The 288,358-nt window shown below is 44.2% G+C and overlaps 6 protein-coding genes, 1 long non-coding RNA gene and 1 other non-coding gene across 16 annotated transcripts in view; 4 read left to right on the plus strand and 4 right to left on the minus strand.

The window, feature by feature from the left end:
• os9 (OS9 endoplasmic reticulum lectin) overlaps nt 1–27,425 on the plus strand; it is a 66,687-nt gene extending 39,262 nt beyond the window's left edge. Inside the window, exons 7-15 of one of the 2 annotated variants that reach the window (XM_078431374.1) lie at nt 1,620–1,790; nt 3,094–3,212; nt 6,582–6,642; nt 7,054–7,139; nt 8,628–8,861; nt 10,327–10,507; nt 14,212–14,385; nt 23,547–23,662; nt 26,291–27,425. In XM_078431374.1, the coding sequence (XP_078287500.1) occupies nt 1,620–1,790; nt 3,094–3,212; nt 6,582–6,642; nt 7,054–7,139; nt 8,628–8,861; nt 10,327–10,507; nt 14,212–14,385; nt 23,547–23,662; nt 26,291–26,428 (1,280 nt within the window). In that variant the 3' untranslated portion in view covers nt 26,429–27,425. The remainder of the gene's footprint in view (nt 1–1,619; nt 1,791–3,093; nt 3,213–6,581; nt 6,643–7,053; nt 7,140–8,627; nt 8,862–10,326; nt 10,508–14,211; nt 14,386–23,546; nt 23,663–26,290) is intronic. The other variant, XM_078431375.1, reaches the window with a different exon arrangement.
• Nucleotides 27,426–30,348: 2,923 nt separating this feature from the next.
• LOC144611969 (tachykinin-3-like) lies at nt 30,349–44,976 on the minus strand. 3 transcript variants are annotated; one of them, XM_078431335.1, is made up of 7 exons: nt 44,823–44,976; nt 40,607–40,737; nt 36,842–36,944; nt 35,510–35,539; nt 33,389–33,442; nt 31,299–31,371; nt 30,349–30,669 (listed from the first exon to the last, which is right to left on the minus strand). In XM_078431335.1, exons 2-7 carry the CDS (start codon nt 40,703–40,705, stop codon nt 30,651–30,653), a joined length of 378 nt encoding a protein of 125 aa, XP_078287461.1. In that variant the 5' UTR covers nt 40,706–40,737; nt 44,823–44,976; the 3' UTR covers nt 30,349–30,650. The 3 variants fall into 3 exon arrangements, with proteins under 3 accessions (XP_078287461.1, XP_078287460.1, XP_078287459.1); XM_078431334.1 differs by having other exon boundaries at nt 44,846–44,973; XM_078431333.1 differs by having other exon boundaries at nt 44,832–44,973.
• Nucleotides 44,977–51,972: 6,996 nt separating this feature from the next.
• Nucleotides 51,973–88,757, minus strand: LOC144611983 (uncharacterized). The gene is made up of 3 exons (XR_013549601.1): nt 88,674–88,757; nt 79,020–79,149; nt 51,973–52,044 (listed from the first exon to the last, which is right to left on the minus strand). It is a non-coding gene; the product is annotated as an uncharacterized LOC144611983 (long non-coding RNA).
• Nucleotides 88,357–140,008, plus strand: LOC144611981 (cytoplasmic dynein 1 intermediate chain 2-like). 4 transcript variants are annotated; one of them, XM_078431359.1, is made up of 17 exons: nt 88,357–88,489; nt 97,880–97,997; nt 99,547–99,664; nt 105,316–105,457; nt 111,355–111,414; nt 119,626–119,741; nt 120,422–120,517; nt 122,477–122,639; nt 123,046–123,145; nt 124,687–124,812; nt 127,955–128,101; nt 128,307–128,420; nt 129,470–129,603; nt 132,155–132,299; nt 133,242–133,382; nt 136,274–136,399; nt 136,990–140,008. In XM_078431359.1, the coding sequence occupies exons 2-17, from the start codon at nt 97,890–97,892 to the stop codon at nt 137,101–137,103; spliced, it is 1,950 nt and encodes a 649-aa protein (XP_078287485.1). In that variant the 5' UTR covers nt 88,357–88,489; nt 97,880–97,889; the 3' UTR covers nt 137,104–140,008. The 4 variants fall into 4 exon arrangements, with proteins under 4 accessions (XP_078287485.1, XP_078287482.1, XP_078287483.1 ...); XM_078431356.1 differs by having other exon boundaries at nt 88,381–88,489; nt 105,367–105,457; XM_078431357.1 differs by lacking the exon at nt 111,355–111,414 and having other exon boundaries at nt 88,381–88,489.
• A 609-nt stretch (nt 140,009–140,617) lies between these two features.
• dazap2 (DAZ associated protein 2) lies at nt 140,618–160,675 on the minus strand. Of its 2 annotated transcripts, none has more exons than XM_078431362.1 (4): nt 160,521–160,675; nt 150,379–150,500; nt 144,582–144,812; nt 140,618–141,987 (listed from the first exon to the last, which is right to left on the minus strand). In XM_078431362.1, the coding sequence occupies exons 1-4, from the start codon at nt 160,531–160,533 to the stop codon at nt 141,859–141,861; spliced, it is 495 nt and encodes a 164-aa protein (XP_078287488.1). In that variant the 5' UTR covers nt 160,534–160,675; the 3' UTR covers nt 140,618–141,858. The 2 variants fall into 2 exon arrangements, with proteins under 2 accessions (XP_078287488.1, XP_078287487.1); XM_078431361.1 differs by having other exon boundaries at nt 160,515–160,670.
• Nucleotides 160,676–190,240: 29,565 nt separating this feature from the next.
• pou6f1 (POU class 6 homeobox 1) lies at nt 190,241–231,870 on the plus strand. Its single transcript, XM_078431536.1, has 10 exons — nt 190,241–190,332; nt 204,214–204,421; nt 207,291–207,388; nt 209,982–210,201; nt 216,632–216,804; nt 218,467–218,580; nt 222,940–223,158; nt 226,655–226,787; nt 228,040–228,208; nt 230,693–231,870. Exons 1-10 carry the CDS (start codon nt 190,279–190,281, stop codon nt 231,096–231,098), a joined length of 1,794 nt encoding a protein of 597 aa, XP_078287662.1. The 5' UTR covers nt 190,241–190,278; the 3' UTR covers nt 231,099–231,870.
• The window catches only part of tfcp2 (transcription factor CP2), a 94,386-nt gene continuing 37,124 nt past the window's right edge, over nt 231,097–288,358 (plus strand). The window contains exon 1 of one of the 2 annotated variants that reach the window (XM_078431538.1): nt 231,097–231,117. In XM_078431538.1, the coding sequence (XP_078287664.1) occupies nt 231,098–231,117 (20 nt within the window). In that variant the 5' untranslated portion in view covers nt 231,097. Of the gene's footprint in view, nt 231,118–269,575; nt 269,923–288,358 lie in introns of those variants that run through there. The other variant, XM_078431537.1, reaches the window with a different exon arrangement.
• LOC144612072 (U1 spliceosomal RNA) lies at nt 283,785–283,948 on the minus strand. The gene has a single exon (XR_013549610.1). It is a non-coding gene; the product is annotated as a U1 spliceosomal RNA (small nuclear RNA).

The raw sequence follows: 288,358 nt of genomic DNA on the forward strand, positions 1-288,358 counted from the left end.
CGGAGGTTGCAGTGGGTTCGGGCTCTATTCTCATGTTGAGAAGACCGAGATCTGACCTCATTGAAACATACAGAATTCTTAGAGGGCTTGATAGGTAGATAGAGATAAAGATATCTTGAATCTTGAATCTAGAGAGAGGATGTTCTCCCAGGCGAAAGAGTTTAGAAATAAGGGTCACACCATGTGGTAAGCCACTTAGAATTGATAGCGTAGGAAAATGGTATTGAGATAGGTGAAAACATAGAGTAATCATGGAATTTATGGATGGGCATGGGCATGAGGATTGAAGAATTGATTGTTCACCACCTCCGATCACAATTGTTATAATTGGGCATGTCAGCCTCACTTGGATGTTGAACTTTTTCTTTAATATATAATTTACCTATCTTAATCTTTCAAGTTTTTGGTCTTTGATGGGAACAGTTAACTGGTATTGCAAGCTTAGAATGGGGAAAAAAACCAAATTAAAATATTCCCTCTTTAACAAAAATAATTGGCAAAGCAGAATCCTCAAAATCCCACAGTGTGATAGTGAGAGCTTTTTTTAATTAACATTAAATAATTGAACTGCACACTTGCATTCCCCCCCAGGCTCCTGAACTCTGAATTCTTGTCCATCCCTGAGGAGATGGTTTTTAAACCCTGGTACTGGGCAGACACATGGTATTCATTGTTCTGTTGTAGGTGCAGAGGTGCCTCTCCCTGACAACACTATCAAACACTTTGTACTTTACTACAAAGATAGGCACAAAATCCTGGAGTAACTCAGCAGGTCATGCAGCATCTCGAAAGAAGGAATGGGTGATGTTTCGGGTCGAGGCCCTTCTTCAGACACTTTACTATTTTACCACTTTGTACGTTGCTACTTTCCCCTCAAATGTTTTCTGCACTGTAGTACCGCGGGCAATTTGCCATCTCTTCTGTGGTCTTTATTCTCATCTGCGCAGGCAGCAAGCGCCTTGTACCTTTTAGAGAAAAGTCAGGAGTGGAGGCTCCTGCACTGCGTCCAGCTTGCAATTGAATCAACCTGACCAATGACCATGACTTAACCCAAGCTCCTGTCCCAGTAACTTGCCCCTTCCTGAAGCTTAACGATGTCTACACCTTGGGCTCTAGTTCCTTAAGGAAGAGAAGCTTATTTCAGGTGCTCTTTGTGGGATTGTACTGGCCTCCATCAACTCCCCACATACTGTTCCACCTGTTTTACTGTCTGTCTCATACCTTGTTTTAGTTTTAATTCACTTAATTATTCTTTATAGTTTATTTAAAACAAATAGATCATCTTTCTTAACTTAAATAAATATCATATTTTAACTCCCACCTTAGTTTGAAATGACTGGCTTGGTTAAAAGAAGGTAACGTTCTCCATCAGCATTTAAAGTACACTCGGACAGGTACATGGATAGGAACGGTTTAGTGGAATATGTGTACAAATTGGACTAGTTTAGATGGGGCATCTTGGTTTGGCATGGACAAGTTGGGGCAAAGGACAAGTTTCTGTGCTGGATTACTCTGAAGGCCCAGCAGTCCTATCTTTGATGACAGTCTGGTTGTTGATGAAGATGATGCTTTTTCTTAAGGTTGCAAGTATTGACTCTTTCTCCTGGTGCCACCTTTAGCTGACACCAAGCGCAAAGTGGAAAAAATCTCAGAAGAATTGAAAACCTTGGATGAAATGCTTTTGAAAGACCAAAATACACAGAGCAAGGAAGAGGCCAGTCTAACTCAGGAACCTGGTAATCAACCTGAGGAGCTTCCAGTCAGCAACGAGAGTATACTTGAATTGGAAGGTATGTTAGAATCTGTCGCTGTACACAAGGCATTTATTCTGAAGGGCATTATTCGACTGAAATTCCAAAAAGTAGACTAAGATCCTCTTGCGTGTCAGAACTCTACAGACTTAAATGTAAACTAAATAAAACAAGGTTTCATAGGGGTAGCAGGCGAGAAACTAATGAGGACCTTTTAGCACTCTCCTTATCTCTTGGGTCTGTCTTTAATGTTTGTTTTCTTCACTATAAACAAGGGGGGCACGGTGGCACAGTGGTAGAGGTGCTGCCTTGCAGTGCCGGAGGCCCGGGTTCGATCCCGACTATGGGTACTGTCTGTACGGAATTTGTACGTTCTCCCCGTGACCATGTGGGTTTTCTCCGAGATCTTCGCTTTCCTCCCAGGCTCCTACACTGAGGTCTTGAGGCAGGGACCATTGCAACGTTTAAGAAACAATTAGACAGGTTCATGGATAGGACAGGTTTAGAGGGATATGGGACAAATGCAGGCAGGTGGGACTAGTGCAGTTGGGATGTGTTGGTCGATGTGGGCAAGTTGGGCCAAAGGGCCTGTTTCCATGCTCTGACTCCATCTATCTCCCTATTTTAAGGTGAGTGAAGAATGGGAGACAATTCTACGAGTAATGCAAGGATTCTCCCTTGTAATCACAACAGATGTGATATGTGCTGATCAACTAAACATTGCAGCCACCAACACTAATATTTAAGTTTTATACTGGCTGATTTAGAACTGCAATTTCAGTTTGTTGCAGCTGGCAGAAATGGGAGATTTGTTTCAGCTGTGTAGCAAATTCCAACCTTAAATCGTTTGAACTGATACATTTTAGTTTTAGAGATACAGCGCGGAAACAGGCCCTTCAGCCCACCGGGTCCGCACCGACCTGCGATCCCCGCACATTAACACTATCCTACACCCACTAGGGACAATTTTTACATTTACCAAGTCAATTAACCTACAAACCTGTCTTTGGGGTGTGGGAGGAAACCGAAGATCTTGGCACCAGGAGAAAGAGTCAATACTTGCAATACCAAGAGAAACCAAGCAGGTCACAGGGAGAACGTACAAACTCCGTACAGACAGCACCCGTAGTCGGAATCAAACCTGGGTCTCCGGCGCTGTAAGGCACCAACTCTACCGCTGCGCCACCGTGACTGATGTACTTTATTGTACATCAGAGAAATCTGAAATGGAAAATATGCATATGAACTTTCATACTCTTATCTATTACACACACTGCATACAGTTTAAAGAACAGCTCTGACAATGGACTAACAGTTGTAGGCTTGTTTGATTAACTCTCAGGAAGTGAAGCTTTAAATTCACCCGAGGCGATTGAGGAGGATAACTATGGTGAGGATTTCTGGAATACATTCAGCAAACCAGAGACTGTCGATCCCCTTTCAGAAGAAAAGCTGGAAGAGGTATTGTCAAGATTTTTATTTATTTTTTCCCATTGAACTGTTATGTTTGGAGAGAAGCAGATGATGTCATTGTCCAAAAACAGTACAAGTGAAATCAGTGAGTATGAAAGCTGATAAATTTCAGGAACCTGATTGACATCCTAGAGTTTTGAAAGAAGTGGATTTAGAGGCAGTGGATGCTTTGGTTGTCTTCCAAAGGTTCCTAGATTCTCGAGCAAAAAACAAGGTGCTGCAGGAACTCAATGGTATCGGGCAGCATCTGTGGAGGGAATGCATAGACAACATTTAGGGCTGGAACCCTTCTGTCCATTCCCTCCACAGATGTTGCCAGGCCCACTGAGTTCCTCTAATACCTTGTGTTTCCAGCATCTGCATTCTCCTGTGTCTCTGTCAACTATGGAATTGTTCCTGTTGATTGGATGATAGTGAATGTGATCAAGAAAGAAGGGAGTGATAACCAGGAGCTACTGATCTGTTAGGAAATGCTGGACTCTATAACGAAAGCTGGAACTGGAAAATAACATTAAATCCAGCCTACCAAGCAGCCTTGATCAACTGCAGTTTGCCTACTGCCACAACAGGTCCACAGCTGATGCCATCTCCCCGGGCCCTACACTTATTCTTGGAGCAAGTGGATAAGAAGGGCACCTACGTCAGACGCCTATTCATAGACTACAGCTCTGCTCTGAATACTATTATCCCAACCAAGCTCATCTCCAACTTGCAGTCAGCGCTCCCCTCTGCGACTGGATCGCTCACTCCTGATGAACAGACCACGATCAATGAGGATAAGTGACGCGTCATCCTCTGCGAGAATCCTCAACACTGGTGACCCGCAGGGATGTGTTCTCAGCCCCCTACTACACTCCTTGTACCCTCATGAATGTGCGGCCAAATACCAATCGCACTCCATTTACAAGTTTGCAGATGACACCACCATGGTCGGCTGGATATCAAATAATGACGAGATGGTGTGCAGGAAGGAGATTGAGGACCTCGTAACCTGGTGCTAAGACAACAACCTCCCCCTCAATGTCAGCAAGACAAATGAGATTGTGATTGACTTCAGGAAGCAAAGCAGTACATACACGCCGATCTAAATTGAAGATGCCGGAGTGTAGATGGTTGAAAGCTACAATAGACAATAGGTGCAGGAGGAGGCCATTCGGCCCTTCCAGCCAGCACCGCCATTCAATGTGATCATGGCTGATCATTCTCAATCAGTACCCCGTTCCTGCCTTCTCCCCATACCCCCTGACTCCGCTATCCTTAAGAGCTCTATCTAGCTCTCTCTTGCATGCATTCAGAGAATTGGCCTCCACTGCCTTCTGAGGCAGAGAATTCCACAGATTCACATCTCTCTGACTGAAAAAGTTTTTCCTCATCTCAGTTTTAAATGGCCTACCCCTTATTCTTAAACTGTGGCCCCTTGTTCTGGACTCCCCCAACATTGGGAGCATGTTTCCTGCCTCTAACGTGTCCAACCCCTTAATAATCTTATACGTTTCGATAAGATCTCCTCTCATCCTTCAAGTTCTTGGGAATAAACATCACCAGCAAACTGACTTCGAGTTTGGCCAAGAAAGCACACCTAAGGCACTACTTCCTTGGAAGGCTGGGGAAGTTCAGCATGTCCCCCCAACAACCCTCACAAACTTCTATCGATGTGCCATAGAACGCATGGTTTGGGAACAGCTCCATCCAAGACCGCAAGAAATTGCAGCGAGCCGTGGATGCAGCCCAGACCATCACTCAGAGCATCCTTTCCATTGACTGCATGTAGACGTCATGCTGCCTCAGCAAGGCCAGCAGCATAATCAAGGACCAGTCACTCCCTCTTCTCCCCTCGCCCATCAGGCAAGAGAGTCAAGAGTGTTTTATTGTCATATGTCCCAGATAGAACGATGAGATTCTTACTTGCTGCTGCACACCAGAAGTGTAATAATGCACGCCTCCAGATTCAGGGACAGTTTCTTCCCAGCTGCTATTAGGAACTGTCCTCTCATTAGCTCGAGTGTGGACCTGACCTCCCATCGACCTCATTGGAGACTTTTGAACTCTCTTTAATCTGACTTTATCTTTCATGTTGTACCCTTCATCCTTTATCTGTACACTGGATGGCTTCTTTGTAATCATGTATGGTCCTTTTGGCTGGATAACACACAACAAGCAGCTTTTCACTTTACCTCGATACACGTGACAATAAACTAAACCGAAATAAGATTGAACAGAGCCAATGTAGTTTTATGAAAGGCAAATCATATTTGATTAATCTGTTGGAGCTCTGAGGATGTGATGATCAAAGAAAGGTGGAGCCCACAATGGTCCATTGTTGGCTGTGGGCTCGGTGACATATCTTTCGATCACCGCCTATATCTCTTGTTACCCTCTCTCCCGACTCTGTCTGAAGAAAGGTCTCGACCCGAAACATCACCCATACCTTTTCTCCAGGGATGCTGCTTGACCCACTGACTTACTCCAGCTTTTTGTGTCTATCTTCAATTCAAACCATCATCTACAGTTCCTCCCTACAAAAAGTCACCAAGCTGTGTCGCAAGTGCTTCGCCACTGTACCAACCAACAAATAATGGATTTCATTCCTATTAAGTTGTGCATTGAAGACATTTTCCTTGGTGGTTCGGGTTGTTTAATTCAGCTGAGGTTAAACGTTATAGTTTTTAACAGCATCGTGTGTGTGTGTGTATGTGTGTGTGTTTTCTGCGTGTACTTGCATTGTTCGATATGTTAATAGATAAAGCCTCAAGGATTAGATGTGTGTTTACTAGCAGCCTAAGAAGTTGATCTACATGCGAGAGAGCATTTAAAAAGCCTTCAACGTCTTTTAAAAAAATATAATGTGTACAGATTTGAAATATCAATGTTGTTTATCTTCTCAAAAAACTCAAGTTCTTTACCTCGATATGGATGTTAGGGGTATTGTAAGTTGACAAGTGTATTTTTAGCTGGACCATTGTACAGCTCTTCAAGTGCGTGGAATCTGTCGTGAAGTTCACCTGGCTCTCTTCAAGCCTTTGTTTATTTGACTACTTGCAGTGCCTCAAATGAAAACTGGTGTTTACTTCAAATTTCCCTCTTTTAGACAATAGACAATAGGTGCAGGAGGAGGCCATTCGGCCCTTCGAGCCAGCACCGCCATTCAATGTGATCATGGCTGATCATTCTCAATCAGTACCCCGTTCCTGCCTTCTCCCCATACCCCATGTTAATGCATAAGTAGGTCATAGAAAAAACACCCGAAAATGAATTGTCCTTTTGACAAAACGTTGGGGATTCATGCTAATGGGGAAATGTACAAAACTCCTTTACTTGTGATTTGCAGTGATGATAAATGTCTTTTTTTTTTATTAGGCTGACTCTAAATTGAGCGAAACGGTTAAAACTGGGGAAGATGATCTTCTGGATGACCAAGGTAAAAAAAAAAAAGTTGATGACCGGGCAAAGCAGCCCATTCTAACTTCCCTTTCCCCAGCTGTAAGGCTGTTTCCATTTGTCCATGGCCAAATCTCAGATGACATTACAGTCCTTCAACTTTAGAAAGTAGTGCATTGCACCGTTTACTTCTGTGAATAAATATCTATACCTTTTACAAGATTTAGTTTTTACTATGTGGAGGTAAATAGGTAAATCCACCATCATAAAGTTTATTTATTCCATTTTAAAGTTTAGATATAAATGTTTTGGATGTAACATTTTTCTATTAGAATTTTTTTAGATTTAGATTTTAGATTTTCGTAATCTTTGCAAAGCTCACTCCTGGCTTTGTAATTATTTTCTCTGCACCCCTTCCTCTCCCACACTACTTGGCTCTCTTCTTTTTCAGGAAATCAAAAAATGCAGTTCAGAATAATACGGAATCCTGATGATCTTGCAAAATTAGTGCAAGAATTAAAAGACCAAACTGAAAAGGTAACTGAATATAATCCTGTCCATTCCATTCTGGGATAATTCTCAAACGTTGATCTTGAAACAAAGAAATGTCTACACTGTAATTTCACTCCTTTTTATGTTGGTGTGCTGCTTTGACCATTATAGTTTGCTTAACTGTCCCCTTTCACTGCTGCAATCACAGAACCAAATTACATGACCACAGAATGGTCACAGCAGGAAAGGACACCCTTCTGCCTGTTGAGTATGCACCACCTCTTTCTCAGAGCAATCCAGCTAGTCCCACTACCCTGGGATTCATGACCAGATCCACCTTCATTCTCAGCTCGGGTTTACATCTGCCTTGTTGCAGCCTTTACAACAACCGACTCCACCTGAATATGGATAGACAATAGACAATAGGTGCAGGAGTATGCCATTCGGCCCTTCGAGCCAGCACCACCATTCAATGTGATCATGGCTGATCATTCTCAATCAGTACCCCATTCCTGCCTTCTCCCCATACCCCCTGACTCCGCTATCCTTAAGACCTCTATCTAGCTCTCTCTTGAATGCATTCAGAGACTTGGCCTCCACTGCCTTCTGAGGCAGTGAATTCCACAGATTTACAACTCTCACTGAAAAAGATTTTCCTCATCTCCATTCTAAATGGCCTACCCCTTATTCTTAAACTGTGGCCCCTGGTTCTGGACTCCCCCAACATTGGGAACATGTTTCCTGCCTCTAACGTGTCCAACCCCTTAATAATCTTATACGTTTCGATAAGATCCCCTCTCATCCTTCTAAATTCCAGTGTATACAAGCCTAGCCGCTCCAGTCTTTCAACATACGACAGTCCCGCCATTCCGGGAATTAACCGGGTAAACCTACACTGCAAGCCCTCAATAGCAAGAATATCCTTCCTCAAATTTGGAGACCAAAACTGCACACAGTACTCCAGGTGCGGTCTCACTAGGGCCCTGTACAACTGCAGAAGGACCTCTTTGCTCCTATGACATATCATTGTAAACAGAGTCTTGGTTGAATGCATACCTAATATTCTCCCTCACCCCAACCTCCACTGCTCAGTTTAAACAAACCAGGTTATCATTGTCAGTATGGGCGAGAATAATCACTCAAATATGCAAATGAACTTTCTTATAGTGTTAACACATTTAATAAGAATTTTAACGCTGTACTGGTATTTTTTACTTTGAATTGCACTAATACACAGTGTGAGTTCTCCATATTTTGAGACTGACTGAAATCTCAAGACTATTTTGAATGGACATAGATTGTAACTTTTTGATTTGCATTTATAGCATCATAATATAATTTTACTGAAACTAATGGTCATGGAACAAATTCTTGGTGCGACTTTACATGCTACATGACAACATCCGACCATAGAATTGTTGTTCTACAAATTGTTAGGTTGAAGTACTTACATCGTCACTTAAGTTTTCACTTTGCTGGGTGGTTGCGAACCATCAGAATTGAAGCTAATTTGTGCTTTCTGGCGGGTGACAGGGGAAAGGAGAGGACAAGGATCTGATCGAGAGTTCTGCACAATCTTCTGAGGACCGGGCCGAACAAGACCCCTCAGAAAAGCAAGAGGAGATGGCAGATGATGAAGAGAATGAGCTCCTGAAAGACTTTGAAAAGGAACTGGAGGAAGTGTCTCTACCTAAATCAAAAATGTCTGAAATTAAAAGGGAAGTCAAGGAAGAAATGGAAAAGGAGTTTGAAAACCTTATTGATGAAGTGAGTCATTGATATGTGCCTAAATAGTAACATCTTTAGCTTGATTAACTTGACAGGCCCTGAGAATTTTTACTTTGGAGCTGTGTCAGTATGATGGATAACGTGCTGGTGATGTATGTAATACTCGTGTGGCGGTATTGTGAATAGAATTGCAACGCAATTGTAGATGCTTTGAGACAATAGGATGATCAAGCAGCAATTTATACCGGGCGGCACGGTAGCGCAGCGGTAGAGTTGCTGCTTTACAGCGAATGCAGCGCCGGAGACTCAGGTTCGATCCTGACTACGGGTGCTGCACTGTAAGGAGTTTGTACGTTCTCCCCGTGACCTGCGTGGGTTTTCTCCGAGATCTTCGGTTTCCTCCCACACTCCAAAGACGTACAGGTATGTAGGTTAATTGGCTGGGTAAATGTAAAAATTGTCCCTAGTGGGTGTAGGATAGTGTTAATGTACGGGGATCACTGGGCGGCACGGACTTGGAGGGCCGAAAAGGCCTGTTTCCGGCTGTATATATATGATATGAATTCAAAATCTTGCCGATGCTCAGATTGGGCCATTTGACTTCAGGCTTCATTGCTGTCTAAAAGGTGGATGTGGGCAGAATTTGAAATGTGTCAAGAGTGGTGCTTTGACATTAAGATCGTGCAATCAGGAGCTGAAGCACCCAAGTTGAACTCCGAATTGTTTGCTCAACTTGCAGTCGGATTATAAAATTGAATGAATGATACTTTATGAATGTAGGAAAATAACTGCAGATGCTGGTACAAATCGAAGGTATCACAAAATGCTGGAGTAACTCAGCGGGCCAGGCAGCATCTAGGAGATCCAGCATCCTTCCGACCCGAAACGTCACCCATTCCTCCGACCTGAAACGTCGCCCATTCCTTCTTGAAGAAGGGTCTCGACCCGAAACGTCACCCATTCCTCCGACCCGAAACGTCACCCATTCCTTCTTGAAGAAGGGTCTCGACCCGAAACGTCACCCATTCCTTCTTGAAGAAGGGTCTCGACCCGAAACGTCACCCATTCCTTCTTGAAGAAGGGTCTCGACCCGAAACATCACCCATTCCTTCTTGAAGAAGGGTCTCGACCCGAAACGTCACCCATTCCTTCTTGAAGGGTCTCGACCTGAAACGTCACCCCTTCCTTCTCTCCTAGATGCTGCCTGACCTGCTGAGTTACTCCAGCATTTTGTGATACCTTTGATACTTTATACTTTCAGATCGTACATTCTAGATCAGCTCAGCTTGCTGCATCCCTTTCTGCAGCAGATTGCTAGAAATTGCTCTTCATTCATGTGTAAAAGGTAGAATGGACAACATTGTACCTTCCAGCCAAATTGGCGCCTTGCTAATCAATGATTTGTGTTGTGTAATGTTTTGTGTGCTTGGTGAATAGAAAACGGAACAGAGCATAATTTTGCATCATTATAACTGGTGAAATTGTGTGTGACAATGTTTCTCAGGCACAAGATGAACTTGAAGCAGAGGGTCTCAAAGGGGAATTTGATCGCAATCAGGCCTCCAAGACGTTGGTTACCACCCTGAATAAACTCATCGATAAGCTTGAAGACAAAGAAGTTTCGAACAAAGAGGACAGTGACCCGGCCAAGGGTAGTCCCAGTCGCTCTCCAAAAAAAACACCAGGTACAAGGCTTTGTTTTTTGTTAGCACAAGTTCACAGACCTAGCTTTTATCAGCCTCACACCCTGCCCTCTTACTGATAGTCACTGATGGGGACAACAGTTGGAACCAAACAGATTTCAGCAAATATCTTGTGCTTTGTTTGAACAGAGAAACATTGCTGAAGGGCAATTAAATCCAATGTCATTTCCAGCTTGGCTGACATTGATAACTTGCTTGAGGCCAGGGGTCAAACCCTTACCAGTCAGAGTCATTTAGGCCATTTTTCCTGTATTTTTCAGAGCCTGGAGGAAATAGTTACAGCTGAAGGATCTATGTGTTAAGGATCTAAGGAAGATCTTTAAGGAGAAACATTGCAAATGGCAAAACCATTGAGGAGAGATGCAAAGTATTATTTTAAGTGAAGTGGATAATGTAAAGTTTACAGTAAAAGAGTCGTGGGCAGGGTAATAATGGATAGAAAAAGACTTAAAAATAGAAACAGTGCTGAAAGTTGGGTGGTTTCCAAATGAATTGCCAACCCAGGTTAAAAATAGCAGAGGCATAGGTGATAATCTTTCCATTCTCAATTGTATAATACTGCAGGGTTACTAATATTGTACTAATGTTCAAGAAACAGGAGACATCAACCAGGAAATTGAATCCAGTGTAAGTTATGCGGCAGTTGCTGGAAATCATTCTGCGGTTTACAATGAAGCTCAATTTACATAGAAACATAGAACATAGAAAATAGGTGCAGGAGTAGGCCATTCGGCCCTTCGAGCCTACACCGCCATTCAATATGATCATGGCTGATCATCTAGCTCAGTAACCTGTACCTGCCTTCTCTCCATACCCCCTGATCCCTTTAGCCACAAGGGCCACATCTAACTCATTTAAACATTGGAAAAGTATTTAGGAAGGAACTACAGATGCTGGTTTACACCGAATATAGACACAAAATGCTGGAGTAACTCAGCAGGTCGGGCAGCATCTCTGGAGAGAAGAAGTGGGTCACGACTCGAAACGTCACCTGTTCCATTTTCTCCACAGATGCTGCATGACCCGCTGAGTTACTCCAGCTTTTTGTGTCAATCATCACTGAAAATGTAGCCAGCGTTGGAATTCAGTCCCTCCTCCCCCATTCAATAAGATTGCAGTTCACCTATACTTTACATTTTTTGTCTCCCTGCACTTTTTGCAGTACTTTAGTATCCAAAATCTGTTTGGCTTTTACATGGACCATCCACAACTCTGTCGGTTAGAGAATTGTAAATATTTGTTCATTTGAGTAAAGAATTTTTGCCTCATCTCAGTCCAAAATGGCTGACTCCAAATCTGAAGTTAAGAGTCCTTGTTCTAGAAAGCCAGGTCCACGCATGTTCTCTTGTCAAGCCCTCAGAGAAAACGCACCTTTCCTCGGGCAACAAATCCATTCTACGCCACTTCTCTGCATAGGTCAACCCATTTATCTCAGAAATCAGTTTAATTAACTTTCACTTAATTCCAAAGCAAATCAATCATTCCTAGGAAAAGAAGACCAAAGCTATACGTGGTGTTCCAGATGGGATCTCAATTGAGATTAAGAGTTGCAGTCAGGTTAATATTACACTAGAGTTAGACACAAAATGTTATTGGGTCAGACAGCATCTCTGGAGAAAATGGATAGGTTTGGACAGTTGCTGGTTTGTACCAAAGATAGACATTAAATGCTGGAATAACTTAGCGGGTTAGGCAACAACTCTGAAGAAAATGGATAGGTTCAGACTATGTGGAGAAGGGTCCCAACCCGAGACATCGCCTTTCCATTTTTCCAGAGATGTTGCCTAACCCGCTCAGCTACTCCAGCATTTAGTGTCTACCTTTGGTATAAACCAGCATCTGCAGCTCATTTTGATTACGGTTACACTAGGGTTAGAATATAACATCATTTCCCTTTTATTTATTTTTTACTATACCAGCACGTTGACATTTTACGATTATTGTGTATAAGAGCGCCCAAAACACATGGAATCATTGAATTGCGAGGAAGAGGCCATTTAGCTCAAAGTTTTTGTAAGAGTCCTGATGGAGCATCCTGTCCCAAAGCGTTGACAATTCCACTTCCCTCAACAGATGCTGACTGACCTGCTGTGTTCCTCCGGCAAATTGGTTTTTGCTTCAGATCTCTAGTTCTTGCACCGACAGTTAGTTCCATTCCCTTCTGTTTTTTTCCCAATTACTAGAACAAATCCTTGTACAGTTAAACTGCCCTTTCAGATCGTACATTCTAGATCAGCTCTGCTTGCTTCATCCCTCTAATCACCTTTTGGTTCTTCTAATCACCTTAAATCTGCCATCTGATTCTTGACCCATGTTCTGCTTATTCACTTTGTCTCGATGCTTCATAGTTGTGATCATTTCTGCCAAGTTACCCCTGTCCTTTTGCTGTTTAAGGAGAGCAATCCCAGCTGCTTCAATTCCTCCTTGGGGGGGGGGGCTATTCCAGTACATCTTTTCTGCACCCTTCTAAGGCACGGCTCTATCCTTAATCGATTTGCCAGTCTCCCCTGCCATCTTCAGCGATTTGTACACATTTCTGTTGATTTCCCACCTTGGGTTTTACCCTCTGCATTGCATGTCCTTATTCTTCCTACCACAATATGGCACTTGGCAACAAACAAAAGGAAACAATGCTCTGTGAATCTGGAATGTTCTACCTGAAAACATGGCAGAAGGTGATTCGATATCGGTGAAAGGGGGCTAATGGCTGCTAAAGGATGACACTCCACATCCACTCTATCCAGGCCTTTCACTTTTCAGTAAGTTTCAATGAGGACCCCCTCATCCATACTAACTCCAGCGAGTACAGGCCCAGTGCCGTCAAACGCAGGTTGTGTCCATGAAGCACGCTTCCCATAAACTATTTAAAAAAATATACCCTTTTTCTCTATTATTTACCATATTGTACCTGATCATAAAATTACTTTTTTGGTCTTCAAAGGCTGTAAAACTTGTTTTTGCAAATCTGTGGATGATCGAGGCATCTGCGTTAGGGGTATGTCTGGTGGGCTTTCTCTTGAAAATCCCCCAGTGTTCCTTTGTGTCCAATTCTGGACACACACACGGTTGAACTGAATGTGGCTTCCTCCAACACTACACCTGCAACCAGGTGGTGCGGGGGTGGAGTTGCTGCCTCACAGCGCCAGGGACCCGGGTTCCATCCTGACCACGGGTGCTGTCTGTACAGAGTTTGCACGTTCTCCCCGTGACCTGCGTGGGTTTTCTCCGGGTGCTCCGGTTTCCTCCCACACTCCAAAGACGTACAGGTTTGTAGGCTAATTGGCTTGGTATAATTGTAAATTATCCCTAGTGTGTATAGGATAGTGATAGTGTGTGGGGATCGCTGGTCGGCACGGACTCCATGGGCCGAAGGGGAAGGGCTTGTTTCCACGCTGTATCTCTAAACTAAACCAAATGCTAGTCGATTGTATTCACTTTATTCTGCAGCTTTATTAATTGATTGCTGTGTGATGGTGTTTTGGATACGTTGAGCTTTTCAATCCTCTAAAAACCCTTAGTGACTCAGTTTTATCTCCAACTATTTTAAAATTGCTGGCAGTCCGTGCGTCATATTTTATTTGTTGAATACAAGGTGTTTAAATGTGATCCTAGGATTTAAGTATTGTGTTTTAAAAACTAAAAATAGCCTTTATACCTTTCGCTATTGATTTCTTGCTGCATTTTAGAAACTGATGACGAGACTGAAGGGCACGTTAAAGTCCGAGTCACAAAAATCAACCCAAGCAGTCCACTGCATAAAGAGATGAAAGTCCGTGAAATGAGTGGCACAGATCCCCAGCTCAGGCAGATTCAGAATGTGGTGAAAGAGCAGCTGGAGAAAGCAGGATTGAAAGCAGAAGGTAGTTTTGCAGACTGATTATTTGTACGGGCACAACGAATCTTCCACAGCCCCTTTACTCTGATGGAAAGGAAGTGGTTCTTTTCAATGAGTGAGTGGAGTCTCCTTCAGGGCCCCTCTGTGTGCTGTGGTCAACTTCCCTGTCTGTGGCCTGAATCTTCAACTGGCCCAGAATGATTGAATGAATAGTTGCCAGCCACAGACAGGGGTCTGAAGTGAAGCGGGCTACGGTTCCATCAGGGGGGGACACGAGCTGCAATTGTGTGTGTCATAAGGACAGTGGATGGCGTGGGAAATTGGATAATGGCGCACTCTGATTCCTGTATCATTGTGACAAACGTATCCTTTCTCCTTCACCGGCCTGTAGCCTTTGACGCAGTTGTCCACACCGTTGTCCACTGATATCCTTCCGCTCATGGGACAACATTTGTTCCATTTGTGGCTATCTTGCCGTGGCACAAGTGTCGCCAGTAATGGCTTCCCCTCCTGTTCTTGCACCCTCTTCCCCAAAACATTGATGCACTTGTATCACCCAGCTTTATTTGCCATGACTTCTCGTCACCTCTTCACTGCCTCTATTTTCAGACTTGTTATCCAGCATCTAATATTGAATGAGCAAAATTGCTTACAACCAAATACTGGAAAGTCTAAAATCCTTATCATAAACTCCATTCCTTACCCACTGACTTTATCCCCTTTCCTGCTAACTGTCTGAAACTGAATCAAGACATTGTCCTGGAATTGTCTCCTGTTTCTTGTATTCATGTTGCCTTTCGTCTGTCTATATCTTTGTGACATCGCATGACTCCATTCCTATCTCAACTCTATTGTTGCTCGAGCTGTTATCCTTGCCTTTGAAATTATTGGGACCAATGCTGCCTGGCTGGTCATCCTCATCCTGCTCTCTATAACCATAAGGGCATCCAAAGCCCTGACCACGTTTGAGTATTTGATGAGTGTCATTGCACTTGCTACACCACGCCACCTCATTTTTAATTTAAAAAATGATCCTGGTTTTGAAATGTCTCTCTATAATTTCTTCCACCTCAGTGACTATCCGTGATGTCTGTACACTTCCAATTCTGGCCTCTTACACATCCCCCAAATGTAACCATTCCACCATTAGAGCTCATGGCTTTGACTGCAAAGGCCTCAGCTTTAGAATTCCTTCAACTACAATTTATTGCCTTTCAATGTATTTTTAAAACCACCTTCTTTGACCAAGCCTCTGATCATTTGCCCAAATATATATTTGCTGCTTGGCGTCCATTTTGTTTTATTTGATGATTCAAATAACGTGATGCCCCCTTTGTGTGTGTTTTTGCTACTTTAAAGCCATTATATAAACAGAGGGTTTAATGTGTGTACATTCACTTTGATGCCATGTTTACAGTGTGTTAGCAAGGGTGACATTATAACCAACTCTTGCCGAACATGTGGGTTCCCAACAGGAGAATAAGTACCTATCCAGTCTGGCCTCCAGCTAGAAAATGCTACAGGGAAAAGATTCATTTATGAGAACAACACTGAGCTAATGAGGCAATTACTGAGCCTGCAGTCAATTTTGTGCAAGTTGGAACCAACTCGGCACGGTGGCGCGGCGGTAGAGTTGCTGCCTGACAGCCAATGCAGCGCCGGAGACTCAGGTTCGATCCTGACTACGGGCGCCGTCTGTACGGAGTTTGTACGTTCTCCCCGTGACCTGCGTGGGTTTTCTCCGAGATCTTCGGTTTCCTCCCACACTCCAAAGACGTACAGGTTTGTAGGTTAATTGGCTGGGCAAATGTAAAAATTGTCCCTAGTGGGTGTAGGATAGTGTTGGTGTGCGGGGATCGCTGGGCGGCGCGGACCCGGTGGGCCGAAGGGCCTGTTTCTGCGCTGTATCTCTAAATCTAAAAAAAAATCTAAACTCTCCATTTGCGTTTGCCCACTACACATCATCAAGGTTTAAAAGTTATTTGAGTGGATTTCTGATTCATTGGCTGCCAGGTTAATTTTGTTTTTGGTTCGGTTCACTTTTTTCCCCATTTTGAAAGATTAGTGCCCAGATCCTGCCAGTCGACAGCATTATGCCCCATGTCCCTCCCCTTGGTTGCTGTGCTTGCTTCAGCCCAAGTGGTCGTTTTGATAGTTCAGTCGTTCTTCATGCGAAACAATCAAGATGTCTAGTAATTTAAATTTTATCGGTTTAGCGCCACTTTTTCATTCATTCCAAATGATGCACTGGTGGAATTTTCAATCCTTAAACATCTCCCCATTCCTGGGGAGAAGGCAGGAACGGGGTACTGATTGAGAATGATCAGCCATGATCACATTGAATGGCGGTACTGGCTCGAAGGGCCGAATGGCCTCCTCCTGCACCTATTGTCTATCACAATTCCATTGCGTTAGAAGGATTAGAATTATTGAGAGCATGGAATATTTAAAAATAGTCTGTTCACGTAAAATTTGGAGGTGTAGACTTCTAGTTTAGTTTATTATCACATGTTATCGCAGGTACAGTGAAAAGCTTTTGCACGCTAACCAGTCAGCGGAAAGACAATCTATGATTACAATCGAGGCATCCATTGTGTGTAAATACGTGATAAAGTGAATAACGTTTAGCGCAAGATAAAGTCCATTAAAGTCTGATCAAAGATAGTCCAAGGGTCTCCAATGGGCTAGAAAATGGCACAGGTCTGCTCTCTAGTTGTTGGTAGGATGGTTCAGTTGCTTGATAATAGCTGGGAAGAAACTGCCCCTGAATCTGGAGGTGAATTCTGTACCTTTTCAGAGAGTGACTTATTTTTGTTTATTAAATTCGAAGTCCAAAATGGATGCCAATCTTTCTCCACTAACAGTAATGATAGTGTCCTTGGTACATAACAGTCTATAACCAGTTGATGCCTGCCATTGCTGTATCATTCTGACTCAACCCAGCTAACATCGTGGCCTCGATTCCCATGCACAGGTGTGACTTGTGCAGCAATTCTGCTCATTCCCAAAGCACTTTAGGCTGAAAGCTCTACATTCATATTTCTCATTTTCCTTTTTTCCCATGTTGTCTAATCCCTGAATCTTGTACTGCCCTGCATGCCAGCCTCCAGCACAAGCCTTTTCTATGCTCAACGTGACCAAATATACAATTAAGCCAAATATACAACTACGCAACATCAAGAATAGGTGTGTTTATGTTTTGATCAAACATTTCAATTAACACAATCAATACAAACCACACAAATTATCAAGACAAATTATTATCTATATACTAAAACTCTCGTTTGTTTGTTCCTGAACTACAGCCAAAGCGGTACACGATAGCGTGACAATTTTCGGCCCACCTTACTCACCGTCGTCCCTTTGGTGCTAATGGAAGACGTTTCATTGAAATCGGTGTTATATTTTTAAAGTTATTCACATTTTAAAGTTTAAATCTATCTCCTAGGGAGGGGGGGGGAGGAGGGCGGATAAGGGGGGTTGAGGGAGATGGAGTGGGGGGGAGGGGAAAAGGGGGAGTGGGTTGGAGGGGGGAGGGGGTTGGTGAGGGGAGTGGGGGAGGGGAGGGAGTGGGGGAGGGGAGGGGAGGGACTGGGGGAGGGACTGGAGGAGGGACTGGAGGAGGGACTGGAGGAGGGACTGGGGGAGGGACTGGGGGAGGGACTGGGGGAGGGGAGGGTGCTGCACCAATGCAAGAGAGGTTTGGGCCCAACGGGTCCACTTGGTCTAGTTCCTCTTATTTCTCTCAGCTCTGTGTGGGAGGTGCCATCTCCACCCCTGCCTCTAATTACTAGTCTCTCGGCACCCATTGGGGGTGGAAGTGTAAACATTATACTGTTAAATTGAACGTTAGTCACAGCAATTGAGCCATTTATTTGAGTTTCCCTACTGGCTTCAAGTTGTAACATATACCAAGCACATAGAACAGCACAGGAACAGGCCCTTTGGCCCACAATGTCCGTGCTGAACACAATGCCAAGTTACGCTAATCTCCACTTCCTGCTCGTGATCTGTACCCTTCGATTCCCTTCATATGCCTCTTAAATGCCAGTATCATATCCACCTCCACCACCACTCTTAACAGCTCGTTCCAGTCACCCGCCTCTGTGTTTTAAAAAAATAACTTGCCTAGCACATCTCCTTTAAACTCTGGCCCTCTCAACTTAAAGCTATGCCATCAAGCCATTGACATTTCTACCCTGTGAAAAAGGGTCTGACTATCTACCCTATCGTCGTCGTCGTGGCTATCCCTCGAGGTCGAGGATGCTGGTCTACGTTCCGTTGATTTTATGAACTCGGGTGGTTTATGAGTCCAAAGTTGAGCGATTGAATCAAGTATTCTCCGCGTCCATGCGGGTTCTTGACTCGGAGCTTCCAGCCATCCCGTCGCCCTTCCCCCATCGCCGAACGTCTTGAGTGAAGTTTTGCGCTGCTCACAGAACGAAGACGCCCGTGCGGGTGTTTGTTCAACGTGTACTTGATGTTGCTCTCCAAGAGGCACACGGCCCTTCACAAATCAATCAACTCATTCCAATGGCAAGGGAACCAAGACGACTGGAGCTGAGAGACCTGTTGCAGCCTTCATCCGCCTTCACAGCCGTTGAGTTCAAGATAACTCCGTCCGCCTGGTCCGCCGTTGAGGTCTTGTAGGTTGGATCGTTCTTAGTCTGGACCCTCATCCTTGACCTTACCGCCATGGGTGGCCCCACCAGAAGCTAGTGCTTCCGACAGCATCGCTCTCAGAATCATGGGGGCATGCAAGCCTCTTCACCACGACAAGGTGAACGATCTGAAGAGGAACCTCTCATAATTTTGTATACTACGATCAGGTACAATCCAAGTTTGTTCAACCGCTAAGGGTTAATAATTGCAGCATCACCAATAGGTGTGACATGCACTGTGGGCCCAGTATGAGCTTGTACATTGTCCTATATTTCACCAGTGTGCCTTACTTCCCACACTGTTCATCTTTCCTCAGCCTCTTCCCTGCCGTGGTGCACAAGTAATTCGAGAAATTGGGCCACAAGACCAATTGGGAAGCCTTCAGTTTGGTACAAGAATATCACGTATGCAGTCACTCTGACCTGTATTTGAAAGCACCATGCACAGTTGTATTGATCTGAATGTATAACTGATCAGTACATGCAATCACATTGCATCACATTGTCAAATAGTTGTGGGCAGGTGGAGTGAAGCAAAATGCTGGCCAAGTAATGGGAAGATCATATCGGATAGTGGTAACATAATAGTAGATTCGTATTCTTTATGATCAAAGATTACACGCTTCTGTCTCCCTGCCACGGCTGATTAGTTTAGAGACACAGCGTGACTACGGGCACTTCGACCCACAGAGTTCACAACGACCAACTAGTTCTACCCAACGCACAAAGAACAAATTAACCAAGCCAATTAACCTACAAACCTGCACGTCTTCGGAGTGTGTGAGGAAACCGGAGCACCCGGAGGAAACCCACGCAGGTCACGGGGAGAACGTGCAAACTCCGTACAGACAGCGCCCGTAGTCAGAATGGAACCCGGGTCTCTGGCTCTGTGAGGCGGCAACTCTACCGCCGCGCCACTGTGTTGATGCTGTTTAACGGATTGCTCCCCTGATTCCATGAGCCAGTAAAAAGTGATGGATATTTCCTGAAAGTGTTTTATGGTTCCAATTGTTGGAAATGTTTTAGCAGTGCATCATAGCTTCCATGTTTCACTTGATCTGTAGATGTATGCATGTCATTTATTCTTTCATAGATTTTAACTGATGTTGATATCGTACTATTTTTAACCCTTAATGAACGGGTTGTATATCAAAGTTATATTAAATATGAAGTGTCCCTTGCATCCCAGTTCAAACATATGCTCTTATTTTTCCTAAAATGGATGCCATGAATATTGCCCACCTGATAGCCATGTAGTCATCCAGCTTTTCGTTCATAGACAAAAGTGGGGATGTTGTTATATGGGTCTTTAGGGCTACAGTTCATTGTGGTAGCTATTTTGAACAGCCTCCATCCACCCTGTGTCTGGTTTGAACTGTGTCAGAGTTATCGTCATACAGTATCTTGGGGACCCACAAAGACCTGGATATTACAGCATGAATTTGCTACTCCAACAGTCACCTCGTCTCTCCGTCCCTCCCCCACCCCAGTCATCCTGCTAGTTTCACTGTTCGTATCCCTTCGTTATCACCACGGTGGCGCAGCGGTAGAGTTGCTGCCTTACAGCGAATGCAGTGCCGGAGACTCAGGTTCGATCCTGACTACGGGCGCCGTCTGTACGGAGTTTGTACGTTCTCCATGTGACCTGCGTGGGTTTTCTCCGAGATCTTCGGTTTCCTCCCACACTCCAAAGGCGTACAGGTATGTAGGTTAATTGGCTGGGCAAATGTTTTTAAAAAATTGTCCCTAGTGTGTGTAAGATAGTGTTAATGTGCGGGGATCGCTGGGCGGCGCGGACCCGGTGGGCCGCAGAGCCTGTTTCCGCGCTGTATCTCTAAATCTAAAAAAAAAATCTAAACCTCCATACCCACCCATGGACCATTGTGGGCTCCTTGTCCGTCGGTGCCGGCTCTGATTTGTTCTGTACCTTTTCATACCTCTAGTTTCTCTCACCCCTGACTCTCAGTCTGAAGGAGGGTCTCGACCCGATATGTCACCTATTCCTTTTCTCCAAAGATGCTGCCTGTCCTGCTGAGTTACTCCAACGTTTTGTCTACCTTCAGTGCAAACCAGCATCTGCAGCTCCTGCCGATACATCAAAATCATATTTTCATTCATTCCTCATTACCTGCAGGGGATAACAATGCAGATTTCCCATGGGTACCACTAAAGCCCTCTCCTATTGTACCGTCTTCAAATAAATAGATACTCTCTGTAATGTTCGAAGCGTTCTTGACTCTTGTACTCAATGCACCAACCAATGAATGCCTCAACTTCATTCCACAAAAGAATATTGTGACTTTAAATAGTGTTCATTTTGTGATACCTCTAACTATTCTTAAAGTACTGAGGGTGCTCTTCTATCGTTTCATATATAGTGTTGTAGATTAGTTCCTCAATTTGTATTAAATGCCCGAATATAATCGAGCTTCCTGGTTTACCTCGATCTGTAATGTCTGCCATCTCCCCAATGGGGAATGCAGATTTTAACACTATTCTTGCCAAAGTGTTGCTACCTGTGTACTTCTATATAACCTCCATTGTAAGTAATAAGTCTTCAACATACTGCAGCAATGACAAGTGACGTTTTGAGACATTTCCTCAGGCCACCCACCATTCATTGATGTAAAGAGGTACTGGCATTGTGGAAACTCTGGGGCAGATTGCTCCAGGTGCAGCTTTGATCTTCAAGAGTAATTTCAAACCTGTGCTGGTCCCACAAATGCAGCCAGGACTCAAAAGCTGGTGAAGTGGGCTGGATCACGGTGAACCTGGACTTGCCATCTGCAGTCTTAGCCGGGACATCCCGTATTTTGGGCTAAATTGGTTTGTCCTGTACACGTCCGCCCTTGTCTCATATTAGGCCCGGACAGTGTAGGCCCGGAGGCCCGGGTGCTGCCTAACGGAGGTTGCATAGCAACCCGCCTCCCGGCCCGGGCGGCAGCCATTGGTGGAGCGGGAGCACGTGGCCACTGGCTGGGTGATGTCACGTGGGGCGCGGGGCGGTGACGTCACCTTGTCCCTTATTTGGGAGTGAGGAAGTTGGTAACCCTAGTCCCTACACTCCGTGCCTTGCTTTCTCATGATGCACAGGGCCAAATAAACTGACCCTCTGTACCCAAGCTGGTCCGTTGAGGTGGAGTGGGCTTCAGGCAGCAAGTTCTCATAGTCATACAGCACGGAAACAGACCCATGATGCCCCATCTATGCCAGTCCTATATCCCTCTAAACCTTTCCCATCCATGTACCTGTCCAAGTGTCTTTAAAATGTTATTATTGCACCTCCCTCAACTACCTCCTCTGGCAGCTCGTTCCATACACCCACCACCCACAGGTTTGCATTAAATCTTGTCCTTCAGGATCTTACTGAATGGTGAAGTAGGCGAGAGACTGAAAGGCCTCCTGCCTCTATGGGTTGCTCTTTGTGCGTCGGGCTGGAATCTCCTCACGTTGTGGTGAGGGTTGAGTTAAGGTCATTTTAAATTATTGATAGCGACCAAGGTCAGGTGGCACCGTTGCCTTGGAGATGCTGAGTGAGATTTTGGAGCGATCAATTCAGGTTTTCATTTGCTTTCTCCTAAGTATTATAAAATGTACAGTGTGACCACACTGACTGGAGAAGGCCTGGATTGTGGCAACTCTGGTTCATTATCTGGATTATTGGAATAAGCTGCTTCTGCCCAGATCCTGCCAGTCGACAGCATTATGCCCCATGTCCCTCCCCTTTATAATTGATGATACTATTGCATTCTCTCTTCCCAATTCCTTTAAAGTCATGCATCTTAAAGCTCACTCTGATTATTATCGGCCCTATGGATTTGATTTGAAATTTATGCACGTCTGATTTTGCATTCTCTTTAAATGAGATTATAATTTCCTTTGCAGTCCAACAGACTGAACCCTCTGTACCCAAGCTGGTCTGCTGGTGTCAATTAGTCAATTGTTATTATAAGATGTGCCTGAATATCTTGTCAGTTGCTTCCTTTGTAACTTCTCTCAAACTCTTGGCTTCCATGCATGCGTAACGGCCGATTTAGCCACTGGTGGGCAGATCTTACTGTGGCATTCCTTGCGGATTAGATACTAGCTTTTGGGGGGGGGGGGGGGGGGGGTCAGACGTTTTTGCAACAAAGTTGCTGTGTATTTTCACCTCACACAGTCACCAACTCTTAAGATTTTGGCCTTTCAGAGAAAATAAATGAATGCAGCCAAGTAAAATAGCATTGAGAGGTTAGATCGGTTGAAGCATTGAAAGACACGGATCTAATTCCACGATGAAAATCGCACAATGTAATATTCACAGGACTGTTTTAAACTCTAATGTAAATCCTTTCAGCTCTGACCCGAAATAGCTCTTAGCAATCAAGTACGTATTTAGGGATTTGAGAAAACATTTAAATATTTTTGCAGGTTGCCATGGCGTCCTGTGGAAATAGCAGCATTGCTAACATAAAATAATTTTGAATAAGCTGTTAAGGATGGATAATGGCAATCACTTGCACCTAACCACTGGCTTTTCCTTCAGGCAAAATTGAAGTGAAGATTGTCACAACTGGATCACTTGGTGATGATGATGATGATATGCATTGGCTATCTGAAGAAGATACCAAATCCTTCCGAGAGCTTCTCATCAACTTACTGGTAAGGGGTTTGTCCAATGGAGAGCAAACTTTAAGAGAATCTGAAATTGTAATGGTTGATGGAGACACGAGGAACTACAGATGCTCGAATTTTGAGCAAAACACAGTGCTGGAGTAACTCAGCGGGTCAGGCAGCATCTGTGGGGAACATGGATAGGTGACGTTTCACAGGGTGCTGGAGTAACTCAGCAGGTCAGGCAGCATCTGTGGGGAACATGGATAGGTGACGTTTCACAGAGTGCTGGAGTAACTCAGCGGGTCAGGCAGCATCTGTGGAGAACATGGATAGGTGACGTTTCACAGAGTGCTGGAGTAACTCAGCGGGTCAGGCAGCATCTGTGGAGAACATGGATAGGTGATGTTTCACAGAGTGCTGGAGTAACTCAGCGGGTCAGGCAGCATCTGTGGAGAACATGGATAGGTGAAGTTTCACAGAGTGCTGGAGTAACTCAGCAGGTCAGGCAGCATCTGTGGAGAACATGGATAGGTGACGTTTCACAGAGTGCTGGAGTAACTCAGCGGGTCAGGCAGCATCTGTGGAGAACATGGATAGGTGACGTTTCACAGAGTGCTGGAGTAACTCAGCGGGTCAGGCAGCATCTGTGGAGAACATGGATAGGTGACGTTTCACAGAGTGCTGGAGTAACTCAGCGGGTCAGTCAGCATCTGTGGGGAACATGGATAGGTGACGTTTCACAGAGTGCTGGAGTAACTCAGCGGGTCAGGCAGCATCTGTGGAGAACATGGATAGGTGACGTTTCACAGAGTGCTGGAGTAACTCAGCGGGTCTGGCAGCATCTGTGGAGAACATGGATAGGTGACGTTTCACAGAGTGCTGGAGTAACTCAGCGGGTCAGGCAGCATCTGTGGAGAACATGGATAGGTGACGTTTCACAGAGTGCTGGAGTAACTCAGCGGGTCAGGCAGCATCTGTGGGGAACATTGGTAGGTGACGTTTCACTGGGTGCTGGAGTAACTCCGGGTCAGGCAGCATCTGTGGGGAACATTGGTAGGTGACGTTTCACTGGGTGCTGGAGTAACTCCGGGTCAGGCAGCATCTGTGGAGAACATGGATAGGTGACGTTTCACAGAGTGCTGGAGTAACTCAGCGGGTCAGGCAGCATCTGTGGAGAACATGGATAGGTGACGTTTCACAGAGTGCTGGAGTAACTCAGCGGGTCAGGCAGCATCTGTGGAGAACATGGATAGGTGACGTTTCACAGAGTGCTGGAGTAACTCAGCGGGTCAGGCAGCATCTGTGGAGAACATGGATAGGTGACGTTTCACAGAGTGCTGGAGTAACTCAGCGGGTCAGGCAGCATCGGTGGAGAACATGGATAGGTGACGTTTCACAGAGTGCTGGAGTAACTCAGCGGGTCAGGCAGCATCTGTGGAGAACATGGATAGGTGACGTTTCACAGAGTGCTGGAGTAACTCAGCGGGTCAATAGACAATAGACAATAGGTGCAGGAGTAGGCCATTCAGCCCTTCGAGCCAGCACCGCCATTCAATGCGATCATGGCTGATCACTCTCAATCAGTACCCCGTTCCTGCCTTCTCCCCATACCCCCTCACTCCGCTATCTTTAAGAGCTCTATCCAGCTCTCTCTTGAAAGCATCCAACGAACTGGCCTCCACTGCCTTCTGAGGCAGTGAATTCCACACCTTCACCACTCTCTGACTGAAAAAGTTCTTCCTCATCTCCGTTCTAAATGGCCTACCCCTTATTCTTAAACTGTGGCCCCTTGTTCTGGACTCCCCCAACATTGGGAACATGTTTCCTGCCTCTAATGTGTCCAATCCCCTAATTATCTTATATGTTTCAATAAGATCCCCTCTCATCCTTCTAAATTCCAGTGTATACAAGCCCAATCGCTCCAGCCTTTCAACATACGACAGTCCCGCCATTCCGGGAATTAACCTAGTGAACCTACTCTGCACGCCCTCCATAGCAAGAATATCCTTCCTCAAATTTGGAGACCAAAACTGCACACAGTACTCCAGGTGCGGTCTCACCAGGGCCCGGTACAACTGTTGAAGGACCTCTTTGCTCCTATACTCAACTCCTCTTGTTATGAAGGCCAACATTCCATTGGCTTTCTTCACTGCCTGCTGTACCTGCATGCTTCCTTTCATTGACTGATGCACTAGGACACCCAGATCTCGTTGAACTCCCCCTCCTCCTAACTTGACACCATTCAGATAATAATCTGCCTTTCTATTCTTACTTCCAAAGTGAATAACCTCACACTTATCTACATTAAACTGCATCTGCCATGTATCCGCCCACTCACACAACCTGTCCAAGTCACCCTGCAGCCTTATTGCATCTTCCTCACAATTCACACTACCCCCCAGCTTAGTATCATCTGCAAATTTGCTAATGGTACTTTTAATCCCTTCGTCTAAGTCATTAATGTAGGTCAGGCAGCATCTGTGGAGAACATGGATAGGTGACGTTTCAGGCCGGGACCCTTCTTCATACTGACTGTAGTGGGGGGAGGGGGGGCATAAAGCTGGAGAAGAGGTGGGGTGGGACAAAGACAGAAGCTTTAGTCAAGATTTTCATCTGTTAACAAATGAAAAGGTGCATACACCAAAACCGATAACATTTCCTTTTCTCAAATAGACTGGCGGCAGTGAAGAGGTTTATAAAGAACAACAGAGGCAGCAACAGTTGGAAGATAATTATCGCTTTGTATGGGGGGACAGTCAAGAAGAAGCACAGTCATCGAGCAACACAGAGTCTGATGACATGGACTTCTAGGGACATGTGACTCTCAGTAGAATTCAAGCACATCTTTGGGTGTTAGCACATGAACCAGCCAATTTGCACTTTGCCATGTGTAATGGCACATTTATTGTGATCATTGATCGCAATCAATAATAAATGAACCTGCAGAAGAATGGTCATAATTTTCTATTTTTATTGATGAGCTAAAATGGAATTTTGTGTTTATCGGATACAGTCCTTTGTGTGTTGGAGGTGGTGTATATGGGCCATGCTAATATCTTATGAATGTGTATCTTAGTAATGAACCTTGCCTCTGGAACAATGGGCATCCTTCTCAACTTACCGAGAAACATGTTCTCATGCGAGGGGCAAGGCCCATTAAGAAAATGGAGAGTGAGCACACTGTAATGAATGTAATGTTGTTTTAATCCCCAAAATGGATTTCTCTCCCAGTTGAAAGTAGAAAGCTAGGCAGGTGAAGTATCTAAGACTGAGAATGCTGCGCAACCTGGTGTCAAAGGTCTGATCGGGATCACTACATTATCAGTATCGAGGCAGTCAACCTGCCATCAAAGTTTTGGACAAAGTCCACAATTCCAATCTTTAGATGGTCTCATTTGCTTCAAGTTGTTGGGAGGGGTGTATTTCTTTTCCACTGGTGGTGTTTCAGCCATGTTAGCCAAAGTCGGAGACCCAAATTCTTTTAATAAACAAACCAATGACCAAGATTGCCTTGTGGTAATTTTGAAATGGCAACTTGCTGCTACAAATAGCCAGTTTGATGATAGCATTCATCTTGCCTTTAGTAAATGGATACCAGATATTTGTCTCTGGTAGCTAACCAGTCATTTTATTAAAATTTGTATGTATGTCTGCCTCTTACCTTTTTAATATGAATCTTTTGTGCTAGTTGCTTTAATTCAAGAATGTACGAATTTGCTTTGTGAATAATGCAACCATTGCAATGAAAGTTTCCCCATAAGACCAAGTCGATACCTACTTCCTCTGATTAATATTTGGACAACACTGTGATTGAATAATGTTTAATAAAACACAGTATCCAGTTTACATAGAGTTTTAACCTTCTTATACTGAATCGAGCACTCAATGGGTGACTTGATAGTCTTGCAATGATTTTAATGAAAGTAAATGTAAAAGAAATATCTGGCAATGTATGTAGAATGTGGTGATCTTAGTCAGGTCACCATTGCCCATGTGTAGACAGCATGTTTTCTTTGAATTTCTTGGCAATGATATGCCCTTATGTAATATGGGGTTATTAATTAAGAGGACTAATATTTGATCAATTCCCATCAGAGCACAAATGGAGTTTGTAGCAAATGCTTGTTGTGTATATCTTTTTGGGTTTTCCAACCTATCTAATTCAGTACCCACCACGGTGTGAGAGGCACGGTGGAGTCGTTGCCTCACAGAGTCGGAGTCCCGGGTTCCATCCTGACTGTGGGTGCTGTCGGTATGGAGTTTGTCCGTTCTCCCTGTGACCGGCGTGGGTTTTCTCCAGTTTCCTCCTACACTCCAACGATGTACAAGTTCGTAGGCTAATTGACTTGGTAACATTGTAAATTATCCCTAGTGTGTGTGTGGCAGAGTGTTAGTGCGGGGATCGCTGGTCGGCGTGGCCTCGGTGGGCCGAAGGGCCTGTTGCCACGCCGCATCTCTAAACTAAACACTCAAGGCAATGGTTCCCAATTTCAATTTAAATCTGAGCTCGCTAAATGGCAAAGAATAAATCCCTGGCTCTTCCACACATGCAAGATGTTTCACTCGCACGGTGGCGCAGCGGCAGAGTTGCTGCCTTACAGCGAATGGCGTGTTGGAGACCCGGGTGCAATCCCGACTACGGGCGCTGTCTGTACGGAGTTTGTACATTCTCGGTTTTCTCCGAGATCTTCGGTTTCCTCCCACACTCCAAAGAAGGTGCAGGTTAATTGGCTTGCTATAAATGTAAAAATTGTCCCTAGTGGGTATAGGGTCGTGTTAGTGTGCGGGGATCGCTGGTCGACGCGGACCCGGTGGGCCGAAAGGGCCTGTTTCTGCACTGTATCTCCAAACTAAACACACCACTCGGTGATTTAGTTCTTGTAGAAGAACATCAGCAGTACGAGTGGTTTGAAATATAGTAGGAGCAGTCCGGACTGCAACTTTGCAAGTGCGTTTAAACAATTGAGGCAGGGTTTACCAAAACTGGTTCCAATGTTTAAAACAGCATGAGGTGTTGTCAGTCTCAATGGAGATCTACTATCATCCGAGACAGTTTGTAATAATACTCTTTGTAATAATCTTTTTTTCTACCTGTAAACTAGAACTATATTCTGCACTCTGCATCCTTTGCTTTGCTCTATGTATTGTGTTTGAGTTTAGCTATCTGATTTGATAGAACAGTATAGCACAAGAACTGGCCATTCAGCCCACAATGCCTGTGCTGAACATGATGCCAAAACAAACTCTTATCTGCCTGCATATAATCCATATCCCTCCATATCCATGTGCCTATTCAAAAGCCTCTAAAAGTGCTCTGCAGCATAAAAATAAAGCTTTTCACTGTACCTCGGTACATGTGACAATAATAAACTTAAACCTCCTGTTAGCCAGGGCGACAAGTCTTCAAAGCTTGGCCACGATGGGTGAGCATGCACTTCTCCATGCAGCCAGCAGGAGGTGCAACTGAGGCTATCCACAGCCATGTGCTGGAGGCACCTGTTCTCCCAGTCTCTGGCTCAAAGCAAACTGGAGCTACCATTAATTCCACATCCTTGACACAGTGCGTGGACTTTGGTAGGTCGTGCAAAGAGAGGGCACATTTCTGCCACATACTCTTGTGACTCATTTGGTGACGACTTAATTATTGGTGTCAAATAATGCATTTTAGTCACAGGAAGCTTTAAAATTTTTGCTTTTCCTGCTATCATTTAAAATAAAATGTTATGGTTAAACAATGTCATTAATTCATGGGAGGAAAATTCAATGACAAATTGAGTTTTTTCAGGGGGATTCTTCATTTAAAATAGCTTCTTTTAATAAAGATTCCACCCTCTAAATCATTCCTGTAACTGCATGCTGATTTTTATTCTTTAGGCTCAGCGTGACCTATTCCAGAGAGGGAGAAAAAGGCTCGTCAAGACTGCAGGTAATTACTAACGATAGTGTTGGACCACTTCAGTAGCACACCCAAATACAAGAAACGAAGAACAGATCACACCAGACTGCAAGAATGTTCAGTCAGGAGATCACCAATTTAGCTAGCGTTACAAACAGCAGTTTGCTGTTTTATATGTGGAGATGAGGTTGCTGATTGTCCCTTATTGCTTTCAAGCCGAGTGCCTCCATCTTGCAGGCTATCTTCTCAATGATTGTTTAGAAGGACAGGATTGCAGCAATGGGTTATGGTTGTGGATAAGCCTGTCAGAAGGATTGAAGTGGATTCACAGCTGCACAAGTGCTGATCCACATTATTCCAAAGTTTAGTTCAGAGATACAGCGTGGAAACGGGCCCTTCAGCCCACCGGGTCCGCACCCACCAGCGATCCCCGCACACTTACACTATCCTACACACGCTGGGAACAATTTACAATTATACCAAGCCAATTAACCTCCAAACCTCTACGTCCTTGGAGTGAGGGGGGAAACTGGAAATCCTGGAGAAGGCCAGAGGGAGCAAACTCTGTACAGGCAGCACCCGTAGTCGGGATCGAACCCGGGTGTCTGGCCTGAGGCGGCAACTCCGTTGCTATTGCAAAGGAAGAAGCTGATTGTGGTGAGGAAGGTGAATCCTGTAGCCAGAAAGACATGTGCATTTGGTGGAGTGTGATGAAAAAGACAGCAGTTCAAGAGATGGAGAACATACGTGTAGCCCTCTGAAACATTCTTTAACCTCACACACACACACACACTGATTGCAGATACACAAAACATGGGCAGAATACACTGAAATCTTAACGTTAAATAAAAATGTATTTATTTGGACTGGACAGTAGAGGGGATAGAATACAATAGAACACCATTTCCAGCGCTAGAATTGTTCTCGCCACGCACTTCTGCCTCATCTCCTTGGCTGGTGATGAAGGCCACGGATTCTAGAACCAGAGTCAGCACACCCGCACAGAGGTTGAATACAAACATAATTTGACTGTAAATAAGGTTATGTCAAACAAATATACTAGCTTATTCTGGGAAGGTGCGCGCTTTGGTAGATGGAACAATCACTTCCTTCTAATGGCTCCGCTTGCTTCCGACGTTAAATGGACCCACAAGTCCTAAAGGCAGAGCAGAGCTTTGTTTAATTTACAGCTGGTCTCAGTACGTTCATACGTTCCAGGAGCAGAATTAGGCCATTCGGTCCATCAAGTCTATTCAATCACAGCTGATCTATCTCATTCTCCTGCCTTCTCCCCGTAACCCAAGACGCCCGTACTAGTCAAGAATCTGTCAATCTCCGCCTTAAAAAATATCCATTGACTTGGCAATGAATTCCACAGATTCTCCGACTAAAGAAATTCCTCCATCTCCTTTCTAAAGGTACGTCCTTTAATTCTGAGGCTGTGCCCTCTGGTCCTAGACTCTCCCACTAGTGGAAATATCCTCTCCACATCCACTTTATCCAGGCCGCTCACTATTCACTAAGGCCCCCACTCATCCTTTGAAACTCCAGTGCCGTCAAACGGTCATCTTTATGTTCACCCAATAAATTCCCGGGATCGGACCAAGTAGATGCACGAATCACAGCTGGTCTGTGCTGAGAGCCGACATCAGCTCCAGGCCGCTCAGTGGAGAGAGTCAGCCTTGGCCACGTGGCTGAGTGATGTACAGCTTCATGAGCTGACATAGCGTTGCAGGCCATGAAATTATCCACAAACCCGCACGTCTTTGGAATGTAAATTATTACCTCAGCTTGCAACTGGTGGAGGTTCCATGCCCTTTTCTCCCTGGGTCATCTTCATTAAGAGCAGTTGATTCATCTGTTTAAATGTGATATTCAAAATTAATATTTCGGTTTTTTGCACAGTTGGTGCAATTTTGCCAGACTTCGAGCTAAGAGATTGTGAGTTTGAGTCCTACTTCAGGGACTGGAGCTCGTAATCCAAGCTGACACCTTGAGGCACACTGAAGGGTGCGTCTTTCAATGGAAATTAAGCAAGGCCTAGGCTGCTGTTCTATAGATGCTTCAGATCATCTGGCCTCATTTGAATTTCAGTCATAAAAAACCGAGATTGCTGGTAAGCACAGCAGGTCAGGCAGCATCTGTGGAAAGGCAAACAGTTAATGTTGACTCTGAACCCTCACTTCTATTTCCCTCTCCGCAGATGCTGCCCGACCTGCTAAGTGTTCACTTGCATTTTTTTTTGTTTCGATAAGAAATTGGAATGTGAAATTGCAATTTTGGTCTCCAAATTTGGTCTGCAATTTTGGTGCAGTTTTGGTCTCCAAATTTGAGGAAGGATATTCTTGCTATTGAGGGCATGCAGCGTAGGTTTACTAGGTTAATTCCCGGAATGGCGGGACTGTCATATGTTGAAAGACTGGAGCGGCTAGGCTTGTATACATTGGAATTTAGAAGGATGAGAGGGGATCTTATCGAAACACATAAGATTATTAAGGGGCTGGACACGTTAGAGGCAGGAAACATGTTCCCAATGTTGGGGGAGTCCAGAACCAGGGGCCACAGTTTAAGAATAAGGGGTAGGCCATTTAGAACGGAGACGAGGAAAAACGTTTTCAGTCAGAGAGTTGTAAATCTGTGGAATTCTCTGCCTCAAAAGGCAGTGGAGGGCAATTCTCTGAATGCATTCAAGAGAGAGCTAGATAGAGCTCATAAGGATAGCGGAGACAGGGGGTATGGGGAGAAGGCAGGAACGGGGTACTGATTGTGGATTATCAGCCATGATCACATTGAATGGCGGTGCTGGCTAGAAGGGCCGAATGGCCTACTCCTGCACCGATTGTCTATTGAAATGGATTGCAGAAGAAAGGGAAATATGTTATTTTGTTGCTTTTGTCAGCTTGCCCCGATTCTTTTGTTTCTAGAACGCGGTTTCCTATTTCTCAACCATTCTCGTGATTCTGTGTTGTTCTTCAATATGTGAGAATGTCACAAAGATTTACTTATGGTTAATGTTTCAGGTCTGAAACCTGGGCAAAAACCTTGGCAGAACTGGGAAAGAGAAATCAAGTTATTTTTAAGTTGCAGAGGAGCCTGGTGTTGTGTAGGCGTTAAAGATCATTTGGGCAGGTTTTCTCTCACTGTGCAGGGGGCGGTGCAGCGGTAGAGTTACTGCCTCACAGCGCCAGAGACCCAGGTTCCATCCTGACTACGGGTGCTGTCTGTACGGAGTTTGCACGTTCCCCCCCCCCCCCCCTCCCGCAGCTGTGTGGGTTTTCTCCAATATCTTCGTCAAGATCTCCCACACTCCAAAGATGTACAGGTTTGTGGTTAATTATTATCTTCAGTAAAATTGTTTTTAAAAAATTGTCCCTGGTGTGTAGGATTGAGCTAGTGTTGGTGTGCAGACTCAGTGGGGCTGAAGGGCCTGTTTCCACACTGAATCTCTGACATCTAAAGTCTGTATCAGAAGCGGCCACATCTGCCTGTCATCCATTTGTAATATTGGCTCCATTTTTCTCTCTCCATTAGTTTAAAAACCTGACCTGCTGTCCCAGGACCCTGCTTATAGAAACATACTGTATCACATGTGCAGTTTGCACGCTCTCCCCGTGACCGCGTGGGCTTCCTCCGGGTGCTCCGGTTTCCTCCCACATCCCAAAAACGTGCGGGTTTGCAGATTAATTGGCCCTCTGTAAATTTCTCCAAGTGTGTTGGGAGTGGATGAGAAAAGGGGTTAACATAGAACTAGTGTGAACCGGTGATCGATAGTCAGTGTGGACTCAGTGGGCAGAAGGTTCTGTTTCCAATCTGTATCTTTCAATCAATCAATCAATCAAACATCTAATATATAACTTTAAGAGATTCAACCTCACCCAGTTCCATGTTTCGTCTTCCCATCAGACCAACAAAAAAATCATCCAAGTCCCCTGTGGATGAAAGAAAAGTCATTCCTTTAACAGTCCAGCAGGATGTTTAATTGTGTTCAGTCTCAGGCTCCCAGCTGCTGCACTGGACCACTTAATGTTGGTGCCCAGGGCTATCTTAACCCTCATGCCAGCCTTGCCCACCGACAAGCTGGCCCTGAAAAGCCCAGTGAATGGTTTGTGATTATCACAACACTTAAATTTTAGAGCGACACAAGGAACTGCAAATGCCAGTTTCCAAAATAAGACCCAAAATGCTGGAGTAACTCAACTGAGTTACTCCAGCACTTTGTATTTCACTCAAAACATTTATTTAGTCAGCCGAATGATTGGGAAAAGAACCGAAGGAGTAGGAGTACCGGTGGCGCAGCGGTAGAGTTGCTGCCTCACAGCACCAGAGACCCGGGTTCCATCCTGACTACGGGTGCTGTGTGTGTGGAGTTTGTACCCTGTTACCGTGTGGGTTTCCTCTGGGTGCTCCGGTTTCCTCCCACTCTCCAAAGACGTACAGGTTAATTGGCCCTCTAGATTGTTCCTAGTGTGTTGGATAGTGCTAGTGTACTGGTCAGCACGGTCTCGGTGGGCAGAAGGGCCTGTATCCGTGCCGTATGTCTAATGTGCAATTAAAAAACTAAATGCAAGACTGCCTTTTTGCACTGTTTTCTCATAGTGAAGAATTCAAAGATATTGAAATTGGTCAGTAAAGCGTTGATCTCTAATGCACTGAAATACGCGGCTGTACGCCCAACAGTTTGGGCGTGCTCCTGTTTATTCTCCGTGGTCTCCGGCAGGTGTTCATCACCTCACTGCAACACATTACCACGCACGCACATGTTATCAGGTGGGGCAGCGGTAGAGTTGCTGCCTCACAGCACCAGAGACCCTGGTTCGATCCTGACTACAGGTGAAGAAGGGTCTCGACCCGAAACGTCACCCATTCCTTCTCTCCTGAGATGCTGCCTGACCTGCTGAGTTACTCCAGCATTTTGTGAATAAATACCTTCGATTTGTACCAGCATCTGCAGTTATTTTCTTATACTGACTACAGGTGCTGTCTGTATAGAAACAGACACATGGAAAATAGGTGCAGGAGTAGGCCATTCGGCCCTTCGAGCCTGTACGCACCGCCATTCAATATGATCATGGCTGATCATCCAACTCAGTATCCCGTACCTGCCTTCTCTCCATACCCCCTGATCCCTTTAGCCACAAGGGCCACATCTAACTCAATATAGAGTTTATATAGAGTGTATACGTTCTCCGTGACCCACGTGGGTTTTCCTCGGGTGCTTCTTTCGTGTCTTTCGTTTCCTCGTTTCTTCTTTCGGTTTCCGGCTTCGGTAAAGATTGTAAATTGTCCCTCGTGTGTTGGATAGTGTTAGTGTGCGAGGATCGCTGGCCTGCACAGATTTGGTGGGACGAAGGGCCTGTTTCTGTGCTGTATCTCTAAATTAAACACAAGTGACCAAATGTGGGATCAGAGAGTGGGTGAGTGAGATTCCGCCTGGCAAAGGCACAAGACGGGCACCAACGGGTCAACCTATGCCCATCACACCTCTTTACCGACTTTCCTTCTGAACATTAATTTCCAGTTGTATTACCCTTCCGAAATCTGCACCCAGTCATTCTGCACCCATTCTAAAACAATGTTATCGTAATTTAGCATTTGAGGTCATGTCCAGTTTTTAATCATTTATTTAATGGTGTAAAGTTAATTTCTGAAAGAGATATACCATTATTCCCCAGAAACAAGGAACTGCAGATGCTGGTTTACACAATAGGACACAAAGTGTTGGAGTAACTTGGCAGATCAGGCAGAATCTCTGCAGCATATGGATAAGTGACGTTTCGGGTCAGGACCCTTCATCCCACAGTCCTGCCCCACCTCTCTTCCAGCTTTCTCCCTCCTCTCTCCTCCTCCCCCCCCCCCCCCCCCCCCCCACTACAATTAGTCTGAAGGACTTTCACCCAAAACCTCACCTATCCATGTTCTCCAGAAATGCCATGTGACCCAGAGTTACTTCAGCACTTTGTGTCTTTTTTAAAAAAAATCTGTTTGTGATCACTTACGTTTCTGAGCCACAGGATTTTCCTTTATACCTGCAAAATAAATAAGACGCATTGAGTCGTAGAGTTACGCAGCACAGAAACAGTCCTCGAGGCCCAACTTGCCAGTGTGTCGGAAGGAACTGCAGACGCTGGTTTAGACCGAAGATAGGCACAAAAAGCTGGAGTAACTCAGCGGGAAAGGGAATGGGTGACATTTCGTGTCAAACCTTCAGACCGAAAGTAGAAGGGAGGGAAGATAAGGCCAGAACAAAGCAGGGCCGCCAGCCGATGACCAAAGGAGGGTGGAGCCCACAAGGGCCCATTGTTGGCTGGGGAAGAGGAGATAACAAAGGGATGCAAGGGTGCGAACAGTGGAACTCGTAGGGCAACTGGGGGGGGGGGGGGGGGGGGGACAGGCGAGGGAAGGAATGCAGGGGCTACTTGATATTAGCGACATCAATATTGGTATCGCTGGATGTAAGCTGCCCGAGTGAAATTCGAGGTGCTGTTCCTCCAATCTGTGTGGTCTCATTCTCACTTTAGTTTTAGACTCTCCTACCGTCAGGAAAAGAGTGATCATCCACCTTATGATTTTATTTACCTCTATATATTGCCCCTCAGCCTCCTGCAGTCCAGGAAAAAAAACCTCCAGTCTGTCTTTATAACTCCAGTCATCCTGTCCCAGTCATAGAGTGATAGCGTGTGGAAACAGGCCCTTCAGCCCAACTCGCCCACACCGGCCAACATGTCCCAGCTACACTAGTCCCACTTGCCTGCACTTGGTCCATATCCCTCTAAACCTGTCCTATCCATGTACCTGTCCAACTGTTACCTCCTCTGGCAGCTTGTTCCATACACCCACCACCCTTTGTGAAAAAGTTACCCCTCACATTTCTATTAAATCTTTTCTCCTTCACCTTGAACCTATGTCCTCTGGTCCTCAATTCCCCATCTCTGGGTAAAAGACTCTGTACATCTACCCGATCTATTCCTCTCATGATTTTGTCCACCTCTACAAGATCTTCCCTCATCCTCCTGCGCTCTATGGAATAGAAACCCAGCCTACTTAACCTCTCCCTGTAGCTCACACCCTCTAGTCCTGGCACCATCCTCTTAACCTGGATCGGACATTACTCCAAGTGACCAAGTGCGTGGACTTTGAAAACGGCGCCAAAACTGGTGACTCTTGCATGTGATCTCAGTGGACTATTTCTATGCACTTTGTACTCATCAGGCATTGTGCTTACTTTACTGAACTGTATGCAAAATAGGAATTTCACTGACAATAAAGAACCATTGACCAACATGACCAAAGAGAAAGTTTCTTGATTTTCAAATAGGTTTAGTACTTGCCAGCCATTCTCCTTCCCATTAGTCCCACAAATCCATCGTAGGACAGGCCGTCGTAGAACCGCTTCAAGAAGAGATGGGGCAGCTTTTCCTCATTCACACTTCCCTGCAACAGAAGACAGGAGTACACAAAGCACTGGAGTAACTCAGCGGGTCAGGCACATCTGTGGAGAACATGGATAGGTGACGTTTCACAGAGTGCTGGAGTAACTCAGCGGGTCAGGCAGCATCTGTGGAGAACATGGATAGGTGACGTTTCACAGAGTGCTGGAGTAACTCAGCGGGTCAGGCAGCATCTGTGGAGAACGTGGATAGGTGACGTTTCACAGAGTGCTGGAGTAACTCAGCGGGTCAGGCAGCATCTGTGGAGAACATGGATAGGTGACGTTTCACAGAGTGCTGGAGTAACTCAGCGGGTCAGGCAGCATCTGTGGAGAACATGGACAGGTGACGTTTTGGTTCGAGACCCTACTTCAGCCTGCCTGCCACCGTCACACCACCTCATCCCTGCTTCTTCAAACGTAACTAGCAAAAGCTGGGACTGTTACCCCGAGTCACCACCAGGTGGTTCCTATCACTCAGCCTCAAAGCTATTACATGTAGAGTATCTGACTTTGTCTTGCATGAAAGCTTTTGAGACAGCAATATCTTGAGGCAGCACCTTAAGTAGATTTGCAAAAGTGGAACAGTGCCATCCACCAACACTGTAGATCCATAAGAGTTTTGCCTTTCCTAAATTTGTCAATTTTTGCCATAATTTGTTGTTCTGTGGCCTGCTTTTTATTTTGTGGCCCGCTTGTCAAAAACATAGAAAATAGGTGCAGGAGGAGGCCAGCACCAGCATTCATTGTGATCATGGCTGATCATCCACAATCAGTAACCCCTGACTGCCTTCTCTCCATATCCCTTGATTCTGCTAGCCCCTAGAGCTCTGTCTAACTAAATATTATGTCCCTTGAATACATTAGCAAACATAGAACAGTATAGCACAGGATCAGGCCCTTCGGCCCAAGATTTCTGTGCTGATCATGTCAAGTTAAATATCTCGCCTGCCTGCACGTGATCCATACCCCTCCATTCCCTGCACATCCACGTGCCTATCTAAAAGCCTCTTAAACACCACTAACATTATGTAACTCCATCACCACCCCTGGCAGTACATTCCAGGAATGCAGCACTCTCTGCACATCTACATAGAAGATCGAACGGTACAGCGCAGGTACAAGCCCTTTAGCCCACAATGTCTGTGCCAAACCTGATGCTGTTAAACTAATCTGTGCCTGCTCGTGATCCATATCCTTCCATTCCCTGAGCAAGGCTGTTCTGTACGTCTTCTATATACTAAAACTCTTGTTTGTTTCTTTGTTCCTGAACTACAGCCAAAACGGTACATGATAGCGCGGCAATTTTAGGCCCACCTTACTCACCGTCGACCCTTTGGTGCTAATGGAATAAGTTTCATTGAAATCGGTGTTATATTTTTTAAGTTATTCACATTTTAACGTTTAAATCTATCTCCTAGGGAGGGAGGAGGAGGGAGGATAAGGGGGGGAGAGGGGAGAGGAGGGGGGGGGGGGAGAGAGTGGAGGAGAGGGTGCTGCACCAATATAGGAGTGGTTTGGGCCCAACGGGTCCACTTGGTCTAGTATCCTTTAATTTTAATGAAGATTTTACAAGTGACAATATTGTCATCTTTATTCCCAGTGTTATTAGTCACTGACTTTAAGTATGATCATATTCATATCATATCATCATATCATATCATATATATTATAATCATAGATCCCCAAAGATATGATAGTTTACACAGCGATTCAAAAATAAACATTTAGCAACAAGCATCATCCATTTTGGCAAAAAAAAAATTCCATTGACTCCTAAATTAATCTTGCTACTTTTGACCTAATCACACTTTGCGTTTACATTAGAATGCATTTACAACAATAGTTTTGTTTTGCTTATTGTCACGTGTACCGAGGTACAGTGAAAAGCTTGTGTTGCGTGCAATCGAGCCATTTACGGTGTACAGAAACATGATAAAGGGAATAATGTTTAGTGCAAGATAAAGCTAGTAATATCCAATCAAAGATAGTCCGAGGGTCTCCAATGAGGTAGATAGTAGTTCAGCACTGCTCTCTAGTTGTGGTAGGATGGTTCAGTTGCCTGATAACAGTTGGGAAGAAACTCCCTGAATCTGGAGGTGTGCATTTTCACATTTCTGTGCCTCTTGCCCGGAGAGGGGATAGTTATACATCACCTTTAACAGGGTGAAATGTCTCAAGATTTTCCACATGAACGTAATCAATTTGATTGACAACAGACTGACAAAATCAATATCAATTGACAAATGAGAGTTGAGCCAAGGTATATGATAGGGTTTGGTTCATGAAGTCTATGATGAAGCAAAGCCAATTTACTCAGAAATAAAGTATTGTTAAATAAAACAAAGGAGAACATTAATTTATGGAACATTACAGCATCTTCTCCCACTGAAAGCAGGGTTATTTCTCCAGTAAGTGCAACAAGTGGAGGACAAGGACATGCAAATGAGGTACATGGGGATCAATAACTTAGAGTACTTTGTTCTCTCGCTTTTGATCAACAGAGAAAATACAAAAGCATTTTCAATCTGTTTGGTAATAAGATTGTCATAAAACATATCTGCAGCCTAGGGAATGTAGCAAGTCATCGAGTCATACAGCATGGACCCAATTTGTCCTTGCTGACCAAGTTGCCCCATCTAAGCTAGTCCCATTTGTTTGCATTTGGCCCATATGCCTTTAAACCTTTCCTATCCATGTGCATGTCCAAGTGACATTTAAATGTTATAAGAAAATAACTGCAGATGCTGGTACAAATCGAAGGTATTTATTCACAAAATGCTGGAGTAACTCAGCAGGTCAGGCAGCATCTCGGGAGAGAAGGAATGGGCGGGAGAGAAGGAATGGGTAACGTTTTGGGTCGAGACCCTTTTTCAGACTGATGTCAGGGGGGGTGGGACAAAGGAAGGATATAGGTGGAGACAGGAAGATAGAGGGAGAACTGGGAAGGAGGAGGGGAAGGGAGGGACAGAGGACTTATCTAAAGTTGGAGAAGTCGATGTTCATACCACTGGGCTGCAAGCTGCCCAGGCGAAATATGAGGTGCTGTTCCTCCAATTTCCACTGGGCCTCACTATGGCACTGGAGGAGGCCCATGACAGAAAGGTCAGACTGGGAATGGGAGGGGGAGTTGAAGTGCTCGGCCACCGGGAGATCAGTTTGGCCAATGCGGACCGAGCGTTGTTATCCTACCTGCCTCAACTACCTCCTATGGCAGCTCGTTCCATATACCCACCACCCTCTGAGTGGAAAAGTTGCCTCCCCCCCTCCCTTCCTTTTAAATCTTTGCCCTCTCATCTTAAACCTATGCCCTCTGGTTTTTGATTTCCCCTACCCTGGGTAAATGACTGTGCATTTATTTACCTCATCTATTCCCCTCATGATTTTATGTCCCTCTATCAGATCTCGCTTCATCCTCCTGCGCTCCATGGAATACAACCCAACCACTCCCAATAGCTCAGACCCTCGAGTCCAAGCAACATCCTCGTAAACCTTCTCTGCACTCATCCAGGTGACGAAGAAATATTGGCCAGGGAGGTGATTTGCTGAATATTATAGACAATAGACAATATTGTACCGCACGAGAATTGAAACTATCTCCAAAATGGCAAACACCATACAGAAATAAACTAGAAATACCGCAGACCTTTAGAAGTGGGGAACGCACCTTGGTTGGAACGCCACCGGTTGCCAACTGCCCCTCGTGGTTTGTCGAACACATTTCCAAAAAGGCAGAAACCAAGGCCAACGCAATGAAACCTTTCATGTTGCCGACTCTTGCTGCGATTCGAAATGAAGCTTAACCAGAAAAGCAAAGAGGGAAGAGAAAAAAAATCACAGGGAAAATAATTGTATGGACATTCATCATGTTGTGATATTGCAGGGACTACTTTGTTGTATCACAAGGACTAACAGAGAGAGTTGCCAGTTTGGGGGGAAACATGTCCTGGAAAAGTCTCCTAATTCAAGTTGCAAATGATAACTCTTAGCATTTCGTTGTGTAGGAAGATAACTGCAGATGCTGGTACAAATCGAAGGTATCACAAAATGCTGGAGTAACTCAGCAGGTCAGGCAGCATCTTTGAGAGAAGGAATGGGTGACGTTTCGGGTCGAGACCCTTCTTCAGTCTGAAGAAGGGTCTCGACCCGAAACGTCACCCATTCCTTCTCTCCAAGACGCTGCCTTCAGACTGAAGATGGGTCTCGACCCGAAACGTCACCCATTCCTTCTCTCCAAGATGCTGCCTGACCCGCTGAGTTACTCCAGCATTTTGTGATACGCTTAGCATTTCAATGCATTGGATTAAAATTACATGGCACATGATCAATCATTGGAGCGAGCAAACGAGGGCTGTTTAGAGATACTTGCTCAGCTATCAGTCACTTCCACAGCTATCCAAGCTGCCTGGAAATATTCTTGTTACTGGGGTTTTCACAAGTTCATAGAGTATTGGAGTATTTGGCCCATCAAGTCTACCACCATTCAATCATGGCTGATCTATCTCTCCCTCCCAACCCCATTCTCCTGCCTTCTCCCCATAACCCCTGACACCCGCACTAATCAAGTTCCTCGGTCTAAATGATTGTTTTGCTGATGTTTTGGAGTAACAGAGTTCCACCCATTAAAATACTCTGGGCCGATATATTCTCAGTCAGCACTGTTTGTTTACCTGTTAACTACTAACAGCTGCGCCACTGCGCCGTCCAACTTTTGAGTTATTCTTGCGGCCAGGCACTGTGACTCAAAATATCACCCGTTCACAATGCTGCCTGACCTGCCGAGTTACTCCAGCACCTTGCATGCTTTTTTTTTCAAAATATTAAACACTTAAGATCGAAAAAACACCAGTGATAATTCCCTTATGATCACAATCCTTAATTTAAAGTGTAGGAAGGAACTGCAGATGCTGGTTTAAACTGTAGACACAAAAATGCTGGAGTAACTCAGCGGGTCAGGCAGCATCTCTGGTGAGAAGGAATGGGCGAGGTTTCGGGTTGAGACCCTTCTTCAAACCGGGTAAATGCACTAGTTAGCATTATTTTACCCAGTATTAAAAATCTCCATAATCAGTTAGTTTTCCACCAGCACTTTATGTTTTCTTTAATCAGTTAATCATATTTACATTGTAAATAGCTTACCCACTCACTTCCTTAATTTCAGGGCAGAGACAGCTTTTGGGAGAGATTTATCTGTGATTTGGATAAAATTGTCTCCGGAGATTGAACTTGAAATGTTACTGCATGTTAAGCGTGTCAGGTCAGACGAACAGAAACATCCCACCCGAAATACGCCAGGCGCTACGGGCTTGGATATCTCCAGTTCGGCAAAGGTTAGATTGCGCGCTGTTTCACTTAAAGAGACACTTTTCTCTTCTCCTTCGGCGGGCAAACAAAAGCTGACATTTGCACAGCGCCTCAGATATTCGGAAACGTTTCACAGTCAAGGGGCAAGCTTGCTAAAGTGCAGTTGCCAGCAAATGCAGCATACAATTTTGCGCACAGCCAGGTTATGAAGAGCATCAAAAAGAACGGTTAATTTGTACCTGCGTGGAGTTGTCCGTCAGGACAATCTCTCTCCGTCCCTCCCCCACCCTACCGGAGTCATCCTCGCTGTTTGTATCCACTCATGATCACCATTTCCACAGCCAACAACAGACCATTGTGGGCTCCATCTGCCCGTGATCATCGTTGCTGGCTTTGGTTTGTTCTTTTGCATTCATTTGTTCTTTGTACCTCTTCATCCCTCTAGTTTCCCTCTCCCCCGACTCTCAGTCTGAAGAAGGGTCTCGACCCCAAACGTCACCTATTCCTTTACCCCAGAGATGCTGCCTGGCCCTCTGAGTTACTCCAGCACTGTATCTACTGGAGGAACATGTTGCCCCTAAAATGGCACTGTGACATTTCTGTTGTCACATACACAGGCAAACAACTGGGCAGCAATTCTTCAGTACTGCTGTCGGTATGATGTGACTAAGTCTCTGGTCTTTAAGTCACTTAAAGAGATTTAAGTCACAGTCAAATGGCACGAAACAGGCCCTTTGGCCCAACTTTGGCCCATGAAGACCCTTTCCGGCGGGATTCATCTTGGGAACTTGGGGCCACTGAAATGTTGTACATAAAAGGAGCAACTTTACTGTTTGTTGTGCTAGCTGACTTGTTTGGTGTTTGGAACATCCCTATTTCATTCTGTCAAGGAACACAGGGAAATCTGGAGAAAGTAGAACGTCTCACAACCTCAGCAACAAGATATTCAGTCTCCTAGATATATCAAAAACATACAGTGGAATATGACACTGAAACGTCTGTGGATTCGAGCTTTCTGTGTCCACATGCAAATCTGTGGTAGACGCCTTTGATAGAATAAATAAAGACACAAGAAACTGCAGATGCTGGAATTTTAAGGAAAATAACAAAATGCTGGAGGAATCAGCAGTTCAGGCAACATCCAGGGAATGGATGGATGACATTTCAGGTTGGGACCCTTACTGGGCCACAAAGGTCTGAAGAAGGGTCTATTCTCTCCAAAGATGCTGCCCGACCCACTGAGTTCCTCCAGCACTTTGTTTTTTGGGTAAATACAACTTTTGCTTGGCGTGACATGCACTATGGTTACACATTAATGAGATTTCATGAAAGCTTCACAGAGACCAATCTTTTCTTTGCCTCCCCACGCTGTTCGACCTGTTGTTCATCTGCAGCATCTTGAATTACTTTTGCATATTAATATTAAGGCTAAGGTAGACACAAAATGCCGGAGTAACTCAGCGGGTCAGGCAGCATCTCTGGAGAGAAGGAATGGGTGAAGAGGGGTCTCGACCCGAAACGTCACCCATTCCTTCTCTCCCGAAAATGCTGCCTGACCCGCTGAGTTACTCCAGCATTTTGTGTCTACCTTCGATTTAAACCAGCATCTGCAGCTTATTTTCCTATTAATGTTAAGGCTACTGGGTTAGGTCATACCAAGCTATTGGATATTTAACAATAAACTGCAAGATCACAGAAGTAAAAGAACTGAAGAAAAATCCAGACAGTGATTCACGAGCCTGTGTAAAACACATTGAAAAGGAACAATATATGGACATTTAAATAACTTTATTTTGTAAAACAAATAACGATAACAATTTTTTTTTTAAAGAGCAATCCAATGCAAGTTATTTTTAAATGATTTTTTAAAAAACTTTAAAAATTCACAATTAAAAAGTTTAAATCTAAAATTGCCCGAATCACCTACAGCCTTAGAGAAAACCAAAGTTATTTTTGCTTTCATTGTATATTATTATTTTTTTTTCACGTCTTCAATATTTATGGACAATATATGGACATTTAAATAACTTTATTTTGTAAAACAAATAACGATGACAATTTTTTTTTAAAAAGAGCAATCCAATGCAAGTTATTTTTAAATGTTTTAAAAAGAAACTTTAAAAATTCACAATTAGAAAGTTTAAATCTAAAATTGCCCAAATCACCTACAGCGTTAGAGAAAACAGAAGTTATTTTTGCTTTCATTGTATATTATTAATTTATTTTCACGTCTTCAATATTTATAGACAATATATGGACATTTAAATACCTTTATTTTGTAAAACAAATAACGATAACAAAAATTTTAAAAAGAGCAAGTTATTTTAAAATGTTTTAAAAAGAAACTTTAAAAATTCACAATTAGAAAGTTTAAATCTAAAATTGCCCGAATCACCTACAGCGTTAGAGAAAACAGAAGTTATTTTTGCTTTCATTGTATATTATTAATTTTTTTTCACGTCTTCAATATTTATGGACAATATATGGACATTTAAATAACTTTATTTTGTAAAACAAATAACGATGACAATTTTTTTTTCATATACATCAGTTAAAACAATATTTCACTGTCATATTACTTAGCCAACCGTTCAATACAAACTTTCTCCTGGGGAAGTTCTCCGTTTCCGAGCCGACCGTTGCCTGCGTCGAGTTTGAATGCGTGGCGTTTGTTTCTCTCTTTAACCACTTTGTTTCTCTCTTTATACACCTCGCTGCCCACAGCTGGGAGGAACCGCCTCCCTGCCAGTCTCTGCAGTCAGTTTATTGTGATCCTCTTGTTTATGAATGGAGGGATTGGGGACGAATCAAAGCCTGCTGTTAGATATTGAAGGGACGCCCACACCAACGCGAACGACCAGGTTTCGCCCACCGAGTCTTTTGCAAATTACGCACCATTTAGGATTTTAAAAGACTTTCGGATTACAGATTATTTAAGGGTCAGACCTGGCAGTCTTCGTGAAAGGGTCTCGACCCGAAACGCCACCCATTCCTTCTCTCCAGAGATGCTGCCCGTCCCGCTGAGTTACTCCAGCTTTTTGTGTCTATCTTTAGAAAAAGAATGCTTTCATTCTTAAATAGAGCACTAATTAAATGAGTCATAGTCATTGAGTCAAGCAGCACAGAAACCCAAAATTACCCACACAACCATCCCACGTGCCCACATTTGGCCCATATCCCTCTAAACCTCTCCTGTCAAGAGAGGTTCATAGCTGTCAAGAGAGCAAGACATTGCCTTCAAGAGAGAGTTAGATTTAGCTCTTCGGGCGAACGGAATCAAGGGATATGGGGAGAAAACAGGAACGGGGTACTGATTGTGGATGATCAGCCACGATCATATTGAATGGCGGTGCTGGCTCTAAGGGCCGAATGGCCGACTCCCGCACCTATTTTCTATGTTTCTATGTATCCATGTATCTGTCCAAATGTCTTTTAAATGTTGTCATAACACCTGCCTCAACTACCCTGTCTGGCAGCTTGCTCCATACACCCATCACCTGTGTGAAAAAGTTGCCCCTCAGGTTCCTATTAAACCTTTCCATTCTCACCTTAAACCTATGTCCCCTAATCTGGGTAAAAGACACTGTACACTTACCCAATCGATTATCCTCATCATCTTATATCTATATACTAAAACTCTCGTTTGTTTGTTTGTTTGTTCCTCAACTACCGCCAAAACGGTACACGATAGCGCAAGAATTTTCGGCCCACCTTACTCACCGTCGTCCCTTTGGTGCTAATGGAAGAGGTTTCATTGAAATCGGTGTTATATTTTAAAAGTTATTCACATTTTAAAGTTTAAATCTATCTCCTAGGGAGGGAGGGGGTAGCGAGGGAGGGGCGGAGGGAGGGGAGGGGGAGAGGAGGGGTAGTGGAGGTGGAGGGAAGGGGATGGGGAGGGAAGGGGGAGGGGGGGAGGAGGGGAGGGAAGGGGGGAAGGGGGAGGGAAGGGGGAGGGGGGGAGGAGAGGATGTTGCACCAATGCAGAAGAGGTTTGGGCACAACAGGTCCACTTGGTCTAGCACCTGTATAAAATCATCCTTCCTCTCTCCTGTGTCCTTCATTATCACACCCTTTCCCATTTAGCCTTCAAATAAAACTTTGCGGAATATTTACGACCCTACCTTGGTCAAGTCATTGGTTATTTTAAAGCAGAGATTGATAGGTTCTTGACTACTAAGGACGTCAAATGCCACAGGGAGAAGGCAGGGAGAATGGGGTTGAGAAGGAAAAATAGATCAGCCATGATTGAATGGCGAAGCAGACTCGACGGGCTGAATGGCCTGACTCTGCTCCTATGTCTTGTGATCTTATAATAATAATAATAATAATGCATTACATTTATATAGCGCTTTTCAAACACTCAAAGACGCTTTACAGGGATTACTAGAACATAGAGTAGTGAATAAATAGATAAATAAGTAAACGAACAGAAAAAGGAGACAGAAGGTGATGTGACGGTCAGTGCTTGAAGGCAGTGCTGAACAGGTGAGACTTCAGTGATGTTTTGAATGTGGTGAGTGAGGAGGAGTCTCTGACGGTTTGGGGTAGTGAGTTCCATAGGGTGGGAGCAGCGATGGAGAAAGCCCTGTCCCCCCAGGATCTGAGTTTGGTCCGGATGGGGGGGGACAGGAGATTGGCAGCAGCAGAGCGGAGGGTGCAGGTGGGAGTGTGCCTGTGGAGGAGGTCAGTCAGGTAGGATGGGGCCAGGTTATGGAGGGCTTTGTAGGTCATGAGGAGGATTTTGTACTGGATTCTCTGGGGGATGGGGAGCCAGTGGAGCTTGTAAAGGACGGGGGTGATATGGTCACGGATCGGGGAGTGGGTGAGTAGACGGGCAGCGGAGTTTTGAATGTATTGAAGTTTACTGATGATTTTTGAGGGTGAGCCATAGAGGAGGCTGTTGCAGTAGTCCAGACGGGAGGTGATGAAGGCGTGGATGAGGGTTTCTGCAGCTGTGGAGGAGAGGGATGGACGGAGATGGGCGATGTTTTTGAGGTGGAAGAAGGCTGTCTTGGTGATGTGTTTGATGTGTTTGTCGAAGGAGAGGGTTTGATCAAAGTTTTGGGTGGATTTGGTGAGCGTTTTTGGACCAATGATGATGATTTCGGATTTGTTGCAGTTGAGTTTGAGGAAATTTGATTGAAACCAAGATTTTATTTCAGTGATGCAGTTTGTCAGTGTAGAGTGTGTGGTGGTGGAGATTGACTTGGTGGAGATGAGGAGCTGGATATCATCGGCGAAGCAGTGGAAGTTGAGACCATGACGGCGGATTAATTGACCAAGGGGGAACAGGTAGAGGATGAAGAGGAGGGGGCCAAGGACTGAGCCTTGGGGGACACCTTGGGGGAGGGGAGTGGTGGGGGATTTACAGTTGTTAATGGAGATGAACTGGTGCCTGTCGGAGAGGTAAGATTTGATCCAGGATAGGGCTGTGCCGGTGATGTTAAAGGAGGTTTCAAGTCGGGTGAGGAAAATGGAGTGATTTATGGTGTCAAAGGCGGCGCTGAGGTCAAGTAGGATGAGGATGTTGAGGTTGCCAGCGTCAGAGGAGAGGAAAAGGTCGTTGGTGATTTTGAGGAGCGCAGTTTCAGTACTGTGGTTGGAGCGGAATCCGGATTGGAAAGTTTCATACAGGTTATTGGTAGAGAGGTGGTATTTGAGTTGAGAAGCTACAGCGCGTTCCAAAACTTTGGACAGAAAGGGTAGATTGGAGATTGGTCTGAAGTTGTTTGGGGTGTCAGGGTTGAGTCCAGGTTTTTTCAGAATGGGGGTGAAAGCAGCGATTTTGAGGGATGGCGGGATGATGCCAGTGGACAGGGAGGAGTTGATTGACCCCCAAGCTCCACCTCATGACCCCCTCCAGGAGGGTTGATGAAAGACATGTTCTCAGGATGTGGACAAAGCCACCATTTACTGGCGTCTCTGCACGGCACTGGAGCATGTGGCAGTGGTGTCTTTGTGGATGTAGATGCTGGATAGGGAGTGACCCAGCTGCATTGGGAGAATGGCAACCTTGATTTCAAGGACAGCCTTTGGGAAATGTTCACCCATTTTTGTCCAGTGAGGTATGGTGATGAACCCAAAGTGAGCATCCATATCTCCAGCAGCATGGCCAACCCTGATTTAGATCGGATAAAAACCACAGCTTCCAATTGCTAACCAATGCCTCCAACGTGTTTAGCAATGGCAAGCATTGCACAACAACCTTTCGTGTCCACTATCCGGGAATGTGCGGGTACGTGGGTACCATCTGATGAGCAAGAGGCTGTGATTTGGGGCGGTGGCCCTTTGCAGGACCAACAAAGCTGCCAACATTCATCCATTTGTAATGCTCACCACTTAGGAAGCAGTGACTGGCACGGAATCACCGAGTGTTGGAGGAACTCAGCGGGTCAGGCAGCTTCTGTGGAGGGAATGGATTGTTGACGTCTCGGGTCGGGACCCTTCTTCAGCCTGGCCCGCTGAATTCCTCCAGCACTTTGGGCTTTGCTCAAGATTCCAGCATCTGCAGTTCCTTGTGTCATCATTGACCAGGAGCGGTTGGTTTGTCATGGGATTGGGTCAACTCATTTTCTCTCTCGGACAGTGAAAATGTTTCCCCAAGCTGCAAACAGTTTGAAGCCTTTTTTTTCAGAAGTGATTTAACCTCATTAAGACATAAATGATCACAATTATTCTGTGGTATGATTGAGTACTTTGAGTGATAATGGTTTAAAATTCATTTTGAATACATTAATATTTACTTAAGCACTGATTTGTTGATGATTGTCATTAGCACAAATTATAATGGGAATATCCATAGATTTATCAGTATTTGCAGAGTTTAATTGCTGCACCGATGAGAGGGTCACAGTTCAATTCTAGTTATTAATGATTTCACATAATTAATCGCTTCCAAGTCTGGCTTCAGGCCGTGTCCTTGAAGTTTGTTTCCTGCCCTTTTAAGACAAATACACACTCGACTACCACATCTGATTGAGTAAGGGGAGAGAGCAGTAAGCGTGCATCAGTTCTGTGACTGTCCTCATAACAAGAGAGACAAACAGACCATTCACACCTGCGTGATGGTGCACATTCAAGATGGGGTTGGGGTGAATGGACTTTGCATGGAGTCATACAGCATGAACGCAGGCCCTTCAGCCCAACTTGTCCATGCTCCGTACAGACAGCACCCGTAGTCAGGATGGGACCCGGGTCTCTGGCGCTGTGAGGCAGCAACTCTACCGCTGCGGCAAAGTGTCGCTCTTTTGGGTCACTTTTTTAAAATATACTTCTTAAAAGAAGCAGCACAGATGGCAGCAGAGAAGTTGGTTTGAGTCACTGGGCCCCGCATTGTGAGCAGAACAAGCTGGGAATTAACACTGCACGAGATGCTGTCAGTCACACAGCCTGCACATTGCTCACGGCATTTATCCCACCAGTGGACCTCTGCAGCTCTCTCAGACTGTCAGCCTCACAAACCCCCTCCAGTCTGCAATCCTCCAATTATGTCATCAGTGCCCAAATGCGTTGGAAACAATAAGAGCAGAGAAAAGATGAAAGAATCGTGAGGGAGGTTATTCAGACAAGCCACCGTCCTGTTTAGCACAGTACCCGGTTTGTTCTTGCATGGACTTACACAGCACTTGCAGCACAGAAATAGGCCATTGGCCCAACAGCTTTAGACAGGTGCTTATGCCCCTCATGGTTTCTCCTTCCCTCCCGCACACAATTAATGTCATGATCCTTAACAAACAGCATTGATGTACAGAGGAATCGTGGGGTCCAAGTCCAAAACTCCCTGCAACACAAGTGGCAACACAAGTAGATAGAGTGGTAAAGAAGGTATCTGGTCTGCTTGCTTTCATAGGTTGGGTCATTGAGTATAACAGTCATGATGCAGCTTTATAGGACTGCGGTTAGGCCACATTTGGAGCATTGCGTGCTGTTCTGGTCGCCCCATTACAGGAAGGATGTGGAGGCTTTGGAGTAGACGTAGCGGAGGTTTACCGGAATGGCGCCTTGATTAGGGGGCATTAGTGACAAGGTGAGGTTGGACAGACTTGGGTTGTTTTCTCTGAATCTCCAGAGGTTAAGAGAGATCTGCAGAAGTATATAGACTGATGAGAGGCATAGGCAGGGTGGACAATCCGGAAAGAAATATTGAATATTCGAGGGCATAGCTTTAAGGTGAGAATGGCAATGTTTAAAGGAGATGTGAGGGGTAAGTTTTTTACACAGAGGGTGGTAAATGCCTGGAACGTGCTGCTGGGCAAAGATACTAGAGGAGCAAGATAGACCACTCGACCCTAAAATCCGTAGTACGTCATGGCGGCCATTTTAGAATGGAAAGTTGCAGAAACATTTAAAAAGAAAAATAACAAAAATTTGTGAATTGGTAGATGAGATATATTCTGCATTTTAATGGTATCATCACACATACTGTTCCCCCAAAACACTGATTACACTGCGAGAGGCAGAGCGAATGGCGGGTTTTGCCTACTAAAATGGCGGACGCTACGCTCCTTTGCGTACTACACTTCAGTGTAGGCGATTTCAACGGAGTGGTCCATCTTGCTCCTCTAGTATCTTTGCTGCTGGGGGTGGCGGTTGAGGCAGATACAACTGTGGCATTTGAGACTTTTGGATAGGGGCATGGATACGGGTTATGTGCAGCTCGGTAAGAGTTGGTTTTGACATCATCTTTGGCACAGACATTGTGGGCCAAAGGGCTTGTTCCTGTTCGGCCCACAATGTCGATGCCAAACATGACACCAATTTAAATTTATCCTATCTGTCTCTATCCCTTCATGTGTCTGGCTAAAAAACCCGCATTATGCTTTGCCCTTCTCACCTTAAAGCTATGCCCTCTAGTCTTTGAACTGTGCTTGTTAGGTTTGGAGATAGTCGCGACCTGGCACTAATTTTACCTTTCACTTGACTTTAGATTTTACTTTAGACTTTAGCAAAACAGCGGCCCATCGTGTCTGCGCCGACCAGCACTATCCTACACAAGGGACAATTTACAATCTTTACCAAAGACATTTAACCTACCACAGATGTAGGTCTTTGGAGTGTGGGAGGAAACCGGAGCACCCGGAGAAAACCCACACGGTCACAGGGAGAACGTACAAACTCCGTACAGACAGCACCCGTAGTCAGGATCGATCCCGGATCTCTGGCGCTGTAAGGAAGCAGCTCTACCACTGCGCCACCGTGCTGCCCCTATGTCAGTCTGAGCTTGCTCGCTTCATAACCAGAGAAAGTGTGAATGGAAGATAGACACAAAATGCTGGAGTAACTCAGCGGGTCAGGCAGCATCTCTGGAGAACATGGATAGGTGATGTTTCGGGTCGAGACCCTTCTTCAGAGCTGGGCACTGGGTGAATGTGCAAACAGTCACAATGTCTGATCTTGCAACAGAGGTCATTGATAAAAGGGATGCATGTGGTCGGGCTGTGGAACAGATATAAACCATATATACTGGCTTCTAATCGAACTGTAGATTTCTCCATACATCTATTAGTGTCAGCTTTGGTGGCATATTGATTTGAATGCTGCCTTACGTTGAAAGAACCACTCTCACCTCTCCTCTAGCTTTTATCTGCTTTTGGATAAAAGACGTGAGTTGTGGAGCCAGTGTTCTGATGGAAACCAAAGCAAATGGGAGCAGGTCACCAGGCCCATCAAGCCTGTCCCGCCATTCAATATGATCATGGTTGAAGATAGACACAAAACGCTGGAGTAACTCACCGGGTCAGGCAGCATCTCTGGAGAAAGGGAATAGGTGATGTTTTGGGTCGAGACCCTTCCTCACACCTAGAGTCAGGGGAGAGGAACACGTGAGATATGAAAAGATACACGGAACAAATCAAAGCCAGCAACGATGATCAAGGAAAGGTGGAGCCCACAATGGTTCATTGTTGACTGTGGGCAGGGTGATAACGAGGGTGATAACAGACAGTGATAACAGACAGCGAAACACAGCAGGATCACAGTGAAACTAGTACGATGACTAGGGTTGGGGAGGGAGGGAGAGAGGGGGGATGCAAGGGTTACATGAAGTTAGAGAAATCAATATTCATACCACTGGGTTGTAAGCTGCCCAGGCAAAATATGAGGTGCTGTTCCTCCAATTTGAGTTTGGCCTCACTCTGACAGTGGAGGAGGCCCCATCTTCTCTTCCAGCTTTCTTCCACCCCCCCACCCCCCCCAACACAATCAGTCTGAAGAAGGTTCCCAACCTAAAATGTCACCTATCCATGTGTAGTGCTGGTTTAAACCGAAGATAGACACAAAAAGCTGGAGTAACTCAGTGGATCAGACAAAATCTCTGGAGAAAAGGAATAGGTGACATTTCGGGATATTTTGGGCCTGAATAAGGGTATCGACCCGCTGAGTTACTCCAGCTTTTTGTGTCACCTATCCATGTTCTCCACAGGTGCTGCCTGACCCGCTGAGTTACTCCAGCACTCTGTGAAATGTCACCTATCCATGTTCTCCACAGGTGCTGCCTGACCCGCTGAGTTACTCCAGCACTCTGTGAAATGTCACCTATCCATGTTCTCCACAGATGCTGCCTGACCCGCTGAGTTACTCCAGCACTCTGTGAAACGTCACCTATCCATGTTCTCCAGAGATGCTGCCTGACCCGCTGAGTTACTCCAGCACTCTGTGAAACGTCACCTATCCATGTTCTCCAGAGATGCTGCCTGACCCGCTGAGTTACTCCAGCACTCTGTGAAACGTCACCTATCCATGTTCTCCAGAGATGCTGCCTGACCCACTGAGTTACTCCAGCACTCTGTGAAACGTCACCTACCCATGTTCTCCAGAGATGCTGCCTGACCCGCTGAGTTACTCCAGCACTCTGTGTCTGCCTCTTCACAGAGTCAGAAGAGAATGCCAAGAAAGAGTTGCCGAGAAGTTGAGGTTGATTTATTTAATAAACAATGTGCAACTCTGCAGGAAGAGCCTCGTGTTGTGATTGTGAGATGCTGCAGTCAGATGCAGCATAATCTCCTATTAAATGATTGCTTCTACTTCAAACTTGTCCTTTGCATATTTTCTTGCAACATGGGCAGTTGATATTTATTTATGGTAATCCTTTCGCAAAGCAGTGTAGAGGTGCTTGTGTTGCCTTTCTGGATCAAAGGTGCATTCAAGACTCTTTAACATAAGGCCCTTCATTTGATTACTTGTGCTGACCATCATGTTAAACCAACAGTTCACATTGTGTTGACAAGACATGAATATTAAACAGGGTATTGTTTGTACATGAAACTAATGTGTGTATGGCCCTTGAGATTTTTAAGTTGAATGTAACCAGAAGGAATCCTCTCTTCAGAAATACTTCTTTTATTATTTTTGTTTGTGTGCTGATCCACATAAAAGATGACAACATAGAAGGACAAGATGTTTCACTTCTCTGCGTAGGAAGGAACTGCAGATGCTGGCTTAAACTGAAGATAGACACAAAGTGCTGGAGTAACTCAGCAGGTCAGGCAGCATCACTGGAGAGAAGGAATGGGTGACGTTTCACAGAGTGCTGGAGTAACTCAGCGGGTCAGGCAGCATCTCTGGAGAACATGGATAGGTGACGTTTCACAGAGTGCTGGAGTAACTCAGCAGGTCAGGCAGCATCTGTGGAGAACATGGATAGGTGACGTTTCACAGAGTGCTGGAGTAACTCAGCGGGTCAGGCAGCATCTCTGGAGAACATGGATAGGTGACGTTTCACAGAGTGCTGGAGTAACTCAGCGGGTCAGGCAGCATCTCTGGAGAACATGGATAGGTGACGTTTCACAGAGTGCTGGAGTAACTCAGCGGGTCAGGCAGCATCTGTGGAGAACATGGATAGGTGACGTTTCACAGAGTGCCGTAGTTACTCAGCGGGTCAGGCAACATCGCTGGAGAGAAGGAATGGGTGACGTTTCAGGTCGAGACCCTTCTTCCTTCTCTGCCATGTCCTTCCATGAATGAAACCGCTTCAGATCAGCACAGCACAAGGCAATGGGTGCCAGACTGAACAAAAAGACCAAACTTATTCTCCAGTGCATCCAATGCTCAGACGTGGAAACAAGTTCTCTTGAGCAAAACACCAAGTGCTGGAGGAACTCAGCGGGTCAGGCAACAACTGCGGAGGGAATGCACGGGTGACATTTTGGGTCGGCACCCTTTCCACAGAGCCTGTCTAACCTGCAGAAGGCTCCCACCACTTTTTGTTTCAGTTGTTGAAAACTCCGTCAGTCTGATCAGTATGAGAGCTGCAGGGGCTGGTACATGTGGGCAAGTGGGGCTTGAGCAGGCAGGTGGCGGGGTAGTTAGGGATGCTTAGTTTAATTTAGTCTTTAGTTTATTTTAGAGATACAGTGCGGGAACAGGCCCTTCAGCCCACTGAGGCTGCACTGACCAGCGGTCACCATACACTTACACTGTCCAACACACTAGGGACAATTTACAATTATACCAAGCTCCATGTTGCATGCGCCTTCCACTGCCTGCACTTGGCTGTCTCGGAGAGACTCAGGCACTCAATGCCTTCCCAGTTGCTCCTTCTCAAAGGATGGTCAGGGCCATTGATTTGCACAAATTGATGGGGACATTCCTTGGGTTGCTAGAAACCTGGAGTGTTTTTTATGGAGTATCAGAGGCTGAGGGAAGATCTGATACAAGTGTATAAAATTATGAGCGGCATTCATAGTGTAGACCGCCAGAATCTTTTTCCCAGGACCAGAGGTCTTTAAGGTGAAAGGGGCAAAGTTTAAAGGAGATGTGTGGGGCAAGTTTTTTACACAGAGAGTAGTGGATGCCTGGAACACGCTGGAGATGGTAGAGGCAAATACGCTAGTGGTCTTTAAGAGGCCTTTAGATGCACATGCAGTAAATGGAGGAATATGGATCATGTGCAGGCAGAGGATACTTGGTGAGTAGGAAAGAACTGCAGATGTGTAAGAAGGAACTGCAGATGCTGGTTTAAACTGAAGAAGGCTGACAGCCACAAAAAGCTGGGGTAACTCAGTGGGACAGGCAGCATCTCTGGAGAGAAGGAATGGGTGACGTTTCATGTCCAGACCCTTCTTCAGATGCTGGTTTAAACCGAAGATAGACACAAAATGGTGGAGTAACTCAGCAGGACACAACATCTCTGGGTATAAGGAATGGGTGACGTTTCGGGTCGAGAGCCTCTTTGGACAAGTTTAACTTGGTATCATGTTCAGCACGGACACTGTGGGAGGAAGGGCCAATTCCTGTACAGTGCTGTACTGTTCGATGTTCTATGACCCCACAAATGAATGTAAGCAGTGATGGTAAAATGACAGATAATTACATTGACTCATTTTTTAATCGGCAAGCAGGAGCACATGGCATGAGAGGGAATATCAAGAAGGGTGTCAAAAATTAAAGATAAATAGTGGCGAGATCATTGATAAACCAGACAAGCTGAGAGAGGATAACAGAAGAGGTAAAGATGGTTTGTATCCAAGCACATTTGCAAAGTGTATAAACACCAGCATGAACCTATCAGGGCAAGTGGTCCACATGACCACCGGGTGGCGCCAGCAATGGTTGCCTTGCCAACAGTCTGTCTGTCTCTTCCTTCTTTGTGTTTTAATAGTATGTGTTAAATGTATGTTTTAGAGATCTTTAGCTTGACTTATGTGGGGGGGTGGGGGAAACTTTTTTAATCTCTTACCTCGGCGGAGATGCTTATCTCCGTCCACATTGCGGCCTAATATCGAGGAATTGGCGTCCTTTACTGGAGACCGACTTTTGAGGCGGGGAGGCTACGGGACTTTAACATCGTGGAGCCCACGATCCCTTTGCCAAGGATCGGCCTCGGAGCACCAACCGTGGGTGCTTGTGGACTTCAACATCATGGAGCCCACGGTCTCTGGTCAGAGGAGAAGGGGACGTACAACGAGATCTGGGTGTCCTAGTGCATCAGTCAATGAAAGGAAGCATGCAGGTACAGCAGGCAGTGAAGAAAACCAATGGCATGTTGGCCTTCATAACAAGAGGAGTTGAGTATAGGAGCAAAGAGGTCCTTCTGCAGTTATACAGGGCCCTAGTGAGACCGCACCTGGAGTACTGTGTGCAGTTTTGGTCTCCAAATTTGAGGAAGGATATTCTTGCTATTGAGGACGTGCAGCGTAGGTTTACTAGGTTAATTCCCAGAATGGCGGGACTGTCATATGTTGAAAGACTGGAGCGACTAGGCTTGTATACACTGGAATTTAGAAGGATGAGAGGAGATCTTATCAAAACGTATAAGATTATTAAGGGGTTGGACACGTTAGAGGCAGGAAACATGTTCCAAATGTTGGGTGAGTCCAGAACAAGGGGCCACAGTTTAAGAATAAGGGGTAGGCCATTTAGAACTGAGATGAGGAAAAAACGTTTTCAGTCAGAGAGTTATAAATCTGTGGACTTCTCTGCCTAGAGGGCAGTGGAGGCCAATTTTCTGAATGCATTCAAGAGAGAGCTAGATAGAGCTCTTAAGGTTAGCGGAGTCAGGGGGTATGGGGAGAAGGCAGGAACGGGGTACTGATTGAGAATGATCAGCCATGATCACATTGAATGGTGGTGCTGGCCCGAAGGGCCAAATCGCCTCCTCCTGCACCTATTGTCTATTGTCTATTGTCTATTCGGGAACTCCAAGCCGCAGGAGCTTCGACCGCCCCGACTGTGGATGGTTCGACTGGCCCGACCTCGGGAGAATAAAGAGGAAGTAGATTGGACTTTTTTGCCTTCCATCACAGTGAGGAATGTGGGGAATCCACTGTGGTGGATGTTTATGTTAACTTTTATGTAGTTGTGTGTCTTGTTGACTTCTTTTTTCGTATGGCTGTATGGTAATTTGCATATCACTGTACCTTAATTAGTACATGTGACGGTAAAAGACCTTTGAAACTTTGAAACCTTTGAAACATCTGTGCCTCTTGTGGTCCAGGGATTTAAGTCTTTCCTCAACACGTCTAAATGACTGAGAATTCAGACTGACAAGTTCAAAGCTAAGCGCTCAATTAGATTTAATCTCAGGATGGGAGCAGTGTCGCAGTAGAACAGCCCAAGGCTACATGTCCAAGTCTTCAGGGAAATGTGTTCCTCGCTCCACAGGTTCACAACAGGGACACATTTACATCTCCTGACTGATGTTAGAACAGTTCTCTGTTGGTTGCTGCATTTCTAATTCATTTAGCTTTGCATAATAATGCTCCCATTTCTTTTCTCTCTCGTTTATTATATCGTTTACAGTGTACTATGTTTACATATTGTAAGGTAGACACAAAATGCTGGAGTAACTCAGCGGGTCAGGCAGCATCTCGGGAGAGAAGGAATGGGTGATGTTTTGGGTCGAGACCCGAAACGTCATCCATTCCTTCTCTCCCGAGATGCTGCCTGACCCGTTGAGTTACTCCAGCATTTTGTGTCTACCTTCGATTTAAACCAGCATCTGCAGTTTTCTTTCCTATATGTTTACATATTCTGTTGTGCTGCAGCAAGTAAGAAATTCATTGTTCTATCAGGGACATGTGACAATAAAACACTTTTGACTTGACCATTTCAAAATGTTAAAATTATTCATCATTAAAGCATCAAACAGTGCTCTAGCTATCACTCCTGCAGAAATATTAGACAATTTAATTGACTTTTAACTCGTTACATTATATTTATCTCTCTATTCAGTGTGTCACAGCACTGGTTCCTCATTCACTTCACTGCTGTTCTATTTGTCACTCCAGGAAACCCATCTGGGCATTGTCAATCACCAGAACGAGTTCCTTTCAATCCTTGCAATCCTCATGCCTAAATTAATTCATGATGGGAACGAGAGAAAGAAGTTGAATTCATTTGTACTGAGCAATGGAAATCTATACTTAGAGCCGAGACATAATGTAAAATTGCAAATTGCGTGCGGCAATACGAAAATCGTCCCATTACACGACAACTCAAGCAAGCTGTCAGTGAGTAGAGACAAGGAACTGCAGATGGTGGTTTACACAAAAGGACACAAAGTGCTGGAGTAACTCAGCGGGTCAGGCAGCATCTGTGGTGAACATGAATAGGTAACTTTGCGGGTCGGGACCCTTCTTCAGATTGACTGTAGATAGACACAAAGTGCTGGAGTAACTCAGCGGGACAAGCAGCATCTCTGGAGAGAAGGAATGGGTGACGTTTCGGGTCGTGATGCTTCTTCAAATTGATTGTAGTTGGGGGAAGAATACTGGGAGGAGGATGGGCAGGACAAAGATTGTGAGGTAATAGATGGACACAGGTGAGGGCTTTATTTGATAGGCAAATGGTTGGAAGAAAGGCCAGAGAGGCAGGAAACATGTTCCCAATGTTGGGGGAGTCCAGAACAAGGGGCCACTGTTTAAGAATAAGGGGTAGGCCATTTAGAACGGAGATGAGGAAAAACTTTTTCAGTCAGAGTTGTGAATCTGTGGAATTCACTGCCTCAGAAGGCAGTGGAGGCCAATTCTCTGAATGCTTTCAAGAGAGAGCTGGATAGCGGAGTCAGGGGGTAGGGGGAGAAGGCAGGAACGGGATACTGATTGAGAATGATCAGCCATGATCACATTGAATGGCGGTGCTGGCTCGAAGGCCGAATAGCCTCCTCCTGCACCTATTGTCTATTGTCTATAAAACATAAAGTGTGAGACATTGACTGGGCAATGATGACCAGTTAGCTCTGTTGCTTCAAGCATGGTTAGAATAACATCTACACCATGATTGGGCTCTCCTTGCGGGCCACTTGTTTTGTGAGGACAGTTCATTTGAAAAAACATTATGTCAGGAGTTTTACTTGCCATAAGCACTGGATATGGATCAGAACAATGGCATTCTAACTTGCTGCAGCTTTACAAGCACTTAGACAAGTTAGCTTCTCGTTTTCACCCTACAAACAACTAACAATGGCCTGTTTCCTTTATCATCGTTACTTTTTTTGCATATCTTTTATTCATTGTTCTTTATCTCTCCACATCATCGTCTATATCTCTCGTTTCTCTTCTCCCTAACCAGTCCGAAGAAGGATCTCAATCCGAAACGTCACCCATTCCTTCTCTCCAGAGATGTTGCCTGTCCCACTGAGTTACTCCAGCTTTTTGTGTCTATCTTCGGCAACAACAAGAAATATACAATAAATTATCCGTTTATCTAAGTAACACTAGATAGTGCAAAAACCAAAGTATGTAGAATAATAATTCAGAATCAATTCAGAACACAAACACCAGGAGTGGAAGTTGGTCATCAGGCCCATCAAGCCTGTCCCGCCATTCAATATGATCATGGCTGAAGATAGACACAAAACGCTCAGTGAGTCAGGCATCATCCCTGGAATATTTAGCCCAAATAACAATTCTTTGAACAAATGCAGAGTATAAGAAGCAAATAGAATGAATTGCATGCTCAAATTGAATTTGGAAGGTTATAAGATACTGCTACTGAGGTATGCTTGCAAGATTGCTGGCCTGGGTAATTAAATGCACATGGTATTAAAGTCTACAGGAAAAATGGCAGAGGGGAAGGAGTAGCCTTGGTCATTAAGGATGAAATCGCTTCAGTGGCAAGAAAGGATAGAACATGAGGTAAGCAGGTTTTAGAAACTTTATGGGTGGAGTTAGCAAATACAAAAGGTAATTAGACTGTGGTGGGTGGCATGTTAAGAGCCTATGGCTGCAGCAATGTAGCAGGAGTAAATCAATTCAAGATGCGTCGTGTAGGAAGGAACTGCAGATGCTGGTTTAAACCAAAGATAGACACAAAAGTGCTGGAGTAACTCAGCGGGACAGGCAGCATCTCTGGAGAGAAGGAACGGGTGACATTTCGGGTCGAGACCCTTCTTCACACTGGGCCTGAGTCTGAAGAAGGGTCTCGACCCGAAACGTCATCCATTTCTTCTCTGCAGAGATGCTGCCTGTTCCGCTGAGTTACTCCAGCACTTTGTGTCTATCACGATGCAAAGAATGGTTTAATGGCTTTTTATAGATTGAGAACAACATATATGATCAGATCAAAAGTTAGTGAATTTTTGGAATGTTTCAGAATAGTTCTTCGTAATCATGTCTTCCAGAACCAGATTGAAGAAAGGTCTCGACCCGAAACATCACCCATTCCTTCTCTCTTGAGATGCTGCCTGACCTGCTGAGTTACTCCAGCATTTTGTGAAATAAATACCTTCGATTTGTATCAGCATCTGCAGTTGTTTTCTTACACTGACACGGAGTTTGTACGTTCTCCCCGTGACCTGCGTGGGTTTTTCCCGAGATCTTCGGTTTCCTCCCACACTCCAAAGACGTACAGTTTTTTTTAGGCTAATTGGCTTGGTACAAATGTAAAATTGTCCCTAGTGTGTGTAGGATAGTGTTAGTGTGCCAAGAGTCATATGGAGACAAAAGGAACTGCAGGCGCTGGAATGAGTAAAACACACAGTGCTGAAGTAAGTCAGTGGGTCAGGCAGCATCTCTGGAGAGGTGACGTTTAGTGTCACTGCCCTTCTTCAGACTGGTTGCCGAAGGAGGCAGAAAATGTTTCTACACATCAGTTGCAATGGTACGATGCACATACATCTCACACCCCATATAAATGTGATACATGCCACCATTACATACAGTGGGATTTAAACAATGCTGTACAAATGTAATTCTATAAAAGTATGACAATGACTGTGCATTGACGGTATTTGATAGTAATTAAAAAAATACTAGACCAAGTGGGCCCAAACCTCTCCCGCATTGGTGCAGCATCCTCTCCTCCCCCCTCCCCTCTCCCTTCCTCCCCTCTGCCCCTCCCCCTCCCCTCTCCCCGCTCCCCCTCCCCTCTCCCCCTCCCCTCTCCCCCCTCCCCTCCCTCCCTCCACCCCCTCCCTCCCCCTCCCTCCTGCCCCTCCCTCCTCCCCGCCCCCTCCCCCTCCCCTCCCACTCCCCTCCCCCCTCTTCCCCTCCCCCCCTCCATCCCCCTCAACCCCCATTATCCTCCCTCTTCTCCCCTCCCTCCCTCCCCCCTCCCTCCACCCCACTACCCCCCCTCCCTCCATAGGAGATAGATTTAAACTTAAAAAATGTGAATACATTTTAAAATGTAACACCGATTTCAATTAAACTTCTTCCATTAGCACCAAAGTGACGATGATAAGGTGGGCCTAAAATTGTCGCGCTATCATGTACCGTTTTGGCTGTAGTTCAGGAACAAACAAACAAACAAACAAACGAGAGTTTTAGTATAGAGATGTTGAAGGCAAATCAGTTTCCTTGGTCTGAACAGAATAAATCCGGAATTAGTAAGCAATTTATTTTCAGTTTGGACTTTTGAATATTCAGCTATTCCTTTGGGAACAGTCTTCAAGATGATGATATGTTGGCCAAATTACTTTATATAATAGATTTTAGAAGGACTGACAGCTTTTTAAAAGTTTCCTCAGGCAAGACGCAGATTAGATTGTGCTCAGCAATCGCAGTTAACAATTGAGGCTTAAATTTACAACAAGCTGACTGATAAACATCTTAGGTCGTGATCCTCTTAACACAGATATAAGAAAGAGATCAAGCAAGTTGACAGCTGAGCTGAAATAAGTGGGGCGAGAAATTCAATCACACAATGGGTGCTTTTTACCCACAACACAACCCATTTTGAGCAGAAGGTCATTTGTGGCAATCAATGATGTGCTTTGCACTAAGTTGAGAATTTCATTCAGGCTCGATAGAATCATAGTGCAGAAACAGGCCCTTCGGCCCACCATGTCCATGCTGACCATTGAGTCCCCATCTTATAGAGGTGTATAAAATCGCGAGAGGGATAGATTGGGTGGATGCCCAGAGTCTCTTGCCCAGAGTTGGGGAATCAAAAACCAGAGGGCACAGGTTTAAGGTAAAGAGAGAAAGATTATATAGGAATAAGGTCATAAGGAATAGGAGTCATAGAGGAATAGAATTAGGCCATTCGGCCCATCAAGTCTACTCCGCCATTCAATCATGGCTGTTCTATATCTCCCTACAATCTGAGGGGTGACTTTTTCACGCATGGAGGCGTGTCGCAGTGGGGATCAGGGTCGCTTTTTATTAATTATCGCTCATGGATGGAGGAGTGGTGCTGGGTGGTCATCACTTATTTCTCTTCGAAGACATGACACAAAAAGCTGGAGTAACTCAGCGGTTCAGGCAGCACCTCTGGAGAAATGGAACAGGCGACAACTCAGGTTGAGACCCTTCTTCAGACTGGGAGTCAGGGGAGAGGGAAACTAGAGATATGAAAAGGGACAGAACAAATGGATGAAAGATATGTAAAAGGACAAATCAAAGCCAGCAACGATGATCAAGGCAAGGTGGAGCTCACAATGGTCCATTGTTGGCTGTGGGGAAGATGACAATGAGTGATACAAACAGTACCTCATATTTCGCTTGGGCAGCTTCAACCCAGTGGTAGGAATATTGATTTCTCTAACTCTCTCGCCGTCGCTCCCCCAGCCTAGTCGTTGTACTCGTTTCACTGTCGTCCTGTTGAATTTCACTGTTTGTATCATTCGTTATCACCTTCCTCACAGATATTGCCTGACCCGCTGAGTTACTCCATCTTTTTGTGTCTATCCTCGGTGTAAACCAGCATCTGCGGTTCCTTCCTCCACACTTATTTCTCATCCTTATTTGCAAGTGTGTGTAAAAAGGAGACACGCTCTCGACCCTGTAAAGTAGACAATAGACAATAGGTGCAGGAGTAGGCCATTCGGCCCTTCGAGCCAGCACCGCCATTCAATGTGATCATGGCTGATCATTCTCAATCAGTACCCCGTTCCCACTTTCTCCCCATACCCCCTGACTCCGCTATCCTTAAGAGCTCTATCTAGCTCTCTCTTGAATGTATTCAGAGAATTGGCCTCCACTGCCCTCTGAGGCAGAGAATTCCACAGATTCACAACTCTCTGACTGAAAAAGTTTTTCCTCATCTCTGTTCTAAATGGCCTACCCCTTATTCTCAAACTGTGGCCTGTCGGTGAGGCACCTTTGATACTGCTGTTACTGAAACGAATGAATGATTCAGTTCTGTGACCTTCAACGCTGAGTCCATCTGCAACTGAGTCCAAACAAATCTGCAAGTAATTGATGATCCCCTCACAAAGCACAGGTGCAGCCCTTGTTCCTGTTATTCAGACCTGCGTTCATCAGCATGGCTGAGAATGCATTGCATATATGCAAAATTATTCCTCTGGGGAAGCATCAATGTCTCCACTCCTGATCTATACGCTTCGTGCTTTGTATGTTCAAGGTGAGAGGGGAAAGATTTAATTGGTACCTGAGGGGCAACTTTTTCACACAGAAGGTGGGGGAGGGTATATGGAACGAGCTGCCAGGGGAAGTAGTTGAACCGGGTACTAGAACAACATTTAAAAGACATTTGGACAGGTACATTCAGAAACGTTCATAAGTGATAGGAGCAGAATTAGGCCGTTCGGCCCATCAAGTCTACTCCGCCATTCAATCATGGCTGATCTATCTCTCCCTCTCAACCCCATTCTCCTGCCTTCTCCCCATAACCCCTGACATGGGTTGGAAAGATTTAGAGGGATATGGGACTAGCTTTGATGAGGCGTTTTAGTCAGCATGGACAAATTTGGCCGAGAAGAGCTTGTATGCATTACATCCATGCTCTATGACTCTAGGCATTATGCACATGAAGCTGCACAATTGAATATATATTATACAAGCTATAAGATCGCAATTTTACATTGCAGGTGTACGCTATGCAAGTGAGTTTCTAGGCCTGTGCTTTTAACTTCCTGATTTAATTAAATCTTGCTTTTTCGAAGGTAGACACAAAATGCTGGAGTAACTCAATGGGTCAGGCAGCATCTCTGGAGAGAAGGAATGGGTGACGTTTCGGGACGAGACCCGAAACATCACCCATTCCTTCTCTCCAGAGATGCTGCCTGACCCATTGAGTTACTCCAGCATTTTGTGTCTACCTTCGATTTTAACCAGCATCTACAGTTTTTTTCCTACACATTTTGCTTCTTTGAAGTATCCTTAAAGTGGTAGAATGTCTCAACAATTCTTACAAGAGAGTTAGCAAACAAACTTCGATACCAAACAAGCAATATTGCACCAGGTGACTGAAAGAAAAGGAGATTTTAAGGAACAACTTCAAGGATGAAGGAAATCCAGAGGTCATGGGGTTTATGGAGAGAATTCCAGACCTTCACCAGAAAAACTTGCAACGGTCCAAGGTGGCAGCTCAGCACCACCTTCTCCAGGACAACTAGGGATGGGCAATAAATGCTGGCCTTGCTAACGCCATATTCCTGAAAAAGAGATAAAACAAGGCACGGTGGCGCAGCTGATGGAGCTGCTGCCTCACAGCGCCAGAGACCTGGGGTCCATCCAGGGACTGTCATATGTTGAAAGACTGGAACGACTAGGCTTGCATACACTGGAATTTAGAAGGATGAGAGGGGATCTTATCGAAACGTATAAGATTATTAAGGGGTTGGACACGTTAGAGGCAGGAATCATGTTCCCAATGTTGGGGGAGACCAGAACCAGGGGCCACATTTTAAGAATAAGGGGTAGGCCATTTAGAACGGAGATGAGGAAAAACCTTTTCAGTCAGAGAGTTGTGAATCTGTGGAATTCTCTGCCTCAGAAGGCAGTGGAGGCCAATTCTCTGAATGCATTCAAGAGAGAGTTAGATAGAGCTCTTAAGGATAGCGGAGTCAGGGGGTATGGGGAGAAGGCAGGAACGGGGTACTGATTGAGAATGATCAGCCATGATCACATTGAATGGCGGTGCTGGCTCGAAGGGCCAAATGGCCTCCTCCTGCACCCATTGCCTATTGTCTATTGTCTATTGTCTGTTGATTGTCTATTGTCTATAGGGTTGCCAACTGTCCCGTATTAGCCGGGACATCCCGTATTTTGGGCTAAATTAGTTTGTCCCTTACGGGACCGCCCTTGTCCCGTATTAGTAGGGTTGCCAACTTCCTCACTCCCAAATAAGGGACAAAGGGCGACGTCACCACCCCGCACCCCACGTGACCTCACCCAGCCAGCTCCACCAATGGTGGCCGCCCGGATCTCTGTGCAACCCTTTGCAACTGGATCCTCGACTCCCTCATCAACAGGCCACAATTGGCATGAATTGGCAGCAACACTTTCTCCTCGATAACTATCAGCACGGGAGCACCTCAAGGCTGCGTGCTCAGCCCCCTGCTCTACTCACACTATACTCATGACTGTGTAGCCAGGCACAGTTCTAACTCCATCTTTAAATTTGCCGATGACACCATTGTCGTTGGACGAATTACGGATAATGAGTCAGATTAAAGGAGGGAGATCGATTGACTGACTGGTGCCAGAACAACAACCTTGCTCTCAACCTCAGTAAATCTAAGGAACCGATTGTTGACTTTAGAAGACGAAGGCCGAGGATCCACAAACCAGTCTTCATCGACAGGTGGGCGGGGGAGAGAGTCAAAAATATCAAATTCCTGTGCATGCACATCTCTGAAATTCTGTCCTGGTCCCAGCACATTGATGCAATCATAAAGAAAGCCCATCAACGCCTCTACTTCTTTCGAAGACTGAGGAGGTTTGGGGTATGTCGATGAACTTGAACTTCTACAGGTGTACAGTAGAGAGCATATTGACTGGTTGCATGGCGACTTGGTTCAGCAACTCGATGACCAGAAGTGCAGAAGATTGCAAAAAGTGGTGAACACTGCACCACGGGTACTGACCTCCCCACCACCAAAGGGATCTACAGAAGTCTCTTCCTCAAAAAGGCAGCCAGCATCATCAAGGATTCAAACCGCCCTGGCCACACTCTCATTGCACACCTGCCATCAGGAAAACTCTTGACTCTCTTGACTAGGAATGTCCCCCATTTCCTCAAGGAGCCCGCAGTTTAGATTTAGATTTAGAGATACAGCGCGGAAACAGGCCCTTCGGCCCACCGGGTCCGCGCCATCCAGCGATCCCCGCACATTAAAACTATCCTACACACACTAGGGACAATTTTTACATTTACCCAGTCAATTAACTTACATACCTGCACGTCTTTGGAGTGTGGGAGGAAACCGAAGATCTCGGAGAAAACCCATGGAGGTCACGGGGAGAACGTACAAACTCCGTACAGACGGCGCCCGTAGTCAGGATCGAACCAGTTGTCTTAGATAAATCAAAACTGAATAGAAGAAATTGGAAACCGTGGAAAATATTCTACGTTTGAGGCGGCACGGTGGTGCAGCGGTAAAGTTGCTGCCTCACAGCTCCAGACACCCGGGTTCCATCCTGCCTACGGGTGCTGTCTGTAGAGTTTGCACGTTCTCCCCGTGACCTGCGTGGCTTTTCTACGGGTGCTCCGGCTTCCTCCCACATTCCAAAGACGTACAGGTTTGTAGGTTAATTGGCTTTGGTAAGAATTGTAAATTGTCCCTCGTGTGTAGGATAGTGCTCGTCAGTTTAGTTTATTGTCACGTGCACCGAGGTACAGTGCAAAGCTTTTTGTTGCGTGTTAACCAGTCAGCAGAAAAACAATACACGATCATAATCAATCCATTTACAGTGTATAATAAGGGAATTACTTGATCTGGGAATAACGTTTAGTGCAAGGTAAAGCCAGCAAAGTCCGGTCAACGATAGTTTGAGGGTCTTCAAAGAGGTAGATAGTAGTTCAGCACTGCTCTCTGGTTGTGGCAGGATGGTTCAGTTGCCTGATAACAGCCGGGAAGAAACTGTCCTTGAATCTAGTGTACAGGAATCGTTGGTTGGCGCGGATTCGGTGGGCCAAAGTGCCTATTCCGCGCTGTATCTCTAAACTATACTAAAATAGAAAATTCTGGAGACACCCAACAGGGGTCAACCCGTCATCTGCAGAAAGAAAAACAGAGTTTAAGTTACAGGGTGGAGTTCTGATTCAATTCATCAGAACTTGAAAACTGAGAAAACAAAGATGTTTTAAGTTGCAAAGAGGGCAACAAGTGGACGAAGCGAAAAGATCTGTGATGGGGTGGAGACCAAGGTTGTCCAGCTGACACAGGTGCTCTCGATGTGTCTCAGAGAGTGGAATGAATGCTTTTTTGTCACAGATGATCTGGCTGGAGGAGAATAAGTGGAAGGAGATGAATGAGAGCACTTAGAGAGAGAAAATTGCATAATTGATGGTTCATATAGAGGCTTCTGACCACAGAACTGTGAACCAAGATAATTCAAAAACACAAATGAACATTTAAAAACAGAACCATTTGCTGGGTAATTGTTTGCACATCATTCTTGTCTCATTAATATTTCGGAGGGGCGGATTAGTGGATTAGCTCCAAGCATTTTGCTTCTGTGAAAATCAAATGTTCTCGTATAAATTTTGCTGAATAAAGTTATTGGAATATTGGAAAACTTACATAAAACAAGCTAATAACTTCTGTCTAATAGATCTATTATTCAATTTGCTGAAATTCAAAGCCGGTTGGAAACTTAGAGAGTCTAGGGTGTAAGGGGTTTCTGCGCCGAGCTTTCGCCCGACCTAAGGTCCCCGTGCCTTGCTCTGATCCCTTGACCAGGCCGCGCACACTGGTTCCCCGTGAGTGGTTCGACCCACTCACCCCCTACGATTCTAGACACTGGACTTAGATGCAGGAGCGTTTATAGTGCAGAAAAATTCAACCAGACCAGATTTGAAGACCAGGGTTTAAATGGAAAAGGCTTTTATTGAGCGCTTGGGACTATTGTCCATGAATACTTATACACAGTTCTATTAGACATATGCACAACTACACGAATACTTAGACACAGTTCTAAACGACATATGCATCACTACACGAATACTTAGACACAGTTCTACTAGACATATTCTTGACTGTAAGATGGGGAACGTACGACACATCGCAAAATTGACCAACACATATTCATTTACACACCCACGTTTATTCAAACCACCCTCCCCTCTACACTAAACTATGTCCAGGATGTGCAGGATCGGGGTACATGCTCACCATGGGGCTATTACTGGGGTTACTGGCTGTTCGTGCTGCTTCTCCGCTGCTTTCCGTGAGGGTCGTGCTTGTCCCCTGAGTTTCTTCCTTCCGTTTCTTGCGTTCCTGGCCAGTCGTTGCGAGCGTTGCTGTCCCTGCTGCGAGCATGTCTTTCTTGCCTGTCTTTTCGTCTTCCTCCTGGCTTGCGTTCCTTGCAGGTTTTCTTGCAGTATTTCATCTTGAGTTTAAAACCCAAAAGTCATGGCCAGTTATACTATTCTGACCCGTCCTATCTCCCGCCAGATCTCGGGATCTCTTTGTTTAAAAGATATGTATTGAGTTTTCCCTTTGATCTGCGCTTATGTCCGGGGGATACCGGGGATGGCCAGACGGTGTTAATTGGTATTTCGTTGCGAGGTGATGGGTTTAACTGGTTTCCCATCACCTACCAGGTAGTTTTATATGGGCTATTGTGCCCCCTTAACGAGATTAACTGTGTAGGTCGGCTTGGGGCATTGTGAGTATGCTGATGTCAGCGCCCCAGTGCCTGGACTTCCACCTGGTTTCGCAAGTTTCTGCATGGCCAATATCCATCCATTGTTCTGGCCGTGGCTTTGCAGAAACCTAGAGACTGGGCTGTAAGGTTTTTGCTTTTGTGGCTGGTCACGAGGTCCTGCGGCCATCTTAGGACCCACGGATTGTGACATCCCTTGGTAAACTGACCGCAGCCTTTCTCCGCTATCAGTCCCAGTCTCCCGTTTAAAATGTCCAAACTGCAGCTCTTTGGTTAGGTGTTGCTTGCAGAATGAGGGAAAACTTCTCAAATCTTACAAGGGCCAGAGGTCATAGCCTCAGAATAAAAGGAGGTACAGTACCTTTAGAAAGGAGTTAAAGAGGAATGTCTTTAGTCAGAGGGTGGTGAATCTGTGGAATTCATTGCCACAGACGGCTGCGGAGACCAAGTCAGTGGATATTTTGAAGGCGGAGATTGACATATTCTTGATTAATATGGGTGTCAGGGGTTATGGGGAGAAGGCAGAAGAATGGGGTTGAGAGGGAGAGATAGAATGATTGAAGTTATGATTGAATTGGCGAGTAGATTTGATGGGCCGAATGGCCTAATTCTGATCCTATAACTTATGAACATAAACCCAGATACCCTCACTGTATATTCAAGGCTATTACAGCAATACGTTTTCTCTTGAAGATATTGTTGACCGGTGTCTATTTTCAATTAGGTAACACTTGGACTTAGATAACTGAACATGTATTGGCATTTCAAAATAAAGATTGGGATGAAAGGTGGCGAGCAAAGAAATAAAAAATTAAGTCTGTAGTTGGGAAAATGAGATGAGAGGATCCTTTTAGAAGGATGAGAGGGGATCTTATCGAAACGTATAAGATTATTAAGGGGTCGGACACGTTAGAGGCAGGAAACATGTTCCCAATGTTGGGGGAGTCCAGAACCAGGGGCCACAGTTTAAGAATAAGGGGTAGGCCATTTAGAACAGAGATGAGGAAAAACTTTTTCAGTCAGAGAGTTGTAAATCTGTGGAATTCTCTGCCTCAGAAGGCAGTGGAGGCCAATTCTCTGGATGCATTCAAGCGAGAGCTAGATAGAGCTCTTAAGGATAGCGGAGTCAGGGGGTATGGGGAGAAGGCAGGAACGGGGTACTGATTGAGAATGATCAGCCATGATCACATTGAATGGCGGTGCTGGCTCGAAGGGCCGAATGGCCTACTCCTGCACCTATTGTCTATTGTCTATTGAGAGATTAAATGACAAAAGGAGGGGTGTTGAAGCTAGGTAACTAAAGGCATTGGCAAATGTCAGAAGGTCGCTCTTGAGAAAATATAGAGTAGTTGAAATTATCAGCAGAAAGGAGGAGGAAGAAAAACAATGCTAGGAAGGTGCCATTCAAAGGCTGAGATTGCTGCTTACCTGACGATGTTGAATTCTGGGATAAGTCCTGGGATCTGTGACAAGCTGATACTCCACAATACTCCAAATGCAGTCTGGCCAATGGCTGATAAAGCCTCAGCATTACATCCCCGTTTCTATATTCTAGTCCTCTTGAAATAAATGCTGACGTCGCATTTGCATTCCTTCCTACCGATTCAACTTGCAAATTAACCTTTTGGGAATCCTGCACCAGCACTACCAAGTCGCTTTGCACATCCGATCTCTGAATCCTCTCCCCATTTAGAAAGTAGCCTACGCCTTTATTCCTTCTATCAAAGTGCATGACTCCACACTTTGATGTGCTGTATTCAATCTTCCACTTCTTTGCCCACTCTCCCAAGCTGTCCCCACGTCTCTCCACTTCCTCCACACTACCTGCCACTCCACGTATCTTCGTATCATCTGCAAACTTGGCCACAAAGCCACCAATTGCATCGTCCAAATCATTGATGTACAACGTGAAGCGGCCTCAACACCGACCCCTGCAGAACTCCGCTAGTCACTGGCAGCCAACCAGAAAAAGCCCCCTTTCTCGCCACTCATTGCCTTCTGCCAACCAGCCACCCTTCTAGCCATGGTAGTATCTTCCCTCGAATACCATGGGCTCTCATCTTCATTAGCAGCCTCACGTGTGGCACCATATCAAAGGCCTTGTGAAAATCCTTGTCAACAACATATGGGTGATGATGTTTATTTCCTGTTTTGGTTATCATCATAACTGTGGTATAGGACCTTGCTGTGCATAAACTTGCTGGCACATTTCTCCCAATGGTGACTACATTATATAGGTGGCACGGTGGCGCACGGCAGAGTTGCTGCCTTACAGCACTTACAGTGCCAGGGATCCGGTTTCAATCTGACTACGGGTGCTGTCTGTACGGAGTTTGTACGTTTTCCCCGTGACCTGCATAGGTTTTCCCCGGGAGCTCCGGTTTCCTCCCACACCAGGTTAATTAGCTTCGGTAAAATTATAAATTGTCCCTAGTGTGTAGGATAGTTGGTCGGTGCGGACTCAATGGGCCGAAGGGCCTGTTCCCATACTGTATCTCTAAACTAAACTTCTCACTGAAATTAGCGCACACTGCTGGACACCCTGAGTCTGTGTAAAGTGCCACACAAATCCAAGTCATTCTTTGCTTTTCCAAATCGGAAATGCAGGCACGTTGGCATGTTTGAAGCTCAGTTATTGTGTTTAGAATCTGAAAAAGAATCACATAAGATGCTCCAAGAAAAGGATTAGGCTGAGATCTGCCACTGAACACAGAGGCTAATAGAGGTGATGCATATTATCAACAGGGCAACCTTTTTTCATTTTCTATTGAGATTGCCTTGGGGCTGAGGAGGGAGAATGAAGCTGTATTTTCTGATGGGTTTTAACCCTTCAAATTCTATTTCTTGAGAATTCGTTCTTTAAATCACTGATTTTCCACAGCTAAGATTCTCCTCTTCTTAAGCCCTCGATATTGTATTTGTGACCATGTCAGTCAGCCACCTTGAATCACCTTCTCCCTCCCCCCACCCACCATCCCCACCGGCACCTTACCAAGTGATCACTCATCACATGATAGTTAGGGTCAACAGGATAATTGGCTGAGATAGACATCTTAGAGGAGGAGAATCAGATTTAGCATCTGTTTGCAGGGCGTGCAGCATAGGTTTACTAGGTTAATTCCCGGAATGGCGGGACTGTCGTATGTTGAAAGACTGGAGCGGCTAGGCTTGTATACACTGGAATTTAGAAGGATGAGAGGGGATCTTATCAAAACGTATAAGATTATTAAGGGGTTGGACACGTTAGAGGCAGGAAACATGTTCCCAATGTTGGGTGAGTCCAGAACAAGGGGCCACAGTTTAAGAATAAGGGGTAGGCCATTTAGAACGGAGATGAGGAAAACCTTTTTCAGTCAGAGAGTTGTGAATCTGTGGAATTCTCTGCCTCAGAAGGCAGTGGAGGCCAATTCTCTGGATGCTTTCAAGAGAGAGCTAGATAGAGCTCTTAATGATAGCGGAGTCAGGGGGTATGGGGAGAAGGCAGGAACGGGGTACTGATTGAGAATGATGAGCCATGATCACATTGAATGGCAGTACTGGCTCGAAGGGCCGAATGGCCTCCTCCTGCACCTATCGTCTATTGTCTATTTACAGGCACTTTGCAGTAGCAGTAGCGATCAGAAAGCCAGTTGTAATTTAGTTTAGTTTGGAGATACAGCACGGAAACAGGCCCTTTGGCCCACCGAGTCCACACCGACCAGCGATCCCTGCACACTATCACTATCCTACACACGCTAGGGACAATTTACATTCATACCAAGCCAATTTACGTACAAACCTGTACGCCTTTGGAGTGTGGGAGGAAACCGAAGATCTCGGAGAAAACCCACGCAGGTCACGGGGAGAACGTACAAACTCCGTACAGACAGCGCCCGTAGTCAGGATCGAACCCACGTCTGTGGTGTTGCAAGCGCTGTAAGGTAGCAACTCTACCGCTGTGCCTCCGTGCTGCCCTATTATTATTGCCCCATTCCTGCCCCAGGACATCTTTGAAGTTCCTGGGCCAACTATCTTCAGCTGCTTTGTTAAATGGTCTTCTCTAAATTATAACCTAGTAAATGTCCTTCCCCATTTGCCACACCTGAGGAAACAAAGCACTTCATGCCCGCACCAAGCACTACTTAGGGCATTGTCTGCACTGCAGGCTTGCCCAGAGTACAGGTGTTCAGAGACCTCCCTGACTCTCTCCTGCTGTTGTATGAGAGACTAGCAATGACCCCCCTGAACAAAGAAAATGCTTCCTGTGGTCACTGTTCTTCACTGTCCAGCTCTCTCTCATCCACCAGCTGCACTCTCCCACCCGCTCGTATCATTACAACATCCATCCCCTCTGTTGCAACACTCCCCTATGGCTGGAAGAGTGTAATTTATTTGTTTATAACTTTAAGGACTAGAATCTGAGGTCAAGGCTAAGTGCCAGCGGCAATAAATCAAAAGACAAATCTGACAATCCTGTTCTAAAAACATTACATTGTTTAAGAACTTTAAAAACAGAGGTTTGGTGATATGCAACACTGTTTTGACGCCATCAAAATGCAATAAAGCTATTTCTTGGACTCTTTCTGGTCAAAGAGTCATGCATAACGGGAACAGGCCCTTTGGCCCAACTCGTCAATACTGACAGAGACGCCCCATTTGCACTAGTCCCATTCGCACGCGTTTGGTCCATACCCCTCTAAACTTTTCCTTTCCATGTATCTGTCCAAGTGTCTTTTAAATGTTGTTATTGTACCTGCCGCAATGACCTCCTCTGGCAGCTCGCTCCGTATGCCCACCCCCCTCTGGTCATTATCACATTTCTGGTGTGGGTAAACGTGGTTGCCACAGTTCCGTGCTTTTATATATCTGAAATCCAGGCATGTTGGCTTGTTTGAAGCTCAGTTGTTGTGTTCATAATCTGAAAAAAGGTTCACTTAAGATGTTTCAAGAAAAGGATTAGACTGAGATGTGCCCATTAATACAAAATGGTTTTGGGTAGACTGATGGGACTGAAGGCTGATAAATCCCCAGGGCCTGATGGTCTGCATCCCAGGGTACTTAAGGACGTGGCTCTAGAAATAGTGGAAGCATTGGAGATCATTTTTCAATGTTCTATAGATTCAGGATCAGTTCCTGTGGATTGGAGGATAGCAAATGTTATCCCACTTTTTAAGAAAGGAGGGAGAGAGAAAACGGGTAATTATAGACCAGTTAGTCTGACATCAGTCGTGGGGAAGATGCTGGAGTCAATTATAAAAGACGAAATTGCTGAGCATTTGGATAGCAGTAACAGGATCATTCCGAGTCAGCATGGATTTACGAAGGGGAAATCATGCTTGACAAATCTACTGGAATTTTTTGAGGATGTAACTAGGAAAATTGACAGGGGAGAGTCAGTGGATGTGGTGTACCTCGACTTTCAGAAAGCCTTCGACAAGGTCCCACATAGGAGATTAGTGGGCAAAATTAGAGCACATGGTATTGGGGGTAGGGTACTGACATGGATAGAAAATTGGTTGACAGACAGAAAGCAAAGAGTGGGGATAAATGGGTCCCTTTCGGAATGGCAGGCAGTGACCAGTGGGGTACCGCAAGGTTCGGTGCTGGGACCCCAGCTATTTACGATATACATTAATGACTTAGATGAAGGGATTAAAAGTACCATTAGCAAATTTGCAGATGATACTAAGCTGGGGGGTAGTGTGAATTGTGAGGAAGATGCAATAAGGCTGCAGAGTGACTTGGACAGGTTGTGTGAGTGGGCGGATACATGGCAGATGCAGTTTAATGTAGATAAGTGTGAGGTTATTCACTTTGGAAGTAAGAATAGAAAGGCAGATTATTATCTGAATGGTGTCAAGTTAGGAAGAGGGGATGTTCAACGAGATCTGGGTGTCCTAGTGCATCAGTCACTGAAAGGAAGCATGCAGGTACAGCAGGCAGTGAAGAAAGCCAATGGAATGTTGGCCTTCGTAACAAGAGGAGTTGAGTATAGGAGCAAAGAGGTCCTTCTACAGTTGTACTGGGCCCTGGTGAGACCGCACCTGGAGTACTGTGTGCAGTTTTGGTCTCCAAATTTGAGGAAGGATATTCTTGCTATTGAGGGCGTGCAGCGTAGGTTCACTAGGTTGATTCCCGGAATGGCGGGACTGTCGTATGTTGAAAGGCTGGAGCAATTAGGCTTGTATACACTGGAATTTAGAAGGATGAGGGGGGATCTTATTGAAACGTATAAGATAATTAGGGGATTGGACACATTAGAGGCAGGAAACATGTTCCCAATGTTGGGGGAGTCCAGAACAAGGGGCCACAGTTTAAGAATAAGGGGTAGGCCATTTAGAACGGAGATGAGGAAGAACTTTTTCAGTCAGAGAGTGGTGAAGGTGTGGAATTCTCTGCCTCAGAAGGCAGTGGAGGCCAGTTCGTTGGATGCTTTCAAGAGAGAGCTGGATAGAGCTCTTAAGGATAGCGGAGTGAGGGGGTATGGGGAGAAGGCAGGAACGAGGTACTGATTGAGAGTGATCAGCCATGATCGCATTGAATGGCGGTGCTGGCTCGAAGGGCTGAATGGCCTACTCCTGCACCTATTGTCTATTGTCTATTGAGGCTAATAGAGGTGATGCATATTATCCATAGGTCAACCTTCTTTCATTTTCCTGTTACACTACTGAGATTGGCGAGGGTTGAGGAAGGGGGGGGGGGGGGGGGAGCTGGATTTTTTGAAGGGTTTTAACCCTTCAAATTCTTTCCCTGGAGAATTTCTTTCAAAACGAAATCATACCAATTGCCTCAGCAAAGTCTCTTCTCCTTTCCTGGAGTTCCTGGATTCTAGTTCTATGAACATACCGTGCTTTGGTACACCACCCCACCGGTGGCACGGTGGCACAGTGGCATTGCACCAAGGCCTAGGTTGGCTACTCAAACGGCCAGTAACAAAGGAGATTATAAAAAGTTGCAAACGTCGTCTAGTCCATCATGGGTACTGACCTCCGCACCATCGAAGGGATCTATAGGAGGCGCTGCCTCAAAAAGGCAGCCAGCATCATCAAGGACCCACACCACCCTGGCCATGCTCTCATTACACTCTTGCCATCGGGAAGAAGGTATAGGCGTCTGAAAACCATGATTTCCAGGTTCAGGAACAGCTTCTTTCCAACAACCATCGGGCTATTGAACACGACAAACACCAACTAAACTACGAACTATAAACTGTCTCGATTGCACTGGGGACTTTGGGCCTTTGTTTTGTTTTGCACTAATATTGGGACGATATTTATTGAACTTCTTTTTGTTTGTTTTATTATGTTATCTATTGAGTACTGTGTTTACAGAACAGTTATGCTGCTGCAGGTAAGAATTTCATTGTTCCATTCGGTGTATATGACAATTAAACACTCTTGACTCTTGAGAGTTAACATTTCTTGAACACTAACACTTTATTTGAAAGGTGCCAATACTGCCTGGGCCATAAATGCTGGAAAATCTTAGTTCTTTATTGTCTGAATGAATTGCCAAACTACGAAATGCTTTCTTCAGTTGTTATTTTGAATTGCCACGGAAATTGATTTTGATTTTTGCTTAGCCTTAGATCTCTCTACTGGATGTCAACATGTAAAGTTCATTTTTACTAATTGAAGCTCATGGCTGCTCTAAACTTTGAAGCTTGCAGTAAATGATGACCATTACAATGAGACTGAACTGGTCTCACACTTAGGACTCAGTTTCAGAGCCTTGGACTTTGCTGAGGCTTTCTGTCCGTGACAACTTTGGGGTATTACAAAGCACTTTACAATCAATTACACACTTTAGAACAGCAACCACTTTGTAGTGCAAGGGAAGGCTGCAGAGATGCACATAATAAGCGAACCACAAACAGCAATATTTAAAAACAGTAATGTTGATTAAGGGATCAATAGTGGCCAGGGTGCCTTGCACTTCACTAGAGGACCCAAGCGATTCCTGAAGGTTGTAGATAGACACAAAATGCTGGAGTAACTCAGCAGTATCTTTGGGTCGAAGGAATGGGTGATGTTTCGGGTCAAGACCCTTCTTCAGACTGATGTCAGACTTTAGATTGTGGGGCTGGTTTTCAGAGATGGAGGGGCGCAAGGTGCTGGAATTATGAGAATTTAAAACTCGACACAATAATTACATGATAATTATATGTAGGAAAATAACTGCAGATGCTGGTTCAAATCGAAGGTAGACACAAAATGCTGGAGTAACTCAGTGGGTCAGGCAGCATCTCTGGAGAGAAGGAATGGGTGATGTTTCGGGTCGAGACCCTTCTTCAGACTGATGTCAGGGGAGGGGGCGGGACAAAGATAGGATGTAGTTGGAGACAGGAAGACAGTGGGAGAACTGGGAAGGGGGAGGGGAAAGAGAGGGATAGAGGAACTATCTGAAGTTAGAGAAGCCAATGTGAAGTCAATGTGATCACAACTATTCATAAAAATAGCTTCTAATTTGCTGCATGGCTTGGAAAGATAATGAAGAAAGTTATTAATATTATACAATATTAAAGTTATTAAGATCCTCTCATTTTAGACTCTCACTTTCAACTCTATCAAAACTCCTAACTGAAAGGCAATTCATAATTTCTCTAAACCATGAGCTTTTGGAATAACTGTGTTCTTAATGTTGAAGCGTTCAGCTTTCCAAAATCAAATCAATCCCAGCTCTTTTCCGAACTCAAATGAGAAAAACACAAAAGACTCTTGTGATTAGCATGTGAAATTTCTACAACAAATCAAACAATACAGGGTACAAATTCAATTAAACAGAGGGAGAACACGTAATATAGGTAGATTGATGGTGAAATGGGAATATTTTGCATGACTGAATTGAACAAGTCAGTTCTTCAGATCAAAAGGAAACCTTCTTATTTAAATCAACAAGGCTATTTGCAATTTAAATTACAAGCCAATTTCATTCAACATCAAAGATTTCTGTTAACATTAAGGTTAAGAATACAAACTGTACAGATATTGGCACATTTACCATCAAGTTTAATTAATTTCATGGAATAAACCTCTTTAAGATAACTACTTACTGATTACTGCAATAGCCCAAGACCTGGTATATATGCTGCTGTGTTAAGGTTGATACATCAAAATAAATTGTAACAGGATTAGAATTTTGGGCTAGAACAATGAATCATGAATTAGCAAATGTTCTATTGCTCTGTACGTTGTGGAAGCAGGCCCTTCGGTCCACTCATTCTATCAACCATCTTATTTCCCCACATTCCCATCAATTCCCCTCAGATTTCACCAAACACGCTAGCAGCAATTTGCAGTGGCCAAGTAAACCACCGACCCGCACGTCTTTGGGATGCGGCAGGAAACCGGAGCACCCGGAGAAAACCCGCGTGGTCAGAGGAGGAATGTGCAAACTCCACACAGGTAGCACCTGAGGTCAGGATCGAACCGGGATCACTGGACCTATGAGGCAGCAGCTCTACTGCCTTTGCTACCAAGCTGCCCAGCAGATTTCTAACTTAAAATTCCACATCATAACCACAGAGCTACCACACCTAAACACATCTGAGGAAGAATACTTTTCACTTTATTAGGTGGTCTCACATTTAGGCTCTCAGACCCACTAGCCAATATGGGCAGCAGTGCTGAAGGTTCAGACCACTATTTCATCCAGTTTATGACAGGCTGAACTCCCAAACTGTTGGGTTGCTCGCCTAGTCTCAATGCATTGGACTAATATAACCATGTAATAATATATTGGAAAATAGAAGCTATCCTTGAGTACCAGTACCGTGTACCTGGTTGATGCCCCATGATTCAGTGAGGTGAAGTGTTGTCAGTCAACCTGCTTTATGTTTACTGCTTGCCAACTCTAACATTTAGATTTTTTAGATTTAGATTTAGAGATACAGCGCGGAAACAGGCCCTTCGGCCCACCGAGTCCGCGCCGCCCAGCGATCCCCGCACATTAACACTATCCTACACCCACTAGGGACAATTTTTACATTTTACCCAGTCAATTAACCTACATTGACCTACAAACCTGTACGTCTTTGGAGTGTGGAAGGAAACAGAAGATCTCGGAGAAAACCCACGCAGATCACGGGGAGAACGTACAAACTCTGTACAGACGGCGCCCGTAGTCAGGATCGAACCTGAGTCTCCGGCGCTGCATTCGCTGTAAGGCAGCAACTCTACCACTGCGCCACCGTGCCGCACAACATGCACACATTTATTTTCCTTCTGAGTGTCCAGAGGATTAACCTTTAATTCTGGAGATTTCAGAATAACACTAGAGGAATGGTATCACTAAATCAAGCTACCTTCCAACATTTTCATGACGTTAAATGCATATACCTACTCAAGTGGGATAGACGGATGCAATGTCCGATTAAGCAGCTTGAATGACGAGCATCTTCCTATGTCCCCATGTAACCTTTCTTTGTAACCTGGGTTTCTACTTCTTTGGGTTTAGAGGTTGGAGGGGTGATCTGAAAGAGTCAAGAGAGTCAAGAGTGTTATATTGTCATCTGTCCCGAAACGGAACAATGAAATAGAACATGCTGTAAATACTCAGGTCAGGCAGTATATGTGGGAAAAAGAGTTAACACTTCAGATTAATGACCTTCTGACCTGCAATGTTAACTTTGTTTCTCCCTCCACAGATGCCGCCTGACCTGCTGAGTATCTCCAGTATTTTCTGTTTTTATTTCAGATTTACATCACATGCAGCTTTTTGAGAAGTAATGTAACTGATGTACATTATAAGGGATTCAGCGGGTAGATTGGTCAGTGTTTGTATCTGAATGAAGGCGGTGTGGCAAATCATGGCTGTTTTATTTCAGATTCTGGAGCCTACAATCTAATGATATAAATTGCAGCAACTTGAGATGTAAGGCAATGTAATTGCTACCGCATGACTTTTCTTCGACCAGAAGTCCTCTAGTGTGCACACGACAATGTGCAACGACAGTGCCCGTCAGTGTGAGAAATCTAGACTATGTTCCCAAACTTTCCTCAATTGCGCCTACCCTACAAGATTAGACTACTAGTTGCCCAAAACCAGCATACATTTCATGTTCCATCCACCTGATCCAACCATCAGTCTCCCACCTGCCATCTCTCCAACCACTCCGAATCAGTTCAGGTGTCAAGAGTAAAAAAAGACACAAAGTGTCTCCTGAATAACTCAGGGGTCAGGTAGCATCTCTGCTACATGTTCTCCAGAGATGCTATCTGACCCACTGATTCACTCCAGCACTCTGTGTCTTTTTGTTGTAAACCAGCATGTCAAGTCCGAAGAAGGGTCTTTACCCGCAATGTCACTCATTCCTTCTATCCAGAGATGCTGCCTGTCCCACTGAGTTGCTCCAGCACTTTGTGTCCATCTCCAGTTCCTTACTTCTCAGAGTCGGGAGTGTTTCATGGTCAGATGCACCGGGAATGGAATTCTTATTTGCTGCAGCTTTACAGGAATATTGAAAACAACAAAACCACAAATAAATATACAAAACAATTACGGTAGTGTCTTTCCAATGGTAGCAGTGCGATGAGAGCGTAGCCAGGGTGATGTGGGTCTTTGATGATATTAGCTGCCTTCTTGAGGCACCGCTTCCTGTCAATCCCTTTGATGGTGGGGAGGTCGATACCCATGATGGACCAGGCAATGTCCACCACTTTCTGTAGCCTCCTTCATTCTTGGGCGTTCAAATGATCAAACCAGGTTATGATGCAACCATTCTGTGTGCTCTCTACTGTGCAGTTCATTAGAGTATTCGGCGTCCTGCAGAATCTCTTCAATGTTCTGAGGAAATAGAGGCGCTCTTTTGTGATTGCATCAATGTGCTGGGCAGATTTTCAGAGACATACATGCCTAGGAACTTGAAGCTGTTGACTCGCTCCACTGAAGTCCCGCCTGATGCAGATAGTTTCATGGCTTTCCCATTTCTGAAGTCAACCATCACTAATCCACTCCACTTGCCTGTACGACCACCCCCGATCATTTGCCAACATCCCCAATCATTTTTCCATTCCTCCTCCCATCTCTAATCACCTGCTTGACCACCTCCTGATCATCTGCCTGACCGACACCTGCAATCCTCAAACCACCAATTGTCCACAGTAAATATCAACAGCCTTTTAATTTTGCCTTTGCACAATCTTTCTTATTCATTTCTCCCACCCCAAAGCCTTCCACTCTGAGGGATATCTTGCCAACCCATAGGGTCATGTGTACCACAGACTGGGATGTTCAATGCGAGATCAAGCTTAAAGATCAAGCAGGCTTAAAATCAAAACTAGACAATCCAGGAGGGAAACCAGGAAGCACCTTTGCACACAAAAGTTGATGCAAATCAGAAATTGTAACACAAACACACATGCATTCACACATACAGACATGCACACACACACAGTTACAAGTGCTGGGTCAATTGAAATCTTCAAAATGAACGGGTGGCATCAAATCAGGTTTTCAAGGGTTAAAGAGAAAAGTTCGTGATTTAAATTGAGGTGCAGATTAGCTACGATCTAGCAGCTTGAATGCCTCATGGGGTCTATTTCTGTTCTTGTGGTTTCTATATAGTACAACTAACAGCATGATCAACATTAATTTACTGACACCCAGAGGCTGCTGTAGGTTGGGCAAATGACTTACACTGCATCTGTTCCTTCACAGGGGATGGTAACCCTTCAGTAGATCGCATGTGTTCCTAATCCTCAACTGCAGAGCTCAGCAGTATGTTTTTGCAAATGCCACAGGGCTTTCCATATTGGAGCTTGGTTCAATGTTTAAGCTTGGACACATGCCAGCAGACTACAATGAATGGTGATTGTGGATGATTGTTGACATTGAGGCCAAGTAAATATAATTGTTACTCAAAGACCAAAAATGAACAAAATTTCACAGACAGGGATTAGGACACGGATTGGAAGAGGGTGCAAAAGAGATTTACCAAAGCGATGAGGGAATTCAGCAAGTGGCTAGACTGGAGAAGATGGGCTTGTTTTCCCTGGAGGAGGTTGAGAGGATTGGAGTATGTCTGGACCAAGGCTGTGATGAAATCTGGGATTCAATGGTCTTGGCCCCAGTCCTCTTGAGGAAAACAGGCCCAGAATCTCAGTCTATGAACATAGCCATCAATATTTGGTAAATGCCAGCTACGGTCCGAACAGCAAGGTGATGGAAGGTATCGTTGACGATGCTATCAAGTGGCCATACCCACTAATAACCTGCTCACCCCATGCCCAGTTTTGGTTTGACCGAGACCATTGAGTCCCAAATCTGATCACTGCGTTGGTCCAAGCACAGACACGAGTACAGAATTGAAAGTAACAGCCCTTAATTTAGCTGCATTTGACCAAGTGTGGCATTAGGGAACAACCTGGGTTTAAGGAGTTTCTTAGAGTAGATGTGGAATTGATGTTCCCTGGTGCCTTGAACCAGGGATCACAGTCTCAAAATCAGTGATTAGTCAGTCAGGATAGAAATGAGGAGCAATTTCTTCCCTCAGAGGATGGTTAGCTTTTGGAATGTAAGGCTGACAAAACAAAAGATGGCTGTAATGTACCTTGATTTGTGTTTCAATCGAAGGAAGCATTAACCTTTTTCTTTTGGAAAGCATTTTTCTTAACTTTGAAGCTTGTGCTCCAGCCAATCTACCTGGACAGTGTGATTACTCGATTCTTGGTGCTACACATTTGTCCATATGCTGAACATGAATTGCAGATTTAAGCACTTGAATTGACATCCCTCTCAGCATGTTACACAATTACCACAAAGCTTCTGCATTTGGACTGAGAAATGAAAATTCTAACTAGCGACAAGTGTATTCATAATGATTCATCCATTTCCAAAAGAAGAAATATAATCGCATGAGAAGCTGGAACATATTGAAGAAAACAGATTTTCAATTATTTAGCATTAATTGCTTTCTTTGCCATATTTGGGGTTTTTTCAGATGAAACACAACTCTGAATTCCAGTCAAAGAACAATTTAACTAGTTATTGCTGTTGACTGTAATGAGATTGAATATTTTTTCAGTTCACTAACAGGCAGGAAATATGCAAAACTGACAAATCTCTAAAAGCTTTACCTGTTGACATAAAGCTGACTTAGTATTAAAATGTCATAAAAAGAGCATGGATTTTGAAAGCGTGGAGGTGAACAAGCACAAAAATGAGAGGAGTATCCAAAGTGCATTGAATCCATCCATGTTGTTTCCAAGAATTGGCTCCATTCTCCCTTCTCTCCTTTCACATTCTGTATACCATTCTTTAAGCTGCCTCTTAATAGCACATGGAGTAAATTAAATTGACTAGAGACCAGCTTCTGTGACGGTGGGATCTCAGGACAGAGTTGAGATGGATCATTGTGTAGGAAAATAACTGCAGATGCTAGTACAAATCGAAGGTATCACGAAAACCTGGAGTAACTCAGCGGGTCAGGCAGAATCTCTGGAGAGAAGGAATGGGTGACGTTTCGGGTTGAGACCCTTCTTCAGACTGATGTCAGGGGGGCGGGACAAAGAAAGGATATAGGTGGAGACAGGAAGACAGAGGGAGAACTGGGAAGAGGGAGGGGAAAAAGAGGGACAGAGGAGCTATCTAAAGTTAGAGAAGTCAATGTTCATACCGCTGGGCTGTAAGCTGCATATTTCGCTTGGGCAGCTCGCAGCCCAGCGGTATGAACATTGACTTCTCTACCTTTAGATAGGTCCTCTGTCCCTCTCTTTCCCCTCCCCTGACATCAGTCTGAAGAAGGGTCTCGACCAAAACGTCACCCATTCCTTCTCTCCTGAGATGCTGCCTGACCTGCTGAGTTACTCCAGCTGTTTATGATGTCTGAGATGGATCATTCATGGGGCACTTCTACTTGATGGCAAAAGCTTCAACCTCAGCATTCACATTTTAGGCTCCATTACCTTAGAGATTGAGGATGTTCTTCCAGCCTCCTCCTCCCATTACCCATGGATGAGTTGGGCTGAAGAGCTTGTTTCCATGTTGTATGGCTATGACTACACAAGGATTTCCCTTTCTGGTCATTGGCAGTGAGCTCCTCCCTTCAAGTAGTGCAGGCATAATTTCAAACAGTGCAAACCGATTTCAGTCATGATAAGGATTCCTGAAATTACTCGCTATTAAAATATGTTTGTGCAAACAGCATGACTAGTGGTGTTTAAACAACGTTATCACTGTACAGGTTCATAAGTTCATAAGTTCTAGGAGCAGAATTAGGCCATTTGGCCCATCAAGTCTACTCCGCCATTCAATCATGGCTGATCTATCTTCCCCTCTCAACCCCATACTCCTACCTTCTCTCCATAACCCTTGGCACCCTTACTAATCAAGAAGTTACGTGCATAGATTTAAGATGGGAAGGAGTACTTAATGAGTCAAACTAATTTAGTGGGGTTAGGAGTGATGGAAATCAGGTGGCACTTGAAAAGAAAAGCAATATGTACAATGGGTTGCATGAGACAGACAGCACTAGAATTTTAAAAACTACAGGATTAGATGGGATTAGACTAAAACAAGAAGTCTGAGAACACACACGTGTAAATGTGCAAAGCTTGGTGAAAAACATTGATGAGCTGCAGGCACCAGTAGGATTGTGATGTTGTGATAATAACAGAAATCAGGCTCAAAACAGGACAGGATTAGGCACTAAATAATCTAGGAAACAGGCTTGGATTCAATTGCAATATTCTGTGGGGGTTTTTCAGTGTAATACAACTGATATTTATTTCCCTATAGCTTTACTACCCCCCACCCCCCAAGTGAAATACACAGAAGACCATTTGTGGACCAGTTTTGCTTCATTGTGAGGGATTTGACTGGGTACTAATGGGAGGCAGAAATCCGTGCACCTCTGTGCTGTTTCCATGTCAAGGGCATGCAGGGTGATGTCATTTCCCCATGCAATGCTCCTCTTTGAGAATTGCTGGGGAATTTGCGCCACATTGTGCCTATCATTGAATACTCCCGGGACTACCAGGCTGTGCAGCTGCTGGAAAGTACATTATTTTTTTCACTCTTCTGGAAAAAAACTCCTCAGCACTCCTTCGATCCACCTGATCCTAAACCCAGCTGAGTCCGAGGCTTTGATCAGCAGTCCCTGACCCTAGGTTTCCTCCACCACCATCCAAATAGCTAGTCAAATAAATTCATATGTACTAATGTCCAAACAACTTAAGCCACTTCTTGGCACAACTGTTGTGATTTCAACGAAATGGTTTATGCATTTGCAATCCAACATAGATATCTATACCAGCACAAGTCCTTGTGATGTTTTGGTTAATCAGCATTTCTCCCTCAGTGAATCACACAACTCACTGGAGGTTGTAATCCTTGTGTGCCTTTTACAAAACGCATCAGGGTGACACACCCAGACAAAATGCAGTTTTGATGTGTGTAGTTTTGGTCTCCAAATTTGAGGAAGGATATTCTTGCTATTGAGGGCGTGCAGCGTAGGTTTACTAGGTTAATTCCCGGAATGGCGGGACTATCATATGTTGAAAGACTGGAGCGACTAGGTTTGTATACACTGGAATTTAGAAGGATGAGAGGAGATCTTATCGAAACGTATAAGATTATTAAGGGGGTGGACACGTTAGAGGCAGGAAACATGTTCCCAATGTTGGGGGAGTCCAGAACAAGGGGCCACAGTTTAAGAATAAGGGGTAGGCCATTTAGAACTGAGATCAGGAAAAACTTTTTCAGTCAGAGAGTTGTAAATCTGTGGAATTCTCTGCCTCAGAAGGCAGTGGAGGCCAATTCTCTGGATGCATTCAAGCGAGAGCTAGATAGAGCTCTTAAGGATAGCGGAGTCAGGGGGTATGGGGAGAAGGCAGGAACGGGGTACTGATTGAGAATGATCAACCATGATCACATTGAATGGCAGTGCTGGCTCAAAGGGCCGAATGGCCTCCTCCTGCACCTGTTGTCTATTGTCTATTGATGCTATTAAACATAGTTAAATTATTTCTAGTCTTTGTGTGTGGATAAAGGAGCACTGTGCTGGAAGTTAAAATTGTAGGTGAATTGGCAGCCCCATGTGGCCCATTTCACAAAAAGACACAGAGTGCTGGAGTAACTCAGCGGGTCAGGCAGCATCTCTGGAGAACATGGATAGGTGACGTTTCATAGAGTGCAGGAGTAACTCAGCGGGTCAGGCAGCATCTCTGGAGAACATGGACAGGTGACGTTTCACAGAGTGCCGGAGTAACTCAGCGGGTCAGGCAGCATCTCTGGAGAAAATAAAGAGGTGACGTTTGCAGGTCAGGACCCTTCTTTAGACCATGGTTGTAAGGTGGGGGGGGGAGATAAAGCTGGGAGAGAGGAGAGGCAGGACAAACCTTGGCAGGTAATAGGTGAACACAGGTGAGGGGGGTGTTTGATAGACAGATAGATGGTTGGACAAAGGCCAGAGATTAAAGCAAAGGGTGTGAGACAGACAGCCCGTTTCACTGTTGTGCTGTCAGGTTATAAGTATTAAAATTCAGTGGTGTGGTGCATTTTGTTTCTCTGTACTGCACATTTGAACTACAGAGTAAAATTAATTGCTCTGTGCAATTGAAACTTTATGCCATGCATCGTGCACATTGAAGCTATGGTTTGCATGCACTTGTGCATAAGACAGACCAGTCCACGATGAACTGAGTCCGACAAAACACATTTAATGTCACTGCTGCTACATTGTATTGTGAATAAGGGACAAGAAAGTGTACACTGAAACAGAAAAGCATGCACTGAAGAAAGGAGAATGGTACAGATATTGCTTAAAAAGGTAGACTTTAACTGCTTTATGTTTGGAGTGTCCATGACAACAATGATACCATTAAATTCATTTTGGATGTACAATAATGAGAAATCCTGTTTCCCTGAGCTGAAGAGTCTGGAAATGGGGACGTAGTCTCATGATTAGCGGTCAGTGATTTAAAACTTAAATGAGGATGAATTTTAGAACATTGAATAGTACAGCACAGGCCCTTTGGCCCACAATGTTCACGCCGAACATAATGTGAACTTCAACTAATCACCCCTGCCTGTATGTGATCCATATTCCTCCATTCTGAATTCTTGATTCTGTGCCAAATGCAACATATCCTTCCTCAGATGCAATGCCCAGAACTACATAGAGTGCAGTCTGAGCCTTCTTGCTCTCTAAAATAACTTCCACTCTTTGGCATTCCAATGCCTTAATAAGGGCAATATTTCATAAGCTTTAGGATTAAAAAAATTCTTTCTGACCATTTATTTGTAATTTCTGTATATGGATCCCCAAATCTCTCGTATCATCAAAGGTATCACAAAAAGCTGGAGTAACTCAGCGGGTCAGGCAGCATCTCAAGAGAGAAGGAATGGGTGATGTTTCGGGTCGAGACCCTTCAGCCAAAATCTCTCTGTTCCTCCATTGCTTCTATCTTCTTGCTGTTTAGAAAATGGTCTGTTATATTTTATATAATAAATATAAAATACTTTGTCAAAAGTCCCATCAGGAACTCTATTTGCTTCAATGTTGCACACTTACTTTATCAATGTCTCATTGCAATTTTTTACACCAATTTCATTTTACTCTGTTTTCTTGCTATCATCAGCAAACTCAGATTTAATGTTTCAGTCCTTCACCTACAAATATCTTGCTCTACCAGGAACAACTTACATGCAGTTGGTAACCCTATCTGTTACTGAATGAATAGCAGCAGGTAGATTAAAATCTACCTGAAAGTGGCATTGGCATTCCCTGCAACACAAGTTTAGATAGACTGATAAAGAAGATAGGTGGTATGCTTGTCTTAATCAGTTGGGGTATTGAGTATTAGAGTCAGGAAATCATGATGCAGCCTTTTAGGACTTTGGTTAGGCTACATTTGGAGTATTACGTGCAATTCTGGTTGCCGCATTACCAGAAGGATATGGAGGCTTTGGAAAGGGTGCAAAAGAGGTATACCACAATGATGGTACCCATTAGAGGGTATTTGGAACGACGAGAGGTTCGACAAACTTGGATTGTTTTCTCTGGAAGATCGGAGGTTGATAGAAGTATAAAAGTTATGAGAGGCATAGATAGGGTAGACAGTCAGAACCTTTTCCCCAGAGTGGAAATGTCAAATACTTGAGGGTACAACTTTAAGGAGAGATGGGCAAAGTTTGAAGGAGATGTGCCAGGCAAGTTTTTTGACACAGACAGAGCTGGGCACTTGGAACATGCTGTTGTGGTGGAGGCAGATATGATAGCTGAGTTTAAGAGGCTTTTAGACAGACATTGTGGGCCAAAGGCCCTGTTCTTTTTCCGTATTGTTCTATATTCTATTTTAGATAGACAATAGGTTGCATTCATGAGGCAGGCAATGCATCAGATGGCGGGTTGCATTCAAGAGGCAGGCATGCATCAGATGGAAGGTTGCATTCATGAGGCAGACAATGCATCAGATGGCGGGCTGCATTCATGAGGCAGGAACACATCAGATGGCGAGTTGCATTCATGAGGTGAATGGTGGTGAATCCATTCAGATGGTGGGGTTGCATTCACGAGGCAGGCATGTATCAGGACAACCTTTTGCCAAAATATGTCACTGCTCATAAGGAAAACTTAGGGGGGGGGGGGCAGAGGCAAATTTTAATTCACATTGTGGTCATGCTGGAAGTCAGCAAGAGTGTGAGTCGAGGGTTTTGGGTGCAAGTGCGATCTGTTCTGGACGCACTGCAGTGGGCACGGCTGCGCGCGGCGCACGCCGGGATGACATCAGCCCAGAAGCTGGTGCTGCGGGTGCAGTCGTGAGACAGAAGCATCTTCCTTCCCCACACACATATACATGTCCACAGCAAAGGTCAGTTATCTTTCAATTCACGATCGAGTACATAGCGTTCAATAGCGCCAGGTATTAAGCAAGAACGGCGCTTTGGAAGATCGCATTTTAGCAGATTCTTCCAATTGCACCAATTTTTTTTTAAACAACGACAGCGGTTGCGAGTGTTAGCAATTAATTAACTATTGATTAACTTTAAGCGGACCTGTTCGGAGAAAAGATCATTTGCAATCGAGTGTTTGCTGATAACGATTTGAAGTGATGGCTCGCGATGCTCATCTGTCAAGGAGCGGACAACAACGCCCCGGGCCGCGCTAATTGGTGCGTCGGTGGGCGGGAGTTTGAACTCCGGTTGCTGGTTGGCCCGTGGCCGTGTCGGTCACAGCGATGTCCCGCCCCCCATGAGCAGGGATGACGGCGCTTTCTCCTCCAGGATTGTCGTTCCAGGCACGCACACTGAGGGGAAAATAAATAATAGACGGGCGTGGTTTTTGGACAATATTGTATTTGCCCGAGGTTTTCAAAGGGCGTAACATTATTCGTGGCAGCAGCAGCAGCAGCAGCAAAGGAATTATCGACCGAAACGTCAGTGGCTTTCAGTCTGCCTGAAGCCCTTTTTATCCCGAGGGTAGACACACAATGCCGGTGTAACTCGGCGGGACAGCCATGATCACATTGAATGGCGGTGCTGGCTCGAAGGGCCGAATGGCCTCCTCCTGCACCTATTGTCTATTGTCATATTATCGAGCAGCATCTCTGGAGAGAAAGAATGGGTGATGTTTCGGGTCGAGACCCTTCATCAGAACTGAGAGTCAGGGAAGAGGGAAACTAGAGATCAGGAAGAGTAAGGTGTGAAAAGGACAGATCAAAGCAGACGGTGTTCAAGGAAATGATGACTGGTTCATTGTTAGCTGAGGGGAAGGTGACAACGAGGCACGCAGTCTGAAGAAGGGTCTCGACCCGAAACGTCACCCATTCCTTCTCTCCTGAGATGCTGCCTGACCCGCTGAGTTACTCCAGCATTTTGTGAATAAATGAAAACGAGGCACGCAGTCAGTAACATTAATCAGGAGGACAGTGAAACTAGTCGGAGAACTAGGGTGGGGGAGAGACGGAGAGAGAGAGAGGGAAAGCAAGGGTTACTTGAAGTTAGATAAATCAATTCTCGAAGCTGCCCAAGCGAAATATGAGGTGCTTTCCTCCTTTTTATTCCTGTAGGAAGGAACTACAGATGCTGCTTTCCACCAAAGATAGACGCAAAATGCTGTAGTTACTCAGCGGGGCGGGCAGCATCAAAAGAAGCGTCTCAATCCGAAATGTCACCCATTCCTTTTCTTCAGAGCATTTTGTGTCTATAAGAAACCCCCTGATTAAGTAAAGTTCATAAGTTTTAAATTGAAAGTAATTATGTGGAAAAAGATATTTAAAGGATGTAGGGACTGAGCACGAGAGCTTGGACACGTTGGCATTTGAAGCCTAAATGATATGTTTTTATTCTGTCATGTTCTCCATGTTCATTGAACCACATCTCCTCAGATTGTTGTACAAGACAGTTATAATACTTGAATGTGACACTTGGATCATTTTTGAATGTTTTGTTGTACCCAGGAACCTCAATATAAACCCAGACTGCGGATGAATCGGTCAGCGTTTTGCTGCCTCTTTTGATTGAAATGTTGTTTTAGGCAGCTTATATTTCAACATGGCAACTTCTGTCATACATACACCTTGTAATAGTGCAATAGGGAATTTTGTCTGAAGTTTTAATTAATACTGTTTATTGTTTGGGGCACCTTATAGAAACATAGAAAAATAGGTGCAGGAGTAGGCCATTCGGCCCTTCGAGCCAGCACCGCCATTCAATATGATCATGGCTGATCATTGAAAATCAGTAGCCCGTTCCTGCTTTCTCCCTCTATCCCTTGATTCCTTTAGCCCTAAGAGCTAAATCTAACTCTCTCTTGAAAACCTCCAGTGAATTAGCCTCCACTGCCTTCTGTGGCAGAGGATTCCACAGATTCACAACTCTCTGCGCGAAAAGGTTTTTCCTCATCTCAGTCCTTAATGGCCTACCCCTTATTCTTAAACTGTGACCCCTGGTTCTGGACTCCCCCAACATCGGGAACATGTTTCCTGCATCTAGCCTGTCCAATCCTTTAAGAATTTTATATGCTTCTATAGGATCCCCTCCCATCCTTGTAAATTCCAGTGAATACAAGCCCAGTCGACCCATTCATTCATCATATGTCAGTCCCGCCATCCCGGGAATTAACCTCGTGAACCTACGCTGCACTCCCTCAGTAGCAATAATGTCCTTCCTCAAATTAGGAGACAATACTCCAGGTGCGGTCTCACCAGGGTCCTGTACAACTGCAGTAGGACCTCCTTGCTTCTAAACTCAAATCCTTTCGCAATGGCCAACATGCCATTAGCTTTCTTCACTGCCTGCTGTACCTGAATGGTTACTTTCAGTGACTGATGTACAAGGACACCCAGGTCTCGCTGCAACTCCCCTTCTCCTTATCTGTCCCCATTCAGATAATAATCTGCCTTCCTGTTCTTGCCACCAAAGTGGATAACCTCACATTTATCCACATTATACTGCATCTGCCATGCATCTGCCCACTCATCCAACCTATCCAAGTCACCCTGCAGCCTTATAGCATCCTCATCGCAGCTCACATTGCCACCCAGCTTTGTGTCATCCACAAACTTGAAGATGTCACATTTAATTCCCTCGCTAAATCGTTAATATATATTGTAAATAACTGGGGTCCCAGCACCGAGCCTTGTGGTACCCCACTAGTCACTGCCTGCCATTCTGAAAAGGACACGTTAATTCCTACTCTTTGCTTCCTGTCTGCCAACCAGTTCTCTATCCATGTCAATACCCTACCCCCAATACCATGTGCTCTAATTTTGCACACTAATCTCTTGTGTGGGACCTTGTCAAAGGCTTTTTGAAAGTCCAGCCACACCACGTACACTGGCTCTCCCTTATCCATTCTACTTGTTACATCCTCAAAAAATTCCAGAAGATTAGTCAAGCATGATTTCCCCTTCATAAATCCATGCTGACTTTGACCGATCTTGTAAGAAAATAACTGCAGATGCTGGTACAAATCGAAGGTATTTATTGACAAAATGCTGGAGTAACTCAGCAGGTCAGGCAGCATCTTGGAGAGAAGGAATGGGTGACGTTTCGGGTGAAGACCCTTCTTCAGACTGATCCTGTCATTGCTTTCCAAATGCGCTGCTATAACATCTTTAATAATCGAATCAAGCATCTTCCACACTACCGATGTAAGGCTAACTGGTCTATAACTCCCCGTTTTCTCTCTCCCTCCTTTCTTAAAAAGTGGGGTTACAGTGGGCACCCTCCAGTCCACAGGAACTGATCCAGAGTCATTGGAAAATGATCACCAATGCATCCACGATTTCTAGGGTCAACTCCTTGAGTACTCTGGGATGCAGACCATCAGGCCCTGGGAAGTTATCTGCCTTCAGTCCCAACAGTTTACCTAATACCATTTTCTGACTAATGTGGATTCCCTTCAGTTCCTCCCTCCCACTAGATCCTCGGTCCCCTAGTATTTCTGGGAGATTGTTTGTGTCTTCCTCAGTGAAGACAGAACCAAAGTACTCGTTTAACTGTTCTGCCATTTATTTGTTTCCCATTATAAATTCACCTGTCTCTGATTGTAAGGGACCTACATTTGTCTTTGCTAATCTTTTCCTTTTTACATATCTAAAGAAACTTTTAGTCAGTTTTTATAATCTCCACATGCTTTCTTTCATGCTCTTTCCCCCCCCCCTCTTAATTATCTCCTTTGTTGAGTTCTAAATTTCTCCCAGTCCTCCGGTTTGCTGCTTCCCCAGGCCAATTTATATCCTTTTCCTTGGATTTAACATTATCTTTGATTTCCCTCGTTAGCCACAGTTGAGCCGCCTTCCCCGTTTTATTTTTTCGTCAGACAGGAATGAACAATTTCTGGAGTTCACCCATGCGGTCTTTAAATCTTTTCTATTGCATCTCCACCATCAACCCTTTAAGTATAATCCTAGCCAATTCCCATTTCATACCTTCAAAGTCTCCTTTCTTTAAGTTCAGGACCCTGGTCTCTGAATTAACCGTGTCACTTTCCATTCTAATGCAGAATCCCACCATATTATGGTCACTGTTGCCCAAGGGGCTTTGCACAAGAAGATCGCTAACTAATCCTTCCTCATTACACAATACCTAGTTTAGGATGGCCTGTCCTCTAGTCGGTTCTTCTACAAATTGGTTTAAAAAACCATCCCGTATACATTCCAGGAAATCCTCCTCCTCACTGCTGCTACCAATTTGGTTGGCCCAATCTACGTGTAGATTAAAGTCACCCATGATAACTGCTGTACTTTTGCTACACGCATCCCTAATTTCCTGCTTGATGCTATCCACAACCTCCCTACTAATGTTTGGTGGTCTGTGTACCACTCCAACAAGCGTTTTCTGCCCTTGGCTATTTCGCAGTTCTACCCATACAGATTCTACAGCATCCAAGCTAATGTATTGCCTTGCGATTGCATTAATCTCCTCTTTAACCAGCAATGCCACCCCACCTCCTCTTCCTTTCTGTCTATCCTTCCTGAATATCAAATACCCCTGCATGTTTAGCTCCCAGCCTTGGTCACCCTGGAGCCATGTCTCCGTAATTCCAACTATATCATATTCCTTATCTACTAACTGCACATTCAATTCATCCACCTTATTACGAATGCTCCCCGTATTAAGGCACAAAGCTTTCAGTTTGTTTTTCTTATCTCCCTTCTACCTTTTGGTTCTGCCCTCCTTTTATGTCCCTCTGTCTCCTTGCATTGGTTCCCAAGCCCCTGCCCTGTTAGTTTAAACGTGACCTTTCCTACACGCTCCCGTAAACTGCACACATACGCTTCCATGTTGTTGACTCCAACCCCAACCCCCCACTGTTTAGTTTAAACCCACACGTGTAGCACTAGCAAACCTGGCTGGTACTTAAACCTGGGTATATTTACTGGCAATGGCTCATTTTCATGATTTCCGAGTGTATCAATGAAGTTTACAATCAACTGAAATCTCTGTAAAGTGTTATCTGCATTGATTTGTATGGAGTGTACCAAACAGTTTGAGCACAGCAAAGTCCCAAAAGAACAGTGTGGTTGTTGTTTGTCACTCGTTCCCATTTAAGATCATAACATCTAGCCTATTGTGTTATGATGTGTATGATCAAGGCTGATTTGACCAATCTGAGCATGAAAGTTCCTTTGCTCACAGGGGACAGAGGTGTAGGGATACTGTGGCATTAATGATTCTTGATTTTCAAGATTCTCTTTTCCTCTTAGCTTCCTCCATTCTAATTTCCTAATTTGAGCGAACACTGCTTTTTGTGTGGGTATGCCAAACAGGACGGTCCAATGCTTGTTCCCAGTGATGTATCAATGTTGAATCTCTTCAGGGATGTTCTAAGAGCCTTTGAATCTTTTTTTTTCCTGTCCACCAAGTGATCGTTTACCCTCAGTTAGCTCTCTATAAAGTAGCTGCTTTGTATTCTGTTATCAGACATTCTTCTGACACATCCTGCCCACCTGATCTGATTCTTTCAGCAATGTGTTGGTCCTGGAGAGGTTTGTCTGGTTCAGAATCCATGTGGCTGGTATTCTGTCTTGCCACTTGATATGAAGTATTCTGCATCGACAGGTTATGCCAAAGTGGTTAAACTGTCCGGCATGTTTGTTGTACACTGTCCATGTCTCGCAAACATAAAGTAAGGTGGGTATGACTACAGCACAAAATACCGTTAGCTTGGTCTTTAGGATTATTCCTCTTCATTCCTACACTTTACTTCTCACTTTGCAAATCATGTTTAATTTTTTCCAAACTTGAAATCTATGCACATTAAATGAGATAAGGATCCTTAAACTGTTCTACTGCAGTCCATCCATTTTATTTGGTAAAATTATTCATTCATTCTAGAACTGCTGTCGGCAATGTTTGAAGTTATTGTTATTGAAGTTTTAACTCAAGGAAACACAATGATCACTGCTTTCTCAGTATTTTTAATGTAGCAGGAACGCCCAAGGCAATTTACAAGGGCGTTATCCAGTAAATCAAAATTGGTGCTGAATTAATAAGCCAGCAATGTTTTGGAATAGGTTCGACTTGAGGCAGTCTGATGCCACAAACATGAGTCCAAAGCTAATTTTGGAGTCGGGTATAACACCAAAGTTCTGAACAGTCTAGTTCAATTTTAAGACTATTCATAAGTTCATAACTTCATCCTCAATATTGATGGTCTCCCAGTATCCACCTCCCCTCACATCCGGAATCTTGGAATCATCTTTGATCAAACCCTCTCCTTCGACAAACACATCAAACACATCACAAAGACAGCCTTCTTCCACCTCAAAAACATTGCCCGTCTCCGTCCATCCCTCTCCTCCACAGCTGCAGAAACCCTCATCCACGCCTTCATCACCTCCCGTCTGGACTACTGCAACAGCCTCCTTCCTCTATGGCGCACCCTCAAAAATCATCAGTAAACTTCAATATATTCAAAACTCCGCTGCCCGTCTTCTCATCCACACCCCGATCCGTGACCATATCACCCCCGTCCTTTACAAACTCCACTGGCTCCACATCCCCCAGAGAATCCAGTACAAAATCCTCCTCATGACCTACAAAGCCCTCCATAACCTGGCCCCATCCTACCTGACTGACCTCCTCCACAGGCACACTCCCACCTGCACGCTCCGCTCTGCTGCTGCCAATCTCCTGTCGTCCCCCCATCCGGACCAAACTCAGATCCTGGGTGGACAGGGCTTTCTCCATCGCTGCTCCCACCCTCTGGAACTCACTACCCCAAACCGTCAGAGACTCCTCCTCACTCACCACATTCAAAACATCACTGAAGTCTCACCTGTTCAGCACTGCCTTCAACCACTGAAGGTCACCTCACCTTCTGTCTCCTTTCTCTGTTCGTTTACTTATTTATCTATTTATTCACTTCCCTATGTTCTTTAAATCCCTGTAAAGCGTCTTTGAGTATATGAAAAGCGCTATATAAATGTAATGCATTATTATTATTATTATTATTATAAGGCATAGGAGCAGGATTAGGCCATTTGGTCTATAGAGTCTACTCTACCGTTCAATCATGGCTGATCTATCTTTCCCTTTCAACCCCATTCTCTTGCCCTCTCCTGCCATACTAATCAAGGACCTGTCAATCTCCACTTGAAGGCAAGAGGTATGCTTGCTCTTAATGGTCGGGGCATTGAGTATAAGAGTCAGGTTGCAGCTTGATAGGACTTTGGTTGGGCTGTATTTGGAGTATTGTGTGGAGTTCTGGTCGCCCCATTACAGGAAGGATGCAGAGGCTTAGGAGGGGGTGCAGAGAAGTTTACCAGAATGCTGCTTGGATTAGAGGGTATTAGCTATAAAGCGAGGTTAGACAAACCTGGATTGTTTTCTCTCGGAGTGTCAGAGGTTGAAGGGAGACCCGATAGAAGTAGAAAAATGATGAGAGGCATAGATAGGGTAGACAGTCAGAACCTTTTTTCCCAGCTTGGAAACATCAAAGACCAGAGGCCATAAATTTAAGGAGAGAGGGGCAAAATAAAAAAATGCACAGTATTTTTCAGCACAGACAATGTGGGTGGAAGGGTGTGTACCTGTGATGCACTGTTCTATGTTCAACCCTCTCCACTAAGCCCTCCCAACCCTGCCTCAATGAAATTTTGGGTTGAAGCATGTTCAAACAGAACACCTAATTCACAAACATTTAGCTCTTGTTAGATATAATAACAGTAAATTAGATTAACTGGTCCCTAAACAGAGATTTTCTGTGACGTTAGGGAAAGCAAGTACCTATCATCCTTGAACATTATTAGCCACTGCCAAAGACTTTGCCTGAGTCCAAAATCAGGGGTTGCCACTGCTTTGGGGTAGTGTGGGAATATGAGACCAACGAAAAGGCTATATTTTTGATGTCATGTTAAATTAATGTGGGTGTAAAACATGCTCTGACAATTTGAATATGACAGAGGAGTTCTGATGTCCTGGCCTAGATTTAATACTCAATGAACATCACAAAAACAGACTTCCAGTATGTTACTGAGTTTGTGCTGTTGTAAATTTTCTGCTGTGTTTCCTACATTACAACAGTGACAACTGTTCAAATTTGCTTCATTGGCTGTGAATTTTTTTGGGATACCCCAAGGTCATGAATGGCCCTCTACATGCATATTTTTCCAATTGGTCAGGGTGCCTGAATCCTTGCAATGTGTATTCAGGCTGTATGAGCACAGAGCAAAGCAGATTTTGCAATTTTCCTTACATAGGCCATTTGCAGGGAGGATCAAAACACCATATCAGTTCTCTGAGACTTTAAGGATTTAATACCACTGAAATTGAAAGGACATTGCAGGAATTCACAGGTTTCTCTACTTCCTCCTTAACAAGCATAAAGTTTAACTGGGTTGAATATGGACACATTTACTTGGCTCTGATGTCACTTATCAGAGAGTTAGTCCTATCTTTCAACATCTCATATCTTTACTTATTGTAACACAGTCAATGGCCATTCAGCCCATCTGATCAGTGCTGCCTCCCAGTGGAATAATCCCACTCATCCCATTACCTTTCTCCTAATTTCCGTATGCCCCTGAACTTTGCTCTATGTTTTGCACATGTCCATCAACTCCCCTTTGATTCAGGTACAATAACAACATTTGAACAGGTACATGGATAGGAAATGTTTAGAGGGATAATGGGCCAAACGCGGGTAATGGGACTAGAGTAGATGGGACATCTTGGTTGGTGTGGACAAGTTGAGCCAAAGGGCCTATTTCTGTGCTGTATGACTCTATGACTCTATAACTCTATCAGCTAAAATGCTGGGTCAGAACAGGTAACATTAATTATCCAACTGGTTAATTATCCAGCTGCTCAGAAAAGGACAGGAAGGCCCTTCAGAGGGTCATCACGACAGCCCAGAAGATCATCGGCTGCTCACTGCCCTCCCTGGAGCACCTGTTCCGCCTACGCTGCCTCGGTAGAGCAGGCAAAATAATAAAAGATCCATCCCACCCCGGCCACCGTCTGTTTGTTCATCTGCCCTCTGGTCGACGTTTCAGGTCGATCAAATCCCGAACAAACAGACTTAAGAACAGTTTTTACCCCAGGGCCATACGAGAACTGGACACTACCTTCTGCACTAGGCAACACTGTTAAAAAATCTTTTGTACTTAATATAATTGTATTTATTTGTTTTTGCATTTATTGCGTATATGTTTTTACGCACCGTCAGGATTGGCTATTTTTTAATTTCGTTGTACTCGTTGCAATGACAATAAATGAATATTATTATTATTATTAATTTGTTTTTTTTTCAGGTGTGCTACTATGGCAGACAAGAGTGAACTCAAAGCTGAACTGGAACGGAAAAAGCTACGGCTAGCACAGATCAGAGAGGAAAAAAAGAGAAAAGAGGAGGAGAAGAAAAAGAAAGATGTGAGTTTGGATATTGTTGGCCAGTTCAGAATACCATTCAACATGTCATAACCGGACTTGAAAGAGCTGTCTCGAGCTGCTTCTAGTCTGTGTCATGATCCCAATGAGTGACATTGTCAGTATAGTTTGCTGGATAAATATAGTTTGATGGGTAAATCATGATCATTTTATGTTCTGAAAAACTTAACTATCAGCTGCACTGGCTCCTCCGTCTGAATACTCCACATTGCAGTTGCGTAAAGTACTGTCTTCCACATAATTATGGGATCATGTAGCACGGATACCTTGGTCGCCAGGTCTCTGTGCTGGATAATGAAATGGTGATGGAGGCAGATACAGTAACTACTTCCAAAGGGTATTCGATTGATAATAGAAGGGAAAATTTTGCAGGACAGTAGGGAAGTGGAATTTATTAGATAGGTATTTCATAGCACAGATAAGGAGCCCAATAACGTCTGCACTGTACACTATGACATAGCAGTAATTTTCTTGGACTTTTTCTAGGTTAGATGTCATCTGTTGATCTTGTTTGGTCAATCTCCCATTTAAAGTTCATGGTTCAAAATTAGCTTGACAAGATATTAATGAGGCTATGTAAGAGTGAAGTGCTGTTGCTAATTTGCGGGGATGACAGCTGAAGAAAGGAACAAATGATGAAAATATAAACTTTGGCAGAACATTCCCCCCTCCCCTTTGTGGTTTAAAAAGAAGCAATTGAAATCTTAAACATATAATGGTTGGATTTGTTAAAAGCGTTGTCACCTAGCTAGCCTGTTAACATTATATTTGGGAGCAACACTAAAATGGGGAGCACAATACAAAATATATAGCCAAAGATTTGGCAAACAATTAAAATCAGCAATGCAATTGAGCATACAAATGACCAAATAAATTGAATTCTAACAGTCCTAACTTGAATGAGAAACATAAATATACAATTAAGGCAATAATTATGAACAGTGGGCATCAGGTTGGCTTCCTATAAAAGCTATAAAAATGCACATATACATGCAATGGAAGCCATTTATCCAAATGTGTTCCTGAAATACATTCATGTCCATTTAACATGCCCAGGTAAAAATTGTCCCACATGCCTGTAACTGCTCTTGCCAAAATGCTATATTGTATCAATGCAGGAGATCATCATTTTGCAAGGTCTTTTGCAATATGGCCTTCCCACATCTTTAAAGAAGGCCAGGAGAGTGATAGTGGATTCATAATTTTCAGTGTGGAGATAGGGGAAAAACGGAAGGAAACAGAATGTGTTGGTAAATACTTGGGTTCTGTCCTCCAGATGATAGATTAGGAGAAAGATTGGGGGTAGGTGGGTGGCAGGGGAAGAGGATTACAAACTCAGAAATGTTAAGTGGTATAAATTAAGTCCTGAATATGTTTCGGTGTGAATCAAGTTGGCTGACTTTAAATGAGTTGCAAGCACATCTTGTTTTAAAATTATTTTTGAAAGTGTGATATGTGTTAACATGCTGTAAAGGCCTTGTAGAGATACTGTGAAAGCCTCATCCAGTGAATCTTATTCAAATTCTTTCAGGGTGATTTCAAGAAAGAGACCCCTTCTGCTTCACACGTTGAGTTGGATCTGGAGAGAAAGCGTAAAGAGACTGAAGCATTACTTCAGAGCATTGGCATAACGACAGAGCCCTCTATGGGTGAGTCAATGAAGTGCTCCAAACTGGGTTACAAATCAGTTATTGTTACAAATAGTCTGGAACAAGTAATTTTTCACGTGGAAATTGGCAGTGTAATTTGTTATTGTGATCAACCAAATGAATTTTTATGTTTCTTTCTGTTTTGCTTCTATCTGTTTTTCAAATTGGCCTCTTTAATATGAATAACACAATTTATAGATTCTCTAGTGTAGCCTAATTTGGGAGTTTGTGAATTGCATACAGATCACATGCACAAATGACTGATTCAGAAAAGTGCCTTCATTTTGAGTTCCTATCAACACTTTTTATCTATTGCAGTTTGTTGACGTGGAGACTTATCAAAAATGGTCGTAACAATTTTACATAAAAACAAGAAAATGCTGGAAACACTCAGCAGGGCAGGCAGAAACTGTGGAGAGAGAAACAATTAATGTTTCAATTTGAAGACTCTTCTGACAAAAGATGTTTAACACTTTCTGTTTTTATTTCAAATTCACAGTATCTGAGCTTTTAAAAATTTGCATTAGCTCTTTTAAAGTATGATTTATTTATTTTTACTTGGAAAGAAGAGGGTCTGAATCTAGGACAAACTGGCATTATCTAAAATCATTCAGCACAATGCCTGCTACAAACTTTCTTCAGTGTTTAGTTAAAAGTTGGATGCAGCTCAAACAGCATTGTATTTTAACCCAATGGCTCTCTAGCTATGGAATACAGAGAGTCCTTGTTATTATTGGGCCCTTTGTGCCCTTGCTTATTATTGGGTTATTGGCATAAGCCATATATCCTTACATATGGTATATGCCTGCAGTTCTCTGGATTTTATGGACACCATACTTGTATGACAGGATTGAGTTGTCATCAATATGTCAAATTTCTAAGATAAGATAAATATCAGTCATTTGTGTTTGTCAAATTAATGTCCTGTTTGCCACAATTAGAAATCAAAAATTACATTAATTACATAGCATTTAAGGATAGTGGAGTTTGCATTATGTTTTGGCCTATATCCATCCCTCAGCCACCAAAAATAATTAACTGGGCTAAGCCTTAAATTAAAAGAAGTGAATTCAAAGAAGGGACACGTGCCGAAAGAAGGTTTGGGGGATTTCATCCAGCTCCCTTGAGTGGTTGATCCAGTAAGATCACTGCTAATCTGTATCATAAGTCTGTTTATGGCTTGCTTCCATTTTTTTTCATTCCCCTACCCAACAAACGACTGACAAATAGAATTGTATTGGCTAGGAGAAAGGCTAAGTGATATTTGAGAGGGTTAGTATACATATGGGCTCAATCTTTTCTGCTTTTCCCCTACCTCATCCCACCATTTCACCAGTGGTTCTGTGGTTAAGTTACCTGATTGTGCTCTTACAGTTTTAATTGGCAATCTCATTGTTACATACTATATCCATCCATATTGGGTAGGTCTTATATTTAATTGGATACAAGCAAGCAAAACTCTACCTCTCTTTGTGTTCCCTTGTTTGCTCAGTTGGATTGGCATCTAACATTCAAAATCTTTTGAAGGGTCCTCAAGACATCAAGTAGCCTGTGCAGAAGACTAAGCATTTTTAGCTGTGCTGCTGCCTCCTTTCATACTCCCTGGCCACCCAAGTTGTGGTAGGCCCACTCAGTAGAAGGAGACTATTCAGCCTATCAAATCTATGTCAGTTCTGAGAGCAATCCCATTCATGCACTTATTTCCCTGTAACCTATTCTTTCTCCTTCCGTGATGGTTATTGCAGTGAGGTTGCACAGTGAAATTATACTGCATCCTGAATGTCAGGTCTATTCTCATCAACAAGGAAACATCCAGATCTTGGAAATGTTATGGATGAAGGGAATAATAGTGTTTGACTAATGTGAAAAGGGCCTTTTGAAGAGATCTCTCAGGGTAGTTAAAGAGAAACCAGTGTACCTGGATATTCAAAGGTATTTAATAAAGGTACCCACAAAAGGTTGTTACAGAAAATCAGGGTTCGCAAGGTTGGGCGGTGGGGGTAATATCTGTATATAGGGCGGCTAAAGGACATAAAATGGAGTGAAGAAATAAGAGGATCTTTTTAGGTTTGCAGAAAAATGGTGACAAAATGAATGATAGTGAGATGTAATGTAGGACATTTCCTAATGATATAAAACTAACAGCAAAAATAATCCATGTAAAGGATCTGCAAATCAAGAGTACCAGGTTAAGAGATTGGTCAAGACAATGGTAGATGTGGGGAAAATGGGAGGTTCTGCATTTTGGTTAATGTTGGCTGAGTAGCAATACCAGGGAGCACTCATAAGCAATTTGCTCCGATTGAAATTCTATTTCCACACCTGGTACCTGCAGAGCAATCTGGAGGATGCAATAGTGTCATCTTTCCACCTGAGTAACAAGAATGCTTTGAAAGAAAATTTCCCTCTGCAGAACGCAGTTTGTGCCTAAACCTCACCCCCCATACCTATCAATCAACTTAGAAGGGACTCTCATACATATCAGCTCTTTCAACTAAAACCAACCAAAAAGTAAAGATGGGTGAACGTGATTCAGAATGTGCAAGAACATCACAGGGGAGGGGTGAGGGCTGTAGTGGCACAACCATAACATTCTGCATTACAACAGTGGCCTCAGCAGAACATTGACCTATTTCATGATTCTGCAACTGCCACACATAGATTATGGATGGGCTGCCAAACTCCACCGTGTGGATGATGATGGACAGTTGTGTTTCCATTCAGTTGTCCAGACCAACTGAATGGATACCAATGCTGGCCCACATAGGCCCACCGGCCATCTGTCATGATCGCAACATTCTTTCCGATGGAAAATGACATGAGCAAGACTGGTCTCCCCATTGACAGAAATTTGGTAAAATGACCACGTGTTGAAAATCACATCAGCTCTCCTGGGATACATCAGACATCATCTGTACAATGGAAAGAACTGGAGGGCACATGCAATGTAGGAAAGAAGGACCTTGGCACTTATTTCATATCAGAGGTCCCACGCTTCCATCTTTCTCTGAAATCAGTGGATAGCCCTTAACAGAATCCACACAGACCGTGAACAACATGGCTACCTACTCCACAATGGAAGATGCTCCATAACCCAAAATGGGACTATGGCCATGAGTCTTGAACCATGGAGCACATTGCTTCAACTTGCCCATTAAAATTTGTTGCTGGGGGCACCTGAAATTGTGTTTTTTTAGTGCGCTAAATAGTGTTGCATAGAGCGCTAATGTGCAATTAGATCTCTCGCAAAAAAATCACAATACTGACCAAAAAATACATTTAAAATCTAGCACTATGGCAGTTTATGCCCAGAATCATGCACTAAACTGGGGCCTGTGCAGTTTCCAATCAGAGCTGCATGAAAAGATTACAACTGCTTCATTTTTGCTGTGCTGATCACTGAGAAAGGTGTTAAACCTTCATGGAACTCCCCATGGTAGTCACAAAGCAGCTGCATAGAAGACTGCCATGGAAGTGAGGGAAAAGACTGGAAGGGGAAAATTGTGTGTGCATGTGTGGTAATCCCCTCCCCCACCACCACCATTACAATCATCTACTCTGACAGAGCCTCATATCACTGTGTGGTGTGGGATGATCAGCGAGGTAGAGATCACTGTATGTGCTTTGTGTAGAGTCCGCAGCCAATGATGGAGCAACCCATGATGATTTATTATAGAGACCCTTTAATTCATGTCTCATTGATGATCTCAGTGCCATCTCCTCCTAGCTTTTTTTTTCATGTGAGTGTTCAATAAAGATTGTACGTTATACCAAAAGCTCCAACTTGCATCAAGGGAGGAATCCTGCAGCACATGACTTTTGATGTAATTTGGTGCATGACTATTGCCAGGAAGATGCTAGACAAAGGTAATTGCCCACAGAGGTGCCTGGGGTAATTTCCCAAGGGGAGCAATTTCACCTAGATTTGCCAGCATGATCTGCAGTGGGTTAAATCACATTGGTGCATCAAAGTGTCCAATTTAAAGTGGTAATTTCTTCACTTGACATTGATTTGGCATCCAAGTATGAGATGTTTTGCGTCATGCAAAAAGGGGGTGCATTTTCTTAGGTTTACTAGAGATCAAATACTTCTTAAACAGTAAAGAATACCCATTGGTGTAAGAAGGGATCATGATTTGCAGAAAGTGCAGTGAGCAAATATGGAGTGCTGGCCTTTATTGTAAAGGATTGAAAAACAGGTCGGGATGATGGGATTCTTCTGGTTTGAAAGATTGAAAAATTGAAAGACTGGAGTGACTAGGCTTGTATATGCTGGAATTTAGAAGGATGAGAGGGGATCTTATTGAAACATATAAGATTATTAAGGGATTGGACACGTTAGAGGCAGGAAACATGTTCCCAATGTTGGGGGAGTCCAGAACAAGGGGCCACAGTTTAAGAACAAGGGGTAGGCCATTTAGAACGGAGATGAGGAAGAACTTTTTCAGTCAGAGAGTTGTAAATCTGGAATTCTCTGCCTCACAAGGCAGTGGAGGCCAATTCTCTGGATGCTTTCAAGGGAGAGCTAGATAGAGCTCTCAAAGATAGCGGAGTCAGGGGGTATGGGGAGAAGGCAGGAACAGGGTACTGATTGAGAATGATCAGCCATGATCACATTGAATGGTGGTGCTGGCTCAAAGGGCCGAATGGTCTACTCCTGCACCTATTGTCTATTGTCTATTGGTCTTTGCTGAGATCTCATTTGGAGTGTTTCTTCTTGCCTTGGAATCTGTCAATTCATTTGAAGGATTTTGGGGAAGTAAGATTCAGTCCACAAGAAAGCAGAGCAGGAATAGGTCATGTGGTGCCCCTACCCTTCCTAAGCCCTCTGCTTCATTAAATAAAATCATGGCTGCACTGATTGTTGAACTCAACTCCACTTTCGTGCCTGGTCACCATAACCCTTGATTTTTCTGGAATCCAATAATCAGTCTATTTCAGCCTTGAATAAATGCAGTGATTTAGCTTCCACAACTCTTTGGAAAGATTCACTACTGTCTGTGTGAAGAAATTTCTCCTCGTCTCGGTGTTAAATCCTTCTAAACTTTCTTCTTCACCCAATGCTATCCTTTACCTTTCCGCATCCCTTACAATTCCCAGACAGGATCAGTCGGGTGACCTTTGCTCGGGCCTTGCCTCAGTTGCTGGAGTGATGTGAGGAATTTGGCGCCGCTCCCTTTCCATCTTTCCCCTTTATTACTTAGCAACTCCTCCCAAAAATAACCCAGTGGAGAATGTGTGGGCAAATGGTTTGGATGTGTATTTTCAAAGAAAGAGGAGATAAATCATTTTAGTAGGAGGCTTTACAATTGCAAACTCTCTTTCCAAAAAATGAATCACATGATTCTCTGTGAGATGGGCTGAGTTTTTAGTTCAGAATCAATAATGAACTCCTGCAGACTATCAGCAATATACTCTGTCCTCTACCGCTTGCATTGTGTTGTACAAGTTTATCATGAGTTGCGCTATTGGAGCTATCTTGAGCTTGCTATTGCAAATGTGGATTCTGCTTTGAACAGCCTTTTAACAAATGTTATTTTCTTCCTTCTCTGTGTTTTTGTTTTCATTCCTTTTTTCTGTTTACTTTCACCATAATGTTTTTATTAACAATTCACATTTTATTTTATTTTATTAATAAACATCGTTAATAGTGCAGCCGCTGCGGACAGTAACTGGAGACACCTGTTTGTTCAATTATTTAGTCCATTCTCCTATTTCCCCATCGAACAAATCGCTGGGAACACCGAGTGAATCTGAGAGCCAGGAATCTGTGGAGGGCGCAGTTGGAGCCCGGTAAGGCAATTCTAAATTTGAATCATTTTTGATTTTGTAGTTTGTCTTCCTTTTCAGTTTTAGTTTTAAACCATCATTCCACATACTTCCTTTTCACTATCAAATGTATACTCAGCCGACAGCTACCAATGAGTTGAGAGAATACAATATTTCAGTCTTCATGGAAAATACAATTGCACATTATCGTGGGCCTATTGTTACCAATTTCCTGCTGGAAGCATTCCCTTTCTGGTGAAGCATAACATGAACCATGTGATGGGAAGCCACAAGGAAGGTAGTTTACATCGAAGATAGACAGAAAATGCTGGAGTAACTCAGCGGGTCAGGCAGCATCTCTGGATTGAAGGAATGGATGACATTTCGGGTCGAGACCCTGCTTCAGACTGTCTGAAGAAGGGTCTCGACCCGAAACATCACCCATTCTTTCTATCCAGAGATGCTACCTGACCCGCTGAGTTACTCCAGCATTTTGTGTCTATCTTCGTGATTTGAGTCATTGGAACTTTTACTTTATTTTAGATCTCAAGATAGGTCTTGCTTGGTTAGGCACACTGCCTAGAATCATTGCTCATTGTACCTCTACACCCATACTTCCCAACGCCAGAGATGAAGGGCTGATTTTTTGCCAGCCCTCAGCATCTTGGACTTGACTGACAGCTAGGCTATGACTGGCAAACTACAGAGGTCCCAACTCCCATCTCACCCAAGTTGGTCTTTGACAGCCAATAAAGGAGCAGGGATTCACTTTCTATCAAAACTGTCAGTGATTGGAATAGTTTTTAGATGTCTATAATATTCAGACAGGTTTTAACAACTGTTAAAATGAAAGTAACTCAAGAAAAATATATTGTTTGTGGTTTTTAAAGACAAACCAAAAAACTTTAGCAGGTGGAGTATCACATGGTGTCATTTGAGACCATCTCATCTGGATGCAAGAAAGGACGAAAAGCAGAGAATTCATTAAAAGTTGTGAGATGAATGAATACTGGTGTTCAGTGAGATCTGGCTGATGTCTTATATGAAACACAAAGCTAGTAGGCAGGTATACCAAGTAATTAGAAAGGCAAATGGAATTTTACTACAAGGGGTTAGACGATTGAAGTGGGAAAATATTGCCGCAGGGTGTTGGTGAGACCACATTGGGGTTACTGCATAATCTAGTCCTTATTCAAGGAGGAATATATTTGCCTTAGAAATGATGCAGTGAAAGTTTGTAGATGATGAAAAATTTGCAAGGCTACAGAGAAAGGTCAGGGGATGGAACTAATGAAATGGTCAAGTAGAAGTACCGGTCAGACACACTTTCAGTCCAGATAAAGGGTCTCAGCCTGGAATGTCGAATGTCCATTTCCCTCCATAGATGCCGTCTGACCTTCTGCCAGCAGCTTAATTTTAGTTACATATTTGAACATCAGCAGTCTCAATTGTCTTCAATGCCGAATGTTTTGTTTTGATATTATGATTACTATTCATTGACGCTTCACAGGCTGAGCCAGCCTTTAATTATCCATCTCTAATTACGCTGAGAAGGTGGCGGCGAGCTGCCTTCCTGAACTACTATAGTCCTTGGATGAGCTTACCATTACTTGGGTGAATGGGTCTGAATAATTAAGTTCTTGCCACATAACCTGGACATTATGGCCTTTGTCACCACTTGTCAAAACCTAAGCTTAGAAACTGGACCGCCAAGATGTGGAGGAAGATAAAGAAGTGCACAGGAGTGGAAAAACTGGAAGAGGAAGGGAGGCTGCAGCAGAGCTAGTCTATAATTTCTAAATTAATTCTGAGTGATACCTGTTGATGCAACTTATTATCTCGTACTCCTTACCTCTGCTCTATCACTGAATGTCACATTGTCCAATGAAAGCACAAACAACTGAATATATACACACAAAGATAATCATCTTTATGGACTCCTTTAATGCACACTTTTGCTGTGTCTCATCTCCTTCTGTTGCTTATCAGATGTTGTAGTGTAAATGAGGAAAAGCTCCTGGTCTTCATGTGAAGAAACTGCAACTGTCTTTGAAGAGCGAACTCGAGCAACTAGAAGGGCCATCTCCAGACTGAAGCATTTCAGCTGAGATTAAAATAATCTTGTTCGGTCTCCAACATAGAACAGTAAGGGCACTGGTGGAGCAGCAACGATGGAAACCTGCAAATGTGAGAGAGGGCACTGGTTCATGCTCCATTGCCTAGAAATTGAATTTCACACATATCAGGTGTGCCAAGCAGGTGCTGCATTTTGCGCAAAAGCTAAAATAAGGAACCCTCTCACTGGTGAAAATAGTGAAAATTTGTTTTTTTTCTCTCTGATGAGGGGGGGGGGGGGGGGGGAATGCTTTTTCACTCCAGCATAGTTTTCACCCTGACTACGAGTTAAAATAAATCCTGCACAGTTCTTGCTGTGAGCAGCTACCTCTTTATTGCTGGGGATCATGGGAAAGTAGGTCACAGGCTCTGAAAATAAGCTCCGGCAATGGCAGCCACAACACAGCAGCTGGAAAAGCAACCATGAAGGTGAGGTAAAACATATGGGGGGGGGGGGGGGGGTTCAGCATGTGTGAGCCACTAACTCCTCTATGTTTCCCTCTCAGTTGCGATTTTTGATAGCCTGCAAAAGGCATTGAGACCCAACAATGATGCAACAAGTATACGCAGCATGGAACACTTTCCGGCGTTAAAGCAGATATGCGAATAGCTCTCGTTGATGACATCATCACATACATAAATGTTGTCAGAGAAACAGCAGTCACACAGGGATGAATAGACTAGGAAGTGCCCAGTCCAGTCTCACAATGGATGGGACTTCAATCCAGAATATTTTCTGTTGTCTTATAATGCGCAAAACAGCTTTTAATGCGCAATTTTCAAATTTTCAACAGTAGTTCATACCCAAACTGGGTTCAATTTCCAGGGAGATGAATTCACTGGCATGCTCCCAGAATGATATATCATCAATTCTGCTCGTTTGTTGGAAAATAAATGGAAAGACTGCTGTGGTGCTCTGGAAGCCTCTTTGGCATTCAGAGTCCTAAGGGCAGCAGTGTGAGTTTCCACTATAGCTCTGGGATGCAATATATTCTACATTGTACATCATGATGGGTCCACCAGTGCGCGGATGGAAGTGACCTACAATATTGTATTGGAACGAGTGGGCTCTGGGCTGTCAAGTCAAGAGTGTTTAATTGTCACGTGCACAGGGACCTACCTGAACAATTAAATTCTTCCTTGCTGCAGCTTTGCAGGCACATTAACGCAACAAAACAATGAATAAATATATAGTAACTTATCAATTAAATCTAGATAAACCAGGCTATGATAGTGCAATACAAAGTAAACAGTGCAACCCTGGTGCAAAGTCTATAGTAGTTCATTGCTGAGGTAGGGTTGTGCTTAGTGTTGTGTAGTGTGGTTCAAGACCCTGATGGTTGGTTGGAAGAAATGTTTCTTGAACCTGGAGGTCATGAATCTCAGGCATTTGGACCTTCTTCCCAATGGCAGCAGCAAGAAAAGAGTGTGGCCAGGTTGGTGTGGGTCTTTGATATTAGCTGGCTCTTTAGGGCAGTGTTTCCTGTAGATCCCTTCCTGTTGATCTCTGCTGAAAATCATCTGCCAACTTGATGCTTGACTCATTCCCCATTATTCTTGAGATTTCTATACACAAAGTATTTGTCCCCTTGTGCAGCGTTGCACATCAAAAGCCTCGTCTAAATACTCTGCAGCAGAAGTAGGGTTCAGCATTGCCCCTACACAAGCTTGCCTCTGTCCTCTCCTCCCCGCACAGACCTTACTCCGCTCTCCACCCTAACTCCTACACGCTGGTACCTGGTGGGCACAGTTGCCTTGTGATCACAATAAACAATGATCTGATTTAAAAATAGAAAGCGCTGGAAACATTCAGCGGGTTAGGCGGGAGAGAAATACAATTAATGTTCCAGGTTGATAATCTTTCCAGAGAACCTGCAACATTAATTTGGTTCCTTTCGTTGCAGATGCTGCCTGTCCTGCTGAGTAGTTCCAGCATTCTGTAGTATAAGAAAATAACTGCAGATGCTGGTACAAATCGATTTATTCACAAAATGCTGGAGTAACTCAGCAGGTCAGGCAGCATCTCGGGAGAGAAGGAATGGGTGACGTTTCGGGTCGAGACCCCTCTTCAGACTGATGTCGGGGGTGGGACAAAGGATTTTTATTTCAGAATATATAGCATCTGAATTTTTTTTTGTTGCTTTATGTATAATTGAACATTCATGGCATTCATGATTTTTTCTTATGAAACTGTGAAAGATTGAGTGGGTTGATGAATTAGTTATTTATCCAAATTGAATCAAAATAATTAATAATACCAGAAATGTTACTTTCATAGTGCTTATGTATAATACAAATACAATAATACAATATATTCCTTTATTCGTCCCACAACGGGGAAATTTACAGTGTTACAGCAGCAAAGTGGATAGCAAGAGATCATTCATTATAAATAAAAGTAAAGACAAGGATAAATTGTTATCAGTTTACTGTGTATTCCTTAACTGTTACTGTTGACTCGTCTGCTCGGAGCAGTGCTGGTTGTGCAGTCTCACAGCAGTGGGAATATACAGCAGTACATTCTCCTAAATTTAAGTATTCTTATTTACGCAATAACAGTGATCGTTCCATAAAGTCTTAAAGTATTTGTTTTGTTTAGATTTTTTAAATAATATTGTTTTTGAACATTGATAGTGCTGAATACTTCAATGTTCCATACATATTTGGACATAATGAGATGTAACTAACAACCCAAAAGCTGAATTCATTTGCTTCGATGTCAATTTATAAAGTGGTACAAGGGCTAAAATGCAACCTGCCACCCCTTTCTGGTCTCGCCTTTCCATGAGTCCAATTGCACAATGTTCTTGAGTCTGAATATTTTTGAGACATTATGTGGAATCAGCTGCCCACATCCCGAGAATAAATAATCAGTTTAAAAGTACAGAAACTTGTGTTGGGAATGCAGTCCCTTGGGGTTGCCAATGACTTGTCTACCCTCAAATTCCCGTGGGTTCTGAGGTGACTGGTGAGGCCAGTGTGGGATCAACAGACTGGGAAATGGTGCGCTCCTTGTGCATGTACATGGGGGTTCTGTGTCTCCCAAGTTGGCCAATTTGTAACAAAAAAAAGTATTATATTACTCCAGACTCCACGTGAATTTTTCCCGTTTACATGTGGCTTGGTAATTGGAACTGACTGAATGTAACGAGAGTATCTAGTGGAGTCTGGGGATATTTTGCTGGGGGAGGACACTAATATTGGTTTGCTAGTACTCCCAATGGATTTAGAAGATCTTGTGAAGACTAAACATATCTCTCCAGTACAAAGATATGCCTGCTGTAGGTAGCCCAGGTCTCTGAAACATAAGAGGGCAGCAATCACACTTCCCAGTTGACCATGATTGCTGTGTGGTTTTGAGGTCCTGTTCTTCAAACATACTTTACCTCAGATGGCCAAAGGCTATGCTGGCACACTGGATGTGATGGCAAATGCCACTTCTTTTTCCTGTGCTAAGAGGCAGCTCCTGAGATATACAAGGTGATCCATACATATATACAGATAACTAAATACAGAATGTAGAATATATTTCAATCTCCGTTCAGTCAAGATGCACCTACATCAATTAATCAAACATTACACAATAGCATTAACTAGTTCTGTTGGTAAGATCATTTGTGTCTCACCTAGTTGTTTGGTATTAGAGCTGGCTATATCAAGTATTTTATTATATCTTTTCAAATCTACAAAAATCAGGCAAGGCCAGTGGATTTTTCCACAATTACAATTGTGTCTTCTTATTTTACTATGAATGAAACTAACCTTTCACTTTTCTACTTCACGGTTTACTCTGCTAACTTCATCAGGACGCTGCAGTGGGATACAGATCTATCTGTGCTTCAACTTCAGACTGATTCTGAAATGCGGTATCTATCCTCTACTCCATTCTGTTGCTAACCATAATAGTTGACTTACAGGCCAGATTTAAAAACGGAGTTCTCATTAACATGAGCTAAATGGTAAAATTGCTTAATTTTTTTCTGTTGGGGATTGAAATATTTAGTTCACTAGACCAGATGAGATTTTTTTTAAAGGGTTAAAATTCAGAGATCTTCTGTGACTTAACAATTAGCAGAGGCATTTAGTACAGAGAAATGTAAGGAACATCATGAAAGAGGCAAGTTAAGAAGATGATAAGGGTGAAGGAGTTGACCATCAATGGAAGTGTGTTTATTGTTTCGGGAACAAAGGTAAATATAGACCGGTTGAAGTGTCCAAGGAGTATGACGGCAAACCCTTGAGACTGATTCTGTAAAGCATTATTGATACTGCAGATCACTTAGTGTGCCTAGTTGTGTTCAACAAATCAATGAAGCGACCAAGAATATGGAAATAATTCAAGAGAAAATCAAGCAATGTGATTTCAAATTTTAAATCATTTGAGACCCACCTGATTGTTCCTGGGGTATTGGACACTGATATTTCAAAAAGTCATATTTAATGTCTTGAGCATTGACTGGTTCTTTAAAGAAACACATAAATAGAAACAAAGTGACTGATTAAAAAAAGCTTCCCATGAAGATCAATAAAGATTGTTGTTTAGAACAATTCTCATTTTTGGAAAAGTATTGTTTCAGAGAGGCATATATCAAACAAAGTATTTTTAGAAGGAGGTACCTTTTATCATCTGCATTCAGCAGGTATTGTTACAGAGACCATGAGCACATCTTTGTATTGAGTATTCAACTATCTAAAGCTGAATAATCGTGATTAGATCATTGCTGAAATGCTGTGATTACAACACCTGGGTATTATGCTGAGATTTTAATTGTTTCACCTCGCATATATTTAGGTTTTGGCAAATTGATTGCCAATTGGGTTTAACACTTAATTTATTCATCTTTAATAAATAAATGCGCATTTAGAGAAGAAACATGATGGTAATTAAATGTTATTCTGAGCTTTGCCTCACACACAAACAATTCCTGCTGTGATATCTAGCCCTTATTTATCCACTAATTATTTAATTATCGTTTAATTTGAGTTGGAGAATCTGTTCTGCCCCTGCTACTAAGAAATTGCTGAAAATTAAAATTGGCAAGTCTACAACAGGTGGGCAGTTTACTCCCAAACATGTACAGTCCAGGCTACGAAGGGGAAAACTACCTCCAGTATTCAAATATTTCTATACAATTGCAGTAGCTGCAGAAAAAATCCTGCCAGATTTGATTATTATACAAGTGTATCTCTGTCCTCTTTTTGTACATATGTACATGTTAGTGTTATACACAATGTCCTATCCTTGCTACTTTTTACATATAAATCTTACTTGTTCAGTACAGTAAATCAAGACAAGTGCCAGTCTTCCTCATGTGGAGGGTAACTAAAGAAATTGGAATTAATATTTATTTAAAAACAGTGTAATGGCAGTTTCTAGACCTTCTCAAAGTCCAACTTCGAGAGCCATTACTTCTCGGGGATGGAATGGAGGTATAGCTTACGCACACACCGCACTCTGAGATAACAAAAACAAATCCAAACGCTGTTTCTTGATTAATTGGTCTTTATTAAGGTAGCACAAATTAAAAGAATAATTCATACCTTTTCGTTCTTATCAACTGTTTCTTCTTCAAACAATACAGTAAAAATCGTGTAGTCCTTACCGTGTAGTTCTTGTGAGTGTGGCTGGCACGAGTGTGGCAGACGTGAGTGTGACTGGCGCGAGCGTGGTAAAAAAACTGTATTCTCTCCATCCTCCGAGACTAAACTGACCACAATCTCTGTCACTACGCTTGCCTCCTCCCATGTGGACATTCCCCATTACGTATCAAATCACACCCACAAGCATGCAAAAAAGACAGAAACTAGAAATATTAAACATAGCCATAATACAATGACAGTAACTAAATTAAGCGTAAATGGCTCCTACACACCGGCCCCTAATTGTTCTGCGTATATGACAAAGCAATTACCAATAGATATTAAAAGGAGTTATAAAAGCTTAATATTTATCAAAAACAAAAGTAATATGCATTATATGTTGGCATTCAAACTTCTTTAGCAATTCTTCAATCTTCTCCATCACCTTCTAGAAGCAGACATATCTTGGTTATCGGTCTTACCAAGATGTTGTCCTTAGTCTGAAGTCGTACAGTACGCACAAAACCTTTAACGTCTAGCAAGATCTCCAGTATCTTTTTACGAAGTTTCGACAACATGTAATTTCTTCCTCCATGTCCGATCTGTTCATGAATATGTCGTGACAGCAATGTTGAAATATGAAAGTCCTTTGAGAGAATAATAGGATGCTTAGCTTCTTCAGGCATCGCTAGTTTATTTAGGCGACCACCTACTCTCAGAAGTCCTTTATCCAGTATCGGGTCAAGCCTGTATAAATGACTACTTCTTTTAACACCATGTTCACCAGCTTGTAATGCTGATAGCTCTTCCTTTTACCCTTCTTTGACAGAAAGAGATAACTGCATTTTCCGCGTTAAAAAGATCATCCGGACATAAACACTGTCCCCGGTATGATGCCTGAAAGACTTGCATCTCTTTGTCAACTTTTTCTTTCAGCTTGCCAGGATCTGTTTCAAAGCTATTCATAGCAGCCCGAGTTTTCTTTCTCTTACGAGTCCACTGCAAAAGCATTGTTTTTAATTTAAGAAACCAAGTTACCACAGTCTTCAACTTATTCCATGATGAGAAATGGGTAATTAAATAGTTTGTTGAATCCAATGGGTCCTTAATAATGACGTTCACTAAGATGTCTTGCTTGATCTCCGGATCATTAGCAGAGATTTCAGTTTCCAGGTTAAACTTTGGCCATTCTCGGTCTGATTTACAGAGAAACTCTGGCCCATTGACCCATCTTTTACTGCTTAAGAAGCGGTCTGCTGTTAATCATCTCGAGGCTTCATTCGCAGGATTTTCCTTGGTATTAATATACTTCCACTGTGATACATTAGTAGCATCCCTTACAAAAGAGATCCTGTTTGCGACAAATGTTAGGAAGCGTTTGTTTTCATTGTTGATGTAATTAAGCACTGTCATGCTATCAGTCCAGAAGGTAGATTCCTCCAGCTTAAGCTGCAGTTCTTTTTGCAGCAATATGTCAATTCTGACATCTAAGTCTGCGGCTGCAAGCTCCATTCTGGGATTCGTCATTTGCTTCAATGGTGCCACTCTGGCCTTTTCCATTAAGAATGCAGCATGTACTTCATTGTTATCATTTTCCAGTCTCAGAGATGAAACAGTACCGTAACCACTTTCACTTGCGTCAGAAAAGTGTTGCAGCTGTGCAAATTTGATTCGACCAAAGTTTGTAGGCTTCATACACCGGTCCACTCTGAACTCCGAGATCTTGTCGAGATCTTCTAACCACTCTGTCCATCGCTGAGAGAAGATTTGCGTTATACTCTCATCCCATCCAAGTTTCTTCTCACAGAGATCCTGCAAAATTAACTTGGCTGGTAGTGTAAATGGTGCAAGAAATCCCAAAGGGTCGTAAACAGAACCAATCACAGACAGGATGCTCCGTCTTGTACATGGTCGATCCTGAATCAAAATTCTGAACTTGAACACATCTGTTTCAACGCACCAGTGCAATCCCAGTGCTCTTTCCATGGGCAGATTGTCTTTGTCCAAATCCAACTCCCGGGTCTCCTTGGCTCTGTTATCTAGTGGAATGGTTTCCAATACAGCACGGCTGCTGCTAATCCATTTCGATAGCATGAATCCTCCCTTATTGCAGAGGGAAGTCAAATATTTTACCATTTGAATTGCTTCTTGTTCCGTAGACATGGATTTTAAACAATCGTCCACATAGAAATTGCTCTTTACTGTATAAGAAAATAACTGCAGATGCTGGTACAAATCGAAGGTATTTATTCACAAAGTGCTGGAGTAACTCAGCAGGTCAGGCAGCATCTCGGGAGAGAAGGAATGGGTGACGTTTCGGGTTGAGACCCTTCTTCAGACTGATGTCAGGGGGGGCGGGACAAATGAAGGATGTAGGGGGGGCGGGACAAATGAAGGATGTAGGTGGAGACAGGAAGATAGAGGGAGATCTGGGAAGGAGGAGGGGAAGAGAGGGACAGAGGAACTATCTAAAGTTGGAGAAGTCGATGTTCATACCGCTGGGCTGCAAGCTGCCCAGGCGAAATATGAGGTGCTGTTCCTCCAATTTGCGGTGGGCCTCACTATGGCACTGGAGGAGGCCCATGACAGAAAGGTCAGACTGGGAGTGGGAGGGGGAGTTGAAGTGCTCGGCCACCGGGAGATTAGTTTGGTTAATGCGGATCGAGCGCAGATGTTCAGCGAAGCGATCACCGAGCCTGTGCTTGGTTTCGCCGATGTAAATAAGTTGGCATCTAGAGCAGCGGATGCAATAGATGAGGTTGGAGGAGGTGCAGGTGAACCTCTGTCTTACCTGGAAAGACTGTTTGGGTCCTTGGATGGAGTTGAGGGGGGAGGTAAAGGGACAGGTGTTGCATCTCGTGCGGTTGCAGGGGAAAGTGCCCGGGGTTGGGGTGGTTTGGGTAGGAAGGGATGAGTGGACCAGGGAGTTGCGGAGGGAACGGTCTCTGCGGAACGCAGAGAGGGGAGGGGATGGGAAGATATGGCCAGTGGTGGGGTCCCGTTGTAGGTGACGGAAATGTTGGCGGATAATTTGTTGGATACGCTGGCTGGCTTGCTCTTTACTGTGTTTGTCACTTCTTCTGGAAAGTGAGCTTTATTGTCCTCAGCGGTTTTCCTCAATGCAAAGTTTGCACAACTTGGTGATGACACTGCTCCAAAGAAATGTACCTTCATCCGGTATTCAATGAGATCTTGTTGTGCATCACCATCCGGCCACCATAGGAATCGCAAGTAGTCGACATGTTTTTCCGATACCTTGACCTGATGAAACATTGCCTTGATATCCACCATCAAAGCTACTGGCTCTTGTCTGAATCTGATGAGAACTCCGATGAGTGAGTTCGTTAGGTCTAGACCCTGCAGCAGTTGACAGTTAAGTGATTTACCCTTGAAAACCGCAGCACAGTAAAAGACCACTCTTAATGTTCCTTTCTTTGAGTGATACACCCCATGGTGTGGGATATACCAAAGCTCTCCATCACTTCGATTTAGCTGGTCTTCTGGCACCCTTTTGGCATAACCATTATCAATCATCTTTGTGAGGAAAGATGTATATTCATCATGAAGTTGCGTTTCAGATTCTGAATGCGTTGTTCTGCAATGCAACGGTTATTCGGCAGACTAACACTTTCTTGTTTAAAAGGTAAGTCTAGGCAATAGTGTCCTTCTATCATCTTTACTGAGTGATTCATAATTTCCAAAAAATTTACTTCTTCTCTGGACATTTTTTCTGATTCCTTGCTGGTTCTTTCATTGAAGTCGTGATTATACTGCTTGGTCAACAACCCCTCTAGATTTACAATAGATATTCGATTGACGGCAGCAGCAGTATAGTTATTCCTTTTCCTGCCTTTGTTGTTCCTTCTGAGGGAGTCATAGATAACCCATCCGAGTATGGTTCTCACAGCAAACGGTCCATCTCCTTGACTGGTAACAACCTTTCTAGGTTCTAATGCCTTCAAAGCATTCGTTCCGATAAGTAAGTCGATATCAGAATTTATTTTAGGTATCTTGACATCCTTCAAGTAAGGCCATTTTCCAAGTCTTCTTGCTTCCACTTGAGCAGAGACCCTCGTAGTTGAACTGGCTACAGAACCAGATTTACGTCTAGTTCTTCGCGTTGAAACGTTTGAGACACTATCCTGAGGTGTAATTTCTTCTTCCACTTCAACACCTTGTTGCATCGCACCTTCTACTGTAGAGTGCAATGTTTGAGCTATGGTTTCAGACAACCACTTCTCCACGTCAGCCATGAAACCATCAAAAAATTCTACCCTCTCTTGGAACCACTGAGTGTGCCATTCGAGTTGCTCCTTTGGTAGTTGTAAACACAGTATTGAGTGTTGTTTTTCTCCAACCCCATGGCAAAGGTTGAGTAGTTGATCCAGATTGGATTGTACAATGTTCGCATTCTCATCTGATTCCATTAGTTCCTTCTGATATTCAATTAATTTGATGACCTGCTTCCACAACTTGTCTTTCTCCTTCTGGCATCTTTCCAGATAGGCTGCCTGCCCTTTTTTCCGAAAGTTTAATGTCTCTTTTCTCATATCTTGATTTTTGCTCTGCTTCTCCCTCCTTCTTCATACTTACCTGATGGAAGATCCATGATGACTTGGTGCTTATCGCTATGTTCCAGAAACACCAGAAGAATTCAAAACAGAATGAGTATTTTTTCAAAACACATAATTAATTCCAAGGCTGAGTCTTCGGCCAGTACCTATGGTAAACAATTGCTAGCTGAGCACCTTATCTTGTAGAAGTTCACAACATCGTTAATTTTCAAGGTCGTGCTCTGCGAGTTTGGTTTTCTTATCTCCTCGTAGCATAAACAAACTTCTTGTATCAAATAGTACTGCAGAATTTTCTCACAGGCTTTTAAGTTTTTTAAACTTCTTAACTTAAAATTACAACTAAACAGTCGCCTACTCACGGTACCCGGTCAATGAAGTCTTCAATCTTCTAATGATCTAGATGTAGACCGTGTCAATTTGCCTTCGACCGGCAGAATCTTTGTTCCTTTTGGCTTCAGCTCTAATCCCTGGCACAGATTCAGCTTCTTCTTCAATTCCACTGTTGAATCGGAGTTTGCTTGTAGAACAAATCTTTCTTAGATTCTTCTTTCAGAATAGCCTTTTTTACTCTAGTCCATTCAGAAAAACTTTTTACTACTCCATTCAGAGAAGTTTTTTACTCTAATGTAATGGTAGTTTCTATACCTTCTCAAGGTCCAACTTTGAGAGCCATTACTTCTCAGGGATGGAATGGAGGTATAGCTTACGCACACACCGCACTCTGAGATAACAAAACAAATCTTCCAAACGCTGTTTCTTGATTAAATGGTCTTTATTAAAGTAGCACAAATTAAAAGAATAATTCATAACTTTTCGTTCTTATCAACTGTTTCTTCTTCAAACTATACAGTAAAAATCATGTAGTTGTTACCGTGTAGTCCTTGTGAGTGTGGCTGGCGTGAGTGTGGCAGTTGTGAGTGTGGCAGACGTGAGTGTGACTGGCGCGAGCGTGGTAAAAAACTATTCTCTCCATCCTCCGAGACTAAACTGACCACAATCTCTCACTACGCTCGCCTCCTCCCATGTGGACATTCCCCATTACGTATCAAATCACACCCACAAGCATGCAAAAAAGACAGAAACTAGAAATATTAAACATAGCCATAATACAATGGCAGTAACTAAATTAAGCGTAAATGGCTCCTACAAACAGTTTATACTTAAGTTCACAGTAATCACGTTATTGTTAATATGATCAGAAATTACAGGATACTCTCACAAAGGTATAGTAAATGCATCCAAAAATTTCACTTTTACTGCACCATTGTACTTCCATGACTGCATTTTGCTAAAGGCCTCGAGGACAGGTTTAGAAACGTTGAAAATAAAAGATGGTTTAAGTCTGCTGGTTTAATTGTGTGGCGTCAACAATAAAATATTCTGCATATAATCTGTATGTTATTGGCTGCTCAGTGCATGTATGATATATTGGGGCTATCAGTTCACCAATAGTTGTCAAGTAATGTTTGGTTGGTAGCATTATATAACTGGAACCTCCATTATCTGCCAAAATAGAGAAGACACTTATTAGTGGATAATGATAATTAGTGCATAATTATTGGTCTGTTCCTGTACATATTGTACAGCAATGTCCCAACAACACAAATGTAGACACTTACAATGCAAATACAAAAAATGAAACGTTTAAGCAATAAAAACAGAAAATGTTAGAAAAAGCAGGTCAGGCAGCATCTTGTATATGATTGTGTAGTTTCATTCACTGATAAAAGAAGAAATGTAAAGATTAAAATAATGTTTTAATGCAACAAGATTTTCTGTCCTTTGATGATTCTGGCAGACCTCAAGAATGTGAATATTGGAGGTTCCATTTACGTTACCATAGAAACATTGCATCTTCAAGATTGAATGTTGCTTTGTTAGTCATTGTACCACAGTGACTTTAATTTATTAACTCTTCTGTAGACATCACCTGCAAAAGCTGGGAATAGCCAGAATTACTCATGTGGATATTGCACCCTGTGAACGTCTTGCGCACTGTAAGGAAACACAGACACCAGTGGTTGCTAAACCAGATGAAGGTAGGCAAAGTCCAACCACCTTCCAATAATTTTTGTTACAATCCAAAGATAGCAATTCAAATCTCACTGAGGACTTTAAATTCAAAAAAAAAATAATGACCAATCCAATCTTGGGCTGCATTTGTGGATTTCCTTGCTTCCAACAAACACAATGGCAGCTGTAAATCCTGTTATTGGGTCATGCTTCATGTGCGGGGCAAAGTTTTTTTACAGAGGGGGGTGGGGGCCTGGAACGTGCTGCTGGGATGGTGGTGGAGGCAGATACCATAGTGGTGTTTAAGAAGCATTTAGATTGGCTCATGGATATGCAGGGAATTAAGGGATATGGATCACTTGCAGGCAGAGGCGATTAGTTTAACTTGGTATCATGTTTGGCATTGGCATCTTGGGCCTGTTCCTGTGCTGGACAGTTCATTGTTCAATAGCCAAAATGGTGCAGGCTCTAAGCTCTGATGGAAAAGGACGATTTTTTCAAATTGCTGCCATACCTTGCAACACACAGATATGGGTTAGGTTATGTTCAAGTAATTCTATTAATTGCATTTGGATTCACATTTTGACTATAAATTAAGCAATTCATTGATTTCAAAAGGATAGTTAGATTAATCTGTATCCTGTAATTCACTGTCTTCACATCTGGTGTGTACTGATTTGCTGCTTGATGTAATTACTTACTGCAGAAAAACAGGAATCGATGATCCCTGTGACAGCTTTAACTGAAGCAGAGACTGAAACAACCGAGGAACCCCAAGAGGAAAGAGAGGAAGGGCATCCAGGTAACTGTTCTCGAGCATTTGGGACACATTAAAGCTTTCATTATTATGCACCTCGGCTGGAACAAGGTTACTCAAGGAGTACCCACCAGATTAGCAGAGTTTTGAAGGATGGTGCTTTCCACTGGATTGCTGGATGTGCTCACTGTTGTGTGCAAAGAACAGATGAAGTGCCTCCTTCCCATACACATGAAGCATCATTCATAAGATTCCAGTTACAGTTTAAAAGCTGCATCAAACATGCTTTTTTGCAATGTCATCGTGCTCATTTTCTAGAATACTGTATACAGATGAATAGACAACACTTTGTCATGTTGCAAATGGAGGATATTAGTGCTAACAGGAATCTAGGTTGATACTGTTAATAGTAGTTTGTTCAAACCAAAGTCTGAGGTTGTCAGCAAAGAGTTGAAAACGTGTTTCATTCCAGTTTAAGGCTCTTCGGTTACAGTAAGTGCAGTGTTCCTCCTGGTATTGGATCTGGGTGTAGCCATGGTTGTAAAGTTCCTGTGTTAAGTATTGGATGAGGCCTGCAGCTATCCTTAACACGTGGGTTTATGTTTACATAGTTGGAAGATGTTAGCAGACGTTGCAGTGTCATTATAGTTGGTTATTTGTTTGTGAAGTTATGATATGATAGTTCTGATGAAAGGTTAACCGTAATGTTCATTCATGTTTTGCCTCATTTTCCCTTCTCAGATGATGTTGTTCCAACAAGAGGAATTGCTGTATCTCACAATTCTATCTTTTTGTTTCTTCTCTGTCCTCATTCATCTCGCTCTACTTCCACCTCGCCCAGACAGATCGTGTGCAGTTCATTGCTCTCTCTCTCTCTCTCAGCCAGGAGTGCACCCCTTCATAGACATTCCCCTGTGTTCTCCCCACCGGCATTCCCATCCCTTCCTCTTCCCTGGAACTTGGTTCCTAACTTTTCCCAGTTCAGACAAAGGGCTGATGCCTTGAAATGTTGACCCTGTCCCCCTCTGCAAAGGTATGGTCTGACCCGCTGAGTATTTCCAACATTTTTGGTTTTTATTTCACATTCTTGGATGCTTGGAGCAACATCATCCTGATTAAGGCAGGAGTCACGTTTTAATCCTTGTCAGTATGTTGCCATGGGATGGCGTTGATGCGAATTATAACAAAGAAGAGAGACAATTTAGATGGGAATCTCCCCTAGGTAGTAGTCATAAATATGAGTGTGCTCCAGGAGTATTAATGTACAAAGCGTTGTTGAGAAATCAACCGGTATGAAATTTCTCGGCGACAGCTGGCTTGTCGCCAGGTATCGTTGCTTATTGCGGGCGCTGTCGCATGCTGTCCCCAGGTTTGCTAGGTTCTCTTAGATGCATTTAGAAGCACGTAATATTAAATTAAGTAAATTCATTTGAAGATACCATAAAATACCAATTTATTTACCATCAGGACATTTGACAGGTAGATTGGAGGCAACAGTTTGACGGTCAGGTGAGCGTGGGAATTTTCGCGATGTTTATGGCCATCAGCCATTACATTTAAAGTAGTAAAATTAAATTTCTTAATACAGCTCTTAGTAAACTGGAAGTGAATCCAGTTTATGCCTTGTTACCGTGAAGCTTGGTTTTCAAGTAACCCGGGCAAGATGTTATATTTCAAAACTCTCAAGTAATTACCGACTTGTCAGTGATTTCAGTGAAAATTAGGACGCCGGAGAAGCATTGACAGCGTGGGAAATTCGCGATGTTTCTGAAGACGGTGTAATCTCGACCTGACTCAGCATTGTCGTGGTCATTGTCGTAGGGTAAAAGAAAATGTTGGCAATCTGCTACGACTTTGACAGTCACCGGCAGTCGCCTAAAAAATCGCCTAAGTAGGACAGGCCCTTTAAGGAGGGGAATGGGGAAGAGAAGTATGAATGTTTAAATATAAGAATAATGCATTGCAGCCATCTCAGTTCAACTGTCGTGTTAACTTTCTTTCTAGTGAGCCGACATGAACTGACCGAGGATGAAAAAGAAAACATTCTTCAATCTGATTCATTTCGGTCCTTCTTTGATCAGACCTCAAGGGTGATTGAGCAAGCACTTACTGAACATGTTGACATCTTCTTTGACTACAGTGGCCGCAATCTCGATGACAAGGAAGGGTGGGTAATGTCTTCCTTGTAATTGAACTGTTTTATAGTTGCGTTGAATCTATAGCACAGAAGCGGGCCATTCAGTCCAAAGTCCTTTCCGATGTTTGAATCAAAATAAACCGTAGTAACTGGAAATCTGGAACCAAATCAAACACACAATATTGGAAACACTCAGCAGGTTAGTAGAACACATCGGTTGGTCGAGAAACAGTCAATGTTTCAGATCAGTGACCTTATGGTCAAAACTAGAAAAGTGAGAAAACCAGCTGTTTCTCTCTCCATGAACACTGAAAGTTTCCAACATTTTCTGTTTCCATGCATTTCAGTGTTTTTCTATACATGAATTGTCTGGTGAGTCAATGTTCTGTTAAATTGTTAATGTTCTTTACTATTTCATAAAATGTTTTTTTTTCAGAGAGGTCCAAGCAGGAGCCAAGCTGTCACTGAACAGGCAGTTTTTTGATGAAAATTGGTCAAAGGATCGCGTTGTTACCTGTCTAGATTGGTCACAGCAGGTAAGCATTTTATTGTACATTTTTTGAAATGTAGTTATCAAAGCAAGCATTTATTACCCATCTTGTATGCCCTTGAACAGGGAGTGAAGAGCGGCCTCCTTCTGGTGGGGGCGCTCCCACGGTACTTTTGGGAAGGATTTAGACCCAGTGACTATGAAAGACCATCAAAATGTTTCGAAGTCTGGGCAGTGCATGAGTTAGAGGCGAACGTGTAGATGGTGGTGTTCCCATGAGCCCACTGCCTTTGTCCTTATTGCCGGTAGAGATTGCAGATTTGACAGTCAACATTCAGTTGGGAGATTTGACCCTCCCAACCGATGTGTTCAGCCAGGAAGAGTTAGTCAAGACTGAGAAAGTAAGCTATGCTCACAAAATTAGAGTCATACAGCATGGAAACAGGCCCTTCAGCCAGCCATATCCATACCGAACATCAACTACCCCTCTGCACTAATCCCATTTTCCATAGCTTTCTCTGTCTTGGCAGTTCAAGTGCCTGCACAGTTACTTTAACGCTGTGTGAGTCTCTGCCTCCACCATTCAATCAGCCTGGGCATTCCAGATTCAAACCACACGTGGGGTGAAAAAACAAAATGGCACCTATCCTTGTCCTCCAGAGATGCTCAGTGAGCCGCTGAGTTATTCCAGCACTTTGTGTCCTTTTGTGCATTAACCAGCAACTGCAGTCGTTCGGTTCTACTACTTATACAGTGATAATACTTTGCTCGGTTATAGCGGATAATTGGCAATAACGAACACCATTCCCCTCCATGGTCCATTATAATGAGGGTTTACTGTACTATCAGGTCCCTATTTGATCCATAATAACCTATTTAAATAAATACGTTAGGTAGGCAGAGATATGATAGTCAGGGTCTCGACCCGAAACGTCACCCATTCCTTCTCTCCCCAGATGCTGCCTGACCTGCTGAGTTACTCCAGCATTTTGTGAATAAATCGATTTGTACCAGCATCTGCAGTTATTTTCTTATACTATATATATGATAGTCAGAACATTTTTCCTAGAATGGAAATGTCAAAGACGAGAAGGCATAGCTTTAAGCTGAGAGGCACAACGTTTAAAGGAGATGTGCAGGTCAAGTGTTTAACACAGTGGGAGGGAGGTAGGTGCCTGGAAGGTGCTGCCAGGGTGGTGGTGAAGGCAGATACGACAGTGGTATTTAAGAGGCGTTTGGATAGGCACAGGGACATGCAGGGAATGGAGGGATATGGATCATGTGCAGGTAGAGGAGAGTAGTTTAACTTGGAATCATATTTGGCACAGATGTTGTGGGCCAAAGGGCCTGTTCCTATGCTGCACTGTTTATGTTCTATGTTAAAGCTGCAATGACATTGTAGAAAGGGAGCATCATGTCTTGCATTAGCTCCTGTGAATTAAACACATTTGTTTCTTTCCCTCATCTCTATCTTTTGTTTGTTTGTTTGTTTTTATGTCTTGTTTGCTCTGTAAAGCGTCTTTGAGTATCCTGAAAAGCGCTATATAAAATAAATGTATTATTATTATTTTTATTTTTGTTAAATAGTATCCAGAACTACTGGTTGCATCATACACTAACAATGAAGATGCTTTGAATGAACCTGATGGTGTAGCCCTTATATGGAATATGAAGTTTAAGAAGACAACTCCAGAATACATCTTTCACTGCCAGGTATTGTACAATCTGATGAATGTCTTTTACGTCTATTCAGTTAAAAAATTCTAGCTTTTTCTAACAAGTGTGATAATCGTGTAGATTCTATAGTATTGTCTAATGATCAGCATTAACTTTTACAGTAAACCTGCTGTGGTATTAATATTTAATCAAACTGCAATGTTTTGGATTATTTTTAATGTGCATGTATAAAGTTGCAGTGCCTGTGTTCAACATCGTGATTTCTCCAGTTTTTCTACATTGAACCATTTCTAAATCTGAGCACTGGCGGACAATCACTGCTGTTGGCACCACTTCTGGTTCATGACACAATCGGGAGCGAGATTCACATTCGGTTCATTCAGCCAATCAGTTGCATGACAAGGAACCGCAAAAGGGAAATGTGATAAAGCCATATAAAATGTTTTGGTGATGTTGATTAAATGTTAAGCATTGGCAAGGACACTGTAGATAACGTCCAATTCTTTGGACACTGCCACAGAAGGCAGACAACAACCTGTCTTCATTATCCAGGTCATAGAGCATAAGAGCAGGGAAGTTATGGTACAACGTTTCAAAACATTGGCTAGGTCGCAGCTGGAGTATTGTGTGCAGTTTTGGTTGCCACAGTACAGGATGTCATAGAGTCATATGGCATGGAAACAGCCCCTTCAGTCCAACTTGCCCACGTCGATCAAGATGCCCCATCTATACTAGTCCCACCTGCTTGCGTTTGGCCCATATCCCTCCAAACGTTTCCTGTCCAGGTACCTGTCCAAATGTCTTTTAAATGTTGTTATAGTATCTGCCTCAACTACTTCCTCTGGCAGCTCATTTCGTATACCCACCACCCTCTGTGTGGAAAAGGTTGCCCCTCAGGTTCCTACTTAATCTTTCTCCTCTCACCTTAAACCTATGCTCTCTTGATCTTGATTCCACTACTCTGCATAAAAGACTCTGGACATTCACCCTACATATTTCCCTCATGATCTTATATACCTCTATATGATCATACCTCATCCTCCTGCGCTACAAGGAATAAAGTCCCAGCCTGCCCCAACCGCTCCCTATAGCTCAGGGCCTCATGTCCTGGCAACATACTCATAACTCTTCTGGGCACTCTTTTCATCTTATCAACATCTTTCCTATGACAGTGTGGCCAAATCTGAACACAATACTCCAAATACAGCCTCACCAACCTCTTGTACAACTGGAATATCACATCCTAACTTCTATGCTCAATATAGTGACTGATATAGGACAATGTATCGAAAGCCTTTTTGACCACCTATTCTCCCTGTGACACCGCTTTCAAGGAACTGTGTGCCTGCACTCCCAGATCCCTCTGCTCTACAACACCCCTTAGGGCCCTCCCATTCAGTGTGAAGGACTTGACTTCCTGCTTTGACTTCCCAAAATGCAATAGCTTACACTTGTCTGCATTAACTCCATTGACCATTCCTCAGCCCACTTCACAACTGATCAAGATCCTGCTGTCATTTTTGACAACCACCTTTGCTATCTACGATATCACCCACTATAGTGTCATCTGCAAACTGCATGCCTTATACATTCTCATCCTATTCATTGATATAAACCACAAAGGGCCCAGCACCGATAGCTGAGGTATGTCACTAGTCACAGGTCTTCAGTCTGAAAAAACAACTTTCCACCATCACCCTCTGCTTCCTTCCATGATGCCAAATCACTGTTCAGTCTGCTAGCTTTCCCTAGATGCCATGCGATGTAATCTTCCAGAGCAGCCTACCATGCGGAACCTTATCAAAGACCTTGCTGAAGTCCATGTAGACAATGTCGCCTTCATCAAGCTTTTTGGTTACTTACTCAAAAAACTCAATCGGATTTGTGAGACACAATTTCCCATGTACAAACCATGCTGACAATCCTTAATCAGCTCCTGTGTATCGGAATTCATATATATCTTACTCCTTGGATTACTCTCCAGCATCTTGCCTACCACAGATGTTAGGCTCACTGGTTTATAGTTCCCAGGCTGTTCATCTCAGTCCTTCTTAAATAGAGGCACAACATTAGCCATCCTCCAGTCACCCAGCACCTCTTCGAATGTGATTGCACTGGAGAGGGCACAGAGGAGATTCATCAGGATGTTAGACACAAAATGCTGGAGTAACTCAGCGGGTCAGGCAGCATCTCTGGAGAGAAGGAATGGGTGACGTTTCGGGTCGAGACCCTTCTTCAGACATGTCGGGAGTGGGCGGTACAGAGATAAAATGTAGTCGGAGACTGTAAGACTGATGGGAGAACTGGGGAGGGGATGGAGAGAGAGGGAAAGCAATGGCTACTTGAAGTTCGAGAAATCAATGTTCATACCGCTGGGGTGTGAGCTGTCCAAGCGAAATATGAGGTGCTGTTCCTCCAATTTGCGCTGGGCCTCACTCTGACAATGGAGGAGGCCCAGGACAGAAATGTCAGATTGGGAATGGGAGGGGGAGTTGAAGTACTGAGCTACCGGGAGATAAGGTAGGTTTAGGCAGACTGAGCGAAGGTGTTGAGCGAAATGATCGCCGAGTCTGCGCTTGGTCTCACCGATGTACAGGAGTCAACACCTGGAACAGCGGATACAATAGATGAGGTTGGAGGAGGTGCAGGTGAACCTCTGTCTCACCTGAAAAGACTGTTTGGGTCCTTGGATGGAGTCGAGGGGGGAGGTAAAGGGACAGGTGTTGCATCTCCTGCGGTTGCAGGGGAAAGTACCATGGGGTGGTTTGGGTGGGAAGGGACAAGTTGACCAGGGAGTTGCGGAGGGAACGGTCTCTGCGGAAAGCAGAAAGGGGTGGAGATGGGAAGATGTGGCCAGTGGTGGGATCCCGTTGGAGGTAGATCCTCTGTCACTTCATCAGGATGTTGCCTGGGATGGAGTGTTCCAGTTATGGGAAGAGAATTGGAGTGGCTTTGTTGTTTTCACTGCAGTGGAGGAGGCTGAGCAGGGACTGATTGAGGTGTAAAGATTTGAGAGGCTTGTGGTGAATATTCAGAAACTTTCCCCGTGGTTTAACATCCTATTCAAAAAGTGCTCAAGGATGAAATGTAAAGATGGAATGTCAATATGAATAAACTGTTTTTAATCTCTACTTCTCAATGAAAAGACATGATCATATTTAATTGTTTTCTATTTCAGTCAAAAGTCATGTCTGCCTGCTTTGCACAGTTTCATCCAAATCTTATGGTGGGTGGAACATATTCTGGTCAGATTGTTCTTTGGGATAATCGCAGTAACAAGAAGACGCCCGTCCAGCGGACTCCACTGTCCGCTGCAGCTCACACGGTGAGAATAATCCTTACGATACCATTGACAGAAAATGTTGCCATTCAAATCTTAAATCACACACTGATCCAGCGAATGAAGTGGTGGTAGGATTTGGGAAGTGCATCCAATAGAAGAATAAAATTGTCCTTTAAGAGACCTGAGTAAATAGTTACTTTCTGCATCTTTTACAATGACCTTTTGGTATAATTGTTCTACAATACAGCATCCTGTGTACTGTGTCAACGTCGTTGGCACTCAGAACGCTCATAACTTGGTCAGCGTTTCCACTGATGGAAAACTGTGTACCTGGAGCCTGGACATGCTGTCTCAGCCACAGGTAAGGAACTTGCATTTTGTTATTATCAGCTTTTTGTTGATGAATAAGTTAGAATGAAAGAAAAGTTGTTTGATTCTTGCAAGTTTTAGGGGAAGAGAATTTGAATGGAATTATGGTGGCAGTCGGTTGCACCGCCAGTGTGGGTGGGGTGGGAGGTGCAGGTTTTGGTGAGGTTCAAGAACTGTGGAGATAGACTCTTAGCAGGCCAGGTCTAGTTTGACTGGAAGAAGGCACAGAGAGAGAATTGTTAAAAGAGGGAAATCAAGATGAGGATTTTTGAATTGAATTTGCTTGGAGAAAGGGATCCAATAATTTCGTTTAGAGATACAGCGCGGAAACAGGCCCTTCGGCCAGCAAGTCCACACCGACCAGCGATCCCCGCACACTAACACTATCCTATTAGGGACAATTTATAATGTTACCAAGCCAATTAACATACAAACCTGTACATCTTTGGAGTGTGGGAGGAAACCAGAGTGCCTGGGGAAAACCTATGGGGAGAACATACAAACTCCATACAGACAGCACCCCAGGTCAGGATCGAGCCTGGGTCTCTGCTGCAACTCTACCGCTGTGCCACCATGCCACCGTAGTTGATTAGAACAGATGTGGTAGATAAACAGTGTGTAGAAAGGAACTGCAGATGCTGGTACATATCGAAGAATGACACAAAGTGCTGGAGTAACTCAGTGGATCAGGCAGCGTCTCTCATTGGTAAATAAACAGGTTAGGATGTGGATGGTGGAATTTTGGACAGAATGGGGTGTATGCAGGATCAGGAAATTTGGCTTGAACAGACAAAGTTGCAGGGTTTGGAACTGGTGAAAACAAGACATGAAAAATCTGGCAATATTGTAGCGATCGGAATAGGCAGTTCTGTGGGTGGATTGGGTGTGGGAGCCATGCATTTGGTCTCACTAATGTAGAGCTGTTGAGATTTGTCACATCAGAAATATTAGCCCTTAGCCTTTTCCCTTGCATATGATAATTGATCTAAATGCACAATGTTGTATCCTTCACTTAAAAAAACACTTGATTTTATTTTGCAGGATAGTATTGAGCTGGTACACAAGCAATCAAAGGCAGTGGCTGTAACATCCATGTCCTTCCCACTGGGGGATATCAATAACTTTGTCGTGGGCAGTGAAGAAGGCTCAGTGTATACAGCTTGTCGCCTTGGCAGGTATGGAGAATGTACTTGTGGAGCAAATTTACTATAATAATACAAATATATAAGGCCATCAGCGTATTAGTTATTCAACTAAGGCCAATGCTAATGTTCTTGGCCATGAGTTTCAGCACAGTTGCTGAACAGGTGAGATGATGGAGATCAGAGATAGTGAGTGTGGCTCAGTTTGTGTGGCCATGATAGTTCAGGCAGGGCAGGATGGAGGGTGTTGAGGATGGGCAGTATACCGGACAGGACAACGGGAAAAACGAGGAGAAGGAATAGAAACACAGAAACATAGAACAGAGGAGGAGGCCATTTGGCCCTTCGAGCCTGTACGCACCGCCATTCATTGTGATCATGGCTGATCATCCACAATCAATAACCCGTGCCTGCCTTCTCCCCATATCCCTTGATTCCACCAGCCCCCAGAGCTCAATCCAACTCTCTTTTAAATCCATCCACTGAATTGGCCTCCACTGCCCTCTGTGACAGAGAATTCCACAAATTCACAACTCTCTGGGTGAAAAAGTTTCTTCTCACCTCAGTTTTAAATGGCCTCCCCTTTATTCCTAGACTGTGTGGCCCCTGGTTGTGGACTCCCCCAACATTGGAATTAGATCATGAGAACAGGACAAGCAACTCGCATGCAAAGAACAAAACTTTACTCTAAACAATTTTTCTATATTTGTATTGTTATTATAGTAACTTGAGATATTTGTATTGTTAGTTTGATCATTTAGCCTTGACAGAAAATCACTGCATTTATTCTTGCTCTGCTACTTGAGTTATAGTAATTGGGTATCATTGTCAATTTTATTTTTTTAATTGGTACAGCTTATCTGTAAGCAAAATCTCACATTAGTCCATCTCTGGCCCCTGCCCTCATAGCTTGAGTTCAGCTCATTATTGTGCCCCCCACTCTCCCACCCTTGAGTTACAGCTACATTTCTGCTGTTTGGGTACAGCATTCCTGCTCTGTGATAAATAGATCTCACAACTTTAGTTAACAAGGATTCACTTGGGAAATGCAACTTTCCTCCTGAATCTTACCCTTCTGCTTTTCTCTCTTGTGATGCTTGGTCTGAATACCGTTGCATCTTCGCCCATTACAAAACATAAAATTAAATGTAAACTTCTAAAATTTACACTCATTATTCCAAACTGTGGAACATAGGCATACTACATTGAATTGCAATTAATCCTTAAATAATGTCCACCAGTGAATTTGCTATATAAATTAAGCCGTAAGAACGAACTGCTAGAAATCCTCATCTGGCAACAATTGTGGAGAGAGGAATTGAGTTAACATTTCAAGTTGATGACTTTTCATCAGATCTGGGAAAAAGGTGAAAACCAGTGTTTTAAGTTGCGGAGAAGGGGAAAGGCAGGGGAAGAGAACAAAAGGCCAAATCTGCGATAAGGTGGAGAGCAGGAATGACAGAACGGATAATGTTGCAAGGCCAGAGAGGCTGGCAATGAGGCAGGATGAGAAAACAGAATATCATCCTCGCCGAGGTGTAAATGAGAAAAGTAGAATCATTATCTGAAACTGTTGAACCCATTATTGAGTCTGGAAGGTTTTAATGTGCCCTGTCAAAAGACTTAAAGGCAGAATTAATTGTGAATATCAAAAAGTTATGGGGAGGAAGAAAAAGAAGAATATTGAAATAAAGAAAAAGAGGGAGATGATATTAATTGAGAGTCAAAAGATAGACAAAAAATGCTGGAGTAACTCAGCAGGCCAGGCAGCATCTGTGGAGAACATGGATAGGTGACGTTTCACAGAGTGCTGGAGTAACTCAGCGGATCAGGCAGCATCCTTGGAGAACATGGATAGGTGACGTTTCACAGAGTGCTGGAGTAACTCAGCGGGTCAGGCAGCATCCTTGGAGAACATGGATAGGTGACGTTTCAGGTTGAGACCCTTCTTCAGACTGAGTCTGAAGGTTGAGACCCAAAACGTCACCCATTCCTTCTCTCCAGAGATGCTGCCTGACCCGCTGAGTTACTCCAGCATTTTTTGTCTACCTTCGATTTATACCAGCATCTGCAGTTTGTTTCCTACACATTAATTGAGAGTTAGAGAGAGAGAGATAATCAGCTGATGGAGCCATTGCCAGAGACCCGGGTTCAATCCTCACCTGGGGTACGTACATTCTGTGTGGAGCTTGCACACTCCCTGAGACCATGTGTGTTTCCTCAAGGTGCTCCGGTTTAACTCCCACATCCCAAAAATATGCCGGTTGTTAGGTCAGTTGGCCTCTGTAAATTACCCCAAGTGTGCAGGTAAGTAGTAGAATCTGGAGGGAGTTGATGAGAATGTGGGGAAATAAATACATAGTATTACAAAGGATCAGTGTAAATATGTGGTTGATGGTCAGCACGGATTTAGTGGGTCGAAGAGCCTGTTTCCGTGCTGTATCTCTCTACAACTCATGGCTGGATTAAAATGCAACGTACAAGGAAAGTCAAGCTGGTCGAAAGGTATTCGGTCCCACACAGCTGCTGAAGCAAGAACACAAATTTTGAATTTGCAAAGTGAATGTTTGTCTATAAATTACAGCAAAGCCGGAATCATTGAGATGTTTGAAGGACACCAGGGTCCAGTGACAGGGATCCATTGTCACACAGCAGCCGGAGCAGCGGACTTCTCTCATCTCTTCATCACTTCATCATTTGACTGGACTGTGAAGCTTTGGTCAACTAAGGTAAGTACCAATGGATATTAGCAGACTACACTGATATGCTTCCACTGAGTATTTAAGCAACCTTTTCCATGATCACATTGCTGTTAGAGATTTTCCAACAAATGACTATTACAAAAACTGAGGTACAACTGAACGAACTTTATTGAGAGAGAGAGAGAGAGAGAGAGAGAGAGTGAGTCATACAGAGCACAGGAGTCTGTACGAGTTCCTTCCCCTCCCCCCCCCCCCTCCCTGTGCTAATGCTGCAACACACCTCTTTTATACATTGATTGAAAACCAAAAAGCGTCCAGACAATGGCAACTGATAAGTCCCTCGGGGTAAAAGGAATCAACAGATAGCTGACTAAGACCTGTTAATTACTTGTGCCCTAGGCAGTTTCGGTAAATGGTCTTGCAAAACAACTTCTGGTCTTGCCAGTAATTATCTTATAGGTACAGACACAGACAGAATACACAAGGTAACAAATACATAAATTTTCCATCAATTGCCACCAATACCAAAAGTGATCTGAAATACTAAAGACTGGGGGCATAGCTTTAAGATGAGAGGGGCAACGTTTAAAGGAGATTAAAAGACATTAGAAGACATTTGGACAGGTACACGGATAGGAAAGGTTTCGAGGAATATGGCAGAAACACGGCAGGTGGGACGAGTGCAGATAGAGCATGTTGGAGAGCATGCACGTTGGGCCGAAGGGCCTGTTTCCATAAGACAATTAAATTTTGATCTGGGTCTTAGACCTACTGATGTGGGAACAGTATTTACTCAGTGTGATGTTCACCACAGCCTGCTATCGTGGGTTGTTATTGTGGATCACTTAAAAGTGATAGTCGGGGCATTGTACCTGCTTTGCTTAGCTTTTATTCATCTTTTAATGTGTCTAAAGAGTGTTGTGTAGACTGCCTGCCTATCCCCAAGTCAACAGAATTTCCTTTTTTTAGAGCAACAAGTCCTTGTATTCCTTTGAGGACAGTTCCGACTATGTGTTTGATGTCATGTGGTCTCCTATCCACCCAGCACTCTTTGCCTGCGTTGATGGTATGGGTCGACTCGATCTTTGGAATTTGAATGAAGATTCCGAGGTGAGTCAATAAAATCAATGGCTGTAAATCAAGATAGACACAAAATGCTGGAGTGACTCATCAGGTCAGGCAGCATCTCTGGAGAGAAGGAACTGGTAACGATTTGGGTCGAGACCCTTCTTCAAACTGTTCGAGATAAGCAGTCTGAAGAAGGGTCTCGACCCAAAATACCATCTATTCCTTTTCTCCAGAGATGCTGCCTGATCGGCTGAGTTACTCCAGCATTTTGTGTCTATCTTCACTGTAAAACAACAATGAAATTGGGCAAAAATATATTTAAAGTGTCCCTAAATGACTTTTGGTTGGTGAATATATTATTTAATGGCAATTTTGGTCAACAAAATGTATTGAAGATGTGCAAGGCAAGTTTTTTTTACAGAGGGTGGTTAATCCCTGGAACATGTTGCCAGGAGGTCAAGTCAAGTCAAGTCAATTTTATTTATATAGCACATTTAAAAACAACCCACGTTGACCAAAGTGCTGTACATCTGATTAGGTACTAAGGAAAAAAATGAAACATACAGTAGCACGCAAACAGTGGATACAGGATATAAGGATACAGAGACCATAAATCAAAATGAGTCTGCTCTGCCCAGATCCCAAAGTGACTTTGTAGTGGTGGTGGTGATGGAAGCAGATATGATAGTGGTGTTTAAGAGACTTCTTGATAGGCACATGGATATGCAGGGATACGGGTTATGTGCAGGTAGATAGGTGATGGTATTGGCATTATGTTTGGCACCGACATTGTGGGACGAAAGGCTGTTCTTGTGCTGTACAATTCTATGTTTTATATTGGAACATCATTCCACATAAGAGTGGAGAATGCAGATTGGATTTCCCTTAGAGTTTCTAATCTCTGAATCAAGGCAGCCGGTTTGAGCAGTCATGGAACTCTATGGAAAATAAATCAGACTATTCTGAATATTGAGACACAAAGGCATAGATATTAGATTTTGCTTCTTTTGGTGTGAAAAATATGTACCAACCCCTCACAACTCCTGCAAAACAAAATGTGAAATTGGGTAAAAATACATTTAAAGCAACCCTAATGTGATTTTCACACACATTCACGTGATAAAGAAGAGTTGTACATTTCACTTCAGGAATTCATGCAAAATGTGCAGTTGCCACGTGGAGAAACGTCACAGTTAACGGTCTCTTCCCATTATAGCCACAGTACTTGGTATACTTGCATAAAGGAGCAGTGATTAGTGAAGGGAGCTCCACTAGATTGCTTTCCATAATCCTGCCCAGGTCACACCAAAGGCTGGCAAATGCTGGGTAAAAACATTGATGTGCCCTTTAGTTGACACCTAATTTCTAGATCCTACACCGTGTGTTCCTGTTCTTTTGTAAATGGCGAAGGTTGTAAGTTGATCTTGGGAGCTCTCAATTATGCCTGCAATGGAGGTGAACTGACCTGTGACATTATTCAGCTTGTCACCGATGCCAGGCAGATATCAACTGCACCAAGGTGAATCGTGCGCGGAAGTGGCCAAGCCAATTTCCCGATTTCTCCATTAAAACCATTTGCAAAGAATCCCAGTTTCTTGGCTTGTCTCCACATTGTTTTCTTCAGTTATGGGAATGTGATGTGGGAAGCTTCGTATGTTTCTAACCTTGCTGTGACGTGTGAGAGACATCAGGTGGTTGCTGAACTTGATGACGTAAAATCGATTGACAAACCAATCTTTAGCTGTGGAACAACAGGTAACATTTAGCAGCAGAGAAGTGACTGTTGACCAGAACCTCTAGTGCAGCTGAAGGATGTGCTGGAATGGACAGTATCCCATGGCATCAAAATTCTGTGGGAAATGTCACCTGGTCCACTTCTCCCAAGATTGGATTGGGTCGTCAACCACAGACCTTGGATCAGGGACTCGTGGCATTCCAGCAGTCTTGTGTGTGGTTGAGGGGTGTTGATGGGAAGGGAGTGAAAAGGTCATTATTTGACTGGCACGTGTGCTGGGGGCAAGGGGTCGGAGCTCGTCTGAAGGCTCATCAGTCGGTGGGACCGGGAACCCACCCGAAGGCTGGTCGCTCGGCGTAACCGGGAGGGAGCTGGAGACGTGGGACGCGAGGAGCAAGGGCTGGCAGGAGGGTGAACTGGGGTAATGCCTCCAGCGCCTTCAAGGTCGGCTGCAGGGGGCGCCCCCAGGACACAAAGATGGCCGGGAGAGGAGAGGGACGTCGGTTCACGGGAACTTGTCCAGTACTGGTCGAGCACGCGGGCCAACCGGACTTTGAACCGCACCAAAAATGGCAGCTCCTGCATGTGTGACATGTGCAAAAAGCATTTCACTGTGCAGTTGCATTTGTGACACATAAAGTATAGAATATTGGTGATGGGGGGGTGTCAAAATGGCAGAAGAGTGGTGAGCGATGCGTGGGGGAGGTGGTGGAAAGTTACTCTTGTACTTACCCAAGTCCTCCTGTATTCTGCTGCCTTCTTTTAATGAGTATGTTGTCCTGGGATTATTCATATTGCGCATTTCCGGGACATTATGTCATGTTCCCTTAAAATACTTAAGTTACATACCACAGCTATGATATCAGCACAAGGTTCTGTCACACGACAGTCACATCAGGGTGACGAGCGACTCTGTAATGACATAAAACAAGCCAGAAATAGTGTGAGTCACTACCAGAAAAATCAATCTTCTACTGCTTAAAAGAATGCTGCACAATTAGAATGCTGCACAGTTAAATATTCTTCAAGCAAGGCCGGACCACTCGTTATGACATGGTGATTCACGATTTATTACCTTAATACTTTGTGAATGTGAAAGCCAGATTGATTCTCATTGCTTTATTATAGTGTTTTAATTTTTACACAGTATAAAAATAGCTTCTCCACTTGAAAGTAAACCATGATTTGTGAAATGCAGGTTCCCACTGCCAGCGTCACCATGGAGGGAAACCCTGCGTTGCATCGTGTGCGTTGGGCGCAGTCAGGACGAGAGATTGCGGTGGGAGATTCAGAAGGTCAAGTGTTGATTTATGACGTTGGCGAGGTAAGGGTTTGCCTTCAAAGGTTATTAGTTGCTTTTCCCACCTCTTCTACAGAGTGCACTGGTTTGGTGGAGTTCAGCATTCCCAGCTCCACCATCTCCACAGGCTTCCATCAGCCACCAGCTGGATGTTGACATGGTTGGAGTCATTGCAATACAGCCCAGCTCTAGGAGTGGCTGTGGTAGTGACAGCCACAATCTATAAATAAATGGCTGACATTAATGACTCTTTATAAATATGATGAGGCACGGTGGCGCAGCGGTAGAGTTGCTGCCTTACATCGAATGCAGCGCCGGAGACTCAGGTTCGATCCTGACTACGGGCGCCGTCTGTACGGAGTTTGTACGTTCTCCCCGTGACCTGCGTAGGTTTTCTCCAAGATCTTCGGTTTCCTCCCACACTCCAAAGGCGTGCAGGTTTGTAGGTTAATTGACTGGGTAAATGTAAAAATTGTCCCTAGTGGGTGTAGGATAGTGTTAATGTTCGGGGATCGCTGGGCGCGCGGACTCGGTGGGCCGAAGGGCCTGTTTCTGCGCTGTATCTCTAAATCTAAAAAAATCTAAACGTGAATATTGTATGTTTTACTTTTCAGCAAATTGCCGTTCCACGGAATGACGAATGGAACAGTTTTGCCCAAACGCTTGTTGACCTGAAGGCAAATGGGAATGACGCCGAGGAGGAAGCTGCAACAGGTCTCCCAACATAACTGGTTGTTCCAGAGGCTTTGTCACATTCTCGCAATTTATTAGTGGAGGAAATTGCTTCCATTCTTACTAGCGCAACTAAGCTTTCTCTTTAGCCTCTCCTTACTAAATGATTATGTAGAGTATAATATGTGGATTGTGCCAATTTCCTCATGCGATTCAATATATCTTCAGGACTTCCTACTTGGCTGGTAACGTGTTTCGTGTCCAGTTGTCTGGTTAGTCTCCAGTGTCACTTGTGAATAAGCCCTCCGGTGTATGTTCTATTAGTAATTGCTCTTCCAGCAATCTAAGGCAGCAGTCCCCTTAATCTGCATGAGTTGTAGAGCAGATCTCTACATCATGATTAGTGAGTGGTCCCGTAATCATGAGACTTGTGGGTTGGAAAGAATCACGATTGAACAACATGTTATGCTTGCATTACTTACAACAGATCCTTTCATCATATACCATGGAAACTTGGAAGATATTCTGGCCTCTGATAATTAGAAAGCCCTTGTTTACAGGACTGAATTGCTGGAATTTACCCAAGCCTCAAAATCCAGTCATTGATTTCAATTCCATGTTGTGTTGCAAGCCTGGGTGTCAGGTGAAAGAATACGTCAAAAAGTACCCACTTATTTTGTAATAAACTATTGTTACATTCCAAGTCAATTATGAAAATCATTGTAATTCTTCACATGTCCAAAAACATTTCAGGTTTCTTTAACATGTGGAATTTCCTTTCCAATTTGCAAGCTCCGAAAATGGATACGAAACTTACAACCATGGGGTTGTAAACAAGGTTATCTAGTCAATGACTGAATGGGAATAGTTTGAGAGTGAAAACAAAAGAATGTAGGAGTTGTGAAATGCCAAGTAGAAAGATGTGGCTGGAAAAATCAGCCTGGGCATGTCCTCCATTCCCAGAGAGAAGAAAAAAAAAGGGGGGAGGGGAGCCAAACAAGCCAGGCAAGTGTCACAGATGGATGACTGATATAGAGAGAAATCAACTTACCTGAAGTTGTAGAACTCAATATTGAGTTCCGAAGGCTGCTATGAGCCCAGACAGAAGATGAAGGGAGGAACTTCCCTTCCAGAAGCATCTAGAACTAGTCTTGGGGATCAGCCACTGGGATGGAGATGAGGAGGGGTTATTTTTCTGAGGATTGTGATTGTCTGAAATGCTCTCTCCCAGGCAGCCATGGAGGCCATTAAGTGTGGGTAAGGCTGTTGGCCAGGTTATTGGATTACATGGGAAGTGAGCATTGTGTGGAACCGGCAGGGAAGTGGAGCTGAGGCCATGGACCAGATTAGTGAGAACCTCAATGGCAGAGCAGATGAGAGGGGCTGGATACCCACCCTGTTCCTGTTCCCTATTTTATCATGGAAATATTCAAACCAAACATAATATCTTTTAAATGTTGACATTCATTTGACTGTTTCTTTAAGCCATTTCAATAAATATTATGTTTTTTTATGGGAGAACATCTTGTAATGTAGACTCACTGATGCAGAAAATAAACTGGTACAAGGGAGATGACTAAAAGGTACACTATAATCGAAGCTTGCTGAAATATAAACATACTGAATTCAGTATAAACATACTGAATTCTTGAACTTTAGGTAACTCCCTTCCCCGTGTCTCACCCTGGTGTGTTATACACCAGAGTTATACACCAGAGAAAAACCTTTTACCCCCAACTTGCCCATGTGTGCATTAATTTCTCCCACTATCCTGCCATCTTTTCCCCTTCCTCCATCTCCTTCCCCCTATATCCCACCCTCTGGCTTCACATTTCACTCATCTCTCCTTATGACACCCTTTTGTCTCCTTTTCATCTCTCGCCTTTGTCCACCTTACTACCAATCAAACCCCCATCACCTGTATTCACCCATCTGTTACAGACCCGAAATGCCCCCTATCCATGTTCTCCAGAGATACTGCCTAATCTACCAAGTTACTCCAGCACTTTGTCTTTTTTATATTTTGTTGTCAGAATTTTTTTATTTTTTTTTAAAACACTGCTTCTGTTGATCAAATGGAATATCTACTTAAGTGTGGGGCAGAAACTATGGTCTGACACCATGGGATCAAATCATTTAAATTACTTGTACTTGAAAAGATTAACAAAAGATGGGAAGAACTGGTTTCTCCACATACCCTTTGCAATTTGTCATATAATTAATTATAAACAGAAACAAAATCAGGATAGGATCCGATTACCAGTCAGGTGGCAGTATTTTCAGTCCAAATAACCATTGAGGCTACACAGTAAATCCACAACTGCTATTTATTCACTTTGTGTTGTATACCATTCACTCACTTAATTTGAAGGGAAAGCTGGAAAATATAACAAGTGCATTCCATGCCTAGGATCCTGGATGTTTCAACAAAATCCTTCACTCTCTGCCTTAATACTGGCTGCTTGGCTCCGTTGGTGTGTAAAACAATAAAACTAGCCTATTCGACTTGCTAATTACACTATTAAGCATAGCTTAATTCTTCACATCTCAAACCTGGTTTCTGAAAAATATCACCTGATTTTTTGAAAGGGTTGAGAAATTAATGTATGATATGTGTATGTTTTTGTTGCAGTAATGTGCAATTTGAATTTAAAATTTAATTTGTATAATTATATTTAAAATGCATATCAAGTACTTATTAAAAAGTTGTTAAATATTTTATCTTCATAGTTATAGCATTTCAAAAAGCAATTTGTTGTGTACAAAGCACTTTAAAAGCATTTAGACATAAGCTGGTTATATAAATGGAGATATTTTAATGAGTTTTTGCTCACAATATAGTTCATTTCACCCTCCTGAAACTAGCTGTAAAATACAAGAAATATCTTGTTCCTATGAGACTTTTCATTCAATGTATTGCAAGCATTATGAATGCAAATAAAGTACAGAACATTCCTTCAATATGCTTTAAATGCTTCTAGTTTCACTTTGTTATATGGAGGCGACACGTGTACATGCTGTGGATTGTTACTTTGACATTACTGAAGAAGGGTCTCGACCCGAAACGTCACCCATTCCTTCTCTCCTGAGATGCTGCCTGACCTGCTGAGTTACTCCAGCATTTTGTGAAATAATTGACACTTGGTTATTGAAACAGAAATTCTTCGTCTAACCTACAATTTTTTGTTAATTTTACTTTTGATTATATCAAGTTTGGAAGGATGAGGAGGGACCTCTTTAAAACTTACCGAATAGTGAAAGACCTGGATAGAGTGGATATGGAGAGGATGTTTCCACTAGTGGGAGAGTCTAGGACCAGAGGACACCAGCCTCAGAATAAAAGGACGTACCTTTAGAAAGGAGATGGAGGAATTTCTTTAGTCAGAGGGCGGTGAATCTGTGGAATTCATGGCTGTGGAGGCCATGTCATTGGATATTTTTTAAGGCAGAGATTGAGAGATTCTGGATTAGTACGGGTATCAGGGGTTATGGGGAGAAGGCAGGGAAATGGGATTGAGAGGTAACGATAGCCTTGTTCAATTTAAGGCTATTAAATACCACAAGTCGATGTTAAAGTTTGAATTCTTTTTAATACATTTATCCAATACAGTTTAATCATGAGTGTCTATGCTCTTATTGACCAAGATTACATTTCTGTAACAGCAAGCTTAATTGTTTTTATCTTTAGCCACACAAAGCTGCCAACTTCTTGTACAGGGCGGAAAGAAATCAAAGCATCTGGGTTACAGGAAACATTATGCAGAACAACACAAGTCCAAAGATCTCAGGGTCCTTTTACCAAGGTCGTGCTTCCCAACTTTAAAAGTGGGCCATTGATTTTCAGAATTGTCACTTCGACTTTGAAACAGCAAATTCAAATCAGTAGGTGCACTTGAGAAGCTCAAATTATTGGCCAACACTGCTCCTCTTGGGATCAAAGCACAAAGTGAAATCTGTGGTGCCGAAAGAGCCAAGAGATTGGCGGAGATAACTAAATAAAATAATTGAAGTACTCTTAGAGAGATTTGAAGGAGCAGCCAAAAGCACTGTCACAAACATTGCTCTTGACAGTCTGGGCAAAATCAGATAGCAAAATAAGACAATGTGATTGTTCAATAAGTAAGCAGAGCAGAGGAGAAATAAATGCATCTCCTTCAAATAATTATTATTTGCGCAATTAGACCAAGGAAAAAATTTCAGATGCACTTAGCATGTTATAAAAAGCCCAGGCTTTCAGACCTCAGTAATTAGCGCAATTAAATCCACTTGGCATAGCATTAATATCCACCGGGCATAGCATTAATATCCACCAAAATTGCATTTTGTAATAAAATTAAAAGACATTTTATCATTTAATTTTCCTTGTTGAACAGCAATATGCATAACATCACTGTGCAGAAGTCACTTGCATATGTCTGCCATGGCCAAATCAGGACAGGAATATAGCAAGAGACACAGCAGTTTGTGATCTTTAAGTGCTGCTGACCGATACAGGTCAACACCGAATCATCTTAAATGGTGCTACTTATTGATCGTTTAGATTTTTTTGTTTTAATTCTTAAACATAAAAGCAAAAAAGTATTTTTGTTCACATCCCCCCCCCCCCCCCACCACCATTTTTTGTTGCAATAAGGCAACAATTCTACCCTCCCCTTCCCACCCCACCCCAAAAAAAAAAGCAGTGTTTGAAGAAAATGCTTTTAAACGGTACTACAAGGCTAATCAATTGCAAAACACCCACTACTGGTCTAAATAAATGGCACAGCTAATTGCTTCTTCCACTGTATGTTCTTGTCCGGGCTTTCATCTAATTACCACATAGCGTAACCACCATCAGAACCTCCGGAAACCCAGTTTCCCTTTTTTTGGGTTAGGACGACATTGCCACCCTGCATGGCTGCGATCTGAGCTGTGCTGGGAGGACAACCAGGTGGTGGTGGCTAAATTAAGAGAAAAATAAAATGTGCTTTTAAATTTAACCAACATTGTTTAGTGTAACCAAATCCTGCCATTAAAAAGCAGACAACCCAACTTAGCTTGCGTACTTTAAGTTTTTCTTTTGTTTTATTTTCCCCTCTCCAGTTTGCGCCTTTCAGAACATTTGCACACAGACAAGTTCCTTTTGCATAATATTTTGCCTTGAAACAGTTAAGAAACGAGTCATTTATTGGCGATGACATCTCTTTGCAAGCGCTCGTGGAGGCAAGGTGCAAAGATCCAGTTTTAAAAAACACAGAATCTTTCTTATCTAAATCCTAGATTGCTCAGCCAAAGGAACATCCTCTGCTTGCATCCAGCCAGTCAAGCCATTTTACCAATTTGTAAGCATCTGAGGAAACTGCTCATCTGAACTTCAAAAAGCATGGTTCCAATCTCCTCGTTCTCTCCTTGCATGGAGAACCAGCCCTACCTAGAGCCAGCCTCCTGAATGGTACCGCATCCACCACCACTGTTGTGGCTGCAGTGCACACCATCCACAACATGCACCAACCACTGTTACTTGCTCAGACTACTTCCACAGGACCACCAAACAGGTGACCTCTACAAAGAAGAAGGGCAACACAATCTGCAAGTTCCTCTCCAACTTGCACACCGCTCTAACCGTGGGTATATAATGCCATGATTGCAGGCTCCAAATCCTGAAACTCCCTAATTAAGAGCACGGTGGAAGAAATTTCACCAGCAGGACCGCAACAATTCATGAAGGCAAATCACTGCCACTTCCTCAAGGGCAATTAGCAATTGGGAACAAACAAAGGCTTTGCCATTAACATCCTCATCCCATTGATGAATAAATAAAAATACTATGCAGCAGGTTGCAAACTAGCTTATGTCAAGTCCTATATATTGTCACCAAAAATAATTGTGAAGACACAAAGCACAAGAGTGCAACACAGACGATATTAAACATGGATTTAGAGAAATGGGGGGAAACTTTTTTTAAAGCACATGTTGCTCAAAAGAAAGGGTACAAATCCCAGATATGACAGCTTGCTCATACAAACACTTTTCCATGCCCAGTTTGCGTACGGTGTACATTTTTGGCACTGTGCCACAACACAGGGCAGCACGGTGGCGTAGTGGTAGAGTTGCTGCCTTACAGTGCCAGAGACCCGGGTTTGATCCCGACTACGGGTGCTGTCTGTACGGAGTTTGTACTTTTCCCCCCATGTCCTACGAGGGTTTGCTCCGAGAACTTCGGTTTCTTCCCACACTCCAAAGACCTACAGGTTTGTAGGTTAATTGGCTTGGTGTAAACGTAAAAATGGTCCCCAGTGTAGGATAGTGTTAATGTGCGGGCATCGCTGGTCGATGTGGACTCGGTGGGCCGAAGGGCCTGTTTCCGCGCAGTATCTCTAAACTAAACTGGGAACTTTGTGATCTTAAGCAACTAAATCAGTGCAGCTGCGCATTTAAGCAATCAGAAAAGATTGCAAAGAGGACTTTACATCGGAAATATGTTACAGCGAGTTTAAACTATTTAAGATCTTCAAGGGAAAATATAATCATCCCAAAGTATCCTGGAACCTAAGTTTACAAAACTCTGGGCCAATACAAGGCATATACACAATCAAGTCAGAAATTACCCAAGGAGACCACAGAAATGGATGGTTATAATTTGTTTTAAAAAGAGGGTAATAAATAATTATCATTAAAAAGTAGAAATAAAGTGGGGTTCAAAACCAGTGAGCCTAGCATAGCTCTAAGTGACTATGGGCTTAGAATGATGTGTGAAGTTGCAAGAGATGCAAGATGGCCAGTGACAAGACAGCATGCTTTTCTGGAACTCATTTCATGGCCTTAGGAAAACCGGGGAAGAATTTCTCAAAGCTTGCACCACAGGTTTACTTGCCTCCCTAAAAGTTAATACAACTCGAGAGATAGACAGGGAATGGTACAAAATTGCTGCCTAAAACAGACAAGCTCGGTATTCCTGAGCCCGATTACCTCTTCAAATTTGATACTATGATATTTAAAAAAAATTAAAAGCACAAAATAAATTAGGCAACACAGGACGGGTGCACAGGTTTTGCAAAGATATTACTTACTACAGATTAGGATTATTAGTCACCATTATTTGGGAAGTTTAGTTTAGAGATACAGTATGGGAACAAGCCCATCGGCCCACGATGACCATCAATCACCTGTCAACACAAGCACTACGCTATCCCATTACCAACACATTAGGGGCAATTTTACAGAGGCCAGACCAGTAATGGTACAAACTAGTATGTCTTTGGGATGTGGGAGGAAACCAGAGCACCCGGAGGAAATCCACGTGGTCACAGGGAGAACACAAACTCCACACAGACAGTACCCAAAGCCAGGATTGAACCTGACGCTGTGAGGCATCAGCCCTACCCGCTGCACCACTGTGCCACCTCTGGCATTATATTTGTAGCTGCTTCCGTATCATAATACACAAATGGTAAAGTTATAAAATCGTGCAAAGCTTTCAAGCTAAAACCACAGAGAACATTAGGTAAGGTTACAAGTTATACTGCGGTACAATGCCAGCTGCCATTAAACCTACCGGGAGATTGAGAGTTGCTCCTGTCCCAAATCTGGCACCAGCATCATATCCTCCTTCCACAATCATGGTAGTTTGTTGAGGGATGATTTGTGGCACGACATAGTACCCCACAGGCATGACGGCCCTGCCTGCATTCATTTGTACCGAGGCAGTGGCTGGCACATAATAGTCACCTGGACAGCCAGCACTCATGCCAGATGAAGCCTGGACATATCCTGACTGTTGTTGAGCCTGAGATGCAAACAGATCCAATGATCATTTTATAGTAAAGTGCGAATTTACAATGCAGTTATCCAAAATATAAAGCAGAAATTTTGGAAACAAACAAACCAGCATTTCTGAAGAGAAACACGTGCATTTATCAAGTTCTTATATAAGGTTGTGTGCAGGAATGAACTGTGGATGCTGGTTTAAACAGAAGATAGACACAAAATGCTGGAGTAACTCAGTGGGTCAGCAACTCTAGAGAGAAGGAATGGGTGACGTTTCAGGTCTAGGCCGAGTCTGAAGAAGGGTCTCGACCAGAGACGTCACCCATTCCTTCTCTTCAAATATGCTGCCTGTCCCACCGAGTTACTCCAGCATTTTTGTGTCTATCCTATGCAGGGTCGACAATTAAAACGGTAACTTGAAAGTGAGGGAAGAGTTTCAAATTGATTTCTGCAACACCCCAATATTTGTATTCTTCCCTGTTTCTCCAAAAACCATTTAGACCTCCTTTGTGCACCCTCTCACCCACAGAAAGCAACACAACTCGAGGCAGTCACTTAACTATATGCCCATCATTCAGCAATGGAGTACGACAATTATAGACCAGAAAGGCCAATAAATCAGATTGAGTATTGCACAGAAAAACAGGACAAATAACCATGTAGTAAAGAACCCCTTGAGAAGAGGGATCATAACATGAAGGAACTTAAAAATTAACAGAATGGAAGTACATAATTATGACAGGTGAACTGGCCACAGTAGATTAGAAAACTAGGTTCAAAGATTATAACAGGCAAGTAATGACAGGCAATTAAATAAATAATTAATCACTCACAATATATATTCTTTTAAGGAACGATCATCTTTGCAATAAAAACCTGTGGCTAACTAAGGTTGGTAAAGGATAGCAAGAAACAAATTGCTGGAGGATCTCTGGGGGTTGAACACAGTCTGGAGGCAAAGGGATAGTTGACATTTCAGGTCAGGACCAGTGCAGGGACTCAACACTACAAACTGTAATCATAGATAGATCTCAAAGCAAAAAAAAACCCAGTTGTGCGAAACACAAAATAAACAGAAAGTCCCAAAGATCCTCAGGTCAGAGTTAATGAATCACCCTTCATCAGATCATTGGGAGATGCAACGAGACCTGGGTGTCGTGGTACACCAGTCATTGAAAGTAGGCATGCAGGTACAGCAGGCAGTGAAGAAAGCGAATGGTATGTTGGCATTCATAGCGAGAGGATTTGAGTATAGGAGCAGGGAGGTTCTGCTGCAGTTGTACAGTGCATTGGCGAGACCACACCTGGAGTATTGCGTACAGTTTTGGTCTCCTAATCTGAGGAAAGACATTCTTGCCATAGAGGGAGTACAGAGAAGGTTCACCAGATTGATTCCTGGGATGGCAGGACTTTCTTATGAAGAAAGACTGGATAGACTCGGCTTGTACTCGCTGGAATTTAGAAGATTGAGGGGGGATCTTATAGAAACTTACAAAATTCTTAAGGGGTTGGACAGGCTAGTTGCAGGAAGATTGTTCCCGATGTTGGGGAAGTCCAGAACAAGGGGTCACAGTTTAAGGATAAGGGGGAAGTCTTTTAGGACCGAGATGAGAACGTTTTTTTTCACACAGAGAGTGGTGAATTTGTGGAATTCTCTGCCACAGAAGGTAGTTGAGGCCAGTTCATTGGCTATATTTAAGAGGGAGTTAGATGTGGCCCTTGTGGCTAAAGGGATCAGGGGGTATGGAGAGAAGGCAGGTACGGGATACTGAGTTGGATGATCAGCCATGATCACATTGAATGGCGGTGCAGGCTCGAAGGGCCGAATGGCCTACTCCTATTTTCTATGTTTCTATGATCTGAAACATTAGCTCGGTTTCCATGTCCATAGATGCTACCTGCCATGCTGAGTATCTGCAGCATTTTCCATTCATATTTCATTTAAAGCATTTTTTTAAAATGCTCCAAAAAATAGGGAGTGATGGTTGCAGGGAGTGGAGTGAAGAAATGGGGCATAAAAAGGGAGATTCAAAGAACATGTGCTCAAATGGAAAATAATAGCTCAATAATCATCTCCTATACTCTCCATGTACCTGGAGAAAACAATTCAACACCATCCCAGCACTAAACATATCAAATACATTTTTAAATAAAGAAACTATTGTATGTGACAGAATCATATTTGAATAAGTGCTCAAGGGCAATGCTAGAAGCCAGGAGGCAGCCATGAAATGTAAACAACCTTAATCATGTTTGTGCCCAGCAAGTTATTTGTCATAAGAAAATAACTGCAGATGCTGTCATTGTTCCTTAGAAAATCTTGCTAAACAGAAGTCTGAAGAAGGGTCTCGACCCGAAACGTCACCCATTCCTTCTCTCCAGGGATGCTGCCTGTCCCGCTGAGTTACTCCGGCATTTTGTGTCTACCGTGCTAAACAGAGCATTGTGTTCTGCTGGAAGTCAATTACAGGCTCAACAAAAGAACATTCAACATTTTCACCAATTCAGGCTGTCCCTATGCACTTTTACTAAAAGCTTCTGTCAAAAGAACATTTTCTGTGTGTCAAGAATAAATGTGCTTAATACTGTTGCAGCTCATGCCATTGATGTCAGAAACCTCTACTAAAGACTCTACAATGTTTTTTAAAGCATTTTCCAAACTGTCAAGTCTTCCTTACATCACATTATCGACATGCAGGGAATATCCATCTCATAGAAACATAGAAAATAGGTGCAGGAGTAGGCCATTCGGCCCTTCGAGCCTGCACCGCCATTCAATATGATCATGGCTGATCATCCAACTCAGTATCCTGTACCTGCCTTCTCACCATACACCCTGATCCCTTTAGCCACAAGGGCCACATCTAACTCCCTCTTAAATATAGCCAATGAACTGGCCTCAACTACCTTCTGTGGTAGAGAATTCCACAGAATTCACCACTCTGTGAAAAAAAACGTTCTCATCTCGGTCCTAAAAGACTTCCCCCTTATCCTTAAACTGTGACCCCTTGTTCTGGACTTCCCCAACATCGGGAACAATCTTCCTGCATCTAGCCTGTCCAACCCCTTAAGAATTTTGTAAGTTTCTATAAGATCCCCCCTCAATCTTCTAAATTCCAGCGAGTACAAGCAGAGTCTATCCAGTCTTTCTTCATATGAAAGTCCTGCCATCCCAGGAATCAATCTGGTGAACCTTCTCTGTACTCCCTCTATGGCAAGAATGTCTTTCCTCAGATTAGGAGACCAAAACTGTACGCAATACTCCAGGTGTGGTCTCACCAATGCCCTGTACAACTGCTTATGCAAACATAGCAACATCCTCTAAAGAACTCTAGACAAAGCCAAGGGTAACCCCACTCAGGAAAACAAAAAGCAGTATTCTGTCAAATTACTCTATCACAGGGAAGTAATGATGGACAAGGGGGGGGGGGGGGGGGGGGGGAAGAGAACAGAGAGCTACGACCACTGCAGCCAAGTTCTAACACATCAAGACTGATGAGCAATGCAATGAAGGCTAACAATACACAAATGGCAGCAGACTAGGACCCAAGGCCTTCCAGCAACTTTAAACGGGTACCACAGATGAGTTGACTTGGTACGTAACCAAAAATAAGCACAAGAATAGATACACAAGAGACTATTTGTTACTCCAGCATTGTCAATCTGCTGGAGGATCTCAGTGGGTCAAGCAGCATCTGTGACAGCGAAAAAGGAATTGTCAACAATTCACGTTGAAATATCCCGATGCATGGCTTGAAATGTTGCCAATTTCTTTCCCCCCCCCTGATGCTGCTCGACCTGCTGAGTTCCCCCAGCAGATTGTTTGCAGAAGCGCAAGAATAGCTATTCCGTCCATCCTCAGAAATCTAACAACTTCTCTATTGCAGCGTCTAACAGAGTTCTGAGCTACTCAAATTTTGCCACTATTCTCCAATCCAAACACTCTGCCAAGTATTGAAAAGCTTTGTAGAAGATCCCATTCCTAACCTTAGCCATTAACCAGTTTTTCCAAACCAGTTTGTACTGTTATCCCTTTATCCTGCACTCAAGGTTCAATTTGAAATAGTGCTCAGGATTTACCTTTGCAGTTCCATTTAGCATTGTTGTAATTACCCATCTTATTAGACTCCTTTCAAGAATGAAGAGTGCAAATTTTTCTAAACAGAACCTTAAAACTCAGTTCGGCACAAAATGCTGGGGTAACTCAGTGGAACAGGCCACATCACTGAATAGAAGGAATGGGTGACTTTACGGGTCGACACCCTTCTTCAGACTCCTGCAGTCTGAAGAAGGGCCTCGATCTGAACCATCACCCATTCCGAGATGCTTCCTGTCCCGCTGAGTTAAAGGCGAGGCATTGAAGGCAAGGCTAGGCATTGAAGGTAAGGCAAGGTAAAGCAAGGCAAGACAAGGCATTGAAGGCAAGGCATTGAAGGTAAAGCAAGGCAAGGCATTGAATGAAGGGCATTTTGTGTCTATCTTCAGTGTAAACCAGCATCTATAGGTCCTTCCTTCACATAAAACTCAGTTCTTGGACATAAACCAAGTGGAAGACTCAATCTGACAGAAAAAGATCAACTTCTCACCTCCGTGCCTGCTCCGAATGAGCACGTTTGAGAAGGGCAACTGATCACTTTGAGAGGTATAAACATGTACTTGCTTATGCAGCAATTTCAACAGGGAATTAATTTGCAGATTAGAGGGACCAATCAAGAAATGAATTGCTCACCACCAACATTTTTGCCCAAGAGCAAAATACCTGCTTACGGGAAAAGGGCTGGCTTAATGCAATAAACATGGGGGGGTGAGGGGGTGGGATTAGTCTGAAGAAGGGCTCGACCCGAAACGTCACCCATTCCTTTTCTCCAGAGATGCTGCCTGACCTGCTGAGTTACTCCAGCATTTGGTCCCTACCTTAGTGCTAGAGTCTACATCTATTGCCGATGTTCCATTCTAGGCCTTCGGAAGAATGAATGTTGCTTGCATAGGGAGAATTTTGAAAATAACTGTGCAGATGGACCGAGTCTAAAGAACAGGGGTGGAGGGAATAAAATGATGTGCAATTACCTATAAATATGGGTAGATGCAGGCATTTAAAACTGGATGTGGAGATGGTTGAGAGATATACACACACAACGATTTAGTCCATTATTGACCCTCATTCCCTGATTCAGTCTGAAGAAGGGTCTCGACCCGAAACGTCGCCCATTCCTTCTCTGCTGAGATGTTGCCTGACCTGCTGAGTTACTACAGCATTTTGTGAATAAATACCTTCGACTCATTCCCCGATTGATCTGTACTGACTACCTGAGCTTTAACATGTCACTCCCATGGTTGTTATTGCCACAGGCCAATGCTTCCTCAAGTCCCACTCCTGGTCCAAATTTTATTCTGCAGTCAAGTCCCCCATAATTTAATCTCGATCCTTCTAATTGGAAAGAAAGCAGTTAACTTTCTAAATTATACGATGATTCACCGTATTATTGGTTAAAGATAGCACTCAGCGTATAAATAGTGAAAAGAGCTAGAATTGCCATTAAAAGATGTTATCCCCACAAAATCCTAATGCAAACCAAGTCACTCACCTGCAGATAAGCTGGAGATGGGCCAGAATAAGGTGGTGGCTGAGGATAATGGACAGCAGCAACATAATGGGGTGGCACCACCATCGCCTGTCTCGGATAACTTGGTTGCTGAGAATTTGAACCTAAAAGAAAATGGAGAGGGGGAGAAAAAACAATTACAGTGGTTGGCAACCAGGAGCCCCTACCCATTTCAGAACTCTGTTGTTGGGCACTTGGCCTGCCCAACAGAGCCGACTGCTTGTAAATAGGGTCTGAATGCTGGATAACGATGTAGACATTGGTTCACTTATCTGCCCGTTAATTTGGAGGATTTGAGAGACTTGTTCATCATATCACTCCAATAACTTCAAGTAGTCAAAGTCTCAAAAATAGAGGGGTCACTCCTGCCCACTGTCACGTTTAAGGTTTTCAAACAATTTATTCCTCAGGTGGGCAAAGGTTGTGCTGGCATACTGAAGATTGTGAATTTCATTGTTGAAGTATGCCCATATTTCCTCGAATCCCATTGTAGGAGCCATCTGTGTTTGTATTAGCTGTTTAGCATATCATATTATTTTATATCTTGCTGTATTATTTTTGGGCACTTGGGGGTTGTCGTGAGATGAATACATATATGGGCATAATGTACTGGGAGCCGCCAGAACTAGGTACTATCTGAGAATGCAGAGACGGGATGCGTTAGATGCAGAGAAGCTATGGCGAGATACAGTTCATACCAGATCTATGACGGGAGAAATACAAATCTGTTTGTATTACTACTTCAATAAACGACATTCAACTGAAAGGTCGTGAAGATCTCGGTTATCAATTTGCGTTAAGATCGATCACTCCAGCCTCCGTGAAATGGCAGTAAGCGGAAAGGATTTTAATGTAAGGACTGAAGCTGCCACTACACCCATTGTTGACCTTTGATGCCAGAGGACAGTATAGTTCAGGAGGATAGCTTGGTAGGAGACCTTTGGTTTGCAGATGTTGATTGCAAAGACCATATTTTTGTACACTTCAATGAATGAGCTGACTATGGCTTGGAGCTCAGCATCTCAATACATGTATATGCAAGCATTGTCTGCATTCTGCATATCCACTACTCAGTTGGGGATGACCTTGGTTCTGGTGGGGAACAGTTTCCTGTAGATTAGTTTCACTTCAGCAGGAAGCTTGTTCGAGACAAGGCCAAGAAACATTCGAAAAACATGTTGGAGCATTGACACAGCTTTGTATGACACCAGTTTGCACCAAGTTTTAGTTATTTACAGCAAATCTAAAATAAGGCACCAACCAGAGAGGTGCCCTGTTCTATGGTTCCAACTCGTCATTCTGAATTTCCCAAGTTTAAAAAACACAATTTCCTGGAAACTGCTTCAGTCAGGTCTAAACAGAAAGTGAAACTTTCAGGCCTGGCCACTGGATGGAGTTGATGCTATTAATTTTGCTCAGAGAAAATGTATAATACATCATTTTCAACTAGTACTAGACCAAGTGGACCCGTTGGGCCCAAGCCTCTCCTGCATTGGTGCAGCACCCTGTCCTCCCCCCTCCCCTCTCCCCCACTCCCTTCCCCCTCAACTTTAAAATGTGAATAATTTTAAAAATATAAGACCGATTTCAATAAAACTACTTGCATTATCACTAAAGTGACAATGGTGAGTAAGGTGGGCCTAAAATTGTCGCACTATCGTGTACTGTTTTGGCTGAAGTTCAGTCACAAACAAGATAACAAACGAGAATTTTAGTATATAGATGTAATGTTCCCAGATCAAGTACAGCATGTGTGCAAAATCAAACTTCCACCACTTTGCTCCAATAAAGGGGCATTGATTTTGTGTTGTATAAAGGCAGAATGTTTACAGATTCAGTTAACCATTTTGCTTTCCACACCATAGAGGTAAAAATCAGCCCCAATCTCAAAGTAGCAATGCCTGTTGTACCAATGTAATATTTACTTTTCTCCAATAAGTCATCACTATAATTAGAGCAAGGTTAACGTATTTTAGAATCAAGTTAGAGAGAAAAGGAGGCAGCATCAAGCTGTGGAGTGGCACTACAACAGGCAATCACACTCGAGAGGTCAGCGATGATTTTTCTAGATGTGCCATGTAGAGCAAGATGGTAAAATGGATTTTCATACACAGTTTGCCTTTATAGGATAAAACAGGTTAAAATGAATCTCACATTATTGGAGCAGGGTAGAGGAATCTTTACTCAGGGCAGAATCCATATAAACCCTCCTGCTAGCAAAGAGAGCAAACTGTTAACTTTTCTACCTGGGCACAATTGAAACCAAGACCACAATCTGCAGATCAGTTCAAACATTCAATTCGCCCATACATGCTCCTTTATTCACAAAAAAAAGACACAAAGTGCTGGGGTATCTCAGCAGGTCAGGCAGCATCTCTGGAGGATATGGATACGTGATGTTTCAGGTCAGGACCCTTCTTCAGACTAGTCTACTCTAGTCTCCTTTAATATTTTAAAATTTGTGCTACACATTGCTTTGTTCTTCACCACTTTAAGCCTAAGGTCAAATCCTTCAAAACTAAATGCTGCAATCACATGCCAGCAGGTTCACCTGCCATTTGATTATAGAAAGCAGATTTTTTAAAACTTGCTATTCGAAAATTGATCCTTCCTTCATGAAGAAACTTTGTCTTTCATTTCATACTTGCTCATACGACCATGGTTATTGCTCTTAAGTTTGTCTTTTCAAAAATAAATTCTTCCATCCTGTATCCTCAATGATCAGAGCAAGATGTCACCTGTAATTCCATTTCCAGGTCAAAACTCTGACGTCATCATTTCCCACAGCACTGCAAATCCTAAGGGTGTTGTGCCACAAGATATCTTGTTTTTGTTTCCTTGCAATGTACCCAGGTCCCTCCAGATTAATTTGTGACAAATCTTGCTGCAAAGGGAGAGTAGCCCTTTCAAGGTAGAGTAGCCTTTTCTCTCTCTGGAGTAAAATAACCAATTCACAGCATATGGATGGCATAGCTGATGATTAAAGAACCACAGTGAACCATAATCACATTGTTCAGTGACATAATTTGAAATCACTACACCAAAGTAGTAGGTTTGAATCAGAGTAGATAGTCAAGTCAATTTTATTTGTATAGCACATTTAAAAACAACCCACGTTGACCAAAGTGCTGTACATCTGATTATGTACTAAGGAAAAATAAAATGAAACATACAGTAAGTAGCACACAAACATAACAGCACATACAAAACAGTTCACAGCGCCTCCTCAATGAGCCTCAAACGCTAGGGAGTAGAAATAGGTTTTGAGCCTGGACTTAAAGGAGTCGATGGAGGGGGCAGTTCTGATGGGGAGAGGGATGCTGTTCCACAGTCTAGGAGCTGCAACCGCAAAAGCGCGGTCACCCCTGAGCTTAAGCCTAGACCGCGGGATAGTGAGTAGCCCCAAGTCGGCCGACCTGAGGGACCTGGAGTTAGAGATGTGGGTTAGAAGATTTTTGATGTGGGGGGGGGGAATGTCCATTTAGGGCTTTATATGTGAATAGGAGGAGCTTGAAGTTGATTCTGTACCGTACAGGGAGCCAGTGGAGAGAGGCCAGAATCGGCGTGATGTGGTCCCTTTTACGGGTACCCGTCAGGAGTCTCGCTGCGGCGTTTTGGACCAGTTGCAGGCGGGACAGGATGATTGGCTGATCCCAGTGTATAGGGAGTTGCAGTAGTCTAGGCGGGAGGAAATGAATGCATGAATGATTTTTTCAGTGTCGTCGAATTGGAGGAAAGGTTTGATTTTAGCTATGGTACGAAGTTGGAAGAAGCTGGCTTTTACCACAGCGTTGACTTGCTTGTCAAACTTTAATGCAGAGTCAAATATCACGCCGAGGTTTTTGACATGTGGTTTGACTAGGCAGGATAGGCTTCCAAGACTGCCTGTTATCGATTTGATGGAGTCGGGGGGGCCGAATAGGATGACCTCAGACTTGCTCTCGTTTAATTGGAGGAAGTTCTGTGCCATCCAACATTTTATGTCCTCAAGGCAGTGTAAGAGGCTGTTTAAATTTGACTGGTTGTTGGGTTTCAGGGAGAGGTAAAGCTGAGTGCCATCGGCATAGCAGTGGAAAGAAATGCCGTGCCTTTGAATGATTTGGCCAAGGGGGAGCATGTATAGAGAGAAGAGAATGGGGCCTAGGATGGAGCCTTGTGGAACTCCGCAGGAGAGGCCAGCTGGAGCAGAGGAATAACTGCCTATGTTGATGGTGAAACTCCTATCTTTGAGGTACGAAGCGAACCAGCTCAGGGCAGTGCCATCAATGCCAACCGCGTACCGGAGACGGTAAATGAGGATGGTGTGGTCCACTGTATCGAACGCTGCGCTGAGGTCGAGAAGGAGCAGGATTGCACAGTCGCCGGTGTCGATGGCGAGAAGCAGGTCGTTGTGTACCTTCAACAAGGCAGACTCTGTGCTGTGGTGGGCTCTGAAACCTGACTGGAAACTTTCCAGGATGGTGTTTTGGTGTAGGTAGGGCACTAATTAGTTTAGAATTGCCTTCAAGAACTTTTGACAGGAATGGCAGTTTGGAAATGGGTCTATAGTTGCTAGGCAAGGTGGGGGTCTAGGTTAGGTTTTTTCAGTAGGGGCTGGACCACCGCGTGCTTGAAACAGGTTGGAACAGTGCCAGTGGCCAGAGAACTGTTGATAATAGAGAGGATGCTGGGACCGGCTATTGCAATGACATCCTTCAGAAGGGCAGTGGGGGCAGGATCAAGGGGGCAGGATCAAGGGGGCAGGTTGCAGGTTTTATAGCGGAGACAAACTTTGCAAGGGAGGATAGAGTGACGGGTTGGAAACAGTCCAATTTAGATGAACAGACTAGTGAGACAGCTAGGTCACGGGTGGGAGGGGAAATGTTCATTCTAATGTTCTCAACTTTGCTGGTGAAAAATTTAGCGAATTCTTCGCACTTAGCAGGGGACCCAACTAAGCTGGTACTGGGGGCGGGACATATGACAGAGGTAATTGTGCTAAATAGGACCTTGGAGTTATGAGAGTTTTTGGAGATAAGGTCGGAGAAGTATTGTGCTCTAGCAGACTTTACTGCTTCCTGGTATTTGAGAAGATTGTTTCTCAGAATTTCGAAGGAAATTTGAAGCTTGTCACATTTCCACCTCCGTTCTGATTTTCTGCACTCCCTTCTTAGGGCTTTGGTGGTGTCATTGAGCCAAGGCCGACCTTTGGGCTTAGGCTTTTTCATTTTAAGGGGAGCGATAGAATCCAGGATGGAAGAGCAAGTGATATTAAATAAAGAGGTGAGATCCTCAGTGCTGAGATGGGGGGGAGAAGCCTCAATAGTGCAGATGTTGGGGGCAGCTGTGAGAGCCTCGGAGAATTTAATGGCAGTCAATGAATTTATGTCACGGGAGTAACGAACAGGGAGATGAGATTTTGCGGGAGATAAAGGCAGAGATGCGTCAAAAATGATAGCGCTGTGGTCCGATAGACAGGCCTCAGTAGTTTCAATGTTGTAGATTGGGAATCCGGACGATAACACTAGGTCGAGAGTATGGCCTAACTTGTGAGTGGGTCCCGTGGTGTGAAGAGCCAGATTGAAGGACTCAACCAGGTGCATAAATTCACTCACAAGAGGCTTAGTGGGACAGCAAACATGAATGTTAAAGTCACCAAGAATCATGACTCGGTCAAATTTGGGCAAAATGCTAGAAATCAGATCAGCAAATTGGGTGATGAAGTCCTTATGCATTTTTGGTGGGCGATACACAAGAACAATTAAGAGGGGATAGCTAGGCCTACTTTAATTAGTTGCACCTCGAAACTGGAGAAATGATCAGCGTTCAGGAGGCGGCAGTTGAAATGCTTCTTAAACACAGTGGCTAAGCCCCCACCGCGTCCGGAGAGCCTAGGCAAGCTGAAGATAAGATATTTAATCACAAGTTCTAAAGTGTGAAAGTTAGCATAACAAAGTATTGTTTACAATGTGAAAGTTGGCCTTGACATCCACCATCATGAAATGCTTCGAGAGGTTAGTTTAGAGATACAGCACGGAAACAGGCCCTTCAGCCTACCGAGTCCACGCCGACCAGCGCTCGCCACACATTAACACCATCCTACACACACTGGGACAATTTTTACATTTACCCAGCCAATTAACCTACAAACCTGCACGTCTTTGGCGTGTGGGAGGAAACCAAAGATATCGGAGAAAACCCACGCAGGTCACAGGGAGAACGTACAAACTCCGTACAGACAGCACCCATAGTCAGGATCGAACCCGGGTCTCCAGTGCTGCATTCGCTGCAAGGCAGCAACTCTACCACTGCGCCCCGTGACTGTATGACACACATTAACTCCAGCCTACCAAGCTGCCTTGATCCACTGCAGTTTATCTACCACCACAACAGGTCCACGGCTGATGCCATCTCCCTCGCCCTACACTCATTCCTGGAACACCTGGTCAGACTCCTATTCATAGACTATAGCCCTGCTTCGAATACCATTATCCCAAACAAGCTCATCTCCAAACATATGGAACGGAGTCAGCATTCCTTGCTGCAACTGGATCCTCGACTTCCTGACCAACAAGCAGTGAGGATAGGTGACAAATCATCTTCTATTATACTCCTTATACACTCGCGACAGTGCAGCCAATACCAAATACAACTCCATTTGTAAATTCACAGACAACACCACGATAGCGGGTCGGATGTCAAATAATGACAAGACGAATTACAGGAAGGAGATTGAGAACTTCGTAACCTGGTGGCAAGACAAAGGGGATCATGACCGACTTCAGGAAGCGAAGCAGTACACATGTCCATGTACACAAGTAGCCGAAGTAGAGATGGGCAAAAGCTTCAAGTTCCTGGGAATAAATATCACCAGCAAATTGTCCTGGACCAGCCGCATCAAAGCCATGGCCAAGAAAGCACACCAACGCCTCCACTTCCTTAGAAGGCTTGGCAGGTTTGGCATGTCTCCAACAACCCTCACCAACGTCTACAGATGTGCCGTAGAAAGAATCTTATCGGGATGCATCACAGTATGCTTTGTGAACAGCTCCAGCCAAGAGCGCAAGAAATTGCAGAGAGTTATGGACGTAGCCCAGACCATCACACAAACCAACCTCCCTTCCATCGACTCCATCTACACCTCACACTGCCTCGGCAAGGCCAGCAGCATAATCAAAGACCAGTCGCACCCCGGCAACTCCCTCTTCTCCCCTCTCCCATCAGGCAAGATGTACAGAAGTGTGAAAACACACACCTCCAGATTTAAGGACAGTTTCTTCCCAGCTGTTACCAGGCAACTGAGCAGTCCTTTCATCGGCTGGACACCGGTCCTGACCTCCCATCTACCTCATTGGAGGCCTTTGAATTATCTTTAATCGGACGTCAACGTTATATTTTGCACTAAATATTGTATCCTTTGTCCGTGCACTGTGGACAGCTTGATTGTGTTCTCTTTATAGTATTTTCTATGACTGGATAACATGCAAACAAAGATTTTTCAATATACCTTGGTACATGTAACAATAATAAATTAAACCAAGCCAGGTGCATCCAAAGTTGCAGAGACCAATCACCTCAATATAGGGACATATTGCAGGAGGTTCTCAATTGCCCAGTCCGCAGTGACCATTGATCACCCATTCACACGAGTTCCATCTTATCCCACTATCTTGTCCACTCCCTACATAATAGGGGTAATTTACAGAGGGCTAATTAACATACAAAGCCACAGGTCTTTGGGATGTGGGAGGAAACCAGAGCACCCAGTAGAAACCCACTCCGCACGGCAGCTTGTATAAACTCCGCATGGACAGCACCCGAGGTCAGGATCATATATTATGAAATCATGACATGGAAACTATGGCACCTTCCTATGGGCAAATTGGCATCCATTTATCAACATTACATTGATTATACTTTCAAAGTGTAAAACAGCTATAATGTCTTCTGGAATACCTGGATGTTATGAAACATGTTAAAAGTATGTCTTTCTGAGCACAATGTACAGGTGCATGGATAGAAAAGGTTTAGAGGAATATGGGCAAAATGCAGGCAAGTGGGATTGGCTTAGATGGAGCATCTTGGTCAGCATGGACAAGTTGGGCCAAAGGGCCTGTTTCCATACTGTATGACTATATGCAATATCTATTATTAGTTTGTGATATTAACCTTTTCATACACTGCAGGTGTCACTTATCAAAAGTTGTATGTATACTGGAAAAAAATGTTACCAAAAAAAAAGTGCTCGTACTCCCATCCATCCAGCAAATACACACATACATTTGGAAAATAATCAGCGATGATGATTCTTTCTGCGGCCACGGTGCTTGTCCTTGGTAACAAGACAAGATGCTCAGAGGTATCACTCAAGCATATCCTCTGAGAGTCATAAACTTTGTTTTAGGTCGGAGACCCTTTGTTATTTGACCTGCAACATTCACCCTGTGCCTCTTTCTACAGATACTACCCCACTTGCTCAGTATTTCCAGCAAGTTATGTTATGGTTCGATTTCTAGCACCTGTGACTTTATCTTCCCCTCAGTGTGTGCAAATCACTAGAACAAAGGATGTTTATTTATCCCATTTATATAATAAGCTTTAGAACCTGAGCAATCAGGCTAGGCCACCAGCATAATCAAGAAACCATCCCACCAGTCACTCCCTCTTCTCTCCCATCAGACAAGAGATACAGAAGTTTGAAGACTCACACCTCCAGATTCAGGGTCAGTTTCTTCCCAGCTGTTATCAGGCAATTGAACCTAGCTAGAGAGCAGTCCTGGCCTTCCAAATACCCCATGGGAGACCTTTAAACCACCTTGAATCTTACTTTACCTTGCACTAAATATTGTACCCTTTATCCTGCATCAGTACACTGTGGATAACTCAATTACAACCATGTATATGTAAGCTTTTCTGACTGGATAACATACATCAAAAAAGCTTTTCACCATACCTCAGTACACATGACAATAAACTAAACTATAACCTGATAATTGTTATACAACTATTATTGCTATATAAGTGTTATGTAATATTGTTATGTCTGAGTCAGACATGCCCCACATTAATTTTTGTTCCTATTGGCAATAGTTGTAATCATATAGTCATAGAGTGTGAAAACAGGCCCTTCAGCCCAACTTGCCCACACCAGCCAACACATCCCAGCTACACCAGCCCCACCTGCCTGCATTTGGCCCATATCTTGCATTAAATGTTATTCCCTTATCATGTATCTGTCAAAGACTCAATTGTAATCATGTATTGTATTTCTGCTCACTGGTTAGCAAATGCTTTTCATTCTACCTCATTACACATGACAATAATGTGTAGGAAAATAACTGCAGATGCTGGTACAAATCGAAGGCATCACAAAATGCTGGAGTAACTCAGCAGGTCAGGCAGCGTCTCAGGAAGGCAGCGTCTCAGGAGAGAAGGAATGGGTGACATTTCAGGTCGGAAGGATCTCAATCCAAAACGTCACCCATTCCTTCTCTCCTGAGATGCTGCCTGACCCGCTGAGTTACTCCAGCATTTTGTGATACACATGACAATAAACTAAACTATCCCTCCAAACCTGTCCTTCCATGTACCTGTCTAATCGTTTCTTAAACGTTACAATAGTCCCTGCCTCAATACCTCCTCCGGCAGCTTGTTCCAGACACCCTTACCCCTCAGACTCCTATTAAATCTTCTATCTTCTCCCCCCCTCCCCCCTCCTTCGCCTTAAAGAGTCGAGAGTGTTTTATTGTCACATGTCCTCGATAGAACAATGGAAGTCTTACTTGCAGCAGTACAACAGAATATGTAAACATAGTGCACTGTAAAATATATTCACAAACCTCCTCGATTCCCCCTACTCTGGGCAAGAGACCCTGTGTATCTACCCGATCTTTACTGTGACTGGATAACGTGCAAGACAAAGCTTTTCATTGTACCTCGGTGTGTGCGACAATAATGTGATGAACTAAACGGGCCGAGGGTCCCGGCGGGGTTGGTGGGACGTCCGACGAGAGGCGGCATAAGGTTGTCGCGAGGCGCCGATCGGCGGCGGCGGCCGCCCCCCCCCCTCGCCCCCGGGAGCCCGCGCTTTTCCCCGGTACCGCGGCCGCCGCTTCCCCGCCCAGGTGAACGAGCCTCACCTTTACCTTGCTTGCTCATGGTGCGGCCGGTACTCGTTGCTGCTCACAGCTTCTTCGTCGTCGTGTTCGTCGAAAGACTTCTTTTTCTTGGCCGCTGCTCCGCTCTTACTTCCTTATCAACGCTACGTGCCACATACGCGTCCGACGCATGCAAATTACCCCGGGCTCTTAAAGGGGAATTGGTGTCGTTGTGCTGATTGAAAAGGATATACTGGTGAAAGAGAAAAAGTTTCCCCCCCCCCTAATGTGTCACCGCATGCGATCAATTTTACACAGCAGGGGGGAAATGAGCCCCCAATTAAGGCTCAAGTTCTCTTCACCTTTTAAAGCGCTTGCTTTTCCTTAGAACACGACAATGCTACACAGTAAACACATTCAGTTGTTATTCTTTCTGGATTGTAAACATTATTCAAATTATTCAAGAGTCAAGAATGTTTTATTGTCATATGTCCCAATAAAATTCTTACTTGCAGCAGCACAACAGAATATGTACACATAGCACTCTATAAACAATATAAACTCTATAAACAGAAAGTTCAGTTGGGACACACACACACATACAACATATAGATTTTAGATTTTTTTTAGATTTAGAGATACAGACATATACATACACACAACTCAACTTCAGATAACAGATGTCAGATTTGTCTGAGGATAATGGGCACCACAGTCAAATGACCCATTAACATTTGGCTAATAGAACTAGCTTGGATAGTGTGATCTTTGTTCACTGTATAGCTTTTTATTGTTTATTGTCGAGTATTATTGTTGTTATTGTAGCTATAGTAACCCCAACGATTTTCACCAACTTCTACACATGTGCTACAGATACAGAAAGCATTTTATCAGGATGCATCACAACATGATTTTGCAACAGCAATGAACCCAGCACCAAACCCTGAACAACACTATTAGTCACAGGCCTCCAGTCCAAAACACAACCTTCCTTCCATGATGCCAAGTTACTATCCAGTCAGGGAGCTCTCCTTAGATTCCATGCGACCTAACCTTCCAGAATAGTCTACCATGCGGAACCTTGTCAAATGCCTTGCTGAAATCCATATATACAATGTCTACAGTTCTGCCCTTATCTCCTGTCCCCTATTTGCCCTCCTGATTTCCATTTTTAGCTTGCTTCACAGTTCCCGAAACTCCTCCAGGGATACACTTGATCCCAGCTGCCTATACCTGCCTCCTCCTTATTCTTGACCATAGCCTCAATTTCATTTGTCATTCTAGTTTCCTTACACCCACCTGCTCTGCCCTTCACTATAATAGGAACATGCATGTCCTGGACTGGGGTCAGCACATTTTTAAAAACATCCCACTTTCCGGGAGTTCCTTTTCCTTCAAACAACCTGTTGAACGAGTTCCTATCTGAAACCTTGAGAGTTGGCCTTACCCAAATTTAGAATTTTAACTAGTGGGCCCGCCCTGTCTCTACCCATAACTATCTTAGACTAGAGAGCAGTCCTGACCTACCATCTATCTCATTGGAGACCCTCAAATTTTATCTTGCACTAAACGTTATACCCTTTATCTGCACACTGTGGACGGCTTGATTATACTCATGTATAGTCTTTCTCCTGACTGGATAGCACGCAACAACAATGCTTTTTGCTGTACCTTGGTACACGTGACAATAAACTAAAACTAAACTAAACTATAAACTAATAATAGTTATATAACTATTAATTGTATTATTGTTATATTAATATTGTTATATTAAATAGTGGCAATAGTTGTATAGGATCACAGTAGCACCCTAACAACAATCTGGAAGTAATGGAAAATGTTATCTATTTCAGCCTTGACTATAATTAGTCACTCAGCGTCCACAGCCTTCTGAAGTGGAGAATGTTAAGGATTCACAGTCCTTCGGAAGAAAAAATAAATCACTCCAAAATCTTTGGGGGGTCTTTGTGACCCATCATTGATCCAGAGGATACGTCTGGACTCTTGCAGCAGAGGATACATTCTTGCAGCACCTCCCCTATCAATTCCCTCAGTGTCTCATGAGTTTCAATGAAGCCACCGAAATTTACAGCACAGACAGGGTGGCACAGCGGTAGTAGAGTTGCTGTCTTGCAGCACCAGAGACCCGCAGTCAATCCTGACTACGGGTGCTGTCTGCGTGGAGTTTGTACCTTCTCCCTGTGACCATGTGGGTTTTCCCGAGGTGGTCCGGTTTCCTCCCACACTCCAAAGACGTGCAGGTTTGTAGATTAATTGGCTTCGGTAAAGATTGTAAATTGTCTTTAATGTGCAGGATAGTACTAGTGTACAGGATTGCTGGTCGGCGCAGACTTGGTGGGCAAAAGGGCCTGTTTCCACGCTGCATCTCGAAACTAAACTAAACTCAGATTAATGTTTGTCCTCTGGTGACATTAGTTGTTTTGTTCCTCATTGTTTTACGCCTTGATAACTTACTATTGTAGTATCTTTCCAGTGAAGACAGATTTAAAAAAATACTTGTTTACGGTCTTCACCAGTTCATTATTCCATATTGTTAGTTCCTCTTCCTCGGTTTCCAGGAGCCTAACATTTATTTTTACTGTGCCCATGTTTTTACACACCAGTAGGATCTCTTGTAATCCATTTTATATGTCTTGTTAGTTTATGCTCAGCTTATATTTTTTAGATATCCTTTGCTAGTTTATAAAATTCTTCCAGTCCTCTGGGCCATTCTATTCTTTACAAGTCCTTTCAATGTAATACTCTTCTTAGCCTATTTATTAACTTTTTTCCCCAGTGGAATTGCTCAACGGAATCTACATTTATTCGAACATAAGAAATATTTATTTATATGTCTGCTCTGCATACTACCAATATATCATTTAATATAATATTTTAATTGTATCCCAGTGAATTGAATAACAAGTATTTCAGATAATGCTTTAAACTATAGGGCCACATAGTGGCGCAGCGGTAGAGTTGCTGACTCACAACGACAGAGACCCGGGTCCAATCCTGACCTCGATGCTGCCCGTGTGGAGTCTGCATGTTCTCCCTGTGACCGCGTGGGTTTCCTCCGGGTGCTCCAATTTCTTCCCACATCCAAAACACTGGCTGGATAGCACACAACAAAAGTTTTTCACTGTACCTCGGTACACGTGACAATAAATTAAACCGAACTGAACTGCAGACATGTGGGTTTGTAAATTAATTTGCCTCTGTAAAAGTGGCCCTGAAGGTTTATGGATTAGAAAGTGGGATAGCATAAAACAAGTGTGAACGGGTGATCACGGGCTGAAGGGCTGCATCTCTAAACTAAACAGTTTAAACAGTTTACCATTTTAAACAATAAGCAGAACTGGGTGAGTTCTTGTGAGAACGCTAAAAGAAATGCAATTGGACTGGGGGGGAGGTGTAATGGGTAATAATAACCTGAATCAGTCAGGAAGAGATTGTGAATACAAACCTAAGATTTTTCCTCCATTTAGAGTCAGAGCAGAGACTCTTTGGTCTCGACCCGAAACGTCACCCATTTAGACAATAGACAATAGACAATAGGTGCAGGAGTAGGCCATTCGGCCCTTCGAGCCGGCACCGCCATTCAATGTGATCATGGCTGATCATTCTCAATCAGTACCCCGTTCCTGCCTTCTCCCCATACCCCCTGACTCCGCTATCCTTAAGAGCTCTATCCAGCTCTCTCTTGAATGTATTCAGAGAATTGGCCTCCACTGCCTTCTGAGGCAGAGAATTCCACAGATTCACAACTCTCTGACTGAAAACGTTTTTCCTCATCTCTGTTCTAAATGGCCTACCCCTTATTCTTAAACTGTGGCCCCTGGTTCTGGACTCCCCCAACATTGGGAACATGTTTCCTGCCTCTAACGTGTCCAACCCCTTAATAATCTTATATGTTTCGATAAGATCCCCTCCCATTCTTTGCCCACTCTTTGCTTTCTGTCTGTCAACCAACTTTCTATCCATGTCAGTACCCTACCTCCAATACCATGTGCTCTAATTTTGCCCACCAATCTCCTATGTGGGACCTTGTCGAAGGCTTTCTGAAAGTCGAGGTACACCACATCCACCGGCTCTCCCCTGTCAATTTTCCTAGTTACATCCTCCTCTGCAGAGATGCTGCCTGTCCCGCTGAGTTACTCCAGCATTTTGAGTCTATCTTTAGTTTAAACCAGCATCTGCAGTTCCTTCCTACATGTGAAATAAATAGAGATGGTCATTATAGAGACATAGTTGCAAAGTGACCAAGATTGGAAATGGAATATTCTATGACTTTTAGAAGAGATGAATGAAATTGAAATGATATTAGAGTACCCCAGATATTAGAGAAAAGGGTGAAGGCAGTAGAGAGGAAGGATCTGAGGTAAAAAAATCAAGAACTACAATCAGCAAAACGCAAAAAGGTAATGGTGGGAGCAGTACACAGGCCTCATACAGTAGTAGGAATGTTGGAACGTAGTGGGAAAACAAGAATTTTGAGGTTGTAGCGACCATAGAGAATGGTCCAGGTCGTCGAACCCTCGGATTGGCCAGCGAGGTCACGTGTGAACGCGACCATGGGGATTGGTCCAGGGATCGACATCGCTGATTGGCCAGCGATGTCATGTGCGCTTTTGGCGCCCGAAATAGACAGTTCGGCGAAGTCTTCGAAGAAGACAGTAAGTTTTTGATGGTTGTCCTTTACCTTGTTGTTTAACTCTGTATTCGAATATTGCGGCTGCAATAAACTTCTTCTACAACCAACAAGTTTTCGGACTCGCCATATTGGTGACCCCGACGTGATCTGGACGATCACCGACTAAGCAGGAACCCGACGCCTCGTTGACGATGACTGCGCCGGGCACACCGGAGTTAAGCGCGGCAAGCGTTCACCTTCCGTTGTTTTGGACGCACGCACCGCAAGCTTGGTTTATCCACACCGAAGCTCAATTTCATATAAAGAAGATATCGGACAAATCCACGATGTACTACTACCTCGTCAGCGCTCTATCGCCGGGCACGACCAAGCGCGTGATGCAGTTCATCGTGAATCCACCTGCGGAAAGTAAGTACGAGGCCATGAAGAAAGTATTACTGCGAATCTTCGGGTTTAATAAGCATGGTGGTGCGGCAAGACTTCTGCACCTACCGGATCTTGGAGACCAACTGCCTTCCGTCCTCATGTCCGAAATGATGATGCTAGCCGGTGAGCATACGGATTGCCCTATGTTCGAACAGGCATTCCGCGAGAGACTTCCTGAGGATGTCCGACTGCTGCTCACGGATTGTTCTTTTAAGGACCCCGAAGCATATGCAGCGAAAGCGGACGCGCTCATAGCAGCAAAAAACAAGGCAAGCGGTTCGATCAACAAGGTCTCGACATCAGTGACCACGCCACAGCGACGGCAAGATGGCGCCACGTCTCCCGCCAATTCTCCGAAAGCCCGCCAAAAAGATCCGCACAAGCGCGGCTGGTGCTATTATCACCTACGATGGGGTAGCGAATCCCGCAACTGCCGCTTGCCTTGTACCTTCGCGGGAAATGCCTCGGCCGATCGTACATAGGGGCAGTTACGATTGGCCAGAACCGGCGCCTCTATGTCCATGATCGATTCACGGACACAGAATTTTTGGCGGACACGGGAGCCATCGTCAGCATAGTGCCGCCGACCGACCTCGAAACCGGATCGGGTAAGACAGGTCCCACCCTCATCGCGGTTAATGGCAGCCCAATTCGCACTTTCGGTATACGGAAGATGTCCCTTGTGTTAGGCCTCCGCACGTACGAATGGCCATTCATCATAGCCGACGTCAAACAAGCGATCCTGGGCGCAGATTTTCTCTGGGCTTTTTCACTGGTCCCTGATGTCCGCGGTAACGACCTCTGACCCTCCGCCGAAGATGAGCACGTCGCTCCGACAATCGCCTCCTCGCCCAGCCCTACTGTCCAGGCCGTCGTCGCGGCCCCCGACTCGTATGCTGAGATTCTGGCAGAGTTTCCAGAGCTGCTCATTCAACGTTTTGACACGCCTTCGGCCAAGCACGGCGTGGTCCATCACATCCGCACCGAAGGCTCTCCCGTTTTCGCTCGGGCCAGGAGACTACCGCCAGACAAACTGGTGGTGGCACGGGCGGAGTTCAGGAAGATGGAAGAAATGGGAATTGTCTGTCAGTCTGACAGCCCGTGGGCCTCGCCGTTACATATGGTCTCCAAGGCATCGGGGGGGTGGAGACCATGTGGCGATTATCGGCGTCTCAATGCTGTCACCACGGCTGATCGCTACCCCATACCGCACCTACAGGACTTTTCATCTGGGCTGGAAGGAGCGGTGGTGTTTTCCAAAATCGATTTGGTGCGAGGATACCACCAGATCCCGGTGCGACCGGAGGACATACAGAAAACTGCAACGATTACTCCGTTCGGGTTGTTTGAATGGTTGCGTATGCCTTTCGGTTTAAAGAACGCGGCACAGGCTTTCCAACGACTGATGGACCGCGTGGGCCGGGGTTTACCCTTTTTGTTTATTTATTTAGACGACATCCTGGTCGCCAGCCCCTCAGTGCAGGAACACCAGGCCCACTTGCGGACCGTGTTCCAGCGGCTCCAAGACCACGGGCTCATTATCCAACCCTCCAAATGTCAATTCGGCCTTCCTGCTCTTGATTTTCTAGGGCACAGAATTACCCCTGCTGGCGCCTCCCCTTTGCCCGAGAAGGTGGAGGCTATCCGGGCATTTCCCAGGCCCACCACAGTAAAAGGGCTACAGGAGTTCGTAGGCATGGTTAATTTCTACCATAGGTTCGTTCCGGCAGCTGCGCGAGTCATGCGCCCGCTTTTCCAATGCCTTGCAGGGAATCCGGTAGAGTTGATATGGTCCCCGACCGCAGAGTCGGCTTTTACAGCAGCTAAGGCAGCCTTGGCAGACGCCACCATGTTGGTCCATCCGAGCCCCTCCGCCCCCACGGCCCTGACGGTTGACGCCTCTGACGTGGCGGTGGGCGGGGTTCTGGAGCAGCAGGTCGGTGGCCGTTGGCAGCCTTTAGCGTTTTTCAGCCGGCAACTAAATATAGCGCATTTGACCGAGAGCTTCTGGCTCTCTATTTAGCTGTTCGTCATTTCAGGTACTTCCTCGAGGGCCGCCCATTTGTGGCCTTTACGGACCACAAACCATTAACATTTGCTTTTTTGAAATTGTCTGACCCATGGTCGGCCCGCCAGCAGCGGCACCTGACTGCTATCTCCGAATTTACCACCGATGTCCGTCATGTCGCGGGTAAGCTTAATGCCGTTGCTGACGCCCTGTCTAGACCCGCTTTTCCCCCTATTTCGGCGGTGGACTGCGAAGTGGATCCCCAGGAGCTTGCGGAGGCACAGCTTCTAGCGGATACCGTTTCGGCATACCGGTCCACCACTTCGGGATTGAAGTTGGCCCAGGTAGCTTGTGGGTCGGAAGGCACAAAAGTCTGGTGCGATGTTTCTCTTCCCCGTCCCAGGCCGGTAGTACCGCCCTCCCTTCAGCGCCGGGTTTTCGATGCCATTCATGGGCTGGCGCACCCGTCCATCCGCTCCACCTCTACCTTGGTAGCAGCGAGGTTTGTCTGGCATGGCCTACGGAAACAGGTAGCGGGTTGGGCACGTTCCTGCGTTCCCTGTCAGACCGCTAAAGTCCAGCGCCACGTCCAGCCCCCCGTACAGGATTTCGAGGTCCCAGCAGTTCGTTTTTTCCACATCCACGTGGATTTGGTCGGGCCTTTGCCTTCCTCCCGGGGCTACACCCACCTCCTCACGGTGGTGGATCGGTTCACCCGGTGGCCAGAGGCTTTCCCATTGTCTGATATTTCGTCAGCGTCTTGTGCTAGGACTTTGGCTCTTCATTGGGTAGCTCGTTTCGGGGTCCCGGCAGTTATTACCATTGACAGAGGGCCACAGTTCACTTCGTCCCTCTGGGCCGCGCTCGCAGAACTGTACGGTTCCAAGTTACAACCCACTACTGCATATCACCCCCAGGCAAATGGACTCGTAGAAAGGTTCCACCGTCAACTTAAGGCATCCCTCAGTGCAAGGCTTGAAGGCCCGGACTGGGTAGACCAGCTCCCTTGGGTTCTTTTGGGCATCCGGACTGCTCCTAAGCTAGATCTCGGTGCGTCGTCCGCGGAGCTAGTATATGGCTCGACACTTCGAGTACCCGGAGATTTGTTTCCGGACCTTTCAGACCAGCTGCCTACAGTCCCATCGGTGTTAGCATCTCTCCGGGAACGGGTGGGCTCCCTGGCCCCAGTTCCAACTTCACGTCATGGGTGTCCCATGGTACATGAACCGCCTTCCCTGAAGGACTGTGAGTTTGTTTTTCTGCGAAAAGATACCCATCGCGCCCCGTTGCAGAGGGTCTATCAAGGGCCGTTCCGGGTTTTGCGTAAGGGAACGGCTACCTTCACCTTAGACATGTGCGGCAAGAGTGAGCTCGTCTCGGTGTCCCGGCTCAAACCTGCACATTTGGATCCGGATCAACCAGTCCTGGTCGGTCAAGCCCCTAGGAGAGGCAGACCTCCGTTAGTTCCGCTCAGTCCAGGACCCCCCGTTCCGACAGTTCCTCCAGGACCCCCCGTTCCGACAGTTCCTCCAGGACCCCCCGTTCCGGTAGTTCCTCCAGGACCTCCCGTTCCGGCTGTTCCGCCAAGTCCGGAACCCCCAGCTCCTGTGGTTCAGGCTGTCCCTCTCCGTACTCGTTATGGTCGCGAAATCCGGCTCCCTGCTAGGTTCCGCACCTCGGGTTCTGGGGGGGTCATGTAGCGACCATATAGAATGGTCCAGGTCGTCGAACCCTCGGATTGGCCAGCGAGGTCACGTGTGAACGCGACCATGGGGATTGGTCCAGGGAGCGACATCGCTGATTGGCCAGCGATGTCATGTGCGCTTTTGGCGCCCGAAATAGACAGTTCGGCGAAGTCTTCGAAGAAGACAGTAAGTTTTTGATGGTTGTCCTTTACCTTGTTGTTTAACTCTGTATTCGAATATTGCGGCTGCAATAAACTTCTTCTACAACCAACAAGTTTTCGGACTCGCCATAAGGTGCACGTTACAAGGATGTTACAAAAGACTCATGGGGAACTTTGTCTACATATAGACTGAGGAAATCAAGTTAGTAGTAATAGTGTGAATGATGTGTTTTTGTAATGTATAAAAGATGGTTTTCCAGAACCATGATCACAAAATGATAGAATTTTTCATTTAAAAAAAGTGATTTAGTTCAATCGAAAACCTGGCTCTTAAATCTGAAGAAAGAAAATTGAAGAAAGACAAAGTTGGCAATTGAAAGTTGACAAACTACATGGAAAGCATTGACAGTAACCGAACAATGGCTAACTTTTAAATAATTAATACAAAGCTTGCAAGTTATGTACATATTCCCTTAAAGCAACAAAAACAGTAACAGTGGCCCACTCATGGTTATCAAAATAAGTTTTAAATAGTATTAGATCAGGGTAAAGAACTGTGTAATAATCAACAGCATTTTTATCTTATTGTTAATTAGTAATGACAAATTTTGAAATATAGTCAGAAGAACAGTTTCATTTTCGAAATTAGAGACGATTTCCTGGAACAATGTGTTGTGAAAAAGTCAGGGACAGGCTTACGCAAGTGCCCTTGTTATCTGGCACCTGCTGCACATAAAAAGTACTTGTTAATCAAATACACTGGTTAATCAAGATTTGGCCCAAGCAATTCTCACTACTGCCCACCATTGCCCTGGGCATTACCCTTGTGGCTGCTGTCCGTTGCCCGGGTAATTTCTCAAAAATGCCATTTTCTGAAGCATGCCAGATTAATGCCTGATAATAATGCTTTACTGTATTTTAGATATGAACAGAAGTAATTAGACAACCCAGAGTAAAGTACTGTCTGGGGAAGAATGAACAACATGTGATCCAATCTGAAATGGTCTTAAATGTAAATAAAGGCAATTACAGAGGTGTGCGAGGATGTGGCTGATGTAGATAAAACATGAGAACCTTGGAAGAAGAAGCCGAAGTAGGCCATTTCTGATTGCCCAGCCATTCTTTAAGATTATGAATGATTATTTTACCTCAGCACTATCTTCCTGCACTAATCCATGTCTCTTCATATTTAAAAATATATCACTCTGTCTTGAATAGTTTTTAACAACTGTACTCCAGCAGTTCTCTTGGCCTATAAATTCCAAAGATTCATCGCCCTCTATATTTAAAAAAAATCTCATCTCTGTACCGTGGTTAGCTATGCCAGATGATTCCTTTATTCACTGGATATCCACTTACTTTGTCTATCAAGGTATTAAACATAAACACTCCAGTCCAATTTTATATTCTACAGTAATTTACTGTTTCATTACAGCCCTTATTTTCTACCATAATCTGGTGTCACAGTCAAACGTTTCTGCTTACTTTTTCCATGTGGAAGCTCCATAATCCAATTTGTGGTTTTGTCATTTACAAATTATTTAGTCAGGCTCAGTTGCAGCTGATTTCATCTTGTCTTCTTTAGAGGATTGATTTATTCTCCATAGAGTAATTTTAAATATATTGAAAGGATATTTCTTATATTGTATCTAGTGATTTATTGTACACAAGTAATAGAGAAAGATGTTATAATAATCTAAACAGTACTCATCACGGGGTAATTTTTACTTTATTGGAGGTAATATTAACTCCGCGTAATGGTACAAGGGAGGCAACATTGAATCAGCTGCTTGCAAAATAGCTGATTTTTCCTGCCACTAACTTTCAGTCGGGGCCAAAAGATAAATGAAGTTTGCTATCATTTTACCCCATCACTCAAAGTTCAAATTAGCCTGACATAGTTGTGTGGATTGATTGTTTGACAGAAATATTATTAAAAAAACGTGAAATGATAGAAATGTAATAAAAACAGAAAATACTGTAAAGATATAGCAGGCCCAAATGTAAACGTAAAGAAAAATTGTTCAGATGAGATCATAGAAAATAGGAATATGAGTATGTCCTTCACTGTTTAAGTCCACCATTCAATAGATTGTGGTGATCATCCAGTTGAGCACCTTTTCCTGCCTTTCCCCCCGTATATCTTGTATTTAATGATTTTCTCTCTGCTGCCTTCCGAGTTAGATAATTCCGCAGGTTCACACTCTTTGGATGAAGAAATTTCCCCTCATCCGGTGCTAAATCACTTCACCTGCATCCTTAGACTATGACCTCTTGTTCTAGATTTACCCACTGTCAGGAACATACTTCAATTCTGACTACGGGTGTTGTCTGTACGGCGTTTGTACGTTTTCCCTGTGACCTGCGTGGTTTTTCTTCAGTTGCTCCGTTTCCTCCCACGACTTCCTTTGTAGGCTAACTGGCTTTGGTAAAATTGTAAATTGTCCCCAGTGTGTGTAGGATGTTAGTGTACAGGGATTGCTGATCGACGTGGACTCGGTGGGCCGAAGGGCCTGTTTTCGTGACGTATCTGTACACTAAAACTAAACTAAAACAAAAAATTTGTGCATGTTCATTCACCTGCATCCCTTCATAGTATCCTGACAACAACTTTATTGGAAGAACAAAAACTTAGAAGTTGCAGTGTGTTCTTAAAGTCTTAATATATCTCGTAGTTGTGTAAAACCACAACATCTGTTTTATTTCAGTTGCAGGCCCACAAAGGCAAACTTTAATCATTTCCAAAACCCAACCTGCTTTTTTTTTAATAGAAACAAAGAACTGCAGATGCTCGTTCATACCAAAGATAGACACAAAGTGCTGGAGTAACTCAGCAGGCCAGGCAGCACCTCAGGAGAAAAAGGATGGGTAATGTTTTGGGTTGGGACCCTTCTTCAGACTGATTGCAAGGGGAGGGAACTGCAAGCAAGAAAAGACCAGGACAAATCAGGGCCGGCAACAGATGACCTCAGGCAGGGTGATGTCTTGATTGACCAGTTGTTGGCTGGGGACGGTGCAATGCCAAGAGGGATATGTCGTTGTGAATTGTGGAACTGGTGAACTGATTTTTATTGGAGTGGTGGTGGGGGGGGGGGGGGGGGGGGGGGGGGTAGGGGAGTGTTTGTATAAGTCACCTAAAATGAGATAAATCCGTGTTCATGCCACTGGGTTGTTAGCTTCCCAAACAAAACACGAGGTGCTGTTCCTCCAGTTTGCGTGCGGCCTCGCTCTGTCAATGGAGGAGGCCCAGGATGGAAAGGATCACACCGTCGCCAGCCAACAATCGGCCAATCAGGGAACCACCCTGCCTGAGGTCATCTGTTCCTGGACCAATCTGCCCCGCTCCCCTCTTGCCTCCAGTTCCCTCCCCTCACAATCAGTCTGAAGAAGGTCCCCGACCCGAAAAGTCGCCCATCCTTTCTCTCCAGAGATGCTGCCTGGCCAGTTGTTACTCTAGCACTTTGTGTCTATCTCTGCTTCTTTTTCCTTCTTGCCACACAAGAAAATAAGCCATATAGGGCGCAAGGAGTCCATAGGCATCCATTTGGAACTCAAGGAAAGAGGCTTGGATTGGCCTTGCGGGTGAAGATTGGAACCTGGTTGGGGCGGGTGGGGGGGGAGGGTGAAAACAGCCATTTGAGGATCATGGATGGTGGGACTTTATATGATCCCCTTGTTGAAGAGGAAGGTTTGTGGAGGTCAGGAACTTTACAAGAGAGTCCAGGGCTGTCGGTAGGGTTGCAGGGGCATGTTGCATAAGAATTGACAACAGATGATGTATATCTACATGGAAATTGCATCAGACACACAATTTGACTTACTCCATAAAGTGCCCATTCAAATTTCCAGAATGTTGCCAAAATCCACATGAATTGTTATCGTGTCTCACTCTGGAGTGTGCCCATTTTCAATTGCATAGTACTGAAATGAACTACACTATAACTTCAGATAGACACAAAAAGCTAGAGTAACTCAGCAGGACAGGCAGCATCTCTGGAGAGAAGGAATGGGTGACGTTTCAGGTCGAGATTCTTCTTCAGACTGAGTCAGGGGAGAGGGAAACGGGAGAAAAAGACGGTGATGTGGAGATAAAGAACAATGAATGAAAGATATGCAAAAAAAGTAGCGATGATAAAGGAAACAGGTCATTGTTAACTGTTTGTAGGGTGAAAATGAGAAGCTAGTGTGACTTGGGTGTGGTAGGGATAGAGAGAGAGGAAATGCCAGGGCTACCTGATCTCTGGGCAACTAAATTACAAAATTGCTTTTTTAAGTACTTAAGTTTGCATTTTGAACCTTGGGTTTTATTGAATGCTTGTGATGCTCCTTGAAAAAAAAAAACAGCACAATTTCTGCACGTACCCATTTCTATATAAAAGTAAAGTTGTTTTTTAACCATATTATTATTGTAACGGGTTGGATCAGTTCCTTCCTGACTACATACATCAATAATGGATATTTTAGTTTTGTGGAATGAGAACTTGAGTTTTTAGTAGGGTTGCGCAGTGGTAGAGTTGCTGCCTTACAGCGCCAGAGACCCAGGTTCGATCCTGGAAGGGGTGCTCCCTGTGACTGCGTGGGTTTTCTCCATGTGCTCTGGTTTCCTCCCACACTCCAAAGACGTACAGCTTCGATAAAATAGCAAATTGTTCTTAGTGTGTGGGTGTTAGTATGCTGTGATCGCTGGTCGGTGCGGACTCGGTGGGCCGTAGGGCCTGTTTCCACGCTATATCTCTAAAGTCTACTCTCAAGGAGAAAAGTGTACACTGGATTGGAAATAATGAATGGAAATTAGAAGTAAAGATTTTTTTCTTTGTGTAAATTCATAAATCCTTTCCTGATAAAATACAATCAAATGTTATCATGCACATTGCACAGAGGAAATCTTCCCTACAGGTAATTCCAAAAGAGACACCCTCAGCAGGAGGGAATTATTGCTAACTTTAGTGTATTTCCATTTGCTGACATGGGAAATAAATGTGATTTTATGGTTAGATAATAAATGTTGTTTTTCTATAATCAAGCATTTACCTTTCCTTCAATCCACTTTTTTCATATTGTATTGCTTATTAATGCACCAGAAAACGAATACCATATCACAGAATTACATAGAATTTGTAAAAGTACAGAAAATAGGTCATTCGGCCCAACTAGTCTATTCCGTGCCTTTTATTATTGTTCTTTATTTCAACATAATGGGTTTGGTACGTTAATTGGACACTAAGTTGCCCTGAGTGCATTGGTGAGTGGTAAACTCTGGAAGGAGTCAATGGAACAGTGGGAGAATAAAATATCATATCATATCATATATATACAGCGCGGAAACAGGCCTTTTCGGCCCACCAAGTCCGCGCCGCCCAGCGATCCCCGCACATTAACACTATCCTACACCCACTAGGGACAATTTTTTACATTTACCCAGTCAATTAACCTACATACCTGTACGTCTTTGGAGTGTGGGAGGAAACCGAAGATCTCGGAGAAAACCCACGCAGGTCACGGGGAGGACGTACAAACTCCTTACAGTGCAGCACCCGTAGTCAGGATCGAACCTGAGTCTCCGGCGCTGCATTCGCTGTAAAGCAACAACTCTACCGCTGCGCTACCGTGCCGCCCTATGTGGAAGAGGAACAAAGGGCTCTCTGGGGGGGGGGGGGGATGTTTCCACTGGTGGTTGAGTCTATGACCAGATCAGAATAAAAGGACGTACGTTTAGAAAGGAAATGAGGAAGAATTTATTTAGTCAGAGGGTGGGGAACCTGTGAAATTTATTGCTGTAGACGCCAAGTTAATGGATACTTTTAAGGTGGAAATTGACAGATTCTTGATTAGTACGGGTGTCAGGGGTTTGGAGAGAATGGGGCTGAGAGGGAAAGATAGATCACTCATGATTGAATGGCAGAGTAGTCTTGATGGGCTGTGTAGATGGGCTATTGCATGCTAGCCAATCAATGAACTGCCGGTTCCTACTGACGTTGTGAGTTTACAACGATTCCTCGGCATGGTTAACTACTTGGGGAAGTTTATCCCCAACCTTAGCGAATTATCAGCCCCCCTGCGCGAACTGACACACAAAGACATGGCGTGGCCCTGGTACCCGCAGCACCAAAGGGCTTTTAACACCCTCAAGCTACAGCTGGCTAGCGCACCAACACTTTCATATTTTGATCTGGAGCTACCGGTTACCATCACCTGCGATGCGTCCCAGTACGGGCTAGGCGCAGCGTGCCTGCAGATCACGACTGATGGCGGCTTCAAGCCCGTCTCGTATGCATCCCGTACTCTGACTGACACCGTGCAGCGCTATGCACAGATTGAAAAGGAACTTCTCGCAGTGGTTTTCGCCTGCACCAAATTCAAGGACTTCATCTTTGGCAAGACCTTTACCATCGAGACTGACCACCAGCCGCTGGTCACTATTTTGAACAAGTCGATTCACGCTGCCCCAGCACGGTTGCAACGGATGATAATGCAGCTGCAGCGCTTTGATTTCCAGATCGTCTACAAGAAAGGTAAAGACATGCACATAGCAGACACGCTATCCAGAGCCCCGCGCAGAATCAATGAACAGCACCTCTCCGAACAGGATGAATTCTCAGTCATGAAGGTCTCGTTTGTGCCGATTGATCGTTTATGCCGCCTAGCCGAACACACGGCTGCTGATGAGACTTTACAATTGCTGTCCACAGTCGTACGGGGCGGTTGGCCCCACAAACAGTCAAACACCCCGCCTGAGATACGCCCCTACTTCCTGGTTCGCGACGAACTAGTGCTCCAGGACAGAATCATAGTCAAGGGCCACAAAGCAGTGGTCCCAGCCGCACTCCGGGATGAATACTACAACGACGTCCACAGGGGTCACCCCGGCGCTGAGGCAACCCTTCAACGGGCGCAAAGCATGTTTTACTGGCCCAGGATGACTAAATACATACGTGGAAGAACCAAAACGTGCGCTGTCTGCAACAGCCTGGCGCCACATCAGCAGAAGCAGCCCCTACTGCCCCAACCAGTCCCACCTCTTCCACGGTCCTCGTTGGCTACCGACATCTTCGAATGGCACGGGAAACACTACCTGGTTTTGGTTGACTCTTACTCGGGCTGGTTCGAGATAGACCTTCTGCAGACCATTTCCTCAGAGGCTGTGATCGAGAAGCTGCAACGTCACCTCTCCGTACATGGCTCCCCTACACGTATTCAGTCTGACAACGGCAGGCAATTCACCAGCCAAGCATTTAAGAACTTTGCTAAATGATGGGACTTCCAACACATTACCAGCAGCCCATAATTCCCGCAGTCCAATGGGCTCGCCGAACGTGCCGTCCGGAGTGCGAAACAACTCATGGAACGAGCCTACCTTGCCAAATCCGACGTATACCTGGACTTACTCAATCTACGGAACATTGCACGGGATCCTGTCCTAGGCTCGCCAGCCCAGCGACTAATGTCTCGCCAAACCCGTGCTCCCCTGCCTGTCTCCCAGCAGCTACTCCAGCCGCACGTTCGGTCCCCGCCCGTGGTGCAGAGGCAACTACAACGTCAACGGGACACACAGAAGCAGTTCTTCGACAAGTCCAGTAAGCCACTCACACCTCTTGCACGTGGACATGTGGTTCGTCTGCAAACCGACAAGGGCCATGCACGACTGGGACATATTTACGGCCCTTCCAAGGAGCCACGTTCATACCTGGTCGAAGTGGACGGGGTCATCTACAGACGCAACCGTCAACACATCCTTCCGGTGAAGGAACCGCGTCCTGCGACTCCGAGTCCTGACGCCCCGCATCTCGTGTTCGCTCCCACAGTTGATTCACCACCAACCGTTGTTCCTGCCGTGGGTTCCCCGCGTCGGTCGGTGCCTGGCGCGCCCATGTCATCGCCCACTAGTCCTGTCAAGTCGCCTGTTGCGTCCCCACTCTCCTCCCCTTGTTCTCCCGCGAAAGGAGGTGAGGTGGTCTCTTACCGCACGAGGGCCGGACGGGTTTGTAGGCCACCCGTTAGATATGGCGATTTTGTGTAACTTTGCTCGTATATTCTTCACATTTTGTTTTTCATTGCTTAAGCTACCATTGTTCCTTTATTTCTACAAGAAGAGATGTAGATGGGCTATTGCATGCTAGCCAATCGTAGTGCTTGTTAGCAGTAGTCCCGCCTAGTATGTGCTTTATAATATTAAGAACTCGCCTACGTCAGGCAGTAGATGTAGCAGCTCGGAGCTGTAATCTACTGCAGATCCTATGATGTAAGTGCTTCAATAAAATGATGTGTTGTATCTTAGCGTGTACTTAAGCACTTTATTACAGGCTGAATGGTCTAATTCTGCTCCTATAACTTCTGAAGCTCCAATTGTTGGCTTACAGTTTTCTCTTGCCCACAACTTGAAACACTCACTCACCATCCAAACTGCTCCTGACTTTGAAGATCTCCATGAGGTCATTTGTCAACCTTCTCTACTCTAGATAATGTCCCCATTCTGTTCATCATTTCCCCTTCGGTGTCATTTTGCATTCCCGGCATCATCGAGCAACCCGCCTCTGCTCCCTCTTCCGAGCCTCTGTATCCTTCTTATCATCCAATAACTAGAATCATACACAATATTCTAGCTGTAGTCTAACCACACCTTGATACAAACCAAGCAGACTCTATCTACTCTACAATCTACCCCTTAACAAACTGTTTGACTTATTTTTGTTCAATAACCCTTGACCCTAAATCATCATTGTATCTGCACTGTCTGATTCCTCTGCCCTCTTCCACATTCAGATTCTTATTTCCCAAGTAATTTTTCTTACTAAAATACATTACCAATATTAATATTAATTTCCCATTTTATACTCATCCTTCAAGCTTATTAATGACCTTGTAATTTGTCATAACCCTCCTTGGGCTGTCCATACTGTGGCTCTTCTACTGAGTTCAAACTTCGCTATCCTACAAACTGTGGCGATGGATGTGCTTAATTTAGACAAAAAAAGGCCTGAAGTGAAACATGAGGTGCATAACGTGCACAAACACTGGGCTGTGATATGGTTCCTGATTTTAAAGTTCCCACGTGCCTTAGTGGGAATATCAACTCAAGTCTCTTGATCAATATTGTCTAGACACATCCTATCTGCTCAAGTTCAAACAAATGCCTCAAAATTCATTGGCTGGCGGTTCATTCTACAGCAAGACAATGATCCCAAACACACTGGAGTTTTTCAAAAGCTAAAAAATGGTCAATTCTTGAGTGGCCAAGTCAATCACCTGATCTGAACCCAATTGAGCATGCCTTTTATATGTTGAAGAGAAAACTGAAGAGGACTAGCCCCCAAAACAAGCATAAGCTAAAGATGGCTGCAATACAGGTCTGGCTGAGCATCACCACAGAAGACACCCAGCAACTGGTGATGTCCATGAATCACAGACTTCAAGCAGTCATTGCATGCAAAGGATATGCAACAAAATACTAGACATGACTACTTTCATTTACATGACATTGCTGTGTCCCAAACATTATGGTGCCCTGAAATTAGGGGACCATGTATAAATACTGCTGTAATTTCGACATGGTGAAACCAAAATGTAGAAAAATGGCCTTTATTAGAATAAAAATCAATCACAATCATACTTTATGAGCCAAATATGTTTTTGCAACATACGAGGAATGTCATTTGCCATACAGTCATAACAATCTGACAATGTGCACTTTAACCACATGTGATTTTTTTTCTATTACAAATCTCAAATTGTGGAGTACAGAGGCAAATAAATAAATGATGGGTCTTTGCCCCAAACATCATGGAGGGCACTGTATGATCTTTTGAAATTTATCAAAAGATTCTTGATTAATATTAAAGAAAAATTATCAAAATGTATTAATAATGAGTGGAGTAACAAAGCAAAAATTATGAAAACATTCTTGATTAATATTTTAAAAAACGTTACAAGGTTCCTGATTAAGGGGGAAAAAAGCAAGTTGCCAAAAGGTATTGATAATGAATAAAGTAACAAAAGATTCTTGATTAATATTTTAAAACATATTATGAGGTTCTTGATTAGGTTTTTAAAAGAGCAAGTTATCAAACTATTAATAATGAGTAAAGTAACAATGCAAATTATCGAAAGGTTTTTTTGAAGGCCAGCCGAGACCTGGGCTTTGACAGGTGATAAGTGAGCCCTGACCTTCGTGGCTGGACCGAGCCGAGTTGAGCCGAAGCATTGCAGGCGCTGCCCCGCCGCCACGGGCTGTCTCTTTAAGAAGCCAAGCGCGCCACCTGGCACCGCGGACGGGAAGGGCAACATCAACATATTTTTCTGTCGTATGCAGACTCGCCTTGCATAAATTATGTTCATAACGTAGTGCTAACGAGCAATGTTTATCGAAGCTGGTACGTTCTTTTTAATTACAAAGGAAGCTCGGGAAGGCAATTTATCTGGGAGTTTAGCAGCTCCAAACGTTTCCAATAACATTGAGGAAAACTATGAAGAAATAAAACAAATGGAGATATTTCTCAAGGCCCGCTTTTTATCGATGCAAATGCTCCCTCCTTAACCAGTGTACTCCTTGCCGTTCGGCTCAATTGCTGGGGAAAAAAGCAAAACTTGACTTTTTTTTTTCTGGTCCTTTAACTCGCTTCAAAAACAAGACAAAAATTTGTTGGCAAACAGGCGGAGACAGTGTCCGGGGCACTTTGCTGAAGCCGGGGCATGAATAAATAACGGTAAGTGGGCGCAGGTGCCACGGCGGTGGAGTTGTGGGAGGGAGCGGGCGTTTGGAGATGAGATCTTTGGCCGACATAAATACGTGCGGGGGAGCGGGGAGGGGGCGGGCGGGCGGACGGACGGACGGCGGGCCCCTCGCCTCATTTGGATTTTCTCTGACATTAGCATAATTTATACATTTATGGCAGCGGGAGGACAAGGCGCCGCTTCTCCTCGGCCGCGTCACGTGCTGCCCGCGCGGCGGAAGCGCGCGCCGCGGACACGGCCACGCGCACACGCCGCGGACACGGCCACGCGCACACGCCGCGGACACGGCCACGCGCACACGCCGCGGCCGCTCCTTGTTCCCACCTGACAGCGAGGGCGGTCCCCAGTGGAGGTCTCGCCACAAGGGAGCCCTCCCCCTTTACACCGGGGACCTGGGGTGGGATAGTGAGTTAGCCGCCCGCCACTTTTGCGGGCTGGAGGAGTCTGTGTTCCACGTGTACATGGAGCGCGTGAGGTTGCAGCCCCTGCTTCACACCCACCGTCCTCATCTTTGGATACCCCTGTGCGTAGCTGGGGAGAGGGTAGGGCAGAAGATGTCCTGGTTGGGTTTGCTCCTGGGCCTGGCCAAGCTGGCCATCCACAAGTCACGGCGCCAGGCGGAAGTGGGCTCTGCCCTAGCCAGTTGCCTGTGCCCGGGTGGCATGAGAGAGGGAACACGTGCTGTCCACGGGCACCCTGGGGGATTTTCAGGACCACTGGGCACCGCGAGGGTGGAATGCATCCTTAACAAGGATGGGGAAATAGTTATTTGAAAATTTAGTGTCTTAGATTATTTGGTGATTTTTGTATTACGGCAGTAGGTGTGTTACCACAGTTTTGGTTTCTAAATATTATTTTGTATCATAATTGAATAAATTATTTTGGATAAAAAGGGGGAACAGAGCACTGCACAAAGCGTTGTACAGAGCGCTGCAGTGTAACAGATATTTAAGTTGGTTCACAGACTTGCCAGCCACCTGCCACTTCTGCGGCGTGGAAGAGACCGTGTTCCATGTGTATGTAGAGTATGAGAGGTTGCACAGAGCAGTGGTGTGTACTAGATATTAATTAGTAAGAGCGTCAGGGATTGTGGGGAGAAGGCAGGAGAATGGGGTTGAGAGGGAAAGATAGATCAGCCATGATTGAATGGTGGAGTAGACTTGATGGGCCGAATGGCCTATTTCTACTCCTGTAACTTATGAACTTATATTTAAATTGTTTCACGGATTCGCCAGCTGTCTGTCACTTCTGCAGCATGGAAGAGACTGTGGTTAATGACATCGGGTGTTGACATTGTAATTTGATCATTGTCTGTTTGCAAATTGCCAATGGCAGTCTTGATCTTTTCATTAGTCTGTATTTGTGATTAATTGAATAAAAGCTGAACAATAAACAATAAATTGAACATGATTGAATAGCAGAGTAGTTAGTACATGAGAATTTAGAGTGAAGATTGAGTTGTCAGATGATTTGGATTAAACAGCTGCATTTCTGAGCAGACTCGATGGGAAGAAAAAAAGTTGCATTTGTTCAGGAAATGGAGAAATGATGGGCAATGAATGCTGGGCTTGCCAGTGCAGGAACTGGGCATCACAGGCAGGACCAGTATTTATTGTCCGCTCTTAATTGTCCATTGACAAAGTGGGGGTGAGCTGCCTCCTTGAGCTGCTGCAGTCATATTTAGGACATAAACAATGAAGAGAGGTTGGACAAACTTCTCTTGTTTTCTCTGGAGCATCAGAGGTTGAGGGGAGACCCGATGGAAGTATGTACAATTATGAGAGTCAAGCGACAGGGTAGACAGTCTGAACTTTTTTCTCCCAGGGTGGAAATGTCAAAGACAAGAGGGCATAACTTTAAGGTGAGAGGTGCAAAGTTTAAAGGAGATGTGTGGCATGTGTTTTACACAAAGGGTGCCTGGAACATGCTGCCAGGTGTGGTGGTAGAGGTCTATATGATAGTGGTTTTTAATTCATATGTCTGGAGAGTCTGAAGAAGAGTCTTGACCCGAAACGTCACCCATTCCTTCTCTCCAGAGATTTTGTGTCTGTCTGGATAGACATATGAATATACTGGTCATGGAAAGATATGGATCATTGGGGGCGTGGCTGTGTTCTGCAGCTGCGGCTCACCGGCAGTCTCTCCGTTTTTTTTTTGTGTTTTTTTTGTCATTGTCGTTCTTAAATGTACGTTTTGTTTTATTATTAATTCTGTGTATGTGGGGGGGGTGGTGGGGGGGTTGGGGGAAACCTTTTTTTCAATCTCCTCCTCAACGGAGATGCGACCTTTACCGTGTCGTATCTCCGTTCGCGCTACGGCCTAACATCGTGGAGTCGGCGGCCTCCAGCTGGGATCGACCTCGAAGACTCCGGTCGCAGGGCCTGGACTTACCATCTCGGAGGCTTCGGCCGTGGGCCCTGCAGACCGCAACATCGGGAGTTCGCAGGTCCCTGGCTGGCGACCGGCTTTTGGGAGCTCCAGCCGTAGCAGCTTCGACCGCCCCGAAGCGCGAGGTACAAACAACCCGCCCGCAGGCCCTTCATCGCCCTGCGTGGCCTGGTCGCAGCACTTTACATCGCCCGGTGGGGGCTCAGGACTCTCATCGCCCTGCGTGGCTCGGCCCTGGGACTTTACATCGCCCGGTGGGGGCTTCAAGGGGTTGGGAGCCTTGACTGCCTCGTGGCGCCACGGGAGAAGAATGAGGAGGAGATAAGACTTTGCCTTCCATCACAGTGAGGGTATGCCTAGAGCAATCACTGTGATGGCTGTTTTGTGTAAAAAATTGTATCTGTGTGTCTTGTGCTTTTTGATGTCTGCTGCCGGACCCTGACGTGAGAGGACGCTGGCGTTGAGTATTCGCCGCTTTTCCGTCAGGATAGTTTGTCTGTTTGTCTTTATGTTAAATGTATTTGTAAAGCGCTTTGAGCATGTGATAAGGCGCTATATAAAATAAATATATTATTATTATTATTATTATATACAGGCAGATGAGATTAGTTGGCATCATGTTCGGTACAGATGTTGCGGTTCAAAGGGCCTGTTCCTGTGTTGTACTATTCTATGTATGTTCTGATGAAAGTGTTCCCACAGTGCTGTTAGGAAAGGAGTTCCAGGATTTCAGTTTAGTTTAGGAAGAAACTGCAGATGCTGGTTTATACCGAAGATGGACACAATAGACAATAGGTGCAGGAGGAGGCCATTCGGCCCTTCGAGCCAGCACTGCCATTCAATGTGATCATGGCTGATCATCCTCAATCAGTACCCCGTTCCTGCCTTCTCCCCATACCCCCTGACTTCGCTATCCTTAAGAGCTCTATCCAGCTCTCTCTTGAATGCATTCAGAGAATTGGCCTCCACTGCCTTCTGAGGCAGAGAATTCCACAGATCCACAAATCGCTCGTGTAGCCTAGTGGGTCAGGCAGCATCTCTGGAGAATATGGATAGATAATGTTTTGAGTTGGAACCCTTCAGACTGTTTAGTTTATTTGGTTTATAGATTTGGAGCTAGTGACAATGAAGGAATGGTGATATATTTCCAAATCTTGATGATGTGTGACTTGGAGAGAAAAATACAAGTGATGGCAATCCCCTGTGCCCACTGGCCTTGTCCATGAGTTTAGGAGCTCCAAATATTTCCAGAACATTGGTGATAATTATGAATAAATAAAACAAATGGAGATACTAATGGTTAGGGAGATGCTGACGGAGTAGCACAACACAAAAAACACTGCAGCCGTTCTGCACTGGTGACGGAGGGAATAAATGTTTAAACTAGTGGGTAAATTGGCTACTTTATCCTGGGTCATGTTGACCTTGAGTATTGTTGGAACTGTGTTCATTCAGGAAAATGGAGGGCATGGTGGTTTGGTCATGTGTGCTCTCTAGGTCCACCACTGACTTTCCAGCACACTTTAATTCTAGAGCCTTGCTGTTTCATCTGTTTTTGCCGGACCAACAGAGGTCACGGCCTTGGGGGACCGAGATACCGGCCCGCAAAGTCGGCTGCGGAAGTCGGCTATGGGAACGGATCTGCCGGTTCCATCTGGACCGGAGTTCCAGAAACCCAGCTGCAGAGGGCAAATTTGACCCGCCGATTGGCCACGGAAGTCCTGAATTGGCTACCTCGCCTACCTAGGTGCCACATTTTCCAGGGGGGGGTGGTGGTGAATTTCAAGAGTGCTGTCATAATTGTGTCTGGATTATAGGAGGTGCCGGATCACCAGTTGCCGGGACGTGTCGGTGGTGGACCTTTACTGTTTGGAAGAAGGAGCATGAATTGAGTCATTTCCAGTCAGCTATTCTGGTTCTGTGATCTCTGTTTTGATCTCATTGCAATATTAGGGAGTAAAAAGTATTACAAGAAGACAAACAGAGAAGTTTTATGTAGCGTTGATCCCAGTGGTAGCCCTCCAAATACAACTGCAGGGCATCCACTGGCGTTTCTCCTCATAGCAGTCGATTGTGGTGACTTGCTTTTCACTGCAGATTCTTACCTTCAAGGTGACAACAATGTAAAATGTCCCAGCGCATACTGTAATTTTATGATTTTTGATGCATTGAAATTGCAAGAGACGAAAGGTTACATCTACTCAAGACTTCGATATGATTTATCTAAGAATAAATGTATTTAAATACATTTAATTTGCAAAATGTCACCAGACACTTGACAGAAATGTTGTAAAGGAAATTTGACACTGAAGTGTGATAAGATATTGGCAGAGATGACCAAAAGCTTGTCAAAAAGTAGCTTTTGGGGAGCATCTTAAATGGGGAAGAAAGGTGGTGTGCAGTTTAGGGAGGGAATGCCAGAGTTATGAGCCTTGCCAGCTGAAGCCATTGCGACCAATGGTAGAGAGAGAGAGAATTGGAGGAGCACCAACATCTCCCAGTTGTCTTAGTTCGGAGAAGGAGAGGCAAGGCCATGGAGGGGTTTGAAGACAAAGATGATAATTTCTAAGTCAATCACTGGCTGCTGGTGGACCAAAGAACTTCGATGACAACAGGAGTTGTGGGTGATCAGTGCTTCTTGTGACACAACTGTAAAGCTTTGTATGACTGGACTCTTCTGGAGAGTAGAATGATGCAGGCCACCAAGGAAAATGCTGGAGGAGTCGAGTCTTGAGGTCGTGGAGAAATGGCTGAGCTTTTTGGTACCAGATGGACTGAGGCATAAGCAGTTGGGGATGTTGTGGAGCTGGAAGTAGCACTCTTAGTGATGAGTCAGATATGGGGAAGTATGGTTAAATTACTGTACTATTATCCTACTATTATCACTGTTGATCCAGATACACAAGTTCAAATCTCACTATGGCAGCTGGGGAAATGAAGTACATTTTTTAAAATCTGCAAAAGCTAGTAACAGTAACAATGACCAGGTAATTTACCGAATACAGTAAACCCTTGTTTTAACGGACCTCTTTATAACGGATTTCGGTTGTAGCGGACTGACCTACCGACGGCTGCGCGTGCCACCCCAAGCTGACACCACCTCCCCCACCGCTTACAGCACCGGCCTCCCGCGCCACCCCTCGACGAAGGCAGTGGCATATGCCACCACCCCGGGCACTTACAGCACTGGCCTCCTGGCTCATGCCACCACCCCGGGCACTTACAGCACTGGCTGCCCCCCCGGTCTCAACCCGAAACGTCACATATCCATGTTCTCCAGAGATGTTGCCTGACCCATTGAGTTATTCCAGCACTTTGTGTCCTTTCGTGTATCAACCAGCAACTGCACGCATCTTCCTATTGCCTTTCTGTACTCCATCTCATCATTGTTTGAGATCCTGATTCTTTGCTTACAATTGAAATTCCATTCACAGTTCCTTTGATAATGAAACAGATAATTCCAGTATACAGCAGGATCTGGACAACATCTTGGGGCAACAAATAGCATATAACATTTGCACACAATGTATTTAGCAACATCAATCTCCAACAACAAAAGGCAGAATAACCTACCACTGTCCTATTGGCATAACAAATGAGCAGAATGAGTCAAGCAACATTAATGCAAAGTATCATTAATGATAATCCAGTGCATTTGATAAGCCACCTATAATAATTGATTTGGTGTCACCCCTCTTTGCACTATGGTTGCGGCCTGCACTGCCTAGAGATGTGTAGAAGGAACTGTAGATGCTGGTTTAAACTGAAGAGAGACACAAAAAAGCTGGAATATCTCAGCGGGTCAGACAGCATCTCTGGAGAAAAGGAATAGGTGATGTTTTGGTTCGAGATCCTTCTTCAGACACAAAAGAGTCTGAAGAAGGGTCTCGTCCTGAAACGCCACCTCTTCCTTTTCTCCAGAGATGCTGTCTGACCCGCTGAGTTATCCCAGCTTTTTGTATCTCTTGTGACTCGCCAGAATTATTTTGATGGCACTTTCCATTTTCACCTGACAAATACCCAGAAAGGAAGTGCAGCAGCTCCAGAGAAAAGCCATCATCTCCAAGTAACTTTCCGAGTTACAAACTGCCCTGTCTTTGATTTTTTGTCACAGTTCCTTTGTATTCTGGGTGAAAATCCTGGAATTCCTGATCTGATGGCATTTTAGGAGCATTGTCAGCACAACAAGCATCAAAGACAAGAAGCACAAGAAGCAACGAGCATCAAAAGGAGAGTCCAAACCCTATTTCACAGAACAACCAGAATGGCCTTGTCATCTAATCTCTCAAGAGCAAATAAAAAACACAGATTTAGCAAGAAGCTGAGGCAACGTTGGGATAGGGGACTGAAATATGTTGCATTTTCCTCTGCTCTATTTTTAAGACTTGTACGTTGAGGAACAAAATTACTACAAAACAATTTGCAAAGAAACATTGTAAAATTGAAATGATGGCAAGTAGTTTAGAAGAAATGTAACAAATATATACAACAAAGAAACCCCTGTGAAACGAAAGGTCATAAGAATTATTGTCACCCATGACTCATTTGGAAGCAATCTCATCTCTGGACCAGAAAGGCACTTAACAGACGAGTGCAAAATCTTTGAAGACATTTTAGCACAGTACTGAGGAGTGTTGTAGTATCAGAGTTGCCATCTATCAGTGTGACTTATTTTTTAATGTATGCAGTGTGAGTGAAATTTTTGTTGAGCTGTGAGATCAGTCTGCTAGTTGGATCATTAGTTTACTCGGGCAGACAGGAGGTCACTTATCCAGATACCAACCAGATCGGAGTCAGGTCATCCATTTCAGTAAGAAGAATCAAAAGGCAGAGTAGTATCTAAATGGCAATTGACTGCAAATGACGACTCAGAGTGCACGAATCAAAGAAGGATGTTCTTGCTATGGAGGGCGTGCAGCGTAGGTTCACTAGGTTAATTCCCGGAATGGCGGGACTGTCGTATGTTGAAAGGCTGGAGCGATTGGGCTTGTATACACTGGAATTTAGAAGGATGAGGGGGGATCTTATTGAAACATATAAGATAATTAGGGGATTGGACACATTAGAGGCATATAACATTTTCCCAATGTTGGGGGAGTCCAGAACAAGGGGCCACAGTTTGAGAATAAGGGGTAGGCCATTTAGAACGGAGATGAGGAAGAACTTTTTCAGTCAGAGGGTGGTGAAGGTGTGGAATTCTCTGCCTCAGAAGGCAGTGGAGGCCAGTTCGTTGGATGCTTTCAAGAGAGAGCTGGATAGAGCTCTTAAGGATAGCGGAGTAAGGGGGTATGGGGAGAAGGCAGGAACGGGGTACTGATTGAGAGTGATCAGCCATGATCGCATTGAATGGCGGTGCTGGCTCGAAGGGCTGAATGGCCTACTCCTGCACCTATTGTCTATTGTCTATTGTCTATTGGCAATTGCAACTAAATTTAGTTAAAAAGCCAAATGGCATTTCAACCTTTATTACAAGGGGTTTGGAGTTCAAAAATAGGGAAGTTTTGTTACAGTTGTACAGGGTGTTCATGAGCCTTCACCTGGAACACTGCACATTATGACCCACAGACCACAATCAATGAGGATAGGGGACACATCATCCTCTACGATAATCCTCAACACTGGTGACCTGCAGGGATGCGTTCTCGGCCCCCTACTATACTCCTTATGCACCCATGACTGTGCAGCCCAATACCAATACAACTCAATCTACAAATTTGCAGATTACACCATCGTAATGGGCCGGATATCGAATAATGACGAGACGGAGTACATTATGCACGCATGTTGAAAGCTTCAAGTTCCCAGGAATAAATCTCACCAGCAATTTGTCCTGGACCAGCCACATCGAAGCTTTGACCAAGAAAGCACACCAACACCTCTACTTCCTTAGAAGGATTAGGAAGTTCAGCAAGTCCCCAACAACCCTCACCAACTTCTACAGATGTCCTGTAGAAAGCATCTTATTGGGATACATCACAGCCTGGTTTGGGAAGACTGCAAGAAATTGCAGAGAATTGTGGACGCAAACCAAGCCATCACAGAAACCAGCCTTCCTCCATCTACACCATCTACTCCATCTACACCACGCTGCCTCGGCAAGGCCACCAGCACCACCAAAGACCAGTCTTGCCACATTCGAATGTACAATATCTTAAGGGGGCTGACAGGGTGATTGTTGAGATGTTTTCACTAGTGGAGGACTCTCGGACCAAGGGGAATATAACTATAAGTTAATTTAAAATGGAGGAGTGTAGAAATTTCTTTTTGCAGAGAGTTGTGAATCTCTGGAGTCCAGATCTTTAGAAATATTTAAAGTCAAGGTAGAATAATATTTTTTTAAAGATCAGGGAATTGAGGGCTATGGCACAGGAGATGAAACTTGATCATATTGAATGGCAGAAACATAGAACTGCAAATGCTGGTTAAAACACACAAGGACACAAAGTGCTGGAGTAATTGAGCAGATCTGGCAGCATCCCTGCAGAACATGGATGGGTAACATTTCAAGTCAAGACCCTTCTTCAGACTGATCTTCAGACTGGGACGGAGGGGGAGAAGAAAGCTGGAAAAGGAGAGAGGCAAGACACAACACTGCAGGTAATGTGGGGGGGGGGGGTGTGATAGGCATGTGGTTGGAACAAAAGCCAGAGATAAGAAAGGAAGGTATGAGAGAGGTTTGAGGGGTTGTGGATTGTGAAGCCAAAGGGACAAAGGTAGCGGGGGGGGGGGGGGGGGTCGGACGGGAGAAATATGTGGGAATACAGGACAGAGAGGTGAGGGGGTTGTGGAGGAGAATGGGGGGGGGGGGTGATGGTGGGGGGTTAGTGAGAGGTTACCTAAAATTGGCAGATTTGATATCCTTACCGTTAGGTTGTAAGCCACCCAAGTAGAATATGAAGTGCTGTTCCTCCAGTTTGCGTGTGACCTCGCCTCTGGCAATGGAGGAGGCCCAAGACAGAAAGGTCAGTGACAATGGGAAGGTGAATGAAAATGGTAGACAATTGGGAGATCCAGAAGGACTTGGTGGATCGAGCGCAAGTGTTCTCCAGAAAGACCACCATGATTCAACAACAACGCACTGTCACCTTCTCGAGAGCCGTTAAGAATGGGCAAGATGTGTTGGCCTTGCCAGCAAAGCCCATATCCCATTGAAGAAAAAGAACATAAGGATGGGGACTTGATGGTTTTGGTGAATATGGTGGTGGTCCCTTGAAGGGAAAAAGTGTCTACCAATCCCATGTCCCTGCTGCATGGGTTTGTCTTCATTTACTGCTGGTTGTTTCTCTGGGGAGCCCGAAAAATATTTCAGAAATACAAAGTGTGGAAGCACACTACTGGATTTTCATCTTCAATTTCTCGTCCTTGGGCTAGGCCTTCCGCTGGGAAAAGGTTCAGGTAAATCAGCTTCATAAATATTCCCTTAGTTAAGTTGGGTCAGAATCACTAATTTATGATTTAACACACTTTGGCTTATTTTTAAAAGCAGAATACCTCATTCACATTAGCTGCAGTTGAGCTGCATGCCATTACAACTGAACAACTGGTGGCCAAGTATTTCTTGAGATTTTATATTCATGAGATTGCATCCAAATTATCCAGTGCACTGATACATAAAGCAGTTATTCAATCAATCATGATGGAGTCAAGCTAATCAAGGTAATTTTTTATTAATTTTCTTTAAAGTAAATTCATCATTTTTGTTTTGTTCTCCAGAATGTAAGAAGGCAGACCAAACTGTTTCTTTCAGTGATGTACAATGGAAACTGGCACTCTGGCAGAGCAAGGAGATAATTTGTATATCACAAAGCAGGTATGATATTTATCCTTTATTCTATTTTTCCTCTTCCAATTTAAATGAGTATCAACTACTTAATTACTGCTTGTTACAAATGGGCGGCATGGTGGCGCAGCGGTAGAGTTGCTGCCTTGCAACGCCAGAGACCCGGATTCGATCCTGACTACGGGTGCTTGTCTGTATGTTTTCCCTGTGACTGGTGTGGGTTTTCTCCGGGTGCTCCGGTTTCTTCCCACACTTCAAAGACGTCCAGGTTTGTAGGTTAATTGACTTGGTATAATTGTTAATTGTCCCCAGTCTGTGTAGGATAGGTTAATGTGCAGGGATCGCTGGCTGGCACGGACTTGGTGGGCCGAAGGGCCTGTTTTCGCTCTGTATCTCTAAACTAACCTAAACAATTCAATACTTTTTTCTACATTTCTGTTGATACATCTAGTTTTCTAAGACAAATACGGGTATTAAATTATTTCTCTCTCAAATGTCTAATTGAACTTATGAAAAGTGGTAGTGCAAAGCACATTTATCTTTGTATCTGTTGATGTTGATTTTGATTTTGGAAGTACGGTTAGGAAGGCATATGATAACGAAATGGATGAATATTCCAAGACATTGAGGCAAGATGTGGTTTTTACCCTGGGATTATCCAGGTAACTGGTTCCCAATCTTAAATCAACTAGGAGAATGGCACAATGGCAGAGCGGTGGAGTTGCTGCCTCACAGCGCCAAAGACCCAGGTTCGATCCTGATTACGGGTGCTGTCTATATGGAGTTTGTATGTACTCCCTGTGACCGCGTGGGTTTTCTCCAGGTGCTCCGGTTTCCTCCCACACTCCAAAGACGTGCAGGTTTGTAGGTTAATTGGCGTCTGTAAATTGTCCTTAGTGTGTAGGATAGAATTAGTGTACAAGGTGATTGCTGGTCGGCGCGGACCAGAGGCAATGTACTCTGTTGGGCATTGCCGAAGGGCCTGTATCCACGCTGTATCTCTCGGGTCGAAAGTCTAAAGTAGGCGGAAGGAACAAATCAGTTTTGGATGCGAGTTTTGTCATGCGTCCTCCAATAATGCTTTTTTTTAAGGGAAGGAAGGGTGAAAATCCTCCTCCCCAGGTGCTTTCCCCTGCAACCGCAGGAGATGCAACATCTGTCCCTACACGTTCACAATAGAGTTAAGGAGTCCTTCCTCAACTCCTTTTTGAGATCCCAGCAGCCCTTCCAGAAAGAGGAGGAGGTTGCATTGTCTTCAACCTTGTCTATTGCATTCAGTGCACTCGATGTGTCCTCCTCGACATCGATGAGTCCAGGTGTAGATGAGGTGATTGTTTTGCTGAGACCTGCACTCTGTTCACCAGGGCCAGTTAGAGCTACCGGTTGTTAGCTATTTTAGTTCCCTTTCCTATTCCGAGACCCACGCTGACATTTCTGTCCTCGCCTTGCTCCATTGCCAGAGTGAGGCCACACGTAAACTAGAGGAACAGCACCTCTGATTCTGCTTGAGTAGCCTGCAACCCAATGGTATGAATATTGAATTTTCCAACGTCAGGTACCTCCTCCCCGCACCCTCACTCCCCCCCCCCTTCTCATTACTCAACTCTCCTCATCCCTCGCCTGCAACACATTTCTATTCTACCCATCATCATTCCCTTTCGTTCCACATTTCACTCCCTGCCTTCTGTCCTTACCTGATTCAACCCGTTTGTCTTCTGAGGCTTGATAAGGCAATAGACGATAGACAATAGGTGCAGGAGGAGGCCTTTCGGCCCTTCGAGCCAGCACCGCCATTCAATGTGATCATAGCCTAACGTCGGTAGTGGGGAAAATGCTAGAGTCAGTTATTAAAGATGTGATAGCATCACATTTGGAAAGTGGTGAAATCATCGGACAAAGTCAGCATGGATTTACCAAAGGCAAATCATGTCTGACGAATCTTATAGAATTTTTCGAGGATGTAACTAGTAGAGTGGATAAGGGAGAACCAGTCGATGTGTTATATCTGGACTTTCAGAAGGCCTTCGACAAGGTCCCACATAGGAGATTGGTGTACAAACCTAAAGCACACGGTATTGAGGGTTCAGTTTTGAGGTGGATAGAAAATTGGTTGGCGGACAGGAAGCAAAGAGTAGGAATAAACGGGTCCTTTTCGGAATGGCAGGCAGTGACTAGTGGGGTACCGCAAGGCTCAGTGCTGGGACCCCAGTTATTTACAGTGTATATTAATGATTTGGACGAGGGAATTGAATGCAACATCTCTAAGTTTGCGGATGACACGAAGCTGGGTGGCAGTGTTAGCTGCGAGGAGGATGCTAGGAGGCTGCAGAGTGACTTGGATAGATTAGGCGAGTGGGCAAATGCATGGCAGATGCAATATAATGTGGATAAATGTGAGGTTATCCACTTTGGCGGCAAGAACAGGAAAGCAGAGTATTACCTGAATGGTGACCGATTGGGAGAAGGGGAGATGCAACGTGACCTGGGTGTCATGGTGCACCAGTCATTGAAAGCAAGCATGCAGGTGCAGCAGGCAGTGAAGAAAGCGAATGGTATGTTGGCATTCATAGCAAGAGGATTTGAGTTTAGGAGCAGGGAGGTTCTGCTGCAGTTGTACAGGGCCTTGGTGAGACCGCACCTGGAGTATTGTGTGCAGTTTTGGTCTCCTAACCTGAGGAAAGACGTTCTTGCCTTAGAGGGAGTACAGAGAAGGTTCACCAGATTAATCCCTGGGATGGCGGGACTTGCATATGAGGAAAGACTGGATAGACTGGGCTTGTACTCGCTGGAATTTAGAAGACTGAGGGGGGATCTTATAGAAACATATAAAATTCTTAAGGGGTTGGAGAGGCTAGATGCGGGAAGATTGTTCCCGATGTTGGGGGAGTCCAGAACCAGGGGTCACAGCTTAAGGATAAGGGGGAAGTCTTTTAGGACCGAGATGAGAAAACATTTCTTCACACAGAGAGTGGTGAGTCTGTGGAATTCTCTGCCACAGAAGGTAGTTGAGGCCAGTCCATTGGCTATATTTAAGAGGGAGTTAGATGTGGCCCTTTTTGCTAAAGGGATCAGGGGGTATGGAGAGAAGGCAGGTACAGGCTACTGAGCTGGATGATCAGCCATGATCATATTGAATGGCGGTGCAGGCTCGAAGGGCCGAATGGCCTACTCCTGCACCTATTTTCTATGTTTCTATGTTTCTATGGCTGATCATTCTCAATCAGTACCCCGTTCCTGCCTTCTCCCCATACCCCCTGACTCCACTATCCTTAAGAGCTCTATCCAGCTCTCTATTGAATGCATTCAGAGAATTGCCATCCACTGCCTTCTGAGGCAGAGAATTCCACAGATTCACAACTCTCTGACTAAAAAAGTTTTTCCTCATCTCAGTTCTAAATGGCCTACCCCTTATTCTTAAACTGTGGCCCCTGGTTCTGGACTCCCCCAACATTGGGAACATGTTTCCTGCCTCTAACGTGCCCAACCCCTTAATAATCTTATACGTTTCGATAAGATCTCCTCTCATCTTTGTTGGCACTGGTTGGACTGCATTCAAAAGGTTACGCCTCCAATTGTGAGCAGTTTTGGCTCCCATATCTGAGGAAGGATGTGCTGGCATTGGAGAGGGTCCAGACAAGGTTTACGAGAATGATCCCAGGAATGAGTGGGTTAACATATGATGAGCGTTTGACGGCACTGGGCCTGCACTCGCTGGAGTTTAGAGGGATGAGGGGGAACCTCATTGAAACTTACCGAATAGCGAAAGGCCTGGATGGAGAGGATGTTTCCACTAGTGGGAGAGTCTAGGACCAGAGGCCATACCCTCAGAATTAAAGGGCCCTACCTGTAGAAAGGAGATGAGGAGAAATTTCTTTAGTCAGAGGGTGGTGAAGCTGCCTTATACCTTTCTTAGCGATTTTGAGCATTTTATGTGGATTTGCCTTCAGCATTAGTAAATTTGTCATGCATTTAATGACTCTTCATCTCTGGGTCATAATATCCAGTTAAATATATTGAGTACATTGCCTCATACATGCACGTAAAAACAGAAAGTGCTGGAAGGGACTCCTTTCCAGTTTTAACGAGGGGTCTTCAACCTGAAACGTTAACTGTGTTTCTCTTCCCATAGATCAGGGGTGGCCAAACTTGCTTAATGTAAGAGCCACATACGATAAAGTTCAGATGTTTGAGAGCCGCAAGACATGAACAAAATTTACACATACGTTTTTATTGTTACATACACATTTTGTTACAAAAATTTTATATAAATATTAAGAAATGCATGTTGTCTTGTATGTCTGTTGATTCGTCAAGAGCTAAGCTGAATGCAAGGGAATTTTAAAAATCATTTTGCATTTTGCCTGCAACATCAGCACTGATCTGAGAGATACGCCTCTCTGTAGTGTGGCGTGAAACTGGTGTTTGTGCTATTAGTCGCTGAAGTTTTGTGTTATTTGGATCTAACACGGCAACAACCTCAGCTATATTCTTCTTTACAAATTCGCCATCAGAATATGGGCGTTTAGCACGAGCAATATTCCATGACATAACAAAACTGTCTTCAGTCGTTGTATCGGCTTCCTTACTGAACGTTGTCAACTGTGTCCGCTGGCTATTTAGTGATGATTTTAACACAGTTAACTGTTTTTTCCTTAATTCTGATTTAGGTGGATAATCATACGAAATGTTTTTGTGATTTGTTTCATAGTGGCGTTTCAAGTTACTGGCTTTGTAATGACTGAGTGACACATGGCAGATAAGGCACAAAGGTTTACCTCCTTTAACGGTGAATGCAAAATCTTCCTCCCACTCTGGCTTAAAATTTCTGTTTTCATCTTCATATTTTCGTTTCTTACAATTTGATGGCGCCATCTTCCTTCACAAAATGTTCACAGACACTTTAAATAAAACTTGTATCCGAAGTGTACCAACTAGGTCTGCACAGTTCAACGTCTTGTGTTACACTGACGTGAGTGCGGTCGGGCCTAGACTCATTAAGCCACCTGTGACCACTCTCACTCCCCGGCGCACCCAAATCTTTAACCCCCTTACCCATGACCTCAGTCTTCTGACATTCCTCTGTAACCTTTGCTGACCTGAAATTTCTTTAATCCCTCTGCCTCCCACCATTCCCTCCCCAGCACTAAAGAACAATGCCTCACTCAGATTTAGCATTAAAATCAGGATTTAAATTCTTAAATATTTTTACTAACCATGAACATTAAACTTACGTTTTATTCCAATGGGGTCTCAATTCATACCCAGTAAATACTTATAAAGCTTGAAATTTTTTCTTATTTACCTTTTATATTAACTGTGATGAAAAAAGGAGCTGAGCCAACATATTTCCACGAGCCGCATATTAAAGGTCATGTAGCTCGCGAGCCGCGGTTTGGCCACCCCTGCCATAGATGCTGCCTGGCCTGCTGAGTGTTTGCAGTATTGTCTGTTTTTATTTTAGATTTCCAGCATTTGCTATTTTAACATTACTCTGATAACAGAAACTGTTGCATTAGAAGGACACAATAATAACATGTGAACCATTTCCAAAAAGCAACCCGATGTCCTCGGTTATTATGTAAATTATAACTGTTTATGATCTTTACTGGGTTTGCTCATACTTGGGATTTTACACCTCTTTGATCAGCTGCTCTTTGTGCTAGTAAAAAAATCTCCAAATTAGACAGTTAAAAGAAGAAAGAAGTTTAATTTAATTTAGAAATACAGCACGGAAACAGGCCCTTCGGCCCACCGAGTCCGTGCCGACCAGCGATCCCCTTACACAAGCACTATCCTACACACACTAGGGACAGTTTACAATTTTACCAAGCCAATTAACCAACAAACCTGTATGTGTTCCAAGGAGTCTGTGTTCCAAGGAGTCTGTGTCTCCCTGTGTCTCTCTGTCTCCTGACTGGAAACCCATTAGTAGAAGGCCATTGTCTTTCAGGGAAGGTGAGCAGCACTTGTGAATGCTTCAGATTGTTGAATACTGGGAGTCATATCTACAATTATGAGATGGGAGGATCAAGAAGGTTGGGGGGGTGAGGGGTGGAAAAGAGGTACTAGATACATTTCCTTGACAGCCCTGCTGTCAAAATCACTTAACAGGCTTTCTTTCCTTCTAGTCACCAGGTTTCCTGAACCTGAACCCCTGGCAAATCTATCTATAGTGTTATATATAAATCAGTCAACAGAATATCAGAATAGGACTCTTGTTCACAAAATGCTGGAGTAACTCAGCAGGTCGGGCAGCATCTCAGGAGAGAAGGAATGGGTGACGTTTCGGGTCGAGACCCTTAAGATACCTTTGATTTGCACCAGCATCTGCAGTTAATTTCTTACACTCTCATAATAGGACTCTGTAAGCATCTCTTTCTCCAGCTTGGATGACTGGGATGCATTTGAAATTGAAAAGGGCAAACTTGCATCAATGTGTTTTTTTTTAAATCAACCAACTTTCTCCATTCATCATGTGGATTCCAAAATGCCTCCCAAATAAAAATCACCACCTTCTTTTGTGGATTAAGGCGTTATATTTCCACTACACTTAAAGAAACTGGAAAAATGGCATGGTGACCATAGGGCATTGAAGACACACAATGGCATGTTACACTAGGGCAATGTTTATTCAATAAGATCGTGTTCATTAGCTTTCTGATGCATTTTTTCTTCATTCGGTTCCTCTAAGTTAGACACATTGTGATATTACTTCCGATCTCAATATTTCAAGGCAGGACCTCTAGGCTTTGAGTGACTGGAAATGTTGATCTGTAATTAACTTCATTTGTAAAGAGTAGATTTAATTAGCATCTTACATTAATGCTTCCTCCCTGATGAGTAACATTTACACCCCTAAGTTTTATGAAGATCTGGCTTGGCACTTTAGAATTGGAACTAAGCTAATATCTTTGTGAAATGTGAACTGATTAGCAAAAATCACTAATGCCCTCTTATGACATTACAATTATTCTGCGGGAGTTATTTTAAAGGACTTGCATTATGCATATTATAGAGAAAATATTTTCTTATAATGTTAATTTGCTCATGTGAATGAGATATAATTAGCACAGATCATTATTACTATGTTCAGCTTACTAACACGAGTGTCCGTTCCAAGTTCTGTAAAGGTATGATTGGGATTTCAGTTAAGCTCATACATGCTAATTCATGCAAAATTTGTGCTGTCCAAGATTTTCTTTTATTATAAATGTTCCACTCAGGCACTCTGGAAATGATTTGATACTTTATCTGGAGAATATGTCATTGATGTTGTGAGGATCAGTTTTGTTCACAGGCTGTTAGATACAAATTCATAATGTGTATTCAAATGGACCCACGGGTTAAAGATTCAAATTATTTTTTTACATTTTGCTTGTAGTTTTTAATTTATTTGAACATGCATAGGCTGTATTCATTTGATATAAGAAGGCATGGAAGTTAAATGTCTTTGGAAAGGATCCAGGCTTTTCAATTTGAAAGCTTAATTTAAATTGGTTAAAATATCATTCAGGAGCTGAAATGAAGATTTGCCTTTTGCAGGTAAATTCACAATTGATCTGAGGGTTTTGAAAGAGTAGTCCATCCAAGGGATTGGTGGAAATGTTCAAGGAATAATACACCCCCACGTGTCAAGAACTTCGCAAGGGAAATTCTGTCATTTTCTCAAGAGTTGCCAATAATGTTTATTGAGTACCTTATTATTCTTTTCAAGGTGTCAAGGTCAGTTTATTGTCAGATGTACCAATTAAGGTACAGTGAAATTTGAGTTACCATACAGCCATACTAAGTGAAAAGCAACAAAGCACACAGCCACATAAAATAAAAGTTAACATAAACATCCACCACAGTGGCTCCCCACATTCCTCACTGTGATGGAAGGTAATAAAGTCCAATCTTCTCCCTCTTTATTTGTCCCGCGGTCGGGGCTGTCGAACCATCCGCAGTCGGGGCCATCAAAGCTCCCGCAGCCGGCGATCGGAAGCCCTCGCGTCGGGGTGATCGAAACTCCCTCGTCGAGACGGTTGAAACTCTCCGCGGCTTGGAGCTCCTGAATCGGTCTCTAACCAGGGACGCGGGCTCTACGATGTTAAAGTACACAGGCCCACGGCTGGAGCTCTCCACAGTCGAGTGAAGGACAGGTTGGGAGAGTGGGCAGAGAAGTGGCAGGTGGGATATAGTGTAGCAAAGTGTGGAGTCGTGCATTTTGGTAGTCGGAATAAAGGCGTAGACTATTCTCTAATTGGGGAGAGAATCCAGAAATCGGAGGTGCAAAGGGACTTGGGAGTGCTGGTGTAGCATTCCCAAAAGGTTGATCTGCAAGTCGAATCAGTATTAAAGAAAGCAAACTCAATGCTAGGTATTTATTCACAAAATGCTGGAGTAACTCAGCAGGTCAGGCAGCATCTCAGGAGAGAAGGAATGGGTGACGTTTCGGGTCGAGACCCTTCTTCAGACCTTCAGTCTGAAGAAGGGTCTACACCCGAAATGTCACCCATTCCTTCTCTCCTGAGATGCTGCCTGACCTGCTGTTACTCCAGCATTTTGTGAATAAATACCTTCGATTTGTACCAGCATCTGCAGTTATTTTCTTAAACTCAATGCTAGTGTTTATTTCAAGAGGGCTTGTAGACAAAAACACTAGTCCCTGGCAGTCAACCAGAAAAAGCCCCCTTTATTGCCACTCTTTGTCTTCTGCCATCCAGCCAACCTGCTATCCATGCTAGTGTCTGCCCTTTAATATCGTGGGCTCTCATCTTCCTTAGCAGCCTAACGTGTGGCACCTTATCAAAGGCTTTCTGAAAATCTAAGTAAACAACATCTACTGACTCCCCTTTGTCTGTCCTGCTGTTTTCTTCTTCAAAGAATTCCAGCAAATTTATCAAGCAAGACCTCCCCTCCACAAACCCATGCTGACTTCGGCCTATTTCTGTTGTTCGTCAGTTTTCTATACATGTTAACATATTCAGTGCAAGACCAGTTTCACAGCCAAGTAATGTCAGAGCTGTGCTTTGGAGGAAACAATTGTTACCAGGCGTTTCCAGATTAGTTCTCCATGGTGTGAAATTCTTGCAAAATGCTTCCTTCAGTGTTGACATCTTGTTACCACGAACTGTTGGAGGCCAGGTGATTTTTTTGTTGTTGCAGGAGATGTGGGTGAGGGATTGCGGCAACTTCGCAACAGGCTCGCTGAACCCAATGGGGTGTACAAGGTTCTAGTGGAGGTATCTTTGTCCCAGTTGTAGTTAACTGGATCTGCATACACTGATTCTTCACGTGAGGCTTAGAGCCAGAGACGCAGAACTGGATTTGGTATTTTAACATGTTGTGACCATCACTTCCACCCTGCCCCCACTTCTGAGTTGTCACACCATATGTTCAACGTCTATTCTTGGATAAGTGGAAATTTGTTCCAAGTAAATTTTGTTAAGTGACAAATGTTCCCTGGCCATGGCTCTTTTCCTCTCCTTGGTCACCGTCTGATCGTTTTGCACCCTTGGAGTGCTTGTTAATCGGAAACTCAAATCAAAAGTATTACTGAATGACATCCAAACTCACCAGATGATCATAAGTCAGATTCCATGTGACAGGTCCTTTACAATTGACATGAAACTCCAAGGGCTATAATCTTTTACTTTTCAATAATGTACTCTTAGGAGACATTTTCCAATCCATTTGGGATCAATCTGGAACTCCTTAAACTGGTGTGATTATTTTAAAATTATCTCTAAGTGCTAACACGCTAGCACTAGCATTAAACAATGTACGACCAGGAAACGCTCGTAAAATTAAACTCGAGCGCTACCAGAGGACTATTAAACAGTATACTCACCGATTCAACGTGGCCGAAAGAGATCATCAAAGGAGCGCACCGCGGCAGCAGCAGTGGGAGCGCGGCTCCGTGGGAAAGTCGGAAAAAACATCGAGGGAAGCGAGGGGGGATTCGGAACAGGCTGAGAGCCCAAGCCTTACGTCCACCTCTGCCCAGCATACTTCTGGCCAATGTCCAGTCCCTGGAGAACAAGCTGGATGACCTGAGGGCAAGGATCAGATTCCAGCGAGACATAAGGAACTGCAACATCCTTTGTCTGACTGAGACATGGCTGACCCCGCTGGTGCCGGACCAGGTGATCTGCCCATCCGAGTTCTTCACTGTTTTCCGGGCGGACAGAACGGAAGAATCCGGGAAATCCAAGGGCGGAGGAGTCTGCTTCTTGACCAATAATAACTGGTGCAATCCTGGAAATATTAAGACGCTTTCTCGTTCCTGCTCGCCGGACCTGGAACATCTAACTATCTCATGCCGACCATTCTACCTACCCCGGGAGTTCAGCTCGGTGATCATCACAGCCGTCTATATTCCACCGCATGCGGACACCGACGTGGCACTGTCCACCCTACACGATGTGTTGTGTCGACACCAAAACAAGAACCCTGATGCGGCTGTGCTGGTGGCTGGAGACTTCAATAGGGGAAATCTCAAAAAGGTCATGCCCAACTTCTACCAACACATCACGTGTGTCACCAGGGGGGAAAAGAACTTTGGACCACTGCTACACTCCGTTCAGGAAAGGCTACAAGGCCGTTTCTCTCCCTCCTTTTGGAAAATCTGACCATGCTGCCATTTTCCTGCTGCCGGAGTATAAACAACGGATAGTACGGGAAACGACAATGACGAAGGACGTAAAGTGGTGGGCTGACCATTCAGAGGCCATGCTGCAAGATGCACTGGGCGATGTCGACTGGAATATGTTCCAAGCAAGTTCCAGAGACGTCAATGAGTTTGCGGAAGCGGTTCCGGACATCATTGCCACAATAGCCGATACCATCATCCCCACGGTAAGGGTCGGTATCTTCCCTAACCAAAAACCCTGGGTGGACAGGTCTATTGGCGTGGCCTTGAATGCTCGCACCGCTGCTTACAACTCTGGCCTGGCATCCGGCAACATGGACGACCACAAGGGAGAGTCCTACCGACTGCGAAGGGCAGTGAAGGATGCAAAAAGGAGATACCGGGACAAGATGGAGTCACAGATGGAGCAGCAGGACACCAGGCGCCTTTGGCAGGAGCTACGGACAATAACTAGCTACCGGTCCAGCACACCCCTCAACCGGAAGTGCTGGCTCCTCCTTAGCTGATGACCTGAACTCTTTTTATGCACGGTTTGAGATGGGTAACACCCCCAGCTCGCTGTCTAAAAACAGCATCGAGGGGGCGCTGGCTAGCGAGGCTGGAGGGGGATCCACCGCCGGGGATGTGCACACATTCTCGGTGTCCGAGCATGAGGTGAGGTGGGTTCTGACGCGTGTGAACACGAGGAAAGCTGGAGGCCCAGATGGTATATCTGGGCGAGTACTAAAGTCTTGTGCTACTCAGCTTGCTCCAGTGCTCACCACAATATTCAACCTCTCCTTGGCCAAGTCCGTGGTCCCTGCATGCTTCAAAAGATCCATCATTGTACCGGTGCCAAAGAATGCCTCTCCAGCGTGTTTAAATGACTACCGACCGGTGGCCCTCACCTCGGTTGTCATGAAATGCTTCGAGAGGCTAATCAAGAAGTGTCCTCCTTCCTCGCAACATGGACCCACTACAGTTCGCATACCGTCCGAGCAGGTCCACGGATGATGCAGTCTCCCAGGTTCTACACACCGCTCTCTCTCATCTGGACAGCCAGGGGGGCTATGTGAGGATGCTGTTCATTGACTTTAGTTCAGCATTCAACACAATAGTCCCCAGCAGACTGGTTGAGAAGCTGCTGGAACTGGGGCTTAGCACCCCTCTGTGTGCCTGGGTCCTGGGACTTTCTCACCGCCAGGCCCCAAGTGGTCAGGATGAGGGAACACACATCTAGCTCCCTCACCCTGAACATAGGATCCCCCCAGGGTTGCGTCCTTAGCCCCCTACTGTACTCCCTGTACACGCATGACTGTGGGGCCAGGTTCAGCTCAAACTCCATCATCAAGTTTGCTGATGACACTGTGGTGGTGGGCCGGATCTCCAACATCGATGACAAGGCCTACCGGGAGGAGGTGGCTGATCTGGCACTCTGGTGTCAGGACAATAGCCTCCTCTTGAATGTCACTAAAACAAAGGAGCTGATTGTGGACTTTAGAAGGGCTAAACATCCAAGGACGTACACGCCACTGGAGATACTGTGGATAGGGTGAGCAGTTTTAAATACTTGGGAGTCTGCATCACAGAGGATCTGACATGGGCATCGCACATTGCCGCACTGGTGGGTAAGGCAAAGCAGCGCCTTTACCACCTTAGACAGCTGAGGAAATTCAGAGTGTCTCTGAGGATCCTTCATTGCTTCTACTCTGGGGCTGTAGAGAGCATCCTGTCCAGCAACATTACAGTCTGGTTTGGGAGCAGCTCTGCCCAGGACAGAATGGCCCTGCAGAGAGTAGTGCGTTCGGCTGAACGCACCATGGGAACTACACTCGTCCCCCTACAGGACCTATACATCAGGAGGAGGTGCAGATCCAGAGCAAGCAAGATCATGAGGGACCCCTGCCACCCCAGCAACGGACTGTTCCAGCTGCTACGGTCAGGCAAACGCCTCCGCTGTCACACTGTGAAAACGGAGAGGATGAGACGGAGTTTCTTCCCACAGGCCATCAGTTCTGTCAACTTTTATAACTCCAGAGACTAAATTTTTGTCTACACTATAGTAACTTATTAACTTTATTTATATGCTTGTAACTAATTCTTTTTTTGTGCACAATCCGCAGGCATTGCCACTTTCATTTCACTGCTCATCGTGTATGTGTATGTGACAAATAAACTTGACTTGACTTGAATAAATCTAACAGTGGCTCACATACGACTCGCTCCATTTCTCTTAGCATTTTTGTTATAAATGGCCTATCATTGTGCAGGCCATTAATCTTATCCAAAACTATTTCTGCACTTCCTTTGTTGAGGTAATTTTGTCTCCATACCATGCAGTGGGAGCCATGTTGTGAGTGTTGACAACACGTTTCCTTTTTTTTAACCATAAATGTTAGTAGTCTGCCCTTACTCCAGCAGGAGCAAAGGGAGAGCAAGCAGGGTTGAGAATGAGCTTTTATCCCACCCTCCTCCTCCTCCTCCTTTCTATTGTGGAGAATATCAGTTAATTGCAGTGATCCAGCTAAACCTGGCTAAAATGAGGAAAGATGTACCAGAAAATAGACACCAAAAGCTGGAGTAACTTAGCGGGTCAGGCAGCATCTCTGGAGAGAAGGAATAGGTGACGTTTCGGGTCAAGACCCTTCTTCAGACTGAGAGTCAGGGGAAAGGGACACGCCAGTCTGAAGAAGGGTCTCAATCCGAATCGTCACCCGTTGCTTCTCTCCAGAGATGCTGCCTGTCCCGCCGAATTGCTCCAGCATTTAGCCTCTATACCAGAGATAAAGCATGTCTGTAGTTTGCGTTCTCTGATATATTTACCCACGTATTGCTGTGGAAATAACACTTGTTTCATATTTAGTCTTTTTTTTTTTTATAGTGATTATTAATGGTTCAATTCAATGGTTCAATTATTATTATTTTTTGTCATGTGTACCAAAATTCAGTAAAATATTTTTTTGCATATAGATCAGTGAGATTATTACCCTACATAAAGACAATACTTGATTAAGTACCCCATGCATAGAAACGGCCCACTGAGTCCATATGCAATATTCGCCAGATTGTGGCGCCATTTTACACAGTCCAAGCCATTGGTTAACTTTGTCTTTAATTTTGATGAAAATAATTAAAAAACCCAGACCAAATCCATCTCTCCACTTCTGTATCTCAAAACTTTTACAAGCCCTGGAAACGAACTGGTGAACTACAAGACGTTGGACCCTACTGGAGGGGATAAGATGCAGCCTCTGAGATTTGATTCTTAATTCATGATTCTTAAATTCATGCTTTTGCAGGCTACTGCGATGACTGTCCAGGAAATCACCAAAGTTTCATCCAGGAAGGTGGATGTTCCATCCAAAGTAGGGGGTGACGCAGAACCTCAAAGGATTGTTCTTCCAGCAGCAGTAGTGGGCGAGGAAGCCAATGACAGCAGTGTTTCCACTGAGGTGCCGAAATACCTCAACAACTGTGTGCAGGAGAACCAAAGCCACAGGTCCAGTGGTGAGCAGGGTTTAGTTTTGGTTATTCTTGGATTGCATACATTTTAAAGCAGCTCTTCTATTAACCTTTTGAGAATCCCAACAATGCCTTTTGTTGAATATTGGAATCTAGTTAATGAAAAAATGGCCAAATTTATATGGCACAATTAAAAACAAATAGGTATATTTTGAGGGGTAATTTTATCACCACAATCTGTGACATCATTAATGGATGTAAACACCTCTGCTCATAAAGTTTTAATCTATTTCTGTATATAGTCTATATCCCTCAGTTAGACTTTATGGTACCCTCAATTTCAATTTAGCAGCAAAATTGCTAAATTTGGCAAGATAATGAATGGCTGGCAATGATGTATGAACAGCTGAAATTGTACTATCTCTGTTAAATTAGAAGAAATAAGCCATGTCTGCAACTGTGATTTAGACCTTAATCTGTGATCTGTGTATGCCAGTTTCTCATTTATTGGCAATTACAGACGTTAAAAAAATAGTTCTTTCCTCCGAGATAATACCGCAATACAATCACAACTTATTACCTGCTGTAAAAATATAAATTGGGTATATCTACACAGGCCACTCTTACCTGGTGATTTGGAGTGTAACATTATCTCTGAGGATTAATCCATGTTTCCCTGGTTTCTACTTGTACCAAACCACATGTTGTGTAACATGGAACCAAAAGTCATAAAAGTAAGGAAATTTGGATTATTTAATTGAAGAAATGAATTGTTTTGATTGTGTGGGAAATGTAGTAAGAATGTTCTACAGTCTACTAAGCTAATTCTCAATTTCCCCTTGCATATTCTATATCTCTTTTTTTCCCTGCTCTATTTAGTTTAGTTTGGTTTATTGTCACGTGTACCGAGGTACAGTGAAAAGCTTTTGTTACGTGCTAACCAGTGAGCAGAAAGACAATACATGATTACAATCGAGCCGTCCACAGTGAAAAGATGCATGATAAACGAATAACGTGAATAACGTTTAGTGCAAGATAGAGGATGTAAAGTCGATCAAAGATACTCTGAGGGTCTCCAATGAGGTAGTTCACGACTGCACTATAGTTGATGGTGGGATGATTCAATTGCCTGATAACAGCCGGGAAGAAATTGCCCCTGAATCTGGAGGTGTGCGTTTTCACACTTCTATACCTTTGCCCGATGGGAGAGGGGAGCAGAGGGAGTGGCCAGGGTGCGACTCGTCCTTGATTATGCTGCTGGTCTTGCCGAGGCAGTGCGAGGTATAAATGGAGTCAATCAAAGGGAGGTTGGTTTGTATGATGGTCTGGGCTGCGTCCACAATTCTCTGTAATTTCCTGCAGTCTTGGATGGAGCTGTTCCAAACCCGTGCTGTGATGTATCCCGATAAAATACGGCGCATCTTCAGAAGTTGATGAAAGTTGTTGGGGACATGCCAAACTTCCTGAGCCATCTAAGGAAGTAGAGGCGTTGGTGTACATACGTTTGTCCCGTCTTGCTGATGGGTCGTTAACAGTTGGGTAGAGTCAATAGGGAGCTATGGTGTTTGGGCTTTGCTCTTGGCTTCCAGGGATTCATTTGGGAGTGAGCGTTTGGTGATGGGGAGAAGGGGTGTGTTGAAGTGCTCAGGTGAGGACCACCTAGCACAGACATATTCTCCTCAGGAAAGAATTGACCTCTGTGTGAATCAAACGAAGCAGGTAATATCTTTAACCTCTGTCCCTCCAAAAAGAAAAAGTGCATTCCACAGTGTTAAAGGGTAAAAATATAGGTTGTGTAAATCATGCTTGCTTGAAAGAATGTAATCCATTGGAGATTTTTTAAAAACTGAGAGGGGCGGCACAGTGGGGCTGTGGTAGAGTTCGGTTCCTGCCAGCTTACAGACAGAGACTGAACTACGGGTCACCAATGAAGAGAGGAATACAGCAGTGGTCTGAGGAGTCCAAGGGTCTGCTTCAGGACTGCCTCAAGCCAGTGGACTGGAACATGTTGAAGACCACTTCATCCAGCCTAAATGAGTGTACCTCGGTCGTCACCAATATCATCGAGAAATGCCCTGACGACCGCATTCTCACAAAGACATTTAGGGTCTGTCTTGACCAGACGCTTTGGATGAACATGAGATCCACTGTGCTAAAGTCCAGATCGAAGGCTTTCAAGCTGGGTGATCCCACACTGTACTAGAAGGCCAAGTATGATCTCTGCAAGGGATGCCAAGCAAGGCTTCTAAAACAGGCTGGAGGCTCAATTTAGTCAAACACATGCCAGGTGACTGTGGCAGGGCCTGAATACCATCAGGAGCTACAAGCTGAAATCAGAGGCGATCTCTGTCAAAGACGCATCGCTATAAAATGAGCTCAATGCCTTTTATGCTCGTTCCAAACAGGCAAACAAAGTTCAATTTAGACCCATCCCTGCCTGAAGGACTTTTGAATGGTATGATTTGTCAGAACGAAAGCAAAACAAAGCTTTTCACTGTATCTCAGTACATGTGAGATTAATAAACAATAACAATACCGAAATAAGTCATTGCTGTTGTTCTCCGGTAATGTAAAGAGAATCTTACTAAAATTACAACATTATTTGCCCTTTCTGAATTCATAGTATCTTGCAAAAAAAAGTTAAGCTATCCCAATGTGCTGATCTTCAAAGCATTTCTGTGCAACTCAAAATATTTACTGATCTACGATGTCCCTCTGAGTCATTAAGTCAAGTATTCTCTTACAGGTATCTGTATGTATGGAGAGAAGGTCAAAGTTAAGTTTGGAAAGGAAGAGGTCTATTAAAATTGACTGAATAAATGTGAACAAACCTTATGCTGCCATTTTGTTGCATTCAAGAGAAATAGTTTGTAAGACCCTAAATAATTTTGTTTATTGCTGCTTTATATTTTAGAACAAACCAGGATAATGCCAGTGAATGAAATACAAAGCAGCAGGGTACAGCTCCAAGCACAGCAGACTGTGCCCATCCCAGTACCAACAATCACTCCGGTAAACCATCTGGTAAAAATGTGCTGTCTGTGTAGATAGAGGTTTCATGCTTGATAGCATATGACTGCCACGTGATCTCTGCAAATTTTAAGGAAAATGTTTGAAATTTATGCATGGAAGCACCTTTCATCTATTTAAAAATTGTGAGTGGTCACAGGATCATTTAAGTGCTGGACTAATATGTGATGCTGTGAACAAAACTCAGTAATATTAAGTGATGTGCTGAACTCAGTGCATCATATGTAAGAAGGAACTGCAGATGCTGGTTGCATCATGTTGCAGCTTAAAGAACACTAATTAGCACATACATATTCTCCTCCAGAAAGAATTGTGTGAATCAAATGAAGCAGATAATATCTTTACGCCCCTCAAAAAAAATAAAAGAGTGCATTACACAGTGTTAAAGGGTAAATAAAATAGGTTGTGAAAATCATGCTTGCTTGAAAGAATGTAATCCATTGGAGAGAGAAAAAAAATCGAGAGGAACAGCACACAGTGGCACAGCGGTAGAGTTGCTGCCTCACAGCGCCAGAGACCCGGGTTCGATCCTGACTACGGTGCTGTCTAAAAGGAGTTCGTATGTTCTCCCTGTGACCGCGTGGGTTTTCTCCGGGTGCTCTGGTTTCCCCCCACACTCCAAAGATGTGCGGTTTGTAGGTTAATTGGCTTCGGTAAAAAAAATTATAAATTGTCCCTAGTGTGTGTAGGATAGTGTTAGTGTACGGGGTAATTGCTGGTTGGCGCGGACTCAGTGGGCCGAAGAGCCTGTTTCCACACTGTATCTCTAAAGTCTAAAGGCTAAACATGTTTCCGCACTGCATCCCTAAAGTAAACTAACCTAAACAAAACAACGGAAGCTGGTGGGAATAGAGTGAAGCACTGAAAGGAGCAAGAGTTGGATTGAAAAGTACAGAAAAATATTAACAGATTATGGCGAGTCTGGAGGCTTGTACTTTGTTAAAGAAGTTTATTGCGGCAGCAATATTCAATTACAAAGGATAACAAAGAGATTACAGACAACCATTAACTAAAACTGTTCACATCGAAGTTCTCTTCCCACTGCCTGGTTTTTGGGCCCCAAAAACCACCACCTGACCTAGCTGGCCAATCAGCGGGTTCGACTCTCAGGACCAATTCCTATGGTCGCACCACCATGTGACCTTGCTGGCCAATCCGAGGGTTCGACTCTCAGGACCAATCCCTATGGTCGCTACAAGATTGCATTTATATAGAAGTTTTAACATGGATAGGTGCTTACAAATGAATCGTGGACTAAAGAATAACAAACAAGGGAAGTTGACCAAAGATTTGGTGATAAAAGTGGATTTTACCTGTTAATGGAAGGGAAAGTGGTAGAGCCATCCCTGGTACTGAAATCCTAACTATACTCAGTTCCTGAGCATTCATATAATCAGGCTGCTCTGCTGTTTTCATTAAAATCGCGAATCAAAGAATGAATAAATAAAAAGAAAAAAACTCCTTTGGTGTTCCTGCAGAATTGTGACGTTTACAGTCCCTGTGATAGGTCAGGAAAAATATTTGAATCAGGTCAGATATAATTAAGAGAAATGTTTAAAAAAGCATATCCAAGCACTAGGAGACTGAGGAAGGTATAATCAAGGTATTTAAAGTGATAAAGTGCTTCAATAAAATATATGCAGAGGAATCATTTCCCTTGAGTATAATCCATGGCAAGAGGGTACCATCTTAGACTAAATTAGATCTCACCGTTCGGCAGTGAAACCAAGGAAGACTTTATCCTGTGCCGTTGTAAAATCAGCCCCCACCCCCTTTTCGCCCCTCATTTCAAATTTTGTAAATTAACTTTTCCGTGCAAAATGTCAAGCCAAGTATTGAACCATAGAAAGTCAAAATATGGCTCTGTATTTGTGATGGTTTGGTAAGCATTCGCACCAGAGCTGTCAAAGGGAAGCATTGAGCAAAGACCTGGTACTGAACCAAAGGAACAAAAGGAATATTAGTGGGGGAATCACCAGGCTGTATATGTCCTTTGACGCAGCTTAGAATGAGGTGGGTAGAGCTTAAAGGTCACTTTGGTCTGTGCTGTGGTTGAGGGTGATGACTGACCCAGGAAGTAGAAAGAGCAGGAACAAAGTTTCACATCAGTGAGGAGAAGGGAGAGTAGTGTTGGTGGTAGTGTAGACAGGACTTCTCATTTCTTTTGCTTGAGGAGCTTTAGTGTGAAAGCAAGGTTTTGTAAAGTAGAAGGAGAGAAATTTGGAGGGAGTTAGCCTGCCGTGCCCTCAGACTGTCAATCTCAATAATCTATCCAAGTTTGGAACAGTTGATTTCTTTTTTCCAAAGGCAACAGAAGTAGACAAAGGAGCTAATTGTAATGGGACACATGGCCTCACTGCCCAACTCACTGCACAGCTAGATACCTTTCTTGTTAATAGGTTTGGCTGGAACACTGAATATGGTTGAAGCAGACGGAAGCAGTTTTTAAGATAAATCAAGGGAACAATGCTGATTTGCCCTCTCCTTTCGGTAGCGTAACAAAGTTTAAGTTTAAAAACAATCAGAGGTGCAGTTGCTTGTCGTCCACTGATCTTTGCAATGTATTTTCCTGCAGATTCTGACATCGGAAAACCTGGCGACAGTGGTGATGGCTTCAGCCGGAAGTGTCCCATTAAACCAGTCTCTTCTCATTCCGCTCAACATGACAAGTCCAATAAATGCACAACAGGGACTTGTGTTTACTATTCCCACAGCACCTCTTGCTTCTCTCCCAGGATTCACTCCTGTCACTGGTGCAGGAGGCATTCTCAGGCTTCCTCTGCCCAACACGCAGGGTAGGTCACACATCATTTACTGTGCACAGAATTCTATAAAATGCGTTGTTTAAGCTCTATTTTAAAAGTCTTGTTTGTTTTACGTTATTGAATGGGTTAACTATGCCTAAAAATGTACCTCTTAGATTATTCAAATCAACCTGCAGTGATGGAGTGCAACCTACAGGGGGAGTTGTCTCGTGCCTGAGAGAAAGTAGCTTCCCCTGCGTGCATTTTCTTGGCCCATTTGCAAAGCCTAGAGGATCTGCAGAGACTGGCCGGCCATGTTGGGATGAGAGATCCAGTGTGTTGCCCAACCTTGAGCAGTTTGTGTTTGTGTGATGCAGATGTTAGCTTCCATTGCAGCACTCATAACTTGAGTAGCCTCAGTGTATCACAATTGGAAGCTGGAAGTTGGCCCTCAGACTCTGCATGGCAGGAGCGTGGTTCTCTCGTGATCCTTGACAGCTCGTGCAGGTTTTCAGACAGGCCAGCCATCTCTCACTGTGCATGCCCATCAATCTCAATCTGTAGTCTTCCAGTGTGGGTCTCATCCAAATCCTCTGGAGCAGAACTCCGTTCAGTTCAGTTTATTGCCGAGGTACAGTGAAAAGCTTTTGTTGCGTGCTAACCAGCCAGCAGAAAGACAATACATGAGCCATTTACAGTGTGTAGATACATTATAAAGGGAATAACGTTTAGTGCAAGATAAAGCCAGCAAAGTCCGACCAAGAATAGTCCGAGGGTCATCAAAGAGGTAGATGGAGAGGTAGAAAGTTGGGAGATGGGATTTGGTGAAACCCATTGCAGACTTTCCCCAAGTGCAATGAGCACATTGACCTCATCAGCGATTTCTTGCTGTTATTTTATTATGGATCCCAGTGACTTCTGACTGAAGGTTGTCCTCTTTCCTTTCCACCTTGTTATACAAGGCAGTCTCTGAATAAGTGCTGGGATGACCAACAGCACAATCTGTACTGACAGGCTACTACCAACATAATTATGAGGTGCAAGCATAAATAGACCCTTTTACTCAGAATAGGGGAATCAAGAACCAGAGGACATAGGTTTAAGGTAAGAAGGGAAAGATTTAATGGGAAGCTGAGGGGGAATTTTTCACACAGAGGATGGTGGGTGTATGGAACAAGCTGCCAGAGGAGGTAGTTGAGGCTGGGACTATAACAACATTCAAAACATTGGGCCAGGTACATGGGTAGGAACAATTTAGCGGGATATGGGCCAAATGCAGGCAAGTGGGACGAGTGTAGATGGGGCATCTTGGTCGGTGTGGGCAAATTAGTCCAAAGGGCTAATTAGTTTCCATGCTGTATGACTCTATTACTCGAAACGTTGGGGTTTGGAGCATTTTGCAAGGTAAAAGACCTCGGGAAGGTCTATTTGTCACAGGACTGACCATTGAATGTCACTTCAGGAGAATAAAGTCTGAATGACATTGTCCCAGGCACCTCTGAGCCAGAATTGTCCATTTTCAGTCAAAATGTTGGCGTCACATAAAATTGCCATTATTGAGTTTCACTCCAGAAGAAAAAAAAAATGATGTTCAGATGCACATTGCTGGAAAAAGGCCGTGTGCAATTGATTCTCGGAGACAGTCTTGCAGGTAGTACCAGAACCCTCTGCTAGGGGGCTTCGACCTGAGGGCCAACTTAAGGTAGTTTTCACAATATTTGTTGACCCAGACAGGTGTGAGGTATGGAGGTGCTATAGGAGGTAAGTTTATAAGTAGAAAAACAAGATCTCGTTGCATTTAGCATAAAGACTTTCTTTGCAGACTTTAGTTTTGAGATTTTCTGTGGAGCAATCTTGTGCTGAAATGACCAAACTTCGGTACCGCTGTTGTCAGCAAGTTTACAATTGGCTGGAGTAAGCAATACAAATGTAAAGAGGACTCAGGTCTACAGGTAATTGCATAAATGTGGGAAGATTTGGGTTGAAATTGAATATTAGAACGTTTGTCACTTGTGGAAAGAATAAGTGTAAATGGAAGGATTCTGGTGTTATTAAATATTTGTGCTCCTCAGCTGTGTAGTACTAAACAAGGCACATCATTTAATGAGCAAAGTAAATCATTGTGTAAGATTCGATGAATTTGCTATAGCATTTGCTTCTTGCTGCTAATTCTTATTGTTATATCTTCATTATCTTCATTCCATTCCAGCTTTGGTGCCATGATCCTTTTTAACTCGTTCACAGAATGTGGGTGTCATTGGCAGGACCAGTATTTCTATCCCACCACAAGTTGCCCTGTAACTAAGTAGGTTTGCAAAGGCAGTTCAGAACAGTTACCCACATTTCTGTGGATATGGAGTCACAAGTAGATCGTATCAGGTAAAGACAACAGATTTCCTTTTCTGAAAGGCATGGGTGAGCCAGGTGGGTCTTTTACAACAAATCCCATAGTTTCATGATCGCAGTTATTGATGCTAACTTTTTATTTCCAGATTATTTTATATTTGAGGTAACCGCATTTAAATTTCCATGGCAGGAATTCTACATCATATTTCTGGATCATCAGTAAATGTCTCTGGATTACTGGTCTATGAATTTAATTATGTTGTCATAACCCCTAGGCAGGCGGAATATATGTCTTCTTCTTTAGAGGGTAGCATTAATTTTACGTTGTCTTTTTTATGGATATTGTGCCTCTGATGAATTCATCAGACCTCAAGTCATTGTAAATAGGTGCTGACTTATTTCCGTAGTGACTGCAATAGATTTGTGAACACAATTTCATGTTTGTGTACAGTAGGTAAGGTAAATCTGTCCGTGTAATGTGCATTAATTTGATTTGCCCAATACAAAACAAATTGTAGACTAAAAGCAACAGGTGACGGCGACTTAGTCTCCAACACATAAATCGGTTACCTTGATCTGCCGTTTCCAAGCTCGACCCCAGCTTCACAGAGCTTGTATCTCAAGGCTACATACATCAAAGCCAGATAATTGCACGTACAATACGTAAATTAGCTGAATTTAGTTTTCAATATCCTGAAAACGTACTTGGATCAGATTAGTCACAATTTCTTATTTTTCAGTATAACATTTAATATGATTGTCTGTTCAGTGGGGCGATGTATACTTTCACCTCAGTTCCGCCTCAAAGCCTCCTCACTGTCCCTCATTTGCTCTTCACTGATTCCACATTGCCTCCTCACTGCCACTGCAGCACTCCACTCAGTGGCTGTTATGCAGTGAAAAACTTGTTTTGAGTGCTGTCCAAGTAAATCGTGCCATAAATGTGTACAACAGGAGTGCAAAGCCAACATCAGCAGCATGCAGAATTTGATGTTACAGCGACAAAGAAAGTACAGATAATAAAAAAAGTGCAAGTTGCACATCGGGGTAAGTTCAGTGATCAGGGGCTTTCCCTTTAGCTTGTGAAAGGTTTGTTCAGCTGTCTGATAACAGCAGGGAAGAGGCTGTTCCAAAATCTGGTGGTATGCACTTTCAAGCTTTCGTATCTTCCACCTGACAGGAGAGGGGATGACTGATGTGTGAGTGGTCCTTTATTCTGTTAGCTACCTTCCCAAGGCAGGATAAAGTCTAGATGGAGTCGATAGGGGGGGGGGGGGGGGTCATGGAGAAAATGGTAGTCTATGTTCCACCTGCAGTTTCTTGATACCCTTTTAAACTAATTCCCATTATTGCATATTTTCTTTGTCAGTTTTTTTCATGTTTCGATTCCCTGGGAATTTTTATAATTCTAACAATAATAAACCAATACCAAAACTCAGCTCACTCTCGTTAAACTCACTGTCATCTACCTTGCCGGTGCACCTTGATGCTGCTTTGCAAAGCTAGCTACAACGCTTAAGAATTCTGTAAGAAGGAACTGCAGATGCTGGTTGACACCGAAGATAGACACAAAACGCTGGAGTAGCTCAGCGGGACAGGCAGCATCTCTGGAGAAACGGAATAGGTGACGTTTTGGGTCGGGGCCCTTCATCAGATCTAAAAATGCTACCTGCTCAGATGTCCAATTCCAATGTGTAGGACGTATATATAGAAAGAGAGGAGGAAGAAATGTTGGTATGATTTATTTGATGATAATCTGATTACATTGTTGCTCTGTTGTCAGGGCCGTCTTAACGCATGGGCCTGATGGGCACTTGCCCGGGGGCCCACGAGCAAAGGGGCCCCATGCTGATCTGTGTATGTTAAGTGACTTGCAATAAATAAATACTACTTTAAAAATGTAGGTTCAATAAGTGCTTTTTTCGCAACATTTTCGGTCACTAAGTGCTTCTCACAGCGATCTGTAAGTGCTTTTCGCAACAATGTAGCACCCTAAGTCCATCGCTAAGTGCTTTTCGGTAAGTGCTTTTCGCCGGCACGACAGGGAGGGCTGGTAGGGAAAGGGGGGTGGGGGAGAGTAACGGTAGAGGCCCCAGTACACTGCTTTGCCCGGGGGCCCATAATGCTGTAAAAACGGCCCTGCCTGTTGTTCCCAGATGAGATATTTCAATACTGTGGAAAATGCAGTACACGAGAATAAATCTGCCCCATGGCCTAAATTTCAGAACATTTCTCCAGGCTAGCCTCATCATTATTGTGCTGCATAAAGGGATATTGGAAATCTGCTTGATTTATTAATGAATTCTAATTTGTCAATCTGCGACCCAGAGGTGAAATCAATGTTTAGTAAAGTTTGCCAATAAGTGTTGGATCCTGCTAAGCTTGTAAGTGCTGAGTCCAAGCATCTGAATGGAAAGAAGAGGTTCCCTTGTGCAAAGTCCTCCTTCCTGATCTAGCATGCTGCATGATCATCCCCTTTCATCCAAAACTTGCACAGCTTCAGTGAAACAAATGATTGCACTGTTTTAGACTGGGCTGCTATAACTGACTTTCTTCAGTTTCCTAAGTGCAGCCCCAAATTTATACATCACAGAACTTAGCTGTGAAAGGTGATGATTTTCTGTGGTATATGTTGTGTGCAAAAACTGCATTAGCACAAGCATGAGAAATAATTCTATATTAATTCTCAATTTTAATGGCTCCACTCTCTGTATTCATTGGCATAAAAGGGGATCATCCATCCACTGATAGAAATGACAGCACAAGACATTTAGCCTTCTGACATGGGTTTAAATAAACCTGAAAAATGTGTGGTTAACAGAATAACCAATGTTGAGTTTAGTTTAGAGAAACAGCGTGGAAATAGGCCCTTCGGCCCAGGAGTCCACGCCGACCAGTGATACCCTCACACTAACACTATCCTACACACACTGGGGACAATTTACAATTTTACCAAGCCAATTAACCTACAAACTCTGGAATGTGGGAGGAAACTGGAGCTCCTGGAGAAAACCCATGCAGGTGACGGAGAGAATGTGCAAACTCCGTACAGAGAGTACGCATAGTCAGGATCGAACACAGGTCTCTGGCGCTGTAAGGCACCAACTCTACCGTTGTGGCATCGTGCTGCCAATGTGTGGGAGGCAACTTAATGTCTGACATAAGTTTAAGGTAAGGGGGGGGGAAATATTTAATAGGAACTTGAGGAGCAACTTTTTTACACAGAGGGAGGTAGGTATATGGGACAAGTTGCCAGAGGAAGTAGTTGAGGCAACAAAACATTTGGACAGATACATGGATAGGATAGGCTTGGCGGGATATAGACCAAAAGCAGGCAGGTGGGACTAGTGTAGATGGAGCATGTTGGTCGATGAAGGCAAATTTGGCTGAAGGACCTGTTTCCACGTTATATGAGTCTATGACTCTATCTCATCGCTTAATATTTCCAGTTCATTGTTGCAAGGCATTTGATGATATTTATGGGGAACTCATCTTTTAACCATAGCCCTTTTTAAATGATTTGTAATTTGTTAGAGAAAGGAGATCTAGATCACAGAGTAATTCTGAATGGGTATTCTGAATCATTTGAAGCTGTATCAATTATCTATAATGGGTATGTATAAGATAGAAATTTGTGCTCAGCTATGCACTTAATGTGTATAGAGCAACTGCTACTATACGATCACATTTAGTGCAAGTGATCAAAGATTAATTTTTATTTAAATGTATCAATAAGTAAGCAATTAGTGATACATTATTAGATGAGATAGTAGTAAATCCAAGAATGAGAAGCTTCTATTTGCTGGAATAGAACTAATCTGGGTATTTAAAATGTGTAGGAAGGTGACTGCAGATGCTGGTTAAAACCAAAGATAGACACAAAAAGCTGGAATAACTCAGCGGGTCAGACAGCATCTCTGGAGAGACAGCATTTTGGGTTGAGACCCTTCTTCAGACTGAAGAAAAGTCTCGACTTCAGACTGAAGAAGGGTCTCGACCTGAAACGCCACCCATTCCTTCTCTCCAGAGATGCTGTCTAACCTACTGAGTTACTCCAGCTTTTTGTGTCTACCCTAGGGTTTTAAAAAATGTACCTCATTCTAATCAATGGATTTTGTTTCCAATTCCCTTGTAGCTACATCCTTGCTGAATACCACACTCCAGACGGCACAGCTTCAACAGATCCTTCAACCTCAGCCCACTCTACCGTCCCTTTCTACATCTACTCTACCCGTGAAGCAAACGGAAACGCAAGCCCAGATTACTTCCATCAACACACATCAAGGCCTGACTTTAAATCCCACAATAGTGAGTTACTCCAGTGCATTGCAGAGAATTTAAATTCCACTGTGCTGAAAATAAATTCGGCTTCTTTTGAAAATAAAACAAAATGATGGTGTTCAGAATGCCAAGTGGAATAAGTGGAACAGACATCAATGCCACTAAAGCAACTTTCTCAAAGAAATTGCTTCAAAACATTCTGAGGCAGCTGGGTTATTTGTAACAGTATCTTATTCTAACTAGGATAGCAAAACTAGAAATTTTAGTGGTGCAGTAATTGACTGTCTGCTAAGAGTTGCAGTTGGAGTTGAAAAGGTGCTGCCTCATAACCCTTTCCCAAGACCAAGCTAAGGGGGTTTGAAGTCCCAGGCTGGATTGGGCATGGGCTGGGGTGAGATGAGGGTGGAGGGGAAGGGTACATTGGAGCCTACCTGGCATTTGGCTGTGGTGGAGGGGCAGGAGCATGAGGTCTGCACCTGGAATAGAACAGGGATGGGGAAAGGAAGATACCAGCATGCAGCGAGGATTGGGGTTAAGGGAGGAGAGGGGAGAAAGGAAAGACACCAACACTTGTGGAAGGATCAGTGTGGAGGAGGGCAAGTAAAGACACCTGTAGACAAGTGGACTTTGTGATGTGCACTTGTGGAAGCTATTGATCACATCCACGTTACCATTCGTACACCGACAGGTAATGTATTTCCTTTTGTCAAGAGTAGCTCCTTAAAAGTACAACTCCCATTCCTTCTCTCCCGAGATGCTGCCTGACCTGCTGAGTTACTCCAGCATTTTGTGAATAAATACCTTCGATTTGTACCAGCATCTGCAGTTATTTTCTTACACTCCAATGTTTGGAATACTGAAAGCGTACGCTGGAGTGGATTTTGGAGAATGCTAACAGAATGATCATAGTTTATGAATTGAAAGAGACAAAGGGTTTATGAGGAGGAGCAACTTCAATCCAAATTCCTAGATAAATAAAACATTAATCATCTTTACCAGTGGCCAAAGCGAGAAATGTGTAGGAAGGAACTGCAGATGCCGACTTACACCGAAGACAGACACAAAATGCTGGCGTAACACCGGCGTTAAGGTGATGTGTAGCCAGAGCTACAAGGTGCTTTAAGGTGATGTGTAGCCAGAGCAGAAGCAACTAACCAGGGAAGGGTAAACCAGAACAACCTGACAATACTCCCTAGGAGGAGATTATATTTTCTGTAATTGGCACATCTATTGCTATAACTGCGCCAGCTGTGAGACTAAACCTTAAGATAACATTGTCATTTCACAAAAAAAAGACACAAAATGCTGGAGTAACTCAGCGGGGCAGGCAGCATCTCTGGATAGAAGGAATGGGTGATGTTTCGGGACGAAACCAGCCTGAAGAAGGGTCTCGACCCGAAATGTCACCCATCCCTTCTATCCGGCTGAGTTACTCCAGCATTTTGTGCCGATCTTCGGCCAAAGCGGGAAAGATGCATCACGCAAGCATCAAGGATTTTCTCTCTTTTGTCTTCACGTGGTTCTAAATATTAAGATATACAACAGAGGTACTCGGAGTGGAAAAGTTTAATTAAGAAATTTGGAGTCGATCACTGTGAAATGTGTGCATACCTTATCTGCTTTTACCCCAATGACGTTAAACTATCACTGGGTTCGTATAAGGACAATTGTCTCTTTCTCACCTAATAGCTCAGCAGTCAAGCTCAACTTGTCGGCTCTTTGACTGCGACACCAGTTATTGCCAATGCCATGCATGGTTTTCAGGGAATTATGAGTCCGATCATAACTAATGCACAAGGACAGGTAGGTCCGCTACAACTCTGAAACTTATTACATTCATTTGCATGATTTTAAGTATCTGTTTGTTACAAAGGAAGGTGGAAGCTAAATTTGGTAGTCATCAAAACAGGCAAAGGGATGCAATAATTTTGTGCTGGGTGCTTATAAGGGGGCTGCATGATGGCGCTGCTGTAGATTTGCTGCCTCGGACTCGGTAGGCCGAAGGGCCTGTTTCCGCGCTGTATCTCTAAATCTAAAATGCATGCAGAGAACGTACAAACTCTGTACAGTTTGTACGTTCTCTGCATGCATTTTAGATTTAGAGATACAGCGCGGAAACAGGCCCTTCGGCCTACCGAGTCCGCGCCGCCAAGCGATCCCCGCACATTAACACTATCCTACACCCACTAGGGACAATTAAAAAAAAAAACATTTTACCCAGTCAATTAACCTACATACCTGTACGTCTTTGGAGTGTGGGAGGAAACCAAAGATCTCGGAGAAAACCCACGCAGGTCACGGGGAGAACGTATAAACTCCGTACAGACGGCGCCCGTAGTCAGGATCGAACCTGAGTCTCAGGCGCTGCATTCGCTGTAAGGCAGCAACTCTACCGCTGCGCCACCGTGCCGCATGGGTTTTCTCTGGGATCTCCGGTTTCCTCCCACACTCCAAATACATACAGTTTTGTAGGTTAATTGGCTTGATGTAATTATAAATTGTCCCCAGTGTGTAGGATAGTGTTAGTGCGCGGGGTTCGCTGGTCGGCGCGGACTCGGTGGGCTGTAGGGCCTGTTTCCACATTGTATCTCTAAACCAAACAAAACTTATTACCACCCCGGACATCAGTCCTCTCTCGCTGCTCCCCCTCTGTGATTTCTCCACCTATATCCTTCCTTTGTCCCACCCCCGACATCAGTCTGAAGAAGGGTCTCGACCCGAAACGTCACCCATTCCTTCTCTCCCGAGATGCTGCCTGACCTGCTGAGTTACTCCAGCATTTTGTGAATAAATCGATTTGTACCAGCATCTGCAGTTATTTTCTTATACTACTGGTTGCTCCACTGCGATTTCTCTTCGAGGTATGTCCACTTTGAAGAAGTTCTCCTCCTCTCTTCGACGAGAGTTCAGTAACATGCTCTCTCGCTGCTCCCCCTCTGTGATTTCTCCACCTATATCCTTCCTTTGTCCCACCCCCGACATCAGTCTGAAGAAGGGTCTCGACCCGAAACGTCACCCATTCCTTCTCTCCCGAGATGCTGCCTGACCTGCTGAGTTACTCCAGCATTTTGTGAATAAAACTTATTACTATGATTGCTTTAAGGTGATGTGTAACCAGAGCAGAAGCAACTAACCAGGGAAGGGTAAACCAGAACAACCTGACAATACTCCCTAGGAGGAGATTATATTTTCTGTAATTGGCACATCTATTGCTATAACTGTGGCCAGCTGTGAGACTAAACCTTAAGATAACATTGTCATTTCACAAAAAAAAGACACAAAATGATGGAGTAACTCAGCGGGTCAAGCAGCTTCTCTGGAGAACATGGATAGGTGACGTTTCGGGTCTGGACCCTTCTTCAGACTGATCGTAGGGGGAGGAGAGGGGAAAGAAAGCTAGAAGAAATCACATCCCACTCGTCCTAGAAACTGCAGATGTATGTTCATAAGTGATAGGAGCAGAATTAGGCCATTCAGCCCATCATGTCTACTCTGCCATTCAATCGTGGCTGATCTATCTTTCCCTCTCAACCCCATTCTCTCTCAACCCCATTCTCCTGCCTTCTGCCCATAACCCCTGACACCCGTACTAATCCAAAATCTATCAATTTCCACCTGAAAAGTATCTATTGGCTTGGCCTCCACAGCCTTCTGTGGCAATGAATTCCACTCTAAAGAAATTCCTCCTCATCTCCTTTCTAAAGGCCTGTCCTTTTATTCTGAGCCTATGGCCTCTGGTCCTAGACTCTCCCCACTAGTGGAAACATCCTCTCCACATCTACTCCATCCAGGCCTGTCACTATTCGAAAGTGCGGTTGCATCGACACTGACCTGATTCCAGCCCAGGCTACGAGCAAATCATGCAGTCACACATGGTGCGGATGCTGTGTCCAAGCTAACCTCCACCTTATGTGTTGTGGCAATACCTGAGCAGGTTTGGTTTCTCAGCACCCACCATATGTCCACTGCCGAATCAACTTCCTCACCAGCACCTGCCGCTCAGCATAATATCAGAATACATCTGGATTAGGAGACTGCTGGGAAACCAGAAGCAACAAAAACAAAAAGCTATTATCCATTGCTTCAAGGTCTATAATCAGCAGCTTGGATTATAGACTTGGCTTGTAAATCAGTAGCTGTTGCTGCAAATTAAATATGGTGACGGAAGATGATTTAGAATACAAGCTGTTTCCGAGCGTTCACAAGAGAGGAATTCAAAACTGTTTTTATCTATGATTCCTGAAAAACAGGAATCACTGTTTTATTTATGATTCCTTATCATAAAAGCATGAGAGGAATAGATCAGGTGGACGCACAGAGTCTCTTGCCCGGAGTGGGGGAATTGAGGACCAGAGGACGTCGGTTCAAGGTGAAGGGGAAAAGATTTAATAGGAATCTGAGGGTTAACTTTTTCACGCAAAGGGTGGTGGGTGTATGGAACGAGCTGCCAGAGGAGGCAGTTGAGGCAGGGACTATCACATCGTTTACAAACAATTAGACAGGTACATGGATAGGACACATTTGGAGGGATGTGGACCAAATTCGGGCAAATGGGACTAGTGTAGATGGGGCATGTTGGTCGGTGTGGGCAAATTAGACCGAAGGGTCTGTTTGCACACTGTATGACTCTATCTACTGAAAAGCGTTCAAATTATTTGCAGATCTTTCCATTCTACCTCTACACAAGCAGCTTGCAATTTACATCTCAACACTCTGACATTGTTTGAAACTGGGCTCCCACACATATGGTTCTTCACAGTTTATTTAATAATGTATCTTGGGTTGTCAGATTCTTTGCTTGTTGATGCCGCCAAACCACCCATACAGCATCAGTTCTTGCTATGTGGCCCAAGAAACATCCTTTATGCCCTCGGCTTACTGTCTGATAAAATGGCCTCGCATTGTGCAATGTTGATTCCCTGCTTCGACCATAAGCAGGTGTAAATTATGCAAGAGTCAGATTAATGACTGGGGAAAGGGTGAAATTCGGTGAGATGAGAAGGAATTTGGTCGAACGAAGCAGTAGCAGAACTCCAAATCTGAGATTGGGACAAATTAATTCATGCGAATCAGAAGTGGGAATCAGTGACTTCTTTTCAGTTCATTGTCCAAAAGTAGACTGATAAAATTATCTCAGTGATATTTCCTAATAAAGTATTTGACATTACTATGCACATAAAATCCAACTTGCCATTTGATGGTAATTCTGGATTTGATGTTGTGTTATGAACCAGACTTGATTGGGGAGCTTAAGGTAAAGGAACCACTAGGAGGCAGTGATCATCATCTATATACTAAAACTCTTGTTTGTTTGTTTGTTCCTGAACTACAGCCCAAACGGTGGTGCTAGGAAGAAGTTTCATTGAAATCGGTGTTATATTTTTTAAGTTATTCACATTTTAAAGTTTAAATCTTCTAGGGAAGGAGGGGGGAGGAGGGAGGATAAGGGGGGTTGAGGGGGCTTGAGTGAGGGGAGGAGGGGGGAGGCGGGGAGGGGGAGGGGAGGGGGGAGGAGAGGGTGCTGCACCAATGCAGGAGAGGTTTGGGCCCACTTGGTCTAGTAATATGATAGAATTCACCCTACAGTTTGAGAGGGAGAAGCTAAAATCAGATGTATCGGTGTTACTGTTGAGTAAAGGTAACTACAGAGGCATGAGTGACGAGCTGGCTAAAGTTGATTGGAAGGGACCCTAGCAGGAATGACGGTGGAGCAGCAATGGCAGGAGTTTCTGGGAATTATTCGGATGACGCGGGTACTTTTCATCCCAAAGAGGAAGAAACAGACTAAAGGGAGAATGAGGCCACTGTGGCTGACAAAGGAAATCAAAGACAGCTTAAAAGCAAAAGAGAAGGCATATAACATGGCAAAGATTAGTGGGAACCTAGAGGATTGGGAAGCTTTTAAAAACCAACAGGAGGCAATTAAAAAAGCAATAAGGGGAAAAAAGATGAAATATCAAGGAAAGCTAGCCAATAATATAAAAGAGGATAGCAAAGGTTTTTTTTCAGATATATAGAAAGTAAAAGAGAGGCCAGTAGACTCAATGGGCTGAATGGCCTAATTCTGCTCCTGTGTCTTATGGTTTTATGGCCTTGATATTTGCAGCTGTGTCCTTTTATTTTTTTGAATCCTTTTACTGCCATTGTCATTCCCACATGCAGGTCATAGGAACTCTTCCCTTAGTCATGAATCCAGCTACAATATCAACAACCAATACAGTGACAGCAGTACCAGCACAAAGCCTACAAGTGCAAGCAGTCACACCGCAGATGCTGCTGAACGCACAAGGTCAAGTGATTGCGACCGTGATCAGCAACCAGTTTGTACCAGTTCTCAGCCGACAAGGGGGCCTCCTCTCCCCTGTAAAGACGTTGCAGCAGGTAATCCTTCGTAGATTTATTTTAAGTTCAGTAGAATCTGTTTGCAAGAAACACCATCTATTGTAAATTCAATTTAAACATTGCAAATTCATAAGGAAAGGCTTCCCTTTATGACCAAGCAGATTTTCTATTGGAACGTCGATATATATTCAATTGAGTTGAGTTCATTGTCACGTGTACCGAGGTACAGTGAAAAGCTTTTGTTGCATGTTAACCAGCCAGCAGAAAGACAATACATGATTACAATCGAGCCGTCCACAGTGTGATACATGATAAGGGAATAACGTGAATAACGTTTAGTGCAAGATAAAGCCAGTAAAGTCCGATATCATAGTTAAAGTAAGAAATGTTGCTGTAGGAGTAGGTATTTAAAAGAGTGGAGCGATGGTAATGCGTGATTGCAGACTCTCACACAAAGAGTCGCCGAGGTTGGGCGCCATCTTGGATATATTCCCACTGGCCAGATCAGGCGCCAGATGACTGGAGGACAGTAAAGAAGGGCAGCAGGACTAAGCCAGGTAATTGCAAGCCTGTGGTAGGGAAGTTATTGGACAAAATTCTACACGTGGAAAGGTAGGAGTTAATCAAAGATAGTCAGCATTGTTTAATTAAGGGGAGACCCTGTCTGACCAATTTGTTGAAGTGGTAAGAAGGTGAACTGATGAGGGAGTGTGTTTGATATAGTCTACATTAATCCCAATTTTCAATTATATGCATTAATGATTGGATGTATTTGTAAGAGGTTTGATTAGTCAGTTTGTAGATGACATGAAAATTGCTCACCAATGTCTTGTACAGCTCCATTATGATGTCTCAGCTTTTGTAGTAAGTGCCCTGTCCAATGAAGGCAAACATGCTAAACGCCTTCTTCGCCACCCTGTCCACCTGACTCGCCACATTTAGGGTACCGTGTTCACAGATCTCTCTGTTCTGCCACACTATCCAGTGCTCCAACAGTAGATTTGCAATCCTTGCTTAAGATTTATTCAGATCTCGATTTGTGCGGCTATCTTTTGGTTGTCAGGTTGCCTCATTGAGACGGTGGCCTTTTACTCTGGTGTAAGACATTCTCCAAGTTCAGCCCACGTCATATTTGCTGCATAAACGTTGCCTAATCCTAACCCTAATGCAGAAAGACCAAACAATTATGTGCCATCGACCTCCTCTGGATTGGCTGCCATAAAGTGCCATCTGCTGTCAGGAACTGAGCATTTAAAAGTCAGTCTGAGAGAGAATCTTTTTCATGCTCGGAGCCGTGCATTAAAATGCCTCGTGCAGTGCATCTGCATCTGTTTTGACATTCGCCCAAATAATTTTTGCATCCATCTCGTGTTGCACCTTGTGCATTTAAGTAGCATCACCCTGATGTTTTTCATATCAGTGCACAACAACAATGGGGATTAATCTCAGAAGCCATGCGCATCAGTTTATTTAGTTTAGAGAGACAGCGTGGAAACGGGCCCTTCGGCCCACCGAGTCCGCGCCGACCAGCAACCCCCCCACACTAACACTATCCTGCACACACTAGGGACAATTTACCATTATACAAGCCAATTAACCTACAAATCTGTACACCTTTGGTGTGTGGGAGGAAACTGGAGATCCTGGAGAAAACCCACCCAGGTCACGGGGAGAACGTGCAAACTTCGTACAGACAGCACCCGTAGTCAGGATCAAATACTGGTCTCCAGAGGCAGCAACTTTACCGCTGCGCCACTGTGTCGCCCCCTGTTAGCTGAATCAGCTGAATGTAATCTTTCTTTATTAAAGTTATACATGTCACTCTCAAAGTGGAGGTGCTCACTCCTAGCAACCACTGCTGGAAGACGTTACACAGCTGGGGATGCGGGCAGAGACACCGTGGTACTTGAGGGGGCTTGGGAAAAACACCGGCCTTGGGATGAAATGAAACTTTGAATACCCTGTGGACCTGTTCCCAGTGGTGGAAGAAATGTAATGCAATATTCATAGCAAGAGGATTTGAGTTTAGGAACAGGGAGGTTCTGCTGCAGTTGTACAGGGCCTTGGTGAGACCGCACCTGGAGTACTGTGTGCAGTTTTGGTCTCCTAACCTGAGGAAAGACGTTCTTGCCTTAGAGGGAGTACAGAGAAGGTTCACCAGATTGATCCCTGGGATGGCGGGACTTTCATATGAGGAAAGACTAGATAGACTGGGCTTGTACTCGCTGGAATTTAGAAGACTGAGGGGGGATCTTATAGAAACATATAAAATTCTTAAGGGGTTGGAGAGGCTAGATGCGGGAAGATTGTTCCCGATGTTGGGGGAGTCCAGAACCAGGGCTCACAGCTTAAGGATAAGGGGGAAGTCTTTTAGGACCGAGATGAGAAAACATTTCTTCACACAGAGTGGTGAGTCTGTGGAATTCTCTGCCACAGAAGGTAGTTGAGGCCAGTTCATTGGCTATATTTAAGAGGGAGTTAGATGTGGCCCTATTTGCTAAAGGGATCAGGGGGTATGGAGAGAAGGCAGGTACAAGCTACTGAGCTGAATGATCAGCCATGATCATATTGAATGGCGGTGCAGGCTCGAAGGGCCGAATGGCCTACTCCTGCACCTATTTTCTATGTTTCTATGTAATATCCATCATTGAATCAGTTGGATGTAGCTCTTCGGGCTAACGGAATCAAGGGATATGGGGAGAAAGCAGGAACGGGGTACTGATTCTGGATGATCAGCCATGATCATATTGAACGGCGGTGCTGGCTCGAATGGCCGAATGGCCTCCTCCTGCACCTATTTTCTATGATTCTATGAATCCCATCAACACATTTTATCTCCCTCCAACCGCACAATGGCAGGATCTCTGTACCGTGCCCACAGACTGTCAGATCGAGGAGAGGGTGCTAGTGCTGGTGGGGTTGGCTGTGACTCAGTGTTTGGCCGTTGAAGACGGCAGACGACAGTAAGCTCAAATGTAAACTTTCTTCTCACATCTGGGGTGGGGATGAGAAGGAAGAGGGACTATCGGGACTATATTGAATACTTTAGTAACTTTGTTGGCTCTTTGCACACGAGTGTATTGTCTGGAAAACAAAGAATTTTGCTGTACCAAGTACATGTGACAATGAGTATAAGAAGATAACTGCAGATGCTGGTACAAATCGAAGGTATTTATTCACAAAATGCTGGAGTAACTCAGCAGGTCAGGCAGCATCTCGGAAGAGAAGGAATGGGTGGCGTCTCGACCCGAAACGTCACCCATTCCTTCTCTCCCGAGATGCTGCCTGACCTGCTGAGTTACTCCAGCATTTTGTGAATAAATACCTTCGACATGTGACAATGAAATATCAATCAATCAATTCCTGCTTGTAGAATCTAAAAAAGAACTCGAGCACCTGGTGGTGTTTAGAGTGAATTTTCTTCGGGATAATCTGGGAATATTTGAGCAGAGCTTCACTCATGCTGGGCCAAAGTGTTCCAAATGGACATCACAGGAAGAATTTTTTAAACATCATCTCCCTTCTTTTCCTTAAGGTACAAGTTTTCCAGCCAATAGCTACAGTTGCACCACCCAACGTGACCCCAGCCGCATCCTCTGCACCGACTGAACCTCCCGTTACTTCAACCAACACTCTTTCCAGTGCGAGTGTTGGACAACTGGTCAGCCGTATGTATTAGACAAAGCCAGTCAAAATTATCCGGTACTCATTGTGCGCAGTTACTTCATGAATGAGCTGGTGATTCACGAGTTATCACTATTTATATTGACTACCTACACACCAATAACTAGAGTGTAGAAAGGAACTGCTGATGCTTGTTTATACCGAAGATAGACACAAAGTGCTTGAGCAACTCAGTGGGTCAGGCAGCATCTCCAAAGAAAAGGACTACCCCCACCTACCCAGTTTGACGGTGGCGCAGCGGTAGAGTTGCTGCCTCACAGCACCAGAGACCTGGGTTCGATCCTGACCAAGGGTGCTTTCTCTACGGAGTTTGTACGTTCTCCCCGTGACCTGCGAGGGTTTTCTCCGGGAAATTCCGGTTTCCTCCCACACTCCAGAGACGTGCAGGTTTGTAGGTTAATTGGCTTGGTATAAATGTACATTGTCCCTAGTGTGTGTAGGATAGTGCTAGTGTGTGGGGGTCACTGGTTGGAGTGGACTCGGTGGGCCGAAGGGCCTGTTTCTGCGCTGCATCTCTAAACTAAACCAAATTAGTACTTTCACCAAAGAGTCTGGCTGGCTCCAAACAATGTCAAAAGAAGAATCTCATTTGTGGAGCATTTCTAATTTTCTCACAAAGGCACCCTATCTGGAATAATGCCTCAACCAATATCACTGAAAACCGATTCTCTGGTCAGAGACTCGTACAGCACAGAAACAGGCCCATACCGAGTCCATACATCAAGGAGTGATCTACACTAACCCTGTTTACCAGCATTTGGTCTGGAGCCCGCTGTCCCTTGGCACTTCAAGTGCTTATCCAGCTACTAGTTAAATATTATAAGAGTACCTTCCTCCACCTCGGGTAGTTCTTCTAACATTGCTCATCGTGGGATCTGGTTGTCTGCAAATTTACTGAGACATTTCTTACATCACTCTGAAATGGCTTAGATAGACACAAAAAGCTAAGCTAGAGTAGCCCAGCGGGTCAGGCAGTATCTCTAGAGAGAAGGAATGGGTGACACTTCGGGTCGAAAAGAAGGATCTCGACTCGAAACATCACCCATTCCTTCTCTCCAGAGATGCTGCCTGTCCCACTGAGTTACTCCAGCATTTTGTGTCTATCGTCGGTGTAAACCAACAACTGCAGATCCTTCCCACACTTGAATGGTTTAATTGACTTTAAAACAGATTGGGGCAATGTGAGTTGCGTGAGGGGCGCTATGTAAATGCAAGTTCTTCTTTGCTGTTATTTAGAGCCTCAGAATGCACCCACTGAGGTGGACGGAATAAACCTGGAAGAAATACGTGAATTTTCAAAGAATTTTAAGATCCGACGACTATCTCTCGGGCTGACACAGACACAGGTTGGACAGGCATTGAGTGCAGCAGAGGGACCTGCCTACAGCCAGTCAGCTATCTGCAGGTAATAAAGCCACTCAGCTGTTGGTGCACAATGTAATATCTAGCAGGAGAAGTAAAGAAGGACACAGAGTGCTGGAGTAACTCAGCGGGTCAGGCAGCATCTGTGGGGAACATGGATAGGTGACGTTTCACAGAGTGCTGGAGTAACTCAGCGGGTCAGGCAGCATCTGTGGGGAACATGGATAGGTGACGTTTCACAGAGTGCTGGAGTAACTCAGCGGGTCAGGCAGCATCTGTGGAGAACATGGATAGGTGACGTTTCACAGAGTGCTGGAGTAACTCAGCGGGTCAGGCAGCATCTGTGGAGAACATGGATAGGTGACGTTTCACAGAGTGCTGGAGTAACTCAGCGGGTCAGGCAGCATCTGTGGGGAACATGGATAGGTGACGTTTCACAGAGTGCTGGAGTAACTCAGCGGGTCAGGCAGCATCTGTGGAGAACATAGATAGGTGACGTTTCACAGAGTGCTGGAGTAACTCAGCGGGTCAGGCAGCATCTGTGGAGAACATGGATAGGTGACGTTTCACAGAGTGCTGGAGTAACTCAGCGGGTCAGGCAGCATCTGTGGGGAACATGGATAGGTGACGTTTCACAGAGTGCTGGAGTAACTCAGCGGGTCAGGCAGCATCTCTGGAGAACATGGATAGGTGATGTTTCACAGAGTGCTGGAGTAACTCAGCGGGTCAGGCAGCATCTGTGGAGAACATGGATAGGTGACGTTTCACAGAGTGCTGGAGTAACTCAGCGGGTCAGGCAGCATCTGTGGAGAACATGGATAGGTGACGTTTCACAGAGTGCTGGAGTAACTCAGCGGGTCAGGCAGCATCTGTGGAGAACATGGATAGGTGACGTTTCACAGAGTGCTGGAGTAACTCAGCGGGTCAGGCAGCATCTGTGGAGAACATGGATGGGTGACGTTTCACAGAGTGCTGGAGTAACTCAGCGGGTCAGGCAGCATCTCTGGGGAACATGGATAGGTGATGTTTCACAGAGTGCTGGAGTAACTCAGCGGGTCAGGCAGCATCTCTGGAGAACATGGATTGTTTATAAGTTCTAGGAGCAGAATTAGGCCATTCTGTTCATCATGTCTAATCCGCCATACAATCGTGGCCGATATAACAGGTATAACAGGTATAACAGAGCTTTATTTGTCGTTCGGTACCGAAGTACCGAACGAAACTACATAGCAGTCATAGAAAACAAGACACATGACCCCAACACAAACGTCCATCACAGTGACTCCAAACACCCCCTCACTGTGATGGAGGCAACAAAACTTCCACTCTCTTCCCCACGCCCACGGACAGACAGCTCATCCCCGACCGACCCGCACAGTCCCCGCACCGGGCGCTGAAACGTCTCTTTCCCTATCAAACCCATAACCCCTTACACCCGTACTAATCAAGAATCTCCACCTCAAAAATATCCATTGTTAGCTAGGGGAAGGTGACAGTGAGGCATACAAAGATAAAATTACGTCAGGAGGACAGTCAGACTGTCCGAGAACTGGGATGGGGGAGGGATGGAGAGAGAGGGAGAGCAAGGGTTACTTGAAGTTGGAGAAGTCAATGTTCATACCGCTGAAGGGTCTCGACCCGAAACGTCACCCATTCCTTCTCTCCCGAGATGCTGCGCGACCCGCTGAGTTACTCCAGCACTCTGTGAAACGTCACCTATCCATGTTCTCCACAGATGCTGCCTGACCCGCTGAGTTGCTCCAGCACTTTGTGAAACGTCACCTATCCATGTTCTCCACAGATGCTGCCTGACCCGCTGAGTTACTCCAGCACTCTGTGAAACGTCACCTATCCATGTTCTCCAGAGATGCTGCCTGACCCGCTGAGTTACTCCAGCACTCTGTGAAACGTCAGCTATCCATGTTCTCCACAGATGCTGCCTGACCCGCTGAGTTACTCCAGCACTCTGTGAAACGTCACCTATCCATGTTCTCCACAGATGCTGCCTGACCCGCTGAGTTACTCCAGCACTCTGTGAAACGTCACCTATCCATGTTCTCCAGAGATGCTGCCTGACCCGCTGAGTTACTCCAGCACTCTGTGAAACGTCACCTATCCATGTTCTCCACAGATACTGCCTGACCCGCTGAGTTACTCCAGCACTCTGTGAAACATCACCTATCCATGTTCTCCACAGATGCTGCCTGACCCGCTGAGTTACTCCAGCACTCTGTGAAACGTCACCCATTCCTTCTCTCTGGAGATGCTGCCTGACCCGCTGAGTTACTCCAGCATCGTGTGTCTACATTCATACCGCTGAGTTGTAAGCTGTCCAAGGCTGAAGTAACAAGTGGAAAATAAAATACCTTGGCCTCATCATTTAATTTTTGCCCATCCTATCACTGAACAGCGTCCTGAACACACCCCAGGTGATCGGAATGAAAAAGAACATTGAGTGCTAGGTTTCTTTAGTGATGGACAATCAGTGAGGTGTACGACTTCATAGTGCTGTTTTGTGTCCTGCCAGGTTTGAGAAATTGGACATCACTCCTAAAAGTGCGCAGAAGATCAAGCCGGTGCTTGAAAGGTGGCTGACAGAAGCAGAAGTGCGGCATCGTGCGGGCATACAAAACCTCACCGAGTTTGTTGGCAGTGAACCTTCCAAGAAACGCAAGCGCCGCACGTCCTTCACACCACAGGCCCTGGAAATCCTTAACGTCCATTTTGAGAAGAACACCCACCCCACCGGTCAAGAAATGACAGAGATAGCTGAGCAGCTGAACTATGACCGAGAGGTGGTCAGAGTCTGGTTCTGTAACAAGCGGCAGACTTTAAAAAACACCATCAAGAGATTGCAGCCGAACGACTCGACGGAATCGGGCTCAGGTGAGCCATTACTGGACTCCAAAGTAAACAATGCTGGAACGGGCTGATGTGCAGAAGATTCTTTCAGTGAGTCGTTGCAAAGTTTTTACAAATAGTACAATGAGGATCATTTACAGGGTAAGGGCAAAGCTGAGAACCACAGATTCCTGCATCCGTTCTCCCCACTAAAGCACACTGTGGTGTGCTGCCTCGTGAATGGAACCATTATAACTAATTGTACGATAACTAACGTAGATGAGTCGTGCATAAACGTTTGCATAATTTGTTTTGTAGTCCTCAGTTAGATCAAATGTCACAATCAGTTACAATAGCACTCCTGTGTCCTTTTAAATTCACCTTGTGGCAACAGTTAGCATCTCTGATTTCTTATCAGTGAGAAGATGTATCTATTAATACTTCTTTTAAAATAAGTGCTATGTAAAATAATCCATAGGGGAATTTAATATATCTAAATCCAGCTTTTCCAAGGGCCAGCAAATTTACCAACAAGATTTGATCCGTGGTCTGGCACATTATCTGATCGCAGCCAGATATGACACTTGAGGCCTTGAGCGAGAGGCAGGTTGGACTTCAGTTCCTGGAGCATCATTATAGGGACCATGACCCAAGTCCATGATATGGACCTGGGTTATGTTGGGTATATATATGGCAGTCAGCTGTGGAGGGAACTAGGCTCGCCCACGGTCTTATAACCTACTGACATTCAGGTCTTGATTTTAACCCCACCAAACAGGAAATGAAAGGTCAGGTGAGAAAATAAAATTCAAACCAGTGCACTTTTAGCCTCCACAATACAAACAGAAGCAAACATTAAACCAATAAATCTCTCACCTAACTACAGCAAGAGACTTATTGGCCTAATGTTTGCCTGTAAACTGAGGTCTCATGATGGATGCACTTTGCAATTTGATGCGATTTTAACCTTGCACCCAGATTGGCAAGATCATTAAGGCAACCCATGCAGGTTTAGTTGATATCCAGATTTCTAAAAGCCTGAAGAAAGCTGCTCTTTCACTTTGTTATGATTTGTGATTCTTTGATATCACTGATGTCTTCGGACTTTATAGTTCTGGTCATCATGTTCCAGGAAGTATGTTTTCTTTCACATATTTGATTTTTTTGGATGTTGTTCGTGGCAAGACCAGCAATCATTGCACACCCCTAATTAGATCATAGAACAGTACAACACGCTGCCAAGACCAACTCTTATCTGCCTGCACATAATCCATATCCCTCCATTCTTTGCATATCCATGTGCCTATCCAAAAAGTCTGTCAAATGCCACTTTTGTATCTGCCTCCACCACCATCCCTGCAGTATGTTCCAGGCACTCACCAACCTCTGTGTAAAAATCTCGCCCCTTTAAACGTTGCCCTTCTCACCTTAAAGCTTTGCCCTCTAGTATTTGATTTTGTTACTGGGAGGATTGGCCAGAGTGGAACCCCAAACTCCCAATCTACACTGTCTACCCTCTCTCCCTTTCTTGGTCCCCAATCACCTGCTGCCTGTACCTTTGGCGAGACCACCTCACTAAATCTCCTGCCTGCAATGCTCTCATGTTGTCAAGGAAGCTTTGCTGAGTTGCTCTTATCCATTCAATGGATATTTTTAAGGCAGAGATAGATAGATTCTTGATTAGTAAGAGTGTCTAGGGTTATGGGGAGAAGGCAGGAGAATGGAGTTGAGAGGGAGAGATAGATCAGCCGTGATTGAATGGCGGAATAGACTTGATGGGCCGAATGGCCTAATTCTGCTCCTATCACTTATGATCTTCTGAACTTATTTGGTTGCTGGTTGACACAGTTCTCTAGGCAGGAGAGTGGACATTTAAGGTGGAGTACAGGGCACCACAAGGGGGCTGCTTTGTTCTGGATCGTGTTGTTGGAACTGCACTCACAGAGACAAGTGGAAATCATTCCATCAAACTCTTTGCTTGCATCTGTGAGTCCTGGAAAGACAGGGTGCCAAGGGATGAGTTAATTTGCTGGCAGATACTCAGCCTCTAACCTACTCTTGTGGCCTCGGTATTTTGTAGCTTTTCCTGGTAATTTTCACTTGAATGGTAACCATTCCCCTTGCCTCCCCAGCGCCACGCTGAGCATTCTACAATACTGATGGAGGGCTTGGTTCCTTTGCCTTGGAAATCGCCATTGTCTGGCACTTTTGTCGCAAATGTTAAGACGTAAGAGCGTGGAGGAGAAGTTGTCAGTCCCTCAAGTTGACTCTGTACCTCAATGAACCCATTGCTGATGCTTAACCATATCCACTTTCCTGCCTGATTTCCATCGCCCCTGATTCCGTTGGTGCCAAAAAGTCGATTTAACTTCAGCCTTAAATCTATTCAACAACTGAGCATTCACAGTCCTCTGGTTCCCAAGGACTTATAATCCTCTGAGTAAAGATATTTCCCCTCGTGTTCAAACTAAGTGGCTGGCCCCTTATCCTGAGACTGTACCTCCTGACTCTCCCGCCTGAGAAAGCATCTTCTCACCATCTCCTCTGTCAATTCCTCTGCGAATCCTTTAAATGGTGAAATGTGAGGTCAGCTGGTGCAAAGTGCGACGGTGGAGCAGTTTACTATTCTGATTGCCGTGGAGAGGGACGCAGCGTTGTGGATTTTTATGAATGGTGTCGGGGAGTGAAAGCAAACAAGCAATTCCTCTGCAGGAGTTGGGTGAAGAGGGTTTGTGTCGGAAGGAACTGCAGATGAACATGTGCTGACTTCCAATCTCCTCTGCCCGGGGGATCCGGAATCTTGCTGTTGCACTCTCATTCTGAGTCTCTGCTACCTTTATCCACGTCTCCCCTTATAAGGAGCAATACCTGGGCTCCACTTTATCCAGGATGACTGGGAAAGCATCTAACAAACTGAAGCGATAAATGTAATAGAAAGGAACCGCAGATGCTAGTTTATACCAAAGATAGACACAAAATGCTTGAGTAACTCAGCGGGTCAGGCAGCATCTCTGGAGAAAATGGAGAGGTGTTGTTTCGGATCGAGACCTTTCTTCAGTCTAAAGTCTCACCTATCCATGTTCTCCAGAGATGCTGCCTAACCCGCCGAGTTACTCCACGCTTTGTGTCTATACTGACGAGATACTACACTCGGACTGAAGAAGAGTCCTGACCCGAAACGTCACCCATCCATGTTCTCCAGAGATGCTGCCCGACCCGCTGAGTTACTCCAGCACTCTGTGAAACGTCACCTATCCATGTTCTCCAGAGATGCTGCCCGACCCGCTGAGTTACTCCAGCACTCTGTGAAACGTCACCTATCCATGTTCTCCAGAGATGCTGCCTGACCCGCTGAGTTACTCCAGCACTCTGTGAAACATCACCTATCCATGTTCTCCACAGATGCTGCCTGACCCGCTGAGTTACTCCAGCACTCTGTGTCTTTTTTGGTAAACTAGCATCTGCAGCGCCTTGTTTCTGCAGAGATACTTTCCTTCTCTTTACAGTAACATTCCGAATTTCTCCGTTTCCTTTGCATTTGCTGAACAATTTTCTCCTACCATCACTAACAGTTAGACTTTAATATACTGGCCAGGAAACCATATCATGTGTGTTGGCTTTGGGAATTGGGTACTGCATTGGAAGACTTGCTACTATCTACAAGAAAGAAACACCAGTTCTAGATTATCACGGGTACATTGAGTTAGGACCAGTTAGCCAGTACAGTCCAGGTTTGTTTTTCTGGTATGTTAAATTGGTTCAATCTATATCTGATTCCTGTAATAATTATTTGCTCTTCCCCAAGCAAAGATGAACGTTTTCCCATTCTTGGGGCATAATAGCCCATCTGTGGTTTCTCCAAGGATATTAAGCATCAACATGATGGCTTGAGTCCAGAATCCCAGATTTAAGGGCGGCACGGTGGCACAGCGGTAGAGTTGCTGCCTCACAGCGCCAGACACCCGGGTTCCATCCTGACTACGGGTGCTGTCTGTACGGAGTTTGTACGTTCTCCCCGTGACCGCGTGGGTTTTCTCTGGGTGCTCCGGTTTCCTCCCACATTCCAAAGACGTTCAGGTTTGTAGGTTAATTGGCTTCTGTAGAAATTGTAAATGATCCCCAGAGTGTGTAGGATGGTGTAAGTGTTCGGGGTGGTCGCTGGTCGGCACGCCGGAGGGCCTGTCTTCGTGCTGTTGCTCTAACGTATAAAGTGAATTTATGTTATTGCTTGGAGAGGGAAGTGTTGTTTCACTGCTTGTGAAACAACATATAAAAATGACAGTATGGAAAGGACCCACTTGTCCATTCTATATGGTTGTGATGGGCTTTGCGCTGTTTGCCTCCTACCCACCTGAAGCCATGTATTTTATCCTGAGGAGAAAGGGCACATTGAGAACATTATGGGCGGCACGGTGGCGCAGCGGTAGAGTTGCTGCCTCACAGCGCCAGAGACCCGGGTTCCATCATGACTGCGGGTGCTGTCTGTACGGAGTTTGTACGTTCTCCCCGTGACCTGCGTGGGTTTTCTCCGAGATCTTCGGTTTCCTCCCACGCTCCAAAGACGTGCAGGTTTGTAGGTCAATTGGTGCAAATGTAAAGTTGTCGGTGTGTGTGTAGGGTAGTGTTGATGTGCGGGGAGCGCTGGTCGGTGCGGACACGGTGGGCCGAAAAGCCTGTTTCCACGCAGTAGCTCTCAATTAAACTAGGGAATTAGTAATAGGGTAATAGGGAGGTGGGGTGGATTCTGGGTCTGACCAGAAAATTCCCATCCAACTCCTTTGGATAATTAAACTCTGATTCATATTGACCGTGTTACATGGAAGGTCATCTTCCCCCAGGCAGAAACTGGCTAAATTCATGAGGAATTTGATGTCAGCTTTTATTGCATGGGTCAAAAATAGGACAGAGGAACCATCATAAGAACTACCCTTACCTACCATGTTCATGTGATCCCTGGCCTCCCTTATTTTAAATTAAAATAATTGGTCTACATAAACACAATCTAATCCCTCCATATTTCTATAAACGTCAATCAAGTTGCTGGAGTCCATGCTTTTGTCAAGTATGGTGACCCAGATTTTTTGATGCTATCTTGGTAACTAAAATGTTTTAAATTGGAAATTACTTTTGTGGCTCTGCTTTGCATCCTTTTAAAGCTTCAATATCATCCACCATGCAGAAGATGTAACAAGGACATGATATTCTAACTGGGGCTTGAATAAGGTCATGTACAAGAACGGAATGCAGTGCTCTGGTTTAGAATGAATCGTCCGATATATCCTGATCCTGTCGGCTGCATTTGCATGGTATTGGCCATGGACTTTGATAGAATGATGCACCAAAATACCACTGGCTTCAATTCTGTTCTCTGCAGGGTGCGAGTAAGGCTGAGAATTCAACCTTCCTTTTCAATGGCTTCAAGCAAGCTGTGAGCAAAAAAAAAAATCCCAAGCCTGCCTCATTTGTGTGCGCCACATGATTGATTTTAATAATATTGCCTTTAACCAGAAGCATTGCTTGTTGCAGTAGCCTGTTGTGACAGCACAGACAGACATTTTGCACTGTCGAGAGACCAACAATGCAGTTTTAATTTCCGCTCGGGTATATTCCGCTCGGGTATATTCGGGTATATTCAGCTCATATTCCCCTTGAGGAGCTTACAACCTAACAGTGTTAACATTGAATTCACCAATTTTATATAAACGACCCCCCTCCCTCCTCCGACATTTTTTGTGCATCCCCTTTATTATCCCCTCTCATCCCTGTGCCCCAGCTGAATGTGCACCCATTTGTCCCTTTCTCATTCCCGCATTCCCTTCCAGCTATGTGCAGGAAAGAGCTGCAGATGCTGGTTTTCACCGAAGATTCCTTCCTATATTCTTTCCTCTTGCTTCACATTTCAGACTTAATTTCTTATCTCACTATCCTTATCTCACACTTTCTGTCTTTTCATCTCCAGCTTTTGATCAATCATCTTCCAATCAACCCCCCCATGCTTCACCCTCACTTGTACCCACCTATCACTTGCTAGGCTTTGTCCTGCCTCCACCTCTCTTCCAGCTTTCTCTCTCACTACTACAATTAGTCTGAAGCTGGGTCCCGACCCGAAACGTCGCCTATCCATGTTCTCCAGAGATGCTGCCTGACCCGCTGAGTTACTCCAGCACTCTGTGAAACGTCATCTATCCATGTTCTCCAGAGATGCTGCCTGACCCGTTGAGTTACTCCAGCACTCTGTGAAACGTCACCTATCCATGTTCTCCACAGATGCTGCCTGACCCGCTGAGTTACTCCAGCACTCTGTGAAACGTCACCTATCCATGTTCTCCACAGATGCTGCCTGACCCGCTGAGTTACTCCAGCACTGTGTGAAACGTCACCTATCCATGTTCTCCAGAGATGCTGCCTGACCCGCTGAGTTACTCCAGCACTCTGTGAAACGTCACCTATCCATGTCTCCAGAGATGCTGCCTGACCCGCTGAGTTGCCCCAGCACTTTGTGTCATTTTTGGTTTAGATTTCTGTTTAATTCACTTCATTGTACCAAGGTACAGGGAAAAGCTTTTTGTTGTGTGCTAACCAGTCAGCAGAAAGACTACATGATTACAATCGTAATCATGGTAAACCAGCAACTGCAGATCCTGGTGTCTCCAATGCAGTTTCTGCCTGCCACAAGCATTGTTCCACTCTTTCGGAGGCCACCAGTACAGTTTCCACAGTCCCGCTTTGTTTGGATCTTTCCTAGCCATTTTTATCTTTCCTGTTGGTCTAGAGTTCATGCCGTTTACATTGTACTGCACCAGGAGCGCCATTTGTAATCTATATATCTCTCTCTATGGTTTTACAATATTGCATTCCTGGTGCAGAAATCATGGACAGCTTGTGCTCGGATTTCCAGCATGAACTTGTGGCACGAAAGGTTTTGTGCCTGAATCTTATAAGGCCATCCTTATTTGTTTGCCACAACTCATTAGTTTAGTTTAGCGATACAGAGCGGAATCAGGCCCTTCGGTCAACTGAGTCCGTGCCAACTAGCGATCCCCGCACAGTTAAACTATTCTACACACACTATAATAATAATAATAATAATGCATTACATTTATATAGCGCTTTTCATATACTCAAAGATGCTTTACAGGGATTTAGAGAACATAGGGAAGTGAATAAATAGATAAATAAGTAAACGAACAGAGAAAGGAGACAGAAGGTGAGGTGACCTTCAGTGGTTGAAGGCAGTACTGAACAGGTGAGACTTCAGTGATGTTTTGAATGTGGTGAGTGTGGAGGAGTCTCTGACGGTTTGGGGTAGTGAGTTCCATAGGGTGGGAGCAGCGATGGAGAAAGCCCTGTCCCCCCAGGATCTGAGTTTGGTCCGGATGTGGGGGGATAGGAGATTGGCAGCAGCAGAGCGGAGGGTGCAGGTGGGAGTGTGCCTGTGGAGGAGGTCGGTCAGGTAGGATGGGGCCAGGTTATGGAGGGCTTTGTAGGTCACGAGGAGGATTTTGTACTGGATTATCTGGGGGATGGGGAGCCAGTGGAGTTTGTAAAGGACGGGGGTGATATGGTCACGGATCGGGGTGTGGGTGAGTAGACGGGCAGCGGAGTTTTGAATGTATTGAAGTTTACTGATGATTTTTGAGGGTGCGCCATAGAGGAGGCTGTTGCAGTAGTCCAGACGGGAGGTGATGAAGGCGTGGATGAGGGTTTCTGCAGCTGTGGAGGAGAGGGATGGACGGAGACGGGCAATGTTTTTGAGGTGGAAGAAGGCTGTCTTTGTGATGTGTTTGATGTGTTTGTCGAAGGAGAGGGTTTGATCAAAGATGATTCCAAGAATCCGGATGTGAGGGGAGGTGGATACTGGGAGACCATCAATATTGAGGATGAAGTTTTGGGTGGATTTGGTGAGCGTTTTTGGACCAATGATGATGATTTCTAGGAACAATTTACAATGATACCAAACCAATGAACCTACAAACCTGTACGTCTTTGGAGTGAGGGAGGAAACCGGAGCACCCAGAGAAAACCCACGCAGGTCACGGGGAGAATGTACAGACAGCACCCGTAGTCAGGATCAAACCCGGGTCTCTGGCGCTGTGAGGCAGCAGCTCTACCCGCTGCACCACCGTGCCACCGCATAGTTCAGTTATAGTGCTCTCTTTTGCAAAAGCGCATGTCTTGTTACATTGGGCATTAATATCTAAACACCTGGGACCTACATCTCAAAGTAATATCATGTAAGCTATTCAATGACTTAATACTTCAATTCAGAGTCATGAATAAGGGTCCAGAAACGTCACCCATTCCTTCTCTCCAGAGATGCTGTCCGTCCCGCTGAGTTACTCCAGCTTTTTGTGTCTATCTCAGTTTAAACCAGCATCTGCAGTTCCTTCCTACACAATAATATGTACATGATACAAGCTGTGAGATGTATACTATATGATACACAGCATTGTATTATTCCACAGGAAATCAGATGACACTTTTTAACTAAAGATTCATACAAAATAAGTGGTTGAATTGTTAAAGTTCGGTTCTTAAAACAGACAACAACATAAACAGTTAAAGGTAAACCAAGCAAAGCTTTAATTATCGTCAGACGGGAGTGGGGGGATCAGTGCTAAGGGTGTATCACCATACTCAGCACTCCTCTTGCTTCCACTCAAAGATACAGCACTTTCACAGCATTTTTATACAGAACTTGCAACAGGAATGTTTAACACATTTCCTTCAAATCAATCACATTGTATTGGAACACAAGAGATTTACACTCGGAGAGTAGTAAATCTGTGGAATTCTCTGCCTCAGAGGGCAGTGGAGGCCAATTCTCTGGATGCTTTCAAGAGAGAGCTAGATAGAGCTCTTAAGGATAGCGGAGTCAGGGGGTATGGGGAGAAGGCAGGAACGGGGTACTGATTGAGAATGATCAGCCATGATCACATTGAATGGTGGTGCTGGCTCGAAGGGCCGAATGGCCTACTCCTGCACCTATTGTCTATAATATACTTGTCACCCTAAAGTCCTAAACTATTGTACACAATAAGTCATTAGTCGAAGGTAAGGATCCTTATCATACCACAGAAGGTCTTGTTTACACATTCCCACAAGTAGTCAACAGTTAACCACATCCTAATCTTAGCGAGAGCATTGTCCATCATCTTTCCCAGGCATTCTTCCCAGGCAAAACAGGGTATACCGTCGAACAAGCTTTAGGAATCACATGGTCATATCGTGCCTGATGCATATTTGCAAACATCAGCTATTCAGGACCCAAAGTTCAGGCTCATCCTGTTCATTCATTCTACCATTTTATTATTTCTGTGGTTTCCAGGGATTGTAAGTTTCAGCTACCAGACAGATCCTTATGAGCAATTAACATTCCTCCACTTTCAACAATATAGAAGCTCCACAGGCATACAAACAGGTTTGCAGACAATGGCCAAGCATCCCATCATGCAAAGTTAATAGCCATTAACTCTTTCAGAATAAACCAGCATCTAATCTTATCAAAAACTGAATATTTAAAATCACCATCACATTGCTGACAAACTCCTTGCTATTTTCTGGCATTCTGCATAGGTTATAATGGCTCGCGTTTGCTTTTTTAAAAAAGTTTTGTGTGAACTGCACATTAGCCAGGGTTTTCCATTTCTGTGTTCACTGACAGAAAATATTCTGACCGAAAGAACACAGGTCTTGAACTTGGAAACAGCGAAGCCCAGCCACCATCACCAGCAATGGGTGAGCTGTGTAATCTGCTTCTAGGTCCCTACCAGTAACATTCTGGAACCACTCCATTCCTCTTATAAAAGGCAGTAGCAAAAGAAAGCAAGTGTCTGTGTCACAGTGGAAGATCAAGGCAAACTTGTGGAGTGCCTGTAAATGCTCCCTGCAGGCTGTGTTTGGTCTTGTTCCAGGATCTGAATGAATGAATGAATTAATACTTTATTGTCACATGTGACAAGTCACAGTGAAATTCTTTGCTTGCGTACCCAAGGTATGCAAATAATCGCCACATAAAGGGCGCTGACAAAGTTACAAAGTAGCCAAGTCCTCCCTTGTTCTCCCCCTCGCTCCAGGTCCACCATTGTTCATCCTCCCCCCCCCCCCCCCCCGCCTCACAGCGGTCCCCCCACGCCTGATGTTAATTTGTTCTACCCCCCCCCCCCCCCTCATGGCGATCCCCCCATCTGATGGAGAATCTGATTAAATTCACACCAATATGGTGGGGTGGGTTTAATATTGCACCTGTGGAGAAGGTGACAGCATCTGACACAACCTGCTCCTGGGAAGTTGTCCACTGTCAGCAATGGTAGTTTGATCCTTCAGCGTTCAAGGATTCTATTTATTGCGCAGTGGTCCTCAGAGCATTATGTCACCAATGCTGAGGAAGGATTGCTAAAGGGCTGTTCCAAATCTGTCTACTAGGTTAGACCTGGATGTGTGGAAGCTGGTCAAGTCCCTGCTGAAGACGTGGCAGTTTTATTCTATCTGTTCTGCATATTCACAATGAAGATATAGCGGAATAATGTTTGGTACTATTGACAGCCAAAATCTGAAGTGAAAATTCTCATTCTAGAATACAACTGGACATTGACGGATTTGGTTGTCATGGTAAAGAGCAGTATGCTGCTGTCGAGAGCATAGAAGCGAATGTTGCAATCTGTCCCTCTCCCCCCATGTGAATTTGACAAGCTTCTGAAGTCAGCTGGACTTATTCCAGTTATTCCAGTTTCTTTACAAAATTGTGGACATTTTGTAATCAAAGAAAGATTGAACCTAACAATTAAGGCCCTGTGATAACTATTGGGAAAGTTGTCATGAATAGGGCGGCACAGTGGCGCACTGGTAGAGTTGCTGCCTTACAGAGACCTGGGTTCGAACCTGATTATGGGTGCTGTCTGTACAGAGTTTGTACCTTCTCCCTGTGACCTTGTGGGTTTTCTCTGGGTGCTCCGGTTTGCTCCCACATTCCAAGACGTACAGGATTGTAGGTTAATTGGCTTTGGTAAAATTGTAAATGGTAGTTTGTGCGGGTAAGACGTGCGGGTTGGGAGGTGAATTGGCCCTCTGTAAATTGCCCCAGGCGTGTAGGGAGTGGATGAGAAAGTGAGGTAACATAGAACTAGTGTGAACAAGTGATCAATGGACAGCTGAAGGGCCTGTTTCCGTGCTGTATCTTTCAATATTTCAGTGAATCAAAGCAGACAACACTGTAATATTTCAGGTTCCTCTGAGCTTGTTGCTCAAGTTCAGCTCAGAGTTATTACCAATTAGACAACCTTGTGGTGAACCTAGGAATGTGGAGTTAGATTATCACCTTGTGGCTGCCATCCATCATCCTTTCAATAAGATAATGGCCAAGTGGTGATTTAGTCAATGTGATTCCCATTGGTAAATTCAGTGAAGTGAGCCAGCCGATTAGACTTTAGAGATACAGCGCGGAAATAGGCCCTTTGACCCTCCAAGCCCGTGCCGACCAGCGATCACCCTGTACACTAGAACTATCCCACACACACAAGGAACATTTACAATTTACAAAGGCCAATTAACCTACAAACCCATCCGTCTTTGGAATGTGGAAGGAAATGCGGAGCACCCGGAGAAACCCCAGGCGGACTCGGGGAGAACGTACAAACTCTGTACAGATAGCACCCGTAGTCAGGATTGAACCCGGGTCTCTGGCGCCGTGAGGTAGCAACTCTACCGCTGCGCCACCATGCCACTCTAATCTGCCCTGATCATGGGCACAAATGCTATCCTTTCATAACCTTGCACTCACAGGACCTTGCATTCATGGGAAGTATTGTGCAGACTTGTATATTATCCATACAGTGAATGATCAAGAGGGCAGCAGAGTTTGATTGATTTTTTTAAAACATTTGCATGTTTTGAGCTAATATTCTGAATTGTAGTGGTGCTCTGAAAATACTCTGACAATCCAGTTTCACGTAATATTGCACAAATATTTAGCCGTTCCGTGTCCTCATACTCCTTTGGGGTTTGTTTAGCGCTGTAACAGCTCATCCTTCTGCCAAAGAAGCAGCCACTTGTGCCAGTGTGAGTCGTGACAAGTGAAAGTCCAGCAGATCCTGAGAGGGCTGCAGTAACATCATCTCATGTTTTTTCTAAGCTGCATCTGATCACCGAGCTCATGTGAGGCCTATTTGGCAATGTGACACCCGGAACATACTGCCGGACACCACAACGGGCATGGTTATTTGAAGCAGTCACAAAGTTTTATTTGTTAAAACAATTTTTTGACTGAACAGAAACTAGAGCGGAAATTATCGCTGGCGAATCTGGCTCGCAGTGTTGGAGCAGCCAGCCAGCTGTCCAAACGCAGCACGGTGCCAGCCAAGAAGCAATGGGAAGCAAGCTGCCAGCGTGAGGCAGCAGGCAAACAGCAAGCCAGCAAGCAGCAAAAGCAAGCAAGCGGCAGCAGCAAAAGCAAGCAGCACTAACAATGCGAAAGGGAGCTTTGGATTTGGTTCTGGAGTCATAGAAGCCTGTTAGGGGCAGCAGTGGGGAGCACAGGTCTCGTGAACTAACTTGGAAACGCAAGTTAACATGCCAGCATTATGGGCTTCTCCTGGCCCCATTAAGCTGTTACCACTTTGCTAACTGCTTCCCTACTGCAAAATGAAGAAACAAGGAACTGCAGCTGCTGGAGAACGTGGATAGGTGACGTTTCACAGAGTGCTGGAGTAACTCAGCGGGTCAGGCAGCATCTGTGGAGAACATGGATAGGTGACGTTTCACAGAGTGCTGGAGTAACTCAGCGGGTCAGGCAGCATCTGTGGAGAACATGGATAGGTGACGTTTCACAGAGTGCTGGAGTAACTCAGCGGGTCAGGCAGCATCTGTGGAGAACATGGATAGGTGACGTTTCACAGAGTGCTGGAGTAACTCAGCGGGACAGGCAGCATCTGTGGGGAACATGGATAGGTGACGTTTCACAGAGTGCTGGAGTAACTCAGCGGGTCAGGCAGCATCTGTGGAGAACGTGGATAGGTGACGTTTCACAGAGTGCTGGAGTAACTCAGCGGGTCAGGCAGCATCTGTGGAGAACATGGATAGGTGACGTTTCACAGAGTGCTGGAGTAACTCAGCGGGTCAGGCAGCATCTCTGGAGAGCATGGATAGGTGACGTTTCACAGAGTGCTGGAGTAACTCAGCGGGTCAGGCAGCATCTGTGGGGAACATGGATAGGTGACGTTTCACAGAGTGCTGGAGTAACTCAGCGGGTCAGGCAGCGTCTCTGGAGAACATGGATAGGTGACGTTTCACAGAGTGCTGGAGTAACAGCGGGTCAGGCAGCATCTCTGGAGAGCATGGATAGGTGACGTTTCACAGAGTGCTGGAGTAACTCAGCGAGTCAGGCAGCATCTGTGGGGAACATGAATAGGTGACGTTTCACAGATCGCTGGAGTAACTCAGCGGGTCAGGCAGCATCTGTGGAGAACATGGATAGGTGACGATTCGGGTTGCGACCCTTCTGCAGACAGGTGGCTTTTTAGTCGGGACCTTTCAGTCTGAAGAAGGGCCCCTACCCGAAACGTCACCTCTGCTGCCTGTCCCACGGAATTACTCCAGCAGTTTGTGTCCTTTACAGTAAATGCTGACCATGTTATCATTATTCCCCTGCAACATTAATTTTCCAGCACAGTGAGCGTTGGCAGTAAATTACCGTGCGCAGGATTTATATATTCACAGTGAAATTTACTGTAAATGCTGATTGTGTTACAGTGGCGTTAATAGCATAAGTGCCAAAATGGTGGCATCCTGAAGAAGGAGCAGTGGCAGTATAAAGATGGAGCATAGTTAGTTTACAGTCAGTATGGATACGACATATTTCTCTGTTAATAAGCAGGTCTCAGACTCTTGATGCTGTTCTCACTATGCCGTGTGATCATGGTGCCAAATTCAAAACCACCCATGCGTTTTTTGATTTTATCAGCTTTTTTCCAACGAGAATCTGAAACCAGTGGCCTTGATAATCAGTACTAACCATGCCTATTCTCTTTTGGTCACCCCAGGAAATATTCCCAATTATGTAAACTTAACATTACTGATGCCAGTCATAAATATAGGTAACAACTGGGACGCAAGCAAAAATGGAGTTTAAACACAAGGGTTTAGGGGTGAGAAGTGGCAGTGTGAAAGGATCTAAATGTTTTCATGTGGTCTTCTTGCAAATATCCCAGCTACTTCTGAAACCCTTGGAAACAGGCCCTTCTAGCCAACTTGCCCATGCCGACCGAGATGCCCCATCTATACTAGTCCCACCTTCCTGCGTTTGGCCCATATCCCACTAAACCTATCCTATCCGTGTATGTGTCCAATTGTTTTTTTTAAAATATTATAGTATCTGCCTCAACTACCTCATTAAGCAGTTTGTTCCATACACCCACCACCCTCTGTGTGAAAAAAGTTGCCCCTCAGGATCCTATTAAATCTTTCCCCTCTCACCTTAAACCTATGTCCTTTGGTTCTTGATTCTCCTACTCTGGGTAAAAGACTCCATGCAATCACTCTATCTATTCCTCTCATGATTATATACACCTCTATAAGATCACCCCTCATCCTCCTGCGCTTCAAGACATAACGTCCTAGCCGACCCCAACATCTCCCATGGGCTTAATTCTGCTCCTGTAACGTATGAACTTATGAAGAAGGGTCCCGACCTGAAATGTCACCTATCCATGTTCTCCACAGATGCTGCCTGACCCGCTGAGTTACTCCAGCACTCTGTGAAACGTCACCTATCCATGTTCTTCACAGATGCTGCCTGACCCGCTGAGTTACTCCAGCACTCTGTGAAACGTCACCTATCCATGTTCTCCACAGATGCTGCCTGACCCGCTGAGTTACTCCAGCACTCTGTGAAACGTCACCCATCCATGTTCTCCACAGATGCTGCCTGACCCGCTGAGTTACTCCAGCACTCTGTGAAACGTCACCTATCCATGTTCTCCACAGATGCTGCCTGACCCGCTGAGTTACTCCAGCACTCTGTGAAACGTCACTTATCCATGTTCTCCAGAGATGCTGCCTGACCCGCTGAGTTACTCCAGCACTCTGTGAAACGTCACCTATCCATGTTCTCCAGAGATGCTGCCTGACCCGCTGAGTTACTCCAGCACTCTGTGTCCTTTTTTTTCACACTAAGTTTTTCACACTAAGTCAACCTTGAAATGGTATCTATTCAATAGTTTTCTAACCTATGCTGTGAAATTCTTGAGGTGTTTCTGTTCTGTTAAATATATTAAAATTTAATTAAAAAAAAAATATACTAAATCCAATCATGAGAACAAAATCTCTATTCCTATGGTGACAATATGCAAGAGATTTTGGTCAAATAAACTGCTGAATTACGTTATAAATAATTCTATAGATGAATTTTAGAATCTTTACTTTCATCTGTAAAGAAGATATTTTACTGTATAGTTTTCAAATATATTTACAAATGAATTTGGTGGCATGTAGGTCAACCAGAACTTTTACAGGGTTTATTTATAAAAATATTTCAGTAAATTAACGGAAAGATTAGGAAGGTTTTAATCCTTTTGCAGCTCATTGTACTCATGGGACAGCTTGTAATTGTTCTGTCATACGGAGTCTTACCAGCCTGGTGAGAGAGGGAGTCCGGATTGTAATCAGCCCAAAGTTAAACGGGGCAACACTCAACTTGTTAGAAACGGGACATGATAGTTAGCATGTTGTCAGAGAGAATGCAATGGTTAGAGAATATACCGTGGAGGGTCGTGACCAACAATGAGAACGGTGCAGAAGGAACAGGATCAGGATGCGTTTGTCTGACAGGGACCGTGCAGAGTATAGGAGGTAGACAGACTGCAGTGATTAGTTGGTTTGTCACGAGTGAGAATGTTGAAATGATGAAACTGCTACTGTGTGGTAGAGGGGATGGGACGGGGGGAGAATCATAAACGATCACTGGCATTGGATCTCGTTCAGGAACATTTTACAGGCATGGTGGGCTGAATGACCTCCTTCTCTGGCGTAAAGTCCTGTAGAGCTGATTCTGAATGTGATTTTGTCAAATGGCATGAAATGGCAGTCTGATTGACACCATCATTATATATGTAATGAATCAGCAAAGAATGACTGCAAAAAAGCATACTTTTCTACGAGCTGTAGAAATTGGAGATGGAAAACAGGTGGCGCAGCGGTAGAGTTGCTGCCTCACAGCGCCAGAGACCCGGGTTCGATCCTGACTACGGGTGCTGTCTGTATGGAGTTTGTACGTTCTCCCCGTGACCGCGTGGGTTTTCTCCAGGTGCTCCGGTTTCCTCCCACACTCCAAAGACATACAGGTTTGTAGATTAATTGGCTTTGGTAAAAATTGTAAATTGTCCCCAGTGTGTGTAGGATAGTGCTAGTGTGCGGGGATCGCTGGTCGGTGCAGATTCGGTGGGCCGAGGAGCCTGTTTCCACACTGTATCTCTAAACTAAACTAAATTAAACATAAGAATGTATAAACTGCTGCATGGAGATTAGAAAAGCATGACTTTATCAAACACCAGGATGAGGTTGAACGATGAAATCTACTTGTTGATCATCTATAATGAACACCCATCCCCATTTTTTTAAAATGATCTCTTATTTATAACCCACATACTCATCGCACAATGTGAGATTGGTATTAATCTGGGGTGGTGGGACATTGCAGTTTTCGTACAGGTCAGTCATATAGATGCTACCTATGTTCATTATTGGAGACCTGCCATTTATATTCATGGTGGAGTCAGACTCATAGTCATCAGTAGCAAAGCTATGAGTGAATTTATATATTCCTTGCTAATAAAGTATAGGTAATAGTTATACTTAGTATGTCTATTCTAATTGTATTACAAGTGTAAAGAAATTCTTAACTAATCAGAAATGTGTTTTCAGTATTTCACGATAGTTTAAGTTTATTATTACAATGGCAAAAATACATAGCTGGACATTTGTTGAATTTTATTGGAAATCCCAACTCATAGCATAGCCATGACCTGAGGAGAAAGAAGGTGAAGTGAGAGTTGACATGGAACTACTTTGAACAGTGCCATGAATGAGTGAAATGAACTGCTCAGAGGGGTATCAGGAGCTGATTATGTTCACAGGTTCAAGGCAGTTGGATAAATATCTGGAGCAATAAATTAATTTGGGATACGACAGGCAAGGTGAAATATGATCATTTCAAGGAACTGAGAGTGTACATGCTAACCCCCACAGTGAGCGTTTCTATTTCTGTACAAAAAATATATATATATTATTGATTTTCTGTAACACCTAGTTGGAAAATAGACAAAGCTGCATCATACATAATTCTGATCCATTTGTTTCAAAAGCTCCAGTTAAAACCGCAGCACCTGATTACAGTCTCCTAATATTTATACCTGCATGTACATCTCTGTGTATGTGCACATATAAATACACATAGGTATAGAACAAAGCTTGGAAGAATTTCCTCACACATTGAAGATTCTCCATGATGTGGGTATTCTGACTGTCTCCATTTTTGCTGAGGCTCAGTTTGTTCAAAACATTTGGATTTGCCTTCACTAATTGTGAAACATTTCAGAAATCGTGACATTATGTGGGGAAAACTGTCATTTGGGGAAGGGGGAAATGCTGCACTCTTTCTAAGCAACAGTAAGCTAGAGGGGCACTTATATTCCATAATATAGCACTGACCCTTCACGAATCATTGTTTGTGTAGGACAGACATCTTTTCGCAACTCTGCGAACTCTCAGGCACTGACATTAGATTCCTAATGTACGAACAGTAAAGGGGGAAACAATATCATTCCAACTCACAGCAAACTCTATCCTGTAAACATCTAATAGGTATGATAATGTCCTTCAGCTTTCAGTACTTCTTACTGATCAGATTTCACAGTAGCCAACCTGATCTAACTAAAATTCCCAATGAAGCTGTGAAGCTTATAAAAATAACATTTTAACAAACTTCAATAAAGCAGTCATCAGCATTTGGTTTGCTACATGTTAAAAACTAAGGTCTTTATCCCACTCCCTCCCTCTACCATTTTTGTTTTGTTTCTTTAGAAAAGAGTGTATACTTTAAAATATATTGCAAATAAGATAGACTGGCAGATTACATTTTTTAAAAACGGTTTCTTGACATGAAAAAGGTCAAATAAGCTTGAGCTCTTTATTACTAATCATAGTGATTTTCTTTGAGTTTGAATTTTAAAGATTGATTAATTACAGCAGCATACAATTCCATGGGGGTCTGCAAACAAAATATATACAATTGTGAATAGTCATCTGCTACTCATTTGTGAATAGAAGCTGATAAGAAAAATAATAAAGTATTATTTTGACAGTACAGTTCAAAATGTGTTTTCCTTTGTGTGGTGTTAACTTATTGTATGGAACGAAAATGTTTGTCCTTTGTTATACTTGAATATTACGCTCTTCCTAGCAAAGAGCTACCTTTCTCTTGAAGGTTTTTGTCAGAGAGAAAAAAAAATCTCTTCTCCAACTGCGAATCGCTCAAATTCTTCTCAAGCTCCAGAACGTCATTTGGTAAAAGTTTCTAATACAGATAGATGTCAGTGCACAAGACAACCACGTACTTCCATATCATTTTTGTACCCTGACAGAGAACTAGTCAGCTTTGTTAAATAGACACAAAGTGCTTGAGTAACTCAGCGGGTCAGGCAGCATCTCTGGAGAACATGAATAGGTGATGTTTTGGGTTGGGACCCTTCTTCAAACTGATTGTGGAGGGGGGGAGAGAGCGCTGGAAGGGAGATGGGGCAGGACAAAGTGTTGCAGGCAATACAGGCAAGGGAGGGGGTGGTAGGTATGGTTGGACAAAAGCCAGTGATAAAAAACAGAAGGTGTGAGGCAAAAAAGTTGAAGAGTAGAAAATTGTGAAGGAATGAAGGTGGAAGGGGGGGGGGGGAGTGAAAAATAGGTGCGAGTCCATGTGGGGTCCAAGGGAAGAGGGGTAAGAAAAGGGTGTGTGGGGAGGTAGTTAGAGGTTATTTAAAATTGGAGAATTCAATGTTCATACCGTTGGGTTGTAAGGTGCTGTTCCTCCAGTTTGCGTGTGGTCTCACTCTGGCTATGGCGGAGGCCCAGGACAGAAAGAACAGCATGGGATTGGGAATAGGAGTTAAAATGGTTAGCAACTGGGTGATGCAGTCGGCCTTGGTGGACCGAGCACAAAACCGTCGCCAAGGCTACACTTGGTCTCACCGGTGTACAGCTTTGTCAACTTTGAGAATTGAGGTTGACAATACGAGATGTATTGCTACATTATTTTTTGATAGGGTGGGACACCCTTAGTTGTATTTACCTTTTTTCCCCCTGCCTGCACGATTTGCATTAGAAAGGGTCGAGGTATAGGATGAAACAAACTGCTAAGAGCTGAACAAGAGTAGGCTGCATGAGCTATATATCTGGCTCTCGCTCTCTATGAGGAAGCAGCTGGTCTGTGCTTTGTTTCTCCCCATGCACTTCATTCACCCTTCTGTAATGTTTAACGCTGAAATCTTATGGCCCTCAATATGTTAAACTGCTCTGAATTTTTGAACATCAAAAAAAAATCCAATTATTGTTGTGGCATATCCTAAATATATTCCCCTCCCATTCAGTCTATCTTCCAAGTGGTATGACAAATTTCAAGAACTCTTTTGTTTCAAATGTTCAATTAAACAACATCTCTCTGGATAAACCATAAAGTGACAGTCTGTCAAGCTCGTTTCACTCTTCTCCTGCTAGATTTGCGGTTTATATACCATTCGTTGTCACCTCTTCCACAGCCAACAATGGACCATTGTGGGCTCCACCTTTCCGTGCCGGCTCTGACTTGTTTTGTACCTTTTCATACCTCTCGTTTCCCTCTCCCCTGACTCTCAGTTGGAAGAACCCGAAACGTCACCGATTCCTTTTCTCCAGAGATGTTGCCTGACCCACTGAGTTACTCCAACATTTTGTGTCTACGGCGTAAACCAGTATCTATAATTCCTTCCTACACTGTCTGAAGAAGGGTTCTGACTCGGAACGCCATCGGTCCATTTCCCTTCACGGATGCTGCCTGACCCTTTGAGTTGCTCCAGCATCCTTCGTGGTATTCTACTGACCTGTGCAGACCAGCACTGCTGCACTGAAAGTCTGAGGCAAGGGTAATTTGAGTCCGAGCCAGTTACAAGTGACCACATAACTTTAAGAACTTTCCCCAAGATTCCAAACAAGTTATAAAAAGGGGTTATAATCTAACACTCTGCTATTTTTTAATTAAAAAATCTATCTACAAAATATTACTTTCTCTGCATTCCGTTTGACTACAGAAGCTACGAGTGGCTTGCACCATTTCATTTGAGAACTCCACATGCTACGATTTAAATACCCGGATTAAATATAATGAAAAATCATCACCAGAACTTTGTACATTTTTAACTGTTGACTGAGCTTGAAAATAACCGTCACTCATACTGAACAAATAACTGTCTGTATTTGGTTGAGAGTAGATCTGTCAACCGTTGTTGGCAATCTGACATAACTTGAATGTTATTGTCAAGTTCAACTGGGGACAAGATTCTCATGCTTTGATTAGGTTTTAAAGAGACATCCACCAAGCTGAAATTAAATTGAACTCGGGTTCATTTTTGCCCCAGTAGCACTAATGACCAAGTAGGTGCTGGGCCACCATTGTAAGAGTAAATAAATCAGACAAAAAAAACATTGAAGCGAATGCTTTCATGAAGAAATTCTGGGTCAGACATGATTGTACAGTATGTGTGCATTGGCACTGACCCTTGAAAAACATTGCTTCATCAAAACAAACTAAAAGCTTCAGTACTGATTGCATTGATCCTCTTTCTTCGAGGATGGTCTTCTTTAGCCTGATAAAGGCTGTTGGCAAATCCTTCCTAGGACAGTCAGACCTGACTCCAATTTGGTCCAGGTACGAGGAAGGATCCTCTGTTGTGCTTTTACACGTTCAGAACTACATCTGCATTATTCAATCAAGTTTGCCCCCTCGATTGGCAAAGCGATAAATAGATTTCCCAATTCGTCACACTGCCTCACAGCACCATCATGTTTGTGAAGTTTACTTTCTCGCCTGGTCTGTGTTTGTAAGGTCATTAATCTAGGTAAGTAGCTGCTGCTGGGACTAAAGGACAGCTGCAACGATTTGCACTGTCAGCATCCAAGTTCATGACTGGCAATGTCTTACAAAAAAGCTTGCATCGGTAAAAGAAAATGATATCTGGGCCTGGAAATTACTGTATTTATTAAATTACTGTATTAAATTACTGTACACTCAAAGACGTGCGCAATCGGGACGCAAAGCAAATATGTGGCTAAAGTGTCGCTAATATTTTTGCACTAATTAATCATCTACAAATGTATACCATGCATCAAATCTCTTACGCTTGAAATGTATCTTCTTTCCATTGCAAATTATAAGGCCTTGTGTATCTCGGGTACTCCAATTACACTTTGTGTCTGTCTTCGGTGTAAACCAGCATCTGTCGTTCCTTCCTACACACTTCTTCATAAGTTATTTTCAATTTATGAACAGACTTTCAGATACAGTGAAACGGGCATTTTTCTTCTTTTTTTTTATTGCAATTTTTTTGAGCATTTGAGAAATGTTTCTCACTGAGATATGTTTTGCATTCTCTGACCCCGTTAAAACATTTTGATACGGTGAGTCCGATGAAAAAACAAAAGGGAAGAATCTAGCAACAAAAAAATGTTCAGTAAAATCTCTCAGATGGGGTCATATTACAAGAAAATAGTCCAAATATTTTAGGTGGCATGGCGGTGTAGCGGTAGAGCTACTGCCTTATAGCACCGGGTTCGATCCTGCCTAAGGGTACTTGTCTGTACAGAGTTTGTACGTTCTCCCTGTCACCTGTGTGGATTTTCTCCGAGACCTTCAGTTTCCTCCCACACTCCAAAGATGTACAGGTTTGTAGGTTAATTGGCTTGGTACAAATGTAAAATTGTCCCTAGCGTGTGATGGGTAGGGTAAGTGTGCGGGGATCGCTGATCGGTAGGCCGAAGGGCCTGTTTCCGCGCTGTATCTCTAAACTAAACTAAAATAAAATGAAACAGTGCTGCTGTGAGAGGATACTAGATGGGGGTGGGCTTTTCGCATGTAGAAAAAGGAACTGCAGATGCTGATTTACACAGAGGATGCAAAGTGTTGGAGTAACAGCGGGTCAGGCAGCATTTCTGGAGAACATGGAAAGGTGATGTTTCGGGTTGTGACCCTTCTTACGACTGGAGAAGTCTGAAGAAGGGTCGCGACCTGCAATGCTCCTGAGATACTGACTGAGTTACTCCAGGACTTTGTATCCTTTCGGGCTTTTCTCATTATAACTATGGCCAGAGGCTTATTGGATCTTCATGTTGATCTGGGTTGCCTTGATTCAAAATCATATTATTTCCTACTTGCAGCCTTTAGGGGCAGCTTCACTAAAGACACATGAACCCCACAGATGATTAGGTGGTTGCTACATGTAGCATGATTGTTGAGACTTAACCGCAAATAATAACATTGATTTTGCAGAGATCAGTTGCACCACCTAGATTTATGATTACAAAGTAGGGGCCTTTCTTTATATACTAATTTGATAAATTGCTATGATGCATGGAGATTGTGGATAAATAGACAGATTGACAGATAACTTAACTCTTATGATAGACACAAAATGTTGGAGTAGCTCAGCGGGTCGGGCAGCATCTCTGGTGAGAAGGAATGGGTGACGTTTCGGGTCGAGACCTTTCTTCAGACTGAGAGTCGGGGAGAGGGAAACTAGAGGTATGAAAAGGCGCATAGAACAAATGAATGAAAGGTATGAAAAGAGCCAGAGAGCAGGAGGTATCACAGAGGGGGAGCAGCGAGAGAGGGTATTGCAGAACCCTTGTAGGAGAGAGGAGGAGAACGTCTGCAAAGTAGGCATATCTTGAGGAGATTTCGCAGTGGAGCGGACAAAATCTGCAGGAAGGAACTCCAGCTGCTGGTTTATAACAAAGATAGACACAAAATGATGGAGTAACTCAGCGGGTCAGGCAACATCTCTAGAGAAAAGGAATAGGTGACGTTTCAGGTCGAGACCCTTCTTCAGACTGAGAGTTGGGGGAGAGGGAAACTAGAGGTATGAAAAGGGACAAAGAACAAATGAAATGGTTTACATTGCAGATAGGCACAAAATGCCGTTTATCAAGGAACCGTACTTACCTCTTATGAACTTTATTTCTTTCTTCTATGATGCATCATCAACACACACAATCATAGCCAACTATTTCCTCCTTTGGGACAGATTTGGGAAGCTAGTTTAAGTCTAACATCAGGCCTAAATTCACATAATGTGCTGTGTCACACAGCGTCATTTTTTGGCTCCCAGGAAGCACTGCGCCGAACAGAGAAAGAAAATGGGGCCGTGACTTTTCAGATGGGTGCTGTTCATGACAACTGGCTATCTGAAATGTCGCGACGTCATGGTCGAACTTGCTGTATTTTCCAAGTCCCAGCCCACAAACAAAATGTGAGTAACGAACCTTTGTGCTAAACTTTGCAGTCTCGATTTCAAAACACTCGATGCATTTGGATGTCTACTGTGCACAGTGTGCATTTTCACGACATGCACAAATATAAAATGGAACGCCCGTGTAGATCTTGAAGCCCACCTTTTTAGAATGAACTCAAAAACCAGTCGAAATACTAAGACGACGGAAGCGAACCAAAAGGTAAGACAAACAGAAGTTGTAAGGTCGCAAATTTGTTCAATGTTGCCTGGGCGTGTAGTCATGGAAGAAATAAATAGTCACTGAGTAAGAAAAGCAACTGCTTTTCTTACTGCCTTACTGCAAGTACTACCTGCGCTTCATAGCTGCTGCTGCTCACAAGAAACAACCGCAAGTCCTTCAATGAACTAAACAAATGACTAATTCCACCACCCTCGCTTCCCTTTTCCAAATAACTGATTGCATATTTCCGGGGGTGATATTGCTGTCAACTGTGTGGGAGACCTGGAATTGATTCCTGGTCAGTCCAGTGCTTCAGTATCCAATATCTGAGGTGTTTATTCAGCTCTTTAGATGCCTCCTACCAAACAAAAGGAATGGTATTGCAAGTTTGCATCAAGCAGCAAATTCTTCCAGGAGCTACCCTTTAAAGAGTTATGGCAAGCGTGCTTATGTAAAATGTGCATGCACTCAATGCAGAGTGTGCACGTATGTGTGTGATTTCCTTAAGGTGGTCAAAAACCATTTGCATGTTCCCAGAACAACCTCTCCTGTTGCTGTTACACAGAATTCTGTAGAAGGAGTAATATGGATTATCGTGGTAATCATAACTCCTTGCCTGTATATTTTGTCCACTATTGGGAGAGTCTAGGACCAGAGGCCATAGCCTCAGATAAAAGGATGTACCTTTAGGAAGGAGATGAGGAGGAATTTCTTTCGTCAGAGGGTGGTGAATCTGTGAAATTCATCGCCACAGACGGCTGTGGAGGCCAAGTCAATGAATATTTCTAAGGCAGGGATTCTTGATTAGTATGGGTGTCAGGGAGAATGGGGTTGAGAGGGAAAGATAGATCAGCCATGATTGAATGGCGGAGACGACTTGATGGGCCGAAGGGCCTAATTCTGCTCCTGGTACTTATGAACATGAACACCTGGGAATCTCTACGCGATGCCTGTACAGAGTGGAAAAGGTGCATGTGAGGTGGGTTTGAAAATCTTGAGTCCCTGCATCAGGAGCACGCAGTGTAAGTGGGGAAAGAAGTGTCAGCATCTCACAAACTATCCATCAGGCATCCCCTGACTCAACCGTGGTCGAGTGAGACCAGTTGTGCAACTGGGCCGCCCTAATTTTCTTTCTATTTTTCCTTTCACAAAACAATAGACAATAGGTGCAGGAGTAGGCCATTCGGCCCTTCGAGCCAGCACCACCATTCAATGTGATCATGGCTGATCATTCTCAATCAGTACCCCGTTCCTGCTTTCTCCCCATACCCCCTGACTCCGCTATCCTTAAGAGCTCTATCTAGCTCTCTCTTGAATGTATTCAGAGAATTGGCCTCCACTGCCCTCTGAGGCAGAGAATTCCACAGATTCACAACTCTCTGACTGAAAAAGTTTTTCCTCATCTCTGTTCTAAATGGCCTACCTCTTATTCTTAAACTGTGGCCCCTGGTTCTGGACTCCCCCAACATTGGGAACATGTTTCCTGCCTCTAACGTGTCCAACCCCTTAATAATCTTATACGTTTCGATGATCTCTCATCCTTCTAAATTCCAGTGTATACAAGCCTAGTTGCTCCAGTCTTTCAACATATGACAGTCCCGCCATTCCGGGAATTAACCTAGTAAACCTACGCTGCACGCCCTCAATAGCAAAAATATCCTTCCTCAAATTTGGAGACCAAAACTGCACACAGTACTCCAGGTGTGGTCTCACTAGGGCCCTGTACAACTGCAGAAGGACCTCTTTGCTCCTAATGTCTAATTGTCTAATTACCTTGATTTGTTTTTAAGTGCACTGTTATAATAACTCTAATCATAGCTTCTCACATTTTCCCAGTGACAGATATTAATCTCACTGGTTTGTAGTTTTTGAATACGGAAATCACATTTGTTCCTTTCCACAAATTCAGAAATTTTAGAAAATTGAAATCAATGTATCGACTTCTCACTTCCACTTCATTTACCATCTAGAATGAAGTCTATCAGCATGAGGATACTTGCCAGACCACTGCCCCAAGAGTTTACATAGTACCATTACCCTGATGGTTGTGATTTCCCTGAGTTCTTCCCTCCTTCCCTCCCTCCCTTTCATTTCCAGATTTACAGCTATTTTTGGGATGTTAATTTTGATGCGAAACACCTGTTTTATTTATCTACCATCTCCTTCTTTTCCATTTATAATTCATCAACCTGAAAAAAGAAGTGTGAAAACACACACCTCCAAATTCAGGGACAGTTTCTTCCCAGCTGTTATCAGGCAACTGAACCATCCTACCACCAACTAGAGAGCGGTCCTGACCTCCCATCTACCTCATTGGAGACCCTCGGTCTATTTTTAATTGTATTTTACTGGACTTTATTTTGTCCTAAAAGTTCTACCCTTTATCCTGTATCTGTACACTGTGGGAGGCTTGATTGTTATCATGTATAGTCTTTCTGCTGACTGGATAACACACAACAAAAAGGCTCTTCACTGTACTTCGGTACATGTGACAATAAACTAAATTAAACTAAACTAAAACTAAACTAAACTGAAACTAAACATACGAATGAGTGACAAACATAACAGCCATGGGTACAAGTGTACAATTTATTAACCCATTTCAAAGCATTATCCACACAGCCTGATGAAACTGGCAAAGGCAGTCTCATCAAAAATAACTTTATTTCTGTAATATTAGACATAATGAAATCAAAATGAACCCAATGAAACAAAATATCTAAATTGTTTAATAGGATACATGTAGGTGCCTTCCCTCGCCGTAGCTCCGGGATAATGTGTGACTTGGAGAGAGGGAGCTGTGGGTGGTAGTGATTGCATGCTGGTGCTACCCTTGTCCTTCGTAATGAGAGAAAATGTGGGTGTGGGAGGTGCTGTCGGAGTAGTCTGGGTGAGTACCAGCAGTGCATTTTGTAGATGGTGCAACCTGCAGCCACTGCATGGTGGAGGGAGTGAACATTTAGGGTGGTGGGTGGGGTGCTGAGTACAACGGTGGCGGACGGGTGCAAGTGGGCTATTTGCTTCTGGATGATATTGAGTTATTTTAAGTGTTGATGGAGCTGCACTTGTCCAGACAAGTGCAGTGCCATACTCCGAATTTGTGCCCTGTAGATGATGGAAAGACATTGCAGTAACTGGAGGTGGGCCACTTGCTACAGGATACCCAGCTTCTGTCTTCATCTTGTAGCCACTCTATGTAGACACAAGGAACTGCAGATGCTGGTTTACTAAAAAAAAAAGACACAAAGTCAGCAGGTCACGCAGCATCTCTGGAGAACATGGAGAGGTGACGTTTTGGGTCGGGACCTTTCTTCAGGCTGATTGTAGGGAGGGGTTGGAAGAAAGCTGGAAGAGGTTTTGTAATCATTAGGAAAAATATTTCACAGAAAAGCAAATTTGCAGTTGCATATAATTAATGACTGGAAATTGATAAATGGCATATAATGAAATGATTGAATGGTTGAAGTACTGTTGGAATAATCTGTAGATGGCACACATTTCTCAGTTTCTAAAAGGTCACGAACAAGTTGGTTCAGAAATTGTGCGGAGCGAGTTATTTTGGTACAATTGCAATCATTGCACAAAATCTTGGCACACTGCTCCAAGAGAAGTCAGGGATAAGAAAAGGTCATTCACTCCATCCAGGATCCCACTCAATAATTTACTTTCCCATTATACACTCATTTTATTTTAGATAATCTAACTATCTTGCCTTGAGTATTTTGTTTGGGTAAATTACTGGCAACATTCCTCTCTCATTAAGCTCTCCTGATATAGATTCCAAATTAATTATTCATTCATTTCTGCATATGGTCCGGCTTTCCTGGCATACTTTAAAGATGCATTTTGAGTTTATTTTAGACTTTAGTCTTCCAGCAGGGAAACAGGCCACTCGGCCCAACTTGCCCACACCAGATGTCCCATCTGCACTAGTTCCGCCTGCCTGCGTTTGGCCCATATCCCTCTAAACCTGTCCTATCCATGCACCTGCCATTCGAGGGGTGATTCTTCAGCACCAAAGGGAGAAATATCGTTTATATGTTTGACTGTGCCATTGTGAAACGTGCTAGCACTACCACAATTTTCTTTTGTGTAACTAAACCAGTACTGACTAGATCTCAGGTAGAATACTGTGACTAATTGTGGGAATTACACTATAGATAAGATGTCAAAATATTGGGGCTTGTGCAGAAGACGCAACCTTGAAGAGACTTTGTAAAGACTGATTGGAAGAAGTGGGTTTATTCTACATAGAGCGGAGATTAAGAAAAGATTCAATAATAGTGTTCTAAATGCTGAAAGAATTTGATGCAGAAATTGAGAAGGAACAGTTTGCTTTGTCAGGAAGGTTGGTAAATCGAAGACACAGATTTAAAATAATTGGCAAAAGTACCAGAGAGGAGATGAGTACATTCTTTGTCATGAGTTCTTGTGATCTGGAATGCACTGCCTAAAAGAATGGTGAAAGCCAATTCAATTGTAACTTTCAAAAGAAAGTTAGATAAATGTTTCTGGATTTGAAAAACACAACACGGGCCCATAGAGAAATAATGGGGCCAATTGGACACCTCTTTCAAAGCCTCAATTCTGCGTTGTGTATTTCTGATACTTTAAATCGAGTTCTAAGAAATGTTTTTTCACAGTGCAAGTCCAACAATTCCTGAACACGACAGACAACTTTAGTGTTTAAATAGATGTGTTTAAACTAAGTAGTGGGGGGGAGGGGTTGACAAACTGGGAATATGGAGATGGAGTTAAAGGGGAAGCAAATAAAGGAGAAATTGCAAAGGACTCTCGAATGAATGGGGAGGGAAGTTCGAGAAGGTCAGGGCCAATTGTGACCGGTGTGAGAGGGGAGGTGAATACGGAAATTAAAGTGTTGTATTTAAATGCGCGAAGTATAAGAAATAAAGTGGATGAGCTTCAGGCTCAGTTAGACATTGGCAAGTATGATGTTGTGGGAATCACTGAGACATGGCTACAAGAGGACCAGGGCTGGGAACTGAATATTCAGGGGTACACAACATATAGAAAAGACAGACAGGTGGGCAGGGTCGCTCTGTTGGTGAGGAATGATATTCACTCCCTTGCAAGGGGTGACATAGAATCAGGAGATGTAGAATCAGTATGGGTAGAAATGAGGAATTGTAAGGGTAAAAAGACCCTAATGGGAGTCATCTACAGGCCCCAAAAAAGTAGCCTCGACATAGGGTGCAAGTTGAATGAGGAGCTAAAATTGGCATGTCGCAAATGTAATGCTACGGTGGTTATGGGAGATTTCAACATGCAGGTAGACTGGGAAAATCAGGTTGGTAATGGACCCCAGGAAAGAGAGTTTGTGGAGTGTCTCCGAGATGGATTCTTAGAACAGCTTGTACTGGAGCCTACTAGGGAGAAGGCAATTCTGGATTTAGTGTTGTGCAATGAACCTGATCTGATAAGGGGACTCGAGGTAAAAGAGCCATTAGGATGCAGTGATCACAATATGATAAGTTTTACTCTACAAATTGAGAGGGAGAAGGGAAAATCGGAAGTGTCAGTATTACAGTATAGCAAAGGGGATTACAGAGGCATAAGGCATGAGCTGGCCAGAATTGACTGGAAGGAGGCCCTCGCAGGGAAGACAGTGGAACAGCAATGGCAGGTATTCCTGGGAATAATGCAGAAGTTGCAGGATCAATTTATCCCAAAGAGGAGGAAAGATTCCAAGGGGAATAAGAGACACCCGTGGCTGACAAGGGAAGTCAAGGACAGCATAAAAATAAAAGAGCAGAAGTACAACAAAGCAAAGAAGAGTGGGAATCCAGAGGATTGGGACTCTTTTAAAGAGCAACAGAAGATGACAAAGAAGGCAATACGGGGAGAAAAGATGAGGTACGAGGGTAAACTAGCCAATAATATAAAGGAGGATAGTAAAAGCTTTTTTAGGTATGTGTAAAGAGGAAAAAAATAGTCAAGGCAAATGTGGGTTCCTTGAAGACAGAAGCGGGGGAATTTATTATGGGGAAACAAGGAAATGGCAGACGAGTTGAACTCAACTCCCTCAACTCCATCAAAGGACAACACCTGTCCCTTTACCTCCCCCCTCAACTCCATCAAAGGACCCAAACATTCTTTCCAGGTGAGACAGAGGTTCACCTGCACCTCCTCCAACCTCATCTATTGCATCCGCTGCTCTAGATGTCAACTCATCTATATCGGCGAAACCAAGCGCAGGCTCGGCGATCGCTTCGCTGAACACCTGCGCTCGGTCCGCATTAACGCCACTGATCTCCCGGTGGCCCAGCACTTCAACTCCCCCTCCCATTCCCAGTCTGACCTCTCTGTCATGGGCCTCCTCCAGTGCCATAGTGAGGCCCGCCGGAAATTGGAGGAGCAGCACCTCATATTTCGCCTGGGCAGTTTGCGGCCCGGTGGTATGAACGTTGACTTCTCCAACTTCAGATAGCTCCTCTGTCCCTCCCTTCCCCTCCTCCTTCCCAGATCTCCCTCTATCTTCCTGTCTCCACCTATATCCTTCCTTTGTCCCACCCCCGACATCAGTCTGAAGAAGGGTCTCGACCCGAAACGTCACCCATTCCTTCTCTCCCGAGATGCTGCCTGACCTGCTGAGTTACTCCAGCATTTTGTGAATAAATCGATTTGTACCAGCATCTGCAGTTGGTACTTTGGATCTGTCTTCACTAAGGAAGATACAAGCAATCTCCCAGATGTTCTAGTGGCCAGAGATCCTAGGGTGACGGAGGAACTGAAGGAAATCCACATTAGGCAGGAAATGGTGTTGGGTAGACTGATGGGACTGAAGGCTGATAAATCCCCAGGGCCTGATGGTCTGCATCCCAGCGTACTTAAGGAGGTGGCGCTAGAAATTGTGGACGCATTGGTGATCATTTTCCAATGTTCTATAGATTCAGGATCAGTTCCTGTGGATTGGAGGGTAGCTAATGTTGTCCCACTTTTTAAGAAAGGAGGGAGAGAGAAAACGGGAAATTATAGACCAGTTAGTCTGACATCAGTGGTGGGGAAGATGCTGGAGTCAATTATAAAAGACGAAATTGCAGAGCATTTGGATAGCAGTAACAGGATCGTTCCGAGTCAGCATGGATTTACGAAGGGGAAATCATGCTTGACTAATCTTCTGGAATTCTTTGAGGATGTAACTAGGAAAATTGACTGGGGTGAGCCGGTGGATGTGGTGTACCTCGACTTTCAGAAAGACTTCGACAAGGTCCCACATAGGAGATTAGTGGGCAAAATTAGAGCACATGGTATTGGAGGTAGGGTACTGACATGGATAGAAAATTGGTTGACAGACAGAAAGCAAAGAGTGGGGATAAATGGGTCCCTTTCAGAATGGCAGGCAGTAACTAGTGGGGTACCGCAAGGCTCGGTGCTGGGACCGCAGCTATTTACAATATACATTAATGACTTGGATGAAGGGATTAAAAGTACCATTAGCAAATTTGCAGATGATACAAAGCTGGGTGGTAGTGTGAACTGTGAGGAAGATGCTATGAGGTTGCAGGGTGACTTGGACAGGTTGTGTGAGTGGGCGGATGCATGGCAGATGCAGTTTAATGTGGATAAGTGTGAGGTTATCCACTTTGGTGGTAAGAATAGGAAGGCAGAGTATTATCTGAATGGTGTCAAGTTAGGAACAGGGGACGTACAACGAGATCTGGGTGTCCTAGTGCATCAGTCACTGAAAGGAAGCAAGCAGGTACAGCAGGCAGTGAAGAAAGCCAATGGAATGTTGGCCTTCATAACAAGAGGAGTTGAGTATAGGAGCAAAGAGGTCATCTGCAGTTGTACAGGGTCCTAGTGAGACCGCACCTGGAGTACTGTGTGCAGTTTTGGTCTCCAAATTTGAGGAAGGATATTCTTGCTATTGAGGGCGTGCAGCGTAGGTTTACTAGGTTAATTCCCGGAATGGCGGGACTGTCATATGTTGAAAGACTGGAGCGACTAGGCTTGTATACACTGGAATTTAGAAGGATGAGAGGGGATCTTATCGAAACGTATAAGATTATTAAGGGGTTGGACACGTTAGAGGCAGGAAACATGTTCCCAATGTTGGGGGAGTCCAGAACAAGGGGCCACAGTTTAAGAATAAGGGGTAGGCCATTTAGAACTGAGAAGAGGAAAAACTTTTTCAGTCAGAGAGTTGTGAATCTGTGGAATTCTCTGCCTCAGAAGGCAGTGGAGGCCAATTCTCTGAATGCATTCAAGAGAGAGCTGGATAGAGCTCTTAAGGATAGCGGAGTCAGGGGGTATGGGGAGAAGGCAGGAACGGGGTACTGATTGAGAATGATCAGCCATGATCACATTGAATGGCGGTGCTGGCTCGAAGGGCCGAATGGCCTCCTCCTGCACCTATTGTCTATGAACAATAATCATGACTTTGTTACCCGAGTCACAAAATTGGAAGGTTATGCAAAAATTGTATAAAACATTCATTGGGCCAGACCTGGTGAACTGCATGTAGTTCTGATCACCATAGCACAGGAAGTTTATGTTTATTTAGAAAGATGTACACAAAATGCTGGAGTAACTCAGCGGGTTAGGCAGCATCTCTGGAGAAAAGGGATAGGTGATGTTTTGGGTCAAGACCCTACTTCAGACTGAGAGTCAGGGGAGAGGTATGCTAGAGGTGTGAAAAGGTACCAAGAACAAAGGAATGAAAGGTATGAAAAGCATAGAGCCAGAGAGCAGGAGGAATCAGAGTCAAGTCAAGTCAAGTTAATTTTATTTGTATAGCACATTTAAAAACAACCCACGTTGACCAAAGTGCTATACATCTGATTAGGTACTAAGGAAAAAAATGAAACATACAGTAGCACACAAACATATCAGCACATACAAAACAGTTCACAGCGCCTCCTCAATGGGCCTCAAACGCTAGGGAGTAGAAATAGGTTTTGAGCTTGGACTTAAAGGAGTCGATGGAGGGGGCAGTTCTGATGGGGAGAGGGATGCTGTTCCACAGTCTAGGAGCTGCAACCGCAAAAGCGCGGTCACCCCTGAGCTTAAGCCTAGACCGCGGGATAGTGAGTAGCCCCAAGTCGGCCGACCTGAGGGACCTGGAGTTAGAGAGGTGGGTTAGAAGATTTTTGATGTAGGGGGGGGAATGTCCATTTAGGGCTTTATATATGAATAGGAGGAGCTTGAAGTTGATTCTGTACCGTACTGGGAGCCAGTGGAGAGAGGCCAGAATCGCCGTGATGTGGTCCCTTTTACGGGTACCCGTCAGGAGTCTCGCTGCGGCGTTTTGGACCATTTGCAGGCGGGACAGGGATGATTGGCTGATCCCAGTGTATAGGGAGTTGCAGTAGTCTAGGCGGGAGGAAATGAAAGCATGAATGATTTTTTCAGTGTCGTCGAATTGGAGGAAAGGTTTGATTTTAGCTATGGTACGAAGTTGGAAGAAGCTGGCTTTTACCACAGCGTTGACTTGCTTGTCAAACTTTAATGCAGAGTCAAATATCACGCCGAGGTTTTTGACATGCGGTTTGACTAGGCAGGATAGGCTTCCAAGACTGCCTGTTATCGATTTGATGGAGTCGGGGGGGCCGAATAGGATGACCTCAGACTTGCTCTCGTTTAATTGGAGGAAGTTCTGTGCCATCCAACATTTTATGTCCTCAAGGCAGTGTAAGAGGCTGTTTAAATTTGACTGGTTGTTGGGTTTCAGGGGGAGGTAAAGCTGAGTGTCATCGGCATAGCAGTGGAAAGAAATGCCGTGCCTTTGAATGATTTGGCCAAGGGGGAGCATGTATAGAGAGAAGAGAATGGGGCCTAGGATGGAGCCTTGTGGAACTCCGCAGGAGAGGCTAGCTGGAGAAGAGGAATAACTGCCTATGTTGATGGCGAAACTCCTATCTTTGAGGTAGGAAACGAACCAGCTCAGGGCAGTGCCATCAATGCCAACCGCGTACCGGAGACGGTCAATAAGGATGGTATGGTCCACTGTATCGAACGCTGCGCTGAGATCGAGAAGGAGCAGGATTGCACAGTCGCCGGTGTCGATGGCGAGAAGCAGGTCGTTGTGTACCTTCAACAAGGCAGACTCTGTGCTGTGGTGGGCTCTGAAACCTGACTGGAAACTTTCCAGGATGGTGTTTTGGTGTAGGTAGGGCACTAATTGGTTTAGAATTGCCTTTTCAAGGACTTTTGACAGGAATGGCAGTTTGGAAATGGGTCTGTAGTTGCTAGGCAAGGTGGGGTCTAGGTTAGGTTTTTTCAGTAGGGGCTGGACCACCGCGTGCTTGAAAGAGGTTGGAACAGTGCCAGTGGCCAGAGAACTGTTGATAATAGAGAGGATGCTGGGACCGGCTATTGCAATGACATCCTTCAGAAGGGCAGTGGGGGCAGGATCAAGGGGGCAGGTTGCAGGTTTCATAGCGGAGACAAGCTTTGCAAGGGAGGATAGAGTGACGGGTTGGAAACAGTCCGATTTAGATGAACAGACTAGTGAGGCAGCTAGGTCACGGGTGGGAGGGGAAATGTTCATTCTGATGTTCTCAACTTTGCTGGTGAAAAATTTAGCGAATTCTTCGCACTTAGCAGGGGACCCAACTAAGCTGGTACTGGGGGCGGGACATATGACAGAGGTAATTGTGCTAAATAGGACCTTGGAGTTATGAGAGTTTTTGGAGATAAGGTCGGAGAAGTATTGTGCTCTAGCAGACTTTACTGCTTCCTGGTATTTGAGAAGATTGTTTCTCAGAATTTCGAAGGAAATTTGAAGCTTGTCACATTTCCACCTCCGTTCTGATTTTCTGCACTCCCTTCTTAGGGCTCTGGTGGTGTCATTGAGCCAAGGCCGACCTTTGGGCTTAGGCTTTTTCATTTTAAGGGGAGCGATAGAATCCAGGATGGAAGTGCAAGTGATATTAAATAAAGAGGTGAGATCCTCAGTGCTGAGATGGGGGGGGGGAGAAGCCTCAATAGTGCAGATGTTGGGGGCAGTTGTGAGAGCCTCGGAGAATTTACTGGCAGTCAATGAATTTATGTCGCGGGAGTAACGAACAGGGAGATGAAAATTTGCGGGAGATAAAGGCAGAGATGCGTCAAAAATGATAGCGCTGTGGTCCGATAGACAGGCCTCAGTAGTTTCAATGTTGTAGATTGGGAATCCGGACGATAACACTAGGTCGAGTGTATGGTCTAACTTGTGAGTGGGTCCCGTGGTGTGAAGAGTCAGATTGAAGGACTCAACGAGGTGCATAAATTCACTCACAAGAGGCTTAGTGGGACAGCAAACATGAATGTTAAAGTCACCAAGAATCATGACCCGGTCAAATTTGGGCAAAATGTTAGAAATCAGATCAGCAAATTGGGTGATGAAGTCCTTATGCATTTTTGGTGGGCGATACACAAGAACAATTAAGAGGGGATAGGCTAGGCCTACTTTAATTAGTTGTACCTCGAAACTGGAGAAATGATCAGCGTTCAGGAGGCGGCAGTTGAGATGTTTCTTAAACACAGTGGCTAAGCCCCCACCACGTCCGGAGAGCCTGGGCGAGATGAAGAAGTTACAGTCATGAGGACAGAGTTCCACGAGTGGAGCAAGCTCACCAGGGTTAAACCAGGATTCTGTGACAAGTAAGAAGTCCAATCCACAGGGGGTGCAGCGAGAGATGGTGTTGCAGAACTCTCGTCAGAGAGATGAGGAGGAATTTATTTAGCCAGATGGTAGTGAATCTGTGGAATCCATTGCCACAGACAATGGTGGAAGCCAAGTCATTGGGTATTTTTAAAGAGGAGATTGATAGGTTCTTGATTAGTAAGGGCGTCAAAGGTTACGAGGGGAAGTCAGAAGGCGGTTGAGAGGGAAAAATAGATCTGCCACGATCGAATGGCAGAGCGGACTTGATGGGTCGAAAGGCCTAATTCTGTTATTTTTTATGAATTTATCAGGCTACTCTCAGTAATTTGATTTGTCAACAGAATCAACCGATTTGATTTGTCCTAGTTTTAATGTAGAGAAAATACCTGGGCAATTTCCCACACTGTCAGGTAGATGCCAGTATTGTAATTGTACTGGAACAGGGGCCAGAAACACAGCTAGTTCTGGAGTCAGTGCTACAGCTGAGATGTTGCCTAGTCCATAGCCTTTGCTTCATCCAGTGCTCTCAGCCATTTCTCACATCAGAGGAAAATGGTGTAGATAAGATGGAAATGTAGGACAACAGACACTGAAGATCTTACATGTGCAGTACATATTGCACTCTGACTGCTGATGAGTTTGCAGGTGAGATACAAAGCCCATGTCTTCAGGCTGTCAGATGTGCGATTGCTAAAGGTCTTTAGGAGGTATTTAGCAATTGGTGAGATTTACAGTGCTTCTGCTTCTACTGTTCCTCAGCAGATCTCCTTCGCTCAGACAGTAGCTCTAGTATGGATGAGGCATTGTCAGATATAACAACCATTCGTGAGATCCTCCCAGAGCTTTGGGTCACTAGACATAGAGTCATACAGCAGAGAAACAGAGTCCTTGCCCAACTGATCCATACCAACCAAGATGCCCCTTCCACTTGCCTGGTGACCTGAGGCAGTTCTTGCAATATTTTTTTCAGATCTCCCCGAGAGTACCTTTCCTCATTTAGCGCCAAAGACGTTTAGCAATCGCTTATCTGAGAGCCTGGTGACATGGCCTTTGATGTAATGGCAGATCATGTAATTCATTGCAATCTCTGCCACACACGGAACAAAGCACAAACTGGCCTGATCAGCCATTTAGGTGCTCACAAATACCAAGCCAACATTAGATTGAACTATGGAAATTTACAGTTTAAAATGTCATTGCGTACAGGCCAGCTAATATTTAATATACTTTAATATATAGTTAATATGCTTCTTAGCTTTTGGTCTGTACCTTTGTAGGTTAAAAGTTTATTAAATGCCAGATCATTAGATATATTTAAGGTGGAAATTGATAAATGTTTAAAAGACTGGAGAAAACAGGGTTATGGGGAATTGGCACAGGTTGAGGTCAGCACAGATCATATTGAGGGGCCAAATGGCCTACCCCTGCTCCTATTTTCTTGTGCACTTTGTGGTCATGTTGTTTTCTATGTGAAATTAGCAGACAATTTGTGCACAATAGATCCTGAAACAGCCAAAAGATAAATTTGCTCTTATTTCACTATGAGAGTGTAAGATTGAGGTACATCCACCAAAACAGACATCTCTGTGCTTATCTCTTCAAACTTGTACTCCAGCAGAGGATTTCATATTTGCAATTTATTTTAAATATCTATGCTGTTATGATGATATAACTGAACCATGAAAATGCCTCATCAATCAGTATCCATATTTTCAGCCTGAACAAGTTTTGACCCCAAATGGCACGTATCTATGTTCTTCTAGAGATGAGTAACCCACTGAGTTACTCCAGCACATTGTGTCCATTTCTGTTAACCAGCATCTGCATTTCCTGTGTCTCCATATTTTACTAGCCTGGTTTGTCAGCACAGTTGAGCAGACTGCAAATGTACCAAATACCATGCACAATATTGTTATTGTCACACTGCATACAGGTTACACCTGTCTATTCACTAACACATAAAAATATGCAGGTGAGGGTGTAATTGTTGAGGCCACCAGCATCAAGATGAGGAAAGATGTTGTCAAGGTGTTGTTCTACTGGAAAGAGTTCAGAGAAGATTTACGAGGATGTTGCCAGGACTCGAGGGGAGAGGTTGAGTTGGCTGGGACTCTATTTCTTGGAGTAGATGTGGAGAGGATGTTTCCACTGGTAGGAGAGTCTATGACCAGAGGTCACAGCCTCAGAATTAAAGGACGTTCCTTTAGGAGGGATTTCTTTTGTCAGTGTGGTGAATCTGTGGAATTCTTTGCCACAGAAAGTTGTGGAGGCCGTCAATGGATATTTTTAAGGCAGCGATAGAGATAGTACGGGTGTCAAGCGTTATGGTGAGAAGGCAGGAGAATGGGGTTTGGAGGGAGAGATAGATCAGCCATGATTGAATGGTGTAGACTTGATGGGCCGAATGGCCTAAATATGCTCCTATCACTTATTACCATATGAGCGCAGGAGAAGGAGGTGTGATCTTACATAGGTGTATAAAATCATGAGAGAAATAGATTGGGTAGATGCACAGAGTCTCTTGCCCAGAGTAGGGGAATCGAGGACCAGAGGACATAGGTTCAAGGTGAAGGGGATAAGATTTAATAGGAATCTGAGGGGTAACATTTTCACACAAAGGGTGGTGGGTGTATGGAACAAGCTGCCAGAGGAGGTAGTTGAGGCAGAGGCTATTGCAACGTTTAAGAAACTATTTGACAGGCACATGGATAGGACAGGTTTGGAGGGATATGGGCCAAACGCAGGCAGGTGGGACTAGTGTAGCTGGGACATGTTGGCCGGTGTGGGCAAGTTGGGCCGAAGGGCCTGTTTCCATGCTGTATCACTCTACAAGGGAAAATCACTTGGAGGGGAAAATGCCAACAAATGTGAAACCATGCTCCATCTTGCTGGGAAAACTGGTGCCATGAGGTGGAGAGAGAAGAACCCCACCAAGGGTTTGCCTTTTACCTCCTTGTGAGCAGAGGACTCTTATCATTGAAGAAAATGTTTGAATTGGAGAAGAGCCCTTCCTGAAGGGTCGAGAAGCCCGCCCTCAGCCCGGCGCTGATTGGCGGACTCCCGAGCGGTGTCCCATAGCAACAGGGAGGTCCGGTGTTGATTGGGTGCTAGGAGTTGGTTGACGGGGCGAGCAGCCAGTGAGGGCGCGGAGTCTCTCGCTGACGGCACAGCGGCGCCATCTTCGATGGGCGGGCTGGAGCGCGAGCTCCGGTCGTGTTGTCCGCGACCTGGCCTCAGTGGGACGGTATCCTCGTCCTCCTCCTCCGCCTCCCCTCTATGGCGTTGTTTTTAATACACACGCGCGTGTTTTATCCACTGTAAAGCACCGTTAGCGGTTTCTTTTTAATCGTGGGGCGACCCGTTTCTCTGCCGGGATCACATCTCTCTGACTGAAGCCCGGGATCACATCCATCATCTCGATTACGGACTGTATTGACCGCGGCGATGGCCTGGGCGCTGAAGATGCCGATGCCCGACGAAGTTATTGAATCCGGCCTGGTGCAAGATTTCGACGCCAGTTTGTCTGGAATCGGCCAGGAGTTAGGGGCAGGAGCCTACAGTATGAGGTATTTTGTTGTTAAATCGCGTGTACGATTAAGAAGTAGCGTTAAAATAACGAGCGTGGCATCCGCGAGCTGTTGTTTCTCATGGATGTTAATGTGTTGGTACAAAAACTCATGGCCATGTTCTCTAAACCTATTGAAACTTCAAAGCATGTCGCCCAGATCTGTTGACTTCAGGCTATCTTGATGTACGTTGGTTTTTAAGTGTTCAATTTGGTGTCCCGTCCCACATCCTCCTCTTCCAATATGTCTTGCGTAGTATGACATGTGGCATTTTTCTGTATTGAAGTTACTTTTAATTGTGCATTGAGGTACTATCTTGTGTGGTAATGGACTAAGCAAACCAGGCAACTTCTCGTCTAGATTCTATTACTGTACTGGCCAGAACTGAATTAAGTGATTTTTTTTGGCGAGGGCTTATTGTAAGCTTTTATTGGTGTTTGGGCAAGAGAGGAATGGTTTTGTTCTAGACCATGTCAACACCTTTTGGAGGTGGAAGGGAAATGTCTTGTGTCTTTCAGTTGTACTAGTATGTGTTTACCTCGTTCACGGTTGATAACATTCATTCCAAAACTCGCTAAACAAGTTTGCTTATTAACAATTGCCACATGGGAGTGGTGGTGGTATCAGGGACCCCGCATCAGTATAAATTGACGTATTGTTGATGAGAGTGTAAATATTAGGTTCCTTATATGGATCCTTGTATATTATCCTTGTAGGATAATAACACAAGAAGCAGGAGTTGACAAATTGGCTCATCGAGGCTGTTCTGCCATTTAATAAGGTCTTTGTTGATTCAATCTTGGCATCAACATTACATTTTTGTTACTTTCCCCATGCTCCTTGAGTCCCTTGTTTAAATGATTGTCACTCGAATAGTGGCCAGGCTGCCTCCACAATGCGTCCAGAATTCTCAAGATCCAAGGCCCTCTGAGGGAAAAAATCCCTTATACGTCTGAAGTAGGCAACCTGTTATTTTGAAATGATGCCCTTAGTTCTAAATACCCTGATGAGCGGAAGCATCCTTGGTCAAACACCTTCAGAATCTTATGTTTCCATAAGATTATTTTTCATTTTTCCATGCTCCAATAAGCACAGGGCCCAATCTTCCACCTTTTTTCATACATCAACCTGTTTTCATACATCAACCTGTTCATCCCAGGAATCAACTGAGTGAACCTTGTCTCCATTGCAAGAATATCCTTTCTTAAATATGGGGAAGGAGCAGAGGCAGTCTCATCAGTGTTCCCTAAAAGTTGCATCAAAACCTCTGCTTTGATCCCCCATACTCTTGTATTCAAGGCCAGCCTTTCTAATTACATCCTGTACACTACCTTGTTATGTTTCAAGTAAAAGCAGCCTGTACATACCATAATGTTTTGAAATCTCGCTCCATATTTCCTTTTAATCTTTCCTTCCAAAGTGAATAACTTCACATTATACTGCATCTGTCAACTTCCTGGCTAGTCACTTAACCTTTCTATCTATATCCCATTACAGGCTATTTGTATTGTCTTCACAGCTTGCTCACACACCTATTTTTATATCATCGGTGAATTTGCTGTAGTATATTTGGTTCCTTCATCCAAGTTGTTAAAATGGATTGTTAAATAATTGAGGACCCAATACTGATCCCTGATGTACCTTTCTGGTTATTGATCGTCAATGTGAAAATGGCTCATTTATTCCAACTGTTTTTCACTTGTTCTACAGTCCCTTCCTTATTTTTGTCAGTATATTATCCCGAGCCCCACGTGCTCTGTGAAGTAACCCTTTAGGCGGTACCTTATCAAATACACTACATCTACTGTTAACCTATATCCAACCCCAAAGAACACTTGCAAATTCATCAAGCATATTTCCCTTTTATAAAACCCTGTTGACTCTCCTTGATCGTCTTACGATTTCTTAAATGTCCTGAGGTTAACTCTGAATAGATTCCAGCATTTTTATAAATACGGATGTTAGGCTAACAGGCCCGAAAGTTTATGTTTATTCCCTTCCTTCTCAAACTGATTTTACATTTATGATTTTAATCCTATGGGACCTCCGCCAGAATCAGAATTTTTTTTGTAGATTGCAACCAACACAATTTTCCAGCTACCTCCATCGAGACCCTAGTAAGTAGCTCTAGGGAACTTGTAAGACCCATTCGATTGTCTGGAACTTTTTCTTGTGATTGAGATCTTTTAAAATTTCTCACTCCCTGTATTTTACAATTGGGATGTTTTTAATGTTCCACCATGAAGACTGATCAAAAAATATTTATAATCTCTAGCTTCTCTCAGTCTCGGCTTAATTTCATTTTCAGACCTTTTTAGCCACTTTTTATTTGCCTGTTGAAGCATTTATGGTTTGTTTTTATATTATTTGTTTTCGAACTTTATCTTCCCCCAGTGTATTTTTTAATCATCCTTTGCTGGTTTCTCAAAATACACAGTCCTTTGGCCAACTACTAATCCTCACAATGTTGTACTGCAGAGAAATATTTAAACGACTTTGGAATGATGAATGTGAATTTTGCATTGGACCAAATTCCATTGTCTATATAAATGTGCTCTAGATTTTAGTTTTCATTCTCCAATTACAGCAGTTTTAATGTAACCAATTGGCAGACCAATTTCCCCCCGGGGATGAATAAAGTTTATCGTATAGTCGCAGTAGAGACTGTGCAGTATAGACACAAGATGCTGGAGTAACTCAGTGGATCAGGCAGCATCTCTGGAGAAAAATGATGGGTGACATTTTTATTGCCATGTTTTTCTTTTCTTTCCCTTCGTGGCCATTGTATTTTACATATTAACATGTAAATTAACATATAGCAATGGGTTTGAGTTGTATTGAAAAATGCTTTGTAGCATTTTGAAGCTTCTAAATGCATTTCCGGAACACATAATTTCAAAGTTGCCTAAGTAACTAGACCCGTCTTTGCAGGTTAAACCTCTGTTATATGAGTTGGTAAAATGTTAATGTTGCTGTCTCTTAGCAAGTGCCCCTGCCAGTAGCTGCCGAATAAACCATACCTATTTGCAAAACCCCAAAGACATCTTTCCTCTGGGGTTGCTGCTAATTGTGGGACCCAGTGAAATCCAAAATAAAGCTCATCATCCTTACTAACCTTCACTGTATAGGCGTTCAAAATTGCTGGACATTAGTGGGATGTGTTCATTTCCAAAACCTATAAACTGGTGATAAACTACTTTCCTACTTGGTGCTTTGTTGTAAATTATATGTATATAATTGTCCTTTTCCTCGAATAAGTTGGTTTGCTTTCGGTATCTGATTTAAAAAGTAAATTATGTTTTGAATAGTAATGATTTTGAATGGCTAAAAAAACTAGGTAGTGTTCATCTGGCAGAATGGACAACAAATTATAACTCTCAATTTGTAGAGATGGAAGAAGAAACACAGTAAATAACAGCAAGATAGTGGTTGAGATAACAAATAACTCATTTAGTTTATAATCTGCTGCATTGTTAGTTGTATCCACCAAATGCAGGTTTTGGTGTTTTGATGACCGTTGAGCTGGGATAGTTGTATAGCTTAAAAAACAGTTCTGATATTTGGGTTTTGGTATTAGTTTATTATTGTCACGTGTGCCAAGATACAGTGACAAGCTTTGATTGCTGGCTATCCAGTCAAATCATACTGTACATGCATACAGTAGTACAAGAATACTAAACATACAAGTGAATGCCACAGCCCTGTCCTAAACCAGTTCTTATCAAGCATCGGATGACATTTAAAGTAGGTTGATCTTTATGATCATCTGATTATATTTAGAAAAAAACAGATTAATGAGGAAAACCATTTCACTGCTTGAAACTGCCTGTGTAAATTATTTGCTGCTGTTGTATCTCATGAAATGGCCATGGGTAAGGGGTGGGAGAGGAAGGGGAGATAATTCTATTTACAGTTTCCAAGTGTACTACAACCTATTCATTCAATCAGTAGCAGTCATGATAAACAATATGGGCTGAAGTGCCTGTTTCCGTGCTGTGTGACTGACTCTGAACTCTTATTTTCCATCTAAGTAATTGCAAGTCCAAGAATTACCTGGCATTTTAACATTCTTTTTGTATTAAATGTGGCAACTAAGTGCAATTGGAGATTACAATGAAAACATGGACTGCAGTGCATCATCCAGAAGGCTCAACTCTGGGAAGAGAGACTAGAGAAATCTTCTGAAGAAGGATCTCGACCCGAAACATCACCCATTGAGTCTGAAGAAGGGTCTCGACTCGAAACGTCACCCATTCCTTCTCTCCTCGATGATGCCTGACCTGCTGAGTTACTCCAGCATTTTGTGATACCTTCGATTTGTACCAGCTTCTGCAGTTATTTTCCTAGAGAAATCTCCGGAAGACACTCGCATGGCAATCGATCCCTCTGAGAAACTCCCACCAGGTTCCGACCAACCGTGGATAACCTGGCGCAGTCTCAACAGACTGCGGACAGGCATGGGGAGGAGCAAATCGAACATGCTGAAGTGGGGATACATTGAAGATGCGGCAGACTGCGAGTGTGGACGTGGCCTCCAGACTATGGAACATCTCCTGAGCTGTGACATGCTGCATGACACATGCACTGTAAAGGATCTTGCAGAGGCCAACAACGTGGCATTAAAATTTGCTCGCTATTGGCAAACAGCTGTGTGATGACACGAATCAATAAATAAATGAAAACATTAGACACCTTCTCGTATGACGACATACGGATGCACAAAGAAAACCTGGTAGACAAGAGACAAAAGCTTTGAGGTGCCATTAATCAACATGATAATTTGTTATTTAAACCCACACCTAGAAAGAGATTAGCTTACATGTGCTGGAGAAACTGTTATCTTATGTCTGCAGCTAACTGGTCAACACGTGTGGACAATTATTTTGTTCTGGTCTCTGAAACTGTCATATTTAATCCCTGTTTTTGTCCATGATGAACATTAAATTAGTGAGTCAGTGTAAGGGCCCCAATGTGTGTTCCTGAATTGGGAAAAAGGTCCAGTACTCAAGGTATCAATAGATTGCTCCTGAGTGTGAGGTATTATCTGCCCTATGTGTATATAAGGTTCCATACCATTACTTTGAACAGTTGTTATTGAAGGCAAAAAAGACACCAAGTCCTGGAGTAACTCAGCGGGTCAGACAGCATCTGTGGAGAACATGGGTAGGTGATGTTTCACAGAGTGCTGGAGTAACTCAGCGGGTCAGACAGCATCTCTGGAGAACATGGGTAGGTGACGTTTTGGGTCGGTACCCTTCTGCAGACTGACTCTTCAGTTGTAGAGAACAGTAGGTAGGATGCTGGATAACTTCCAATCTAGTCTACTGCATTCATTCGGTGTTCACAATGTAGTCTCCTCTTCATTGGAGGAACCAAGTGTAGATTGGTGATCACTTTGAGCACCTGCGTTCAATTCATAAGGGTGACCCTAAGATTACTGTTGCCTGCCCTTTCAATTCACCATCCCGCGTGCACTTTGACCTTTTCCAGCTGCGGCTTCTTGGACTGTAATGAGTCCCTGACCCAAGTGTGAGGGACAGCACCTAATCTTCTATCTGAGCACGTTGCAGCTTTCTGGACTCTTTCTGTTTGCATCAGACCATTTCTGCCTGAGCTCACTTTGGCTCAGGTGTTTTTGTACTGTTTGGCCTGCAGGTCGTATCCCACAGTTTTACTTTTGGCACCACATTACACGGACAAAGAAGCTGATCCCAACTGCATCCCCTTTTTGTTCTGTCCATCATTGCCCTGCCTTTTCTGCTACCTAAAAGTAATTTATTTTTATCTTTTCCAGTTTGGAAAAGTCCCACCTGAAATTTTATTTCAGATATTCAATAAATTGCAGTTTAAAAAAAATAATCAAATTAGTGGGGTAGAAAGTTTCAGTTTAGTTTAATGTCACGTGAAATTTACAGAAATCCAGAGGCAAGGACTGATAATCCAAAGAAATGTTACTAATCTGTGGTAGCTAGGGAATTTAAATTCAGTTAAGTTATGCCTTGCCTGCAAAGTACTGGCATCAGTAGTTTCCATGGAACCTATTTTATCCAGCCTGACGTGCGTGACTCCAGTCCCACAACAATATGGTTCACTGAAATGGCCAGCCAAGCAACAGCTGAAGGGCAGAAATGAATGGGGAAATAAATACAGGCTTTTTCAATGTTATCCACATCTTGTGAATGAATGGGACAAATAATTCCCAGATTTTGCCCAACATTTTTAACCATTAAAACGCTTGTTCCTTTGCTGTTTGTGGTATGCTGTTTGTTTGCTAAGTGGTTGCTATATAGTATTTCCCTCATTACACCCGCTACACTTCAAAAGCACTTCATTGAGGGTAAAGCACTTTTAGGGCATTGTGAAGTTTTAAGAGCTGTGTCTTCTCCTGATCTTTATTTTGTAACATCAGAGTGCATGCATGTTCTTCACTTGATCATAACCTACAAAGCCCTCCATAACCTGGCCCCATCCTACCTGACCGACCTCCTCCACAGGCACACTCCCACCTGCACCCTCCGCTCTGCCGCTGCCAATCTCCTATCCCCCCACATCCGGACCAAACTCAGATCCTGGGGGGACAGGGCTTTCTCCATCGCTGCTCCCACCCTATGGAACTCACTACCCCAAACCGTTAGAGACTCCTCCACACACACCACATTCAAAACATCGCTGAAGTCTCACCTGTTTAGTACTGCCTTCAACCACTGAAGGTCACCTCACCTTCTGTCTCCTTTCTCTGTTCATTTATTTATTTACTTATTTATCTATTTATTCATTTCCCTATGTTCTCAAAATCTCTGTAAAGCGTCTTTGAGTATATGAAAAGCGCTATATAAATAAAATGCATTATTATTATTATTATCATATAACCTGGTTAAATTTTCCCAAGACAGTTATCAAGTTCATCGAATTATGCTCTTGTGCTTTAAACAATGACGTTGGTTTGCTTTCTTTAAAATGTAAGATTTTTTAAAAATTTTTTAGTGTAAACACAGCAAATAGCAAGGTGCTCATGTTTTCCTCTTGCAAAATCTTGTAGCGTTTGTAGCAAGTCATCTGAGTTATTAGTATGCATAACCATGCGCAGGAGCAAAGGAGATCAGCAATTACTCTTGAAAGCAGCCTTGTGCTTTTTACACACTGTACCTTTATCTTATTACCTGTAGCTGGACCCAAGGTCCTTGCCACTGCCTAAAAGCTTATGGAAATATTTGTTGACATTTGATCAATTACTGTGTGGGAAAATGTAATCTAGCCCTAACTTGGGCTATAAATCAAATTTATTTAACCTTAAAACCCTTAACGATTAGTACTCCCGATAGCAATTAGCAATGTTTTCAGAAATAAGCGCAGATACTTCTTTAGTCACCTTTGTCATAAAATTGATCCTTGAAACAAGTTTGCTTGATTTGTATATGGTGTAACACTGCCACTGCTTCCTTTGCTAAATCCACCCTGGCTGGCTGTTTCTTGGCCTAAAATATATCATTCAAAATTCTTTAGATTCAGAAGTGTTGACCTGTTTGTTTAATCAAGGAGATTAAATTGAATAAAATGTCAAGAGTTGTTTCTTGGGAATGACACATCTGGAATAACAGTTTTGTAATCTGGATGTTACGTCTATTCTCTGATTATCTTTTTGCAATACCTGTGTTCATTCCAATGTGTTCAGTGGCAAGCAGTTGGAAGCCAACTAAAATAATCAATGGTATAAGAAAATAACTGCAGATGCTGGTACAAATCGATTTATTCACAAAATGCTGGAGTAACTCAGCAGGTCAGGCAGCATCTCGGGAGAGAAGGAATGGGTGACGTTTCGGGTCGAGACCCTTCTTCAGACTGATGTCGGGGGTGGGACAAAGGAAGGATATAGGTGGAGACAGGAAGATAGAGGGAGATCTGGGAAGGAGGAGGGGAAGGGAGGGACAGAGGAGCTATCTGAAGTTGGAGAAGTCGACGTTCATACCACCGGGCCGCAAACTGCCCAGGCGAAATATGAGGTGCTGCTCTTCCAATTTCCGGCGGGCCTCACTATGGCACTGGAGGAGGCCCATGACAGAGAGGTCAGACTGGGAATGGGAGGGGGAGTTAAAGTGCTGGGCCACCGGGAGATCAGTTGCGTTAATGCGGACCGAGCGCAGGTGTTCAGCGAAGCGATCGCCGAGCCTGCGCTTGGTTTCGCCGATATAAATAAGTTGACATCTAGAGCAGCGGATGCAATAGATGAGGTTGGAGGAGGTGCAGGTGAACCTCTGTCTCACCTGGAAAGACTGTTTGGGTCCTTTGATGGAGTTGAGGGGGGAGGTAAAGGGACAGGTGTTGCATCTCGTGCGGTTGCAAGGGAAAGTGCCCGGGGTTAGGGTGGTTTGGGTAGGAAGGGACGAGTGGACCAGGGAGTTGCGGAGGGAACGGTCTCTGCGGAACGCAGAGAGGGGAGGGGATGGGAAGATATGGCCAGTGGTGGGGTCCTGTTGTAGGTGACGGAAATGTTGGTGGATGATATGTTGGATCCGCTGGCTGGTGGGGTGGAAGGTGAGAACGAGGGGGATCCTGTCCTTGTTGCGAGTGGGGAGAGGGGGAGCAAGAGCGGAGCTGCAGGATGTAGAAGAGACCCTAGTGAGAGCCTCATCTATAATGGAGGAGGGGAAGCCCCGTTTTCTGAAAAACAAGGACATCTCGGAAGCCCTAGTCTGAAACACCTCATCCCGGGCGCAGATGCGGCGTAGACGGAGGAATTGGGAGTAGGGGATAGACTTTTTGCAGGGGACCGGGTGGGAAGAAGTGTAGTCCAGATAGCTGTGCGAGTCGGTGGGCTTGTAGTAAATGTCCGTCACTAGTTTTTCTCCTGTGATGGAGATGGTGAGGTCCAGAAACGGGAGGGAGATGTCAGAGATAGTCCAGGTATATTTAAGGGCAGGATGGAAATTGGAGGTGAAGTGTATGAAGTCAGTGAGTTCTGCATGGGTGCAAGAGGTAGCACCAATGCAGTCGTCGATGTAGCGGAGGTAGAGTTCGGGGATGGGGTCAGTGTACGTCTGGAACAGGGATTGTTCGACGTACCCGACAAAGAGGCAGGCGTAGCTAGGGCCCATGCGAGTGCCCATAGCTACGCCTCTGGTTTGGAGGAAGTGGGAGGAGTCAAAGGAGAAGTTGTTGAGGGGAAGAACCAGCTCTGCTAGGCGGAGGAGAGTGTTGGTCGATGGGGATTGGCTGGTTCTACGGTCGAGGAAGAAACGGAGGGCTTCGAGACCATCCTTGTGGGGGATGGAAGTGTAGAGTGACTGGAATAATCAATGCACAGCTGCTTTTTATGGGCTTCTTCAAATCCTACTTCCTTTTCCTTGGTTTGTTGTTCCAGAATCTCTAGCTGTTCTCTGGGCTTCTCTCTATTGGCGATGCTCACTTGCTTTCTGACCATCTTGTCCAGATTGTGTCCTTGGCCTGGCTCCAGTTCATTCAATGGCCAGTTTTCCAGCTCCAATGAAATCCATTTGTGGTGTTTGTGTGGTTTTGAAGTGTGAGAGACTACTGTGATTTTCATTGTTTTTCTGCCCCAAGTCTGATTTGTTATATTGTCCATCGAAATGTGCGAAGTTAATATCAATGAAGACACAAAGTCCGAAGAAGGATCCTGACCCGAAATGTCACCTATCCATGTTCTCCAGAGATGCTGCCTGACCTGCTGAGTTACTTCAGCACTTTTAAAAATAAATCAGCATCTGTAGTTTCTTGTTTTTACATTGTACTGCTGCACTTCGTCATTTTCTCGAGGTATGCCTACTTTGAAGAAGTTCTTTCCGTAGGAGTTCTGTGAGACCTTCTCTCTCTGCCCCCTCTCATTCCTGCCACTCTATGACCATGTTCTGACCAAGACTTGCTAATATGGCCAGAGTCTGAAGAAGGGTCCTGACCTGACACTGCACCTATCCGTGTTCTCCAGAGATGCTGCCTAATCTGCTGAGTTACTCCAGCATTTTGTCTGTCTTTGATAAACCAGCTTCTGCAGTTCCTTGCTTCATTTTTGTACTGCCTTGCCCCCACCAAAAAAAGCACCTGGGCTTTCTTATTGGAAAAAATGAATAATGTGATCATCTTTGATAGACTTCAAACTTGTGTACAGACAAAGGGCAGTTGACCTGGCATCAATAGCAGAAATCTGAGTTGACAACATTGGGGGAGGTAAGCTTCAGCAGAATATGTTGTACTGGGGCTCACCTGAGCTCAGAATTGGAGTGAAGAAATTAACTAAGAACTGAAACAGATTAAATAAAAGAAAAACCCAAGAGGATAAAGAGAAATACAAATAAAATAAAACTTCCACATCATTACAAGGGCCCTTAGTTGCCATCTTGAATTGGAATGTCATGTATATGGAGAAAGTGCTGTGTAAGAAGTGTCTGATCAGAGACAGACAAGTGAAAAATTTTGAATACTAATTTTAAGGCTACCAGTAGGATAGATAGATAAATACTTTATTGTCACATGTACAGTGAAGGTACAGTGAAATTCTTTCAGATAGCTGGTGCAATGGAATGTAAACTTGAATGTGAAAGCCAAGCCGAAATGAAAGATTGATTAGCCAACAGAAAACAGACAGGATGGGGCAGGGCAGTCTTCCTACAATTGTACACTGTGAAGGACTGTGTACACTTTTGGTCTCCGTTTCCAGAGGGATTTATTTACATTAGATCAGGACAAAGTTTGCTGGGTTGGTTCCCGGATTTAAGTAATTATTTTATGAGGAAGTACTGAGCAAGTTGGGTCTCTATTCGTTGGAATTTGGAAGATTTGAGAGTGTTCTTACAGGAGGAACATATTAGATTCTGAGGCAAAGAGTTGGGTGTTGAGATGATGTTTCTCCTTGTTTTGCTGGGGGTATAGAAGAACCTAGAGCAGTAGGATATATTTTCAATATTTGAGGAGATGGGGGGGGGGGGGGGGGGGGGGTGGGCGTTGCTCATTTAAGATTGAGATGTGAGGGGATTTCTTATGAGGGTTGCAAATCTTTGAAATTCTGTACCCCAGAGAGCAGTGGTGGCTAAGTCATGTATTTGAGGCTGAATGTTTTCAAATTAAATATAATGGATTTTGGAATGAGAAATAAGCTAGTTTGGCCCAGTTTAACCATCATTAGCAGTCATCGGCCATAACGGCTACCACTCGCCTATGGTCCGTTTACAGTAAAACCCTCGTTATAACGGACCATAGCGGACAGATTGGCATCTGTTATTGTCGATTGTCTGCTATAACAGAGTAAATGTTCTATGATTTGAATGTATGTATTTGAAACAAACAACTGCAGATGATAGTTAATGGACAAAAGGACTAGAGGTAAAAGAGCCATTAGGAGGCAGTGATCACAACATGATAAGTTTTACTCTGCAAATGGAAAGGCAGAAGGGAAAATTGGAAGTGTCAGTATTACAGTATAGCAAAGGGGATTACAGAGGCATGAGGCAGGAGCTGGCCAAAATTGACTGGAAGGAGGCCCTAGCAGGGAAGACGGTAGAACAGCAATGGCAGGTATTCCTGGGAATAATGCAGAGGTTGCAGGATCAATTTATTCCAAAGAGGTGGAAAGACTCTAAGGGGAGTAAGAGACACCTGTGGCTGACAAGGGAAGTCAGGGACAGCATAAAAATTAAGGAGAGGAAGTATAACATAGCAAAGAAGAGTGGGAAGACAGAGGATTGGGACTCTTTTGAAGAGCAACAAAAGTTAACTAAAAAGGCAATACGGGGAGAAAAGATGAGGTACGAGGGTAAACTAGCCAATAATATAAAGGAGGATAGCAAAAGTTTTTTTAGGTACGTGAAGAGAAAAAAAATAGTCAAGGCAAATGTGGGTCCCTTGAAGACAGAAGCAGGGGAATTTATTATGGGGAACAAAGAAATGGCAGACGAGTTAAACCGTTACTTTGGATCTGTCTTCACTGAGGAAGATACACACAATCTCCCAAATGTTCTAGGGGCCGGAGAACCTCGGGTGATGGAGGAACTGAAGGAAATCCACATTAGGCAGGAAATGGTTTTGGGTAGACTGATGGGACTGAAGGCTGATAAATCCCCAGGGCCTGCTGGTCTGCATCCCAGGGTACTTAAGGAGGTGGCTCGAGAAATAGTGGAAGCATTGGAGATCATTTTTCAATGTTCTATAGATTCAGGATCAGTTCCTGTGGATTGGAGGATAGCAAATGTTATCCCACTTTTTAAGAAAGGAGGGAGAGAGAAAACGGGTAATTATAGACCAGTTAGTCTGACATCAGTCAATTATAAAAGATGAAATTGCTGAGCATTTGGATAGCAGTAACAGGATCATTCCGAGTCAGCATGGATTTACGAAGGGGAAATCATGCTTGACAAATCTACTGGAATTTTTTGAGGATGTAACTAGGAAAATTGACAGGGGAGAGTCAGTGGATGTGGTGTACCTCGACTTTCAGAAAGCCTTCGACAAGGTCCCACATAGGAGATTAGTGGGCAAAATTAGTAAGATTAAATGAGAACTTACCAGTTCGAAGTTTGATCTGTATTTTATGAGGAGTTACGATGAGGGACTACGTGAAGACCCCGTCCAGCACGCGTGCGCGACATTCTTCAAAGCAGCGGTGTGGATTCACAGAAAAAACACAACGATTGAAATAAATATAGTAAAGAAAAAATAAGAACTTGATTACCAGTTGATCTGTATAAAAAAGGGTGGGAGCGGAGGGCACGTAGTCCCTCATCGTAACTCCTCATAAAATACAGATCAAACTTCGAACTGGTAAGTTCTCATTTAATCTTACTATTTTATTTCGGAGTCACGTGAGTGACTACGTGAAGACTTCAAAGCTTCTGTGATTCCGAACCGTGTACCAGCTCATGCTTCACTCACTGTCTGAAGACCTTAGAGGGAGGAAGTATGTTATCGCGATCAAGAAACCTGTTTGTGAACAAAAAAGGTTTATTAATGACAACAAAAACAGAGAGCTCCCCAGGGCTCAAATTAAATATTATCTGCAGACTCTAAAATTCTGTCTGCAAATGTAGCAGGTTGCGCCAGCGGTTTATTATAAAACCTTTGGAAAGTTCTTTCCGAGGACCATCCTGCTCTGGCCAGAGTATGGTCAATTGGCACGTCCATTTGACTAGCCGCCGACGTAGATGCAGCCCTGGTGGAGTGAGATTTGTAAACATTCGTATTGACTCCCGCGGACTTAAGCACCTGCTTGAGCCACCTTGAAATGGTTTGGCTCGTCACCTGACCATGAGGCTTCTTGTGGCTTATCCATAAGGCTTTTTCTCTCCCTCTTAAGTTGTATGTTGTGTCTATGTAATTGGCGAGGTGGTCTTGGCACACAGCCGTGGTTCAGATGAATATGCCCAGAACTCCATGACTGGAGGCGTGGTACCTGGTCTAGTTTGTTTGACCAGTCCCTGAATATGGAATGTGAAACAGTCCAATGACTCTGTCATGCTGTCGAGCCTCAGGAGGTGGAGGGATTGTACCTTTTAAGCTGACACTAGTGCCATGAGCATGACTGATTTCAGTGTAAGTTGTTCCAGCGTGAGTGCCCTGGGCGGTGGCCATCCCCTAAGGTACGTCAGCACAATGCTGACATCCCAGATCTGAGTGTACCTTGGTCTGGAGGAGTTAGTATTAAAAAAGCCCCTCATGATTTTGATTCCTAGTGGATGGGACCCCAAAGCCAGTTGTCCTGCTGCTGGAACCAAATAAGCTGACAACGCACTCCTGGCTGTATTTATGGCGCTGTAGCTGAGTCCTTCCTGATGTAATCCAACCAGGAATTGCACAACACTGGTGGGTGTCGCTGTAGTGTAGGTAGTTCCTGTTTTGGAGCAATACCGTTCCCATTTTAAGAGGGGAGAGAGCGAACGCAGTCCCCCACTACCACAAATTTTGCAGTCGAGTATCCCGCATTTGGGGACATCGCAGGCGTCAGCACACCCGAAGTGCAATGGGATAGCCTTGTCCTGGGAAAACCTCCTGAGTGATCAAGGTATCTCCCCTGCCAGGTAAGTATTCCTTATATTGGTCAGGTATTGTCTCCTGGTGGACTCCCGGTGGGATGCGGTCATCATGTTGATGGCGTCCTCAGACAGTCCCAGGCCCAGTAGAGGTCTTTTTAGAATCTGCAAGCCAGGAGATTGACTCTGTCATGGCACGGGTGACTAATGCCTGACACTGGGTGGATTAATAATTCCGGACTGCTGGGGACGGAATCCAATTGAATCTTCCGTAATACCCGACTGATGAGGCAGAAGGGAGGAAAAGCATAAAAGAACATTTTTCCCCCCAATACAGCGTGAATGCATCAACTGCTGCTGCCTCAGGGTCTGGTTCCCAAGCGACATACGTTGGTACCTGGTGATTCAGCCTGGATGCAAATAGATCGATATCTGGTGTGCCATTTTGCTTTGTAATTTCGGCAAATATTTTGGGATTTAACATCCATTTGATGTTATCGTTAAATTTGCGTGACCTGGTGTCTGCCACTGTATTTTTGACCAATTTATCACACGATATTGACTTTATACCACACATGTGGTTGATATAAGCCACCACCGTGGTATTATCTAATTGCAACCGGACATGTGCATGATGCGTATTAGATGCATATGCTTTTAAACCATAAAACGCACCCAACATTTCTAAATAGTTGATACCCCGTGTCTGTAGGCAAGATGATTCAGAGTTAGTCCATCTGCCCCCTGTGCTGGATAGCATGTTAGTTGCTCCCCAGCCCAAGGCACTGGCATCCGTTTGAATGGTTAATACTGGGTTGGAGATAATTATGGGACTGGAACTGAGGCTAATGTTCCTTGTCCACCATTGTAACTCTGTAATGGATTCAGCAGTTAAATACATGCTCGGTCAAAGTGACCTGAGTTTTGCTTTAGTTCGTGCACTTTTGTTCTTTGTAAATTTTGGTAGTGCAAAGGCCCAAATTGTACAGCTGGAAAAGCTGCTACCATTTTACCAATAGCTCTAGCTACCTGCCGTATGGTTGGCTGACGTTTATGCATTAGTTCGTGGCATGATAGTGCCAATTGTGATGCTTTCCACTTTGGCAGAGTTACAACCATGCGAACAGTATCAATCGTAAATCCAAGATAGTCCATGGTAGTGGACGGTGTAAAATTGGATTTATCTGGATGTATGACAAACCCCAAAGTTTCAAACAAACGTTTGGTGGCTGCTACTGCCAAAATAGCTGTCTCCAAGGTTTCCCTATCTAAGTACGCCATGACTATATGCTTTTGTTTTGTCAATAATGCCAAGGCGGGTTTTAAGCTTCTAGTGAAACCTTGGAGCGGAGGTTAGTCCATTTGGTAAGGCTTTAAATTGACATAGCTGTTTCATCCAGATAAATTTTTAATTATTTACGGTGCTCCTTGTGTATGGGTACTGAGTAGTAGGCATCTTTTAAATCAATGCCTGCTAGAAAGTACCCTGTAGACACAAATTCCAAAGGTTCATGTTTTGTTCTTTCAATGACACCTTTTGCTAGTAGCCTCACAAGTTCAGCTTGACCCTCTTGTTTGTCTTTGACTGAGAGGGTGAATACCCTTTGGGGTATGTGCTGAACTGGCGGAATGTTTTCATGAACAAAGTCAATTTTATAGCCATGAATGCAGGTTAGTATGTATTTGTCATTAGTGATGGTTTCCCATGCATGCAAAAAACAAGTGCAATCTCCTCCCTGTTAGTATAGAGTCCCTACTGCTCATATGCCGAAAGGTACCAGACCCACCTACCTCCATGGTGATTGGTGTTAATTCTTCTTCTGCCTCTTCGCTGGACGATGAGGTGTCTGCTGGGCTGTAGAGGGCTGCTGTTGACGTTGATGTTGTTGTTGGGGGGTGGCGCATTTTCCATGGGGTCCGCTCTGGGCCCTGGCCTAAAAGGCTTACGGGGAATGGTTGCGGACCCCGAGCTTTCACCAGTCCCATATGGTGGTTTATGACTGGTGGACGCCGTGAGGTACTGCCGCCTGGGTTTGTTAGGTCTGCTCGGTCCCAAGCCTGCCCTCACGAGACCAAAGGTCTTGGATTCTTCCTCTAGGTCTTTCACCTTTTTTGGGAGATCCTTTCCAAAAAGCAGAATTGGAGGTTCTGAACCCGGTGTTTTGCAGAGTCCCGCAAACTTAGGGTTGAGGGCAGGCTTGATAATTTCCGTAAACCATTTATTTGGTATTGAGTGGTGCACAGCAGAGCTAGTGTATCTTGCTGATTTGTGGAAATGTCCACACCATCAATGGACCGAGCATATGATGTTATCGCTGCAGTCAGTTTAAGGATTTTCTGGAGCTTCAACTCCAGGTTCCTGCCCCAAATGTCCCCAAATTTGGCTGTTTACAGCTGGTACATTTAATGATGTACAATTTTCTGGGGCTGTGTATAGCTCAAGAGCCTCATTGACCACCCGTTCTTGTAGGGTTTTTGAGGACAGGTGGTCAATGCTGGCTGCAAGTTTCGGCTCTAAAGGCCGACCCCCTCGTGGAATGTCCACGTAGCGGTTGACCACACCCAGCAGCTCTTCCTGATCCTGTACACTCTGCGTACTCCGGACATCTTCAGCCAACAACCCCTCTTCTTGACCAGCCCAGACCTGGTCGCCAATGCTGCCTTCAAACGAAGGTGAGGCAATGGCCAGTGCCCCTAAAGGGCACTGCGGGAGTGCCTGGGCGATCTGGGCCCTCCCTTGGCGAGTCTGCTGCTGCTCTCAGCAGATCTCGCTGGAGCATTGCTCCATAAGCCGTTTTAGGCTTAGGCGGCTGCCAGTGCCGCTGTGTAGCGGTGTAGCATCTTCGTCCGAATCGTCCAGACACTACCGCCCGGTTCTGGCTGCAGGTACCTCCAGCCCGCTGCTCAGGCTGCACTAGCGGTGCTGGGCTCGGCTCGGTAGTTGTGCCGCCTCTTGCCCCCCCTCCAAAGAACGTTCCTCAACGGAAACCGAACGGGGGCGACTGCAAATTTCTTTCCTCTGGTCTTGGTCATCTTGGGACCTAAAGCAGACCAGAGAGAAAATACTTACGGCCACGGTAGAACTTACCTGTCGGCCCGACTTTTTAGTTTGTAGCGGGAGCACCTTGAACTCCCGTTCGTCGCGGTGCACTGCATGAACGCTAATGTCGCGCACGCGTGCTGGACGGGGTCTTCACGTAGTCACTCACGTGACTCCGAAATAAAATAGGGCACATGGTATTGGGGGTAGGGTACTGACATGGATAGAAAATTGGTCGACAGACAGAAAGCAAAGAGTGGGGATAAATGGGTCCCTTTCGGAATGGCAGGCAGTGACCAGTGGGGTACCGCAAGGTTCGGTGCTGGGACCCCAGCTATTTACGATATACATTAATGACTTAGACGAAGGGATTAAAAGTACCATTAGCAAATTTGCAGATGATACTAAGCTGGGGGGTAGTGTGAATTGTGAGGAAGATGCAATAAGGCTGCAGGGTGACTTGGACAGGTTGTGTGAGTGGGCGGATACATGGCAGTTGCAGTTTAATGTAGATAAGTGTGAGGTTATTCACTTTGGAAGTAAGAATAGAAGAGCAGATTATTATCTGAATGGTGTCAAGTTAGGAGGAGGGGGAGTTCAACGAGATCTGGGTGTCCTAGTGCATCAGTCAATGAAAGGAAGCATGCAGGTACAGCAGGCAGTGAAGAAAGCCAATGGAATGTTGGCCTTCATAACAAGAGGAGTTGAGTATAGGAGCAAAGAGGTCCTTCTACAGTTGTACCGGGCCCTGGTGAGACCGCACCTGGAGTACTGTGTGCAGTTTTGGTCTCCAAATTTGAGGAAGGATATTCTTGCTATGGAGGGCGTGCAGCGTAGGTTCACTAGGTTAATTCCCGGAATGGCGGGACTGTCGTATGTTGAAAGGCTGGAGCGATTGGGCTTGTATACACTGGAATTTAGAAGGATGAGGGGGGATCTTATTGAAACATATAAGATAATTAGGGGATTGGACACATTAGAGGCAGGAAACATGTTCCCAATGTTGGGGGAGTCCAGAACAAGGGGCCACAGTTTAAGAATAAGGGGTAGGCCATTTAGAACGGAGATGAGGAAGAACTTTTTCAGTCAGAGAGTGGTGAAGGTGTGGAATTCTCTGCCTCAGAAGGCAGTGGAGGCCAGTTCGTTGGATGCTTTCAAGAGAGAGCTGGATAGAGCTCTTAAGGATAGCGGAGTGAGGGGGTATGGGGAGAAGGCAGGAACGGGGTACTGATTGAGAGTGATCAGCCATGATCGCATTGAATGGCGGTGCTGGCTCGAAGGGCTGAATGGCCTACTCCTCCACCTATTGTCTATTGTCTATTGTCTATGCCAAGTGCTGGGTCAGGATCTCTGGAGAACATGGATAGGTGACACTGGGATCCTTCCTCAGACTGATTCAGTCGGCTGAGTTACTCCAGCACTTTGT

Source organism: Rhinoraja longicauda, chromosome 42 (genome assembly GCF_053455715.1).
Source record: "Rhinoraja longicauda isolate Sanriku21f chromosome 42, sRhiLon1.1, whole genome shotgun sequence".
In the NCBI taxonomy this organism is placed as follows: Eukaryota; Metazoa; Chordata; class Chondrichthyes; order Rajiformes; family Arhynchobatidae; genus Rhinoraja; species Rhinoraja longicauda.

What these genes read in the sequence shown, in the direction of transcription:
- LOC144611969 (XM_078431335.1), bottom strand. Translation starts at nt 40,705, where the DNA reads ATGAAAGGTTTCATTGCGTTGGCCTTGGTTTCTGCCTTTTTGGAAATG. An exon ending in CCGGTGGCGTTCCAACCAAG is followed by an intron (nt 36,945 to 40,606) that starts GTGCGTTCCCCA and finishes CTTCTGTTGCAG; the next exon opens with GGAAGTGTGAATGAGGAAAA. An exon ending in AAATCCTGTGGCTCAGAAAC is followed by an intron (nt 33,443 to 35,509) that starts GTAAGTGATCAC and finishes TTTCATCCACAG; the next exon opens with GGGACTTGGATGATTTTTTT.
- LOC144611981 (XM_078431359.1), top strand. Translation starts at nt 97,890, where the DNA reads ATGGCAGACAAGAGTGAACTCAAAGCTGAACTGGAACGGAAAAAGCTA. An exon ending in AATCTCGATGACAAGGAAGG is followed by an intron (nt 122,640 to 123,045) that starts GTGGGTAATGTC and finishes TTTTTTTTTCAG; the next exon opens with AGAGGTCCAAGCAGGAGCCA. An exon ending in TGTCCGCTGCAGCTCACACG is followed by an intron (nt 128,102 to 128,306) that starts GTGAGAATAATC and finishes TCTACAATACAG; the next exon opens with CATCCTGTGTACTGTGTCAA.
- dazap2 (XM_078431361.1), bottom strand. An exon ending in CATCTCCAGCTTATCTGCAG is followed by an intron (nt 144,813 to 150,378) that starts GTGAGTGACTTG and finishes TTTGCATCTCAG; the next exon opens with GCTCAACAACAGTCAGGATA. An exon ending in GAGCAACTCTCAATCTCCCG is followed by an intron (nt 141,988 to 144,581) that starts GTAGGTTTAATG and finishes CTCTTAATTTAG; the next exon opens with CCACCACCACCTGGTTGTCC.
- pou6f1 (XM_078431536.1), top strand. Translation starts at nt 190,279, where the DNA reads ATGGAAACTGGCACTCTGGCAGAGCAAGGAGATAATTTGTATATCACA. An exon ending in TGACTTTAAATCCCACAATA is followed by an intron (nt 216,805 to 218,466) that starts GTGAGTTACTCC and finishes CTCACCTAATAG; the next exon opens with CTCAGCAGTCAAGCTCAACT. An exon ending in TAACTAATGCACAAGGACAG is followed by an intron (nt 218,581 to 222,939) that starts GTAGGTCCGCTA and finishes TCCCACATGCAG; the next exon opens with GTCATAGGAACTCTTCCCTT.